Source organism: Akebia trifoliata, chromosome 11 (assembly GCF_017979445.1).
Source record: "Akebia trifoliata isolate Shusen 1 chromosome 11, ASM1797944v1, whole genome shotgun sequence".
NCBI lineage: Eukaryota > Viridiplantae > Streptophyta > Magnoliopsida > Ranunculales > Lardizabalaceae > Akebia > Akebia trifoliata.
Genome location: NC_141385.1, coordinates 33,381,205 through 33,669,562, shown reverse-complemented (window position 1 = coordinate 33,669,562; position 288,358 = coordinate 33,381,205). Strand labels below are relative to the sequence as shown.

Below are 288,358 nucleotides of genomic sequence, written 5' to 3'. Positions count from 1 at the left end.
AAGAGTTTTTAAGCCACAAGAACTCTGTGTTGAAAATCCTGCAGCCCTGGCAAGAAAAGAAGGAGAAGATCCCACTAAGGAAAGCATCGAAGAGGATAACTCCGTGATCAAACAATTGAAAAAATCAGGGGCCAACATCTCAGTATGGGGTTTACTCATGGCTTCCACTGCTCATAGGGACGATGTTCTCAAAGCACTTAACCGAGCCCAAGTTTCCCTTGAAACTTCTCCAGATCAGCTGGCCAGTATAGTGGGGGCAACTTACGTGGAGAATATCCTATCCTTCTCGGACTCAGATCTCCCAAAGGAAGGGGCAAGCCATACTAGGCCGCTGTACATTACAGTTGACTGTAACGGAATGAGGGTACCTTTAGTTTTGATTGATAACGGGAGTACACTAAACGTTTGCCCTCTGAAAACTGCTACTTGTCTCGGGTTTAAGGCTGAAGATCTCAAACCTACTAATCAAGGTGTTAGAGCCTATGATAACACCAAGAGGGATGTATTGGGAATTTTGCACCTTCGACTGTCCACTGGCATAGCCGAATTTCCTGTGGAATTTCAGGTTATTGACGTCCAGTCTTCTTTCAATTTACTGTTAGGGAGACCATGGTTACACCAGACCAAAGCCATCCCTTCTACACTACACCAGAAGGTCAAATTTATCAAGGATGGGCTGGTAATTACTCTTCATGGAGATGCTGAAATTGTAGGGATAATAAATAGTACTGAGGCTAAGGATGAGCTGTTGCTCGAAATTCAACCAGAACAACAGGGAGTAGAGCTCAGTGGGTTCGAATTTGAAAAGATATGCTCAGTCCAATGGGATCAAGCCATGAAAGAGTATTTTCCAATGGAAAATACCTATAATTGTTGCATGGCCAATATATTCAAGAAAATGAGATTCTTCCCTGGTATGGACTTAGGTCGCAAGCAACAAGGTATTAAAGAAGCACCAATGATTAAAGAGGCCATCGGTACATTCGGACTAGGATATAAGCCTACTAAAGAGGATTGGGCCCAATACTGGAAGATAAAACGGGATAAGGCCATCGCTAAAAGGCAAAGGCATACCGTAGATCTCATTAAAATGAAGCCCTATCGAAAGACTCTCAATGGTTATTTTGTGAAAGAAGGAGAAGACTTCCGCTACTGTGGGTTCCCAGAGCCTTTCATTGATCACATCACAGGTACTCGTCTGTCGGGGTTTGAAATCTTCTTTGGCATGGAATGGCCCGAAGAGGAAGCAAGCATAGAAGTTAAGGAGAAGAAAGTTGAAGACTGGCAGCTCGATCTAGACTCCCTCAACATCGATCAGCTATTCATTGAAGATCATAGTATCTTAGTATTGTCAATTGAGAAAGGGATCCCGAATCCTCAGTCTGTAATCAAACCCGCTGTTGGGGTTCTATCAAATTATCATGTAATCAGTCATGTGTTGCATGTCAAGGCTGGGTCTGTCGGTCCCATTAGTCCTGTTCAGTCTGACATGCCAGTTGAGTCTTTTATTTCTGTTGAGTCGAGTAAGTTAGTTGTCTCTGCTGAGTCTGTTATTTCTAGGGAGTCTGTTTTTCCTGCTGAGTCGAGTGAGTCTGTCAAGTCTGCAATGAGTCCTGTTACCCCATCTATTTTCAATGAAATGAAAGAAATTTTTGATTACCCCGAGCGCAATAATAATTCAACTAATAATTGGCTTCGGAGGGAGAGTCTTCTGACGAAGAACCCCCCCTGAAATAATCAAATTACTTAAACAAGAAGAGGAACGTCAGGCTCAACCTCTAATAGAGAAGTAGAGGTTATCAACCTCGGAACAAAAGAAAGTCCTCAAGAAATTCGTATAGGGGTCACTTTATCTCTGATGAACGCAAAGGGATAGTAGATTTACTCAGAAAGTTCAAAGACGTATCGCGTGGTCTTACGAGGATATGCCGGGGGTAAGCACAGATATTGTCCAACATCGGATTCCGTTGTATCCTGATGCTCGACCAATCAAACAGAAACTTCGACGTATGAAGCCGGAATGGGCTTTGAAAATCAAAGAAGAAGTTACAAAGCAGATTAACGCTGGATTTTTGGAAGTAGTAGAATACCCTGAGTGGATTGCCAATGTCGTCCCGGTGCCAAAAAAGGATGGAAAAGTTAGAATGTGTGTGGATTTTAGGGACTTAAACAAAGCAAGCCCAAGAATAGTTTCCCTTTACCACACATAGATGTTCTAGTAGACAGCACAGCAGGACACGCGTTGTTGTCCTTCATGGATGGGTTTCAGGGTACAATCAGATAAAGATGGATCCTCGAGATATGCAAAAGACGTCGTTCATCACACAGTGGGGGACCTTCTGTTACAAGGTCATGCCTTTTGGTTTGAAGAACGCTGGAGCTACCTATCAAAGAGCAGCCACGACTTTACTACATGACATGATACACAAAGAGGTCGAAGTCTATGTAGATGATATGATAGTCAAATCCAAAGAACGACTAGGGCATGTTACTGCGTTAGAAAAATTTCTCACAAGGATTCAAAAGTACCAACTCCGCCTCAACCCACAGAAATGTGTATTCGGAGTAACTTCTGGAAAGTTGTTGGGATTTGTAGTCAGTCAGAGAGGAATCGAAGTGGACCCTGTAAAGATTAAAGCTATTCAAGAGATGCCGCTCCGAGACTGAAAACAGATTCGAGGTTTTCTGGGCAGAATCCAGTATGTTAGCAGGTTCATCGCTCAACTCACCAACGTCTGCGAACCTATTTTCAAGCTTCTCAAGAAGAATGAGCCAACAGTTTGGAATGAGCAATGTCAAAAGGCTTTCGACCAAGTCAAGGAGTATCTTTCAAACCCACCTATTTTGGTCCCACCTACACCGAGTGAGCCACTTCTTCTTTATCTGTCAGTCACAGAAGAAGCTATGGGATGCATGCTTGCACAGTATGACAAAGATACTCGCAAAGAAAGGGTCATTTACTACGTCAGTAAGAAGATGTTAGAGTATGAACGAAAATATTCATCCTTGGAGAAAACCTGCTTAGCATTGGTATGGGCTACTCAGAGACTCCGGCATTATATGCTGTCTCATTCAATTATCCTGTTATCTCGGATGGATCCTCTCAAGTATCTCTTCGAGAAACTGGTATTGACAGGGAGAACCGCACGATGGTTATTGTTGTTATCAGAGTTTGACATCACGCATGTCACTCAGAAATCCATCAAGGGGAGAGCTGTAGCAGAATACTTGGCAGATCACCCTGTAGTAGAAGGAATAAGGCCTGTCGATCAATTCCCAGATGAGAACATCTTGCATGTTAAAAAAGAACCGCAGAACCAAACATGGCAGTTATACTTTGATGGAGCGGCCAATCAAAATGGGTATGGAATAGGGGCAGTCTTGTTATCTCCAGAAGGGTGCCATATTCCTATCGCTATTAAGTTAGCCTTTCGAACACTAATAACACGGCTGAATATGAGGCGTGCATCGCAGGGCTCGAAACTGCTTTGAACTGGGCATTACAGAATTGAGGTTTTCGGGGATTCGGCCTTGGTCATACATCAGTCATTGGAGGAATGGAAGACTAGGGATGAAAAGTTGAAACCCTATCATGAGTATTTGCTAAACTTAGTCAGTAAGTTTAAAGCTATCCTGTTCCAGCACCTGTCAAGGGAAGATAACAGATTTGCTGACTCCTTAGCAACTTTATCTTCAATGATCCATTTGCCTCCTGACATGGAATTAAGGCCGATCACGGTTGAAGTCAAAGACAAACCCGCATACTGCCATCAAATCAACATTGCTACTCGACTACTCGATGGAAAGCCATGGTACACAGATATAAAGAAAGTGTTGGAAAAATAAGAATTCCCGGAAGAAGCATCGAAGAAAGAACGACAGACCCTACTAAGATTAGCATCTCAATTTATCCTGTGCGCGGGAAGCTTATACAAAAGGTCTTATGATGGGATTCACTTGTCGTGTGTTGATAAAGATCAAGCTGAACATATAATGATTGAACTACATTCAGGAGAATGTGGCCCTCACATGAGTGGGAAAATGTTAGCCAAGAAGATTATGAGACAAGGATACTACTGGCCCACGATGGAAACAGATTGTCATCACATGGTCAAAACTTGTCATAAGTACCAAATACATGCGAACCTGATACATGTGCCACCATCTCAATTAGTGGGTCTGACCTCACCATGGCCTTTCTCAGTCTGGGGAATTGACATTATTGGTAAAATATCACCTAAGGCATCGAACGGGCACGAATACATTCTGGTTGCCATCGATTATTTACCAAATGGGTTGAAGCTGCCTCTTATGCTGTCCTCACTGCGTCTCGAGTTGCAAAGTTTATTCAAACGAACCTCATCAGTCGATATGGGGTACCTTCAGAGTTGATCTCTGATAACGGGTCACACTTCAAAGCTGAGGTTATTAAATTGTGTTCGAAGTTCAAAATCTCACACCATAAATCATCTCCTTACCGACCTCAGACTAATGGAGCAGTCGAAGCAGCTAATAAGAATATTAAGACTATCCTCAGAAAAATGTGTCAATCACATCGAGATTGGTCAGAAAAACTGCCGTTTGCCTTATGGGCATATCGAACATCAATTCGATCCTCCACCGGAGCTACTCCTTACTCTTTAGAGTATGGTATGGAAGCAGTTTTGCCAGTTGAAATGGAGATTCCATCTCTCCGGTTCTGTTAGAAAGTCAGTTGTCAGAAGCAGATTGGGTTCGCCAACGGTATGAAGAGTTGAATTTGATCGAGGAAAAACGACTAGAGCGTTGTATCACGTGCAAGCTTATCAAAGAAGAGTCGCCCGTGCGTTTGACAAGAAAATCAAGGCCGTCACTTACAAGTCGGGGATTTAGTACTCAAAGAGAACAGGGCACCTATTTTTGATCCCCGGTGAAAGTTCAAACCAAATTGGGGAGGTCCGTTCATCGTCAAAGAAATATTACCAGGAAAAGCTGTCAGACTTCAAGATCATGATGGAATCGAGTTATCAGAACCAACTAACCTTGACCAAATCAAACGATACTACATTTAAGGAGGCCATCTTTGGCCGAATCAATCCTCATATTACCCAGTTAGCCAGTCCAACATATCCTTTCTCAACCCCTTTGCAGCATTTTCAAAAAGAAAAATTATGCCTTTTTCTTTCTCAGCCCGATCACTTAACCTAGGGGAGGGAAGTTTCGAACTACGTTTTGGTCTGATCCCAAAATTCTGGGGTACATAGGCAACCTGAGAAGTTACTTCAGGCCCGACCACATTAATAAAAAAAAATATATATTTCCCACAATAAAAAAAAAGAAAAAAAATTCAAAAGAAAAGAAATATCATTCAAAGTGGGAAAGAAAATTTAAATAAAAGAAATAATTTAAAAGGAAATGCCACACAAGGGGCATTTGGTTTTTGAGCCTCAAAATCCCTTTCTTTTTATACCCAGTCCTAAGCTTACCTATAAAAGTCCTCCTAAGTACCGTGCGAAAAGTCAAGGAGATAGCAAAGCATGATCAAACAGCAACACCAGAAGTTCAAAAGAGAAGAAAAAGATAATAAAAAAATGATAAAGCCTGCTAAGTTGAAAACCCGAAAAGGGTGACTTAGACAAAAATTAAGGCAAGCTCGCAAGGTTGAAAATCTGAAAAGACAACTTTGGCAACAATCAGAGCAAAGAAAAAAAAAGAGCTCGCTAGATTGAAAACCTGAAAAGGTGATCTAGGCAAAAGTTAGAGTAAGCTCGCTAGATCGAAAACCTGAAAAGGCGATCTAGGCAAAAGTTAGAGCAACAAAGAAAAACAGAAGAAAATCCCAAGTTGAGAGCGATCCGAGCTGAAACATCAGAAGTTCGAATAATCTAGTTCAATACTTAGCTTAAATCAGGCATAGACTCAGAAGCCACAAGTATCTTGTCTACGATCGATCTGAAAATGTTTACTTCCCCAAGTGAACCAAGGGGGATAAGGGTGAATTCTATGATGAAACTCGAAAGGAAATAATTTTATACTCTTGAGCCTGACTCAAAACCTTCAATAAAATTAATCAAAATTAAAAGTTGAGTCTTTATTGCGCTTGTGGTAATCAATTATTTCAAACCTTCATACAAGGGGCATTTTCTTTCTTTTTTAATGTAACTTTCCCCCCTTATACTAGGGGCATTTTTTTTATGTGTTCAATTATTTTCAAGGCCATGGTCATTGTCAAACTAGAGGCATTTTGCTTTTGAGCAGTGAGATAATGAGAACCCCAAATTAAGGTAACCCTCTTGATAACAGTTTTTCAAAAAATTCTTGAGGTTCGAAAGAAATAAAAATTCAGGTTTTAAAAACCTTTTGATAAATCCTTGAGGTTCAAACAAAACATTCGGATCTCACATAGGAGATATAACATTCTTTCAGTCTCCAGATTCTTTTTCAGATTCAATCATTCTTGGAATCAATCATTTCTCTTCCAGATTCATTATCTTCCAGATTTATTCGTTCTCCGGTTCGTTCTAATCAGTTTTCTCCAAAATTCATTCATTTCTCTACCAGTTTTGCTCAGTTTCCGCCAAGGGTTATCTTGGATTTTGCTCAGTTTCCGCCAAGGGTTATCTTGGATTTTGCTCAGTTACCGCCAAGGGTTATCTTTGATTTTGCTCAGTTTCCGCCAAGGGTTAACTTGGATTTTGCTCAGTTGCCGTCAAGGGTTATCTTGGATTTTGCTCAGTTGCCGCCAAGGGTTATCTTGGATTTTGCTCAGTTGCCGCCAAGGGTTATCTTGGATTTTGCTCAGTTTCCGCCAAGGGTTATCTTGGATTTTACTCAGTTTCCGCCAAGGGTTATCTTGGATTTTTCTTAGATGCCGCCAAGGGTTATCTTGGATTTTGCTCAGTTATCGTCAAGGGTTTTCTCGAAATTTTACTCAAATTATGCCCAGTTTATACTCAGTCAATGCTCAATTTATGCTCAGGTTTTACTCAATTTTCACAGTACACACTTGCACATTTGCACTTTTCAGTCAAGGAGAATTTTCTAAAATTCAAGGATCTGACACTGTCAGTGAGAGTTTGCGCTCAAGGACCTGACAACTTTTTGATTCGGGGAGAGCTTTACCCTCAAGGATCCGAACACCCTGACGAATTGCTAAATCAGGCTGCAAAATGAACTGTCACTAGCTTTGGCATTCAGATATCGCACTATCTACCAAAATAGATTTGCTATCTAGTTTGCTTCAACCCTCTGCCAAAGAGGGGCATCTGTAGACACCCCATTTTTGCACTCGCCTGATTAATCAACTCGTCAATCTGATTGCAATGATTCACAATAATGGATGTGTATTCCATTACTTTATTTTGTTACCAGATGTGTTTCAGAAATCCGGATGAGGTATCTCGAATTGACAAAACCTTAGAAACCACGCTACGCTAAGAAAATACGACCCCAAAAACATAGAAATCATCATCTTGCAGACTAAAAAATAACTTCACGATAAAAATCACTAAAAATTTATCAAATTACCAAAATACCCCTAACCTCAAAACAACCCTAGAGCCTACGTTACCCTTAGGAAAACTCTCTCGAACACATAAAATAACAAATCGAAACCAAATAAATCATTTCACCAATTTTAACAGAATTTGACAAAATTACGAAAATGCCCCTCATAAAGTTCACGACCATTTCACAAAAAAAATTTCATAAATGACACAAACTAATATTTCCATTGAATTCCTTACGAAAAACTGATTCTAAAACATCCTAGAACATCAAAAACCGACTTAAAACTGAAAAGTCCTCTCCGGGGGTAAAACGGTAATTTCACAATTTTCATAATTAAAAATTTTGAAATTAATAAATAAAACATTAAATAATTAAAGTGAAATATTAATGAAATTAATTTAAAATTTTGAACCGAAGAAATCGATCAATCGGCTTTCAAGTAAAATTGTTGAGGGTTCGTGAGATATTTCTTTAAGGACCCCTCCATTTGGGGGTCCCAGAGAATTAAAGAAATAACAAGGGGGGTTCTCTAAAAATTAAAAGTAAATCAAGCAAGACTAAGGTCAATGTATAAAAGTCAATCAAGTGAGACTGAAGTCAAAATTAAAGTCAATTAAGCAAGACTAAAGTCAAGATATTAAAAGTCAATCAATTAAGACTGAAGTCAAAACATTAAAAGTCAATCAAATAAGACCAAAAGTCATAATAGAATTAATAATTGATTAATAACTCTATCTAATAGAGTTCTAACTTAAAAACAATTCTACCTAAAATATTCTAATTAAAACACAATTCTACCTAAAACAATTTTAACTAAAACACAACTCTAATTAAAAGATCTCTAATTAAACACTAACTCTATCCAAATCAACCCCTAAAAAAATTTATAAATAGAGGTGCTCACACCCTATTTTCGTATCAAATCATAAACCCTAAGAGAAGTAGTCTAGAAGCTCCCCTAGCCTCCCATAAACCCTAGTTTTGGAGCCCCAACTCCTTACCTAACATCCCCCCTTCAATTTTAGTCTAGAAAACACCCAAAAGCCTTCCAAAAACATCTCAAAATTCGCAACAAACTTGAAGAGTTCATATCCAAAAAAAAGAAGATACCTTGTCTCGGAGATCCGAAATCAAATCCGGAGACAGAACGAAGCAAGGGAGTACGGTACAAGAGCTCTTTTGTCAGATCTGAGGGAACAAAGTCCTTGCTATCGGAAAGGTAAGTTTTTATTTATTTTATCTAGGTTTTAGCAATGTAATTTACTTGGGAAGTTAGTAGAGACCGGCTTTGGCCGGGCGGGGTTGGTGCCTAACACCTTCCAACCCCATAACTTGATCCCCGAATTCAGATTTTTTTATGGTAGATTAGTTCTTTTTATCCATGTTAGAGTCAGTTTGGTTCCTAGACCACAATAACTAGGTGGCGACTCCCAAACCTCAAGGGTCAAAAGCGGATCCGCGCACCCCGCGGATCGAGGGCGCTTTCACATATATGAGGAAAGAAATTTGGTGGCAACTTTCTCTAATGAAATGACGACATCTTCATATTGTCGAGGTCACTATTGTCACACTAATTTTTATATAACACCCCATCGGTGTTTATTAACCCTTTATTCGATTGTGAAAGGTTTGGTGTGATTATAGAATTTTTTTTTCTTTAATTCTTAGGGATGATTTTTTTTTCCTAGATTTTTATTTAGAATTTTTTTTTTTTTTAAAAAAAGGTTATTTCTTAAATCCTCCAATAATCATTCCTATCCTCAATTTAATGTTCATCGAAATCCCAATTTGTTTGAGATCACCCAAAATAACCCTTGATTGGACCTAAAAAATTACAAAAATTGTGCATATTACAATGATTGGATCTAATTGATTATTATATGTCATATTCATTGATTGATCTGCCATAATTGATGTATGCAGGAAATATGTATGTTTAAATCTTAAATTGAACCATATGAATATGTTTATGAACAATGTATATCTGCACTTGTATGATTTAATATCAATGTTTTATGGTTTAATTGGACCCATGGACCCATTTGTTTGAAAAAGGCCCCGGGCACACCCCACCCCGTTTTGCACACACCACATGCACGTTTACCGTTTTCACGCTTGCAAGTCCCATATAGCCAACGTGGTACTAGTGCGTGGCCCGGTCTCTTCGGAGATGCGATGTCATTCATGAAAACCACAACTCCAGTCATGTATCTTAGGGTATATCAAACTGGGGCATCAGTACCGTCTGATTAGGTAACTCTGGAAGGTATGTCAATGCACCCAGGCTGGAGTAACCTGAGCCTTTGACCTATTGTGAGCCACACAGTCACATGTCTCGATTGCCAACGTAGTACCAGTACATGGTCGGTCCCCTTGTGCGATGCCAAACCATTTATGAAAGCTACAACTCTTGACTCGTACCCATAGGTATATAAAAGATAATCCAAGTATATCAATTGCACATCTTGGTCAAAACCGGTGCCTAAGCGAGATCCTGTCCCGCTGTACCCTACTGTACGAGGGGGATAGATTACGTCTATTCTAGACGAGAGGTATTTAAGTGGGCCCTTGCTCAGCATCGTGCGCCACCTCTCAACTGGGGATCAAACTGGTTATTTTTCACTTCAGAGAAGTAGGTTGAGGTTTTAGATTATCACCTATACGGTATATCAAACCAAGTCACAACGTACCGTCTGATTGAGTACGCTCGAGAGGTATATATGTGTACTTGGGCAAGGGTGGCCAGATAAAAATGCATTGCACGTAGTAAGCTTAGAGTCTAGAAACCTTCCCTGTAGGTCACGACTCGAACTTATCGTGGGTGTTCCCGGGTTGTTCATTGAATGGAACCTTATGATCGATGAGTGTATGTGAATGATATGAATGATGAGATCAGAGTGTTGGATTGTCCTCAAGGATAAAAAAATTTTGTTTTAGAAATTGAAATGGGTGCACCGACCCAATAAGGAATCCATTTCTTCCAAAAGTTCAATAATGACCCAATCCATCTCGATCCAACAATCATGATGGGCCGGGCCATTTAAATCAAAATGGAAATCAAATTTTCAAAAAAGAAAAATAGTTTACAAAAGGAAAATATTTTCCAGAAAAGAATGTTTTCCAAAAGAAGTATTCTCTAGAAAAAATGTTTTACAAGAAAAAGCGTTTTCAAGAAAATGTTTTCCATAAGAATAGGATTTTTTCAAATGAAAAATAAAAATAATTTTACATGGACCTTGGAAGTGTACTAAAATACCCTTTTGTGTCAAACCAGGATGTTAGCCGTTGGCAATAACCCGATCGACCAGTTAGTCAAAACAACCGTCATAAGGATGCACCCTGTAGAGAAAATCAATTTTGGGAAATTCATGTTGAGGAGTGTTATTTACTTCCATGAGTTTGAAATATACTAGAACCTGTTACATGCTATGGCTAAGCAATGGAACCCCTATCTTCATATATTCCATATAAGGCATATGCACTTGTGCCCCACTTACGAGGATTATTGTGGCATCGTGGGGATATCCACTTCAAGACCTCTAGTCAGGCCCTCATTGAAGATCGAATATTTTGATGACTTCGCCACAGGACTGAACATTTCCAAGGAAGAAGCCAAGGCCTTAGTCCATAATGGGAAATTGGACTTAATACCTTTACTAAGCCCGTATCGCTCCCGCAGTCATCCCGTCAATGTAAAATCAGAAGCCTGGAGAGCCACTAGAGACTATCGATTGTGCCTAGGAATCCTAGCCCAATACATACTGACCCCCAATAGTGATGGCCAAACTATACCTAAGTCCTTCATAGATATAGCCTCTCAACTCTCAAAGAAAGCCAACCCAGTACCTCTCATCCTAGCTGAAACTTTCTCAGGTCTAAATGCCATAAAAAATGGTGAACGGGAAAGCTTCAAAGGAAGTCCCTACTTACTCTATATGTGGCTTTGTGACCGTCTCAAAATTGTAGATGTTCCTTCAAACCTCGAGTATGGGCCAGAACACTTTTCCAAAAAAAACCTTTTAGTGCGTTACAACTCAGTCAAGACTTAGAGTAAATGGTTAGACTTTCGTCTTGCCCGTCATATCAGTTTAAGATGTCCTTGGTGGATGACTGATCCCCCTGTTCTAGGAACCAAAGGATCCCATTATGTTCGTCTAATTGGACTAGAAGAAACTTCTTTTTACCATCCTAATTTGATCCCAGAACAGTACGAAGTACCTATATAGTCATCTTTGCCTCAACCCAAAGCTTTCTTTCCCCCCGAGCCTTTGACTGAAAAGTTAGTGCATCTCATTGAGAAATCTTGGAACAAGTGCACCTTAGGGTATCCAGACGGACCAGGAGAATTCAAAGAACCAGTTGTTAAAGCCAAGAGGGTCAAGCCTGACAGCAATCTTGATGACCATCAAGACAAAGTCAAACGTCCATGTAAAAATAGTTCAAGTCAAATTTGTTGAAAGATGTTTTTAATAAAACATTTATTTGTCAATCATTTTCAATGAAGCTATTTTTCTTTTGAATAAATATTTATTTCCTTTTTGAATGTTCATTATGTGAATGGATTAATTAATGGATAGGTGCACAAACCTCAATAAAATGATTCATTTAAATGTTATCAAGGGGGTAATACTGAAATTGACTTAAATCTACCTTTGATGGGGTCATATAGGATTATTATTGCACCCAAACTCAAGCGTCCACCTCCTAGTTGGAGTCGCAAGTCCAGTCGATTAGAACGAGCTACAGTATCAAGTCAACAAGCAGAAATGGCTTCAGAATCTGAGCTCACAGAAATCCGTAAGACCTTGGTAGCCTTTGCCAATGATATCAACAGTATAAAAGGCAAAGTGGAAATGTTAAAACAGACCTCGGAATCAATGGGCAATCCCCTAGATGACCCAAAAGGAAAGAAGGTAGAAGAGAAATGTCCACGTGAAGTTTTCGAACTCGACGGAGACGATGAGTATGTTGATGAAAATCCAGCGTTATCTAACAGAATGTCTCAATTGGAGTCAACTATGAAGAGTATAAAGGGTATCGATGAAATTGCAGACGGCATTGAAGCTCTGAATCACATCCCTAGAATCCATTTGTCAGAGAAGTTTGTGATGCCTGAAATGGACAAGTTCAGTGGTACAGAGTGTGCGAAAACACATCTTCAGGTGTATGTTACCAACATGCACACTATGGGACTCAGCGACGAACAGATGACATTGTTGTTTCAGAGAACTTTATCAGGATCAGCATTACGTTGGCTAATGTCTCAAGATCCAGTTACTGTTGGTACTTGGGAGAGCATGTCAAAGGCCTTCTAGCATCAGTATAAGTACAATACCGAGATTGAGACTTCAAGAAGGGATTTAGAAGCAATTAAACAGAAAAATGGGGAGACATTCACTGATTTCATTGGTCACTGAAGGGCCAAGGCTACCCAAATGTGAGATAGACCTTCGAAGAAGAAACAAGTAGCGATTATCCTAAAGAACCTCTCACAAGGATATGCTCAGCACCTAGTGGCCCAATATCTCCTTACTTTTGAGTCCTTATTATAAGCCGGAAGCCAACTCGATGATGCATTTGCCTCTGAGGTTCTTTCTAAACCCTTAGATAATAAGTCTAAGAAACCCTATGTTTCCAAACCTAGTACCAACCATGTCTACATAGCCAACACATCAGCTACCCCAGCTCAACCCCTAGCCCGGACTAATAACTAGGTTCACCTAAGTCAACCTCGAACTTCGTGCCAATTTACCAATTTAGGGATGACCCTTATCGTAGTTTTGCAAAAATTGTTGAAAAAAGGGTTGCTTATCCCGATTCAACCTCGACCTTTATCAAATCCCTTGCCAGTCGGACACAACCCTAACTTATTCTGTGAATTTCATCAAAATCCTGGCCATCACACGAATCGATTTATCACCTTGCGCTATGCCATTCAAAACCTTATTGACAACAAAAAGATCACAATCCCTAGCCCACCAAATGTCACTACTAATCCACTACCTACCTATCAACCTCCACCAATCCTGAACATAGTTTCTCACACCCCATTACCATTCGATCCCGTTTCTCTTACCCATCCAATCCAAGTAAAACCACCTAGTTACCTCCTTGCCGGGATAACTTTTACTGATGAGGTTTTCACTACAAGCTATGAATCATTTGATCCAACCTCGGATGATATGTATTGTATCCCCACCTCGCTACAGTAGTCCCGCATTCACTAGTTACCTGTTGGCTCAAATGAACCTTAAAAGCCATGTATCTTTGATAGATGAAAATCCATACTTGTTGACTGAATAAGATGAACCTTTCTCCCTCTCCTGTGATGAAGTTAGACATATGACTCGAAGAGGAAGAGTTTTTAAGTCACAAGAACTCTGCGTTGATAATCCTGCAGCCTTAGCAAGGAAAGAAGGAGATCCCATCAAAGAAAACATCGAAGAAGATAACTCTGTGATCAAGAAGTTGAAGAAATCAGGGGCCAATATCTCAGTATGGGATTTACTCATGGCTTCCACTGCTCATTAGGAAGCTATTCTCAAAGCACTAAACACAGCCCAAGTCTCCCTTGATACTTCTCTAGATCAGCTGGCCAGTATAGTAGGGGCAACTTACGTGAAGAATATCATATCCTTCTCAGACTTAGAACTTCCAAAAGAAGGGGCAAGCCACATGAAAGCATCCTCGATCTGCGGGGTGCGCGGATCCGCTTTTGACTTGAGGTTTAGGAGTCGCCACCTAGTTATTACGGTCTAGGAATCGAACTTTGACTCTAAAAGGTAAATAAACTAATCTACGAAAGAAAAATACGAGTCCGGGGATCACGTTATGGGGTTGGAAGGTGTTAGGCACCAACCCCGCCCGGCAAACGCCGGTCTCTACTAATTCCCAAATAAAACTATATTGCTAACAAGACCTAAATAATAATAAAAATAAATAAAAATACTTACCTTTTTCGAACGCAACGATTTTGTTCCCTCAGATCTGATAGAATAGCTCATCGTGTAATATTTCTCATTTTGTTTTATCTCTGGATCTGATCTCTGAGCTCCGAGGCAAGGTATCTCTTTCTTAGATTTAGATTATTCGGATTTGTTTATGGATTTTTGGGTATTTTTGAAGGGCTTCTAGGTATTTTTTGAGCTAAAGTTGAGGTAGGGGTATTAGGTAAGGAGTTAGGACTTCAAAATTATGGTTTATGGGAGGCTAGGGAAGCTTTTTGACCTACTTCTCTTAGGATTTTTTCTTGTATACGAAAATAGGGTGTGGAGACTCTTATTTATAAAGTTTTTTAGAAGAATTAGGGTTTGATTAGGTTTTAATTAGGGTTTTGACTTTAATCTTATGAGATTGACTTAGTCTTTAGGGTTTTAATTTAGGATTGACTTGATTAGTTTAGATTAGGATTTTGACTTTAGTCTTATGAGATTGACTTGATTAGTTTAGATTAGGGTTTTGACTTTAGTCTTATGAGATTGACTTTAATACTTTGACTTTAGTTTTTCTTTGTTGACTTTTAGTCTTACTTAATTGACTTTAACATTGACTTTAGTCTTACTTGATTGACTTTAATTTTTGGAGAACCCCCTTTTATTATATCTTTAATTCTTTGGTCCCCCCAAATGGAGGGGTCCTTGAATAAATATCCTAGCAACCATCAATAATTTTACCTGAAAGCCTGATTGATTGATTTTTTTATTCAAATTTCTTAATTAATTTTATTAATGTTTCACCTTACATTATTTAATGTTTTATTTATTAATTTCAAAAATTTTAATTATTAAAATTGTAAAATTACTATTTTGCCCTTGAAGAGGACTTTTTACATTTTAAGTCGATTTTCAATGTTCCAAGATGTTTTGGAATATTGGTTTGTGTCATTTATGAAATTTTTTGTGTGAAATGATCATTAATTTTATGAGGGGTATTTTCATAATTTTGTCGATTTTGTGAAAATTGGCAAAATGATTTACTCGATTTCGATTTGTTATTTTTTGTGTTTGAATGGGTTTTCCTAAGTGTAGCGTGGGCTCTAGAGATGTTTTAAGGTTAGGAGTATTTTGATAATTTGATCATTTTTTAGTGATTTTTATTGTAAAACTTCTTTTTATCTACAAGATGATGATTTCTATGTTTCTAGGGTCATATTTTCCTAGCGTAGCATGATTTCTACAGTTTTGTCAGTTTGAGATACCTCATCTGGATTTCTAAAACATATCTAGTAACAAATAAAGCATTGGAATAATCATCCATCATTGGGAACCGTTGCAATCGGGTTGACGAGTTGATTAATCAGGCGGATGCAAAAATGGGGTGTCTACAGATGCCCCTCTTTGGCAAAGGGTTGAAGCAAACTAGATAGCAAATCTATTTCGGTAGATAGTGCGATATCCAAATGTCAAAGCTAGTGACAGTTCATTTTGCAGTCTGATTTAACAATTCGTCAGGGTGTTCGGATCCTTGAGTGTAAAACTCTCCCCGAACTAAAAGATTGTCTGGTCATTAAGCGAGAACTCTCATTGACAGTGCCAGATCCTTGAATTTTAAAGAATTCTCCTTGATTAAAAAGTGCAAGTGTGTACAATGGTGTGATGCTTACTGAGAAAAAATATGTCAGGACCTAGAAATCTTCTCTCATTGACAATAATGACTCAAAATTGAAATGTGCTTGTGCAACGAAAGCAATCATGGCAAGGTTGAACAATGAGGTAATTGGAGTCATAACATTGTAAGAACTTCGTTAAATCTTATTTGACATTCTTTTTTAAAGTTCGAAAAAGTATGAGTTTCGTTTATCGAACTCGAGCCTATTGTAGCCACGCTTATCGGGTTAAAGAACTTAAACAATCCTGTTAATTATGATTCAAACAAAGCTGGAGTCTCGTTTCTCGGACTCTGGCTAAGGTTTATAGAAACTTAAAATTGGAGTCTCGTTTCTCGGACTAGAACTACGGTTTATAGGCGCTTCAAAAAACCTATTAATTCTATTATTCAAAAAGTTGGAGACTCGCTTCTCGGACTCGAACCTAGGTTTGTAAGCACTTCAAAAAATCTACTCATTCTATGATTCAAAAAGTTAGAGTCTCATTTCTTGGACTCATATTTAGGTTTGTAAGCACTTCAAAAAGCCTACTCATTCTATGATTCAAAAAGTTGGAGTCATGTTTCTCAGACTCGAACTTAAGTTTGTAGGTACTTCAAAAAGCCTACTCATTCTATGATTCAAAAAGTTGGAGTCTCATTTCTCGGACTCGAACTTAGGTTTGTAGGCACTTCAAAAAGCCCACTCATTCTATGATTCAAAAAGTTGGAGTCTCGTTTCTCGGACTCGAACTCACTAGCCACGTTTCTCAGACTTAGATTTATAGGAACTTAAACAATCCTATTAATTCATTCTATGATTCAAAAAAAGTTGGAGTCTCGTTTCTCGGACTCGAATTTACTAAGTCACGTTTCTCGGACTTAGATTTATAGGAACTTAAACAATCCTATTAATTCATTGTATGATTTAAAATTGAGCTCAAAGTTTGAAAGATCAGGTCTTTATTGGCTTATCATGCATCTGGATTCAAAATTATCATTGGACTTCATCGGACTTCTAAGTAAGATTTTTCTTTTTATCATTTAATTAAGAATAAAACTTTGGAATTAAATGACTTTCAAAAATGCCCCTAGTTTCAAGGTTGGCTTTAACTGGAACTTGACTACAAGACTAATTACGCATGAAAAGTATGGACTTTGATGTATGACAGATATAATAACTGACATTCCTTTAAGACTCTTAAGGTTATCATATGTGCGCTAAGGGATTGACCATTTTCTTTCAAATTTCTTTTGAAAAATGCTTGGGCTCGACTTAAAAAATCTTGATAAATATTAAAATAGAAGATCTTTTTCTTCAAAGTGGTTGATGGTTCTACATCTTCCATTAGGGAACACTTGAACAAGTAAACATACTCTTGAAGATCTTATAATGTTCAAGATGACTTCTGATTTTTTTCGACTTCAACATTGTTTTTGTCGGATGTGAGCTCTTGGCTGAAAAGCGAATATTGTGGCTTGAATGGTTCTACATTTTCTATTTTCTGCACAAGTTTCCTTCTGAATTTTTCTTCTTGATGGAACTTTTCCTCCCATTTGATGATGCCCTAATTTTTGCCTAGATCGCCTTTTCAGGTTTTTAATCTAGCGGGCTTTGTTTTTCTTTTTCTGATGATGTCTTGATTTTTGCCTAGATTGCCTTTTCAGATTTTCAACCTAGCAGGCTTTCTTTTTTATAATTATGCCATAACTTTTGCCTAAGTCGCATTTTCGAATTTTCGACTTAGTGGGTTTTTCTTTTTTTCTCGATGATCTTGAATATTCAACTCGATAGTTTATTGGTTCCCTGTACCTTAACCGAGTCAATTAGCATTCAGGAGGACTTAATAGGTGGGCTTAGGATATGATTTAGAAAGAAAAGATATAAGGTTCAATTTTTTAAAATGCCCCTAGTTTGATATTCTCTCTTTTCTGTTAATTATTTTGATTTTTTCTAAATGCCCATAGTTTGGCATTCTTTTCTTTTTATCAATTCTTTTGATTCTTTTTTCTAATGCCCTTAGTTTGGCATTCTTTTCTTTTGAACCATTCAATATGGGATTTTCCTTTTAGATGACACTTTTCTTAAGAGAATACACTTATTCTTTGCGTGATCAGGCCTAAAGTAACTTCTCAGGTTGCCTACGTACCCAAAATATTTCTTTTTCTTTTGTGATCAGGTCAAAACGTAGTTCATACTAAGATTCCCTCCCAAGGTTGGTCGGTGTGATTTAGAAAGAAGAGGCTATTTATTTTTATTTTTTTTAAAGGCTGCGAGGGGCTAAAGAAAGTTTTTTTTTTTTTGGTAAGACAGGGAAATGGTTCGACCAAAGGAGGCCTCCTTTGATGAATGCTGCTCGACTTGGTCAAAGTTTCAGGAATTTGATATCTAGATTGCTCTGTCGAGTAAGGTCTTCTTTTGAGAATGAATATTCTTCAGTCTTCTTTTGTGAAATCGAGTATGATTGAATTTTCTGACTACCCTACTCTTCTAAAACTTCGAGAAAATCTTTTATTCTCTTATCAATGAAACTCTCCTCTTTTGAGTGAGAAACATGGTAAATCCACTTGTAAGTCTTAGTGTCTTTGTCGATGCTTTCAGCTATATCATTTTTGACCAATAATCTTTGACTTTGAAATCACTCTTGACTTTATGTCTTGATCTATATTTTTATACAATCCATCCATATATCCTTATGAGATCATGCAAGAAATATTGTTGAATTTCTCAAATAAGTTTACTATTCTCTCATGTTCTTCTGAGGATAATGTATCACCAATTTGTACTTCTTGAGTGTACTCTTTAATTCTAATATTTATCAAATTTGATTAATGAGCTTTAAGTCATTTCTCATGTTAGATTTTATGTTCACATCATTATTGCCCACAGGATAATCAAAAGCTTTTTTATTTATTAGAATAAAAAAGAACATAGACTGACATACCTGACTAAAGTCTAAAAATTAACAATGACTAATTGAACTCAAAGACTGACGCAACTGAAGCTAAAAAAAAATTAAGAAGACTTCAAAAAAAGACGACATCATTCTGAATGGAGGGACACAATTCTAGGGTCTATGCCACTTCGTTATCTTCGATGGATGACTTGAACTTGCCTGCTTTTACTATCTCTTTATATTTCGATTCAAGTCTGTCATATGTTGGACAACCTGTTGCTTCAATAATCTTTATGTTCTTTAATTCTGCCACTACCTTAGGATAATTGAGTTCATTCTGGCATGGAGTGAACGTACTGTTAAAACCAATTGGGTGAATGAAGGAAACTGGGTCAACTGATTCGGATTTGGATATAGATATTAAGTTTAGAGTAAGAGGGGGTTGATTTTGAAAGGTAGGCAAAGGGTTAATCTTAACATTGGGTGCGGTATGAGTGGGTATGGTAACATTCCTTATTCAATCAAGTTTTGGATAGCATGATAAAGAGTAATACACCTGTCAAGAACATGACCAGGCATCTGATGGAATTCACAGAATTGTCCATTATCCATGTTTGGGAGAAGAAGATTAGGCAAAGGCTTAGTTGTAAAGGTGTCAGCAATCCCCTTTTCATCAATTTTTTATAAGCAACACTAACGCTGTGTTTGGATTTAAGGAAGAGGAGGGTAGGGAAGAGAAAATTTACAATTTTCTCTTCTTTTCTCCTGTTTGGAATTGTTAAGTGTAGACACCCCATTTTTGCATCCGCTTGATTAATCAACTCGTCAACCCGATCGCAATGATTCCCAATGATGGATGTGTATTCCATTACTTTATTTTGTTACCAGATATATTTCAGAAATCCGGATGAGGTATCTCAAACTGACAAAACCTTAGAAACCACGCTACGCTAGAAAAATACGATCCCAGAAACATAGAAATCATCATCTTGCAAACAAAAAGAAGCTTCACGATAAAAATCACTAAAAAATGACCAAATTATCAAAATACCCCTAATATCAAAATATCCTTAGAGCCTACATTACGCTTAGGAAAACTCAATCAAACACATAAAACAACAAATCGAAATCAAATAAATCATTTCACCAATTTTAATAGAATTTGACAAAATTATTACGAAAATACCCCTCATAAAGTTCACGATCATTCCACACAAAAAATTCATAAATGACACAAACTAATATTTCATTGAATTCCTTACGAAAAAAATCGATTCTAAAACATCCTAGAACATTAAAAACCCGACTTAAAACGTGAAAAGTCCTCTCTGGGGCAAAATGGTAATTTCACAATTTTCATAATTAAAATTTTCGAAATTAATAAATAAAATATTAAATAATTAAAGTGAAACATTAATGAAATTAATTTAAAATTTTAAACTAAAAAAATCGATCAATCGGACTCTCATGAAAAATTGTTGAGGGTTCGTGAGATATTTCTTTAAGAACCCCTCCATTTGGGGGTCCAAAGAATTAAAGATATAATAGATGAGGGTTCTCAAAAACAATTAAAGTCAATCAAACAAGACTAAGGTCAAGGTATTAAAGTCAATCAAATGAGACTAAAGTCAAAATTAAAGTCAATTAAGCAAGACTGAAGTCAAGATATTAAAAGTCAATCAATTAAGACTAAAGTCAAAATATTAAAAGTCAATCAAATAAGACCAAAAGTCAAAATCATAATAGAGTTCCAATTAAATAATAACTCTATTTAATAGAGTTCTAACTAAAATATAATTCTACCTAAGACAATTCTAATTAAAATACAATTCTATCTAAAATAATTCTAACTAAAACACAACTCTAATTAAAAGAATTATAATCAAACACTAATTCTATCTAAATCAACTCTTAAAAAAATCTATAAATAGAGGTCCTCACACCTTATTTTCGTATCAAATCATAAACCCTAAGAGAAATAGGTCAAAAAGCTTCCCTAGCCTCCCATAAACCCTAATTTTGAAGCCCCGACTCCTTACCTAATACCCCTACTTCAATTTTAGCTCGAAAAACACTTAAAAACTTTTAAAAAACACTCCAAAATCCATAAACGAATCAGAAGAATCCAGATTTAAGAAAAAGATACCTTGCCTTAGAGATCTGAAGCGAATCCAGCGACAGAACGAAGCAAGAAATACTGTACAAGGTGTTATTCTACCAGATCTGAGGGAACAAGGCCGTTGTCTTCGGAAGGTATACGTATTTTTATTTTTTATTTTTTATTTTTATATATTTATTAGTTAGGTTTTTTTAGCAATGTAGTTTATTTGGGAATTAGTAGAGACCGGCGTTTGCCGGGCGGGGTTGGTGCCTAACACCTTCCAACCCCGTAACGTGATCCCCGGACCCCTTTTTTTTCCTTTCGTAGATTAGTAATATTTGTCTTTTTAGAGTCAGTTCGGTTCCTAGACCGTAATAACTAAGTGGCGACTCTCAAACCTCAAGGGTCAAAAGCGGATCCGCGCACCCCGCCGATCGAGGGCGCTTTCAGTAGCGACTCCACTGGGGATTATTGATGATCAGACTTGAAAAGCCCCAAGTATGAGAGCATTGCCAGTAGGACCTAGTTTTTTATTTTATTTTTAGTTAGTTATTTTTTTATTTTGATTTTTATCATTCTTTTGGCTCTATTGGTTATCATTGATTGGGATGTTAAATATTTTTGTTTGGCACATTTTTGTTATGGTTCAATTTAGGGACATTCAGAATGACCCTAAATAATGCAGGATATCAAAGGTTAATGACATGAGGAATGACCCATTTTTTTATTTGACTTAATTATTTTTAGGTCAGTATTATCCTTTATTAGTATCTTTAGGTTCAATTTCGGATATTTTGTTTTAGCACTTTTTTTTATGGTACAATTTCGGATACCTTCGTTCTGGCACTTTTTTTTATGGTTCAATTAAGGGTAACTTTTTGATGACCCGAAAAAATGAAATATTTAAATCGACATATAAATTTAGGATTAGATAATGTTGGCAGGAAATTGATAAGATCGGGGGTGGATAGGTTTTTTTTTTATTATAAAAAGAAAAAACAAAACAAAACGTTTGAAAAAAAAAACATTTAAAAATTAAACATTAAAAAAAAATTTAGGAAAAAAAACAAGAAAACGTTTTTCAAAATTTTTTTTTTCAAAAGAAAACATTTAAAAACAAATAAATAAATAAATCTTAAAAAAAAAAAACTGTTTTTAAAAAAAAAAAACCATTCAAAAAAAAGAAGAAAACGTTTCAAAAAAATTAAAAAAAGAACTTTAAAAAAATAAAAAAATAAAAACGTTAAAAGAAAAAAATAAATAAAAACAAAAAAAAACAACAAAGAAAAAATTAAAAAAAAAAAAATGCTTAAACAAAAAAAAAAAAAAATAAAAACGTTAAAATAACAAAATAAAAAATAACACAAAAAAAAAACATTAAAAAAAAGTAGAAAAATAAAAACGTTAAAAAAAAATTAAAACTTTTTAAAAAATTAAAAAAAAACAATGTTTTTAAAAGATTTTAAAAATTATTTAAAAAAGTTAAAAAAAAATAAAAAATTTTTAAAAAAAACAAAAAATGAAAAACCAAAAAAACATTTTTAAAAAAGTAAAAAAAAAAACGTTAAAATAAATTAAAAATTAAATTTTTTTAAAAAAATGTTTAAAAACAAATAAAAAACAAAACGTTAAAAAAAAAAATAACGTTTTTAAAAATTAAAAAATTAAAAAAGAAAACGTTTTAAAAGAAATTAAAAAAAAAAAAGAACAATAAAAAACGTAAAAAAAAATTAAAAAAAACGTTAAAAAACGAAAAAAAAACTTTTTAAAAAAATAAAAAAAATAAAAAAAAAGGCATTAACAAAAAACATTTAAAAAATAAATAAAAAATAAAACGTAATAAAAGTTAAAAAAAGAAAAAAAATTTAAAAATTTTAAAAATTAAAAAAAAAACGTTTTTAAAAAAAAAAATTAAAAGTAAAACCTTAAAAAAGTTATTTAAAAAAATAAAAAGAAAAAATTAAAAAAAAATTTAAAAACATTTAAGGAAAATTAAAAAATTATTAAAAAAATAAAAATACTATTTTTTAAAAAATATATAAAAAATATAATAAAAAATCAAAAACAAATAAATTTTAAAAAAAAATTTTGAAAATTTAAAAAAAAAATATTTTTTTTAAATGTTTTAAAGAAAACGTGTTAAAATAATCAAAAACACATTTTAATTTTTTTTTTTAATTATAACTCTTAATCTCTACAATTATCAATATACCGTCAATTCAATATTCACAAAAATCTCAAATTATTTTGAGTCGCCTAAAAGGGACCCTTGATTGGACTATGATAAAAAAAATTGTTTAGATTAAAAAAAAATAAAAAATAAAATATTCTCTTCCATGCTTATTCCAATGTTGGATCATATTGATTATTTTTGTGCTATAAGTTTTTGCCCATCTAACATGCTATGATCTTGATATACATATCCTTGATGTACATGCCTTGATTCGATCTTGATGTTATGAATATTGTGTGTATTTCTAGATCAATAATATAAATTCATACTCTTGTGATTGGGTCTGGCCTATAAGCCCATTTATCTATAAAAAAAAACCTCGGGCACACCCCACCCTACCTTGCACACGCCACATGCACGTTTACTGTTTTGCACACTTACTGACTTACACGTCCTATATAGCTAACGTGGCACTATATAACTAACAAGAAAAACGTAAAAAAAAATCGATCAATCAGACTCTCATGAAAAATTGTTGAGGGTTCGTGAGATATTTCTTTAAGGACCCCTCCATTTGGGGGTCCAAAGAATTAAAGATATAATAGATGAGGGCTCTCCAAAAAAATTAAAGTCAATCAAGCAAGACTAAGATAATTTTAATTAAAATACAACTCTAATTAAAAGAATTATAATCAAACATTAATTATATCTAAATCAACTCTTTAAAAAATCTATAAATAGAGGTCCTCACACCCTATTTTCGTATCAAATCATAAATCCTAAGAGAAATAGGTCAAAAAGCTTCCCTAGCCTCCCATAAACCCTAATTTTGAAGCCCCAACTCCTTACCTAATACCCCTACTTCAATTTTAGCTCGAAAAACACTTAGAAACTTTTAAAAAACACTCTGAAATCCATAAACGAATCAGAAGAATCCAGATTTAAGAAAGAGATACCTTGCCTTGGAGATCTAAAGCGAATCCAGCGACAGAACGAAGCAAGAAATACTGTACAAGGTGTTATTCTACCAGATCTGAGGGAACAAGGCCGTTGTCTTCGAAAGGTATACGTATTTTTATTTTTATTTTTTATTTTTTTATATTTATTAGTTAGGTTTTTTTAGCAATGTATTTTATTTGGGAATTAGTAGAGACCGGCGTTTGCCAGGCGGGGTTGGTGCCAACACCTTCCAACCCCGTAACGTGATCCCCGGACCTCTTTTTTTCCTTTCGTAGGTTAGTAATATTTGTCTTTTTAGAGTCAGTTCAGTTCCTAAACCGTAATAACTAGGTGGCGACTCCCAATCCTCAAGGGTCAAAAGCGGATCCGCGCACCCCGCGGATCGAGGGCGCTTTCATTAAGTGAAGAGGGAAGAGAAGAAAAATGGGGGGAAGGGAAGGGAAAAATGGTAAAATTTTGTTCCCCCCAAAATCAGAGTGACGAGGAGGGAAGGGATGGGAACAAAATTTTGATTCCAAATTTGTCCTCCAACATTTTCAAAATTTCCAAAAATCCAAAATGTGAGAACGAAAAATTCGCAGATCGACTTCATTTTCCATCATTTTCGAAGAACAACTGAAGCTCTTCACCTTCATCTGCAACTACAATGGCGGAGAACGAGACATTGGGTTCCCAAAACCCTAAAATGAAACTTCAACCGATAGTTCGTATTGGGATCTTTCTCATTTCTCACAGTGCTCTTGTTAGGTATTTTATTTCTCATTCTCTCTTTTCTCTCAAATCGATCATCTGATTACGATACTGATTTACTATTCTTCTCTGTGGGTTTTTGGATTCAGTGTGGTGTGCTGTGTTGTGGGGATTGTGACTCTCTTTCTCCTCCCTATTTTGGCCAAGAACACCTACATTTCTGAGAACGCCCTCATGCCAAGTCGATCTCAAATTAATCCATTTTTTTCTTGTAAATTGAGGGAAATTATGAACTTGTAGTAGCAATTCTCATGCCCATTAACATAAATTGAATTTATGGATTTCTAGGTTTTGTGAAATTTAGATTGGTGGACGAAATTGGAAATTGATGTTGGTTTAACTGAGTTCTTGTACTTTCTTTTTTTTTATATAATTTTTTTTTGTTTTCAAGCCCTGATTAAGAGATTCTATTGTCACACCAACTTTTACTTATAACGCACCAATCATTTTGAAATTGACAGATTGTTTATAGGCTAAATTACCATTTCGTGGGCTGAATGTGACGAAATTCCAATTCGGGCTCACTGTTCATTTTAATTCTCAAAATATGAAGTGCAAGATCGCAGGTTCTTCAAAGTGATGATCTTGCTGATATTTTTTTCTTCTTTTCAAATTGACAATCTCCCTGATTAATATAGTGAGGATCTCACTAAAAAGTGGTGAACTTGCGAGATCAACACTTTTATAACCAGCAATATTGTCACTTTTCAAATAATTATCAGCAATCTTGCCACTTTATATCAGTGAGATCGTCACTTTGAAGAACATGCTATCTCGCGCTTCATGTTTTGGGAATATCGTACAGTGAGCCGAAATGGGAATTTCATCAAAGGTTGATCACGTTTTGGGAAATTTCTCTTGTTTATATGTAAATTAGTGTGTTGTGAGTAAAAGTTGGTGTGCTTATATAATTTTTCTGCCTGATTTTGACTAATAAGGTTCTAATATTAGGCTCTATTAAACTTTTGGAAAATACTCATATGGACTAAACATGATTAGCGGCCATTAGATTATACGTATTTCAGCTTCCCCAATGTGACATGCATGCTCAATGGATTCATGGAAGCCATTTGATTTAAATATTTACTTTCCTGATTAAATACTTATATGTTTGATTTAATAAATTTAGTATTTCACAGGTTCCGCCAATCCCACATTCTCTGGTCTCGACACAATGGAGGCAAATCGATTGGTTAAGGATATAATGAGCTCGAAATGAAAGTCGGGAGAAGCAGGAATGTATGTACTATCTCCACGTAGCATTATACCATTTTTTTTTCCAATTTATACATCGATATCCATTCAAATTATTTTACTACGATGAGCATTATTTTCAGTTGGTCACCTCAACCGACCGTTATACATTTTTTGTCCCCTTCTTGAATAAGTTTATACTTCAAAAAAAAAAATCTATTTCTTTGATGATGTATGATGGTAAGCAACAGAGTGGGATTTCTTTTGATAGGAAAATTACCCTGATTTAAAGTGTTATAATTTAACTGACTTTCGTAGACACCCCATTTTTGCATCCGCCTGATTAATCAACTCGTCAACTCGATTGCAATGATTCCCAATGATGGATGTGTATTCCGTTGCTTTATTTTGTTACCAGATGTGTTTTAGAAATCCGGATGAGGTATCTCGAATTGATAAAACCTTAGAAACCACGCTACGCTAGGAAAATACGACCCCAGAAACATAGAAATCATCATCTTGCAGACAAAAAAGAAACTTCACGATAAAAATCACTAAAAATGATTAAATTACCAAAATACCCCTAACCTCAAAACGACCCTAGAGCCTACGTTACGATTAAGAAAACTCTCTCGAACACATAAAATAACAAATTGGAACCAAATAAATCATTTCACCAATTTTAACAGAATTTGACAAAATTACGAAAATGCCCCTCATAAAGTTCACGACCATTTCACACAAAAAATTTTCATAAATAACAAAAACTAATATTTCCATTGAATTTCTTACGAAAAATCGATTCTAAAACATCCTAGAACATTAAAAACCGATTTAAAACGTGAAAAGTCCTCTCCGGGGGCAAAACGGTAATTTCACAATTTTCATAATTAAAAAATTTAAAATTAATAAATAAAATATTAAATAATTAAAGTGAAACATTGATGAAATTAATTTAAAATTTTGAACCTAAAAAATCGATCAATCGGACTTTCGGGTAAAATTGTTGAGGGTTCGTGGGATATTTCTTTAAGGACCCCTCCATTTGGGGGTCCAAAGAATTAAAGAAATAATGGAAGGGGGTTCTCCAAAAATTTAAAGTCAATCAAGCAAGACTGTAGTCAAAGTATTAAAGTCAATTAAGTAAGACTAAAGTCAAAATTAAAGTCAATTAAGCAAGACTGAAGTCAAAATATTAAAAGTCAATCAATTAAGACTAAAGTCAAAACATTAAAAGTCAATCAAATAAGACCAAAAGTCATAATAGAATTCTAATTAAATAATAACTCTATCTAATAGAGTTCTAACTTAAAAACAATTCTACCTAAAACAATTATAATTAAAACACAATTCTACCTAAAACAAGTCTAACTAAAACACAACTCTAATTAAAAGAACTCTAATTAAATACTAACTCTATCCAAATCAACCCCTAAAAAATCTATAAATAGAGGTGCTCACACCCTATTTTCGTATCAAATCATAAACCCTAAGAGAAGTAGGTCTAGAAGCTCTCCTAGCCCCCCATAAACCCTAGTTTTGGAGCCCCAACTCCTTAACTAACATCCCTCCTTCAATTTTAGTCTAGAAAACACCCAAAAACCTTCTAAAAACACCCCCAAATCCGCAACGAACTTGAAGAGTTCAGATTCAAAAATAAGGAGATACCTTACCTCGGAGATCTGAAGTCAAATCCGAAAATAGAACGAAGCAAGGGAGCACGGTACAAGGAGCTCTTTTTGTCAGATCTGAGGGAACCAAGTCCTTGCCATCGGAAAGGTAAATTTTTATTTATTTTTTATCTAGGTTTTAGCAATGTAATTTACTTGGGAAGTTAGTAGAGACCGGCTTTGGCCGGGCGGGGTTGGTGCCTAACACCTTCCAACCCCGTAACTTGATCCCCGAATTCAGATTTTTTTATGGTAGATTAGTTCCTTTTATCTATGTTAGAGTCAGTTTGATTCCTAGACCACAATAACTAGGTGGCGACTCCCAAACCTCAAAGGTCAAAAGCGGATCCGCGCACCCCGCGGATCGAGGGCGCTTTCAACTTTCTTGACTGATAAGAAACTTTATTTTATCCAAGCGTTCAACCATTAGCAAATAATGCCTTTAAATCTTGTAAAACCACGATTGGTTGCAGAAAATAGTTAGCAAAACTGGATTATACCATTATATTGAACTTGTACAATTGCTTCACAGTTCACACCCCTATATGGAAAAATTATTGATTTTGATATATATGTGAGTCCCATCGATCAAAAAAATATATATATATGTGAGTCCCGTTCGGCAGCCAACGTTTGGGAGCCAAAATTTGTCCTCTATGGGCTAAAAGTTTTGGATTGGGATGATTTTTGGTGGGGCAATGTTTGGCAGCCAACACTAGGGAGCCAACGTTGGGAGCAGATTTTTTTCCTATATGGGTTAGAAGTTTCAGAATGGGCAGATGGGACTCACATTTGGCTGGATCTCATCAATATTGTGTACTATTTGGCTGTACATAGACAAGGTTTGCGTGTAAAGGTGGAGAAATTATATTTATTACTTAGCTCTAAATGGCTCGAGGTTGTTGGTGAAACACTTGAGTTGATAGGAAAAATTGCTAAAAGTTTAAATCCTCAATGGAAATTTGGTATCTCTGTCTCTGATTACATCGAAGGCATGGCTACACTCGCAAGTTCATTGTATTATCCAATAAGCATCATAAATGGTCTGTGTTGTTGTTGCTAGACGAACAAAGTATAAAGAACTAGCATAAGGGAAATCTAAGCACAAACAGTCAAGCACTAGGAATGGAACCCATATGATGTACCACTACACATGATGCATGTGTAGGGTGTGAGGTTCACCAGTTTATGGCGTCAATCACCTAGTCTACCACCTTATTTTGGATAATATGTAGTTTGTAGATCTGATGTTTCTATCATCTGCTTGGATGAATTTTTTGGATTTAAGAATAATGATAAACTGACTAAAAAACAGATGCTCAAATATGGTCAACTGACATGGAATGTGCACAGAACCATATATTTTCCATGTGTATCTCAAGGAAAAAATCTGTGGTTCTGTGCACATGTTTGATTATATTTTTTTTATTCAGTTTATCATGACTCTTTCTCCTCAAGTAATATCCATTGATTGGTGTCCCCCACCCCCCACACACACTGCGTGTGATCCATGAATTGTTATGCTGTTGATGGTATATTTTTTGCTTTACCTGATGGGTATTGCATGTGTTCTCATAGAGGAAAACTGAAAGAAGCTTTACTTTTGTCATTCAATTAAGATGCTGATGTTTTTCATTTCTTTTCTTGATAGGCACTAGGTGTTCCGACTGGTTCGCATTGTGCTTTCCGTGATTACCAAGGTGATGCCATTACTTTGGAGATTTCACCCAAAATTTCTTTGAATAATGAGGCAAGGCGATCTGAGTCCTTCTACGGGGCGGCAGGTCAGCATTCACACACTTTTTCCGTTCTCTTTAGGATTTGCCTTAGATAATTAATATATGCAATTGCTAATCCCTAGGGTATGGTTCTGGTCATTGGTTATTCTAAAGTAGTGTTGTGGGGATTTGGTCTGTGGAAAGCTAAAGATCTTTCACTCTGCTTTTGTCATTGAGATGGCCAAGCAAAGTTTTTCTATTTCGGCACCAACTTTTTTTTTTCTAATGGGTGAGCTGGGCTTGAACCCACTACCTCAAAGTTGCTTTGCAATGTGTTAAACCTACTGAACTATGGGTCTAATACCACCAACTTTGATCTTGGCTAAGAGAGAAATGAAATCTTGAAACTTCACCAAATTTTAGTGACAAATTAAATATTGGAAAAATTTTATGGTTCAGTTGACATTGGTCAAAATTTCAAGACGTTTAAATTTTAGGTTAGGCCCAGTTTTAAGTTTTATTTTTGAGTTCCTATTTCCTCTACTTCCATGATAGGTCTACCTTAAATGTTTAATCACCGGTGAGCAGGGGCGGATTTACAGTGGGAGCTGTGGGGGCACTTGCCTCCACAAGAATTTTCAAAATTCTGTGGTTGGAGTTCTGATCCATCTTCCTTGTTGGGTTTTATGCATACACGTGTTACTTCATCCTTGTTGACTACTCTTGTTGTAAAATTGCCCTTAGAAACATTTTTCTAATTGGGTTATTACTAAATTATTTAGTTAAAACCATACCAGTCAGAAGGGAAATGAATCCCACATATTTTGTTTTTTGTTTTCTAAATGCTTGCCAGAAAACATGCTCTAATAGGGAAATCATATCGGCATCTGCTTGGGTTTTAAACAACCTTGCTAAACATCAATTCATGGTGTCTATTGATGGCCATGCTCTTGGATTTGCGGTAGAAAGATCATTGCCATTGTTACATACAAAACAAATACATTGAAAAATGGGCCTTTAAAACAAGACTGCAGTGGAGCATATTAAGGACATAGGTGTCAAGCTTGGGAAGATCTAGGCCCTGAATGTCCCTTTATAAATGATGGAATGTATTACAAGAGCTTGGTCTATTTCGACCCATCTTTTGAAAAGTCATGGAAGGTTTAATCAATGTCAGATGCAATCATTTTCCAGTGTAGGGCAGAGTCTTTGTCTGTGGACAGGTTGGGTTTCTTAGTCCTTTCAATGTTCTTAGTCAGATGCCTATAATCCTCAACGACTTCATCCCTAGCTAGGTTAGTGCTAGTGAATGTGTTGATTCTTACCATATCCTTCAATAAGTGAACTTCTACTTGATTCATCAAGTGTTTCCGAGTTTGAATTATGATCTCATTGTGCTATAAAGTTTGAATTTGGTTGCATTAGCCAGAGTAACAAATTTCAAAATAATCTAAATTTTATTGCGTCCTTGCAGGAAGTTGGCAATATCCTTTATGTCGTAGACAATGATGCGGGTGTCTTCTCTTGAAGCTCAAAGGAAACAGCAAGACTTGTTGCTGAATGGTTCAGCTCCAAAACAAAAGAACTCAAGAAAATGTCCACAAACGCACTTAAACTATCACAACCAGAGGTCGTGTTCAACATTGTTAAGGACATCCATGATCTGGCAACATCGCGTATTCGTTGATTACCTCATCTTTCTTGTGTCCAATCTAATTAAAATCATCTGGTACTACGGTTGTAATCATTATGGGTTTGACTAGTGTCATGTACAGCTAAGTTTTAATATCGTTCTTTGGATTTGTAGCATTAGATGTGAGGAGTGAAATGGATTTGGAATCGTAAGTTTTACTTATTAAAAAAAATGCCTTGCATTGTTTGAGCATTATTGCTTAGTTAGGTAAATCTGATCTAGTTTTGTTAATCTTACTAATGTATTCTTCTCTCTCTATTAATAACTATTGTTAGGGATTGCATACAGAAGTTCTTCATAGTTATTGTATTCAAGGGCTTTTATGCTTTCTTAGTTCTGTTTTGTGAGTTGAGCTTGAAATGCTGCAAATGTGGGTTTTCTATACTCACTAATTTCATTAGCTTGTTAGAACAGTGAATGAACCATGAGAAATCATAATACTCTGTTAAGGCTGTAGAACTCCCACACTTGGATTGTATCTTTTACCTTGTTAAGCATTTCATATAGTAGGGGAAAAAAGCGAAAACCTTATGCATTAATAATGGCCGTTTGAGCAGAGTTCGAGGTTTATTTTAGTCAAAAAAACTAGTCCATCATCAGATTTTCATATTAGGACCTTAATTGAATCCATTTCTAATATAAGGGATTTCTACGTGTTCCCTTAGGACACTTGTTAACAAAATCCTTATATTAGAGAGATTCTATTGCCACACCAACTTTTGCTTAGGATGTTCTTCGTAAAAGTAGGTGTGGCAATAGAAACTCTCATTTATATGCATTCAAACGAAAGGTACTCCTCAAATTGATCTTGAACATTTGGTTGTTTATATTTTGTATCATTGTACAAGAAGAATTTTGTTTTTTAGATTATGAAGGGTATAATAGTCATTTCATAATAATAATTTCTCTTCTCTTATAAATCCAAACCAAACAGGAGAAACTTGACTTTTTCTCTTCTCTTCTCTTTCAATCCAAACAGGGTGAAGAGAAACTTCCCTTCCCTTCCCTCCCCTTCCCTTCCCTTAATGAGTTTCTCTTCCCTCCCCTTCCCTCAATCCAAACACAGCGTAAGGGACATTCCAAGATTGGCAAACTGTCTCCTAGGCTTAACTTGAAAAGACTGAGTAGCTTGAGGAGATAGTGCGAAGGAGGTGTTGGCCACTTGTAAGAAATTGACATTAGGTTTGAAATGTTTGGGTTTTGACTCAGAAGAGTTACCAAAAAGTCTCGAAGAGTAGGCATCCTCAACTTGATTTCCAGCCTTAAGGAGGGATTGAAAAGTGGGAAGGTACTGAGGCATCAAGTACTTGGCATAATTTCGAGTGAGATTCCTGAGGAAAATCTTGACTTGTTCCTTCTCTTGAGGTCAATTCCATAATTGAGCGGCTTTAGCTTTCCATCGAGTAATGAACTCAGTAAAAGTTTCCCCAGATTTCTGTTTAGTAGTTTCTAGGTCTCTTCTTGTGAGTTCAATATCTGTGTTGAATGAATATCAACCAATAAATTCTTTCATCAATTCACGTCATGTTATTACCCGAGAGAAGTCCAATGACATTAACCAACGTAAGACAGGACCTATAAGAGATCTTTGAAAAAGTTGAGCCATCTGTTCTTAACTCAGACCCTGAGATTGCATTATGCCGACATATACTTTTAAGTGAGTCCTAGGGCATCCAATACTGTCAAACTTTTCCATATCTACCATTGTGAACTTCTTTGGTTGACGGACAGTGGGAAACAAGGTCATTGCCCCTAATTCAAGAGTAAGATCATCGGGGTCTTTAATATTCTTCAAAGCAGTTTCAACCTGAGTTATTCGATGAGCTAGGACAGGGTCGACGTGTAACTGATCATTTTCTTGGTTTTCAACAAGGTCAAACACATCCTGAGGTTCTATAGCTTTTTCTTTTCCCTTTTCAATTTTCAGAGATTCGATTTGTGTATGGACAGAAGCAATAATCTGTGCTTGAAAAGATTCTAAAATCTGACGGAGCGTAGCTTCATCCATGGTACTCATTTCTTCTCGAAGCAAAGACTGACTACTTGGCAATGGTACTCTAGAAAGACGATTTTTTTCACGGACCTAAAGTGGTACAGATGGAGGTTTAAAACGTTTGGGACCAATTATCACCTGATTAGAAATAAACCAAGGTTAACCATTGACTCTAAAGGTTTGACTCTTAACCATATGATTAAAGTTTCGATATAGAATAGCCTAAGTCTGGTGGAATATATTAAATCCAAATGCACTATAAGTCTATAGTGACCAAGAAAGTAAGAAAGGTTGACGCAAGTCTACCCCTGATTGGGATTGAACCTTTGATTAGACAAATTAATTTTATCCTAAGATCGAATCTTTCTATACAAAGTGGTTTGGATCTTTAAAAGTGAAACCAATTAGTCCAACTGATTTGGTATTGATCAGTTTGATCCATTTGTCAATTGGGCCAACTGGTTTAAGTAGTTCAAAATAATCAGTACATTTCACCGATTGGGTCAGACCGATATTACGGGTTTTGTTTGATTATTTTGGATCGATCCGCCCACTTACCTATTGGTTAGATTGAATAAAGCAACCCGGGAACACCCATAGTCAGTTCGGGTCGTGTCCTATAGGAAGGCTTCTAGACTCTAGGTTTACTACGTGCAATGCAATTTATCTGGCCACCCTTGCCCAAGTGCACCTATATACCTCTCGAGCGTACTCAATCAAACGGTACGTGGTGACTTGGTTTGATATACCGTATAAGTGATAATCTAAAACTCCAACTCACTTCTCTGAAGTCAAAAACAGCTAGTTTGATCCCCAGTTGAGAGGTGGCGCACGATACTGAGCAAGGGCCCACTTAAATACCTCTCGTCTAGAATAGACGTAGTATATCCCCCTCGTACAGTTGGGTACAACGGGACAGGATCTCGCTTAGGCACCGATTTTGACTAAGAAGTGCAATTGATGTATTTGGATTATCTTTAATATATCTACGGGTACGAGTCAAGAGTTGTAGCTTTCATAAATGGTTTGGCATCCCACGAGGGGACCGACCACGTACTAGTACTACGTTGGCAATCGGGACATGTGACTGTGCGGTTTACAATAGGTCAATGGCTCAGGTCGCTCCAGCCCGGGTGCATCGATATACCTTTCAGAGTCACCTGATCAAACGGTACTGATGCCCCAGTTTTATATACCCTAAGGTACGTGACTGGAGTTGTCGTTTTCATGAATGACGTCGCATCTCCCAAGAGACCGAGCCATACACTAATGCCACGTTGGTTATATGGGACATGCAAGAGTACAAAGCAATAATATAAACGTGCTAGTAGTGTGTGCAAAACAGGGTAGGGTGTGCCTGGGGCCTTTTTCAAACACTGGGCCCATGGGCCTGATCATACCATCATAATATTGATACCATATAAACATGAATCAAAATAAACATTATTCCAATCACATTATTAAAGATACGCACATCAAACCTATCAAGATCATGGCACCGTTAGATAGGCAATTGAGATAACGAATAATAATTGGATCCAATCGTTGGCACAAGCTCATTATTTTTAGTCCAAACCAAGGAGATTCTTTTTATGGTCCAATCAAGGGTGGTTTTGGGTGACTCGAAATAAATCGAGGCTTCAATGAACATTAAATTGAAGATAGCATGATAATTGTTGTGATTTAGAGTGATGAATCCCTTTTTTTTAATATATTTTAAAAAAAAAACTAATTGATTTTAAAGAAAAGAAATTCTTTTTTTTTTGTTGCCAACACACAATTTTTTATTGCTGCCAAAACATCCAACATGGCGTCAGCACACACAACACTCATTTTTTTCGTATATGTTGCTGCCTACTAACACATAACAACAACAGCAACACACAACAGCAACACCCAACAGCAACAACAACATAACAGCAACAGCAACACCCAACAACACCAGCACATTTTTTTTTTGTTGCTGCCAACAACACACAACAGCACATTTTTTTTTAGAAGAAAGGAAAAAATAATAATATGCTGTCAAAGGTCAAATCGACATGTACCTAATGAACAACCAATAAAAAAAATTTCTCTTATATATACCATCAAGGAACAAATCGGCACACACCCAAAATATATATTTCTTTTTTTAAAAGGACAGATCTAGATTAAAAAAATAAAAAAAAAAACATATAAATAAATAAATAAAAATCTGATCCAATAATCATTATTCTACCATCAACAAAAACCACCTCTTTGCAATCTTACATTATTTTGGGTCATCTTAAACGACTATCAATTGAACCACAGAAATAATACTTGATTGAACCAAAATAATATGCTAAAAAAAATGCCGAGAGAATATAATACATACCTAAAAATTAAACAAGTCAAATAAACTTAAAAAAAATTTATGTCCAAATGGCAATGTTCCCATACTTGGGATTTTTCAAGTTTGATCCTCAAAAGTCCCCAGTGGAGTCACCACTGAAAGCGTCCTCGATCCACGGGGTGTGCGGATCCACTTTTGACCCTTGAGGTTTGGGAGTCGCCACCTAGTTATTACGGTCTAGGAATCGAACTTTGACTCTAAAAGGTAAATAAATTAATTTACGAAAGAAAAATACAGGTCTGGGGATCACGTTATGGGGTTGGAAGGTGTTAGGCACCAATCCCGCCCGGCAAACGTCGATCTCTACTAATTCCCAAATAAAACTACATTGCTAACAAAACCTAAATAATAATATAAAAATAAAAATACTCACCTTTTCCGAACGCAACGATTTTGTTCCCTCGGATCTAATAGAATAGCTCCTCGTGTAGTATTCCTCGCTTTATTTTGTCTTCGAATATGATCTCTGAGCTCCGAGATAAGATATCTCTTTATTAGATTTGGATTCTTCGAATTTGTTTATGAATTTCTAGGTATTTTTGAAGGGCTTCTAGGTATTTTTTGAGCTAAAGTTGAGGTAGGGGTATTAGGTAAGGAGTTAGGGCTTCAAAATTATAGTTTATAGGAGGCTAGGGAAGCTTTTTGACCTACTTCTCTTAGGATTTTTTCTTGTATACGAAAATAGGGTGTGGAGACTCTTATTTATAAAGTTTTTTAGAAGAATTAGGGTTTGATTAGCTTTTAATTAGGGTTTTGACTTTAATCTTATGAGATTGACTTAGTCTTTAGGATTTTAATTTAGAGTTTTGACTTTAGTCTTATAAGATTGACTTGATTAGTTTAGATTAGGATTTTGACTTTAGTCTTATGAGATTGACTTGATTAGTTTAGATTAGGGTTTTGACTTTAGTCTTATGAGATTGACTTGATTAGTTTAGATTAGGGTTTTGACTTTAGTCTTATGAGATTGACTTTAATACTTTGACTTTAGTCTTTCTTGGTTGACTTTTAATCTTACTTAATTGACTTTAAGATTGACTTTAGTCTTACTTGATTGACTTTAACTTTTGGAAAACCCCTTTTTATTATATCTTTAATTCTTTGGACCCCCCAAATAGAGGGGTCATTGAATAAATATCCTAGCAACCATCAACAATTTTGCCTGAAAGCCTGATTGATCGATTTTTTGATTGAAAATTTTAAATTAATTTTATTAATGTTTCACTTTACATTATTTAATATTTTATTTATTAATTTTAAAAATTTTAATTATTAAAATTATAAAATTACTGTTTTGTCCTCAAAGAGGACTTTTTACGTTTTAGTCGTTTTTCAATGTTCCAGGATGTTTTGGAATCAGTTTTTTGTAAGGAATTCAATGGGAATATTGGTTTGTGTCATTTATAAAAATTTTGTGCGAAATGATCATGAATTTTATGAGGGATATTTTCATAATTTTATCAAATTTTGTGAAAATTGGCAAAATGGTTTACTCGGTTTCAATTTGTTATTTTATGTGTTTGAATGGGTTTTCCTACGCGTAGCATGGGCTCTAGGAATGTTTTAAGGTTAGGGGTATTTTGGTAATTTGGTCATTTTTTAGTGATTTTTTTCATAAAACTTTTTTTTGTCTACAAAATGATGATTTCTATGTTTCTGGGGTCATATTTTCCTAGCGTAGCGTGGTTTCTACAATTTTGTCAGTTCGAGATACCTCATCTGGATTTCTGAAACATATCTAGTAATAAATAAAACATTGGAATAATCATCCATCATTGGGAACCGTTGCAATCGGGTTGACGAGTTGATTAATCAGGCGGATGCAAAAATGGGGTATCTACACCACACTAAGCCGTTGCACATCACAGTTGACTGTAGTGAGATGAGGGTACCTCTAGTTTTGATTGATAACGGGAGCGTACTGTTTGCCCTCTGAAGACTGCTACTTGTCTCGGGTTTAAGACTGAAGATTTCAAGCCCACTAATCAAGGTGTCAGGGCCTATGATAATACCAAAAGGGATGTATTGGGAATTTTGCATCTTCGATTATCCACAGGCATGGTTGAATTTCTTGTAGAATTTCAGGTTATTGATATCCAATCATCTTTCAATTTACTGTTAGGGAGACCATGGTTACACCAGATCAAAGCCATCCCTTCCACGCTACACTAGAAGGTCAAGTTTATCAAAGATGGGCTAGTGATTACTCTTCATGAAGATGCTAAAATTGTAGGAATCGTAAACAGTACTGAGGCCAAGAATTAGCCACTGCTTGAGATTCAGCCAGAACAAAAGGGGATAGAACTTATCGGGTTCAAATTTGAGAAGATCTGCTCAGTTCAATGGGATCACTCGATGAAAGAATATTTTCCTATTAAGAACACCTCTAACTGTTATATGGCCAATATGTTCAAAAAAATGAGATTTTTCCCTGGTATGGGCCTAGGTCGCAAGTAACAAGGTATTAAAGAGGCACCGATGATTAAAGAAGTCATTGGCACGTTCGAACTAGGATATAAACCTACTAAGGAATATTAGGCCCAATACTGGAAGACAAAACGGGACAAGACAATTGCAAAAAGGCAAAGGCGCACCACAGATCTCATTAAAATGAAGTCCCATCGTAAAACCCTTAATGGCTATTTTGTGAAAAAAGGAAAAGACTTCCGTTATTGTGGGTTCCCAGAGCCATTCATTGATCACATCACAGGTACTCATCTGGCTTGAAAAGGAAGCAAGCACAGAAGTTGAAGAGAATGAAGTTAAAGACTGGCAGCTCAATCTAGACTCCCTCAATATTGATAGTTATTCATTGAAGATCACAGTGTCCTAGTGTTGTCAGTTGAGAAGGGGATCCCAAATCCTCAGTCTGTAATCAAACCCGTTGTTGGGTGTCTCTCTAACTATCATGTAATTAGTCATGTGTTGCACGTTAAGACTGGGTCTGTCAGTCTTATTAGTCCTGTTCAGTCTGACATGCCAGTTGAATCATTTATTTCTATTGAGTCAAGTTAGTTGTTTCTGCTGAGTCTGTTATTTCTAGTGAGTCTATTTTTCCTGTTGAGTCGAGTGAGTCTGTCAAGTCTGCAATGAGTCATGTTACCCCATCTCCTTTTAATGAAATGAAAGAAATTTTTGATTACCCCAAGCGCAATAATAATTTAGCTAATAGTCTTGCTTCGGAGGAAGAGTCTTCTGACGAAGAACCTCCCCCTGAAATAATCAAATTACTTGAACAAGAAGATGAACGTCGGGCTCAACCTCTAATAGAGGAAGTAGAGGATATCAACCTCGAAACAAAAGAAAGTCCTCAAGAAATTCGGATTGCGGTCACTTTATCTCTCAATGAAAGCAAAGGGATAGTAGACTTGCTCAGAAAGTTCAAAGACATATTCGCGTGGTCTTACGAGGATATGCCGGGAGTAAGCACAGAAATTGTTCAACATCGGATTCCGTTATATCCTGATACTCGACCAATCAAATAGAAACTTCGACGTATGAAGCCGGAATGGACTCTGAAAATTAAAAAAGAAGTTACGATACAGATTAACGTTAGATTCTTGGAAGTAGTAGAATACCCTGAGTGGATTGCCAATGTCATCCCAGTATCGAAAAAGGATGGAAAAGTCAGAATGTGTGTGGATTTCAGAGACCTAAACAAAGGAAGCCCAAAAAAAAATTTCCTTTACCACACATAGATGTTCTAGTAGATAGTACAGCAAGGCACACTTTGTTGTCCTTTATGGATGGTTTTTAGGGGTACAATAATAAAAATGGATCCTCGGGATATGCAAAAAACGTCGTTCATCACACAGTGGGGAATTTTTTTCTATAAGGTTATGCTTTTTGGTTTGAAGAATGCTGGAGCCACCTATCAAAGAGCAGCCACAACTTTACTACATGACATGATACACAAGGAAGTCGAAGTCTATGTAGATGATATGATAGTCAAATTTAAGGAACGACTGGGGCACATTGCTACGTTAGAAAAGTTTCTCACAAGGATTCAACAGTACCAAATCCACCTCAACCCGGAGACATGCGTATTTGGAGTAACTTCTAGAAAATTATTGGGATTTGTGGTCAGTCAAAGAGGGATCGAAGTAGACCCTGTGAAGATTAAAGTTATCCAAGAGATGCCGCCGCCTGAGACTAAAAAGCAAATTCGAGATTTTTTGAGTATAATCCAGTATGTCAGCAGATTTATCGCTCAACTCATCAATGTCTGCAAACCTATTTTTAAGCTTCTCAAGAAAAATGAACCAACAGTTTGGAATGAGCAATGTCAAAAGGCTTTCGACCAAGTCAAGAAGTATCTCTTAAACCCACCTATTTTGGTTCCACCTACATCGGGTGAACTACTTCCTCTTTATCTGTCAATCACAGAAGAAGCTATGGGATGCATGCTTGCACAGTATGACAAAGATATTCGCAAAGAAAGGGCTATATACTACATCAGCAAAAAGATGTTAAAGTATGAACGAAAGTATTCAGTCCTAGAAAAAACTTGTTTGGCACTGGTATGGGCTACTCAGAGACTCCGGCACTATATGCTATCTCATTCAATTATCTTGTTATCTCAGATGGATCCTCTCAAATATCTTTTCGAGAAGTCGGCATTGACAGGGAGAACCGCGCGATGGTTATTGTTGTTATCAGAGTTTGACATCACGCATGTTACATAGAAATCTATCAAGGGGAGAGCTATAGCATAATACTTGGCAGATCACCCTATAGTAAAAGGAATAATGCATGTTGATCAATTCCCAGATGAAAAAATCTTACATGTTGAAGAAGAACCACAGAACCAAACATGGCAGTTGTACTTTGATGGAGCCGCCAATCAGAATGGGTATGGAATAGGAGCAGTCTTATTTTCTCGGGAAGGATGTCACATTCATATCGCTATTAAATTAGTATTTTCAAACACAAATAACACGACTGAATATGAGGCATGCATCGCGGGGCTCGAAGCTGCTTTGAACATGGGCATTATAGAAATTGAAGTCTTTGGGGATTCAGCCTTGGTCATACATCAGTCATTGGAAGAATGGAAGACTAGGGATGAAAAGTTGAAGCCTTATCATGAGTATCTGTTAAACTTAGTGAGTAAGTTTAAAGCTGTCATGTTCCAACACTTGTTAAGGGAAGATAATAGATTTGCTGACTCTTTAGCCACTCTATCTTCAATGATCCATTTGCCCCTTGGCATGAAATTGAGGACGATCATTGTCGAAGTAAAGACAAACCTGCATATTGCCATCAGATCAACATTGCTACTCGACCACCTAATGGGAAACCATGGTACACAGATATAAAGAGAATGTTGGAAAAATAAGAATTCCTGGAAGAAGCATCGAGGAAGGAACGACAAACCCTACTAAGATTAGCATCTCAATTCATCCTGTGCGCAGGAAGTTTATACAAAAGGTCTTATGATGGGATTCATTTGTCGTGTGTTGATGAAGATCAAGCTGAACAGATAATGGTTGAACTACATTTAGGAGAATGTGGCTCTCACATGAGTGGAAAAATATTAGCTAAGAAAATTATGAGACAAGGGTACTACTAGCCCACGATGGAAACAGATTGTCATCACATGTTCAAGACCTGTCATAAATGTCAAATACATGCAAATCTCATACATGTGCCACCTTCTCAATTAGTTGGTCTGACTTCACCGTAGCCATTCTCAGTTTGGGGAATTGACATTATTGGTAAAATATCGCCTAAAGCATCAAATGGGCATGAATACATTTTAGTTGCTATCGATTATTTTACTAAGTGGGTCGAAGCTGCCTCTTATACTATCCTCACTGCGTCTCGAGTTGTAAAGTTTATCCAAACAAACAACATCAGTCAATACAGGGTACCTTCGGAGTTGATTTCTGATAACGGGTCACACTTCAAAGTTGAGGTTATTACATTGTGTTCAAAATTTAAAATCTCACACCACAAATCATCTCCTTACTATCCTCAGACTAATGGAGCAGTCGAAGCAACTAATAAAAATCTTAAGACTATCATCAAGAAAATGTGTCAATCACATCGAGATTGATCAGAAAAACTGCCATTTACACTATGGGCATATCGAATTTCAATTCGATCCTCTACTGGAGCTACTCCCTACTCCTTAGTGTATGGCATGGAAGCAGTCTTGCCATTTGAAATGGAAATTTTGTCTCTCAAGGTCTTGTTGGAAAGTCAATTGTTAGAAACAAACTGAGTTCGACATCAGTACAAAGAACTGAACCTGACTGAAGAAAACAACCTAAAAGCTTTGTACCACGTGCAGACTTATCAAAGAAGAGTCGCCCGTGCGTTTGACAAAAAGATCAAGGCCCATCACTTACAAATCGGAGATTTGGTACTCAAAGAGAATCGGACACTTATTTTTGACTCCAAAGGGAAGTTCAAACCTAATTGGGAAAATCTGTTCATCATCAAAAAATATTACTTGGAAAAGGTGTCAGAATCTGAAAGGACAACTTTGGCAACAATCAGAGTAAAGAAAAAAGAAAGCCTGCTAGATTGAAAACCTGAAAAGGCGATCTAGGCAAAAGTTAGAGCAAGTTCGCTAGATTGAAAATCTGAAAAGGCGATCTAGGCAAAAGTTAGAGCAACAAAGTAAAATAGAAGAAAAGCTAAGAGCGGTCCGAGCTGAAACATCAGAAGTTCGAAAAATCAAGTTCAATACTTAACTTAAACCAGGCACAGACTCAGAAATCACAAGTATCTTGTCTACGATAGATCTGAAAATTTTTACTTCCCCAAGTGAACCAAGGAAGAGAAGGGTGAATTCTATGATGAGTCTCAAAAGGAAATATTTTATTTTCTTGAGCCTGACTCAAAATCTTCTATAAAATTAATCAAAATTAAAAGTTGGATCTTTGTTGCACTTGTGGTAATAAAATATTTCAAACCTTCATACAAGAGGCATTTTCTTTTTCTTTTAAATATGTAGTTTTCCCCTTCTACTAGAGGCATTTTTTTTAATTTTGCATGATGTATTCAATTATCTCCAATGCTATATTTGTTATCAAACCAGGGGCATTTTGTTTTTGAGCAATGTTAATCCTAAAAGATAGTGGGAACCCCCTAACGTAAGGTTACCCTCTTGATAACAGTTTTTCGAAAAACCCTTGAGGTTCAAAAGAAATAAAAACTTAGGTTTTAATTCATAAAATCTTGAGGTTCAAACAAAAGCACTTCGGATCTCACATTTGATTGTATCCAGAGATTAAATAATAACTCATTTAACTAAAGTAGGAGATATGGCATTCTTTCGTACCCAGATTCTTTTTCAGATCCATTCATTTTTTGATTCGATTATTCTCTTCTAGATTTATTATCTTCCAGATTCATTCATTTGTTCCCCGATTCAATCATTATTCTCCAGATTCATTTTCAATCTTATCCAGATTCATTTTAATCATTCTTCTCCAGATTCATTCATTCTTTCCCAAATTCATTCTTTTATCTGCCAGTTTTGCTCAGATGCTGCTAAGGGTTAACTTGGATTTTGCTCAGATGCCGCCAAGGGTTATCTTGAATTTTGCTCAGTTGCCGCCAAGGGTTAACTTGGATTTTGCTCAGATGCCGCCAAGGGTTATCTTGGATTTTATTCAGTTACCTCCAAGGGTTATCTTAGATTTTGGTCAGTTGTCGCCAAGGGTTAACTTGGATTTTGCTCAGATATCGCTCAGATGCCGCCAAGGGTTATCTTGGATTTTGCTCAGTTGTTGCCAAGGGTTAACTTGGATTTTGCTCAATTGCCGCCAAGGGCTAACTTGGATTTTGCTCAGTTTTCGCCAAGGGTTAACTTGGATTATGCTTAGCCAGTTGCCACCGAGGGCTTTCTAGGATTGTGTTCAGCCAATTGTCACCGAGGGCTTTCTCGGATTATGCTCAGCCAATTGCCACCGAGGGCTTTCTCGGATTATACTCAGCCAAATACCACCGATTTTGCTCAGATTTTACTCAGATAGTTCATTACTCTTTCTCCCCGAGTAAGTAGAGTAGGACTTCCAAAAAAATAGTTCATTACTCTTTCACTCGGAGTAGGTAGAGTAGAACTTCCCAAAAAAAAAATAGTTCATTACTCTTTCACCCCGAGCAGGTAGAGTAGAACTTCCCAAAAAAAAATTAGTTCATTACTCTTTCACTTCGAGTAGGTAGAGTGGGACTCCCAAAAAAATTAGTTCATTACTCTTTCACTCCGAGTAGATAGAGTAGAATTTCCCAAAAAAAATAGTTCATTACTCTTTCACCCTGAGTAGGTAGAGTAGGACTCCCAAAAAGCTTAATTCATTACTCTTTCATTTTGAGTAAATAGAGTAGAACTTCCAAAAAAAAATTGGTTCATTACTTTTTCACCCCGAGCAGGTAGAGTAGAACTTCTCCCAAAAAAAATTAGTTCATTACTCTTTTACCTTGGGCAGGTAGAGTAGGACTCCCAAAAATCTTAGTTCATTACTCTTTCACTCCAAGTAGGTAAAGTAGAACTTCCAAAAAAATTAGCTCATTACTTTTTTACCCTGAGTAGGTAGAGTAGAACCTCCCAAAAAATTAGTTTATTACTCTTTCACTCCAAGTAGGTAGAGTAGAACTTCCCAAAAAAAAATTAGTTCATTACTCTTTCACTCCGAGTAGGTAGAGTAAAACTTTCAAAAAAAAATTAGCACATTACTCTTTCACTCCGAGTAGGTAGAGTAAGACTCCAAAAAAATAAATAAATAAATAAATTCATTACTCTTTCACCCAGAATAGGTAGAGTAGGACATTCAACTTTTTCCCAACTTTTGCTCAGATTTGTCTTAAATCTCATTCAAATTTTCTAAGGTTTCGTTTTACTCAGATTTTACTCAGTTTCACACAATATACACGTGCACATTTGTTCCATTTTAATCAGGGAGAATTTTCTAAAATTCAAGGATCTGACACTGTCAGTGAGAGTTCTTGCTCGAGGACCTGACAACTTTTTAATTCGGGGAGACTTTTACCCTCAAGGATTTGAACACCCCGACGAATTGCTAAATCAAGCTGCAAAATGAACTGTCACTAGCTTTGGCATTCGGATATCGCACTATCTACCAAAATAGATTTGCTATCTAGTTTGCTTCAACCCTCTACCAAAGAGGGGCATCTGTAGACACCCCATTTTTGCATTCACCCGATTAATCAACTCGTCAACCCGATTGAAACGGTTCCTAATGATAGATGTTTATTCCAATGTTTTATTTGTTACTAGATATGTTTCAGAAATCCAGCTGAGGTGTCTCAAATTGACAAAACTATAGAAACCACGTTATGCTAGGAAAATATAACCCCAAAAACATAGAAATCATTATTTTTCAGACAAAAATAAACTTTACGATAAAAATCACTAAAAAATTATCAAATTACCAAAATAACCCTAACCTCAACCATTCCTAGAGCTTACATTACGCTTAGGAAAATCAATTCAAATATATAAAACAATAAATCGAAATCAAATAAATCATTTCGTCAATTTTCACAAAATTTAACAAAATTACGAAAATACCCCTCATAAAGTTCACAACCATTTAGCACAAAAAAATTCATAAATGATACAAACCAAAATTTTCATTGAATTGCTTATGAAAAATTGATTCTAAAACATCCTAGAACATTAAAAACCGACCTGAAACGCAAAAGTTCTCTTTAGGGGTAAAACGATAATTTTTCAATTAAAAAAATTTAAAATTTCAAAATTAATAAATAAAACATTAAATAATGTAAAGTGAAACATTAATAAAATTAATTTAAAATTTTAAACCAAAAAAATCGATCAATCAGGCCCTCAGGCAAAACTGTTGATGGTTGCCTAGATACTTATTAAAGGACCCATCTATTTAAGGGCCCAAAAAAATTAAAGATATAATAAAAGGGGTTCTCCAAAAAATTAAAGTCAATCAAGTAAGACTAAATTCAATCTTAAAGTCAATCAAGTAAGACTAAAGTCAAGATCTTAAAGTCACTCAAGTAAGACTAAAGTCAAAATCTTAAAGTCAATCAAATAAGACAAAAAAGTCAAAATCCTAGTAGAGTTCTAATTAAATAGTAATTCTATTTAAAACAATCCTAATTAAATAATAACTCTATTTAATAGAATTCTAACTAAAATATAACTCTACCTAAAATAATTCTAATTAAAATATAACTATAACTAAAAGAATTATAATTAAACACTAATTCTATCTAAACAAACACTTAAAAATCTATAAATAGGGGTCTCCACATCTTATTTTCGTATCAAAGAAAAAATCCTAGAAAAAATAGGTCAAGAAGTCTCCCCAACCTTCTCAAAACCCTAATTTTGAAGTCCCAACTCCTTACCTAACATCCATACCCCAATTTTATATCAAAAAACACCCAAAAATATTTTTCAAAACACCTTGAAATTGATAAAAAATTAGAAAACTCACAGATTTAAGAAAAAGATACCTCAACTTGGAAATTCGAAGCGAATCCGGTAACAGAACGAAGCAAGGAGTGCTGTATGAGGAGCGGTTCTATCAGATCTGAGGGAATACAATCGTTGCGTTCGAAGGTAAATTTCTTTTATCTTTTTTATCTAAATCTTTTTTTAGCAATGTAGTTTTATTTTGGATAAGTAGAGACCGGCATTGGCCGGGCGGGATTGATGCCTAACACCTTCCAACCCCGTAATGTGATTTTCGGACTCAGTATTTTTTAGTAGATTAGTCATTTTTATCCGTTTCGAGTCTATATTTGGTTCTTAGACTGTAATAACTAGGTGGCGACTCCCAAACCTCAAGGGTCAAAAGTGGATTCGCGCATCCCGCGGATCGAGGGCGCTTTCAGTGTTGTCTGCACGGACCTAGGAAAAATTCTCAAGTCCATACATCAAGCACGAACTAAGTCATATTTCTTATGTTCGTGCATGAAACACGAATCATAATCTTTCTGTTTGTCTAGAATTGTTTCTTATCTCTATTTTGGGCCTTATCCTGTTTTGACCCCCAAATTATTGGATTTTGGGGGACATTGCCTCTATTTTTTGGCTTGGGCCAAATTTTTTTTGATGATGCAAAACATAAAAAAAGAACATATTTCCCCATTTACTAAAGAGAACATGCAAATAAAATATTAAAAAAATGGCCTAAATCTATTTAACTTGTCTTCGTGGGCTAAAAAAAATTACAGCATATGAACATGGGATGGATACATATTTGATTTTGAAGATTTTAGTGTCCTAGGTCTATTAATCACGTTTCGATGCATACAGGTTTATATGTGGCTTCTTGGATACCCATTCTTCAAGCCTCGATGTACACCGAAGTATCCACATCTTAGGTTGGTGAATGAGGTGGATGTTCTCCTCCCCGCCACCCAAAATAACGACCTTGAGGACTTGAGAGTATCGGCATCCGAAGCTAAGATTTTAACAAGGGAGTGGAGTGGTTTGTGCATTGAGCTATGAATCACATGTGCATGTGCATTTTTTTTTATAAAAAAAGTATATCCATCCTTACACATTATTTGTCCAAGGGAACATAAAAGCGATAAGGTAAATAAATATCACATACATTATCCCATAAAAATGAAAAAAAAAAACAAAAAGGACATGGCAAACGTTAGTAGATTAACCCAAATGGAAACACATATTTTTGTTTTGAAAACATAATCGAATCGAAAAAAAGGTCGGGCCCGTTAGTGTACTCCCTAGTGGAATCGTCAAGTTGTGGACACAGATTTTCATTTTCGAATATTTCTCCTACTTCAGGTTTTGAAGTCGCCACCGTTCTTTTTGCAAAAGGATGTGAATGCACGGCATCCTCGAAACACTAACACAAAGTCCCATGTCACATCATGAGGTACTAGGTGGCGCCTCGAAATTTCGACATGGTTTCCTCTATTTCTACTAGCATTCCAATGCACTAAATAAATGTTGTACCTGATAAACAATATACATTATATCCTGCATATATACATACAAAATATAATATTAGCGGAAGCCTATATACATCTAATAACGTATGATAAATCAGAATGCGGAAAGATAAACAAAATACAGGATTATACAAAACTCCTCACTAACAAAAGTCCTAACGCTCAGTACAAAATCTATAATACTCCTAGACGAACAAACACCCCTAGGGGGTATAGCCCCAATACTCATAAGGTAACAAACTCTGGTTGTCTATCTGGCCCACCAAATGGTCCCCACTCGCTGGTGAAAGCACCCTCGATCCGCGGGGTGCGCGGATCCACTTTTGACTCTTGAGGTTTGGGAGTCACCACCTAGTTATTAAGGTCTAGGAACCAAACTGACTCTAAGAAAGGCAAACATTACTAATCTACAAAAGAAAAAAAAAAGGTCTGGGGATCACGTTACGGGGTTGGAAGGTGTTAGGCACCAACCCCGTCCGGCCAAAGCCGGTCTCTACTAATTTTTCAAATAAATTACATTGCTAAAAAAACCTAGATAAAAACATTAAGAAATTATACCTTTCCGAAGACAACTTTATCATTCCCTCAGATCTGACAGAGTAACTCCTTGTACAGTATTCCTTATTTCAATCTGTCTCCGAATCTGATTTCTGATCTCCGAGGCGAGGTATCCATTCTTTAGATCTGGATTCTTCGGATTTGTTTATGGATTTTGGGGGTGTTTTTGAAGGGCTTCTAGGTGTTTTTTGAGCTAAAATTGAGGTATGGGTGTTAGGTAAGGATTTGGGGCTCCAAAACTACGGTTTATAGGAGGCTAGGGGGACTTTTTGACCTACTTCTCTTAGGATTTTTGATTTTATACGAAAATTGGGTGTGAGGACCCCTATTTATAGATTTTTTTAAGAGTTGATTTAGATAGAATTAGTGTTTAATTAGAATTCTTTTAGTTAAATTTGTATTTTAGTTAGAATTGTTTTAGGTAGAGTTGTGTTTCAATTAGAATTGTTTTAGGTAGAGTTGTATTTTAGTTAGAACTCTATTAAATAGAGTTATTATTTAATTAGAACTCTACTAGGGTTTTGACTTTTTGTCTTATTTGATTGACTTTTAATATTTTGACTTTAGTCTTACTTAATTGACTTTTAATATCTTGACTTTAGTCTTGCTTAATTGACTTTAATTTTAACTTTAGTCTTACTTGATTGACTTTAATACCTTGAATTTAGTCTTGCTTGATTGACTATAAATTTTTTGGAGAACCCCCTTCTATTATATCTTTAATTCTTTAGACCCCCAAATGGAGGGGTCCTTGAATAAATGTCAGGTCGGCTCCCATTTAAATAGGCCACCACTGAATATTTGGCCCATGGGCTTAATTAATTGGTTTTAATTGTTTACAAATTTTATTTTAATTTATTAAGATTTCACTTTACGTTAATTAATGTTTTAATTATTAATTTCAAAATTTTAAATTTTTAAAATTAAAAATTACCGTTTTGCCCTTGAAGAGGACTTTTGCGTTGAGAAGTCGTTTTTCGATGTTTTGGGATATTTTGGAATCAGTTTTTCGTAAAGAATTCAATGAGAGTATAGATTTGTGTCATTTATGGGTTTTTGGTGTGAAATGATTGTGGACCCTATGAAGGGCATTTTTTGTCAAATTTTATGAAAATTGACGAAACAGTTTATTTGATTTTAATTTGTTGTTTTCAAAGGTTTTCTTAAGCATAATGTGGTCTCTATGGATGTTTTTGATGTCAAGGGTATTTTGATAATTTGGTCATTTTTAATGATTTTTTCTCGTAAAGTTTTTTTTGTCTAAAGAATGATGATTTATACGTTTTTGGGTCATATTTTCCTAGCGTAGCGTGGTTTCTAAAATTTTGCTTATTTAAGATAGCTCATCTGAATTTCTAACACATATCTAACAACAAATAAAAAACATTGAAATATTCATCCATCATTGGGAACTATCGCAATTGGGTTGACGAGTTGATTAATCAGGCGAGTGCAAAAATGGGGTGTCTACATGACCACGCGGCCTAAAATAAATAACAGTACAAAAAAGTACATCAGCACCTCGCTCTAATAGAAAGTAAATAAACATGCACGTCACCTCGTGACAATAGAAAGTAAATTAACCCTAGATATCCGTTCATCAACCCACACATAACATCACAATGTAAAATATAGGCATCACCCCTCGAGTGTGATTCTGACATTCTACCGTTTCATACATTTTTTCTATTTTCTCAATTTTTGCAATTTTCAATATTTCGAATACAATATTTATTTTTCGATATTCATTAATTTAATATGAGCTCATTGAATATTAAAACATTTTTCAAACTTTGAAATTCATTTTTATCAATTCAATTGAAAATTTACTAAACTGGGATCAAAACGGGGTTTGAGTAGTGCACAAAATCCAACTAGCGGAAATAATCTGGTGAAATATCCTACTCACGTATAATTTATTATAAAATACATTTAAACACATCAAATATGCAGGTCCTAACGTGAATTTGAAATAACGATAAGAATTGTATGTTTTTGAAACACATAACAATTTTTCATTAAAATCTTAAATGCAATTTTCACAATCTACGATTACTAATAGAAATTGAGAGTCTCTACCAATCCCTGTGCTAGAGAATTGAAGCACATGCATGAAAATCGAGATGATATGCTTGAAAATCGAGGTGGATCAAACCTTAAGGCTGATGATTTTTGAATCTGTCCTAGTGATTTCGAAGATCTCGATGCCTTCGTCCTTTCTTCCTTTTGCGATGGAGGACGATTTTGCTTCAAAATAAATGAAATTCGAAGTTTAAAAGTCAAAACTCTCGTATCTCATACAATTGATTTTCGATAAAATGGGATGAAAGAGAAGAGAAAAAAAAAAGAAATCGGGTGGGTTTTGTAGAGGTCGATACTATGGACATTTTTCCCTTCTACGTCGGAAGTTGACGATACCCATTCGCGACGAATCTGATGTTGAAAATTGAAAAAAAAAACTAAAAAAAATTTAAAAAAAAATCTTGGCTAATTTTATGTGGTAAAAGAGAAGATGAATAGTGATTTCATTTTAAAAATTATTTATATAAGTTGCGGGATGAAATCAGTATTTTTTATATTGCTTCGTTTGACGATAACTTGACCATCCGGACTCTAAAAGTGACAAATGAATATTCTATTTTTTATAATTTTTTATTACGGATCTAATGATGTGATCAAATTCTATAAATTTTATCACTAACAAAAATTTACTTTTTTGGCTCGTAGGACCTTAAAATTGACGTTGTTTCTATTTTTGACGATAATTTGACTTTTTGGACTCCAAAAATAACAAGTAAATAGTTTATTTTCTATAATTTTTTGTTACGAACCCAATGGTATAATCAAATTTTAAAAATTCTTACTTTAGAAAAAAAGTCATTATTTTAGTCTGGTCCAACTCGAAAATCGAGGATTTTGTAACTTTTATGTTCAGACTCGCATTTGAGCGTATTTATAAGCTAAAATATGTTTTTCGACCATTTTGAATCCAATGGTGAGGTTAAATTTTCTTAACAATGACCAAAATAAAATCCTAAAGTTTTATCCTAATTCTCATTTTTAGGATTTTTTTCAAACTTCTACTATTTATTTTTTCTCGATATACTAATAAAAAACTTGGGATTTTACAGAATGGTCACTTAGTGACTCTCGTAAGGATAAGGTCCATTAGCCCACCTTAGATCTAGATAAGGGGATCCATATTAGGGAGTAGGGAATGTGTTACGCACCCTACTCCCTCCATCATTAGTGGTAATATTAGATTTGGTCTATTTTGAAAAAAAACAAAAAAAAAAGTCAAAAAATCTGATTTGTGTCATCGAGTAATAGGGACTTTGATATTGGTTTAAATCGATAAGGGCCTTCTTATTGAAAAATGAGGCCTTTCTATGGTTCTAACATTTTGTGGTGCGTGCGCACGTGTAGGAAGAATAAGAAAAGTAGAAAAGGGGAAGTGGAGAAAAGGGGGATTATTAGTTTCTTTTTGTCCAAAGACTCACCTTATTCTTACTTTGACTTTCTTTGACCTTCAAAAGATGAGTCTTCTTTGATTTTTCTGGATTTTCTTGAGAGTGAGCAGAGGGTTGAGTTGATAAGTTGGAAGAATTTAAAGTGAGTAGTGAGTAGAGTATTGAGAGAAAATTTTGTATTTTTCTAGTGTTTTTTGCATCAAGGAAATTGTGTGGGGAATGGGGGGTTTTATAAAGTTTTGGGGGTTATTTTTAAGGATATAATTGGGTTAAATGATGAAAATGAATATAATGATTTGAGAATTGTGAGAGAGTGTAAAACCCCGAATTTTTTATTTTTATCTCGAGGAAAAATAATAATGGAATTTTGATAAAATCTTGAAAGTTGGACTTAGGAGTAAAACTTTAGGATGTTTCTGATCATTTTTAATGGAATCTGACCTTATCATTAGATTTAAAATGATCAAAAAAATATATTTTAGCCAATAAACACGCTCAAATGCGAGTCCGAACATAAAAGTTGCAAAATCCTCGATTACCAAGTCAGATCAGGTTAAAATAGTAACTTTTTGCTAGAGCAAGAATTATTAAGATTCGATTAATCCATTGGATTCGTAACGAAAAATTATTGAATATGGACTATTTATTTTTCATTTTTAGAGTACAAAAAGTCAAATTATCGTCAAAAATGAAAATGACATCAATTTTAGGGGTCACCTCACGCAAAAAATGTAAATTTTTGTTAGAGATAGAATTTGTAGAAATTGACCACATCATTAGATCCAGAACGAAAAATTAGAGTATTCATTTGTCAGTTTTAGAGTCCGGATGGTCAAGTTATCGTCGATCAAAACAATAAGCGAAATATCGATTTCGTCCCAAAACTTATATAAATAAAAATTTTAATTTTTTTATATACTTCGTCTTCTCCAACCCGTCCAACAGCCAACGGAATTTTTTTTTTTTTTTTACTTCAACCTCAGATTCATGACAAACGGCTCATTGTCGTCGATCGACGTAGAAGGAAAAAACGTCTGCAGTCTCGTTCTCCACAAAACCCACCTAAATTCCTTCCGTTTTCTCGTCTTTTTCACCCCATATCGTCTAAAAATAGTCGTATATATATACGAGGGTTTCGTAACTTCGACCTCAGATTTCATCCGTTTCGGGGTCAAACTGTCCTCTACCGCAACAAGGAGAAAAGATGACGACATCGAGATCTTCGAAACCATAGGGCCGGTGTCGAAAATCAACTACCTTGAAGTATGAGTCACCTCAATTTTCATGTCAATTATCTCGATTTCCGCGTACGTGCTTCAATTCCGTCGTCTAAAGATTGTAAGGAACTCTCAATTTCTATTTGTAATCGTAGATTATGGAAATTACATTTAGGATTTTATTAAAAAAATTTGTGGTGAGTTTCCAAAAATATAGAATTCAATCAATTATTTCAAATTCACGCTAAAACTTGCATATTTGATATGTTTAATTATATTTTTTTACAAATTATACGTGGGTAGGATATTTCAACGGGATATTTTTGTCAGTTGGGTCCCGTGCACCGCTCTAAGTGTTGTATTTTTTAATATTATTGATGAAAATGAATTTTATAATTGAAAAAAAAATGATTTAATATTCAATGAACTCAAATTGAGTTGATGAATATCAAAAAATTGATATTTTGTTTGAAAGATTGAAAACAATAAAAATCGAAAAAAGGAAAAAAAAAAGGTATGAAACGGTAAAATATCAGTGTCACACCCGAGGGGTGATGTCTGCATTTTACATTGTTGTATTGTGTGTAGGTTGATGAACGAATATTGAGGGATAATGTTACTGGTTGCATGTTTATTTACTTTCTATTAGCGGAAGGCGTTGTTTACTTTTCCATTCTGTTATTTATTTTAGGCCGGATGGGCACACTTGCATGGTAGGAAATTGGATATCCATTCTCAATCTTATATTGTTAATTTCTCTTTTATTTTCAAATGAAAATAATATATATATATATATATATATGTAAATATTTTGTGAGCTGTTAAAGAGTCTGTGAATGCCTGAAGGGATAGTGCGTCATATTATCCGAAGTGATGTACTATCTTGGGATATATGGTAGGGATCACCAAGCTCATACGTGGTATGGGATGCATATGAAAGTGGAGTCACAATTGGAATCCGAGTTTATTCCTCTTTATCTTTACCATTGAACTTGTTATGTAAAGGTGGTTATATACAACTGGTTTGTATATCTAAGAATCACATGCACGCCTGATAGGCATAGACGAAGATGATTAGCCAGTGATCACTAACAATCTATAGTAGTTAAACTTTCTGACACATCGAAAAGAGATGCATTGCTTACAGTCACGTCAAATGGCCAGTCTAAGCCGGATAAATGGTCTCACAAGTGTGGTAAACAACGATTAGCCATAAAATCAGGAACTAATATTTTATTATGAAACATCATGTCCCGATTGGGAGCGATCCAATCATGAATCCGAACTCTCTAATTCTATTACTCCACCATTGTGTATTATATATCTGTTATCTTATTTTGACATATAAAATGAAATGTATGTTTAATGTTTTCATTTGATCAATTAGATTTGTATAAAAAAAGATAATGTTATAGTGAGTACTGTTGATCGATGTAATGTGAGTTTTAAAATATTTAGTTGCTTATCCCTAACTATATGTACCAGTTAATCGTAGTTTCTTCTGTAAAACTTTACAGATTTTAAAATGATTTAGTATGCTTATTCGTTCATGTTAGAAGAAGTTATTGGCAGAAATTGTTTGCTTCCCTACTGGGTAACCATTGTTACTCACCCTTTCCTTATCTATTTTTTTAGTTTCGAATTTAAAGTTTGGCAAGGCAGGTATAGAGCACGAGTGAAGATCATCTGGTAGGTCAGATAGACAACCAGAGTTCATCACCTGGTGAGTATTGGGGCTACACCCCTTATTGGTGTCAATTGTCTAGGAGTATTATAGATGTTGTTCTGAGCGTTAGGATTTTTATTAGAGTGAGAAATTTTTGTATAATCCTGTGTATAAATTTCTTTTTCCGCATTCTGATTTATCGTACGTTATTAGTTGTATATAGGCTTCCGCTAGCTTTCTATTTTATATGTTTATATGCAGAATTGTATGTTGTTTATCAGATATAGGTTGAACTGTAATGACCTGAAAATCCTAAAATGTATCTCGAGGAAAAAAAATTAGATCCGTGGATTGATTTAAAAGTTATCAAATCCTCGAGTATCGCGTTAGATATTTTACAATAGGTAAATGACACCTTAGAGACGTAATTTGAGGAAACCGATCATATCATTAGATTCGTGTCGAAAAATCACCCGAAATAGAGTATAAGTTTGTCCAATTCGGCATTTGGGAAAAATAATTCCCAAAATGACAAGTATGTCCCAACTTAAGTGATATAAATATCTAAATTCTATTAGAAAAATCAGATTTTTCTTATTCTCCTCTCCAAACAAATCTCAACCCTTTTCCTTCAATATTTGAAACTCAGATCTACACTAAACGAGAACGATCCGAGCTTAGGCGCAAGAAGGAAAGTTGTTCCTCTCGCCGAAGGTTACGCGTGGACGCAAAGAAATCCGATTTTCGCCGGAAGAAAATTTTGGAGATTGGCCGGAGGCGATTTTAAAGTTCGTTCAACCGTTGAAATTAGCTTGATGTAGGTTGCCTTCCCTTCTACCTTCTAGTTATGCGATAATTTCATAGAAAATCCATATGATTGTTGATAAATCGATTATTTCATTAAGTTTATACATATTTGAACGATTTGAATCATGTTTACATGCTTAGTTATGATTGGTTTTAATTCATTTGATGTAATATAAGCATTTTATAGTTAATATGATATTTGGATCGAGTTTGGTCGAGTTTCGACGAAAAATCAGCAATTCGGAAAAGTATCCGAATGTTGAGTTTGGTTCTAATTTGTTTTGTGTTGCTTCCATATAGTATGTATACCCATTTCCTACATTTATTTCATTAAAACTAATTAAGTATTACTTTAAGTCTTTAATAAATAAATAAATAGTTCGTTTTCCATTTCGACTTTGAAAAAAAAATTATTTTTCAACACTTAGTTAAATTTTCATAGATTTTCAGCTTATGGTTTTATCTTTGTTTTCGAGTCTCTCGACTCAACCAAAACCATCGAATGGAATTGGTTGATACTTTATGGATTTCGAATTACTTTAAAAGTAAAATTACTTTAATAGATATGTAGGAAATTAGATGATAGATTGATCGATTTAATTGATGGATGGATAGAGAGAACGTATGTTCTCGACTGATTGATGGGACAGTGCCTCCAGTTCTACGTAGTGGCCATGCCACGTAAAACGTGATAGATAGATAGAGGGATGAGATGGTTGATGGATGAAAATGACAGATAACTGTCACTGGAAGGCACTACCAGACTTTGTTTGTATTTTCGATTAAAAAGAAATGACATATTATATACAAAATAAATTATTTTGTTTACCAGTAAAGGTTTGTAGAAAACCCATAAAGAGTGACGCGTTGCTGTGTATCCGGAAGCGACGAGTCAATCTAGGATAACACTAGATGTCATATGCTCTTCGGTAGTATGGGATACCTTAGAGCATATTACAGCTTATGAAATCTGGGAATTTCTCCTACTTATTTTCTGGGGAACGTTGTGTGTAAAGGCGGTCTCTGTATAGTGTAGAGATAGGCGGGCTTCACATGCATTGCCTCTTGATAGGCTTCGACGCGAGGGGTCTCCTAGGCTAGTTAGTGATCACTTTTAGTTTGTAGTCGTCAAACGGTCGACCTCACCGTTAGTTGAACTCAGTATTGGGTTCTTGGTCAACGGCCAGTCTGAGCCGGATAAATGGTCATCCAACCGTGGTATGCTAGACCGGCCACAAAATCAGATTATAACGATGGGATTCCACATCGGAGGTTAAGTTTGGAATATCGTATTGCTATAGCCGAGGCGGTTATATCGGCGTGTTCCTCTGCTCTCTTATCGATTACACCGCCATATTTTTATTATGTATCTTTTTCTTATTTTGTAATGATTGATAGATGTTTTCATTTAAAAGATGCATATGTTACTTTAAATGATAGAAATGATAGGTTGAAATTATTTAACTGTTTATTGAATATGCTTAGACATTTATCGTATGTTACATTATGAAAAACTTACATTATTTAACTGTTCAACTGATTACTCGTGCATGTATGACTCGTTGTTAGAACGACGTTCATCCTGCTGAGTAACATTCCCCTGTTACTCACCCTATCCTTCCCCTTTCAGATTATTCAACTTTTGAAGAACCGTTCTTTGAGGAGGTCCTCAAGGAGGATCAGATTGATGTCTTGCCGCCGCCATGTCTTTGAGGACTAGTAGAGGATCTTAGCGGTTTTTGGTTGTAGATAAGAAACATGGTAGTTTAGAAATTTTTGTAACCTGATGAATTATGAGATTAAAGATCTTGACTTATATCAGTGTTTGTCGATTTCTTCTGTTTACTCTAAACTCTCGTATAGATGTTAGTTAAATGTTTATTCCGCTGCGTATATTTTCTTTTCATAAGTATTATTATTTATGAATGTTCTGTCAGATTGTGTGATTGATTACCTCACACCTCGAGATTCTAACCGATGAATCATAGGGATTCGTGTTGGGATTTCAGGGCGTGACATGAACGCCTTGGAATGTTAATATAAATAGAGGAGACCATGTCGAAATTTCGAGGTGCCACCTGGTATCTCGAGATCTGACATGGGGATTTGTGTTAGCATTCGACGGGGCACCACAGAGAGGGTGTTTGTAAATTGATGATGGTGGAAGGGCATTTGTTTAAGTGGATCATTTGTGACTCAAATAAGTTGGATCATTCAACCCATTTGTGATCCAAATGGGTTGGATCCTTCAACCCATTTTGGTTGAGTGTTTGGTAGGGATAAAATAAGTGGTGTTTGGTTAAGAAAATGGGGGTGTAAGATAGTTATTTGTTGGTTGAATATTTGGTGAGTTGAATGAAGTGGATTTTGATTAAAAGAATGAGTTGTGTAAGAGGTTAGTTGATTAGATTTTGGGAAGGTGAAAGAGGTAATGATATGTGTCCAAAAGGTGTAGAGATTAGATGTTTAGATGAGTTGATTAGAGATAAGGGGTGTAGGTTTGATTTATGATAATAGATTTGTAGGAAATGATGAGGGTAGGTTAGAGAAATGTGATGGATTAAGATGTGGGTAGATGATTTTTAAAGAAAGGATGATGAGAGTAGGTTGGTTGAATGAGGGATGTGAACCCACTTTGATGATCTTGTGTGACTGATAATGATTTTAGGGATGTAGTGGGTTAAATAAGTATGGTGTTGGGTTTTGAAGTCAATGGGCTTAGGTGGTAGGTTGGGCTTGGGTAGAGTAGTTATGGGATAGGTTGAGTTGATTTGGATTAGAGTTGGGATGGATTGAGGAATGTAGAGGAGTGGTGAGGTGGGTTTTTGGTCTATGGGTCACATAAGAAGGGCTTTAGGCATTTATTTGAAAAAAAAGAGGAAATTTTTTGAAGGTTTGGGCCTTAAGACCCATTTCAATTTTTACAAATTTTGGGGCATTTTGCATCGAGGGCACGACCAAATTTAGGTGTCTACAAATACTATTTTGTTTACTAGAAAAGATTCGTAGAAAACTCTTAAAGAGTGAAGCGTTGCTGTGTATCCGAAAGTGGCGAGTCAATCTAGGATAGCATTAGATGTCATATGCTCTTCGGTAGTATGCGATACCTTAAAGCATATTACAGCTTATGAGATCCAAGAATTTCTCCTATTTCTTTCCTGGAGAATTTTGTATGTAAAGCCGGTCTCTATATAGTGTAGAGGTAGTTGGGGTTCTTATGCATTATCTCTTTATAGACTTTGACGTGAGAGGTCTCATCGGCTAGTTAGTGATCACTGTTAGTTTGTAGTCGTTAAACGATCAACCTTACCGTTAGTTGAACTCAGTATTGGATTCTTGGTCAACAACCAGTCTAAGTCGGATAAATAGTCAACTAACCGTGGTATGCTAGACCGACCACAAAATCAAATTATAACGATGGGATTCTATATCAGATTTAAAGTTTGGAATATCGAGTTGTCATAGCCAAGGCGGTTATATCAGTTTGTTCCTCTACTTTCTTATTAACTATACACTCGTGTTCATATTATGTATATTTCCTTTATTTGTAATGTTGATGGATGTTTTTCATTTGAAAGTTGTATATATTATTGTGATGCCCCGCCAAACGCAAACACAAATCCCAAGGCCACCTCGAAATTTAGACATGGCTCCCCCCTATTTATGTTAGCATTCTACGGAACTCGAAAGCATCGAAATCTAATATACCACAAATTTTGACTATATAAAAGGTAATACGAAAATTACAGCGGAAGATTGAAAATATCTAACACGTGAGTATTCAAAGTGCGAAAGTTTACAATATACAAGATTACAAAAAGAAACCTTCACTCTAACGTGAATCTAATTACTCAACCCCAAAAACTATATACATCTCCTGGGATGAACAGACAACTAGTGGATGTAGTCTCAATGCTCCCCGGATAACAGATTCTGGTCATGGGTATGACCCACCAGATGATCCTCACTTGACGACTCTACGACTACTTCTCCGGCTGCAAGCTCTGAAGCTAAAAAAAATGGAAGTAAAGGGTGAGTAACGATAGTTACCCAGTAAGTCCACAACCAATTCCAACTAATAACCTCCCATAAACATGATCGAGTAGGCATATTGAACATTTTAATACATGTAAATTTTTACAGAATAAAATACGATTAACTGGTACATATAGCCAGGGATGAGCAGCTAAGCATTTTAAAAGAATCACATATCTTCAATCGTTAGTACTCATTATACATTTATATTTTTATAAAAATCTAAATAACAACATTAAAACAGTAGACATGTTTTTCAGGTTATAATTCAAAATAAAGCAACAGGTACATAATACATAATGGTGGAGCAGTAGAATTAGAGAGTTGGGATTCACGATTGGATCGCTCCCAGTTGGGACATGATATTCCTCAATAAAATCGTAGTTCCTGATTTTGTGGTTGATCGCTATTTACCACGCTTGCGAGTCCATTTATCCGGCTCAAGCAAACCGTTTGACGTGATCGAAAGCAATGGGTCTCTTTTCGATGTGTCAGAACGTTTGACTACTACTAGATTGTTAGTGATCACTGACTAATCATCTTCGTATATGCCTATCAGGCGTGCATGTGATTCCCAAAATAAACACTCAATTCGAATACGACCACCTTTACAATACACGTTCACTGGTAAAGATAAAATGGAATGGACTCGAAATCCAGTTGTGACTTCACTCTCATACGCATCCCATACCACGTAGGAGCTTGGTGGTCCCTACCGTACATCCCAAGATAGTACCCCACTCTGGATGACATGATGCACTATCACTTTAGGCATTCACGGACTCATTAATAGCTCACAAAATAGCTACATGTATATATATATATATATGGGTCAGGTTCAAACGACAACCATTCAACACACATATAGACAACGTGTTTTGTCTTATATGGGCAAAAATGTTTGGAATGTGCTGATTTTTTGCGAGGATGATCTCTGTGGTGAGGAGATCATCCTGACAAAAAATCAGCTCATTATGGAACTTCTAGACCGTCCAATTTTTGTTAAAAAATTATAGACCGTCCAATTTTTGTAAATCAATTTTTATGGGGTTACAAGTTTTGGAATGGGATGATTTTTTGCTAGGATGATTCCCTCATCACAGAGATCATCCTCACAAAAAATCAGCCCATTCCAAACATTTTTGCCCATATAAGACAAACACGTTGTCTATATGTGTGTCGCAATGTGTGTTGCAGGAACCCGACCCTATATATATATATATATATATATATATATAGATATATCATTTTTATTTAAAAATAAAATAGAAATTAATAGAACATGATTGGAAGTGGATATCCAGTTTCCTACCATGCAACGGTGGCTACCCGGCCTAAAATAAACAACAGTACTCGGAGCCTCTACGCCAAAATAAATTTAAATAAATATGCAACCCTTTCATTTATCCCTAGATATCTCTTCACCAATCTACACATAACACACAACGTAAAATGCAGACATCACTCCTCGGTGTGATTATGACATTTTACTGATTCATCCCTTTCACATTCTATCGTGTTTTTACTTCTTGACTTTTCAAATCAAATATTTTTTTTCAAGCTTGCAAATACACTTTGATCATTCGATAGAAAAACTATCCAATTTTTGTTAAAATAGGATCCCAATAGGTTTGCGAAGGCAAACTGCCAAAATTAAAAAAATTGGTGAAAATTTGGCTAATTGTCGGAAACTCGATTTTTCAAAGTTATCGAAATTGAAAATGGATTTTTGTAAATGAAGGCCCTTGACAACATGAGAATGTTCATGTAATTTTGTAACATAATTCAAAGTAATACAAAAGATATCCACGAATTATTGAAATATTTCCGTCGTAATGAAATTTTGTTTATTTTTTTCCTGCTTCGTTTGAAGGAATTACGTGGGCCATAAGTAGTTGTTTTGGCATGTTAAAAGCATGAGGAATCCAAAATAAAATATCAAAAAAAAAATTTGGGCACTTTTTGATTTTCACGGTGGCACCGTCAGAACGCTAAAAGTTTCGATTGTGTTTCCATTTTTTCATCATTTCTTCGAGTTTTTCACTCGTTTTCAATTCTAATAACCCACCCACGAATTAAATATTCAAATTATAATAAAACATATCAAACATAACGATTTCTAGCATGAATTTGAAGTAATTTAAGCCACATTCTATAAATTTAAAACATACACAAGTTTCGAAACATCCCTACGGTTATTAATAAGAATCAAGAGTCCCTTACTCTTGTGGTTGTTGGACACGATAAGCTAGCTTGGAAATAAATGATTGGTGGTTTGGAACATCGAATTTGGTTAAACTTGAATGCCAAACGAATTGGTTTGGTTGCGAAACCCTCGATGGAGGTGTTCTTCCTCCTCTTACGACGATGGACGATCTTTCTTCTAAATGAGTGAGTCTCCAAGTGGGTAGAATCAAAACCCCTTTGCTGATTTTTGGTGAGAACCCAAGAGAACGAAAAGGAAATGGAGGTTGGATGGGGTGATCACGTGGAGCTCGACAACACCGATGACTTTGTCTTCTTCGTCAAGGTTCAACTCGGACTTGATTAGGATAGATCTTGATGGGAATGGGTTCAAACCATAGGTTTGGAAGAATGGCTGAGTTGAGTTCTTTAGAGAAAAGAGGAAGAAATGAAATAAAAGAAAGTTATCTTTTTTTTAAATAAGGGTTGGGGGTATTTTTGATATTTTCTACTTATTTCTATTTTAGACGAAATCTCGACCATTCGAATTCGAAAAATGACATGTGAGTATTCCATTTTGAATAATTTTTCGTTGCGGACCTAATGGTATCGTCAAATTTTCCTGATTCTCATTCTAACTAAATTTCACTATTTTGGATCCCACTTAACGCGAAATTCGAGGATTGTATAACTTTTTCATCCGAACTTGCTTACATGATAAAATATATATTTCGACCTCTTTAAATCCAATAGCGGTGTCGATTTTCATTAAAAATGATCGGAACAATATCCGAGTGTTTTACTCTAATTTTCTTATTCGGTATTTTCCTCAAAATATCACCTTTTGACTTCTTCGAGATACGAGTTGAAAATCCGGGGTATTACAATTATTTTAAATAATAGAAATGATAAATTGAAGTTTATTACAACTATTTATTGATTATGTTTAGACATTTATCGTATGTTACATTATGAAAATCTGCATTATTTAACTATTAAGATGTTTACTCGTGCATATATGACTCGCTGTTAGAACGATGTTCATCTTACTGAGTATCATTCCCCTATTACTCACCCTATCCTTCACTCTTTTAGATTATTTAGTTTTTTAGGAGCTTAACTACGAAGAGCCATTCGAGGAGATCCCCATAGAAAGTTGTGTCGATGATCTGTATCCCCCGTTAGCTTGAGAATTATATTAGTAATTTAGTGGTGGTGTTTTATTTTCTATTGCGAGACTTGATGTATTTTGAGAAATTGTATTTTAGGAGATTGTTATCGCATGGATGTTTATGATTTTGTGGATTTGATGTAATTGAATATTGATGATACGTTTCCGTTGCATATATTTTTAATTCATAGTATTATTGTCTTTTATTGATCTATCAGGTTGTGTGTGTGTTTATCTTATACCTTGAGATTCTGACTGATGAATCATTGGGATTCATGTTGGGATTTTGGGACATGACAAATCTCATCTCGTACAATATTTATATAAGTAATCAATTCTTCATCAATTTCATTTAGTGTCGTATCATACACGCCTCATCTATCAATGCCAATATTTTTCATCCTCATATTGTGTAAACCATCAATAATTAATTATTGTCAGATGAAATTATGTAATGTCATGCACAGACATACAATACGTGTTTGAGTTACAAAAGAATATGAAACCATCCATTTCAAAATCGAAAATCATTTATTCAATACACCAAAGCAATGCTTAATAACGTTTCTACACAAAGAGTGATAATAATTAAACCATTTCTCCTTCGTTCTTAGTCCATTTCATCTGTAAAAGTTATGTATGTAATACCATGTATTACGATACGGTGTAAGATATCCTCGCATGTTTTTATAACTCGCACCAACCATGTCATATTTTTTTGAGAGAATTTAAAAAAAAAATTCAGTAAATTTAAATTATCTTAATGGATATCAAAAAAAAAATATAAAATAATGTTTCATTATCAACAAGAGGATATGAGAAATTCAAACTTGGATCGCTAAGCATAGATTGAAAGACTCGCCAATCATATGTCGAACCTTTCCACCCAACTAAAACAAAAATGAATTACATGTCAAATGAACAAATAACTAAGATATTATGTGCACATTTGATTTTTTTTCTTGATCAAAATGGCATTTGTATGCCAAATGGTATAACTACAGGTATATGAGTGTCATCGATTGCACCCACACAATCATATTTCATTTAAAAATAAACATTAAACAACTATTATGTTATTAATTATATTAATTCAAATATTAAATAATTAATTACTTTAAACCATGAAAAATATCGTCGATTTACTAATAATTTTGGTGGTGTGATGCTCAAGTTAGGTGCTTTTATTAAGTCATGGGCAAAATTATATAATACTTGCAACACGTGATGAAAATATCCACGTATCGTTTCACCAGAATGTTGGAATCTATCCTGATTATTTCTATTTATAAAATTATGTCCAACTGTATATAAAAAAATTACAATTTATTCTTCAACTCTCATCGTTGTACTATCTTAAAGCAATCCTTAATCTCTAATAAAATAACATAATCTATTGAAGACATACTTATCTATACGAAAACTATTGTAACAAGACATTGGGTTGTCTAAATCAAGTATTTGTCTGACATATGAATAACTAGAAAGTAGTGAAGTCTAATATGGTTGTTTTATACGTCAATTCCTTATACAGTAGTAATGCTATAGTGAAATAAAAAAGAAAATTTTCTTCTTTATGCTAACATCCATTTGTTATTGCATATACGCAAATTATATGAGTATAAACATGTAACAATTCATAATCATTTAATCATATAGAGTTTAAATGACAAATAAAAAAATTAAACATAAACATTTCTACCAAACACAACGTAAAACTATTAAGTAAAAAATTTACATAGAAATTTAATAAACTAAAATAATGTCTTCTAACAACTATTGTAATATAAAATAAAAATAATATCATTGTTCTGTTATACTATTTAAGAAATTATAATCATAAATCTATCATATCCTCAAAAGATTACCCATCATGAGATCTCATTAACCTTTTCAAATTTCATTTTAATCAATTTTGATGCAGACATGAGATAAATATCCATCAATCCAACAAAAATCTCTGTGTCAGAAGATTTTTTGAACAATTTGTCAACTAAAAACATCCATACTAGTCCATATCGATCAATGTCATGAAAAATACTCAACCAGTTGATTCATAAGATAATAGAAATGTCTTTGTTTGCATTCTGCATCATTTCTTTTTTTTTTTTTATATTTAAATTTGCCTCTATACTGTCAGTCACTACACAAATCATTCTATAAACTTCAATGTCACCCATTTTTACATTTATTTCTCATTCACACTTGTGGTAGAGAGGGTTCAAACTCACTTTATCTCTTATGACGTATTCTAAGTATTTTTTCAGTAGATTTTTTCAACTGGATCAATTGAAGTATTTGTTGTTGACCCTTTATTCACATCATCAATATTTGCATTCAAATTATCGAGAGAAACACGACTATCTTGCATGATTGAAGAATTTCTTTTGGCGTCATACAATATTTTTCCGTTTCAACGATCCCACCAAATATTAGGTTTAGCTCATCTTCTTTAATGCTTTATATCAAAATTGATTGGAATGCTTATTTAACTGACAAAAAATATAAAACATAATATATAAAAAATTTAACTAACTCATTTAACTTCAATTATCATATGAAAATATAAAAAAATTTACTAAAACATATGACTTCCATTGTTTATCAATTGCTTCAAAGGATCTCGTATGTATATCCCATCATAATCCAGATTTCATTATAAGATTTTTCTATGTTTTCCATTTATCATTTATATAATCCCAATGATGCTTGTATTGACCTTTGGTGTAAGAATTTTTCGACTTTTTTTCAAATATAGTTGTAAAATAATTATGCCCTTTTGAGGTTAGACCTTCTTATTCTTTACCATATTTTTTAATTACTTCAACCTAACATTCCACCCAAATTTTATGTATCGCTAAATCTCAATATGCCTTTACTGATGGTTGATTAGATATTATCTTAATAAAAACTACAAAAACTTAAAAAATATATATCTAGTAAAAAAAAAGGAATAAACTTCTAATCGCACGGCTGAAATAAAAGTCTTATAAGGGTTATTGGTGAAGTTATAATTTTTTAGAAAGTTGCTAATGACACCCCAACTTATCAAACTCTAATTTAAAATATAGAAAACAAGTGAATGGTTGGTAATAAGTAAAAGTTGTGCTGCCAATAATTGTTATTATTGAAGAAAAAGAAAAAAAAAGAATATTCAATAAAAGTCATTGTTGTGAATTAAAATGGTTTTAATGAAAAAATCATGTGTTTTTTTTTCCTTTAAAAGAAAAGAAAATAATAATAATAAAAATATCATATTGCAAATGGCACTTTAGAAACACATAAGTAGACAAAAACAACTTGAAGAACGTAGATTTAAAGAAAAATTGGTAGAATCAAGCACAAATAATAAATACCCATGCACGCACACAAACACATACACACAAATCAGATCCAAATCAAAGAACACCAAATCATCAAGCTTAGCTTTTAAAATTCACTAAATTAACAGAAAGAACTTATATAACCAACTCAAATAACACTTTGATTTCTCTAACACATAAGTAAAGATCAAATCGAAGAAATCTAAAAAATAATCTCAAAATATAAAACAATTTGAAATATTAATAAGATTACACCAAAAAAAATTCAAATTTTATCTTATTTAATTTATTTACATATGATATTTGTCTAGAAAATTGACAACACATCATCATCACCATCACCACCACCTCCATCTAATGAATATATAAATATAAATGGGGGTGAGGCTGAAATGAGAGACAAAACAGAGAAAACAATGAATATATTCCATATAGGTTGATGCCAAAAATATTGACATCAATAGAAACAAATCTAGCAATTAGACTAGTTTAACCTTTTTTCATTGCATTTTATAATCTTCAAGCATAAAAAAAATTAAGAGATTTAGTAGATCGAGATACAATAAAAGAGGCCAACAAACAATTAGGCAATCCATAGATCAATGACCTATACCTTATTTTGTTATAAAGATAGAAGAGATTATTGTTAAGTTATTGTGTGATTCATGGCTATTGCAACCTTGCTTTCTACAGTTTTCATATTATAATTAAAAGATAGTGAATAGAATAGGTTCAAGGAATACAATATACACATATGAGGTATTCAAAATGTGCCTTTCGGTGTATACAATACTGAACACATGTTTATGTGTTATTTGGTTGGCAATTAATACAATATATGTACCTTTTCATCAGGTCATTTATCATAAATATGACAAATTGAGTTGCACTAAGGATCAACCTGAGCCTTCTCAAGATATTAAACATTCAACTCAAGTCTATGCTAAAACCTGAGGTGGGGCCTTATGAGCTAAGCGTGAGCTTGACCCAATATATTACTTGGATTGATTGGGTTAGATAAGCTTTGAGAGAGAAAAAGAAGAATCCCAAGGGTGAATAGTATAGGCAAATTTACCCAAAGCATAACTTACCCGACTTGAAGTTGAAGTTCGCACAACGCACCAAAGACTCCGTGGGTACTCTTGATGTGGTGAGTGATTTGGAGCTGCCAAGATTTCCAACGACCAAGCACGTCTCTCGTTTCTTTGTGGTTTTCACTTTCGTCATGTCCGATCGTATCCGCCGTTAAGGAGTTCAAAGCTTTCTGCTTCGAACACTTTCTCTTTCAAACCCTCGCGTCATCTCCGATCGAATCTGCTATTAAAGACCTCAAACTCTCTCGAAGAACATAACAAAAGGTGAGCTCAGATTCTCAGAAGTACCTGAAGAGAGAGAGAGAGAGAGAGATCTACCAAACGGTGTACGAGCTGAGGCTGCTGGGCTGGCTCGCTTTACCTAAAGTTCAAAAAAAAAAAAAAAGCTCTCTCTCCTGTAACAATGGCGGAAACAAAATCAGAAACGAATAACAACAAATCATCTACGTTTCTCGACCTCTACGGTGAGTTTTATAAATCTATCGATCTCTGGTCTTTCCTCGAAATCCATCTCTGGTTGTTTGAAGAACTCTCCATAACGCTTCAATGGCTCCCTCTATCTCTAATAGGTTGGGACTTACTATTAGGATCGATCGTTGCGTTTTACGTTTTTATGGTTCCGTATACTAAGGTTGAAGAAAGCTTCAATGTTCAGGTACACAATCACAAAAAAGCTCTGTTTTTTTTTATTTTTTATCTCGTTCTTGAACTTCGAAATTGGCCTTTCGTGTGATTTAGAATTTTTTTTTATAACGAAATCAAGATGAAATCTTTAAGAGATTTTCCTGCCGAGCTGACATGGCTAATCTAGAGAGTCCTCTGATGTAAGAGCCTCTGAAATTGTGCTGAAACGTGCTATATGAAGGGAGAGTGGGGGTAATGAGACACATGTGGGTCTCCTTTGGACCTGAAATGAGTTGAGGAGAGGCACTTCGATGGCATAAATCTTGTGGTGTAAACCTTATGAACACATCCTTTTAAGTAAGCGCTAGGGGAGGGGGGAGGTGGACACCTCTAGATACGTACCTTAAGTCACTCATCTTCGATCTTCTCCTTTGATGTTGGGCACCGGTGTGGTATTTCCCGAAGACCCTCAGACAAGTAAGTCAGATTCAGAGTACATTGTTAATTTGGAATCCCATGAATCGAATAACAGAGTTTGTTTGGTGCATATCTCGAGTAGTTGTGTACGGTTCCATTTCATCTTTCAGATTTTGTCCCTACAAGCACTAAAATTAAAATTAATAAATTGTAGGGTAAGATTAGCCAAAAAAAGAGAATTTTTGGAAAAATTGTGAAAACAAACCTATCCATTTTATTTGAGGTAAAGAGAAGTTTTTGTCGAGATAGAAGAGCCTACCGTTATCATAGAAGGAGTTAGGAAGGATAGATAGGGGAAAAAATGAATATTTTGATTATTAAAACATTAAATTACCATCGCCAGCATATACATGTAAGGTGCACTTTCTGACATGAGGTATTAAAGAAAGGTGTATAAGGCATGAGACATTTTCCTTTATCAAAGCCCTAGTGGACGAGTCATATGCTTCACAAGGTTTTGTATCTCATACTGAGGCAAGGTTTGGGTCTAGAGAAAAATCGAAATGGCCTCAATCGAAAAATTCCTAGACATTTCGAAACATTCAATGTTTTGAGGTCAATTTTATTTAAGTTTCAGTTGAAAGTTCAATTTTCCCCCAAAAACATTCCAAAATGGCACAAATATTTTAGTCACTCTCACAAGTATCTATTTATTTACTTATTATTTTTTTTTTAAATAAGACAGATTGGTTTGGGAAAGCTCCGCCCCAAGGTGAACCCCTAGACGATAGCTTTGACGCCTTTTAAAACATCATTTTCAATAAAAAATTTCATTTCTAATGTAAAGGATGCGAAATATTGTCTTAAATGTTTAATTTGTATTAATAAAATGTGGGGTGACCATAGTCACCAAGTTAGGTCGACAAGGGAAAATTCAGAAAATACGGTAAAATCAGAAAATACTCAGAAAAAATCGAGCTAGGGTTAGGACCATGTAATTGTTCCCACTAGGTGTTGGTCTCATATTATATAATCAAATACCATGATAAATTACAATAACAAATCACCACCCTATATTCAAGATTTATATTATTCAAAATATAAAAAGATAACAATCGTGGGTGTAAGTTAAGACTCATAAATTGATCAAATCAATGTCATCTTCATTATCTAACACTTCATTGGTGATCATCTTCTTTACTAGTGCATCAAGGAAATCTTTTTTTTTTTTTTGATTTAATCACAAGGTTCATGATTTAATCGTAAAGTTTGTAAAGTCAAAACTTAAATAAAAGTTGTGATAAAATTGGTGAAGGAAAATGTCACAATTTAGTCACGACTTTTTCAATAAATCACAGACTTTGGTGATTATCCTGTTGTCTTAGCATTGCTTGAGAGAAACATTGATCATTGAGCATTGAACTCTCAAACATAATATCCCTTACACAAACCTTGTTGCGTTGTATCATTGTATGGATGGGGTTGGAATGTATGATGTCAACCTTCAACCTACTCAGAGCTTATGTTTGAAAAGGATATGGGTTTAAATATATATTGGTTTGGTTTTAGTATATAGGGTGGGGGGAGACAACCATCATAGTCTTCCAAAAAACTATACTTGGTTTATGGTTGTTATTTCTTTGGAGAAGAGAGGAGACACTGCTTGTGGACTTCAACACCCTTTCTTTCTTCTTATTGGCTTCTTTTGGAGAAGCGCTGAGATTAATTCACTTTTTGCATGTTTCTTGTTCCCTGTACCTTAAAGAATGATAAAATCTTGATAGATTTCTTGGACCTGGCCTCTTGTGTTTTGGTGCTAAGTCAACCTCTGTGTATGGGGTTGGAGGTTAAACAACCTGTGTTTGGGGTTAGTCTATTGGTGCCTCCTTAACCCGCTTTTAAACTAGGGACTGTGTTGGAGGCCTTAGTTATCGGAAGTGCCTGCAAGTGGCTCTATGTTGGGAGTGGGGAGTGCCTTTAAAAACTAGAAATTTAACTATTTTATGATCTGAAGTGCTCTACAATCGTTTCCTATTCCTTGACTTGAGCTTTGCTGGACCTATTTGGAGAGAGCTAAGTGCATCAGTGATGGGGGCTTGGCAGAGGATCTCGATGGGACTTTGTTCTTTAAAATTGCAAATGGCCCCTATCATGACCTTGTTGACATCTGCTTGTATATTAAGGAGGTTTAGAGTGGGTTGGATGCGTCCTTGATGGGGCCTGGTTGAGGTTGTTGATGGGTCTTTATTTGGTCCAAATTGCACATGGGCCCCCTATTGAGGCCTTATGGGTCCCTACCGTATCTTGATGTCCACAACTGCCTGTACATTAAATAGGTTTGGAATCACACTTGGAAACCCCTTTTTTCATCTCATAATTCAAACTTATTTAATGGAATTTGCTCTAATGTTTTCTTAGGTTTTGGTCTGAATTATTTATAATTTTCATGCCCTTTATGTTCTTACTCGTTTTTTATGTTGTTAATCAAGGCAACACATGATATACTTTATCATCAGCATCAATTAGAGAAGGTATGTTTCCCTGTTTACATCTTTGATCCATTGTATATGTTGATGTGGGCGCAAGGAAATTTTAAACCAGGCCTGATTTGGTGATTTTTCTTTAATTGGTTTCAGTATGACCATTTGGAATTTCCTGGAGTCGTTCCTCGCTCATTCATAGGTAAGCTTCATGCGCTTTGGCAAATTGGATAGCTGATGTGTAAGTTTTTCCTTTTTGTCATTTTGGGTATACATTCTAATTAGTTTATTCTAGTATTTATAGAGAGTTTATTTATTAAAAAAGGATAGTTTTTGTCATGTTTTTATAAACTTTACTTCTTAATTTTTTGACTGCGTTAATGGTCAAGCTAGTAGCTCTTTTGGATGGTGCATACTCTATTAACCTCGAGTTTTGGAGTTCTATCCCTATCTTAGCTTCAAAAAGAAAGAAGAATATTTTCTTTTTAGGGGTAGTTACTGGGATCAAATTTGTGACCATTTGCAATTTCACTATTTTTTTGTAGTAAGTAAATTTCGTATCACTAAAATCATGCGATAATTAATTTTTTCTTTTAAATATGTATGAATAAGTTACTAATATATCTAACTAATTAGAATATGAACGACTGTATGCATACTTATATGAATATTTTTGATATATTAATGATACGGAATTTACTTACTACATTAAAAATTAGGGGGTTTGGCAGCAAGGAACTCCAGTAGCTAAACTAGAAAAAATGGTTGTGTTTTGATATATGATCTAGAAAAATCCGCTAAATGATTAATTTTCTGTGAATTTTTGAAGTTGTGATTGTTTTATTCTGAATCAGAAATCAAATTGCAAAAGTTGGACACTATTGAATCACTCATAAACTGTAATTGAAAATTTTAAGTAAAGGGAGTAATTTTTTTCTTTTTATATCATTCACCCTTGGATCCTGGGTTGTGGTTTGGACCGTAGATCATAGATCTCGAGGATTGAGGTATGACAGTTTTCTTACTCCACCCTCTAGAAAAAGGATATTTCCATCTTCTCATGATCTTCTCTCACAATTACCCCACTCCCAAAACTCAAAACCAACTCTTTTTGATACTTTCCTAGGTTCAACCAAACGAGGGAATTCGTTTTTCAACAAAATTTAGTTCCTGTGATCATTTTCCCAAGTAATTCATGTTCCTTTGAAAATGAATTCACTGCAATCATACAAAACCGAAAAATTCTAATTGCTAAAATCTTGCAATTAAACTAGCACCCACATGATTTTTGTTCTACCAACTTTAAAACCCTCTCTTCTGGATTGTACTAATAACAGTAAATCTTCCAACTATTAATATTCGACCAACATAAAGGCTTCCTCTTTTGGGGCTGTTTATGGTACTCTCTTGTGGCTGGTTTGATCCATGCAAAGTGTCATACCTCCAAAATATAACATGAATCCCCATGATTTTATGTTAGATCTCTAGGTATGATATAATCTTCCATGTCATGATAATTAATATATAAACACAATTTGGACAATTGTAACATGATATATGGACAAAGACATCATTAAACGTAAAAAGATATTGAAATATCTGATTTTCAGAGTATGTACATCATCTACAACTCCAAGTGTCTCTATCAAAGCATTTCTAGAACATCTCTTAAACTGAAAATATATACATATAACCAGAGGGTGGATACATACTGTGTCAAATATATATGAAGGCAGACATCTCAAAAATATACTAAATCTAACCATCTCTAGTCATCCGATGTAATAATAGCTAAACTCCTCCTTCGGAATGTTGTAACCACATTTAAATAATTTAATTGAAATACTGTAAATATAAACAACTCTAAATCATCTCGACATCGTCATACATAAACAATCAATGAGAGTATATTAGAATAGAGGAGGATCATGACTGATATGGACATCTCAGTCCAAATACGTGTATGCTCCAATACTTACCAGTGTGGAACTCCACTGTTAGTTCTTGATTTTGTGTCCTACAAGGCTAACCAGTTAGGGGTAGCTATTTATCTAGCTTAGGTTGGCCATTTGACGAGGGAAATAATGAAAGATGCTTCTATTATGTCGATCAAATTTGTTCAACTACTCTATACTGCGAATGATCATTGGCAAATCAGCTTCATCTATACCCCTCGGATGGGCGTGCGAACCTCAAGTAACTCTAGTATTGTACAAACATTATCTTTACACCTTGTTCTCTATTAAAGGTAGAAGTGAATTTCTCGAATATTGAAAATGATGTTGATCTCCAAACATCCCATACTACTAGGGAGATATGACATCTCAACCTGTATCTTGGAATAACGTGTAACTCTGGAAAGTTATGACAAACTAGTCTTTATGGGTAGTCTCTAACCTTTTTTATAAATCACTAAAATATATTTGATTATAGTAATTTTTTTCAAAATCTAAATCAAATTGAAAAGTAACGCTCATAATGGGTGATGAATACTTAAGTCTTTTTGTAAAACAACATCCTGTCACAACATCCAACCTCGTGATCACGCGAGCTAAAATTCTACTAAATTGTAAAGCCTATCAATCATGCTAGCTAAATCTATATACACTTCATCATCACACGAGTTATATTTAGGAAAAGAAATTACACCTCGCGGTCATGCGAGCTATATCTAATGTATTTTGGTATTCATAAACCATACAATCAACTAACTGAGAATAGAGTCCTCAATACATTAATAACAAGCTTATTGCATCCTAGATGCAATTATCAGTTCAAACCAACTATTTCTCTCTTTTGTAACTTAAATATACTTTATTGTTAAGAAATATTTTAGATAAATATCAACTACTTCATTGTTTACAACAATGTTAAATATAATCAATTTAGATTTTATAATATCGAAGTTATAACTTATCGGGATAATAATTATAAACGATGTGCATAATTTCATTTATATATTTAGTTGGAATTTCCATGTTGAAATTTCCTTGGAAATTGGTTTGTAGTATAAAAAATTATAATTAAACCTTCTTATTTAAATGAAAATCATCCCAACATGAATTGACAACCTCTTCACTTCAATGGAAAAAAAAATCGGAATATTAAGTAATAATAATCAATTCATTTTCAAGAGTTTTTAGAATCAAGTAGAATCCAAATACTAACCCAAAGTTAAAACATTTAAATTCTACAACTATTTACAATAATAATAGCCTTAAAAAAATTATTTTTAACTAAAACACATTAGAACCTTTATAAAACTACTGGAAACCCCTTATTTTACTGCATGCATTTTGAATTGTCTTTAGTATTCACAAACAAAATATAAATTTTTAAATATTCATTAAAGAAATTGTTTTTTCTAACATTACAACTAAGAAATGTAAGAACCTATGTTTTTTATTTATTTTTTATTTTTTTCCCTTTCTTCTTTCTTTTCTTCTTCCTTTCTCCTCTTTCCATCTCTTTTTTTCTTTCTTTCCTTGCTTCTTCTTTCATTTCTTTTCTTCTTCTGCTTTTGATTCTATAGAAATGGGACTCATACCCCATTTTAATAAAGTAAAGTGCTGGGACATGTGGTCTCCTCACCACTAGGACATTTTTTTAAAAACAACCCACCCCCACACTTGAACCAAATTTCAAATCCACCCCTAATTTATAAGTAATTGTATATTAGGCCAAAATTTTAAAACTTAATTTATTTTAATATTTTTAATTGATTAAGTAATTTATTAAAAAATATTTTTTTCCTTCTCTGTTACGTCCGTTGCATTAGAAAGAGTCGTTCTGTGTTTGTCAAAACTTTTAAATTCTTGCCTGATTTTTCAATATTTGACAAAATGCACTTCATAAGTTCTGACTTTGCGATTGGATTCATTCAAACTCCGCTTTTTGGGTTCTTATATTCTATTCCTTATAATTTTTCAAGCTCTAGGTAATGGTATTGCAACTTATGTATTTTTCTATATTTTGCTATCTTATCCGATCTGATTCGGATTTTTACATGCTTACAGTCTAAAGCTAGTTTTCTTAATGCTTTTGAATTTAATGGTGGAGTCAAAATTTTCAAAATCTATCTCCATCAAAATTTTAATATTGACCAATACTGCAAAATGGAATTTATTACTCGAGATTTAGTATAATTATTTCAAGTCATTATACAAAACCTCTTTTAATGGTGTTCGTCCAGCACTAGTACACCTGAATAGACCAAAGGATCTTCATGATGGGCTGAACTTCAGGTTTGTTTTTAGTTGGGCTGCAAGGAGGCTGAACCTATGTTACCAGATTCGTTGCTACTAGACGAACCTCTTACTTGGTTCATGGGATTTTGTGAACCCACACAAACCAATTTGCAAAACCAACCATTCTGGTTTTCTGTCATTGGGTTCGACAAACCCAATATGGAAAATACGGCTTTTTTTTTTGTTTGAAAATTTGACTTTGCCTACTTGAAAGATTAGTCTTCTAGAAACTGTTTTAGTCAACTCGTAGAAACATTTTAACATTTTAGATGTACTTGTAACTTGCATTGTTGAATAATATATATGCTCAAGCGAACCGTACTATAAAATCTAAGCAAACCAAGAAACAAATTATCCCTGCCTACCCTTATGAACTGGGTTCATTCAAGAGTGGTAAACTGTGAAGCACATACCCAAATCTGAATTGAGTAAACCTATGAACAAGGTACCATAGGCTGGACCATGGATTTAAGGGAACGCTGGATTTCCCTTGAATCTTGGGCATGATTGTGACGTCCAAAGGAGCCCAATCAGTAGTCTGTTTGGATAGAAAGTAGAAATTAAGTAGGAATAAAGTAACTTTGGAGGAAAGTAACTTTTAAAAAGTACGAAGTAGTTTCATTTTGCTTTTTAAAAAGTAGGGATATTTACTTTTTAAAAGTAGTTTTCTAAAATGAATCCAAACAGACTTCATAACTTTTTAACTTTCAAAAGTCAGAAAGTTACTTTTTTGTGTGTATCAAAATGGGCTCTAGATTTGATTTTCAATCTCCACAGTCTAGAGGTACCATAGGTCTGGATCATGGATTTAAGAGAACTCTGGATTTTGCATTTCATGACTCTAGAATTGGGTTATTTCTAGAATGGAGAACTGCAAACCACGAGCCTACGCTTGAACCAAGCAAACAAAGGATTGGACCATGGGTTTAATCTAACTCTGGTTTTCTCATGAATCTTCGACATGATTGTGAGGTCTAGAGGAGCCCAATTAGATCTGATATTTAGCCTCCATATTGCGTATAAAGTTCAAAGTTCCTCCCGTAGAATTCTTTATATAAGGTATTACACCATTCTTTTCAAGTGTTGTTTAGTGTTATTTACCTCAATCAAAGAACTTTTAATTTTCAATCTTGTAGTCTCATAAGTGAAATCAAGATGCCTTCTGGTATTAGTTCTATAGTATTTGAGTAGGACCATAAGCTTAACAAAGATGAGCATGTTGAGATGGATGAGTGGAAAGACTAGGAAAGATAAAATTAGAAAGAACGCATTCGAGGAAATGTATGAATAAATCCAATATGCAATAAATTATAAGATAGTTATGTGAAATGATTTGGGTATGTTTAATGAAGACTAATTACAACACCAATTAGAAGAAATATTCAAGTTGAAGGTTCTAAAAGAGTGAGAGGAAGACCTAGAAGAACGTAGATGGAGATAGTAAAAGCAGATATGAACTCATTCTCAATGACAGAAAACTTGGCTTTGGACAAAGTGGAATGGTGGAATAAGATTCATTTAGCTGATCCCAAATCTTTAAGATAAGGCTTTGTTGTTGTTGTTAGCCACAAAAAGGAACGAAAACTTTTGACTTGACTAGTAGCTAATTGTTATATTTTGATAAAAGTGTAAATAGTATGCAGATCTATTTTGAATTGGTTTGAGCAAATATTAGTTTTAGATGCTAGTCAAATAAAATTTAAGTATGAAATGCGATCGCAACTCTCCAATGCCATCTATTTTCAATTTGAATGAAAGGGGCATTTAATAAATCACATTTGCATATGTAACTTAATGATTCACCAACCTTCTATCCCTAGTCACAATCCTAAGGTTTGTGCACAAGTAGGACGGTGGGAATTGGGATTATGGAAAAAAACATGTATTGGTATACCCTTTTGTACTCTTATTAATTTTGCAAACTGAAAATAGCTAACATAGTAAAGTCCTGCGTGTTTCATAGTGATCCATATTATGAGGATCTTAAAAATTCTAGTTCCAAGTTCAAGATCTTGGTATGCTTAGGTTCTTGTCGGAGTTGAACTAGAATGGGTCCATAGACCCAATCACTAATCAGCCATCGTACTTTTCTCAATGGAAGAAATGGAATCCAACATGTTCGCTTTCGACTTGCTGACTAAAAAAGCTTATGTGCCATTATCACATCCTAGCACCGTTATTCTTCTTTGGAGATTCTTGCTATGATATCAATTAAAGAAGTCTTTAAAAGGGATGAAAAGTTGGCAATTCAAAAAAGTCAAGTACGCATCCTTATTAAATCCAAGATTGCAGGATTCCTCTTCGATTACAACAACAATGCCTTATCCCAAAGATTTGGGGTTGGTTAAACGAATCCTATCCCTTCATTCCACTATGTACAAAGCCAAGTCTTCTGTTATTGAGAGTGAGTTCATATCTACTTTCACCGTCTCCATCCACTTTCTTTTGGGTCTTCTTTTTGCTCATTTAGGACCTTAAACTTGAATATTTCTTCTAAGTGGAGTTGTAATCAGTCTTCTTTGATTGAGGTTATCATTAAGAACATGTAGATGAACTTGAGCATTGAGTTCTCCTGGTTTGTCCCTTAGGAACTTGTCTATGAAAGGCTATCCGAGAAGAAACTCCCAACTATTCCAAGTTGAGGTGTGCGAGTAGAGTCCTAGGAGACGATTCTAATGTCTTACTTGAATCACAGAGTTTGTTGGAGAAATGAGATGACTAAAAATATGTGATCCAGATCAACACATCACTTGTCCTTTCCCTTGACCTCAGCCAATCTGTTGCCTAGAGAGCTATCTTTCGGCAAAACTAGAGCTTTTGATGAAGCAAAAAACAAGAACATCAGGTCCAAGTCAAAGTGCTAGTTCAGGATAATGTAGTGATTCTACAACATCTAATCAGTAACCAAGACGAGGAGGTTCAAAAGGGAGCATTCAGGCCCATCCCATGTTGCATGTGGAGGGAGAAGTCTTTATCATATTTTCAGAGTGATAATTCATTTAAGTAAAGCCACGAAGTTGACACCAAATAGGCATTTGAATGTAAAGATTGCCATGAAGTTAGGAGTAATTGTGATCGATAGAATTCTCCAATTCCGACCAGGGAATCCCAAAGAAAGGCGCAGATCAACTGAGAGAATTAAAGAGAAAAATAAAATTTCTGGAGCAATTCCTTTAACTGATTTGAAGATTCAATGAACTACAATACTTGATAGCTTCTCAATTTATAGATTGAGAACAAGAAGAATATAATAATCTTAGTAAAGCTTGAATTAAAAGATGCTAATCCACCTAGAAGGTCTGTAAATAAATCTTACTAACGAAAATAAATAAAACCCAAAATATAAATTCAGAAATTAGAAACTAACTACTCATAAAACAGAAATTCACATATGGCAGTTGAATGGTTAACCCTTAATGCTTTTAGAGAAATTCAGCACTCTTCTGTCTGCTAGGAATCTTTCTCAGAATCAACGGAATCAACTGCAGCTGTAATTCTTGCCTTTACAGCTGCCACCTCCTGGCTGATTCAACAAGGTCAACAGATTCAACTCAATCCACTAATTTTGGATGCCAAGTTGCACTGTTTTGGTTTCACAAGTTGTCAAGACAATCATTGAAAAGTCTTGATGATTTGAGAACTACCTTCTTGTCCAATTACGTTTACCATAAAGTAGAGTTGACATCCACACCCTTTTCAAATTCTAAGTAAAAGAAAAGAAAGAGCATGTGAGGCTTCAGTAAGAAGTTCCAAGTTCCAACAACTTACTCTTGCATTGAAAACTTGAATTATATATGAAAGAATCATTGCCCCTAGTCATACTCATGGTTGAAAATTTCATCTTGAAGGAATGTTTGGGTCAAGGAAGAAATAGAACTTTTTGAAACATTCACAACATTCATCAAAACTTGAACTTTAGTGATAAATATTTTTAAAAAACATGTTGTAGGTTATTAAATGAATCTGACAACTATGTATGTTAAATGCATCATACTTTTCATGTTGATATGTACCGGTAAACTTCAATATTCTGCGAATAGACTAAGTTGGATTACATTAAAGTATGTCTAATGTTTCAATAAGCTATCAAATACCATTTATGCAAAATGTGCACATAAATTGAAGAAGACCTCTCATTGTCATTATATGAGTGAAGATTCAAGATTGTCTCAAGGTAATGTTTATATTATTGATGACAATTTTTGGGCACAGCCTGGTTGGGATTGAACCAGTCTAGTGCTGATATCCAATGGTGGGAACTCACAAATCAAGATGATTTTGGTGTCCTCGGGGTGGTCTGAAATATTCATTTGTCTATGAGCTTGTTAACAAAATAATATTCATCAAAAAAAAAAAAACTGGAACTGAACAAAATAAACATTGCTTGGATATTGTTTGAGCCATTCTTCGAATAGTCAAAGCTCGACAAACGGCCTGACTGTGGAAGGTTTTAAGAGCACAATAAATGCTGCGCCTACTACAAGTTTGAAATGCAAACTGTCTATCCACCCAACCTGTTAACTTAGAACCGTTCTGAGCAGGAGGGCTAAATAATTTCATCTGAAGTTGGGGCGGGGGGAGTTAGGGGAAGAGGCCAAGTAATCCAACCGCCTTACTCCTGTGGCGATGAAGTCAACGGTTGTGATCCATCCATTCATTGATCAAGGAGTTAATAATGTTATTCTTGGACTGTCAACCCTAACTTTGACAATTTGGATGCAATTATCAAAGAGCTCATGTAACTTTTGAACAAAGTTCTTTTTGTGTCTACTTGCTGTTTGGTTTTGTTCTTGCTGTATCTAGCAACGTTAGTCTTTTTAGCCACCCGTACCTTCTCTTCATGACATATAATCATCTTTACTTAACAGAAAAAAGGAAAAAAAAAAAACGAAACACAAAGGCTTATGTAGTGTTGCATAATGTTATTAAAGGTTAAGGTGTGAGGCGAGACATTTCACTAACCAAGGCTTTAAAGGCATAGGTGTCAAGTTGTCCTTGTGGGTTGGACCATCCATATAGGATGCGGAAAAAGCTCCAGATCTTTTATGAGGCGTAAACCTCATTAGCATGCATTTCTTTACTAGATAAATGTTAATTAAATATATAAAAATTCCAATAAGAGAGAAAATTTGGAAAAATTCTTTAAAAAAAAAAAAAAAAAGGTTCACAATTTAATATTGAACCACATTCGTAGTTTCATACTCCCAATTTTCAAGTATTTAATCCCTCAAATAAAAGTACCAATTCGATTTTAACTACCATTCAGTTCAGAAATCATAACACCATATAGTGAATAGAAGAAGTGAAGTTGGTTTGATTGACATAAAAAAAGGGTATATAAATAAGATAGAAACAAAATGTAGTGGAAGAAGAAGAAGATCCAAGAATTGCTGGAATTGCATATCAACTATAGTGCTTGTAAAGATTAGGGCTAAAAGAAAGATGTTATGTGTATCTGGCAGCTTTGTTGACTTGACTACTTGGTCCAGTCTCTCTCTCTCTCTCTCTCTCTCTTTCTCTCATTGTCATTGTGTTATTTTGAGAAAGCTCAAATGGATCTAGCAGAAAATTATAGTCAAATTATTTGTGGTTGCCATGTTTAAGAAGATTGATCTCACTTATCACGTATCAATGCCTTGTAGGAGCCTTTCTTTTATCAAGTTTGGCATCTCCAATCATATTAGTGATGCATTTGTTGCACTTGCCAAAGCTTTATAGTCTTTTTGCAGGTTGGTTCTCTAGTTCTTTAGCCTGCTTGCCAGAATCTTCTACTTAAGAATGTTTATGTCTAGATATTATTAAGTTGTTTCTTTATACTGAAATGCATAAGTGCACATTGCTTTCGTAGTTAATGTAGTCTAGTTGGTGTCTCATGGCTTTAAATTTGATTGAAAAAAGGTAACCTATACTTAAATCATTTAAGTTTTTTACTAAAGAGTTTAATTATGCTGATGTTGCTCATAAGGTTTCAAGATTTTTGTTGCATATTACTACTATAACATATCCAAACCTGAGTGCCACAATAATTGTGTATAATACTGCCCTTTTCATGAGCAGACAATACACACAGAGACTAGCATTTCATGAAGTAAAAAAAGGTAGGAGTTGGACCATGTCCTCATTGCACGTCTTTGTAATGTCGTGTTCTGTGAATAATTTCTCAGAATACATCATCTTTTTATGCTGATGCCATTTAGTCACTTTATTTATTTGCATAATAATAGGGGTTTAAATACTTAGAATGTCCTTAATGTTCAGTTTCTACACTTACATAACATCAACATAATCACTAGAAACTGGAGAGAAGAATTAGAAGAAGAAAGTAAGTGAGAGTAGAAGAGGATTTCGTTGGGAGGAGAGGAGAAAAATCTCACTCCTACTCAAGATTCCTGCTACTCTACCACCTAAAACATGATAAGGTGCTGTTGGATGCAATTTAACATGTCAAAATAAAATTAAAATAAATACTAATATCTTCAACACTCCCCCTCAAGCTGGTGCATAAGTGTTACATTTGCCTAACTTGTCAATAATCATGTAACCAAGCATGAACCGCAGTCTTAGTATAAATATTCACCAATTGTAACTCGGAGCAATTAAACAAAGTAGCAATGATATTGGATTGTAGCTTCTAATGAAAATATTATGCAGTTTTACGTATACTGTGATATTTGAAAGAGGGCTCAAGGGAAATGATGGTTGCAATTGATTTTTGGAATGTTGTAGAACAAATATGCTCTATTAAACAATATATATTAACAATAAGAATAAAATTGTTAGTGTTTAGAAGAAAAAGAGAGATTAGAGGGGAAGTTTAGAGAGAGGCTCAATAGAATTATTTCTATAAGCCTCCTCTCTTATATTTATATAAGAGAATTAGGGCTACAGTTAAGTGGGACATATTAGACCCCCCCTGAGCAATAAATCTAGGAGGTTGCTCCATATACACATCCTTCTCCAAATCACCATTCAAAAAAACATTTTTAACATCCAGCTGACATAAGGGCCATTGAAAGTGGGCATCAAGGGAGATGATAATTTGAACAGAGGTCATTTTTGCTAGAGGAGAAAAAGTTGCTGAGTAGTTCACACCATAAGCTTGAGTATAACCTTTGGTCACGAGACGAGCCTTCAATTGCTTAACAGACTCATCAGGCAAATACTTCACCACGTATACCCAACGACAACCAATAATGCGCATACGAACATATAAGGACATTAACTTCCAAGTACCATTGTGATGAAGAGCATCCATCTCAACCTCCATAGCTTGTTTCCAACCATAATGAGACAAAACATCCTGTACACTACGAGGAATAGACACAAAAGAAAGAGTAAAAATGAAACCACGATACGAAGCAGACAAATGAGATAAAGAAACAAACTTTGAAATGGGGTTCTTAGTACAACTAAGAATGCCTTTCTTTTGTGTAATAGGAAGATCAATATCAGAAGAAGTACTAGATACCTGATCTGTAGATTGTGAAGATGGTGGTAAGATGTCTGCATCTGGAAGAGGATGAGGATCTTAAGGTGCCAGTTGCTTCCTACGAACATGAGTGGAAATGGAACAATAGGAGATAAATCGGCCACAAGAAGAAGAAGAACAAACAAAAGATCATCATATTGTATTGGATCTGTAAAATATGATATAAAATAAAAAAATGTAACATCTGTACTGACATAAACACGATAGGCTGAAGGATCATAGTAACGATAACCTTTCTGGATATGAAAGTAACCTAGAAATACTCACTTCACCAAACGTGAGTCAAATTTGTCAAAATCATGAGACGACTGATGAACAATTAGACACAACCAACGGTCCATGGGGATAAGGAAAATAAATGACTCGAAAGAAACAAAACAGAATAAGGACATTGGCCATCAAGGAAAAACAGGCATACGATTAATCAAATAACATGCTGTAAGAATCGCACCCCCCCAGTAAGTTTGGGGAACTTGCATCTGAAACATTAGAGAAGATGCAACTTCAAGAAGGTGCTGATTTTTACGTTCAACAATACCATTTTGTTGAGGGGTGCGTGTACAAGAAGTTTGATGAATAATACCAAAGGATGAAAGATAGTCATTCAAAGGTCTAAAATCATATTTTTTAGCATTATCACTGCAAAATAACTTGATTTGCACACCAAACTGAGTTTGAATTTCATTATGAAACAATTTAACAATAGAAAATAACTTCGAACGATCTTTCATTTAATAAAGTCATGTCATTCTTGAAAAATCATCTACAAAAGTAACAAAATACCGAAACCCACGACGGGAAACAATCTTATAAGGACTCCAAATATCATAATGAACTAGATTAAACTGACTCGATACTTTACTAGCATACTTAGGTGGATAAGAAACACGATGATGTTTAGCTAATTGGCATGACTCACAATTTAAAACAGGAATATAACTCAAAGTGGGAACCATCTTTTTTAAAGAGCGGAGTGAAGGATGACCAAGTCAACAATGCCATTGTTGTGGAGTAATTGTAGCATGAAGAGCAGGTGAGCTTCTACCACCATCCAAATAGTAGAGACCTCCATATTTATATCCCCTACCAATCGTCTTCTTTGTCTTTGGATCCTGAAAAATATAATATGAGAGGTAAAACGTCATGGAACAATGAAGATATTGAGTTAACTTACTAATGGACATTAAACTAAAAGGAAATTTGGGGACATATAATACAAAAGATAAAGAAGGAGTAAAATAGGGAATGACAGTTCTAATACCAGAAACCCTAGAAGTAGTACCATCAGCAAAAGTGACAAACTAAGATGAAGAGGAAGAATTTTGAATGGATGAAAACACTTCTGACGACCCAGTCATGTGATCTGACGTCCCTGAATCAATGACCCAAGGGGATGAAGATGAAGCAAGACAGGATATACTTGAGTGAGTTAGAGTCGTAATGTTGGAAGACGAGGCACTAGGCTGAGGATGATAAAGTAACTTGGTATACTCATCAAGAGAGATAGTAACCATATTTGCATGGGAAGCCACCTGAGGAGGATCAATAGAACCACCATCATTAATGTCACTAGAAATAGCCTGTTTGGCCCAACTTGTGGGCGGACCATGTAAATCCCAACAGAAATCCACAAAATGACTATCAAATTCACAATAGGTATACTTTCTGGGTGCACCATGACCACGACCCCCACTAGAATCACAACTCCTTCCACGGCCTCCACCACGATTACCATGATACCCACGATTACCACCACGGCCACGACCATGATCTGTACTTCCAAAAACAGTCAATGCTGATCGGTCAGATTTAGACACCAATGTTGTCGCACCAAAACCACCAACAGAAACTCTCTGAAGGCAAGATAAAACTTCAGTAAGTGAAGGCAACTCTTTACTGGTCAAAATCTGAGATTTAACATAATTATACTCAGATTTGAATCCAGAAGGAAAATGAACAACATCCATCTCTTCCCACTGTTGACGTAGCACAACCAAATCAGTAGTAAGGGGTTGATATACATTGAGCTCGTTCCGTATATTTTGAAGGCAAGAGTAATATGCTGGTAAATTTTGGTCATCTTGTTGAATGGAAAATAACTCTTCAGCCAATTGATAAAGCCGAGAAATATTATTCGCTCCAAAATGCATCTTGCCAACTTGATTCCAACTCTCCTTGGCATAAGATAGTAACATCAAGTTTACACCAATAGTGGAATCCATACAATGCCATAACCATGTCATAATGTGAACATTTTCCTGAAACGACTTAGAATAGTAAGGATCTTCAGTCTTAGGAGGATCATCTTTCAGATACTTCAACTTTTCCTTGGCAGTAAGGAACACCTCAATAGATTTCGACCAAGGGATAAAATTATCTCCATTTAATTTGATCGAGGTCATCTGAAGATTAAAGAATTCGAGAGGAGATAGAATGTTGGACTTCATCTTCATTTGAAATCACTCCACAATATATAGATTGCACCAAATAAACCAGATTTGAAATACAAATTAGATCTGTGCAAATCTTGAGGATTCACAGATCGCACTAAATAAACCAAATCTAAAATACCAATCAGATATGTGCAAATCTCGAGGATTCACTACTGCGTGGTTATATTTTGGAGAAAAAAATTGATTTGATTCACAAACCAGATCACAATAACTAGATTTAATCAAATATGATCTATGTACTTATAGATCAAATCACAGATGATTAAAGTCACCTTTTTGATAAATCGCGGATATTCAGAAAGTAGATCTGAACCTCCTAGGGAAAAACACATCACCAAACCATAACTTGCACCACCAAACTACAAAACACCAACTTCAAACGTACTCACATACTGTGAGTATTTACCAACTAGAAGATTAAAACCCTAGGTTGTAATTAGAAGCCTAAGATTTTAGTACCAAGTAGATCGAAGAAGAAGAATAAATAGGAAGAGAAGGTAGGTTCTCAAACTTTAAAATCTAAACCTTGTTTTGATACCATGTTAGTGTTTAGAAGAAAAATAGAGAGATTTAGAGAAGTTTATGGAGAGGCTCAATAGAATTATTTCTATGAGCCTCATTTCTTATATTTATATAAGAGAATTAGGGTTATAGTTAAGTGGGACATGTGGAACTGGAAAAGACCAGTTTGCCCCTACACGTCCTATACCTACCAATAACAAAAACAAATACACTTAAAACCTGCATTATATGATTACTACACCCCTTCCTAGAACTACATCAAACAGGCCTAGCTTGAAAAAAAAGTATTATGACGAGTTGCATGCTCAATTGCTTTGGTGAAAATATCTACAAGTTGTTGAAAAGAATAAATATGCTAAAGGATTAAGAGACATCATAAACTATCTCTTACAAAATGCACATCAACTTCAATGGGCTTAGTCCTCAAGAAATGTTGAATCTTATGCAATCTTCGGAGTTGTCACATTATTACAGTAAACATAATTGAACCATTGATGGGAAATTGTAGCTCAGAAATGAAGGAAGGAAACCATAGAATCTCACATGTGCCATAAGCAATGTCGAGATACTTAGCTTCAATAATCGAATGAGAAACCATATATTATTTTTACTTTTCCATGACATTTAGTTGCCTTCATGAACTGTAGAAGTAGAATGATGATCTTTAGTTTCTCTTGCCCACTCAACATAGGTATTGAGGTGACCATGAGAACGCTAAACAAGTCCACAATTGGGGCTAGGGTTGATGTATTGAAGAATACGATGAACAACATTAAGATGGGAAACACGAGAAGTATGAATAAATTGGCTCCCCAAATTAACAACATAGGTGATATATGTTCGAGTGAGTACAATAATCGGACGACTCACAGGACATTGGAACTCATGAGGATTAGAAATAAGCAAGAAAAAGAATTTGCACCCAAACAATTGGAATCATTAAGTAGACCACGAGCATATTTCTTTTGGGAGAGAATACCATTTCCTGGGTGAGCCACCTCAAGACCAAGAAAGTACTTCATACTGTTCAAATCTCTGACCTCGAAGATGCGGCGAAGCTCACACTTCACATGGGGGATAAATTTAGTCATCCCTAGTAAGAATATCATCTACATACACTAGAAGGATAGTGCCACCAGTGGAATTGGAATGAAAGAAGACTATATAATCTGAATGACATCTTTGAAAGTCCATACAAAAAACCACCTCACTGAAATGATGAAACCAAGAATTAGGCGACTGCTTTAAATCATGTGCAGACTTATGAAGTCGATAATAAGCTTTCCCAGTTGCTCCTTGAATTAGGAAGGCAAGAGGAGGATCCATATAGACATCTTCTTGCAAATGCTCATGAAGAAAGGCATTTTTCACATCCAACTAATATGGGAGTCATTTTGATTCGCAACAAGAGAAATATGCAAATGAACAAACGTCAACTTAGCCACAAGAGTAAAGGTAACATCAAAATTCAAACCATAGGACTGAGTAAAACCTTGAGCAACTAGAAAAGCCTTGTACCCTGCAACACTACCATCAAAATTGTGCTTCACAACAGAGATCATGCGGAAACCCATTGTTTTCTTCTTTGATAGAACAAAGTCCATCTTGTAGGTGTTATTGCTATGGAAGACATTCATCTCCTCCACCATAATAAGACGTTCTTGAGGAAAATTGGGAGAAGAAAAGTGAAAAACTATGATTACATGTCGTCTCTCCTTACTAAAAAATGTGGCATAGACAAATTTAAAGATGAAAGAGGTGACGTTGCCAAAATTGAATTTGAAGTTGTTCATACTCATATTTAAATCTACCCCAGAAATCGTAAATTCAATGTCTCTCGGCGCGTTTGGCAATAAACTTGGTTGACTTTGTTGAAAAGTTTGATAGGCCTTAATGGCTTAACTCCTTCCATTTATGTTGAAGAGTCCCCAAAGTATATTGAGCTATCACCGTCTTGGAAGTGAGGAATCTCACAATTCAGCTGGTAGATATGGGTGTCCTTCTCGGTGAGAGCCTAAGTCTAAATGGGGGCTTCCCAAAGCTTGTTACCCATCTCATAAAAGATGTCGTTGCAACAACTTGCGGTGCCTTGGGATTCAAAATCCATTGTCGAATAATATATTTATTGGCCTCCCATTTATAAGCTTTAGGAGACCTAAGGAAAGGGTTGGGAGTATTCCCTGTGAGATGGCCCATCTTCAAAAGACCCCCTAAATAGAGCTTGATACTTGAGACCAAGTCAAAACAAATTTCTCCCTCAAATTTCATGTTGGTATGGAATGAACTTGGGAACAGAGAGATAAGAAGGTGCAAGACTCCTAGACTCCATAAGATAGAAATTCAAGATCAAAGAAACTCACAAAAGAACCTCACCTACCCCAACAGATTAAGAAGACCAAAAGGAGGTCTAAAACAACCAAAAAAGAACCAAGAAGGATCTAAAGCAATGAAAGAGTGAAGAATCCAAGAGGGGGATCAAACTGGGTTTGAAAAAATCGAAGGGAACCCAAGAAATAAATTGGATATTGTTCTGGACCTAGAAGTACTAGTAGGAATGTAATGTAATTGTTTACCTAGCAAAACAATCAGGTAATACTAGAAACAAACCATAAATACTGTTTCAATTTATCAAGTTTTGTGCAAATTGTTCACAATAAAGAGTTGATTGGCTCTATTTAGTTAATTACATCTTTTTCTTTTTTGATCAACATTGGTTGGTGTTCTTGTTATTTAGTTTACTATCAATTGTATAATATTTGTTTCTTTCAACTTATCTTAATTTCTGTTGTTTCTGTCTAGTTCGTTTGGTGTTAGGTTGCATCATACTGTCAACTCTACGTTTTTTCCGTATTCAGGTATGGTTATTTTGTTTTGCATATGCTTAAGTTTGATGATGTGTATCTGAAGGAATATTTTTCTAGTCACATATTCATATAAATGTTTTGGATTCTACATAGATTAGGTTACAACATGAATCAGCATTCTTTCTAGTCACATATTCATATCTGAAGAGATTAACCGTTGTTATCATTATTTAGGTGTTTACAATGGGTTGCAAATGGTATGAATTTACTCTACATAGTTTAGTTAACAACATAATCAGCATTCGTTGTAATGTTTCTTTTTTAATTCTCCCCTACTTTCCTTCTAGATGTGGTTTATATTTCGTGTTCAAACAATTAGAGAATGTATATGTTTCCTATAAGAAGAATTACAAGCATTAACGAAGAGGATTTGGTATTTAAGTGTCACTAGGATCATGAATCACCCATGGCATTGCCAGTTAGAGTGAGAAAATATTAAATCCCTCCTCTAACAAACTATTGGATGTAATCAATTATATCCGTTGTTGGCCAACTTCGGGTCAATCTCCTTTCCCTTTACCCACTAGATAGTAATCATCGATCGCCCTCCACCACTAACCGACATGAAAGATATCTTTCAATTCTGAACCCACTATTCAACTTGTGAACACCTTGCTAACTTCAAACTAAGCTCTTAAAACCTTGATAATTGGCTAAGAAAATCCTTTGGAGGTTTCTTCCTTTTGCTACTACCTGGGGGCTATGGTTGGAAAGGAATAAGAAATCTTCGAAGGGGTTCTTTTCCTCTCTTCGGAATATTGTATTGAATGTGTTGGGGCTGCTGTTTTTTTTTGTATGCAAGTTATGTTTCGAATTTAAGGGGGTCTTCTTTGAGGACTTTGTCTTTAGATGGGACTCTTTGTGCGATAGTTAGATGCTTTGCTTTAGTTGGTCATCTCGACTGACCGTTGTATTCGCCTTTTGAATACAAAAAATTCCAGCACTAAATTCACAAAAAAAAAAAATTCTTGATAAATTGGTTGAAGCCAAAGAGGCTTCCAAGTTCCAACACTACATCCACAATTAAGCTTTGTCCAACTTCTTTCTGGCTTTCAACTAATGGGATGGATAATTTCCTTTGAACTGCAAGATCATGGATGTTCATCCAATCTCTTTGTGATGTAGGACATCTACAATCCTAGTTATAGTCTTAGTATTTTCTTAATTCTAGTAGGATTTATATTTTCTAGTTTTATTAGTATTTCTATTTCATAGTTATGTTAGGAGTACAATTCCTTGGTTGTTTCTAATTTGTTTAAAATTCGTTTTTATTATTTAGATTATAAGTAGAAGTGCTTAGAAGCATCCAAATCGAGTTACAATAGGATTAGAAAGTTGCTATCATGTTATAGATAGGTTAGGAATGTTAATTTTTAGTATTTTTGAAGGATTTTAAGTTGTTATGATGCAGTTATCTATAAATAAGGAGCTCCAAATCCGAAAATTGATAATAATCAATCAATACAATTCTTTGCTTAGAACAAATCTATCTTCTTGTTTTCTAGAGTTTTGAATTCATTGATTCCCCTTTTGAGCCAATTGGTTCAACTTGAGTCCATTTACTCTAAATCCTACGCTTCAACTACACTAATTTGAAAATTTTGTCCCTTAAGTCATTACATATAGAAGTTAAATCTTTTTTTTTTTTTTTTTGTAAGTTAAAAAAAATGATATGTAATATAACAAACAAATTCTCGAAACAGAGTGATACCTATTTCCAACGATTCTTCTACCCAAATAGAAAACAAAAGGAAGCACTTTCCAAAGGACTTCATCTATATTATGATGCTTGGATACTACAAAATGCTCAATGCGCTTGTTCCACAAGATTCCAATATGGGATACTGCAAGTTGCTTCTATGCTGCAATTGTTTTGAATTTCTTAACTGTCCTACTGGTTATTATGTAATACATAACACTTATCAATTTTATGCATAAATGTATAGAAATTGTATATCATTATGAACCTTGCATTAAAAAACTTTGTATCAAATTTTTCCTGCATTTGGAATGGCATAAAACTGAGAAATAATGCCTAGTGTAATAAAAACCGAATATGGGGACATAGTATTGATGGGATACCCATTTGTATATCCTTGTTATGGATTTCAAAAAATGAAGAGTCATACCTGTGTCACCCATATCCATTCTTGTCATGGTGTGTCATAGCATCTGCTTTTGCAACCTGAAAACGCCTCCATCAAATTTATTTAATTTGTGAAGTTTTAAGAAACATATGAATGAAGAGGTGATTGATGCGTTCTTCTTGCTACTTGCTCCTCATACACTTGACTTGCGTCTATTGTGGTAATTCAGACTCACTAAATTAGATTCATAAGTGCTTTTGATCATGCAAGATGCAGTTGCATTATTGATGAGGACATCCGAGATCAAGGGCCTTTTCTCATTGGATTGTTAGTTAGATTTTATGTTTTATTTAGTTTTCTGTTTGGGGAAGTTTGTTTTAATGATTATGATTAGCATTTTACCTTTTTTTTTTTTGTTTCTTCTATCATGTTGGTCCATGGTCTTAGTATATAGATGTTTGGGGGTAATTTGGTAACTTTATTATGTCTTTCTAGTGAGTTTTTATAAGCTGAAAATTCAAAGGAAATAAAGTTACGAGATCGGGATACAAATGGTATTTTTGATTTTGTTATTTTAAATTGTTTCAAGTTTTATTAACCACCATTAGATCTTGTTACGTTAGTTGGATGGCTAGGATTAGATTTAGGTTGAGAGAACTTTATAAATAAATGTTTAGGGATGTATTTTCATTATGATAGAATGAATTCAGATGGTTTTCCTACTAAGCTTTTTCTGTGAGTTCTTGAGGGTCTCTGGGAATCCTTTAGGAGAGATTTCTGTGTGGATACTCCACTGATTTGATGCACGGTGCCATCACCTTTTTCTATCCACTTCTTTTTGGTGCTTATAAAGGTAAATTTCTGATTTATTTTTATTTTTCAAACTGTCTCAAACTTACAATCCCTAGATCTATCAATCCCTGTTGATTCCCCTTTTTCTCCTCTAGTTAGCCCATTGAGCCCCAACCTTTTGTCCAAAATCCTAAGTATTAAGAGGAATCCAATTGTTATTGGAATCGAACCGTAAGCTAGCGAAAGACCAATCTTCCATTGGCATTCCTTCCTTCAAACACTTGAAGAGCTTGTAGTGTGGCATTGTGATTTTCCGTAGGAACCTGGTTAATTACATACTAGTTTTTCTTATTGATTTAAGATTGCATGAACATTTAGTTTATATTAGAATTGCTCTTGGTGATTTGCTTGATCTAAGAATCATCATCTGAAAGTTAGGCATTTTAGTTTTGCATTGGAGAGAGACCCTGGACAACCCTCTGAAACTTACTCTGCCCTTGTGAAAATATAATGTTTAGAGAAATGTGTCACAAACCTGGCCCCTTTGCAAAGTTCCCATGCAACGCTTGAACTAATCCCCTCAATAGCTCAAGTAAGCCTTAACTCAAAGTATCCTAGGGGTCCCCTTGCACACACTAGAGTTATTGTGGAAGTTAGTTCAAGTGCCGAACAGGCTCTACGCAACAAAGGGCTAGGTCCTCGATAAGTGGTAGGTGATGGAACTCTGTGGTTATGTGTATGAATAAAAACACCTAGTAGCATGTTTCTATGCTGAAGTGCTGGATGAGTGCAATATTTAAATAAACATCTACAAAGATCTTTATTTAATCAAGAAGAAATTGTTTTGCACTTACCTTCCATTTATTATTGTGTTGTACCATCTTGGTTTTTCAATTGACCGTGTTGTGCCTCAAAACGAGCTTTGAACCATGATTGAAATATAATCTTCTTTTACCATGATTAACATGTTAAGACAAATTAAATTGACCACCTGAGTGGTGGAGCAGTGGTTCAATGACCTGGGTGTGCTTCCCAAGGTCGTGAATTCGTGTCTCCCATCTGTGACTTTACCTGATACACCTGTTTATGGTGGCAAGGTATATCCACAAGGATTTTTTCCACCAATGGGGGGTGGGGACACTTTGTTGCACAAAAAAAAAAAAAAATTAAAATGGTTTAATCTGTTAATGTAATTTTCTTTAAGTGTGTATGGCTTCGCTTAATCTCATAGCCTTCATTTGTTTTCATTTATCCATTTAGTTCCCATTTTATATTCAAAGACAGTTTTTTCTAGTTGGTGTATCCAAAGACCTTCATGTGAACATTGAAATGTTCAAATATGTAATCCCAAAGTACTTATAATGCATGAATCAGGTTTTCACAATTTCTGCTGAGTTGTATTTTTTGATCTATGTTGTGTTTATTACTTTCAATATTTCCAAAATTATTGTTATGTGGACGTAATTCTATTTGAGCAGGTTAGAAGGAACTTTGGTTACCAAGTTGAAGCTTTCTTTGTAATAATAACAGCTCTTCAGTTTCACATGCTGTACTATTGCACACGTCCTCTTCCCAACATACTAGCGCTGGGTTTAGGTGATTACTTTAACCGTACTCTTTATTTCCATACTATTTCTATTTACTCTTGTGAAAGTATTTGTTGTCTGTTCATTTTCTAGCTGCCCCTTTTGAGTTGTGCCTGGTCTTATTGTATGCTTGCATTTTTTCAGATACCCTTACTAACATGGTTTTATGTCTCCATGCTAGAGGGCTAGGTATTAAATTTTGATTTCGATGTGTATTTCGGTGAGCCTAAAAATGAAAATAGTTCGTGAAACTATTTCGATCAGTATGGGTTGATGGGAATTTGTGGAAGTAACGAAAATATTGAGGAAATTTTCATTGAAACTATGGGAAATTATCAAGTAGTTTAAAACATACTCCTTAAGTTATCAAAATACAATAAATAACCATATGGCACGTGAAAATGAAGATCAACAGCATTCTGCTACAAACATGCGTAAGTATTTGAAAGTTTAAGAGTGAAAACAATAGTACTCTATGTGGAAATGAGGATCATTAATTGAAACGCTTGCTTAAATGAAGAAAATATTAGGTATTGCATTCATATGCTATTACATTTTTTATTTTTTAAATAGGTATGGGTACTAATTGAAGCATGAATAATTTGTGTGCGCTAGATGAATGTACAGTTGTAGTTCAGATCTAGAAAGAATGAGAAGAGAAGAGAAGAAAGTAGGCAAAAGATTAGGAGAATAATTTGTGAGATTAGGTTAATCAACCCCTCTCACTAGTTATATATTAACTTCTTAAAATTATAACTTGTACAACTAAATATCTGGTTAGAACCGCTCATAACACAAACAAAATGCAATACTTATTATTTCTACACACCCCCTCAATTTCTTCTTTGGAGCTCCTTTAGTCAACACATCTGCCAGTTGATCTTCTAACTTCACATATGGAAGGCACATAACTTGAGACTCCACTTTCTCTCTGATAAAATGTCTGTCAATCCCAATGTGTTTTGTATGGTCATGTTGAATAGGATCGAGAGCTATATTAATAGCTGTTTTGTTATCACAATAGAGTCTCACAGATTCTGTCACAACACCACAAAATTCACCTTACAAAATTCGAAGTCAAAGTATCTTTGCGGTACCATGAGTCATAGCTCGATATTCTGCCTCAGCACTGGATAAAGCAATCACTGTTTGTTTCTTACTTCTCCAAGTAACTTGATTGTCATCGACAAAGGTGCAATATCCAGAAGTAGATAGACGATTTTTTTTAGTTCTAGCCCAGTCTGCACCTATGAATGTTTCTATTCTGAGATGGTCATCATTAGCATACAAAATTCCATTTCTAGGAATAGCCTTCAAGTACCTGAGAATTCTTTTTTGTTTCTTCTAGGCGAGGAATCCTTAGGGCATGCATGTATTGACTAGTAGCATTAATTGCATATGCTATGTCTGGTTTAGTCAATTGCAAGTATAGGAGACGTCCTACCAATCTCTGAAATTACCTAACATCTGTTAATAGTCCTCCTTCTGTGCTATCAAGCTTCTAATTAGGATCCATAGGAGTATTGACAGGTTTGACACAAATTTTTCCAGTATCATGAAGTAAGTCCAACACATACTTATGTTGGGAAATAAGTATACCTTTCTTGGATCGAGCTACCTCAATGCCAAGAAAGTATCTCAGATCTCCTAAGTCCTTAATTTCAAACTCAAAAGATAAGAATTTTTTCAATATCTATATTTCATGCGGGTAGTTTCCTATAACCACAATGTCATCAACATATATAATAAAGATTGTGATGAAGTCATTCTCCCTTTTCACAAAGAGAGTATGATTCGTATGACTTTGAGTATACCCAAGTTACTTTACTACTTTGTTGAATCCATTGAATCAGGTCCGGGGAGATTGTTTCAACCCATAAATAAACATTTTCAATTCACATACCTTTCCTTTGTTTTTTGGAGTCTGGAAATCTGGAAGAGGATTTATGTACACTTCTTTTAGTTCTCCATTTAAAGGGATGCATTCTTTACATCTAGCTAATGTAAAGGCCAAGATAAATTTGTAGCTAGGGATAACATTACCCTAATAGTGTTCATCTTGGTTTCAAACATTTCTGTGTAATCGATCCCTTGGGTCTGAGTATACTCTTTTGCTATGAATCTTACCTTGTACCTTTTCAATTGTGCCATCCGCTCTATGCTTTATAGTAAACACTTGACATAGTGGAAGCATGTGAATCAATAGATTCAATAGACACCTGACATAGTGGAAGCGTGTGAATCAATAGATTCAATAGGTAAACAAGCAATAGCTTGAAAAAATAAAGTAAAGAATTGAAAAATAATTAAGATTATGCAAAAGAAAATTGAATTGATATATTTGTAATTAATTGAATTTCGTTTTTGGAGCTCCTTATGTAGATAACTCCATCACAACAACTTAAAAACCTTCTAAAACATTAAAAAGTAACTTTCTAATCTATCTATAACATATTACTAACTTTCTAAATTTATTAAAATTCCATTTAGACACTTTTTAGCATTTCTAATTGTAGCCTAAAGAATAAAAAGGAATTTAAAAAAATAGAAACTAATAAGGAATAGTACTCTAAAAGTAACTAGGAAATATAAATCCTACTAGAACTAGAAAATAGAAATAAATCCTATTAGAATTAGGAAACTACTTAGAATTGTAGATGTCCTACATCAAGCCCCTGTTTTTGAAGAAAATTTTTCCTCCAGTTGTTTTTTAAGGCCTTTTTTTTCTTCTTCGTATTTTTCATTCATCTCTTGCTCTATTCCACTTCCAGTGATATCTATTCTTCAGACTTAGTTTAGAGATTATAATTGCCCATATCATATCATCAGGTAAATCCATCACATAAGTATTATCATTTATTTTCTTCTCAAATTTTCGTCAACTTGGTCTTGTTGTAAGTTCCAGTGGGGAATCATTGTTTACTAATATAAATCATGATAGTCTTCTTCTTCATATATTTTGAATCTTCTATACTTATCGACATCGGCTTTGTACTTATCATTAGAAGCTTCAGGGTTATTCTTCACTTGTTTCTTCAATATGTTATACTCGTTCAGACTCATCCTATAATGGGGTAGATTTAGGAAATTTGCATCAGGTACCAAATCTATGTAGTGTTCTATTTTTTTATGGGAGACAATGAATCCTATAATTCTGAAGGAAGAACACGAGAAAATTCTTCAAGGAGAGATTGCACTTGATGAGGAACTTAGTAGGAGAGTCTCGGTTGAAAGGTTGCATTACTACCAGGAACACTTGGCTTGTTTCCTTTAAGTCCTAATTGATGTTGGTAGAAATAAAGCATGATCTCTCTTCCTTAGCTGATTGGACAGCCTTAGGCTTTGCATGGGAAGGATGTAGGATCACTTTGACACCATTATGCATGAAAGAATAGGTGTTGGCTTTGCCTCGGTAGGTGACATCATTATCATGAAGCCAAGACCTTCCCAAGAGGATGTGACATACTCTTATTAGGACGATGTCACAAATAACCACATCCTTATATTGCCCAATACTAAAACAAAGGGAGTATTGGCTGGTCACACTCATCTTGCATTCATCATCTACCCAATCTATAAAATAAGGTCTAGAGTGTTGTGTAATAGGGAGCTTAAGTGCATCAACCATGTGGCTTGAAATTATATTTTCCGAACTTCCATTGTATGTAATCAATTGGCACAACTTGCCTTGTACCATGCATATAGTTCGGAAAAGATTATGTCGAGTTAAAGGATTAACAGGTTTTATCGACAATAAATTGCGAATAAGACAACTTAGATGTTCACCTTTTTTTTTGAACCTTTGATCCAATTGATCTTTGGTTACAAAGGATTGGTGTTCTTCAACCATGTTGAATGGTGGTAAGACTCTCAAATGAGGCTCTAATACCACTTGACGTAGCGGAAGGGTGTGAATCAATAGATTCAATAGGTAAATAAGCAATAGCTTGGAAGAAAATAAATCAAAAAACTGAAAAAATAATTAAGATAATGTAAAAGAAAATTGAATTGATATATTTCTAATTAATTGAATTTCGTTTTTGGAGCTCCTTATATAGATAACTTCATTATAACAACTTAGAAACTTTCTCAAACACTAAAAAGTAACTTTCTAATCTATATTACCAATTTTCTAAACCTATTAAAACTCAATTTAGACACTTCTAAGCACTTTTAATTATAGCCTAAAGAATAAAAACGAATTTAAACAAAAATAGAAGCTAATAAGGAATTGTACTCCAAAAGTAACTAGGAAATAGAAATTCTAGTACAACTAGAAAGTAAAAATAAATCCTATTAGATTTAGGAAACTACTTAGAATTGTAGATGTCCTGTATCAACACCCACATGCAATCCACTAGTTCCTTTCCTTCTGGTAAAGTTACCATCTTCCATGTATTATTCTTTGATAAAGTATCAATTTATTCTTGTATTGCTTTTTTCCAATAAGTAATTTTCAGGGCTTCTGCTACATAGTGAAGAATAGGAATAGAAGAAATAAATGATACAAAGGCACGATATGTAGGAGATAATGAAGAATATGGGATATGATTAGAAATAGGATGCACAATACAAGAGCGAGTTCCCTTACATAAGGCAATAGGAACATCAAGATTAGAAGAATTAATAGGAGCAACTAAAGAGCTATCACCTGGAAAATTATCACCTGGCTTTGGGGAGTCCAATTAGTTGGTGTGATTAGTGAGATTCTTTTGCTGGATTGTCTTCTGACAATGGGAATAAACTCATAACTCTTTTTCTTTGTCTATTGACTCACCTGACAAAGGTACAAACACTAAAGGATTATATATGTACGTTGGTAAAGGACCTACTACTGGCAAAGAAGGTAAATAAGAATTTTGCCACTCTTCCACACTCATCATCTCCCCTTGAAAAGCGGCAGTTGAACAAAAAACGGAGTAGACTCAAAGAATGTGACATCCCTGATGACATATCATTTTCTAGTGGATGGATCCAAACATTAGTGTCCTTTCTAAGTCGAGGAATATCCTAAGAAAATACCACGAATAGCCTTAAGAGTCTAACCTGGTACGATTTGTACCAATAATATGAATGAAACAGAGACAACCAAAAACACGAAGAGGCAGGTGAAATGGAGAATGACTTAGAATTAACAATTGAAGAGGGGATTGAAACTTGAGAACCTTGGATGCATACAATTGATAAGGTACGTAGTCGTAAGTAGGGTATCACCTTAGAACTTCTTGGGAACAAACATGGACAATCGCATACCTCAAAACGATTCTTGCTCTAGGCTACACCATTTTGCTGTGATGTATAAACACAAGAACGTTGATGAACAATCCTATGTTCCACAAGATAATGCTTTAATTCACCTTTAAAGTATTCTTGAGCATTATCCGATCTAAAGATCTTTATGGACTTGTCAAACTGAGTCTGAATCATTTTGTGAGATAGTTTATCTGTCTTGTAACTTCATCTTTAGTGTGGATCAAATAAGTCCAAGTATATCTATTGTAGTCATCCACAAATGAATTAAAGTAATGGTATCCCCATCAGCTATAACAAGAGTTGGTCCCCATACATCAATGTGCACAATCGTAAAAGTGGAGATTAGCAATAGATATTGACTTAAATAAAATGGAAACAAAACTCGTAAAGATTGAAAAGATAAGAGACCGAGGTGAACATGCCATAAAAAGATAAATTAATAGTACTGACTAGGACAACTATTCTGATGAACTGACGGAAGAGCTGTTGAAGGTGCTGAAGATGAATCCAGAACATAGAGACCTTTCGCCATTCTTCCACTAACAATCATCCTCCCCGAAGTCAAGTCTTGAAAAATACAACAATCAAGTAAGAATTTAACTGAACAATTTAATGATTTTGTGAGATTTCTCATAAAAAGAAAGTTAATTGACATGTTTGGAACGTGAAGTACAAATGATAAAGATAGAATCATCAATTTTGATATACATTTTCCTGAGACGGTGGAAAGGGAAACATCTGCAATTTTTACCTTGTCTTTATCGCATGACAACTAGTAGGAATTAAATAAGGAAGACGTACCAATCATATAGTCTGAGGCTCTGGAGTCAATGATCCAAGATGGACGATAAGAAAGGAAACTAACACTGTGTGTAGAAGCTTGTATACCTAACTGAGTGAAAGAAAAGGAACTCATCTGCCTCTCAAGCCTTGTAATGAGGTTTCTCAGATGCTCAATTTTTCTTGGTCTGTGGATAACTTGGTAGAAGAATTGGAATCAATGGAATCGGGCTGTGGTTGGTCTTGGACAACAACATGAGCATTTTGCTTGAATTGAGGTTCTTGCAAATTTGTTGTTGTTGATAAGTTAAAATTTCATTAGAAAGGGGGACGGGAAGTCCCGAAATTACAAAGCTTAACAAAAAAGAGGGAAAAACAAGAAAATCACAAAAGCGACAACTAATCTCCCAAGTTACAAATGAGATCCCATCAAACAACAAAATTATCAAAGAAAATGCCCTTAAACTCTTGAAAAACCTTTTCCCAATTGAAAAGTAGTCCCAAGACATTAAACTTGAGCTCTTCAAAAGATGACTCATTTTCTTTAAAAGTCCGCTTATTCCTTTCCTTCCAACAAACGGTAAATGGCAATAGGCTTCTCAAGATTCGCTTTGAGTGACGAAAAGCAAGCCCCCAAAACAGCCACAAATCGAAAAGCTCCCGAGTGGTATGTGGTAAACAACCTACCATACTAAAAAGGCTAAGATAATGAACCCACAAACAATTGCTATATCACAATGCATAAAGATATAGTCAATCGGTTCTAGATTTCTCATACACAACAAAACAATTTGGCGTTTGGAAACCTCTTTTAATGATTTGAGCCATAGTGGTTAACTTACCCAAGGATGCTTGGCACACAAAAATTGAAATTTTGGAGGGAAACTTTGTACTCCGAATCGTTGAAGCAGGGAAATGGGTAGTTGAATTTGGTGTTTTAGCCATATACATTGAGCGTACGGTAAAACCCTCTTCTCTTGTACCATCCCATAGCCTATGGTCATCTTTCTCACAAAAAGTAATACCCGCATCAACTATCTTGATGCAGGAAGGCGAGGGAAGAAGAGGAAAATAGGGGGTCTAAGGAATTTGATTTGGGTGATTTTGGAATTGGGTTAATGATTTGGGCGACAATAGGGAAATGGTTTTCAAAATCCCAATTAACTATATGTTGAAATGTAAAACACAGTTTTCTAATTACAACATTTTGAAATTACGATTAGGGGAAGGTTTAGGGTATTTGGTTGGGGATAAGTGATAGGGTATAAGATAGATTTGAAAAAGAGATTAATGAAATAAGGATTAAAAAAAGTGGGAAAGAATTAAGGGTAGAATAAATGGATTTCAAGAAATCAAGATTCAAAAACCCAAGACTTCAAGAAATCAAGAATTAAGAATTCAAGATTGCTTGAAAAACCAAGAAAAGAGAATTTATGGGTTCGTTTCTTGAAAGGATTAGAGGGTTCTTGATGGTTTCTTGATCTCTTACAGATAAACAAAAATAAAATAAAATAGAAAATATGGATTGAAGAAGAAGATTAAATAAAGAAAAAAAAATATAATATTTACCTTGGAATCACCCCAATGATTTCCATGGCATCAACCACATTGAATGCACTAACATTCAAAACAAGAATACAATTCTTTTTTTTATTCATTCATAATTCTTCGTAAATATACCCTAATACAATCTATAAATAAAGAAAATCAACCAAGAGTCCTAATAAAACTAAAATACCAAATAAATAAACCTAATTTTCGTAACTTTCTGTCATAATTTTCCAACCCTCATAAACTAAAATAAAAGACATTATAAAGTTACCAAACTACCCCTAACTATTATATTAACACCACGGGCCAATAAAACATGAAAATAAAGTCCTAAAACATAAAACTAAATAAAAAATAAAATCTTTCTTGAAGCTTTGATATCCCCATCATATCTCTAAGAGGCGTTCCATACTACTCAATTCCCAATCATTAAAGTCCCTTCTAAAATCAAAATCCCACGTTCTCTCAAACAGTTTCCTACCAAGAATGAGTCAATGGTCATCCCCTTTTTGCTCAGCACCACAAAAAGTTTCGAATTTTTTTTTTCAACGGATTATCTCCACACCACTTATCTTCCCAAAATTGAACTTTATTACCTTTCTCTACCTTAAATTTCACTTTCTTACAGAAAGAAGGTAAGCGACGAATGATGCTTTCTAAACCCACACACCCATATGCCCCTTTTGCTTCTTTTGTTTCCCGACCCAACTTCTTCAATCCAATTTTGTTTGCCTCTACCTCTTTCCACAAGCTACCTTCCTCTTCACCAAATCTCCACAACCACATAGATAATAGAGCAGAGTTCATCGCCGCAAAGTTTTAGAGTCGCAAACTCGCTCTAACTTTCGGTAAACAAATCTTTCTCCAACTCACCATATGATACTTTCTTTTATTTTCCTTATCAATCCAAAAGAAATCCTTGCATATCTTATTCATTTTAACCTTCACACTATAGGGGATAGAGAATAGAGATAAGTAGTTGGGGATGTTAGCAAGTGTACTCTTAATTAGTGTCAATTTTCCCCTTTTAGATAAATACTGGGCTTTCCATGCCCTCAACCTTCTACCCATCCACTCAAAAACTGGATCCCAAATTTTCTTCTAGAATTTGCATCAAGTGGTAAATCGAGATAGGTAGCAGGCAAGGAACTCGTCTTGAACCCAACTGATGTTGCCAACACATCAACCCCTTGAGAAACACAAACCCCCATCACCATGCTCTTGTTAAGATTAACAGGGATGCCAGACCTTACCTCAAAACTCCTAAGCATGCTACTAAGAAACCTCAATTGCGAAGCCAAAAAGTCTAGAAAATGAGTCATCTACAAATTGGAGGTGAGATATGAGACGTCCTTGACTACCCGCTTTAAAATCGGACAAATTACCATTTTGAACTGTTTTTTATGTCATTCTACTAAGAGCTTCCATAAATAGTAAAAACACATAGGGTGATAATGGATCCCTTGTCTTAAACCTCGCGAACTCTTGAAGTACCCTTTAGGTAGCCCGTTAACTAAAATAGAAAAGGAAGGAGAAATGACACATTTTATCATCCAATTAATCCATAAATTACCAAACCCCATCCGTCGTAGCATGTACTCAAAGAAGGACCAATTGACAGGTTTGCCAATTAGATCCCAACATGTCTCCCTCATGTGCTGGGTTGTACCATAATGTTTACAACAGAGATTATCTTTCTCATCACCCCCTCTTCCACTTCGTTTAGCTTTGCTTTTACTTTCTTTACCAATCATAAAAGAGAGAAAAGTTGTGAGAGGTGGTTCAAAGAGAGGTTGCATCACAGAACTTCAGTTCTCTTTGCTCTGCACGAGAAAATATACATCTTCTATTGGAGGAAGGGAGTCACGAATTAATATCTGAACCTAAACAAACTCATAGGTTTGGTGCAATCTTACTAAAAATTGGAAAACTTGATTTTGGTTGATCAATTTGTGAAATTCCTCAACATCCTCATCATTCCTCCATTTAATCACTTGATAATGATCCAACTATTCCCATAATGCCTAAATAGTGGAATAATGTGGCTAGGTTTTTCTCACACTGACAAAAATTGGTCACTTCTTGGTGAAGTTGACACACACGAGCACCATTTTTCTTTTGAGAATATGTTCTGGTAACCTTGTCCCAGACTTGATTAGCTGTATTTGGGAACAAATAGTTCCTACTGAGTTAGGGTTGCATGGAATTTAAAAGCCATGACATCACTGTCAAATTATCTTTTCCCAATGATTATACATGAGATTGACCTCTTTGGGCTTCGCAATACGAGCAATGAGATTTCCTAACTTTCCTCGTCCATCGATATACATCTTAACGGACTGCGACCACTCTAGGAAATTGGTACCATCAAGTTTTACTGTCATAATCTGTGCTCCAGGGTTATCTCCATAGCCCATCACTGGAGGAATTGACGTTGGAGCACCAATGTTGGACCCACTACTAACAGAACATCTTTCAGACGACAATCAACACAAATATGGGCTGAATGGGTGCTAGAAGTGTTTCAGGTCAGCAAAATAGATCTAAAAAAATGAAAAAATGGGTTGGGCAATGAAACTATGGAGGATTTTTGTTGATGACACCTCAATTCTTCTCTGAATCCGACGAAACCACTTCTGATATGTAGATAAATTTGAGAGATCAGATCCATCAAACGAAACACCTCGAACTCCCCCCCCCCCCCCCCCGCACAAAATAAAAAATAAAAAAAATCAAACGATCAAATTCTCACGAAATTGATTTTTTTATTATTATTGAAAATCGAGTAAAACACCTTAAAAAACTCACCCAAAATTCAGGAAAAAAATTCTAAAAAGCACCATAAATCACAGCGAGTCGGTCCATGTTCGTTTCAACCCTTACCTGTTGACGTCAACAGTCGTATGATTGACATTAGCGATTGTAGAAAACCTTTGTAAAAAAAATCTGGATGTTGTGCTTCAATTTATCGATGCTAATACCAAGTTGTACTTCATATCTAGAAAGAATGAGAAGAGAAGAGAAGAGAAGAAGGGAAGATAAAAGATTAGGAGAATGATTTGTGAGATTAGGGTTAATCAGCCACTCTCTCACTACATATATATTAACTTCTTAAAATTATAAAATACTATCCTTTCTTTTAGCTTTAAATATGTAGTGCTTTTACTTTCTAAGTTAAGGTTTTTTTTTTTTTGGTAATAAATTTTTTCTATATTCTCTATCAACCATGAAATTTTACAGTTTCAGACTATTTCTAGAGCTTCAATTGATTTATTGTATTTGTATGCAGTCAACTTGGCCTATGGTTTTTGGTTGAAGAAGCAGCCTTATGAAACACTGAAATGTTTGGTATGATAGCCTGAACAATTGAAATTTTACGTTCTAAAATAGAAATGTTACTTCTTTTCTGGGTAAAATGCAAATTTATTAAAGAAAAAAAACAAAGCAAGGGAGCACCAATAAACACCTAAAACACACACATATAACAAAACAATAACTACTCTCACAAGTCACATAATCTATCTCATTGGAACATAAACTCCTTAAGAAAGCTCCCCTAAATTCCTTGAATAGCTTGCTCCTATAGAAAATCAGCTCCAAAATGGTTTTGATTACTTCTTGCAATGTATGATCCTCCCCTTTAAAATCCTGCTATTTTGTTTCATCCAAATGCCCCAGCAAACAACTAAAGGGGTTCCATAGGGTTAAGTGCCAACTTAGAAATAAAGCAAAATTGAAAGGGGAAACCCAAGATAAACTGAATAATGAAAAAAAAAAAAAAAACAGGATCAAACCGCTCTTTAGAAGTTGCAACGAATGAGGACGTGATCCGACAATTCCCCACTCGATTTGCAAAGTTAACATTACTTTTCCAAAGAAATTCCCCTTCTCATGATGTTGTCCAAAGCTAAGATTTTACCAAGGGCTGCTACCCAGATAAAGAAGGAGATTTTAGAGGGGACTTTTGGTCCCCAAATAGCAATGTCCAGGAAAGAATGATTCGAGGAAGACATCGACCTATAAAAAAATTTGACAGAAAAATAGTCTTTGCTGGTTTTCCAAACACGAGTTCTCAGTAAGTTCCTATTTGGGTTGATCAAATTTCATGCTTTGTTACCGATCTTTTATTGTATGTTTTTTTTTTTGATACGTAAACCAAATTTTATTAAACAAGGCAGTCGAGGTGAGCAACCAAAAGTAGAAATAGAAAAGGAAAAAAGAAAACTTTACAAGTTAAAAACAAAATCCCAACTAAAAACAAAATCCTAAAAAAAAGAGACCCTTTTGAAAAAAATCCAACTTGCTCTAGTACAACAAAAGCCCGAGGATAAGCAAAATCATTTTGTTGTGCTCCCTTTTCTCCCCCACAAAGATCCTCCTATTTCTCTCCTTCCAAAAACCTCAACAAATTGCAAAAGTGAGTACGGCCAAAAGACTTCTTTTCCTACCCCAGGAAGACATTGTGGCTCTAGGCGTGAAAGAGGGAGAAAATGGATTTTTGGAAGACCCAATTAGAGTTGAACAAATTAAGAAAGTGACTCCAAATGTTTGCCGCAAAGAAACAATGGATGAGAATGTAATTGACTGACTCCCTACTTGCACAACACAAAATACAGAAATCTGGGGAGACGAAGCCTTTTCTCATTAGGAGGTCAAGAGTTAGGAGCTTACTTGAAACCGCAAGTCAAGCAAAGAAAGAAACTTTTGAAGGAACCTTTTCCCCCCAAATGGTGGCTACTAGAAAAGACCCATGCACATGAGACTCTAAGGTTGCCTTAAAAGTCAGTTGAAAAGAATGTTTCCTTGTTGCAGGTCCAATCCCAACGGACTACTCCAGAGTTCTTGATGCAAGCTTGATCCAGTATAATGATAGATCTGCTAGCTCTTGAATCTCCCAGTCATTGAAAGCCCTCCTAAAGCCTAAGTCCCAATAGGTTTCAGTTCTAGAAAGATTCATGAAGGTAGAGATTGGCTGGTCCTTTTTGGAGGATAACTCAAAGAGCACGGGGAACCACAATGATAAAGGGGAATCATTGCACTACTTATTTTCCTAGAACCGTACTATTTTGCTATTACCCACTCCAAAGGAAATTCAATTCCTAAACTATGGCTAACCTTTGCAATGCCTTTCCACACCCCGCACCTATAAGAATTTCTCACTTCCCTGCTTTCCCAACCAATTTTCTCCACCCCAAATTTTGTCGAGATACATCTCTCCATAAGCCCAACCGATCTGCTACGAACCTCCATGGCCATTTTCTTAACAAAGCAATGTTTGTCAGCCTACGTCTCTTTATGCCTAGACCACTTACTTTCTTAGGAGTTCACACCACATTCCACTTGACCAGATAATGTTTTTGCTTCCCATTGTTATCATTCCACAAAAACTCCCTTATCATCTTATCCAACTTTGCCTCGACACTTCTTAGGATAAGAAGGATAAGTAGTACATCGGGATGCTCTCCAGAGTGTGCTCCTAATTAGAGTTAATTTCCCCCCTTTGGACAAATATTTTGCTTTCTAGGAACACAATCATCTTTTCCTTAGTCTCTCGATCACTGGCTCCCACAAAGACCTACTTCTATACCCCCCAGTTAAGGGGAGCCCTAAGTAGTTTGAAGGAAAGGACCCCACCTGACAGTCAAACATTGTTGCCCACCCATGGACCTTTGGCATCAAACCCACCCCAAAAAGCTTGCATTTCCCAAGGCTCTCCTTCAGGCCTGAAATTGCTTTGAAACAACGTAGAAGTCACCTAAAAATCCTCACCTGAGTGATTGAATCCCCAAGGAAAACGAGCGTATCATTAGCGAATTGGAGATGGATAATGTGTGGATCGCCCAACTTAACACTAAACCCATCCAATTCCCCAATAGACGCAACTCTCTTCACTAACCTTCCTAGGGCTTCTGCCACGATTTCAAAACTCAAGGGAAGAGAGGATCCCCTTGCCTTAACCCTCCTAGAGCTTCTAAAGTGACCCATAGGACTTCTATTAACCAAAATTGAGAAGGATGTTGAGGAAATGCATTTCATCACCTAACCAATCCATCTTACACCGAACCCCATCTTGTGCATCAAGTATCTTAGAAATCCCCAATTCATGTGGTCAAAAGCTTTGTGAAGATCGGTTTTGCAAGCCAAATCGTGTTCCCTTATCTCAATCTTGAATTTATGCACTCATTAACAATAAGGTCTGTCAAAAATTTGTCTCCCCTTAACAAAAGCACCTTACTCCGAGCCTATCACACTAGAGATCACCTCTTTCAACCTTGAAACTAAGACTTTTGAAATGATTTTGTAAGTGGAGTTCACCAAACTAACAGGCCTAAAATCTGCAAGGTTCTCCACCCCATCCTTCTTCGGGATCAAGACCACAAGACTTGTTTAATCCATAGTCCAAGAAGATTTTTTCTTGAAGTTCCCTTATCACTTTTTAGCAAGCCATCCCCAATTATGTCCCAACAACATTTGAAGAAACCCAAACAAGAAACCATTCGGCCTAGGGAATTTTTCACCATTGAAATCCTTCACCACCTTCCATACCTTTGCACACTCTCAATCGGTCTCTCTAACCACTCCTGTTGATCCTAAGTAATTGTGTCAAACTCTAGCAGCTCTGGGAGGGGGCGTGATTGATGGTCTTCCTCATATAGTTTTCTATAGAAATCGACAATTCCTTCTCTAATGCTTTCCCCCCTTGAAGGTTGTCACATTGATGACCACCCTTCTTATATTATTGACTCTTCTCCAAGCTTTGGCCCTTTGTGGAAGAACTTGGTGGTGTTGTCCCTTTTTTTAAGCCACTTCTCCTTTGCTTCCTGTTTCCAGCAAACCTCTTCAAGCAGCGAATTTTTTTGAAGTTCTACTTTGAGATTGGTCCTTTGCACCTTCTCTTCTACTGATAAACTGAACCCTTCTTTCTGGTCTAAGATATTAATTTCCTCGAGGATTACCTACCTTCTTCTTCAGATCAACTCTCCCAAAAACCTCCAAGTTCCAAACTTTTAACTTCTCTTTGAGGGTTTTGAGCTTCCTTTTGAACACTGATTTAGGGTCACCAGTGAAGTTGAATTCTTTCCACCAGTCGTTAACCCTTTGCTCGAAGTCTTCATGTTGTAACCACATGTTCTCAAACTTAAAAGGTCTAGGTTTGTTGAACTGAAAATTGACCTCTAGGATAATAGGAGTGTGATCGGAAGCGGGGTTTGGAGTAGAGAATTGGGAGGTGACCCCAAAATGGTCCTCCCATTCTCCCGAGATGAGGAATCCGTCCAACCTTGACATTCTTGAGACTTGATTATTTGACCAAGTGAACGCTTTTCCCTCTGAAGGTAGATGTCAAAACTTAAAAATACAACCTGAATCCCCATGATTTCCAAGTTGAATCTATACGCATGATATATAACCCACATAATGATAATCGTAGATAAGACACAAAATTCTAACAATGATAATTAAATAACAAAATTTATGTTATATCTTTATTGATTTTGGAAGCCAGAGGATTTCTCATTTTAAATACGTAGGCCATAATTTTTAAGGTCAAATTTCATTCTTTTTCTACTTTTTAGAAGTCTTCTCATATTTTTTTGTCCAAATGTTAGATTTTTGCTACAGTGGTTTTCAGATGCGACGTGCTGTTGCTTCTTGGGCCTATAGGCCTAGAATTTTTGCTGGTATGTTGGATGTTTGATGCTACCTATTTTTATTTTTTATTTTATTTTTATCGTTTTCAACTATTTAATTTGGAGTTCACTTTCGATCCTAACTTTATGATTTTGGCAATCCTTTCTTTCTTGCCATTCATAGGAAAACTATGTACAAAATGTTGAAGCAGGATTTTCACAAGCTTACGCAGTTAAATGTGGTTACTTTAAATATGTGATTCGATAAGTCTTGTACTATCTTTTGTACCTGCTCGAGAGTACACTATTATTGGTCATGATCTGCACTAGTATTCTACAATCTTCACCAGTATCGCCTTTTATATCTTGCATCAACTTGAACATATAATGTACATATTGTATAATAGTTAATGCGACTATGGGAAAAAAAAAAAAAAAATTCATCATGGTACATGATGTGAGACTTGGTTGGCCCTGTCTAGCTATCACACATAACGATCATATGCCATGTCTTCCACTTTTTCTTGAAGCCTTCGATGTGCTTTAGTTTGATGGCCTGTGCATTCAATAGTGGTCTTGATATCTCGTATTAGGTTGTTGAGTTGAGTGTATATTTTCCTCCACTCTCGAGTGTGGCATACCCCAATTAAGCCCTGTGACCCTCTAATATTCATAGTTCTCCCTTTCTCCATAAGATTGGTCTTTTGGAGTAGTTGGTAAGTTAACATGGTATCAGTGCGCTAGGTTCATATAGGTCACGGGTTCAAATCTTTCCACTCTTATGGGCAAGGGGGAGTGTTGAGTGTATATTTTTCTCCACTCTCTGGTATGTCATACCCCAGTTAAGTTGTGACCTTATATGCATAATTCTCCCCTTCTCCATAAGATCGGTCTTTTGGAGTAGTTGGTTGGTTAACATGTTGGAGGTACAACACCACCTTTCTTTAGAGATGTATTCAACTTTGTGCTATAAATGGTGATGCTTTGGCGTTGGCAAGTTGAGATGGGAGAATTATGCAATTGATATCGCTAAATTTTTCTTAACCTCTGCTCCAAACCAAACATCATTTCCTTAGAATCTCCATCTTTGTACATGTACGAATAAATATCATTGATGCCTTGACCCTCACTCCGTGCCTTGGGTATAATTTTTTGTGCTTACTTAGAAAACTTTTCGAAGGAATCCCTAACACCAAATGTTCTTCTCTAGATCCACTGCAAGCCTCATGCAGTTGATCTCCGAGTAAAAATCTAGGTCCCTCTTATCCATCAGCTAAAGACTTACGCATTGTCATTGTCAGCTGATTTTCATGTACAAAGCTCTCCCATCCCTTGTCTCCTTTGGGTCATATATTGCTGCTTGGAAGTTCTCTTCTTCAATGTCTCATTGACTATTGTTGGCCTTATTTGAATCCTCCTTTCTTATTTGTATCCTTCTAAGTACTTCATAATACAAGCAGTCTTTGTAGGAGACTTCTAATATGTTTAAACATCATTGCATCCACTTGCATGATATTTTTTGGTCTAATCACCAAACGGCCCTTAGTAGTAACTTGCAATGCTTACACCTCCGTCACAAGAGCAGTTCCATATCTTGTTCTCTATGTTCTCATCAAATGACACAAGCACTCTCTGTATGAGACTTCAGATATGTTTAATCATCATTATATCCACTTGCAAGATATTTTTTGGTCTAATATCCTAGTGCCGCTTAAGTAGTAACCAGCAATGCTTACAACTCCGTCACAAGAGGACTTCCACAACTTGTTTTTTGTGTTTCCATCAAATGTCACAAGCATGCGACATGTACTAACTAGATAACCCTTATTTGGGGTGATGTGTTGTCTACCCCGGCCGGTGTTTGGGGGTGTTTCAGTTTTGGCATCAATGGGGTTACTTTTTAGATTCCAAATTTTTTTTTGGGAACGCAATCTTGTGGGGGATTTGGTTGGAGCATAATACTAGGGTGTTCAAAGGTAGGTGTAATTCTTTAGAGGAAGTAAAGTTGTCAGTGTTGGGCCTATTGTTATTTTGGTATAAGGGAGTTCAAGGGAATCTTCTGTGGGGATTTTTTTTTTTGTATTAGCTCGGAGTAATTTCTGTGGGGTTCCCTTTTGTATCTCATGTATTGTTTCTTTTACTTGGTCATCTCGGCCGCACTTAATGAATGGATTTTACTTATCAAAAAAGAAAACTAGATAACCCTAATGGAAAATTTTAATACACATCTATGGTCTAAAGCTTTGTACCATTTTGGAATGTTTCGGAACATTTTCGAGTGTCTCATAATGTTTTGATCGAGCCATCCCGATTTTTTCTCCTGACCTATAGCTAAACCTGTCAATAAATATAGCACCACAATAACCTTTACATAAACTTTGAATATAGTATGCAGAAGAATAACTTATAATGCCCATTTTATTTGTCTTGTGCATTTCTTGTGCACACGTTTTGGACTAACTGCCATGTCTTTTTTGGCCACTTGGTACAGTCATTTGGGTCCACTATCCATGAAGTTTGACTCTCATTCTTTGGTTATTTTGCAAAAAAAAATAATAATCCTAATTGGTAATGTGAAATCCTTAGAAAATAATAATAATATCATTAATAAAATTAAAATTTAGTGTTGGACCAAGGGATAGCCCATAAGAGTATATAAAAAAAAAAATCAATCAAGTTTTAAATGTCAAAATCAAGGGTATTTTTGGGCTTATGTTTTGCAATTAATTGTTGGTGGCATGAGTGTAAATAATAAGGGTTTTTTTTTCTGTAATTAGTTAAGTTTAAGATTAGGGGGTAGAAAAAAATTTGAGAAATTGTTGGAGGGGATACACCTACGTCGAAGAAATTTTATGGGAGATCAAAAGATCTCTCAAAACAAGCAAATCATGGAAGGGAGAGTTGGCATGCTTGGAAAAAATTTTGGCGGAGAAGTTTAACTTGATTAAAAAACTTCCTACTTAAAGTAAGCCCTTGGATAAAAAAATCTAGCGTTTACAATTTGAGAGAAAAATAAAAACATCTTTGTACGTTTCAACAAGAGAAATAGAGGATATAAATGCTTGGAGAAGAAGTCTTGGTCAATTCGAATAGTTACGAATTATATCAACAACAAAAATTCGTTAAAGATTCTTGTCCTCGTTTTGAGTTAAAAAGAGGGTTTTCAAAATCTTTTTTTTTTTTTCTCAAAGAACTTTAACTAGACTTGGAACTCTAATTTAGGAGAGAAGAACTTTGAAAATTCCAATGAATTAGACTCCATCCCTAGCAAGTTCGATCGGAGAACCAGGTAATCTTTTCTTTTATTCAAGACTCGATTTGGATGGATTGATTTAGGTCAAATCGATTCACGCCAAATTTTTATGGTTTTATGATTTTTCCTTTTTCTTGATGTAATAGCTTGATTAAAGATCAATACATGAAGATCAATTGTTGATTGCAATTGTTCTCAAGTCGGTTTTTGGTTTTTCCAAGATAAAAGATTTTCAGGACTTTCCAACAATATATGGATTGCCACAAACATACTAGTAACGAAACTCTGGCGTATTTTACAAGTCAGCACTCTTGTTCTGCCTCAAAAAACAAGAACCAGCAAAACAGTTGTGCATTGCAAGACTATTTTTTCACAAAAAATACTTTTATGATATTTTTTGTATAAAGTGGATTTCCTAGGTTTTCCGACGATATATGAATTGTCGAAAATGGATAAGTAACATGTTCTTGGCAAATATTTACAAGTTAGCCCTATTGATTTGTCTCAACTGTCGTGAAAAAATATATATATTCTTCAAGAGAGTTGGGGTTTTTCTAATCTGATTTATACAAAATAAAGTCTAATGCTTTATCGTGTAGAATAAGAAATTAAAGCAACTAGATAGTGAAATGAAAAAAAAACATTAAATAATTAAAATTAACCTACAATAATAAATATGAAGTAGGGACAACCAAAAACAAAAATCGATTTTTCGAGGATTTTAATTCAAAACAGAAACCAACTTGAGAACAACTACAATTAACGATTAATCTTTAATTAAGCTATTTCATTAAGAAAAAGTAAAAACCATAAAGCCCTAGACATGTGGTGTGGATCGATTTGACCTAAATCAATCCATCCAAATTGATTCTTGAGTAAAATAAAAGATGACCTAGTTCTCCAATCGAACTTGTTGCGGGTGGAGCCTAATTCATTGAAAATTTTCACAATTCTTCTCTCACTAAAATTTGAGTTCCAACTCTAATTATAGTTCTCCGAGAAAAAAAAATATAGATTTGGAAATCTATTTTTAACTCAAAACACGGATAGAAATCTTTAACGAATTTCTTTTGTTGAAATAATCTATAACTATTTGAATTGACCGAGACTTCTTCTCTAAGCACATCTATGTTATCTCTTCTCTTGTTGATACGTGCAAAGAGGTTTTCATTTTCCTCTCAAATTTTAAACCCTAATTTTTTTTTATCCAAAGGCTAACTTTAAGTGGGTGGTCTTTTAATCAAGTTAAACTTCTCCCCCAAAATTCTCCCACGCATGTCAACTCTCTCTTCCACGATTTACTTGTTTGGGGTGAACTTTTGATTTCCCTTAAAATTTCTCCCACACTTATATGTAAGTGCATCTCTTCCAAGAATTTCTCAAATTTTTTTCCTAGCCCTTAACCTTAGACTTAACTAATTAAGTCTCAAATTTCTCCCACACTCATGCCACCAACAATTAGGGTGGGAGACTAAGTATGTCTTCGTGGGCTTGGAGAAAAACCCTGTGCATATTCATAAAGCCCCATGATGGAAACAAATGCTCTATTTGAATGGTTAGAAATCATTTTTCAAGTTATTTTGGTTGTGTAGCTTAGCCATTGAGAGCTCACATTTTTTGGCTATTACCATTGTTTCTTAAGATTAGTTATGCAAGGAAAGGAGTCCTCTTATTTGGAAATCTTAATTAACATACTGGGGTTGCTAATTTTTGGTGCAAATCGTTCTTTGAGTTTAAGGATGTTTTTTTTTTTTTTTTGGTTCGAAGATTTTTTGTTTAGGTGGGAGTTCTAATGCTCTTCCTATTCCTTTTTTTCTTCTCTTTTGTAAGGTTGGTCACCTTGACTACCTCTGTACATTCTTCTCTTTTCTTTAGAATAAAATTATACTTAGAAAAAAAATTGCAGCTCTAACTTGCATAGGTTGACTAAAGGGTCATCCAAACATAGCTAGCAATTCGGCATACGGAAATAAATTAGTATGGGAATAAATCGAGCATGATTTGGAATTGGGATTCAATGGTTTAAAATAAAAAAAATTATACCCAAAAAATGGAGAATGGGAAAAATTCGGTATCGAAATAGTTTGAGTATGATTGTGATTTTACAGTTTTAAAATAGTTTGAGTATGATTGCATTTTTACAGTTTCAAAATCTTTTAAAAATTCAGATTTATATTTAATAGTTTGAGTATGATTGCGATTTTACAGTTTTAAAATCTTTTAAAAATTCAGATTTATATATAATAGTGGTTATAGTATGTGAATGTAGTAGTAATCGATACGTTCTTCATTTAATCAACTATTTTGGATATTAAGCTATGTGTAGCTAATGTGATATTATTATTCTCATTTTTATCCAGAATTTTATTTTTTTGCAATCTCAAAGACTTGTGCCAATGTCAACTACTGATTTTAATTTTCATGTTCATATAATTGTTTATTGTAGTTTGATGATCCGTGGATATGTTTTCATACATAATTTTTCATTTCCTGTAGTTTGAATGAAAATTTCGTAAATATTTTCATTAGCTTTAACATTTCCATTATTTGCGTGAAAATCGTATTAGTTTCTACACTAATCCAAATATTTCTATTTCCATTTCTTGGCTGATAGAATCCCGAAATAAACTCAAAACAGAAATTTAATTCCTTGCATGAACCTTACACATGGTTAAAATCCTTATTTCACTTTGATCCACTTTACTGATTGATGTGACAATATTTCTACAAAAAATTGTAGTTTGTAGGTCGTTTTTTATTTTCATGCTGGTTCCTTTGGAAATGACAATATGTTCTTTTTTTTGGATAGGCAAAGAAATTTTATTAAAAGAAAAAACATAGAATGTACAAGGTGCTCGAGATGCACCACCGAGGAAAAAGTAAAGAAATAAACTAAACAACTTCCAGATTACAAACATGATCCCACCTAACAAGAAGATCTTCAAAAAGACCCCCTGAAAACATTAAAGACCTTCCCCCCAAAAAACACAAAAGATAAGATTAGATCTTGTAAAGTGAGTTCTTTTGATGCAAGATGATGAGTGGAGATAAGAAAAATATGGAAAAAGAGGGGTTTAGGGAATTTGGTTTAGGATTTTGGGTAAGGATTAAGGATTTGAGATTGGGTTTACGATTTGGGTTAGGGCAGGTAAACCAAAAATGTGAAAATGAAAATTTCATTTCAATTATTGTAGGATAGCGAAAAGGGTTAAAGGTTTAAGGGTAAGGAAAGGATTAAGGGTAAAAGATTTGAAAAAGAGATTAATGAAATAAAGGTTAAAGAAAATGGGGAAATGATTAAGAGTAGAGGTTTGTAGGTTTCAAGAATCAAGAATCAAGAAAATCAAGAATAAGGAACTAAAAGAAAAAGAAAAATAAAGATTAGAAGAAAAGAATATTATATTGGACTCATTCCAAAATGACCTCACACCACACCCATTGTTGGAAAGATCAAGCTCAAGCTTTCTTTTATTCATCATATTCTTCTTCATTGGAGAAAATTACAGCAATAAACAAGTTTTTATAATGTTTTCCGAATCTAATCTCAACCATCCAACTAATATGATGAGATCCAATGGTTGAAAATAAAACTTACGACAAATTTAATAAAACAAAAGCAAAAATACCATCTATGTCCCAATCCCTTAATTTTATTTTCCTTGAATTTTCAATATAAAGTTACCGAAGTGTCCTTAAACACCTATACTAATATCATAGGCTAATAAAACATCAAAATAAGCTCAAAAACATAAAATTAAAGTCCTAAAATAGAAAATTAAATAAAAACTAAAATCTACTCTTCAATATTTGATGTCCCCATCATCTTTGTCTTCAAAAATGCATTTGTTTCGTTTTTTGCATAGTCCCCAACAAATAGCGAAAGTTGTGATGCTCCATAAGATGCTCTTTGCTTCACTAAAGGTAATGCCCTAATACAACAAAGACTGAAACAACGAGCAAATCGAATTTGGAAAACAGCCCACTAAACTAAACAAGCCCAGGAAATGCTCCCAAATCTGTCTCGCTACATGGCAATGCAACAACACATGATTAGTCGATTCTCTGTCTTATTTGCACAAGCAACAGAGACTTGGAATTACAAACCCTCTTTTACGAAGTTGATCTAAGCCTTCCCAATGCCGCTAGCCAAACAAAAGAGATTTTAGAAGGAACTTTGGGCCCCCAAATTGCTGTAGCATGGAAAGAATTTGTAGTAGGAGCGCATTGAATAGAGTAAAACGAGCGCACTAAGAAAATGCCATTTTTTACTTCTCGCCCAAATCCTTCTATCCTAGAAGTCACTCTCAAACACAAACTCATCCAAGCTCCTAAGCAAAGCTTCTAACTCTTCTCCTTCCCAATCATTGAAGCCTCTTCTAAACCCAAAATCCCAAGCTACATCACTTCCATCTCCTACTCTAAAGGAAGAAATCACCGCCCCTTTCTTTAATTATAACTCTTAAAAGGAAGGGAATTTTTTCAAAAGTGGAAATCCCCACCAACAGTCCTCCCAAAAGCGAACCCTATTCCCACTTCCAACCTTGAAACACACTCTTTTTCGAAAATTTGATGAACCCTTTAAGAATACCTCTCCAAAGCCCACACCCATAAGGACCCGTTGCTTCCCTGCTATCCTAGTCAAAATCTTGAATCCCAAACTTACTAGCAATAAAATTTCTCCATAATCCGTTTTCTTCTTCTTGAAACCTCTACAACCACTTCCCAAGAATAGCCAAATTCATCCACCCAAATCTCCTCAACCCCAATCCTCCTTTATTCTATGCCAAACACATACACATGGTTCAAAATCTCGGTTTGATTCATAATGTTCTGTACGAAAAATTTCAGTTTTTTGAAATTTTGAGACGAAATGTGATTGAAACCGAAAATATTAAAGTTTCAATGGTTTTTCTGAAAAAACAGAGAAGGAAAGGGGGAGAGAATAAGAAGGAAGGAAGAGAGAGAGAGAGGAACCTGGGTGAGGTCGCCGATTCACTGGAGTTACATTTAGAGCGTCGAATTCATTGTGAAATCCCCAGTCATCTTCATTTTCCCCAATCTGTTTTGAAAATAACGAAGGCTGCAACTACTGGGTTTTATTGAAGACATGTCCTTCACTTAAGTCTTCCATGGAAGATTGTGGTTATTCATATTTTGTAAATATTTTAGAAACCATGTGCTTTCAAACTAATGATATGCCCTTTGATCACAATCTTCTATGAAAGAATCTATTAAAAAGGTCAATTTAACATTTCGAATGTTTTGGGAAAGTTTTGGTATCGTTTCTTTTTTTTTTTTTTTCAAAAATCGAAACATTGAATCAAAACAAGATTTTCGGCCATGCTGATACTTTTCCAACTAACCAAATGCAATTTCCTCGCACCATGGAAATTTACAATATTTCAGTCTGATGGAAATGTAATTTTAGGATGGACAGGAATGTTCCCAAGAAAACTCAAAAGGTGAATTTTTAAGTTAGGAGATAGTATCGCAAGGGTTGGGTTGTTTAATAGGTGGGAATCCCTAGATTTAATTGGATTGTGGATACTCAATAGTCAATATAGATTTGCTTGCCTCATTTGATGCAGGAACAATTGAAGGATTCTGTTGTCCAAGTAATCTGGACAAAGATATGAACATATCATCCCCTATTGAACTGTGAATTGTATTCTAAGGATATAAATTATGATTTTAATAAAAATAAAATAATTTAACCTAGTTTTGACAAAAAATGCTTGTGTTGGAGCTGATGTATGCCCGTATGATGTTGGCATATTTTAATCTGAGTGATTTGCATCACGTTTACAATTTTTAGCTTCCATTTATTGTTTCTTTATGATTTATTTTTTTCTTCTTTCATCTATTAACATATAATCTTTTGCTTGATCAAGATAAATTCCCATCATTTTGAGAATTTTGTTATTCCATGACAGGTGAAATCAATATCGCCATGGAAAGCAATAAAATGTTGTATTGGCACTGCTCTATTATGCATAGGTTGGTAACTTATCAATTTGTAGTAGATGTAAATTTATTTTAAGGTTTGCATTTTTAGTTTGTTCATGATTTCAATTATTCAATTCATGCTACTAATAGCATACTGTTCAGTACAGGTTTAACAGTATCGGTTGATTCAGTCATGTGGCGAAGATTTGTGTGGCCTGAATTTGAAGTTTTATGGTTTAACTCTGTTCTGAATCGGAGTTCTGAGTGGGGTGTATCCTTTATATAGTATTATTTTTTCTCATATTGAGGTTAGGCATATGTCAACTAAGTGCCTAATTGATGTTTGAAATTTTGGGTAATTGATTATCCACATCCATTATCTTTCTATGTAATATATTAGATTCATGTTTTACCATATAAACATGGATTGTCGTAGTGAAAGCAGATATGAACACGCTATAATTAAATACATGACTTGAGATAGAAAATTGAATGGAGAACAGGTTTCGTTTGGCTGACCCCAATTTTTAGGGATAAGGCTTTGATAATGATGTTTTTCTTACGTGTGTGCATTTGTACATGAATGTTTGTGTTTTTTAATTTGTGTATGCATAATGTTACGATATATGTAAGAACATTGCACTTTTGGTATCTTTTCCATGTCAGACACATTTTGAGACCTTGACACATCCTAACAAATAAGGCTGGGTCATATGTGACCCTTAATTTTTATAATTTTCTAGTAGAAAGACTTCTGAAAAAAGGTTGGTGTATTCCATCCTTCATACAACTACAACAACAAAGCCTTATCACAATGGTTTGGGTCAGCTAAATGAATCATGTTCCTCCGTTCCACTCTATCTAGAGCTAGTATTTTGTTATTGAGAGTGAATTCATATTTGCTTTCACTGTCTCCATCCACGTTCTTGTGTCTTCTTCTCCTCTCTGCTGTAAGTGGTCTTCGTTGAACATGCCCAAACCAACTCAGCGGACTTTCTCTTAATTTATCTCCTATTGGAGCTACTCCTACGTTTTCCCAAATGAGTTCATTTTAAAATTTATCTTTCTTAGTCTTTCAACTCTGTCCTCCATTAATTTTATAAATTAAACAAAATGAACATTTACAATCTTGTCTCAAAGCAATGTTCATTCAAGAGAAAAATCGTGACATTCTTGATTGAAACATTCTGACACATTCTTGAAACATTCAATGTTTCGGAGTCAATGTTTCGTGTTGGTCTTAGGCCAAAACCAGAATGTTATGCCAAAACATTCCAGAGTGGATCGAAAATTTGGACTATGAGCAGTGGTTGTTTGGAATTTAGAAATATAATTTTATCTAGATATGGTATATAGAAATGTTTGTGTCTACTTTTCATATATTTCTTTATTAATTTTATTTAAAAAACAACTTCTAAGTTAAATATAACTAAATATTGTGTAATAACACGTGTATAGAGCAGTGTTGTCAAATGCGATCGCCTGTGTTATTTTCTATGAGTAAATCGCATATGCCATGACATATGCGATTTTGGGTTTCTGTTTCATCATGCCATGGCATGCAAAAGTATGTGATGGCATATTATTGCAATAGGCAATGATTTGACTATTGGAGCATTAAATGCAAGTTTGTTTTAATCTATCTTCTCCTACAATTACCTTATTTCCACCCCCTATTCATGCATTATTCTAAGCTATTTCTTTTATTCTTTCACTTGCATATATTCTCTTTAAATCTTATTTTTAGTTTATTTTTTCAAAATATTGAATTTATGCATTCTAACACAAGATCATAGTATCCAATGACTAAACTATTAAAGCAGAATCCACTTTAATTATCTAGAACTAGAACTAGAACTAGAACTAGAACTTGATAAAGCTTCTCGAGTTCTTTTATTCTTGTTAAAAAATGACTAAATGTAATTAATTTTATTCAATTTGAAAAATGAGTGCTATCCAAAATCCAAATATATTGTTATAGTTTTGTTTTTATTTTCTTATATTTTTCTGATTTTTTAAATATTTTCCCCCTTTTTTCTTATTTTTTACTGATTTTATTTATTTTTTTTAATAAAAAAATATTTTGTGCAATATGCGGCCGCATATGCGCACGGCATATGCTGGTCACATATGATATTTGATAACATTGGTACAGACGTGTGGGTGTTTGCGCTTCTTAAAGGCACAGTGTTAGGCACCCCATACCTGTGTTAGACATAACACATCTCTGTGACCTTTGTACATAGATTACGGTTTAGTTTTCAATGAGAGTATGCATGGAATGCATTTTATTGTCATGGGATTGCCAATATGCGTCTTGATATGCTTGTCTATGGTGGCTTTGTAATATTAGTATAAGTACATGTAGTTATATGCTTGAGCCATTTTTCAGAGTGCTTGTCTTTTCATTTTGTTTTTAATGTGTCCTTTTAGAAGAATGGTAATCTAGAATTGATTGTTTTCTACTAGGTTACCAGTATTTAATATTTCTCTTTTCTAGTTTACTGTGGCCATTAGGAATTCAATTGATTGTATCTTTTTCTTGAAATAAATACTGTGTGAAGTTGACAATCTTCTTGCCATCTTTGCATTTCTAAAAGATCTAACATTGTTATGGTTTACGATATTTTTATATCAATTGTAGTTTCGTAAAAAACTTTAACCTAATCCTCTTTTTGTCTTGTTTTTATATGGAATTCATTATATTTGTGATTCTCTTAATACTATTTCCTTAGACACATGCATTCCATTGGTATTTCTCTTCAGCTCTTCCCCGTTCATTGCTTGCAGCATATCCTCTCTTCATGGTGAGTTTACGTACTAAACAAAACATTCCTCATTGCAATGTTTCATGCATCAAATGTTTGCAGCATGGAGAAGTTGTGGATCTCCACTCATTTGAGAAAATAAGCTTGTTAGTCGAATTCCATCTTATTGAGTATATTAAGTGTTGGAAGATTAGCGTTAAGGAAAGGAGGAAACTAAAGAAGAGAAATGAGTAGGTCACTCCCAATAGGGTTCGGCCTCACTTTTATATTAAAAACACATGGTTGGTCGTGTGGACTTAAGTATTGGGCCTTCATGACCTTACATTAATGAAAATAAGACATGGGTTGTGTGTGCTTTAGTATTGGGTCCACACGACATTAAATAAGAATTCTAACAACCCCCTCAAGCCAGAGCATACAAATCTGACATGCCCAGCTTGGTATAGAAAGTAAGAAAGGAACTTTTAAATAATGATTATATGAGAACATCTCTCAATTGATTTTCTAACTTGATATAGGGAGTAGATATCTTTTTAGCCATCACTATATCATGAATAAAGTGGCAATCAATCTTAATGTGCTTGGTTCTCTTGTTGAATACTAGATTACTAATTAAATAGCTAGTAGCTTGGTTATATCAATACATAAGCGTAGGAGTAGGACTTCAATTCCCATATCCTCGAGAAGACCCTAAACCCAAAGCATCTCACATGCAGTATGTGCTGTCGTTCTGTATTTTGCTTTAGCAATAGAACGATATACAACTTGTTATTTTTACTACACCAAGTCAACGAATTACTTCCTATGAAAGTACAATACTCAGAAGTAGATCTACGATTACTCGGGCTCCTCGCCCAATAGGCATTTGAGACGCCAGTAGTGGATATAAGAGGTGAAGATCTGTATAATTATCCTTTGCCTGGTAACAGATACCTCAGTATCCTAAACACAACATCCCAATGAGTTTGTCGTGGAGCATGCATAAATTGGCTAACTACTCCCACAACAAAGGAAATATCTGGGTTAATGACAGACAGGTAGATTAGTTTGTCAACTAACCTACGATAACGCCCTGCATCAGGATAAATCTCCCTTTGTTCAGCATCAAGCTTAGTAGTGAGATCAATAAGAGTATCAGTTAGTTTAGAACCCAAAGTACCAGCCTTAGATAACAAATCTAGAATATACTTCCTCTTAGACAAACTAATACATTTTTCAAAGCAAGCTACTTCAATACCCAAGAAGTAACGAAGAAGACCCTAGCCTTTATTGAAGCTGTTTGGCTAGATGAGTCCTCAAATCTGAGATACCACTAGGATCACTTCCAGTGATGATATCATCTACAAACTATCAACACAATAATTCCACCAAAAGAGTGCCTTAGAAACATTGAATGATCAAAAGTAGATCTAGCAAATCCATAAGTGAGAACAACTAAGCTCTAGGCGATTGTTTCAACCCATAGATTGCATTCTGTAGGCATTACACTAGTCCAATCCTACCAAAGGCAACATATCCAGGTGGTTGCTCCATATATACCTCTTCCTACAAGTTTTCATATAGAAAGGCATTTTTAATATCCAACCGCTACAAAGGCTAAGCATCACATTGCAATAGAAATAAGAACTCTAACAGAGTTCAGGTGAGGCATTGGACAAAAAGTCTCACTATAATCAACCTCATAAGTCTGTGTGTAACCCTTGACTACAAGGCAAGCCTGCAACCTCTTAACAAATCCATCAGGAAGATACTTGACTATATATACCCATCTACACCCCACAACCTGCTTCCCAAGTGGAAGTGGAAATAGATCTCAAGTATGATTATGATGAAGGGATACAACCTCCTCATCCATAGCTAGTTTCTACCTAGAGGAGGATAATGCTTGTGTATAGGAAGTATGAGTAGAGATAGCAAACAATGACAATGCAAACTGGTGAAATGAAGGTGACATCCAATGAAAAGACACAAAATTAGTAATCGGGTGCTTATTGCAAGATTTAATACATTTCCTTAAAGTAATAGGAAGATCACAAGAGGTAGAAGTAGATATTGGTGGATGTGGAGGAACCTCAAGTGAAGTTGATGGTGGATCTGGGACTGGCAGAGAAGATGAAGGTGCTCCGAAAGGAGTGTTGATATACTTGAAGCGTAGTGGGTGGGTCACTTGTAGGAAGAACTAGATGCATAGGAGAGGAGGAAACTATGGGAGATAGTCCCCCCTGACGAGAAGACACGATCAAGTCAAATGATGCACCAGCAGAAGAAAAATAAGATGTAGGCTCAAATAATGTCACGTCAACATTTACATAATAGCGTTGGGTGACAGGATAATAACACCTATACCTTTTGTGTACGAGAGTAACCTAGAAAGGCACATTTGATGGATCAAACACAATTGAAAACTCTAGGAGTAATAGCAAAATGAACTTGAGAATAAACTAAAAAGAAATGTGATAGACTATTTAAAATTGATGATGGCATGCGATTAATATGATGACAAGTTGTGAGGACAACATTACCCCAATTAGTTTTAGATACGTGCATCTGAAACATAATAGTGCGAGCAACATTAAGTAAATGACAATGGTTTTGCTCAACAACAATATTTTAGTGATAAGTATTAACACAATTGATCTATTGAATAATGTCATCATTTGAACAAAAAAATTGAATAGAATATTGCATGTATTCTAAGGCATTATCAAAACGAATACTTTTCACTAGTTTGTCAAATTGGATTAAAATTTCTTTATAAAAAATAAACAAAACATGAGTTAATTCAGTGTGATCTTTCCATAAGAAGAGTCATGTCATACGAGAATAATCATCCACAAACATCACAAAATAATGAAAACCAAATATATTGGAAATATTAGAATAGTTAGTTTTAGTTTGTCTAATATTAGTTTATTTCTATTCTTTTTCTGTAAGGACATATATGTCCATTCACTTATTATTGGTTATATATATATATACCAAGCTTTCATTATGAGACTTGACTTTTTCTCTTCTGAAATTTTTCTTGTATCAGAGCTAAAGGAAAACCTAACACCCTTCTTCGGCCCTCCCTCTCGTTTCTTCTCCTTCTCTCTTTTATCTTTAATCCCACTACACTTTAAACCTAATCACCTAACAACAACCTCATCCGGACTTTCTCCCCTTCAGGGGGCTTTTTTTTTCTTTTTTTTCTCTTAATCGCATGTTGCGATAGGGATTTTATTTGTTATTCACATGCTGCAATAGAAATTTGCACGGTGTTTACTGTCTTACAATTGGGTTTCTACATGTCATATGTATTTTTTGTTCAATTTTTCTGCCTTTAATAGGGTTCCTACCCTTGTTGTTGTCATATGAGAGTATCTCTGGGTTGTACGATACCTGCGACATACTTATAGTTCTGTGTGAAGACCTAAGACAACAATATAGTCTGATTGGATGACCTGCGATAGGCTTGTAGAGTTTTGTGAACCTGTGATAGCAGCAAAGTGCTGCCCTGGGATTTGCGTCTCAATCTGAAGGTGTGTGAAGACATGCAACAACAGCAAAGTGGTCGTTTGAACCCTGTGACAGCAACTGGGTTGAGTCTCTGTGATCTACGACACCACTGTGACCTACAATACCTAATCTAGGGTTGGTTTAACCCTACAACAGTAGCAAAGTGGTCGTTTGAACCCTACGACAGCAACTGGGTTGAACCCTTATGATCTACGAGTCCAAAGTAATCGGCAAAGAGGTCGTTTTAACTCTACGACCCCAACTCTAAGACCTGCGACAGTAAAAGAGTTCAAATCTATGGCCTACAACCAGATTTGTGACCTCTATCGACAGTTCTATGACCTGCGACACCTATTTTTGGGTTTAGTCTAACCCTGCGACAACAGTAAAGTTAAAATCTGTAACCTACGACTTGAGTTTTTACCTCCATTAACAGTTCTGTGACTTGCGACCTGATTTGTCACCTCCATCAACAGCAAGTGTTGTGTGGAATCTTTCGATAGCAAGCAATAGTGCTGTGTGGAACCCTTCAACAGCAAGGCGCAGTTTTTCGGATTTTTTTCCAACAGCAATCAGTTGTTTTTTCAGCAATCTCCCTTCAATCCAAAGTCTCTTCCTGTTCATAGTGTGCAATGACGACTCACGAGACTGAGGACACTACCACAACTCTTGAGGCTAATTTTTCAATCCAACGTATAACTAATGTCCCACTAGATGGTCGTAACTTTCAGTCTTGGTCCCGATCTGTGCGACTTTATTTGGGCAGTAGAGGAAAATCTGGTTGGCTGTCAGGCGTCATCCCTAAGCCACCCCTCACTGATCCCAAATTTGAACAATGGGAGATCGATAATTGTATCATTCTTGTATGGTTATTTAACTCCATGGAGCAACGCATCTACACTATCTTTATGTATCATGAGACTGTCTCTTCTTTGTGGTCAGCTCTTACTCAGACATATGCATACGCTCGTAATGACTCGAGGATTTATGAGCTTTACCGGGATATTGCTCAAGCTACTCAAGGAAATCAAAGTGTTGTAGATTATTTTGGATTCCTTCAGTCCCGTTGGGAGGAACTCTCGCATTATGAGTTTATGGCTGAGTTGTCTGCCGAGGCAGCCGGGTATGTGGTTGAGAGGATTGCTCGACATCATACATATCAATTCCTCATGGGTCTACGACCTGAATTTGAGGCACTGACACAAATCCTTAATACCACTTCTCTACCTTCCTTATTTGAGACATTTGCGACTATTGATAGCGATGAGCGTTGTCGCCGTGTAGTTCCCTCTCAGACTCAGTCTCCTATTATTATCTCTGCCCTAGATACAGATTAGATGGCCCTTGCAGGCAATTCGGGTTTCTTTAACTCCCGTACTTACGGTTCTGGGAATCGAGGCCGTGGAAGTCGTAGACGTGAAAAAGGAAGTAGTCTTATGTGTAGTCACTGTGGGAAGATTGGTCATGAGAAGGCATGTTGCTTTCAGCTCTATCCCCACCTGTTGAGATCTTCTGGGGGATAGTCCTGTGTTGCTATTGTGGAATCTACTTCCGTTGAACCTGTTTCCCTTGGAACTATTGATTTGCAACATCTCCAGACACAGATTACAGCTATTGTATAGGATTAGATCTAGACCCAGATTCCTTCATCCTCGACAGTTGCTTCTGTTACCACACTTCCAGGTACCTCTTCTGCATTTCATGTCACTCAATCTGGCTCTGCTCTTCTGACTTGGGTCATTGATTCTGGTGCCTCTAATTACATGATCAATGAGTCCAATCATTTTATTTCTTCTATTTTTCCTACTACTCATAAGGAGGTTCGCCTTGCTGATGGGTCTTACCCCTATTCACAATAATGGTACTATCTTCTTATCCCCTGATTTTCCTCTTGATTTTGTTTTTCAAGTTCCTCACCTCTCTTTTAATCTTATGTCTGTGAGTAATATTACCAAATCTTTAAATTGTTCTGTAACATATTTTCCTACTCACTGTGTCTTTTAGGACCTGACTTCGAGGAGGATTTTTGGTAAAGGGTATGAGAGGGATGGGTTGTGCTTATTTAGCGCTCCACTTACTACTGCTCCAGCTTCCGTCCTCCCACTCACTGGAAATCATACTTTTTCTTCCCAAACTTTAGATTTATGGCATTCTCGCTTAAGATATGCTAATTTTCAGCACCTATGTTCTTTATTTCCTACTTTAAAAACTTCTTGTAATAGACACAAATTTTAGTGTTTTGTGTGTGAGCTTTCTAAACACACACGTACCTCTTATATTCCTCTCATGCATAGAGTTAATGTTATTTTTTACTTAGTTCATTCTGATGTGTGGGGGCCTTCCCCTGTTACTATTTTTAATGGTCATAGATATTATGTTACATTTATTGATGAATATTCTCATTGTACTTGAGTTTATTGAATGCGTTCTCGCTCTGAGGTGCTCCCTATTTTTGTTAATTTCCTTAAAATGATTCAAACTCAATACAACATTACTGTCAAAACTCTTAGAACAGATAATGGAAGGGAATATATTTCTGATGGGATTCGGTCCCATCTCCATGAGCATGGTATGCTTCATCAGTTAATTTGTCCATACACTCCTGAACAAAATAGGGTGGCGGAATGTAAGAATCACCACCTCATGAACATTATCCGTTGCTTTCTGCGAGAGATGCATGTTCCCAAGTCATATAGGAATATGGCAGTTCTTACTGCTGTTTTCCTTCTAAATCGTGTTCCGAGCCGCACCTTAAGGGGACAGATGCTTCTTCATGTTCTTTAACCTGATAGCACTCTCTTCCCCCTTACACCAAGAGTCTTTGAGTATACCTGTTTTGTTCAAGATAATACTCTCCATCGCACCAAACTAGATGACAAAGCCATTTGTTGTGTTTTCTTGGGTTACTCACCTGTGTCAAAAGGGTAACGGTACTATAATCCACTCACTCATCGTATTATTCTTTCTTTGGATGTCATATTTTTTGAAAATGTTCCATATTTTAGTGTTTCATCTTCTTTGCATAACTCTTTTCTTTTGTAGGATCACTTTTCTATAGTGTTACCGTTTCTAGTTTTCTTTCCATCTTCATCTTCACTGCCGCTGCTGGTTTACTCTCGTCACTCACCCCCCTTTCAAACCTTACCAACCTCCTCCTTGGACTCAGGTATACTCCCTTTTTCATTTCCTCCTGTTCCTTCTATTTCTGACTCTCACTTACCTATTGCACTTCGCAAAGGTAAGCGAGGGTGTGTTACTAATCACCCTATCGCCCAGTTTGTTTCATATCAGGTTTTTCCTTCTTCCTATCAAGCCTATCTTGCCACCACAGACTTTATTCGGGTTCCTCGGTCTGTATCCGAGGCTTTACGTGATTCTAATTGGACTAAAGTCATGACTACTAAGATGGATGCATTACAGAAGAATCACACCTGGACACTTGTTACCCTTCCATCTGGGAAGCGAACCGTTGGTTGTAAATAAGTCTTTACTGTGAAATACCTCGCGGATGGGACTGTTGATCAGTATAAGGCGCGACTAATTGCTAAGGGATTTACGCGGACTCTAGGAAAAGATTTCAGTGCAACATTTGCTCTTGTCGCCAAACTTTCCACTGTTCGTCTTTTTATTTCTTTAGCTGCTTGTCACTCATGGCCCCTTTATCAATTTGATGTGAAGAACGCTTTTCTGAACGGTGATTTGGCTGAGGTTATATATATGGATCATCCTCCTGGGTTTCACCTTCAAGGGGAGTATTGTGGGAAGGTATGTCGACTTCTCAAATCTCTATATGGCCTGAAACAGTCTCCACGAGCTTGGTTTCAGCGTTTTTTAGAAGTTATTTTGTCTATGGGGTTCACCAGATGCCACTTAGATCATACTTGTTTTATTCATCGAGGATTGGATGGTCGTTGTGCCATTATTCTAGTGTATGTAGATGATATTATCTTGACAGGAGATGGTGCACAGTGGATTGACAGGGTAAGATGATATTGAGTCGTGCCTTTGAGGTTGAGAACTTAAGTCCTTTCAAGTATTTTTCAATGATAGATGTAGCCCGCTCACGCCGTGGTATTTCGTTATGTCAACGCAAATACACATTGGATCTTCTTCAGGATACCGGTATGCTTGGTTGTCGTCCTACATCTTCCCCAATGGATCAGAATCATCGTCTTCATGCCGAATTTGAGTAACTTTTATCTAATCCTTCATCTTACCAGAGACTCGTAGGCTGTTTGATTTATCTAACACTAGACAGGATTTGACCTTCGCGGTTAGTGTAGTCAGTTAGTTTATGCATGCTCCGCGTACCTCTTATCTTGATGCCGTGTATTGTATCCTTCGCTACTTGAAGTCTCGTCCTGGTCTAGGCTTATTCTATTCGTCTACTACTCAGCCATATTTGTCTTGTTTCACTGATGTTGATTATGCGGGTTCTCTTACAAATAGGAGATCTACCTCTAATTTCTGTACTTTCTATGGTGGTAACCTTATCTCGTGAAAAAGTAAGAAACAAAGTGTTGTTTCTTGTTCTTCTGCTGAAGCTGAATATCGTGCTATGGCTCTTGGCACATGTGAGCTTCTTTGGCTTAGATCTTTACTGTCAGAGTTGGGATTTCCTACTATTGGTTCTTCCTCGGTGTTTTGTGACAATAAATCTGCTATCATGCTTGCATCCGACTCAATCCTTCATGGAAGGATTAAGCACATTGAGGTTGATGTTCACTTTCTCAGGGAAAAAGTTCAATCTGGTACATTTGAGACAGTCTTTGTTTCTTCTTCATATCAACTGGCCGATATGCTTACGAAGTCTATTGGACCTTCTGTCACTAATTCTCATCTTGCCAAGCTGGGTCTAGTTGATATATTTTCCCCAGCTTGAGGGGGAGTATTGGAAACATTAAAACAGTTAGTTTTAGTTTGTCTAATATTAGTTTATTTATATTCTTTCTTTGTAAGGACATGTATGTCCATTCACTTATTATTGGTTATATATATATGCCAAGCTCTCATTGTAAGACTTGACTTTTTCTCTTCTGAAATTCTTCTAAATAAGCGTTTTATTCTTTGATGGACCCCAAATATCCTGTATGAATTATTTAAAAAAGACTAGATTGACGACTCTCAGTACGACTAGGAAAAAAACTACAATGATGCTTGCCCAATTGGCAAACTTCACATTCTAAACTGACACTGCACTCGGCTTAGGAATAACACGACGTAAATTAGACAAAGACATATGACTCAACCGAAAGTACCACTGAAAGGGTGAAATTGAACCTCTCAATACATAAGGAGGCAAATGACACATTAAATAGTATAATCCATCTTTCTTATTACTCATCTTGAGATCTTGAAAGACAATTAGAAAGGAAAAAGGTTACGAAGCATTACAATGATTTTGTAAATTAACTAACAAAAAGTAAATTAAAAGAAAAATCAGGGACCACAATAGTAGAAGGTAAAGGAAGAGATGAGTTTAGAAAAACATCACATTTTCCAACTACATTACGAGTGGACCCATTAACTAGTACGATGTGAGAATTAAGAGAATGAAAATTAGAAAATACAAGATATACCAGACATGGGCACTAGCTCCTGAATCGATGACCCCAGATGGACACTTGGCAACCATAAATGTGGGATTACCTGAAATAACTGTGTGGAGTTGGTCCTGTAGTCAAGGTAGTCAATTTCTGAAGAATCTCTCTCAACTGTGTGGTAAGATCAGAAGATGCTGCTCTAGATATTGTTTGAGAAGTGAGATCAATGGAACTCTGAGGAAGTTTCTCCTGATTAGCCTAAGCAGATTTACCCCATTTATTCTAGTAAAATTGCTCAGTGTGGACAATGTAGTAACAATAGGTACACTTCAAATCACCACCGTGGTCTCTTTTACTACGACCTCCTCTACCAACACCATCAGAAATTCCCAAATTTGCCATCTGGGAAGGAGTAAATTGAAAACCAGTACGGAGATGAAAATCGCAACAATAGGTACACTTCAAATCACCACCGTGGTCTCTTTTACTACGACCTCCTCTACCAACACCATCAGAAATTCCCAAATTTGCCATCTGGGAAGGAGTAAATTGAAAACCAGTACGGAGATGAAAAAAATCTCAAAATATAAAGTATTCAAGGGATATTCTAAGAAATGCAGCTAGGGTTGAGAGGCCAATGAAACAACGAATGGAATAAAATCGCAAAACCCAAAAACCTCTAGGGAAAAAAGTTCACCTAGCACTGTTCACAAACTCTATTCACATAGAATACATTGTTCCTGTGGCACTATTCACACGACAGTATTGACATAGTTGTTTTGAAAATTAAATTTTGGGGCTTCAAAACTGTCAACCAATTCCTCAAACATTCATAAACACTTTAAACGAATACAAACCAAGTCTTAGATAAATATCTAGGTGCAAGCAAACCTCAAATACCTAATCCCTGTTTGGAACCAAGGCCTTAGGGTTTGGAAGTATCAAATTGAAGAAGGAAGAGAAAGGGATTAAGAAAAGGGAAGAAAAGAAGAGAAATCAAGCAGATCTAATGGTAGAAGTGCTATGGTACCATTTTAGAAGATTAGGGTTAAGCAGAGGAGGAAACTAGAAAAGAGAAATGAGTAAGTCACTCCCTATAGGGTTCTATCTCTTTTTTATATTAAAAACATGTGGTTGGTCATATGGGCTTCAGTATTGAGCCCACACGACCTTACATTAATGAGAAATAAGACATGGGTCGTGTAGGCTTAAGTATTGAGCCCACGCGACATTAAATAAGAATTCTAACACTAAGCTAGGCCACTTGTTTAAAGCATGGGATTGTTGAAATTTTATTTCTTTTATTAGTTTTTCTTGGTGTTTTCCTTTGAACTTGTTTGTATACATTTCGTGTTAATAATTTTCTACAATCATTTTATGCATTAGGTTAAGCTGAATTGTGTTGCTAGAAATTTAGATTGTTTGGTTATTTAGTTGAGTTTGGAATAAAAATGAAACTTATGTGTGCATCTTTTCATCCCTAGAGTTGTAATATTATCCAACATTATTCAGGGCTAATAGCAAGGAAGGAGAAGAAAAAAGAAAAGAGAAAGGAAAAAATCATGTGTCTCTACCTTAATTAAGTGACAATTAACTTCAATATGCTTTGTTCTCTCTTGTTGAATTGGATTATGACCTGCCTTGTTATCACAATACATATTCGTGGGGCTTTTGGGTGTTGAATCCTAACTCTAATATGTACAAATTTAGCCAAAATAACACAAAAATCAAGTTTTCGGTTGTAGAGGAGATACTCATACTTTACACTCAATCAAACAACTATGATGCAAGACAATGAGGAAAAGAAAAAAATGTGGTTTAGGGAAATTAGTCAGGGATTGGGTTAAGGATTTGGCTACAATAGGGTTACATTAAAAGTTTAAAGTCAACCCCAAGGGTTTGGTTGCGAGACTACAATCCCAATGGCTATGTTGTAAAATGCAAAGTTTTGCAAATTATGATATTTTCAATAGGGTAAAGGAAATGGTCAGGATTAAGGTTAAGATTTGTAGGGTGACGATTAAAGAATGTGGGAAGGGATTTCAAGAATTCAAGAACTTGAGAAAGTTAAAGCAAAAGAAAATCAAGAACAAGAAAATGCAAAGAAAATTAGGAATAGAAAAAAAAATTAGATTAAAAGAAAAAGAGATGAAATAGAATGATAGAACCTAGGAATTATACCAAGGGTTTCTTGGAATCACACTAAGAATGATGAAGAACTCACTTCAAGAAACTCCATGAAAGAAACTCTTTATTCATCAAATTCCTCGTTTTAAAAGAAAATCCTAATACGGTCTATTTATAAAGAAAATAAATCTATGAATCTTAGTCAAACTAAAATACCAAATAAATAACCTAATTTTCCAACTTTCTCTCTCTTAGTTTTTCAACCCTTATAAACTTAAATAAAAAACATTATAAAGTTACCAACCTACCTTGAAATATTATATTAAGACCATGGCCAATAAAACATGAAAATAAGCCCAAAAAAATGAAAAATAAAGTCTTAAAACAGAAAATTAAATAAAATAAAAATATACTTTTCAAGCTTTGATGTCCCCATCAATTCTCCTCAATTGGGAAGATTTCGTCATTGGCAAAATAAAATCGTCGTAATTCCCCAGCAGATCAAGTCCCTAAAATCCACATGCAATCTGATCCTGACTTGCTTCTCAACCAATGCACCCTTCACGATTCAATAGATATCATCACACCAAATAAATAATCGTTGGACTCTTATTTTTTGGCAAGAATTGAAGCTGACAATTTGAAATGCTTTATGTATAATGTAACTCATTGATTTATCCAAAACATTATCCGCCTTTTCTTTTTCAAGGGAAGCGGTGTTAAAAGTAAAGGATGTAGCGGCTCCACAATTTCATGTGCCAATTGTTTAGATTCTTCTTCAAGAACCAATAATGATGCTTCACACTCGTCAATCTTACTCACTTAAACTTAAATCAGACTCATAGATTTCTTCTTCAATTTCTTCATTAATTGCCTTGAGTTTAGGTACATGGATTTTGATCACATTTAGTTCATTCTCCTAGTTCGAGAACTCTGATTTATAATGTCCACGACAATTACACTTGCTACATAAGTGATGTTGCATGAACTCTTTATACCATGTTCATGTCGTTGTCTGTGCTCTTTACTTTCCTTTAGTCACGAACACAACGAAAATATGCCCAAGAGTGGCATTTTTGACATAAGTTTGACAACTTAGTTGTTTGTTCATCTAATAACATGCTTCTTGGGTCCATCTTCTCTCAACGCGGTCTGCTAAGTTTTTGTAGCCTAAACCAGGCTATGATGCCAAATTTTATGCAGTACGATGCGGAAGGAAAAGAAAAATGGTGGTTTAGGAAAATTGATCTGGGATTGGGTTAAGGATTCGGCTACAATAAGGTTACATTAAAAGTTTAGGGTCAACCCCAATGGTTGGTTGTGAGACCATATTCCCAATGACTATATCTCGTAAAATGCAAAGTTTTGCAAATTACGATATTGTCAATAGGGTAAAGGAAATGGTTAGGGTTAAAGTTAAGATTTGTAGGGTGATGATTAAAGAATGTGGGAAGGGGTTTCAAGAATTTCAAGAATAAAAAATTCAAGAAAGTTAAATTAAAAAAAAATCAAGAACAAGAAAATTCAAAGATAATCAAGAACAAGAAAATCAAGAAAAAAAAAAGATTAAAAAAATAAGAGATGGGATAAAAGGATAGAACATTGGAATCACACCAAGAATGGTGGAAATGAATTTTGTATTGTGGAATTTTTATTCTTTCGTTGCAAATAGTTCCACAAGTTTCAAGGTTTTCGGTTCAAGGGTGATGGAGTGGTTGTGGGAGTTGGTTTTTGTGCTTTTTTTTTTTGTTCTCTTTTTCTCTTGTCCTCTTTTTGAGGATTTCTTGTCCTCCATTAATGAAATTTCGGTTATAAAAAAAATGGTGGAGAGTCCACTTCAAGAAACTCCATGAAAAAAATTCATTATTTATTTATCAAATTTTTCGTTTAAAAAAAATCCTACTACAATGTATATATAAAGAAAATAAATTTAAGAATTCTAATAAAACTAAAATACCAAATAAATAACCTAATTTTCGTAACTTTCTCTCCTAATTTTTCAACCTTTATAAACTTAACTAAAAGACATTATAATGTTATCAAACTATCCCTAAATATTATATTAAGACCATAGGCCAATAAAACATGAAAATAAGCTCAAAAAACATAAAAATAAAGTCCTAAAACAGAAAATAAAATAAAATAAAAATCTACTCTTCAAGTTTTGATGTCCCCATTAAATTATTGACTATTTTTTTTTACTTTTGCATGTTACTAGATTACCACCAACCATATCATAGTATCCTAAAGTAGTACAACAATTAGTAACAACATCAATAAATGATTTTATCTTTAAAGGTCCATATTTTGAAATTTTAACCCCCTTCCGAGAGAAGACTTGAGATGTAGGATTCTATGGGAAACTCTTCAAGATGGGTTGTACTAGGCGAATACATATATTGACAGAGGAAGCTCGTAGTTTCTGAATCCACAAAGAGCAGTTGTTAGAAAAGGAGGTTCGGGTTCTCAAATCTCATTGGGCCTAAATATTGTTAACTTCAAAGCAACATAATTCTTTTTTAGATGTCTTGTTGAGAATCCATTAGATGAGATGTAAAGCTTTTTAGAGATCTACAACAGCCATTGTGTTAAATTGTGACATTTACGTTTTTAAAAAATTGATATATTCCGAATTGTTTTTATTTCCATAGGGTTCCATAAGGTAATTCAACTTGCAGTTCCTTTTTGAATATGTTTTGATTGGATATCATTGTTCATTTTGCAAAATATTTTGTTGAGTAGTAAATTTTCGATTGTAATAATCAAATTCCAGTTAGAAAAGGCAAAAGGTTCAGTAGAACTATTCCAATAAACAATAGTTTGACCAAAGTCTGAAAACATTGGAAAAAATTATTATAGCAAGCAAAAAAAATGTCCTTATAGTAAGGATTAAATTACAATTTACACATAATATCATTAATTAGTAGATTTAATTATCGGTGGTTAGTTATATGTATATTATCTTCTTTGATTTATTGTAAGCATTTTAGCTTACCTATATATGTCGTTCATATTATAATTTGTTAGATATATTAGTAAGTTAATTCATATATTTAGAATAATTTATAATAATGTGTCCATGTAGTGCTTAGTAGTCTATCCATTGAAAAAATTAATGTGACATGATTATTCACAGTTTCATGTATAATAGAGTTGTTTTTATCTATCAAGCTCTTAGATACAGTTGCGAGAGGTGGAACAGTACTGATCTTTTCTAACACTCTATGTGGTTGCTTATTGTAGTTTGATGACTTATGATTGTGTTTCATGTACATTTAATGAAAAATTTCCTCAATACCTCTATTGTTTTATTGAAAAGTATTTTAATTTATGCACCGATAAAAATATTTCTACAAATATTTTCAATTTCAAGATGACCAAAATTGATACAAAAACTGAAATTTATTGTCTTGAGGACAACTATCTCAGGACATGTATGGAGATCTTAATGTTTTGGGCATCAAATCTGTGTCTAAACAGTTGTTATAAGTAGAGGTGATAAAAATTGGGGTGCTTACGTCATTATTGGGAAAATATTTATGTTACATTAAATTGATGACTATAATTTATTACGTAATTCTTAAGTTGGCTTTTAGAGTTTTTAGGTTTTTTGTACAAGAAAAATTTTAGAAGAGAAAAGTCAAGTCTCATAATGAGAGCTTGGCATATATTTATAACCAATAATAAGGGAATGGACATAAATGCCCTTACAAAGAAATAATATAAATAAACTAATATTAGTCAAATTAGAACTAACTATTCTAATATTTCCAATACTCTCCCTCAAGCTGGGGCAAATATATCAACTAGGCCCAACTTGGCAAGATGAGAGTTAGTGACAGAAGGTCCAACAGACTTCGTTAACATATCGGCCGTTGATCTGAAGAAGAAACAAAGATTGTCGCAAGTGTACCAGATTAAACTTTTTCCCTGAGAAAGTGAACATCAACGTCAATGTGCTTAGTCCTTTCATGAAGGATTGAGTCAGATACAAGTATAATAGTAGACTTGTCACAGAACATCGAGGAGGAACTAACAGTAGGAAATCCCAACTCTGTCAACAAAAATCTAAGTCAAAAGAGCTCACATGTGCCAAGAGCCATAACACGATACTCAACTTCAGCAGAAGAATGAGAAAGCACACTTTGTTTCTTACTTCTCCACGGGATAAGGTTACCATCATAGAAAGTACATAAACCAAACATAGATCTCCTATCTGTAAGAGAACCTGCATAATCAACATTAGTGAAACAAGATAAATTTGGCTGAACAGTAGATGAATAAAATAGGCCTAGACTAGGACGTGACTTCAAGTAGTGAAAGATACAATGCATGATATCAAAATGAGATACGCAGAGTATGCATAAGTTGATTGACTACACTAACCGCGAAAGTCAAATCCAGTCTAGTGTTAGATAAATTAAACGGCCTACGAGTCTCTGATAAGATGAAGGATCAGATAAAAGTTCCCCAGACTCGGCATGAAGACGATGATTTTGATCCATTGGGGAAGAGGCAGGACAACAACCAAGCATACTAGTGTCTTGAAGAAAATCCAATGTGTATTTGCGTTGAGATAACGAAATACCGCGACGTGAGTGAGCTACCTTTATCCCCAAAAAGTACTTGAGCGGACCTAAGCCCTTAACCTTAAAAGCACTACCCAATTGCCTTTTAACTCTGTCAATCCATTGTGCATTATCTTTAGTTACGATAATATCATCCACATAAACCAAGACAATGGTATTGCCGTCATCTACTCGTTGAATAAAGCAAGTATGGTCAGAGTGGCATCTGGAAAACTCCATAGATAGAATGACCTCAGAGAAACGATAGAACTAGGCTCGCGGAGACTGTTTTAGGCCATACAGAGATTTGAGAAGGCAACATATTTCCCTTGAAGACGAAACCTAGGAGGGGGATCCATATAAATGACCTTTGTCAGATCACCATTTAGAAATGCATTCTTCACATCAAATTGGTGAAGGGACCATGAATGACATGCCGCTAAAGAGATAAGAAGATGGAAAATAGAAAGTTTGGCTACAGGGGCAAATATGACACCAAAGTCCTTTCCCAGAGTTTGTGTAAATCCCTTAGCAACGAGGCGGGCTTTGTAGCAATAAACGGTACCGTCTGTGAGATACTTGACCCTGAAAATCCATTTACAGTCAACAGTCCGCTCCCCAAAGGGAAAATAAACAAGTTCCTACCTAGGTGATTCTTTTGCAATGCATCCATCTCAATAGTCATGGCTCTAGTCCACTTAGCATCGTGTAAAACCTCAGATACAGATCAAATAGAGTCTGTGGTGGCTCGATAGGAAGGAGAAAGACCCTGATAGGAAACAAACTGGGCGATAGGGTGATCAGTAACACACTCTCGCTTACTTTTGCAAAGTTCATTATGTAAGTGAGAGTCAGAAATAGAAAAAACATGAGTAAATGTAGAAGGGGGTATACTTGAGTCTAAGGAGGAGGTTGGCAAGGTTGGAGAGGGGAGAGAGCAATGAGAGTAAACCTGCAGTAACGACAAAGATGAAGATGGAGAGAACACCGGATATGGTAGCACTATAGGAGAGGGATCCTGCAAAAGAAAAGAGTCTTGCAAAGAAGATAAAGCACGGAAATATGGAACATTTTCAAAAAATGTGACATCTAAGGAATGAATAATACGATGAGAGAAGGGATCATAGCACAGATACGCCTTTGACATAGATGAGTAACCTAAGAAAATACAATGAATAGCTTTGTCATCTAGTTTGGTGCAATGGGAAGTTCTATCTTGAACAAAGTAGGTACACCAAAAAACTCTAGGTGTAATAGGGAAGATAGTGCTATCAAGTTGAAGAGCATGAAGAGGCACTTGTCCCCCTAGGTGCGGATCGAAACACGATTCAGGAGGAAAGCAGCAGTAAGAATTGTCATATTCCAATATGACTTGGGAATATGCATCCCTCGCAGAAGGCAATGGACGATATTCATGAGGTGGCGATTATTTCGTTCCACCACCTCGTTTTGCTTAGGAGTGTATGGGCAAGTTAACTGATGAAGCATACCACGCTCATAGAGATGGGACCGAATCTCGTCAGAAATATATTCCCTTTCATTATCTGTTCTAAGAGATTTGATAGTAATGTTGTACTGAGTCTGAATCATTTTAAGGAAATTAACAAAAATAGAGAGCACCTCAGAGCGAGAACGCATTAAATAAATCCAAGTACAACAAAAATAGTCATCAATAAATGTTACATAATATCTATGACCATTAAAAACAATAACAGGGGAAGGCCCCCACACATTAGAATGAACTAAATAAAAAATAGCATTAAATCTATGCATGCGAGGTACGTGTGTTTAGAAAGCTCACACACAAAGTACTAAAATTTATGTCCACTACAAGAATTTTTTAAAGCAGGAAATAAGGAACATAAGTGCTGAAAATTAACATGTCATAAGCGAGCATGCCGTAAGTCTAAAGTCCGGGAAGAAAAAGTATGATTCCCAGTGAGTGGGAAGACGGAAGCTAGAGCAGCAGTAGGTGGAGTTCCAAACAGGTACAGCCCATCCTTTTCATACCCCTTGTCAAAAATCCCCCTCGAAGTCAGGTCCTGAAAGACACAGTGAGTAGGAAAAAATGTTACAGAACAATTTAGAGATTTGGTAATACTACTCATAGACATAAAGTTAAGTGATAGGTGAGGAATATGGAGAATAAAATCAAGAGGAAAACCAGGGGATAAGGAGATAATACCCTTACTGTGAATAGTAGGAAAAATGGAAGAAATAAAATGATTGGACTCACCAGTCATGTGATCAGAGGCACCAAAATCAATTACTCATGTTAGAGGAGCAGAACCAAACTGAGTGACATGAAATGCAGAAAAGGTACCTAAAGGTGTGGTAACAGATGCGACTGTCAAGGATAAGGGAATCTGAACCTAGAGTTGATCCTGTACAATAGTTGTAATGTGTCTGGAGATGTTGCAAATCAATTGTTCCAAGGAAAGCAAGATCAACGGAGGTAGATTTCATAACACAGCACAAGGTTGTCCCCCATAAGATCTCAACAGTTGGGGATAAAGCTAAAAGCAGTGGGCCTTCTCATGGCCCATCTTCCTATAGTGGCTACACGTAAGACCACTTCCTTTACCACGTCCACACTTCCCACAGCCTCGATTCTCGGATCCTTGAGTACGGGAGTAGAGAAACCTGAATTGGTTGCAAGAGCCATTTGATCTGTATATGGAACAAAGATAATGATAGGGGACTAAGTCTGAGAGGGAACTACATGGCGATGGCGCTCATCGTTATCAATGGTCGCAAATGTCTCAAATAAGGAAGGTAGAGGGCTCTGATATCAAGAAGAATTTTAGAAGAGAAAAATCAAGTCTCATAATGAAAGCTTGGCATATATTTATAGTCAATAATAAGGGAATGGACATAAATGCCCTTACAAAAAAATAATAGAAATAAACTAATGGTAGTCAAACTAGAACTAATTATTCTAATATTTTTGTTTTTTTTTTATCGATAACTATTCTAATATTTCCAATAGTAAATTCCTGGGATTGCTTGGATTAGCACCCTATAGGATGTTTTCCTAGATTTCCCTTTAAGAAATCTTGGTTTCAACCATAATGAAAGTTTTATCTCTTACTTTTCCATAAAATCTTTCCTACTACCTGTATTTAGCAGGATTGAAGTTCTTAGGGATTCTATAAATATGATGATTTTCAGAGATTTTCCATACTAATGAAATATAGTGAATTTTGAGAGCTTTGTTTAGAGATTGTGTTGATTCCATCAAGCCTTCATTGGTGTTGTTGATTCCACCAAGTTCTTTGTGGTTTTGACTCCTCACAATACCTTATTTTCTTTCTTTCTTTCTTATCTTCTCAATCGGCTATTAGAACTAGTTAAAGCAGTGATTTGCGTACATTTATCTTTCTTAAGATATGTTATAAATTAACTAGATGTGTTGATTTATTGGATTTGTGGATCTCCCGTGTCTGCCACATCATATTAGTTCGGACAATGACACGTGTCCATCTTGCATTGATCTTGAATACTATAGTACATAGTGTTTACAAAGGATGCAAATTATCCATAGTTCAAAGTATCACTCAGTCTTGGAATGTGTTGGTCTAGAGATTTGGTTAAGTCAGGTACGCTACCAATCCATGCAGGAATGTATTGTCTCTTTTTGTATTGTAAAGTCAATTTTATTAGTTTAAACTTGTCTAATAATTGAATGTGGTATTATTTCGTTGTTGAAAGTAGTATTTTTCATCAAACATGTTTCTAGTTTAATTAAGCATTAGAATTTATTGTTACATTACTTGACAGTGTATTTCTGTTGCTGTAGCTTGGCATGCTACTGGATAGCAGGATCTTGCAGTACATTCTGCCCGTTTTCTCATTTGTTTTGCTTTACTCGAAGCTTCCACACAAGGTCTCGAACATAGAATGTAAATTTCAACTCGATTTACTGAATTTTAGTGCTATTTGTGCATGCATACATAATACCATATTTTCTGATGCCGCAGGAACTTCGTTTTGTAATTGGTGCAATTCCTATATTCAATTTATCAGCAGCCATTGCAGCTACCAGACTGTATGTATCATAATTTTTATGATTATTGTCAACTAAGATAATAGTGTAATTTTAGATAAGGTACCAAAATCTAATCTAATATTCAAATGGAAAAATACTAATCACTAGTCAGGACAGCAATATCATATGGGTCTATCATGTCTTGCCGTTTGGTATTTGGCACCCATAAATTCCATATTTCAGTGAGATTTCTAGGCCATAAAGAGGTCTTATTGATGATCTTGACCATCTGATGGTTAGGATCCAAGGATCAGCAAACAACAATTGATCTATGTTGGGACCCATCAAACAGTTGTCTTTTGTAGCATTCAATATTTAAGAAGGGGGGCTAATTTAGGCTCTTCTGTTTTTCGTTACAGGGCACTCTTCTTTTCTTCTTTTATTTATTTTTTTTTTTAATTTTGTAACAACCAAATTGCTTCTAAAAGGTGAGTATCTGTTATTAAAAACAACGTGCCCAAATGGCTTTCCTTGACTTCTCTTTATTCGGAGCCATGTAACAAGGATAATCTGTGTTGTGTGTAGTTCTCATGGTGAATGCATGTGCCATAAATAATGAGTAGAACATGATCAACATTTGCTTTGTGTTTTTTCCATCTGAATAAATCTTTCAAACATGGCCTATTTTGAAGTTGGACACCATATGAGTTCATTGTGTTAACGTTACTAAACTGTTTGGTTGTAATTGTAACCAAGTTTTAAAATCTCTTCTTGACACAATATTTCGGAAGATAAAAACCGATATGATGTCAACTTACAAAACATTTTGAGACAATCCGAAACCTTCAATGTTTTGTTCCTGTCTTGGTCGAAACTAGATTGTTCTGCCTACACATTCCAAAACATAACAAAACTTTGTAACATGGTTGTAACCAAGGAGTACCTCAGTGTTTCATTATCCATTGATACCCATGGAAAGCATTGATCATGTATCCTTTGTTCCAACACAATTATTTATTTTCAACTTCTATTTGGACTCGAGTTTTTTTTTTCCTTTCCTTGGTTGTAAGTTACTATTAAACTCAATGATTTCTCATCTCAATTCTTTTCAGCTACAACAATAGGAAGAAAGGTGTCTGGAAGTGGTTTTATGTCATTATGCTTGGATCTCTTCTAGTCAGGTTGGAAGTGTAATGACTATTATTCTTAGAGAGTTGCTATTGCCACATCAATTTTTACTAACGCCACACCAACTGTGTGCAATTTTTTGTGATTTATATAGGAATTGGTGTGGCATAAGTAAAGTTGGTGTGGCAATAGTAGCTCTCTATTCTTATTGCAAGTAACCCATGCATTGTACCTATGCACTCATTTCTGGTTGTTTTAGTCTAGGATGCTCTATCATTACGTTCATGGCATCATATGAGAACTATCCGGGTGGTTATGCTCTAAAAGCTTTGCATCAGCTGGGTGAGGCCTCTCTCCATACCTTGAATTTTTTTTTTTTTTTTTTTTTTGTAGAACAAAACATTCCTGTTGATGTCATATTAAATGATCTCAGACACCAAATCTCATTGATTAAATCATCCTTGTTGGGATCTGCAAGCATTTATTATGTCAGCCTGTGGGAAATGGACTACGGCAAAGGAGTCTTAAGTCTAACATGTGTCATTGAGTCAGATTGGAATACCAAAAGCATTTGAATTCACCCACTTTTCTATTGACAAAAGAAAAAGGAAAAAAAAAATAGTTTCTATTAACTATAAAAATATGCACGAGCAAATGATATGTGCATTATAACAATGTCTACTCTATGAAGCTAATGTTTGCTATTTCATGAATATGCTGTTTACTGGTATGGTTTATCAGATGTATATTATGTATAAAGATCCAGTTGACTTGATATGAAATTTCCAAATGTAGGTCGTATAATTATATTTCTAAACTAATCCAAGTTATGTTCAAGTGAAACATAACAGTGAAGTTTCCCCATCTAGCATTTTATCCCAAATGAATTGATGGGATATCCTGATCTTTTTTGTTCTGTTTGTGCAAGATAATTCATTAAGAATCATACTAATAAGGAACAAACCAACTGAGCTATGGTCCAAGCCCTAACCCATGTACTTAGGGGGCACACGCCTTAACCACTCGGCCAAATTAGTGAATTTTCCAGGCCCAGAAGGAACATTATTGAACCATACCCAATTACATCTATTCCTTGACCTAAGAACGTTATTGAAACATTAATGCAGGATGATGCAAACTTAACCTAAGATGATGATTCTGAGATCAAGAATAATTATCAAGATCAATGACATTCATGAATAAGCTAATTTTACCATAGATTATAAAAGGAAATCTCATAAATACTTAAAAATGATTTTTAGGCTAAGTTGCAATCCTAAATGACTACTCCTAAGTCCTACATATTAAAATTGGGGATCCTAGGGAAGATAGGACTTCCAAACTAACCTAGGGTCTCAATTTAGTACCTATGAAGATTTTCTTAAGTCCGATAAAGGGTTTCAAGAAATTGTTACAGGCTCAAAGGGTTTGTGGCTATTGTAGAAGTTTCAACATTTCCAGTTGGCTATCTATTAAAGACTAAACGCATAGTTTTGCAATTACAGGAATGTGGTAATAAGGTTAAAAGGTTGGTATGGGGGTTATATTTGGTGGGTGGGAAGGTGGGCTATGGTTTCTTGATGATGGAATTAGGGTTGATAAGGGGGTTGGCCAAGAAAATGATGGCAGTGATTTGCTGGACAGCAAGTTATATTGACGAAAACAGTAAAAACCATCTATGTTTCAATCCCCTAATTCTATCTCCTTGAATTTTCAGCTTTTGAAAACTCATTAAAAAAGACATGGTAAAGTTACCAAATTGCTCCCAAACATCTATATTATAACCATAGACTAAGAAAACATAAAAATAAGTCTAAATACCAACCCTAATCACTAAAATAGACCCTCTTTAGTATAAAACTAAATAAAACATAAAATCTAACTAATGACTCAAAGGAAAGGCCCATGAACTCAGATGTCCTCATCAGTTTTGTTTTATTTTTTTTTTTGGTGGGGGTGGGGGTGGGCGCAAGGTATTTGGGCCTCTTAGAGCACCCGATTAATCCTCGGGGCATATGCAATCCCCTCCCCCACACAAATAGCTGGGAGATTCCTCTCCCACCACAAATAGCTTGGAGACTCATTCAAATTTCATTCCTCGTGTTCTTTTGCTTAGAAAGGGCTCAACTTGAAGCAAGGTGAACCCCAGCTTGATCATACAATGGAATATGTCAGTCAGGCCTCTAGCTGTAGTTCTATGTACAACTCACTTAATCAGCTCTTTTGAAGGAAATATTTCAAAGGATTTTTGGTGCTTAGAAACTTGTTTATTGTCCGATGTTTTAACCATGGTTCAAAGTTTCATCGCTTCTTGAAATGTCTCGACATAGGTGTCTTGGTCTCTGAGGTTATGCAGGCAGCCAAAATAAATCTAGGGAAAAAGAAGATAAAACTTTATTCTTTGCCGAAGCCTCCTTTCTTAAGAGGGAAATCTAGGCAAAACCGTATGTAGAACTCTAATCCAAGCAAACTCAGAAATGAACAAAGGAGCTACCCCCCTGAGGAAAAATCACGTTCAATAATCAGAAGTCTCTTTCACATGTTTTCATGACATCTACTTATTAACTTTTGGTAAGTAATAATAACATATATTTATAAGAAACAAAACCCTAAACCTAGCTCAACACCTAAGAAACAAATCTTAACCATTCATCTAAAGTAACTATAAATTTTCCTAAAAACGGTAAAATACTGCTAATTTTGTACTTATATCATACAAAAACTTTCAACCCTGTTTCGATACCCAAAGCCCCGGAACATGCATATAATTTGTGAAATGCTGTTGTAGATGCCTGACAGATGCATAAACAGCTTTTCAACATGCCTGACAGCTTCTTAATTAGATGCCTGAGTAAAGAATTATGCTTCTTAGAAGTTTACAATTTCTAGGCCCAGCTGGATTTGGGAATGTGAACTTCCTTAACTGGCCATTTGTTCATTGTAGCTTCAAACAACTATCGATCGTTGTTTTTGACCACATGATTTTGAAGACCTACTACTTTGGTCCGCTTCAGAGTTTACACTACGAGACATTTTCATCAGTAGGTCCCATTTTATTCTTTACATCACCTCCGTCTGTCGCCTGTCTAGGTCATGTATCAGATTTTCAACTGACAAAAATGTACCTTGAATAACTATAATTGATTATTCTTAATAAAAATTTCATCATTCATCTTGACCATGGTGTGGTATGTATTGCATCATTTATGTTCTCGGCAAACTCCCAGCTTTGTTTTTCTTACTAATTGAATTGATTTTTCATTTCAATAGCCCCAGAAGTTGACAATGCAAAAGATCAGTGGGTTCACATTGACACATTTTCAGCAATGAACGGAATTTCCCGCTTTTGTGAGAATGATTACCCCTGGAGGTATGCATGCTATATATTCCAATCAATTCTTTATTGTTGAATTTTGATAATTAGAAATACAACTTCCTACATGAAAGCAGGTATTCCAAAGAGGAAGGAATTAAATTTGAAGAATTTCGCCATAGAAATTTCACCTACCTTCTGAAGTGAGTTTCCTTTGTCCACTCCTGCTTATTGTCAAAAACAGAAAATAGTGTTTTTTTTTCTAGTCTTTCTCATTCTTTCCAGAAATGGGACATGGGGAGATGCAGAACTCAACCAAAGGAAAGTAAAAGTTTACTTAATTTCTTCACTTTGTTCAGTTCTAAAGATATTTGAGCATTCTCCCTTTCACAATGAAATCTTTGATGGTCTTATGGATCTCTTCACAAGACTTGTGGAGTGGAATTTGGCAAATGGATTGTTGTTCCTGCCTGCAATCTTGACTCCCCTTGGGTAGGGCATCAATGGATCAGATCAGACCTGAAATCTGATCTATTCCAATCTGATAACGTCAGGTCTGGATCGACGATTTAGATTCTGATAAGGATCCAATACGATAAGGTTCTGATCTACTATCTTGTTGGATCGAATCTGGATTGACCATGTCCTGATCTGATAAAATGTTAGAAATTATGTTATATATTTATTTAAATATATGAAGTTTATTTAGATTGTGTACGTCAATTGGGTTTGGTCCAATCCAATTGGTTATCAGATCGGGTTTGGATCCTAATATTGAGATCTGATAAAAACCTGATCCATTAAGAGCCCAATCCAATACTTATCAGATCAGTTCTGTATCTGGTCAATTCTTATTGAATTGGCACCAAATCAAACCCGATCTATTTACAGCCCACCCTTGGGGTTGTTAGGTCTGCTAAGTCATTAAAAAATTTCCTTTTTTTGGTGGTCGGTCTGTGTTGTAGGAGCAGTTCACGTGTTTCATATACCAATGTCTTTGAACATGGATACAGCCAACACAACTATGTAGATAGATATCTTTTTTTCTCTTTATTTATGAATCAATCAAAAAAGAGACATAACTATATTCCCTATCCAATGAATCTAATCTTTTTGTGTCTATGTAACAGCGAGCATCCCAGCATTGATGGATTCGAGTGTTTATTTGCTGTAAATGGGTTCTCAAGGGTTCGTCTGCAAAGTGGCTTCCCATCCATTTTGTTGGTAAAGGATTAAACCCAATCTCTTATTCAAGGTACTTGTTTCATGGCCATGTAACTAAATGTTTTCTTCTTTGTCATCGCTACGCTACTGCTACTTCTACTACTACTACAGTTGGAGTCCAAAGTATTTATTCATGGAAACAAGAGAAACCAAGATATCATGCATTCAAATTGGCCAGGATGCCCTTGATCTGCAAAGGGAAGGTCCGTATTTCATCTAAGTTTGACTAATGAAAGTTTCAGAGATTAGTGTCACTTTATATTCGACATTCTTCAGCATTATAACTATTATTCTATTTTTGATAGATGATAGGGCTTCTAAAGCTCAAACTCAATCGTCCGGGATTATGGCCTCATCCTCTACCTCTACCATGCTTCAATTGGATGAATGAGAAATTATTTCTCAAATATTTTGAAACAAAAAAATGACAACACAGCAAGCCCAAATAATACAAGCTAGACATCTTCAAGGTTAGAGCTACATGATGAAAGATATGATTATTTATACATCATGTTTATGAGACTTCAGAATAGGTCAACGTGACAAAAAGAACCCATCAAGTGTTATATATTGACAAGTTTTTGCAATTTTAAATTAAAGATATTTATATCTTGAGTTTAATTTCTAAGATGATCTGCTGATGAAACCTCATGACTACTGTCCGACCAATATGCAGCACCAATAAATTCTCCTATTTATTATGAAAAGAATATGCATGTGTGAGTATGAGATCCCAGAACCTCAATCACCTGAAATTATCAAATCAGATTTCGGATCCAATCCAAATTATTGGCAGACACCCAACTTTTTAGATGGTATGTGGAATATATATCTACACATTGTAGTAACAATGATTTTCTGAGCTCAACACTTTTGGATAATTGTAGTATCCAATGAACCAATAAACTCGGTTATGTCTGAGAAATCTGAGTTGGAAATATGTGCTCTTACAGAATCCACCTTCAATTACTAATCTCGCTTTCCAATGGAATTGGTCACCTCATTGACTCAAGTCGATTTGTTTGATTTTTGTTAACCTAATGGATGTGTTAGTTATTAGTGATTGTAACTTAGATACCCTCAAAGTAGGGTCGAACCAGGGGTGTGGGCTTTATTTGTACACCCTTAGCATTTAATTTAATAATCCAGGTTATAATAAAAATGAATATTTTTGAAATATGTATATAAATATTTTCAGTTGGTGGGGGTTTGAATCAGTTTCAGAATATTTGGCTCTACGAATTGTTTTTATCAGAATCACTGGATTTGGTTACATTCTTGTGTTGGATCTATACTCAAAATAGGATTGATAAGAGGATCTGAATGTTAGATTATAGTACTAGAATTTGGTGTGATTGTTCCTCATGCTTACATATTTCTTATTATTCTGATATTTTCTTCACCTCAATTTCAAATTGGATTGGAGACGTGTAAGAGTCGTGCTTGCTTCGGTGATATTGGGATTTACTGCGAGATTCTCACATTTCTGATGTGGGGTGCAAACATAACTGTAGATGTGTTTTCTTGAGATATGAGTAATAAGCATTTATGATTATGTGTGCACCTCCAAGTCAGAAATGTGAAAATTGCAGTTAAATCCAATGTCACTGCAGCATTAGTGGACTCATAATTCCAAATATGGGAGAAGGAAATTCATTTGGTGCTAGAGAGGGTGAAAGAAAAACCTATGATTCAATTGGGTCCTATTTTTTTGGGGCCAATTTCTTGTCCAGCTCGGCCCAGCCGGATGTAGAGTTGGACCGGTCATGGATCGTTCTATTTGCACCCACCGTTTATGCTCAGTGCACCGACTTACCTCCAGGTGGAGTGAGCACAAATGGAGGGTGAAAAAAAAATGAGAAAATTACTCTGTACGACTCTTTATTGAGAATATTTATCAAATAGTCCCCCAATACGTATCACTTAATAAAATATAAATCTACCAAGGATCTTTGAAGTTTTTTTTTTTTAAATAAAATAGCTGAAATACCCTTTTAACAACTTTACAAAGTGTTTAATCAAAAAAAAAAAAAAAACTTGACTAATTTATTTAGTTATTAATATTTCTATGAAAAATAAAAAATAAAAATATTATTTATTAAAAATTATTCCTAAATTCATTATAATTTTATTTGACTCATTTGTGTCGACTTGTTAATTTTTTAGTTGAATCAATTCGTGAACATTTAAATTGAGTTTTAAAATTATATTTTAATTATTTAAAATTATTTATATATTTTAATAAAGCTAATATACATAGACTAAATCACTTTGATGTTGTTCATACTCATCTCCATCATCATTGTTGTAGTCATCATCATTATCATTATCATCAATGTGATTTAGAGATAACTAATTTTGAGAAGAGAAAGATTTTTAATATTTCATTGATCTAATATGAGATGACTATAATTAAGGGGAATTTCATTAATTATAAAACATAAGAGTAACTCAAATATTATCAAATAAACATGTTTCTTCAAACTTCAAAAATCATTAACAGGGTAATTATGCTATTTTTACTTCAAAAAATCTTTTTTAGACTAATATTTGATAAATTGGGTATTAAAGAATCTTTTCATTTAATATTTTAAAAATCAAATCAAATCAATTAATCGATCAAGCTCAATGGAAATTTGTCACAAATTATGTTTGATTGTGAACCATCAATTTTGAAAGATATTCTTATTTATGAAAATAAATTAAGGTAATATATATATATAGTGAGAAGATCATCCTCATCAAAAATCAGTCCAATCTGAAACTCCATCAAAAATGATTTTAGAATTGTTAACCATCAATTGTTTATTGAAAATTTGTACACCACATTTGATGGATCTAGAAGTTTCAGATTCAATTGATTTTTGGTGAGGATGATCTCCTAACCATAGAGATCATCCTCGCAAAAAATCAATCCAATCCAAAATTTTAAACCACATAGGACAAAACTTTTGTAAACCTTTTGTGAGAATAAAATTGTGAGCCTAACGCGAGAGACTCTCTCTCTCTCTCTCTCTCTCTCTCTCTCTCTCTATATATATATATATATATATATATATATATATATATATATATGGGTCCCGTTCGCCACCCTTAGTTTTACCACACACTTTAACAAACGCGTTTTGTCTTACATGGGTTAGAAGTTTCGGAATGAGCTGATTTTTGGTGAGGATGATCTATATGGTGAGAAGATCATCCTCACCAAAAATCAGCTCATTCCAAAAATTCTAACCCCATCAAAATTGATTTACAAAAAATGAACGGTCCACGATTTTTCAACGTGTAAACATGAGGCTAAACATTTCGGAATGGGCTGATTTTTGGGGAGGATGATCCTCTAATCATAGAGATCATCCTCACCAAAAATCAGCTCATTCCAAAACTTCTAACCCATGTAGGACAAAAAACGTTTGTTAAAGTGTGTGGTAAAACTTAGGGTGCTGAACATTTCCATATATATATATATATGGGAAATGTTCAGCAACAAACATTTTGACAAACATTTTGGCAAAACATTTTTCAAAATAGGGTTAGAGGTTTTGGAATGAGCTGATTTTTGGTGAGGATGATCTCTACGGTGAGGAGATCATCATCTCCAAAAATCAGTCCATTCCAAAACTTCTAACCCCATCAAAAATGTTTTACAAAAAATGGACGGTCCACGATTTTTCAACTCGTAAACATGGGGCTAGAAGTTTTGGAATGGGCTGATTTTTGGTGAGGATGATCTCCTCACCGTAGAGATCATCCTCACCAAAAATCAGCCCATTCCAAAACCTCTAACCCATGTTTTGAAAAATGTTTTGCCAAAATGTTTGTCATAATGTTTGTTGCTGAAAGGGACCCTATATATATATATATATATATATATATATATATATATATTATATATATATATATATATATATATATATATATATATATATATATATATATATATATATATAGGGTCAGGTTCAAAGGACAACCATTTCTACACACATATAGACAACGTGTTTTGTCTTATATGGGCAAAAATATTTGGAATGGACTGATTTTTTGTGAGGATGATCTCTGTGATGAGGAGATCATCCTTGCCAAAAATCAGCTCATTATGAAACTTCTAGACCGTCCAATTTTTGTTGAAAAATTATAGACCGTCCAATTTTTGCAAATCAATTTTGATGGGGTTACAAGTTTTGGAATGGGATGATTTTTTGCCAGGATGATCCCCTCATCACAGAGATCATTCTCACAAAAAATCAGTCCATTCCAAACATTTTTGCCCATATAAGACAAAACACGTTGTCTATATGTGTGTTGAAATGGTTGTCCTTTGAACCTGACCCTATATATATATATATCTATATATATATATATTATATATATATAGGGTCAGGTTCAAAGGACAACCATTTCTACACACATATAGACAACGTGTTTTGTCTTATATGGGCAAAAATATTTGGAATGGACTGATTTTTTGTGAGGATGATCTCTGTGATGAGGAGATCATCCTTGCCAAAAATCAGCTCATTATGAAACTTCTAGACCGTCCAATTTTTGTTGAAAAATTATAGACCGTCCAATTTTTGCAAATCAATTTTGATGGGGTTACAAGTTTTGGAATGGGATGATTTTTTGCCAGGATGATCCCCTCATCACAGAGATCATTCTCACAAAAAATCAGTCCATTCCAAACATTTTTGCCCATATAAGACAAAACACGTTGTCTATATGTGTGTTGAAATGGTTGTCCTTTGAACCTGACCCTATATATATATATATATATATATATATATATATATATATATATAATATTATATATATATATATAATATATATATATATATATAGGGTCCCTTTCAGCAACAAACATTATGCCAAAAAATTATATATATATATATATATTATATATATATGGGTCAGGTTCAAAGGACAACCATTTCTACACACATATAGACAACGTGTTTTGTCTTATATGGGCAAAAATGTTTGGAATGGACTGATTTTTTGTGAGGATGATCTCTGTGATGAGGGGATCATCCTGGCAAAAAATCATCCCATTCCAAAACTTGTAACCCCATCAAAATTGATTTGCAAAAATTGGACGGTCTATAATTTTTCAACAAAAATTGGACGGTCTAGAAGTTTCATAATGAGCTTAATTTTGGCAAGGATGATCTCCTCATCACAGAGATCATCCTCACAAAAAATCAGTCCATTCCAAACATTTTTGTCCATATAAGACAAAACACGTTTCTATATGTGTGTTGAAATGGTTGTCCTTTGAACCTCACCCTATATATATATATATATATATAGGGAAATGTTCAGCACCCTAAGTTTTACCACACACTTTAACAAACATTTTTTGTCCTACATGGGTTAGAAGTTTTGGAATGAGCTGATTTTTGTGAGGATGATCTCTATGATTAGAAGATCATCCTCCCCAAAAATCAGCCCATTCCGAAATGTTTAGCCCCATGTTTACACGTTGAAAAATCGTGGACCGTCCATTTTTTGTAAATCAATTTTGATGGGGTTAGAAGTTTTGGAATGAGCTGATTTTTGGTGAGGATGATCTCCTCACCATAGAGATCATCCTCACCAAAAATCAGCTCATTCCGAAACTTCTAACCCATGTAAGACAAAACGCGTTTGTTAAAGTGTGTGGTAAAACTTAGGGTGCCGAACGGGACCCATATATATATGGAAATGTTCGGCACCAAACATTTTGCCCAACCATTTTTATCCTACATGGGTTAGAAGTTTTGGAATTGACTGATTTTTGGTAAGGATGATCTCTACGGTGAGGAGATCATCATCACCACCAAAAATCAGCCCATTCCAAAACTTCTAACCCCATAAAAAATGGTTTACAAAAAATGGACGGTCCACAATTTTTCAACTTGTAAACATGGGGCTAGAAGTTTTGGAATGGGCTGATTTTTGGTGAGGATGATCTCTACGGTGAGGAGATCATCCTCACCAAAAATCAGCCCATTCCAAAACTTATAACCCATATAGGACAAAAATGGTTGGGCAAGATGTTTGGTGCTGAACGGGAACCATATATATATAAAAGATGATACAACCAAATTGAATAATGATCCAACTGCTGTCCAAACAATTTTATAAATGCTTTATTACCTAAAGATTATAAATTTCACACTTAAACTACTTCAAAAGTTGCTAGCGGGGGGAGGGAGAGATTTTAAATAAGCCTAATCATAATTGTAAACAACTATTAAAATTTGTTTAAACAAATGTTACAATGTTTTGTAATGTTTTGTAATGTTGAGATTATAATTTGAGACAAACCTTTGTAATGCTCCAACAGTGTCAATTTTAATTGGGGTGTGATAAATAATTTAAGAAATTGGGGTGCAATAAGTTAAAGTTGGGGTGCCAATAGGAATTCTCTTTTGTTTTTCCTTCTAATTGAAATATAATAAGTAAAAGTTGGAGTGCCAATAGCAACACTTTTTATTTTACATTTTTTTTAATGTGTTTGAATAGTGTTTTAAAGTAATGAATAGTGATTTGAAGGTGGACCCATTGGAGTATAAAAGTGGCTTGGAGCCCTCATTTTGAAGAATATGCCAATTTGAAGGCAACTATTAAAGCTGTTGGTTGGAGATGCTCTACTAACTCTAAGAAAAACCATTTCTCAGTTATATTCTACGGAACCAATTGATCAAAATAAACATAACTTTGCAATGTAAATGATTTACGAAAAAAAAAAACAGGACCATCACAGTAAACAAATTTCCATTTGAGGAGCATTAGAAATTACATGAAATGCACAATAAGATTATGTATTGAGATTGCGGAAGAGTCACAAACTATTCAGTAGGCGGTGCAGAGAATATTAGTCTTAAGAGGAGGCCAAAAATGATACCAGTGAGTCCCACAAACGCAGAAAATTTCAAGGAGAAGCCTGAGTCAGTGTTCCGATTTCTTCTTCTTCTCCTCAGCATCTCCTGAAATATGAAAAAGAAAAAGGATTGAGTATTTGCTTGTTTTAAAGAATGTAAATGTCAATTATCTCCGGTTCACTTTAGGATGATTTCGAGAACTAAGTCTTGTAGGACGCTAACAATTATTTCCAGTGCATTTGGCATAGTCAAAATTGTATCTCTACTACTACATGAATAAGAAGCATCACTTAGTTCCAGCATAATTGGGTGAAAGACTTGGTATCATTTTTTGAGTGAATGGGTAAAGATACAAGCCATGCAGACACACGAGAGCTTGTATACTTTTGTACCTCTACATGTATAGCAAGTATCACTTACGTTTAGTATGATCGAGTTCAAGTTTTTATGTTCCCTTCTAGAAATGGATGTGAAACTTAGCATCCATTTTAAGTGGATAGGTAAAGATACACGTTGTGCACAAGCATGAGCATGTATTTTTTATTTTTTTTTCTTGCCAATCTTGATCCATGATTTCTACCAATCTAATGGCTAGAAATCACTAACCAGGCTGATCTTTTCTGTAGGTCCACCAGGAATGGACCGAAAATTCTTGGGGCCAGTGGGACCGAAAGAGTGCACATGTGGCATTGTTCAGGTGTGGGTTCATTGAAGCAAATCATCACATCATTGTCCTTCATCAAAATTTGCAGACAACTAAAAATAAAATGAACTTGGGTTAGAATAAGATACTATCATACCAGTTCCTGCTGCAATAGGTGATTTTGTCTAACAACAGCATCTTTTTCCTCCCTTAGTTTCTGAACTGCATTGATCTACAAGGAAAAAAATGATTTAAAAGAAAGCACAAGGGAAAAGGGAATTATAGATATCCCCTTAATTATCTTATTCCAATAAACAAGGTAATATTTGAATTTAAAGGTAAAACTACTTCAAATATTACCTTTAAATAAAATAAGATTGAAAGATGGCGAAACTAGTCTCAATAACTAAGCATCCATATGCTAATAAAATTTAAAGAGAGAAAAAAAAAAATTGCAGGGACCACAGTAATAAACTGCAACTAAATTATTAACCTAATGATGATGCCTACTTGTTTCATCCCATATGAAATTCGTCCAAAAAAAAGGGTCCTAATAAATGAGGCTTTGATGATGGTGATGGATGTACACAACCAGAGATAAGTACAAGTGGGAGATTGGGAGAGAAACTTGATTAACCATGAGGAGGAAACCTCACCACACTGAAGTCAAACTCTTCCTCTCCAAAGATACCAATTCAATATTCTATCTCAAAGAGGACTCAAAAGCAAGCAAAAGTTTACCTCCCTATGTAAGGATAAGCTTATAGACATAAAAGTCTGAATCTTGGACTAATTCTAACCAGTGAATGCATCCCTCGCATACTAAACGTCAATCCCCAAAGAAATAACAATAACACCCATCATTCAATCATTTCTCTCCTTCAAACTTTCTTTAACATTTGCCTACCCCCACTGACACACACATAAAGTAAATATATCCCCAGTTAAAAAGAAATTAACATATTAACATTCCATCAATACCATATAATGAAAATGAGCCTTTACAATGTTTAACATTTTCAGCCATTCTTTCCAAAGAAAAAATGACCTATACTATTGACTGACGATAATATTATTATTTAGGCCAATTTGAAATTTATAGAGGCCATGTCATAACCATTCATTTAGTTGCCTAAATTACCAAGCTACCAACAAAAATGGTCGTTTTGAGGTATTTCCACACCATCAATTTTACTAGACACTCCTCTTCATGGATGTCAATACTAAATTTGCATTCCACAAACTCAGTCTTAGTTCTACTTATTGCAAAGCCCTTGGACTCCAATGCCTCTCCAGAATCCTAATTTTGCATTGACCTCCTCTTTCGTCTCATCAACTAATGTTACATCATCTACAAATAACATACAGGGAAGTATTCATCCAAGGCCTTATATAATGAGGACCTCATATAAACTCATTGCTTGATTCTAAAAACTGCTAAAGAGCCCCCATGGAAAAAAATAAAATTTGTTGTCTCAAAAAGCTAGCAAATTTCTTGGCTTGCACATCTACAGCCCCGAAGGTGGTACCCATAAGTTTTGACAAAGGATAACCCCACAATGTATTGGTGGTACCTATTGGTGTGCAATCCATGAAATTTGATGGCTTTCAAGCTCTTAAGTCCTCTCCCTTACCCCACCCCACTCTCCAAAAGAAAAAACAGTGCAAGATGCAACCTTTTTATCTATTAAAACTCACACAAAAATACTAAATCAAATTATTCAACTTTTGGGTGAGGGTAAATTCTCCATAAAAATCAAACATCTTATCATCTTTGTCACTGTTTAAAAGAAAAAAGAGAGATTTAGAAAAGAAGCTTTGAGAGAGACTCAATAAATAAATAAAAAAGAAGCATATTCTATGAACCTCCTCTCTTATATTTATATAAGAGAATTAGGGTTAAACTAAGTGGGAAGTGTGAAACTGGAAAGGACCAGTTTGCCCCCACACGTCCTATACATACCAATAACACTCCCCATCAAGTTGGAAAGTCCAACTTGGAACAAAAAAACTAAAGGAAATAAACTAAAGAAAATACAGAAGATAAACTACCAAAGAAAAGAAAATAAAAGAAACTAAAGAAAAAATAACACTTCCCCTCAAACTGAAGCCTAAATATCAAGTAAATCCAGCTTTGAGCAAATAAGACTGAAGCAACTATAGTTAAGTGCCTTAGTGAACATATCTGCAAACTGATCTTCAGACTTTACAAACGGTATATTAATTTTCCCACATAAAACCTTGTCTCTGATAAAGTAACAATCTGTCTCAATGTGCTTTGTTCGCTCATGAAACACTGGATTGGAAGCAATATGAATTGCAACTTGATTATCACAATATAATCGCATAAGAGCAGCTATCTTAACACCCAATTCTCCGAAAAAAAATTTAACCCATGTCATAAGAGTCATTGCTCTATATTCTACCTTTGCACTAGACCTTGCAACCAATTTTTTCTTCTTACTTCTCCAGGAAACCAAGTTTCCTCCCAAGAAAGTGCAATACCCAGATATAGACCTCCTATCAGATGGAGAACTTGCCCAGTCAACATCACAATACCTTTCTAAGTCCAAATGATTTTTGGACTTATACCACAAACCACGTCCTGAAGATCATTTAAAAATTTGAAGGATCCGAACAACACCTCCCCAATGTAGAACCCTTGGAGTTTCCATAAACTGACTCCCTACACTTACTGCAAAAGAAATATTTAGACGAGTGATAGTCAAATAATTGAGTTACCAACTAGTCTTCTATATTTTCCTGGATCATCAAACAATTCTCCACTGTCTACTATCAACTTTGAATTAGGGTCCATTGGGGAATCCATAGGTTTACTTTCCAACATACCTGTCTCATCAAGTAAATCAAGAACATACTTTCTTTTAGTCAGGTTAATACCTTTCTTGGATCTCACAACTTCTATCCCTAAGAAATAACACAACTTGCCAAGATCTTTTGTTTGAAACTATGTCTAAAGGAAGGCTTTCAGCTCCTCTATTCCATTAATGTCATCACATGTAATGACTATATCATCAACATAAACTACCAAAATGATAGTCCTTGAAGAACTGAATCGAGCAAACACAGAATGATCTGTCTAACACTGTTTCAACCCAAATTGAATTACTACCTCACTAAATCTCCCAAATCAAGCTCTTGGAGACTGTTTTAGGCCATAAATGGCAGTTTTCAACTTACACACCATGTCAGACTCCCCCTAAGCAACAAAACCAAGAGGTTGCTCCATGTACACATCCTCTTCCAAATCACCATTCAAAAATGCATTCTTAACATCCAACTGACATAAAGTCTACTGAAAGTGGGTAGTAAGGGAGATGACAATATGAACAAAAGTCATTTTTGCCACAGGAGAAAAAGTTTCTGAGTAGTTCACATTATAAGTTTGAGTATAGCCTTTGGCCATGAGACGGGCCTTCAACCGCTCAACAGACCCATCAAGCAAATACTTCACCACATACACCCAACGACAACCAATAATGCGCATACCAACAGGTAAAGAGACTAGCTCCCAAGTATCATTGTGATGAAAAACATCCATCTCAACCTCCATAGCCCGTCTCCAACCTGAATGAGACAAAGCATCATATATACTACCAATAATAGACACAGAAGAAAAAGTAGAAACGAAACCACGATACGAAACAGACAGATGAGATAAAGAAACAAACTTAGAAATGAGGTGCTTAGTACAATGACAAGTGCATTTCCTTTGTGCACTAGGAAAAATCAGAAGAAATACTAGATACTTGATCTGTAGAATGTGAAGATGATGATAAAGTGTTTGCATCTGGAGGAGGATGGGGATTTAAAGTTGTCAGTTGCTTTCTGCGAGCATAAGTGAGTGAAAATGGAACAGTGGGAGATAAATTAGCCACAGGAAGAAGAAAAGCAAACAAAAGATCATATTATACTGGATCTGTAAAATATAATACAAAATTAAAAAATGTAACATCTGCACTGACAGAAACACGACGGACTGAAGGATCATAGCAACGATAACCTTTCTAGGTCCGAGAGTAACCCATAAATATAAACTTTACTGAATGTGGATCAAACTTATCAAAATTAGGAGACGACTGATGAACAAACGAGACATAATCAAAGGTCTGTGGAGGTAAGGAAAATAAAAGACTCGAAGGAAACATAATAAAATAAGGAGACTGACCATCAAGAACAGACATAGGCATACGATTAATCAAATAACATGTTGTAAGAGTCACATCCCCCTAATAAAGTTTGAGAACTCACATCTGAAACATTAGAGAATGTGCAACTTCAAGAAGGTACTGATTTTTACGTTCAGCAACACCATTTTGTTAAGGGTGTGTGTACAAGAAGTTTGATGAATAATACCAAAGGATGAAAGATAGTAATTCAAAGGTCCAAAATCATATTCTTTAGCATTATCACTACGAAACAACTTGATTTGCACACCAAACTGAGTTTGAATTTCAGTATGAAATAATTTAACAATAGAAAATAACTTGGAATGATCTTTCATTAAATAAAGCCATGTCATTCTTGAAAAATCATCTACAAAAGTAATAAAATACCGAAACCCATAACAGGAAACAATCCTATAAAGACCCCAAATCAGAATGAACTAGATTAAACTAACTTGATACTTTAATACCAGACCTAGATGGATAAGAAACACGATGATGTCTAGCTAATTGACATGACTCACAATCTAAAACAGAAATATTACTCAAAGTGGGAATCATATTTTTTTTAAAACAAAGTGAAGGATGACCAAGTCGACAATGCCATTGTTGTAAAGTGATTGTGGCATGAAGAGTAAGCGAACCTCTACCACCATCTAAATAGTAGAGACCTCCAGATTCATATCCCCCACCAATCGTCATCTTCGTCTTTAAATCCTAAACAACACAATATGAGGGGTAAAACGTCACGGAACAATGAAAAGATTGAGTTAACTTATTGATGGACATTAAACTAAGGAAATTTAAGGTTATATAGTACAGAAGATAAAGAAAGAGTAGAACAGGGAACAACACTTCCAATATTAGAAATCCTAGAAGTAGTTCCATCAGCAAGAGTGACAAACTGAGACGAAGAAGAAGAATGTTGAATGCATAAAAACACACCTGATGACCCTGTCATGTGATCTGACGCCCCTGAATCAATGACTAAAGGGGATGAAGATGAAGTAAGACAGTGAGCTAGAGTCGAAGTGTTGGAGGATGAACCACCAGGCTGAGGAGGATAAAGTAACTTAGAATGCTCGTCACGAGAGATAGTAACCAGACCTGCATGGAAAGCCACCTGATGAGGAGGATTAATAGAACCACCACCATTAAAGTCACCAGAAATAGTCCGATTGACCCAGTTTATGGGCTGACCATGTAAATCCCAACAAAAATCCACAGAGTGACCATTAAGTCCACAATGGATACACTTCCTGAGTGCACCACGACCATAACCACAACCACGACCCCTATTAAAATCACAACTCCCTCCACGGCGTTCTCCACAGTTACCACGATACCCACGACCACCACCACGGCCAATACTACGGCAACGACCACCACCACGGCCAATACTACGGCCACGACCACTACCACGATTTGTAATTCCAGAAACAATCAATGTTGATCGGTCAGATTCAAACACCAATAATATAGTACCAAAACCAACAAAAACTCTCTGAAGGCAAGAAAAAACTTCAGTAAGTAAAGACAACTCTTTACTGGTCAAAATCTGAGATTTAACAGAATTATACTCACATTTCAAACCAGAAAAAAAAAATGAACAACATCCATCTCTTCCCACCGTCGACATAGTACGGCCAAATCAGTAGTAAAGGGTTGATATACACTGAGCTCATTCCGTATGTGAAAACAACTCTTTACTGGTCAAAATCTAAGATTTAACAGAATTATACTCAGATTTCAATCAAAAAAAAAATGAACAACATCCATCTCTTCCCGCTGTCAACGTAGTACGGCCAAATCAGTAGTAAGGGATTGATATACACTGAGCTCATTCCATATATTTTGAAGGTAAGAGTAATATGCCGATAAACTTTGGTCACCTTGTTGAACGGAAAAGAATTTTTCAATCAATTGATAAATCCGAGAAATATTATTTTCTCCAGAATGCATCTTGTCAACCTGAATCCAAATCTCCTTAATAGAAGATAGGAACATTAAGTTGGCACTAATAGTAGAATCCATACAATTCCACAACCACATCTTGAGTATTTTCCTAAACCCACTCAGAGTAGTAAGGATCGTCAGTCTTAGGAGGATCATCTTTCAGATACTTCAATTTTCGCTTGGCAGTAAGGAACACCTCAACAGATTTCGACCAAAGGATAAAATTATCTCCATTTAATTTGATCGAGATCATCTGAAGATTAAAGAACTTAGGAGGAGATAGAACGTTGGACTTTATCTCTATCAGAAATCACTCCACAGTAAATATATCGCACCAAATAAACCAGATTTGAAATATCAATCAAATCTGTTTACATATATATAGCAGATCTGACTCACAAACCAGATCGCAATAACCAAATCTGATCGAATATGGTCTATGTACTTACAAATCAAATCACAGATGACTAAATCGTGGATATTCGGAAAGTAGATCTAAACCTCCTAGGGAAAAACACACCACAAAATCACAACTTACACCACCAAACTACAAAACACCAACTTCAAACATACTCACATACTGTGAGTATTCAACAACTAGAAGATTAAAACCTTAAGTTGTAATCAGAAGCCTAAGATTTTAATACTAAGTAGATCGAAGAAGAAGAAAGGGAAATAAGAAGAGAAGAGTAGGTTCTCAAACTTCAAGATTTACACCTTGCTCTGATACCATGTCACTGTTTAAAGGAAAAATAGAGATTTAGAGGAGAAGCTTTGAGAGAGAATCAATAGAAAAAAAATCCATATTCTATGAGTCTCCTCTCTTATATTTATATAAGAGAATTAGGGCTACACTAAGTGGGACGTGTGGAACTGGAAAAGACCAGTTTTCCCCCACATGTCCTATACATTCCAATAACAATTTTCATGTAGGCCCATATCTATCTATACATATACTCACTCCTAATACGTATGTCCACATGCTTGTGGGCCCATACGGGTAACACTGTAGATCTAATCGTACTTGAATTACTCTTAACATGGTCATTTCCACCAAAAATCAATTCATTCTGACATTACTAACTACATTAAAAATTAACTTTAAAAAAAATGATTACAAAAATAATCCATATTTTTTCAAATCCAAATGAACATTTTAGGAGATTAAGAATATCATAATGGATCGAAATTTTATAAAAACGGTCTTCAAGTACGGACACTTCATTATATGGTTGGACCATTCAACATACACATGGCAGCCGAAATGGCCAACTTAGCATCTCTATTGCTACTTTCACTACAATCTCAGTTAATATTCACAAGGATAAAAACAATACTTGGCATGTGAGATGGTGTGGAAAGGGAATAATCCACGTGGAGGATCCAGGGGGATGCCTAACACATACAATCTGATTTCACTACATCAGCAAGGAATTACAAAGTAGAAACGAAAAGTAATTCTACTAAAATCCACCAAACAAATATAGGTTTAACTACGCTGACAAACAAAGTTAAATAAGAGATCTCACAAAATCAGTGTCAAAACTTTGTTTGGAGCTTCGAGAAGCAACTTGTTCCCCTTCTAAATTCCCACGGCTTGTGTCAGGATAAGTATAAACAACCCTAAGCTTGCACTCCTCTATTGCTTTTTCACCATCTTTATTGAACTATAAACAATAACAACTATCAACTTCTGAAATTGAAGAGAAAATTGAAAAAAGTTGTCATCCAGGTAGTAAGAGAAGACAATTTTTCCACGTAGACAATCTTACAGCATCTTGAGGGATCTCATCAACATCGGTATTAGGAGGCACAATCGTACTTTGCAGGAGAAATTTATCTTTGCATTGAATATCATGGGGATATTCTTGTTGGGCTTGGAGGGTGACTTCATATTCAAAAATACAAGTTCAGAACCAACATGAACAGTTGAAACCATATTTACAAAAAAAAAAAATATGTGGAAATAGTAGGAACCTTTTGTTGCAAACTAAAGAATGGCACCTGTTATAATGCATGAATCCCAAGGTTGTATAACACCATTATTGGGTCGTACGAAGTACTTCTTCGGGGATGTGGTTTTAACCTGGTTATATAACAGGAGAATTCAATTCCAATACAAACCGACTTGTTATAAATAAAATGAAGGAGTAATGTCAAAGACCGTAAGCAGTACCTTGAAAGCAACATGGTGTTCGGTGTTGTTTGCTAACTTGAGATCACAATAGCTTTGCTTTTCCAGCTCAACTGGTTACAGGAATGTCATTGATCATAAATTCACAACTTCTCTAAAACAAGGTACATAGAAATCTAAGAGCATATCTAAGTAACAAGGACACTAAGATTTGTTAGAAAATTAATGCTTCACATTAGGAAAGGTATTAACTAAACTTTCTTTTGTACACAATTATTGTTTACAAACTTAAATATTTAACTAATGTCCAGTTGGTCAAGGTGCATAATTTTATGTTCTACACTTACATGAACAAATATTGATTTAAAATAAAGAAATATATGAACTTGATGCAATATTAGGTTACTGGATACCCAAAGTCACGTCTGACCGTAGTTGCAGATATCCTTAACTAAGATGTTGCACCAAATCCAAAACCTCATCTCCTAACCTCACTGGTTTATGGTACTATATCTCCAAGAACCTTCAATTCCACCAATCTTGTAGTTCAGTAACTTCAACAACAATCTAGGCTTGTATTAGTGGATAACGTTAATAGGTAAATATAGAATAACTTGCTAACACCACAAATTTTTGTAGTACTTTTTTCAGTTTTCAATGGTCTAGGAGTAGGTTCTAGAGAAGACTTGTGATTTGAAGGATCAAATAAACCTAGAGTAGCTTTTTTTCCTCCCTTCGTCCCATAGAAGTATAAAATAACAATTTTGAGAACAAGTTTACACACTTTGTCACACTTGCAAGGAGATTGTGAGAAAGGTAAATATGCACCAACATAAAAAATAAGAGAGATAGAGAGAAAGATACATCCTCAATTATTTATTAAATAGATGTACTCCTATTGCTCCCTAATATTAAGTAACCACCAATTCCTCCTTTCTCCAATACACCTAAGTACCTAAACTATGAGTGCACGTCAGCCTTTGAAGTTAAAACTTGACTACCATAAAACAACCAACCTCAAAACAACATCTTCGTTATCTTTCTCTTTTTCTTCTTCTTTTTTTTTTCTTTTCCTTTTTGTGTGTGTGTGTGTGTGTGTGTGTGTGTGTGTGTGTGTGTGTGGGTGTGTGGTGTGGCTAGGTGTGGGATGATCTCATCACACTTGAATTAGACATACATATAGATGAAAGAGACAACTAAAATTTTTTCTCATTGGTATAAACCCAACCAATACACCAAAAATACATAGGTGTTATTGGTGCTGAAAGTTAAGTGCATATCTCTTTAGGGTTGTAAAATACCACCATGCTTTGCAGTCGACATCCACAACGTCTCACTCTAGTACCCTAAAATACTAGAGTTGACTTGATAAAAGAGTTAACTAAAATTTCTTATCATTGGTATGAACTCAATCAATGCACCAAAAAACTTAGGTGTAAGTTGTACGGAAAGTTAAGACTCATATTTCTTTGGGTTTGTAACACACATCACGCTCCGTAGTCAATGTCCACAATGGCCAACTCTATGGCAGTTGTGAATACCGAGGTAGCCCTTTTCCCCATGATGCCCCTTCTAATGATGATCCCGGTGCTACGTTGTGCTAGCTTTTACAATGGTACCCTTCTTTTGGGACTCAAGGCCATAGTCACCAAGTTGGGGTTCGGGAATAATTCGGCAAGAGAAAAAGTCGAAAAAAACGAAAAAAGCGAGAAAAAATCGTAATAGTGTTAGAATAATTTTTTTTTTTCTACTAAGCAGTGTTATCATTTATATTATCAAATCCTACTTTAAACTATAAGAATAAATGGTCTACGAAAAAACCCTTTACAAAGTGACGATTAAATTACATTTTTTGTTTAAATCACGACTTTTTCAAAAGGTCATGATTAAATCACAACTTTTTCAATCATGAAATTTTTATAAAGTTGACGACTTTGGTGACTATGCTCAAGACAGCCCTTTCCACAAGTCTAAGCTACTTCCAAGGTTTGAACTTAAGACATGGTATTGTCTGTCTATGATACCAAACAGTACAAACCCAGCCAATAAATCAAAAATACCTAAGTATTACTTAGTGGTGTGGAAAATTAAGTCCATATCACTTTGGGTCGTAATAGTCTCATTCAACTGATATTCAATGTCTACGTGTGAATATGTTAGTTATGCTCTCAAGGTTTATTAGTTCATCTAATTTGTCCACTCTCATAGTTATTCTAGAGAACCAATTCAACTACTTTTCTCAACAATAAGAGCCAATCTTTCAAGCTAACCAAATACATCAGTTCGTAGAGCAAAAAAGAAGAATTAATTCATGAAATTCAAGCTTTCAGCCATGTAATGTAACTAAACCACAATTTTAATGAAAAAAATGGATCAAAATTCAGAAACAAGAGGCTTAAAAACAGAGACGAGATTGCTTACATTGAAATGTGAGCTCTTCAGGTTGAACATTGATCAACTGGTTATTACTACTACTCATGATCTCCACCAATTGAGATGAAACCCTAAAACTAGTCAAAACCTACAAACAAAGTATAAAATCAAAACCCTAGATCATTAATTGAAGCACGAACTCGACGTCTCGACCAAGAGAGATCTGAATTAAACAGAAAATAGTGTAACAAACAGGAAATTCAGAATCAAAGATCTCACAAATGTCCCAGAAGAGGAAGAATCGCCGTTAAACTGCAATGGAACTAACGTCAAAATTGACGTATGGCTCGGTCGAACTACAGTTGGAGAAATTCTCCAAAATCGGTTTCAATGTTAGTTTGATTTCTTCAAATAATTATAGACGGTTTGAAATCTAAGGTTGAAAATTTAAATCAAGAGAGAAGCCTTTTTAACAGCCACGTGTCTTTATCGACGTTGCTGATTTTATACTAAAATGGGAATTGAAACATCAACAGATCCTCGTTGCTGCCACGATTTCGTAGAAAAAAACAATGTAGATTTTTTACTCCACGTGTCAGTTTCATTTTGATTTCTGAGATAAATATCTAAAAACAGGAATTTGGATTTTTATCCTAAAATGGGAAGTATATTTTGACCCCCATAGTTTGGCATAATTGTATGTTGATCCCCTAATATTTTGATAATTGCACTTACCTTCCTTATAATTTACTATGATAACATTCAAATGTCATTTTATTATTTTACCCACTTATTTTATCTTCTATTTTTTTTTTTTCATTTAAAAAGATAAAAACTAACTCATCATAGGATGGTAATTTTAATAAGATTTGAAAATGACACAAAATTAATGAATTTGGATCATAATAATAATGTAGACCCGTTTAACATGTTTATTAAATAAATCATGTTTTAGGAACATCAATCCGTTTAATCCATTTTGACACATTTAATTATTATGTCATTTACATATTATTTTAAATCATGAAATATAGGAGAGATTACCAATTTAATAAATATGTCAGATTGGGATTTATGTTTTGAACATAATTATTAAATGGGTTGGATTTAAGTTAGATAAATTTTTAAAATACCTTTACCTCAATACGATATGAGTCAACCCATTGTCCCCATCTAATTATTTTCACAGTCTTAGATACATTTACCCATTTTTTTATAAGAATATTTTTATTTATGAAAAAAATGACATTAAATGAAACACTACCAATTCTAAGATAATAAATTCTAACAAGGCCCTTAACAGATTAAAAATAAATACTATAAAAAGCAATAAATGGAAGATAAGGAAATAAATTTGAATCTCACTAAGAGTATAATCGGTCCATATGATCGCTTGGAATCAGAAGCCATTGGCACCTTAAACAATATGTCTCTTGCATCAATATTGCTCAAAAGCCTGTTTTAAGTGTCAAACTAAAAGCATGGTTTTAAAACTCGATTTCGCATCTTGTCTTGTCTCGTCCAGACTAGATATCGAGTCGTCTCAGATGAGTTTTCCAATATGTTTGAAACGACTTGTTCAAAATATCAAAAAATTGAGTGTAAGTCTTAAATCTCGATAAAAAAAAGTGACTTTATGAGTTGATCTCCTTCAACTTCGATATCAAGTTAACTCAGACAATACATCTCACTCTCGGACGAATTTTAAAACCATGACTAAAAGTGACACGCATTAGGATTGTCTTCTCAAAGAGAATAAGGAAATTGCTAAGCATTATTAATATTTTGGTTGCTTTTATTTTTGAATTTTTTTTTTCTTTTTTTTTTTTGAATTATGGATACCCTAAGATTTTCAAATTGGTGATATGTTTTCTTAAACCTTTAACACCTAGAGCTGGATCAATGATGAGTTAACTCCAATATGGGACCTACAACTCTCCATTCAACATAAACTAGATGTGGTACAAATCATTTGCAAATGCAAACAATTTTTTGAAATCGATTTTGAGGGAGTTTTGTTACATAATGCAAATGTTTGCATCACCTAAATTATTAAGAAATTTCAACAAATGATTTGACTTTGCGCCGCACAAACTAAGGCAAATCATTTGCAAATTTATCAGATTGCAACCCACACAAATCAATATTACTAAAATATCCTTTATTAAAGAAATTAATCAAATGACAAGAGTCCTCAAGTACTTGTTGCAACAATATGCATATAAATTGAAAAAAAAATAAAAAATACCCCTCATCAAAGATATCTCAAATTATATAATGAATTTTCAAAATACCCCTTCATAAAAATTAAAATAAAAAATTAAAATTAAAATTAAAATTACAAAAATAGACCTCAATACTTTCTACAATGACAAGTTTATGAATTCAAAAAAATACATGTCATCAAAGATACATTTACTTGCATATAAAACTACAAAAAATATATATATATCCCTCATCAATGCTATTACCAAATATCCCTAAGCATATGGGTATTTTTGTAAATTCATATACATGTTATTGCAACAAATAGTAAAGGTATCTTTGTAATATGAATAGTTTATTTGAGGAAGTATTTTATTATAATTCCAATGTGCAAGTTATTATACCATTGATGAGGATATTTTTGTAAATTCAGATGTATTATAGTATAATAAATAAACACAAAAATGATTTCACAAGAGATCTTATTGTAGCTACCAAGCAATAGTAATTTTTTCTTTCTACAAGTACCAAGCAAGCCTGAGATTTAAAAACAAATATGTACATACATACATACATACTAGGGGTGCAACTTCGGTCTGGTTCAAACCAAGAATCGAACCAAACCGATAGTTTTGGAATGGTCTAATTCGGTTTGGAAGAAGTTGCGTTTCTAAGTTACGAAAATGGAGAACCAATCAATTTGATTCAATTCTCTAATCAAGCTTGTATAGAACCTAGCCAAACCTCCAAGCAATAAATAAATATATATGTATATATTAATTATTATGAATTATTTTATGACTTAGAACATATATTAGTGATCTTTTATGAATAAATTAATGATTTTTTATGGTTAGATTAGTGATTTATTGTATGAAATTTTATGTTTGTTTTTTTCATTAAAAAATATTACTTACAATTTATAGAATATTGACAACCCGTAGAACTGAACCGAACTAAACCGACTTTAGTTTGATTTTCCTCTGAAATTTGATTCGATTATAGTTCTTATTTAGTAAAACCGACCTATGTCGGTTCAATTCCAATTGAACCTCAAACTGAACCAAATTGCAGTCCTAATACATAATTATAGGCCCATTCAACATTCAAAGTTGGGGAGCCAAATTTGTCCTATATGGGACAAAAGTCTCGGATTGAGCTGATTTTTTGTGAGGATCTCTATGGTGAGAAGATTATTCTCACAAAAAACCAGCCAATCTAAAACTTCTAACCCCTTCAAAAGTAGTTTTACAAGTTGAAGAACTGTGGATCCTTAATTTTGACCGCTAATTTATAAACCAATTTTGATGGGGTTAGAAGTTTCAGAATAGATTGATTTTTTGTAAAGAAGGATCTCTTCAACATAAAGATCAACCTCACAAAAAATTGGCCCAATTTGACACTAATAATTTAGACAACAAATTTTGGCTCCCAACTTAGGCTGCCGAACCTGACCCTGGCCCAAGTATTATTTTTTTTTATATTTTATTTTATTTTTTCTCTTGAGAGAGCTAATGTGATGGTTGGAGTGGTTTTCGATTTCTATCCATCACTCTAGGAGCCATGTCCCGGCATACGATTCCTATAATCATGTCTGGGAGGGAGCCATGCTTTGTCAGACAATTGTCTCTGATCACATTTGAAAGCCATTCTTATGCTGAATAGCTCTTTCTCGCCAGTTTGACTAGTTCACATACAGCACAAAAATTTGAATGATCTGGTGAAACCCTTTACTGTCCATGTCTAGAATGGTCCTCCCATTTTGTCTTTTAAGGGTTTCCAAAAAAATATACAAAGAAGAAAAGAATTTTTTAGTAAAAGACTTGAATTGAGACTTAAAATGAGTCAGATTTTTTCCAAAATCTAAGTGATCCGGATCTAATTTTTAACAAATTTGATTTATTCATGTGTATCTAAATTAAAATATGAGTCGAATATAGGTTGATGTCCCTTGATCCAACCTGGATATGCACCCATCCCTTTATCCACCTACATCCAAATGAAATATTATTTTGTAGGTTATATGTAATTTTTTTATATTTTTAATCAACCATTCATCAATAAATGAGTATTAAGTGTAATGGTCAAAATTTCTTTTTAAAAAGAAAAAGGTCTTAAGAGTCTAAAAAAATCACATTTTTTAATAAATAACTTTTTAAATAGTTTAAAATTAATTAATTAATTGATCCGGATATAGGTTTAATAAAAGTAAAAAAAATCGAATATGATTTGAGCTAATAGGATCCGAATTGGATCTAGATCCGGATTCAAATCTGAATATGAATATGGATAGACACATTCAGGCTGAACCCAACTCGTTTAAGCCCTAAATTGGATGAGTTTCCATATTTAAAATTTTGAATTTCTATTTATGCCATGGACTTCAATCACGTATCATGTGTGTGTGTGTGTGTGTGAGAAAGAGAGAGAGAGAGATGAGAAGACCAGTCAATGATTTCTACAAACACAATCGAAGACTGCATAGTTATAACATGAAATTCCTCTCCTGCATTCACAATTCAGCCAAACATCATATAAAACACACACCCAGATATCATAAACCAATGACGAAACCCTGATGCATGTGATTGTGGATGCCTCAAAACCAAATCCTTCATTGTTCTAATTAGCATCACTTAGATGGGTTTGATCTTAAAGTGGAGTGAGATAAGAGAGAACACGAAACATTTCAAGTCCTGCAATCATAAAAAATTGACAGGAGAAGCACCATTAGACCATCTCATAGAAAGAAATTTCAGACATCCTCTGCAATTTTAGCAATATTCTTTGGCAAGTAAATTATCAATTTCATGGTTCATCTCTATATTACCAAGGCCGAGATAGAAATATAGTACAACCACAAAAGGTTAAAACCAAGTGTATCTAGAAAGAAAGGAATTCAAGGTCTACAAGGATATAGAACGCTCAGCTTCAAGAAATCAGTATCTCTAGTTTGGTGTTTATCTTCTTCTGGTGTAAAATTTTCAAGGAATTTAGAGGAGTGTTTTTGGAGGACCTCTAGGGAAGGTAGGAAAGGCTTAGGTAGATTATTAGAGGTGGGGCAGGCAAATGTTGCGAAATTTTCTTTCAGTTGCTTTTTTTGTTTGATTGTGTTGTTTCCTGTTTTCTTTGGATGGTCTTCTTGACTTCCTTTTAATGAATTTTATACTTACACCACAGCCACACCCCCCCCCCCCCCCCCCCCCCCCCCAAAAAAAAAAATAATAAATTTAAATTTAAATTTTATAGATGCTCAGTATTTGCTTTATACATTTGAATGAACATAGAACTTAATAAACAAATATTTTGAGTGCACCTTATTCAACTTGCCTTCTAACGTATTTCATTTTGACTAAGACCTATGGCACACCTAGATTACAAGATGATAACAGTTGTTTACCCAACAATATTGTGCATTCCTTACACTAGCATCCTTCAATTCCTCACAGATCACTAAGAAAGAAAACTGTTGATTATAAGCATACATATATTATAGTCGAGGTTAAAATCTCATCTCGAGGCAATATTTCAGTGTCAATGTTTGGTTCTGGTCTTGACCAAAACTGGAATGGCTCAAAATAAACATTCCAAAAATGGCAGGAACTTTAAACCTTGATTGTAGGCGTGTAATACCAAAAGGGATCTCCAAAACAACCATATGAAGGCATTTCTAGTCAACGAATGAAACTTCCTACTTGGGCAGAGAATCCAAACTGCCATTCTCTTTTTTCATTGAACATGTTGAAAAGAAATCAGTAGCATATTACAGAACTCTCTCAAAAATCTCAGTTACTCCTAAAGCAAGATTGTTAGCGAGCTTGCATACTTAATGAAGTAATACAGTCTCTGGCACTATACAATCATACAACCCCACTTTTAGACAGACACAGCATCCAACCAAAAGTGCTAGTTCTTGTATATTGATAAGCAACAGAGCAATACACAAGGATCTAACAAAGATGATACCATCTTTTCCCCATCTCTATCAACCTTTTATTTTGTCTTGATCAATGAAAAAGTATACTTGTATCAAAGAAGAGAGAGAGAGAAGCACTCACACTTTATCCACCATCAAAATTATAGTCTTGATAGCAATTTCTTTTCCTTCAAAAATTATACTAGTGCCTTCTCTCCAAAAAACCAAGGCAAATGGAAGTATCCTCAATAAAAAGAAACCAAGAGAAAAGAGAGCATCCAAAACCACTAATCACCCCAGTTTCACATCTAAATAAAATCTATATAATCTTGAATAAAAGGGAGAAAAATTCTCATAACTTTCTCGGAAAAGGGTAGTGGTTTCTATAAGGTTAATTGTATCCTCAATTGATGGGAATCCTCAACAACCTTTGAAGACCTATTCTAGGAGGACGTAAATTAATAACAAGCCTTGATGTAGCGTGAAGATGGGTCTTTTGATATTTTTATAGGTTTTTTTGTCTATAACAGTCAGGGATATTTTGGTCTTTTTACATTTTAATTGCGGGGTCCAACAATTATTTTATGTTCTCTTAAATTTCAAGGCGTTTGGTCAAGTCATTAGGGAGTTATGAGTCTTCTTTTTTATAGTCATTTTTAGTCACTTTAGGAGTGGGTAGATCTATAATTCTGCCCCTTAAGTTTGGATGCCCTACCTATAGAACCTTATAAATAATCTCTTTTGCTCTCTTTTTGGATGCTAATGAATAAGATCTAAATTGTGGTTGCCTAAACAACTTTGGTGAATGATTCTCAAACTCTAGAAGTGATTCATTATAGGCCTTCTCCCTTTTCCCTTTCTCTACAAGTTTCATACTACCATTGCTGCATTATTTATCTTGTGAAGCTTGAAGAATGATTGGAGACTTTTTATTGACTGATTTTTTTTCAACATATAGCAAGTTAACCTATTTTCCTAGTTGGTCCTGCATCATTAATCTTTCTTCAAAGCAACCATCTATTTAGCATCAATAGACCTCTATACTCAAGTGATCAACCCCTGTTCGATCACCATCCATACGATAAAAACAGCATCCAATTAAACATTCGAGGTAGATGATCTATGTTTAGAAGCTAAAAGCCGGTAAAGCCTTTCAATCACTCTCCACCAGATTGAATTCCATTGTACCCCATCTTTCAAGAAGAAACATCAAAGCCTAGATTTAGAAATTATTCAAATTTCATCTCAAACCCAAGTTCGATGATTACTAAACTCTCTCATTTAACATGCACACACTCACTTATAGTTGAGAAGTTCATTCTTAAAGGTTTAGCAGTTAGCACTACACCAACATGTGAGTCCCCCGACACCGCCTTGAATTGAATGCCTTCATTGAACAGGCCTCAAGGCTTAGAGAACCTTTTCACACCTCGATCCCATATGATATCAAAGGAAGTCTTAAATTCCACCCTAAATTATGCATCCCAAATTTATCTTCAATACTAGTCCTCCACAACCATGACGTTCCTTATCCAACCTCCAAAGCCATATCCACATCCTTGAAGTATCTAAAGCCATGACCTTCACTGTTAGGGAGATGAACCTTGTCCCCATGTGGTTAACCACCTTCAATATACCAACTCCTCAAACATAATCTCCTTCATTTCATTCAATCAACTTCCCAACATCATTCTACTTCTTGAGCTTGCTAGAGGGAGAACTAAAGCACTTTTTTACCCAAAATTTTCAATTCTCTTATTTAACATCTAGATCAATAATTTAAAACCACAAGCAATCTTGATTAACAAGTACCAGAAATCATATTATCCCAAAATATAATTTGATCACTCAACAAACCCTAAACCTAATGAATCTATATGTGGTCTTACGCTTAGGTATTAAAGAGGTTACAAGAGCATCCACAGCATATTCACATACTAGACTTCACCTGTGCCGAAGGCACGGGTATCCTCTCTCAAGTTAAGGGGGTAGAAGTGAAAAAAATAAAGTTGGAGTAGGTGGTAATTTTAACATGACTCGAAAACGACACGAAATTAATGGGTTTGGATTAAGCCTAATTGGACAAATAATTTTGAGGTTAAAAGGATAAACGATGAAAAACAATAAAATAAAATAACTTAAAAGGGGTAAATGACGAAATATATTTAAGTTAGAGGAGTGGTGATGGGGACATCAAATCTTAAAAAGTAGATTTTAATTTTTATTTAGATTTTTATTTTAGAGGCTTATTTTAATGTTTATCGACTCATGATCTTATTATAATATTTAGTGGCAATTTAGTAACTTTACTGTCTTTTATTTAAGTTTATTAGAGTTTAAAAATTAGGAGAGAAAATTACGGAAATTAGGTTTATTTATTTTGTATTTTAGTTTGACAAGGATTCTTGATTTATTTTCTTTATATAGATTATATTAGGATTTTTTTATTAATGAACAATGAATGAATATGATGAATAAAAAGAAAGCTTGAAGTTGATCTTCCCAACAATGGATATGGTGTGAGGCAATTTTGGAGTGAGTCCAATATAACATTCTTTTCCTCTAATCTTTATTTTCTTTTTCTATTCTTTTTGTTTTTCTTGTTTTCTTTTAGTTCTTGATTTTCTTGATTCTTGAAACTTACAAACCTCAACCCTTAATCCTTTTCCCATTTTCTTGAACACTTATTTCATTAATCTCTTTTTCAAATATTTAACCATTAATCATTTTCTTACCCTACAAACCTTTAATCATTTTCATTAGAATTGTGTCATACCTACAATCATTATTTTCATTTTACCTTTTAAGTTTACCCAATCCTAAACCAAATTCCTTAAAACCCCCATATTTTCTTTTCTCCCCTCAATATCCCGCATCAAGTGAAAATAAAGTTGAAGGAGCAAAAAGAAAAAGCAATAAAATGGTTAAAATGGGTCCCACACAAAGGTTTGTATCTCACAATTGTACCAACTCGATTGTATTTTATTATATAAATACGAGTACAACAAGGAAACCGCTTCAACAGATTAAGCCCAATATATTCCAGTTAATCATGAAACCTAGATTTAAAGCACATGACAATAAAGTATTAAGTTTTGGTCACTAATAATTTTGATTCTATTAATATGTTCAATTTATTATATAAGATTTAAGTTCAAGACCAAAAGCTATTTAAATGTCTTAAAACGTGATTTATATAAGCATAATAGGTTCAAACAAACTAATGACTCTTATTAATTAATTATATTTTTTAAAGAATATATATATATATATATATATATATATATAATATATATATATATATATTATATATATATATATATATATATAAATTATCTAATCAATGACATATATAGTACTTCATGGTAAATGTGTTAATATGTTAGTATGATGAACTAATATGTAATAATGAGAAAATCTTTTCTGGTTCTCACATAAATTTATCATGTGGAAATGAACTTCATCATTTGTTGTTTTACTTGTATGGATTGAGAAAAGCAAATTTTTGAAGATATTTTGTTATCAGCTCACAAATTTTTTTACTTGGATTGTAAGATGATTTTGGAGAAAAAATAGGACTATAACTAAGAACTCTAATTTCCTTCGTTTCTCACATCGTCTCTTTTTAAGAGTCCCTAATAGTCATTTACTACGAAAGAAAAAAAAAAAAGAAGGGAAAGTAGGAAATGAGACATACAAAGGCGATGGGCCCTTTGTAGTAAAGGCCGCCTAATACATTAGGATCCGAAGGGCATTTAATAGACTCAAACAACTATTGATTTTTGGCCTCGAAAGAACTCTTCCAATAGATTAGGTGCCTTAAATGATTCTTCAAAACATTTATATAAGATGGACTAGATATTGGTCCCAGATGTACATTTACAAATAATTGAACAACTCTCTCTCATTTTAATTCTAATATGATCTTTCTTAATCCACATTTAAGGAGCATTGAGTATCAGAAAAAAAATGTGTGACAGTTCTATGCATTGTTAGTACAAATTGTGAGAAGATATACAATTATGGGTGAATTGGGCTCAATTGTATCCTGAAGGCAGATTCGTCAAAACTCAATAACATTAAAACAACATAGTCAACTAAGTGCCACAAAGCAATTTCCACATTCTTCATCCATTCATCATTTCATTTCCCTTCTCTCTTTTTTTAACAAGTTGAAATAAAGGACTTAAGGAGAATAAGGTAAAAAAAGAATATGAAAATTGCTCTAAGGCATACAGATTACTACATTGTCTTATAGGTAGTATAAGCCCCTAGTTCGCTTGAAAAACAAAGGTGTTATTGAGGCTTCGACAAATCTATCTTCAAAATACAACAAAGGCAAGCACACCCAAAACTCTAAGTTCTCTCAAAGTTGACTACTAACCTATAAATGAAACCTTCCACACAAATTTTTTGAAACACAATATCCTAAACTTAAATTAAAATAGTACATTAGAATTAAAAAAAGAGAGTTGTTTTATGTATGTAATTGTATGTTTGACCAAAACTAGTACCCATTATACAGACAAAATTTCTCAAAAGAGACAACCGTTCACATTATGATTTGGAGAGCCTTTTAAAGTACCAAACACCTTGGACGCACCCTTGGGTTAAGACCCATTAAGAATAACCTTTTCGAAATCGAAACCCATAACAAACCTTTTTGAAGTTGGGGCCGTTTCACATTAATCTTACCATTTCACATTATAAGAGATGGGCACAAATTAACATAGTAGAAATAAGCAATATGAAACAATATTGTGCACTTCCGAAGACATAAAAATAGCTTCTTTCTCTTTGAACTAGAAAGTAGGATCTACAAATCTAATAATTTCTTTTTGCTAGGTAAGCAAGGGGGTTAGTGATCAATAGAGGCATAGGTGGGTTCAATGCGATTTGAACCTAGGTCATGGGATCAACCCACCTCAAGCCTTTACCAACTTTTGGCACCTATTCTAATAATTTGAGGTTCCACTACTACGTATTTATGGATATCAACCATCTTCTTGAACATTTTCAAATTGTTTCTTTGGGCCACGAAAGACTGCAATTTTGAAACCCAACTTACAGCTCCTCCAACAAAAGTAAACACATAACCTTAGGTGGACTTGCTCTTGTCAAGATCACCTGCATAATTTGAATCAACATAACCTCTGGCAATAACGTCTAATCCTCCATAACATAATATAGCATTTGAGGTACCCTTGACATATCTTAGGATCCTCTTTACAGCACTCCAATGCTCTTTACCAAGATTCGCCATGTATCGACTAACTGCTCCCACTACTTGTGCAATGTCTGGTCTTATGCAAACCATAGCGAACATTAAGCTTCCCACCGCTGATGCATACAGTACTCAAGACATTTCCATCCTCTCTGCTTCGTTGCTAAGACTCATCTTTGAGGATAACTTGAAATTAATAGGAAGAGGGGTAGAAATTGACTTAAAATCTTGCATATTGAAGCGCCGCATGATTTTCTTCAGATAGTTTTTCTGAGAAAGCCATACCTTCCTATTATTTCTGTCTCAATAAATTTGCATCACTAGAATCTTGTTTGTTGTTCCTAAGCCCTTCATTTCAAACTCCGTAGCCAATTGTGCCTTTAAGTCTGAAATACAATCTTTGTTGAGGCCTGCTACCAACATGTCGTCAACATACAACAGTAGAATAATGAACTCACTATCACCAAATCTCTTGTAGTAAGCACAAGGATCTGGACTAAGTTTGTTGTATTTAAGGCTCATGATAAAGGAATCAAATCTCCGATACCAACATCTCGGCACCTATTTGAGACCGTATAGAGATTTGTTCAACCTGCAAACCAAGTTCTCTTTTTTCTTTTTCTTCAAACCCTCCTGGTTGGAGCATGTAAATCTCTTCTTCAAGTTCTCCACGAAGAAATGCAATTTTCACTTCCAACTGCTCTAAGTACAAGTCAAATGTAGCACACATCGCCAGGACTACTCGAACTGTTGTAAGTCGAACAACAGGATATAATATTTCGTTGTAGTCTATGCCTTCTTTCTGAGCGAATCCTTTCACCACCAATCTAGCACGATACCACTCCACTTGGTCATTGCCATCTCGTTTGATCTTGTAAACCCATTTGTTCCCTATAACCTTCCTTCCTTGTGGTAGTGGAACAAAATCCCATGTCTTGTTTTTATGGAGAACTTCAATTTCTTCTTGCATAACTGTCATCCACAGAGAAACTTCTTGACTTATTGTAGTCTCATGGAAAGTTGACGGCTCTCCATCCTCTGTTAGTAGACAGTATGCATCATTTCCCTCCATGATGTACTCTAAGTGCCAAGCTAGTTCTCTTCTCTCCCGAGTTGACCGTCGAACTTATGGAGTTGCAAACTCAACTTGCTCGTGTCCTTCGTGCTCTAGTGCTGCTTCAGAAAAATCTGAAACTTCTTGTTCTTATCTTTCTTCAACTTGACCTATAGTAGTCTCTGATTTCTCTTTTGAAGTGTTGTCATTTTCTTTTCCTTGTACCTTATCTTCTATAAATATCACATCTCTGCTGATTATCACCTTGCGGGTAGTGGGATCTCACAGGCGATACCCCTTAACTCCATCAACATACCCTACGAAAATGCATTTTCTGGATTTTGGATCCAGTTTTGATATTTCTTGGGCATTGTATATGATTTACACAAGACTTCCGAATGTATGTAAGTAAGAATAATCAACTGGCTTACTAGTCCACATCTCCATTGGCATCTTCAAATCAATTGCGGTTGATGATAACCGATTGATCACATAATAGGCGGTCTTGACTGCTTCTGCCCAAAATGACTTGGTCATCCCTGCAGTTCTCAACATTGCTCTTTTCCGTTCTAACAAGGTTCTGTTCATCCGCTCTGCTACACCTTTTTACTGTGGAGTGTATGCCACTGTGAATTGCATCTTGATACCTTCTTGTTGACAGAAGTTATCAAATTCATCACTAATATATTCTCTTCCATTGTCCGTCCTTAAACACTTGATCTTCTTTTCAGATTCAAGCTCCACTTGTGCTTTGAACATTTTAAAAGCTGAAGATACGTCTGTCTTCCTGTTGATTGGAAACACCCAACATCTCCTAGAGTAATCATCAATAAAAGACACGTAGTATCTTGCACCTCCTAGGGATAGAACAGGTGCTTGCCAAACATCGGAATGTTTCAGTTTTAAGATAGCTTTGTTTCTAACATTAGAACTGCTAAACTTTAATCTATACTGCTTACTAGTAACACAATGCTCACAAAAGGGTAATGAAACCTTTTTGAACCCTGGAAGAAGCTTTTATTCAGCAAGAATCTTCAAGCCTCGCTCTGATATGTGACCAAGCTTTCGGTGCCACATCATTGTTAATTCTTCTGTTGAACTTGCCGATGTAGAAGACGCTTCTTCTTCTTGCTGTATTTCTCCTTTAAGCATGTACAAATTCGCAGCTATCTTTTCTGCTTTCATCACCACAAGCGCGCCTTTAACTATTTTCATGATCCCATCTTGAATATGGATTTTGCTCCCACTATTATCTAATTGTCCCAAGGACAATAGATTTTTCTTCAGGCCCTTCACGTGTCGTACCTCCTGGATAATGCGAACTATACCATCATACATCTTCAATTTGATACTACCAATACCAACAATCTTCAAGGCATGATCGTCTCCCATGAACACAGATCCTCCTGAGATAGGTTCATATTTGGTGGAACCATTCTCTCCAGGGAGTCATATGCCATGTTGCTCCTGAGTTCATAAGCCAGACATCAACAAATCTTCTTCTGCCTTCATTAATTGTTGTTGCCTCGTTGTACAAAATTTCACCATCATTCGAGGTGCTTGCTACACAACCCTGAGCTTTTGACGACTCAGGACCTTTTCCTTTGGCTTCTTCGTTCTTCTTGAGATGCCAACACTCCTTTTTGTAGTGTCCTTTCTTGCCACAGTGATGACACTTGACATTTTTCTTACTTCTAGATTTTGATCTACTTTGATTTTAACTCTTACTAGGATCACGTTTCGTTGATCTCCCTTTCGTCATCGTTAATGAAGGCTGCTGTGAGCCTCCCAATTTATCTTCTTTGTTCTTGTGCCGACTTTTTTCTTCAAAAACCGTAGCTGTAATATCATCGAAGACTAAAAATTCTATGTTGTTGATTAAGTTGATAATGAGTTGATCATATGAATCAGGTAGACTTTGAAGTAGAATTTCAGCATGTTCACCCGTATCTATGTTATATCCCATTGTTGTGAGCTATGAACATAAAGTGTTAAGGGTGTTAATGTGGTCGGTCAACGAAATTGACTCCATCATCCGAAAGGTGTAAAGCCTTCTCTTCAAAAAAATTTTGTTGTGTAGTGATTTGGCCTTGTACAATTTTGTTAGTGTATCCCATATTTCTTTTACTGTCTTTTTCTCCGCCACACTTGACAATACTTCATTGACTAGTGTTAAGTGCAGATTAACAATAGCATTACCATCCATCTCATTCCAATTGCCGTCGTCAGTAATTTCCTCGGACCTATCTCCAATTGCCGCCAAGCAGTTATCTTTTCTCAAAACTGCTTTTATTCTCATTTTCCACAATGAGAAATTATTCCCATTGAACTTTTCCATTTCATACTTCGTCGTCATTATTGAAAATGCTTCTTTTCCACTAAGTGCAGGTTAGTAATAGCATTGTCATCATCTCGTTGCAGTTGCCGTCGTCAGTGATTTCCTTAGGTCTATCTCCAATTGCGGCCAAACAGTTATCTTTTCTTAAAATTGCTTTTATTTTCATTTTTCACAATAAGAAATTATTCCTATTGAATTTTTCTATTTCGTACTTCGTCGTCATTATTGAAAATGCCTCTTTTTCACTAACTGAATCTGATTGTAGCACGAAAATCGACTATAAACCTGATGCTCTAATACCACTACTATCATTGTCAGATAATAAAACCATTTTTGTTGGCTGAAGACGGTTAAGAAAAGTCAAATATGACGACTGGATAAGTCAAATTTGACAATTGGATAAGTCAAATGTGACGACTAGATAAGTCAAATGTGACGACTAGATAAGTCAAATTTGACGACTAGATAAGAATTAGAACCTTCCTCCCTCTATATATATATATATATAATATATATATATATATATATATATATAATATATATATATATATATATATATGTCTCTTCTTCTTCAAAGATAATCTCATCCTTATGTTGTATCCTATCTTTGATTTAGAGAGTGTATTTTCTCCTATCATAAGAGAGAGAGTATTGTCAATTGTGCTCTCCTTATTTTAGAGAGAAATTGTTGTAATTATTTTGCAATAATGAAATCATTTTACAGTTTGCCCGTGATTTTTACTGATTCTTATCTAGTCGTCATATTTGACTTTTCTTAACTGCCTTCAGCCAACAAAAATGGCTTTATCATTTGACATGATTTTGGATCACATGTATTATTTCACACATTATTTGAAATAATAAACTCGATTTCATCACGTATAACCTCTTTCCAAAATTCACTATCTAAATCCCATAAATCCCTAACTAATTTTTATTTTTTTGTTATTTTTTTTTTAAAAACCTTTTTTTTGTGGTTTAACTGACCTGAACGAGGTAATAAAATATGCGAAGCCCTTCAGGATCTTTGCTACTCTGAACATCAACAAGAGATCCAATCTTTGAAGTAGTAAATGAAATGTGCTCATTCCCCATCACAATCTCAAGCTCCTGTCTCCCAACTCGATCTGGTTCTGGCCAATTGTTGTCATCTTCCTTCATAATCTGAAAAGCGCATCCAAAATCAACCCAAATTTCATATATAAAAAAAGCCCTAAAATTTCCAGAAACGAGAGAATGAAAACCCTAGAAGAAAAACAGATGAACGAACCTCGCTTTCAGAGATTATTCTACGACACTCTTTGAGGACAGCAGGAGTGAGGAAGACTTCTTTACGGATCATGGTGTCGTTCTTGTAGTTGGAGTTGTTGGCGTAACGAAGCTTTCCATCTGGTCTGAACTCGAACTCCAAGAACTCGTGACCAAACTTCCCTTTGTGTCCTACGTAGTATCTCAGATAAAATTCCCCATTATCTTCACCTGCCATCTCTCTCTCTCTCTCTCTCTCTCTCGCTCTCTGTGCTGGTTCTTCTGCCCTAAAAATGACACCGACCACAACGAAACGGATTGTGAACCAGAATAAATAAGGCTGTCAATGGATCGGATTAGGCCCGAAATTTGATCCGATCTGATAACTCTGGATCAATGATGCTAATTTGGGTTCTTATAAGGATCCGGTTTGGTAACTTGTTGGAATTCTGGATCAACCATGTCCCGGGACCAAAAGCGATAAAATGTAAGTAAATATGTAAATTTATTATTTATTATTTATATTTTTTATATTTGAAGTTTATTTATATTTTGTGTAAGGGTAACCATCATGACTCATGCGAAATTACTGGATTTGGGTAAAGTCAAATTGTGTTTGGGTCATAATAGTGTTTGTTGTTATGTGATTTTTGAAATACTACATGGATTTGGAGTCGTCACCATTCTTTTTTAAAAATGGGTGTGAATGGATACTTGGAAGATAATTTTAAAAAATTATTTTTTTTATAGTAACTTTCATACGGATAAGGTATTATTACTATTTAAGATCTAAGTAAAGGGACCATTTAGAAAATAGGAAAAGTGTTGAACACCTTATTTTCTCCACCTTAGATGATAATCTTAAAATGGGTCATTTTTCGAAAGAAGTAAAAAAAAAAAAAAGAACCAAGAAAACTCATTTTTGTGCCCTCGAATGCAAGGGACTTTAGTTTTGGCTTGAATCATGAGGGTTTCTTTATTGAGGAAAGAGTCTTATCCATGTCCATGCCTTTGAAAGTACACAATTTGAAAATATGTGTGCTTAGTGATTATGAGAATGTATTCATAAGAAAGAGACTCAATGCCTTTGTCTGGAAAGTGATTTTTGTGGTGGATGCATATGTGTAAGGATTTTTTTTTTTTTTTTTTTTGAAAATAGGTTTCAATACATATCCTTTCGATCGAGTCAAAGTCCAATCTATCGGATATAAGAGATGGTGTCTATTACATCTTAGGGTTGTTCTAAACCAAAAATAATAAAGTAAAATAGGGGGGAAGATAGAAGAGGAAAAGATAGAAGAGAGAGAAGGGGAGTTATTAGTGCATTATTCCTTTTATTCTCACTTTACCTTGTTATTATTTTCTCTTCTGTGAATCTCTTTCTATGTATTCTTGAAGTATTCTTTGGTCTTCAAAATGAGAGCTTCTTAACTTTGAATTCTTTTAACTTTAAAGGTGAAAATGTAAGGTATTTTAGTGTAGGGATTAAGGTTGAGAGAGAAAAAATTTTGAAAGTTGAGAGAAAGAGAGAGAGACGAGAGATAAATTTTGTTTAAGGGTTGAAACTTGAAAGAGGAGGTTCAAGCATGGGGGATTTTGTGAGAAAGGAGTGGGCTTTTATAGGTTTTTAAAGGACCTATTAAAGGTGTTTTGTTCCAAGATAGAAGGTGGAAAGTAATAACATGGGATTTTGGTTGGGCTTTAAAGTTAGTAGAGGGTAGAAGTGGTAAATGGGTCATATGAATTTTTTTGATCCATGTTGAGTGCCTTGACATATAGGTTGGATCTTTAAACCCATACCTTTGTTGAGTGTAAGTCGAGCCAAAATGGAATAGAGATTGATAAAATGAGGAGGTGATGTCATGTATCTCGAATATAAGCATGTGTTAGTTTTTTGTGGCTTAGGTGAATTAATTAAGAGAATGGGGTATGAAGAGTATGACGATAACTTGTGGCATGATCTGAGGAGAAAGTGATGGGGTACGGTGGTGTGGCATGGTGTAGGGATGGTGATGGTGATTGCTTGTGGTGGTGACATGTGGCAAGGTGGTTGAGGTTTTTTATTTGGGGTTTGAAGCTCAAAAACTTATGGATTTGGACCTTACGCTTTAATAAGAATGGTGATGAGCTTAAGGTTTGGAATGGGTTTGAGTGAAGGTGGGTGGTAGTTTGAATTGGGCTTAGAATTGGTTGAACCGATTTGGATTCAAGGACTTGATGGATTTAGGGTTTGAGGGGTTTAGGTTAGAGATTGAATTTGAATGAAAGTGGTATTCAAAATAGGATTTGAGCTTGGGTTTGGTGGGCTAAAGACTTTGGTAGGATTTAAGAAGTGTGGTTTTTAGAAAAATGATTTTAGATGATCCCGTAGGTCCATTGGAGCCTTAGGACTTTGATTTGAAATGAAAAAAAAAAAAAAAAACAATCCTTTTGAAGGCTTGAGCCTTTTTTATTTTAAAAATACAATTTTTAAGTTTTTTTGCATGAGGCCTGTTCAAATTGGGGTGTCTATAATGTTGACCCATCTAACACAATTATTAAACGTATTGTGTTTAGGTTAGTCACGTCAAACTTGGCAATCTTAATACAACTTGCAAGCACAGTTGGAAAACGACGAGGAATTAATGGGTTTGGGTCAAGCCTAATTGTGTTTGGGTCATAATAGTATTGACCCGTCTAACACAATTATTAAATAGGTTGTGTTAGATTAAGGATGTCAACCCGCTTAACCCATGTTGACATATTTAATTATTGTCCATTTTAAATCATGAAACATAAAAGATATCTCAATATTAGTTGATTATTTAAGGGTTTTTTTAATTACCTATGGTAACCATTTTTATCCTTACCAAAGATTGTGACACGTACCCCCAAACATTAAATTATTCTCACATAACAAGGTAGAGCCCACACATCTAAGCTTATTAATTTAAAAGAATAAGTTAAAGCTATTCACATTTGAGCGATATCCCGAGCTCATATCTGATCTAATTCCTAGTTAATTTCTTATTTGAACGGTATCTCAAGCTTGTTTCTGATCGGATTCATAACTTGTATATGATCCAATACCTAGCTCGTATTTAATCTAATCTCTAGCTCACATCAGACCTGGTCCTCAGCACATATCAATCCCTAGCACATATCCAACTTCAAGCATATCCTTTTACATTAAATAAGATGTACAAAATATATTATCAGATTGTTGGGACATTACAAGTCAGAATTCTTCATTTATTTAGTTTGCATTAATGATTTGAAATACTTACACATTAGACTCAAGTGTTTGCTTACAAGTGATGGACACATTTTCCAAAGCACTCAAGTGCATCTCAACTAACAAACCAATCAAACACCTGTCTCAAAGGCTTTCTTATAACTATATAATCCAAAAACTATAGAAAGATTTGATTGAGTTTTAATCTTCAGATCTCTGAGTACTAACTTGACCATCGAAGCAACCTTAATAAGCACCATACCAGGGCCTCATCATTCTTGCCTTTTATCAATCAGGAAGTGACGAAATAGTAGAGATCAACTATTGTCAATAAAGAAAAGTGTTCGTTAGATCAAGATCAAGCCCACCATCAAAAGAGGTCAACAAAGTCAACACCAACAAAAAGGAAAGATCTTTAGATCAAGCCTACAATCAGAATAATATTCTTATCTCGATGAGTGAAAACCTAAAAAAGTCTCCACACTTTTTGGCACCATTTGTGGGAAACTTTTCAAAGGTTTTCTTACCACATACCTATCCAAAGTAAGCCCTACTAGTAGAAAGATGGACATCCCAACAAACATACCTTGGGAACTTCACCTAAGAACAAGAGTCGCTTAGTACACCTCGAGCATTTCACCTAGGGATGATGGTTGTTTAATGCACCTCTGGCATTTATCCTAAGTTTTATACCAAGGTAGCTTCCATGCAATCGGTACCCTGGGTAAGTTGTGATCATCAAGGAAAGTTAGTACATATATATTATTTTACAACAAGGTAGCTTTCGTGTACTAGTGATTCTGGGGAAGTTGTGGCTAAAAAAATAAGTACGAATTAAACTCTACATCGAGGTCACTCTCCTACACTCATGTGACTCTGAAAAAGTTATCTCCGGAAAGTTGCATCGAAGAAAGGAAGGTCTCTAGGAGAGCAATTCGGATCGAGTTTTACATCGAGATCGTTCCTTAAAACTTGTGTAGGTTCAAAACTCCTAGGGTTGTTCCATAAACACCCCAGCCCTAGGTCTCGTACTGAGGTCGTTCCCAAGCATTCATACGGGTTCAAAACTCCTAAGCTCCTAGGGTCGTTCCATAAACATCTCCGACCTAGGCTTTGTACTAAGGTCATTTTGTAGCACTTGTATTGAGGTATGGGGCATTCTATCATCTGAAAAATTACTTTAGTTTAAAAGCAATACTCAAGGGCAATGCCTAGCTTTATATACTCAGTGAAAATACCTAACTTAATATACTCGGGAGGCAATCGCTAGCTAAATATACTCTAGTTTCATTACTTACTATATTTGCATGAGGGTCATTTCTAAACATGTTGAACTTTTGAGAAATTTCAAAGAGAGGGTCGTTTTTAAATACCTTAGGCTTTCAAAATCACCTCAGACTTTTTAGAAATTCCAAAACAAGGGTCATTTTTAAACACCTTAGATCATTAAAATCATCTCAGAATTTTCAGAAATTGTTTAAACACCTCGGACTTTTCAGAAATTTAAAAGCGGGTCATTTTTAAACACCTTAGACCATCAAAATCACCTCAGACTTTTTAAAATTTTCAAATGAGAGTCATTTATAAATACAACGAACTTTAAAATCACCTCAAATTTTCAAGAATTTCAAAACAAAACATCATTTATAAGCACCTCAAACTTCTTTAAAAATACCTCAAATCTTACTAACCTAAAACAAAATTTTCACTATGCTTAAAAAATATGTCTAGCTACTCATTAAATATTTGATTGGAGTTATTTTTGCTACCTAGAAATTTTTGAGGTAACAAAAAGGGGGCAATTGTGGTAACCATTTTTGCCCTTGCTTAAAATTGTGATACGTACCCTCAAATGCGAAATTATTCACATGCAACAAGGCAGAGACTGAGCTTATTAATTTAAAACAATATGTTTATGTGATTCACAGTTGAACGACATCTAAAGCTTGTATTTGATCCCAAGCTCATATCGGATCTAATCCCTAGCTCATTTTTAATTTGAACAATATCCCTAGCTCTAGTGTTTTCAAATATCGGATGTAGCCATATGTGGTAGCATATGCCAAATCGCATATCGCAATGCAATGGCATATGCAACAACTTAAAAAAAAACAACAACAACAACAACAACAAAATATATATTGATTAACTTAGAAATGATGTCCTAAAATACATAAATACCAAAAAACACTAGATTGAAGCATCAATCCAAATATAAAATATCTAATACAAGTCATATACATAGAAATATTCAAAGTGCAAAACAAGTAAACCAATTTTGTTGATGATAACCCACCATATACTCTACACAACCATCCCTAATTTATTGTGGTACATCGCTGGTGTCACCACCTCCATTATTGTCATTGTCGTCGTCTGAATCATTACCTTCTTCAATTTATTCTTCATCTTCATCTGATCTCACCAAAACTCCATCCGTATCCAAAGGTTCTTGACATTCATCTTCTTCTTATTATATTTTGTCTTCTTTATCAAGTAGTTTTTGACTCAATTGATCACTTCTTCTTTGGCTTTAGCTATCCCCAAGTGCCAATACAAAAGCAACTTACTCAACTTATGCCCAAGTGAGATTTTCTCTTTCAAATACTAGCTCATCTATTGCATCAAAATTCATGGATGATCTCCATTAAGCTTATCAAGGGAGATGAGGTCATAAAACCTCGGTTGTTGATGTCGTCGTTGTCATCTCATCATAAATTATATTTTTATACCCTCCTTAGCTTGTGGGCAAGTAAAGGGATCGAACCCAAGAGAAATGAGAAATTTTACCAAATTAGCAAAAATGAATTTAATCTAAGTTGAAATTTAAAACCTGTTTTTATAGTTTTGTGATACAAAATAAAGAATAAATATTGTAGGAAAATAAAACAATATAAGGAAAAATTATACTAGAAAAAAAAAGAGATAAAATCATTAGTGATTAGAGTAATCTAGGATTAACAATTAAAATTGTATTGAGTTTATCATTTTTTGCACTCAAACTCAAGGGCTTGGTGTGAGCTCCTTGGATTGGAAGATAAGGCATGAAATTTTTTGAGAAAACATTATAGTTAAAACTCCTTCACTCACTAATATGTGAAGTCCCTACTACCAAATATCTAGTTTAAGAATATTTTATCTTGATATTATTTAAGTATAAAATATCTAAGTTAAGTATATGAGGTGTAGAGATTTATCTAAAGCTTTAATCCATTAGAGTTGGTTAAAACCTTAAAATGAATCCTATATACATTATAAAGAACATGGAAGGATAAAGAAATAATATAGAATTAAAACTTGCTCCTAGGCTTCCTCCTCTCACTAATGGATGAAGTCTAGTATATGGTCATGATAAGGATAAAAGAAGAAGTAAAAGAAACAATACTTGTATTCATGATAACCAAGATACACTATTTCCTTAAGAAATTACAGAAGTTGTTAAAATAGAACCTAACTAAAAATGAAACTTACATAAAAAATGTCAAGGGAATTAGGGGGGAAGGGAAAAGAGACAAGAGCCCAAAGACTATTCTTAATTAGAAAAATGATTTATTTATAGACTTGAGGTATTATGGAAGGATCAAAAATACCGATGTCACTCTTGTATATAATCTCACATGTGAAGCAAATTAGAGCAATACTAAGACGATCCAACCGAGGTGGACTGTGCCACATTGATCTGAAAACATCCAGATCTTAGTTTTTGACTGGTTGCTTGATTTGACTTCCTGATTGCAGTGCATTCTTGCTTAAGTGATTTAGTATTCATTTGGATGAGTTGATCATTGACATTGTAGATACGTGATTTCGTCATTACAATGACCATATCTACTAAGGTTAGGAGTCGCCACCATTTATGTTGTAAGTGGGTGTGAATGGTTATCCGATGTACATTTTGAAAAATTACCATTTTGGACTCGTAGTGACTCACGATAGATAAGGATAAATCAACCCTTGAGATTCGGGTAAACGGCTCGGTTGGAGAAAATGGAAGGTGTTAAGCACCTTTTTCTCCCCGCCAAATGGCGGTAACCTCAAAGAAACTTGGTCATTTTTTTTATTTAAAAAGATGTGAAAAACAGTGTGCCACGTCAGTGCATTTGTACCCTAGATAGGGGTTCATTTTTGACTTGATCATAGGGTCATTCCATTGATGGAAATGACCCTTATAGACCTTTAGCCTTGGGGTCCATTCATCCTAAAAAATAAAATGAATGGGAGAGGGGTGATAGAAGAAGGAAGAGGAGAGGATAGAGAGAGAGGGGGAGTGCATTTTGAACCCACCTTGTATCTTCAATCTCCTTTTCTTCTTCTTCTTCTTCTTAAAGTCTTTTGAGTCCTTAGTGATGTAAAAAGATGTGATTATTTTTGTAGAAGATTAGTAGGAGATTGGAGAAAAGATGATGAGAGAAGATGGATTTTTTTATTTTTTTTATTTTTTTTGTAAGACTTGGTGTAGAGTTAGTAAGGGAGAATTGGTGAGAGAGAATAGGTAATAGTGGTTAGTAGTGAGAGTTGGGGGGGATAATTTTTGTAGTGAAAGTTGAGCTTTTTTGGGAAGAGGATGAGGGTATTTATAGATGTTGAGGAGTTATTTTAGGGGTATAATGGGATGAAGTGAAGAAAAATGATAGAATAGTTATGAGTTTGAGAGAGGAGTGGGTGTAATTTGGGAGAGATAGGAGGGTATGTAGGGAATGGAGGTTAAATGGGTTATTTACAACCCAAATGGGTTGGATCTTTCAATCCATTTGAGTTGAGTGTTAGATGGAAGAGAATTGATGAGAGTGGTTGAGAAGATGAGATTATGTGAGGGGGTAATTAATAGGTGGTTGTGATTAAGTGGTGTTTGGTTTAAGAGAATGAAGGATTTAAGAGGGTGGTTGATGATATTTTAAGAGGGTGAGGGAGATGATGTCATGTGTCAAAGTGGGTGGAAATGAAGGGTTGAGATGAGTTGATGGGAAAGGATGAGTGTTTGATTTGAGAGGATGAGTGTAGGTTTAGATTATACATGTAGGTTTTGTAGGAAATGATGGGGGTAGATTAGGAAGAGGTATAGGTTAGGGGTGTGGGTAGATGTGTTTGATTTGAGAGAAAATGTGATGAGTTGATGTGTGGGTAGATGAAGTTTAAAGAAAATTAATGGGGTAGGTAGTTGGATGAGGGAGGTGAGATGTGGTGATGACATGTGTCATATTTGATTATCAACATGGTGATTGGTTGATGTGGGTAGTGGTTTGTGGGTTAAGGTTGTGGGTTGGATATGGATTTGGGCTTAGGGGCTTTGGAGTGTTTTGGGCTTAGGTTATGAAATGGTTTTGGGTTTTAAGAATTGGTTGGGGGTTATTTTGAGATAGATTTTGAGGGTATAAGTTGGTTTTAGATTTTAGGTGATGTGGGATTGATTTTAGGTTAAGGGTAAGGTGAGAAATTGATTTAGGAAAGTGTTGAGGGCTTGTGAGTCTTAGGTGGGCTTAGGATTTTTGCGGATTCGGAGGCAGAGTGGTAGTAGTAGGGAAGGGGTAGGCATCCCAAGTCTCACATTTTTTAATTTATTAATTTTTTTGAGATTTTTGAATTTATTGAATTAATCAAAATGCCACATGTTGGCAAATCGGGCTTTTTAAGCCCGTTGGTGAACTTTATCTAAAATTTGACGTTTTTGATTTTGGAAGCGGAGCGGTGAATATTGGGAAAGCGGAGGGTTGGTCGAGTCCTGGGCCTCCCAAACCATTGAGAGGTCTTAGGGGCCTCGGTTTGGTCAAAATGTCACTTTTCAATGACTTGGGCCCTTAAGGCCTGTCGGCCCATTTATTTGGAAAATCGATATTTTTGGGCCCTTTCGAGTAGTGGCCCATTCAAATTGAGGTGTCTACAGACATGTACAGTGAACACACGTGATCAGCTTTTCAATATTTATAATTATTTTGTGCAATTAAGCCTAATTAATATGGTATAACATGAAATATGATAAATTGAAGCTTAACATACATATTTACCTAATCGAATAAAATAAGGACAAAAATCAAGATAAATGTCTGAGAAAAGTACAGATAAATTAGTATTTTGAGACACTGATCAATTGTTCTTTCTTCTATAAGAATCTTTCACGCAATCTTTGATTGTATTGCACGAACATCAAGTCATTGAGCTTTTTCTTCTCAAGCCGATTCTTCTTCTTGATGTGAATATGTTATTTCAATTCAAATAAACACACATCAATAAAAAAAATGTTAAATTAAGAAAATAAAATAAGAATTTAAATTTTAAATTTTAAAATATATATCAAAATAAAATCAAATTACCATCCCAAATGTACTATAGTTACATTTGTATTTGTATATAGAACACGTTAGGCCAAGAATTCGTATTGCCGATTTTTTGAAACTTGAATCCTTTGAATTGGATCCATTCTAGATTATGCTCACCAATTATCTATCATATTTAATTCAAAAATATATTTAATAATTTGTTCTGTGTTTGATGACGATCCATCTCCTAAAGATTTCTTCATTGTTCTTGTATTGATTCAATTGCGATGATATCTTGTCTTATTCATCTTTCATTAAAACCATTCATTTTAAAACATCAAAAAATTTAATCGCGTGTGTCGCATCCGCTTTATTGAGATTATGACTTGAAAGTACATAATTGGATTAAGAATGTACACAGTCGAATACAATGCAATTGACATTTAGTTATCCTATCTATTGTATATAATGTCAATTACAGGTTTTTAACTCTTTTTCTAAATGCCTGATTTTCTGTTATTTTTAATTTGACATTTTCCATATAATTATAAATGTAATCCATTAGTGATTTTTTATCACCATCCATCAATCTTAGGATAGTAATTAGTGGTCTGACATTTCTTAATGCTTTACAAATCTTAGTTCAAAAGTTTTGAGAAAGAATGATTTGGACAATTAAATTTCCTTCGATCTTCTTTGACAAAGGATCGTTATTCCATTTGACTGATACTACAAAGCTTTTAAGTTCACTTTTTTTTTCATACAAGTTTTTTAGTATCAAAATAGTTGTTAGAAATCCGGTAATAGTCGATCTAAGTAAGTTTTCACAAATATGTTTTTTCATTCTTTGTAAACAATAAAATATACTTATACATGAAAACAATAATTTTTCTAGCTCTAACAATATTTTTAATATGTAACTTACTAATATCTTTTAAAATAAGATCAATACAATGTGCCGCAAAAGACGACCAATACAAATGAGGTCTCTTGTCCATTAATAGGCCACCAACAACCACATATGCAGTTATATTGTTTGTGCCCACTTGAACAATATTCTCTTCTGTAATTTCATCAATTATACTATTTAGTAATTTAAAAAGATATTTGGCCATGTGGGAATAGGTCGATGCATTGATAGATTTAAGAAACATAGTTCCAGTCAGACAAATTAACTAAAAAGTTAATTAATGTTCGGTCAGATCTATCAATCCATCCATCGGCCACTAGAGTACACCCATAAGTTTTCTATTTCCCTCAATATTTATTAAAGAAATTTTAAGTGAACTCTACTTCTTTCTTTAGACATGGCTCCTTAATTTTATGGTAAGATGGTGCCTTAAGTCCAGTTCCAAATTGTCCTTTGACCTCAATCATGACCTTAAAACTTTTCAATTTAATAGTATTAAATGCAATACCTAATTGATAAAGTCATTTTGTTATGTATTAGAAAGTAATTTTTCTATCATTTACACAGCTTTTAATTGTGGTTTGTGCTGTATTTTTTCCATTTTTTTAGTAACCACATCTTTAGGATGTGGCCTATGTCATCTATCTAATAGATGACGAGCTCTTTTAGAAACTTTTCTTAATGATGCAATAAGTGGTTTAGAAAGTCGGTCGATGTGATCGTAAGGGGGTATCATGTACATAGATTTCATCATCATCATCCTCATCAATCCCACCAGTATCTCTACCTTCCATGTAATTTTCTATTATGATTTTATCATCTAATTTTTCTTAGAAGTCTTATCTAAATATTTTATTATTTTTCATTTGATTCTGAAACTAATTTTTGGGCAAGTCCTAACATTTGATCCCAGCATGTGATTTTCCCTTGACTTATATAGCTAGACAATTCACACGTCACTTGATTTTTTTAGGTAACACTATGATAATGACCATATTTGCAATCGGGGTCATTCAATTTAGGCCTAAGAGAGGAGTTGGCCGATAAAAAAGTTATGTTCTTCAAATGTCAAACAAAAAAATAAGTAAAATAATTTTATAAATACCTCAAGTCCATGTTTATTAGTTCTTGATATTTGATTTTAAATGATTCTTGAATCTTGAGTCTTGATCTTAAATCTTCTTGAATTTGGAAGAATTAAATAAAATGTAAAGAATAGAGTAGAGATTTTAGATAATAGAGAGACGAGAAATGAAGAATGTAGAATGAATTTGATATTGAATCTTGGATATTGAATATGATTTTAATTCTAGACTTATAAAATGATTGTATGTTCTCAATAAAAATTGTATTTGAAGAAGAATGAAGGAGAGATGCAAAAAGAAACTATTAATAAGTAAATAATAAGGCAAAAAAGAAGAAGTTGTTGTCCAATGGACATTTTATTTGTTGTTGAACACATGTCATTTAATATGGTATATGTGATTTAGCTTTCAAAATTTTGCATATGCACATATGTAATCACATTTGACAACATTTCCTAGCTTGTATCCAATCCAATCCCTATCTCATATTCCATTTGATCTTTAGCTCGTATCAGATTTGATCCCTAACAAATATCTAATCACTAACATGTATCTAAATTCAAACATATTGTTTATCACTCTTGTAATGTCTCTTGTAGCTCGTTAGGATCCTTCGAACAAATAAAATTTAATAACCTTAACTTGATAAAAAATGACTCATGGTAATTTGAACAATCCTAGGAAAATTTTCTAAACTTCATTTATCTAATTTTCTGAAAAAAGGGTTAGATTATGATTGCAAAAATTAATTAAAAACTACGAAAAACTTTCTTAATTGGGAACATTTAAGATAACTAAATCTACCAAAATAATTATTTTAAATTCAATTTATTCTAAGAAAACTAAATCTAATTTATTTTAAATTCAATCTAATTTTCTGAAAAAGGGGTTAGACTATGATTGCAAAAATTAATTAAAAACTACGAAAAACTTTCTTGATTGGGAACATCTAAGAAAACTAAATCTACCAAAATAATTATTTTAAATTCAATTTATTCTCAAGTTCTTTTTTAATAACTCAAATTAAGAAACCAACAAAGGTTTCTTGACTCAGAAATTTTAACAATAAAAACTTTAATTTTTTTTTTATAGATATAAGAAATATCTAAAATATTCTTTTCTTCAAAAGTTTTATTTCTTAATAATCTTACATTACAATTGTTGGAAATTGAACCGATGGAGGAAGAAAATTAACTTCTAGGCTCGAAAAGATTCGATCTCTTTTAGACAAATATTCTCCCCTACTAGTTGAACCAAAGTACACAAGGGATCGACGAACAAATGCCTTCAGGATACAAAGAAGCCTTACACTCAATATACTAAATCAGATTATGTACGATCTGATTTAGCCTAGAACACTCGAAAAAATAACAAACTGATGATGCCTATATCTTAAGCTTAGAGAGAGGAGAATACAGAAATTTTCGGTGAAGAAATCTGAATCATGGTTGGCTTTTTATAGTCATTTCTGTGTCTATTGACCAAGAGTCATGATATAATGTCTCTTGGTCTAATAACCGTTAGATTGTGCCTTATCTGAGATCTAACGATCTAGATTGCACCCTATCGAAGGAATGTGTCTCATGTCCTTTAACTAATACTTTTTAGTTGAATCTGTTTGATCTAGTGGCTCTGATCGCGTCTAATCAGTTGCCATTTGATCTAACGGATCCGATCGTTTCTGATCAGGTATTATATCAATCCATCACACCTGATCATTCTGATCAGGTACTACCTTAATCCAATGCATCAGATCCTTTTCGATTCGGTATTATTTCGATCCATCGTATCCGATCGGTTCCCGATCAGATACTAACTTGATCGTACGGTGTTGATCGCACCCGATCCATCACACGTGACGGATCAATCACCACCGTTGGATGGTTTCGTATCCCGAAAACTTTAAAGCTCTCCAGCTCCTCGCGACGATGCGTAAGTGCGAAGTGCGAAGTGCAAAGTGCAAAGTACAAAGTGCAAAGTGCAAAGTGCAAAGTGCAAAGTGCGCCTCAAAGCGCCCAATCGCCCTTTCGCTCGTCGCACGTGCGCGTGCGCGTGCGAGGGTGGTGCTTTGCACCACCTCGAAGCACTGGATCAAAGCCTAAAGGTGTGACACAAATACAACTAACTATGTTGGCTATTACTTATAAGGTACACCACTTTCTAACTTGTGAGCGATGTGGGACTAAACCTTATATACACAAAAAACAAACCAAAAAACTATAAAAATTCTTATTTTATTTTGAAAATATACAACAACAATGAGTATCCGATATAATGGATTTCTCTAATATAACGACTCACACTTGAGATGTGGGATAAAGATAAATAAATAGAGGAATACTTAAGAAACAAGATTTTGTGAAGACAAATCTTTTTAAATATTAAAATATGGAAAAAATTTGAAAAATAATTGAAACTTGAAAACTATCTTAGCTTAATCAATCTCCCTAGATTGGGAGATTAACCAAGATTCATTCTTAAAACAATAATAAAATTAAATAATGTAAATTTACTTAGCTTTATTGATTTCTTGAATAAACCTTGGACAATTGCTTGTTCTCTAATTTGAGATATTAAAACTAAAACCTAAGAAAAGAAAAGTAGAAGAAGAAAATAAGAGAAATAGGAGAAAAAAAAATGACTCCTTGGGAGCTATCTTTATTTATAGATTCGGAGTAGTCTTAGACGATTGGATAACATTAAAGTTGTTCTCTCCTTAATCAGTATATGCATGAAAAGTCTTCTATTTAATCTATACTTTGAAGTTTTATAGATGACTCCAATTTTTTTTTATCTACTTCTAGACTTTTGTAATTTGACTTGATCTTCTTGAATATATGTAGCATAGATATTACACGAAATTAAATTAATTATGTAAAATGACATAATTATCTTAAAAACTATTAAATTAAACTAAAAATCTATTCTAGGGAATTATTCATTAAAAATAATACTTTTAGTTGGAAATCCTGATAAGTGCGCTATGAATTAACATTTAATTAGACATTTTTTGATACTTATCACATATCCTTTCATATTAAATAAGATGCAAAAAAAGATCTTACCGAATTGTTAGGACATCACTTGTCAGATTGATTAGACATCACATGTCAGAATTCTTTATTTCTCTATTTTGCATTAATGATCTAAAACACTTACACATTAAATTTAAGTGCTTGCTTACAAGTGATGGACACATCTTTCAAAATCTCTCAAGTGCACCTCAACTACCCATCTCATTATACACTTGAACAGGTAATTTGGCGACACTTATTTCCAAGACTTGCTTATAAGTATACACTTTAAAACTATAGAAAGAGTTGATCGAGTTCTAATTTTCAAATCTCTGAGTACTATTAATCTTCTTCTTCATTTATCCTTTTTTTATCTAAGCACTAACTTGATCGTTGGAGCATCCTTGGCAGGCACCACATCAAGATTTCATCCTTCTCTCTTTCTGAATTTTCATTAACTATGAAATTACGAAAGAACAGAGATCAACTATTGACAATAAAAAAGAGTGTTCGTTAGATCAATATCAAGCATACCATTAGAAGAGGTTAACCAACTCCGCACCAACAAATAAAAAAGATATTTAATTAAATATAAAGCCTACAATTAAAAATATTATTATTATCTTAAGGAGTGAAAGCCTTAAAAAACCTTTGCACCAAAAGTATGGAGCTATTTTCAAGCTTCAACCCCTCAAGATGAACACAATTTGTTGATTGAAGACTTGGTCTTGATCTAACGATCTTTATTCCATATGGATGATTGTTTTCTTGGCTTTACTCGATGGAAAGAAGAGGCTCCGATGTGGTGCATGCCAATGATCTCTCGAAGATTAAGTCAATAAATGATAAAAGTAGAGAATAAATAAATAAAAAAAATAGAGAAATTGATGAACAGTAAAATTCGAGAAAGATTCTTCTCCTTTGAGTTAGTAGAATAAATTTTTTGACCCCTCTCTTAGCCTTTGAGAGGGGGTTTTATGTCCAAATCTAGTGACAAGTGCACCACACAATTGATCTAGATAGGATGTGAGCTAGTCAGGGACTACTAACTTCGCTCTTAATTTTTGTGTTCCTATCTCATTAATATTGACACTTGAGTGATATTAGTAGTGTTTTAATGCATTAAGTATTGATTAGTTGTGATTTCACTATTTGGGGGTAGGTGAGTCAGAAAATGTCACACTAACTCTATTTTAATATGTATTTGTAAATATCTAATTTAATGAAAGGATTTAATACATGAGAACTCATATCTTGTTAAATTATTTATCTCATTAGATTACGATTTTTAGTTTGAATTGGTTATTTAATCGATATGATGGAGAATTCTATTTTAGAGTACATTTTTTTTTACTTCTATTTGAATTATTCATGTTAGTGTACATTTTTGTTGTCCCGTGAATTCTATTTAACATTTCTCTAATAATTTTTTATTTCTATTTTATAGGCATGATTTGTGAGAAGTGATGGTGACAAGGATGGATATAGATTATCAAAGTATGTTTTAATATTATTTGTTGTCATAGATGGAGATATGTAGTTATTTATTAGACCATAAACATATTTTCTTTTATTTCTTTTCCCACTCGTTTATTTAGTTGTGGTATATCTTTTAATGTGAAACTTCATTTATATTTTATGATACTTTATTAGTTAATTTATGTGCATAGATATTGATTTATGGTTATGTGATTTTATATGTTCTCATGCTATTTAATTTTGGTGGTGGAAATGAGACTTATTTTTTTCACTTAATATTATAATATTATTGAACGAGTTACACAGGTTGTGTCAAGTTGCCTATTTAATAAATGTGTTGGGTTCAGATTTTAGATTTTGACATGATGATTAAATGGTCGGGTTTGGGTTGGGCAAACTTTCAAAATATCATTACCTCAACATGACACGAACACGACATGACTTGCTGACTCATTGCCACTCGTAATTTTGTGCATCAAATTGTATTTGATTAAATTTAGATCATCCTAATATTGTGATCTAGTAAAAACCAATCGGTGAAGGTTTTTGAATGATCTTTCATTCTATCAACCTCATATTCATAAGGTTAGTAGAAATTTGTACAATGTGACAATTTTTTATTATATCGACCTGAAATGATTATTATGGATGCATCCAACATGCCTCTTTATTTTAGAATGGAGAAAACTTCCTTTGGCTTGACATCACATTGAGTCATATCTTTCAAAGTATTTTCTTCTTCAACTGAGAGTCTGTTAGCATAAGAATGGTCTTCAAAATTTATTTCTAATAGGTGATTGTGAGAACCACATTGAATTTGTAGCTTCCACTTATTACTCTCTAGAAACTTTGTTCCTTTCAAAGCAAATGGATAATCACATTGTTTTGTAAGGATCTTCTAATTTTAGGCTTTTGTTTATCTATTTTCTTTTTGTGTTCTTTGAATTTTTCACCCCTTTCATAGCCAAAAAAGACTATAGGTGTCCTACCTAAATTATCAAAAAAAATTATCACAACTATCCATGTTTCTCTTCTTGTATCCCGACACAAAGGGGAGAAGAAAAGTAGGGACCAGTGGAGCCTATAGCCCTCACTGAACTTTTGAAAATAGATTTTTTTTCCAACAGCTACTTTTTTAGCCATTGGACACATATGCCATCGCATATAATATATGCGATTTACTCTTCAGATTTCTCATATGTCGTCACATTTGACAACATTGGCTAGCTCATTTTTTATATGATCCCTAGCTCATTTTCTGATCCAATCCCTAACTCGTATCTGATATGATCCTTAGCTCATATCGAACATTGTACCTAGCACATTTCTAATCCCTAATACATATTTAAATTTAAGCATATTCTTTCACATTAAATAAGATGTAGAAAAAATCTTATCAGATTGTTGGGACATCACATGTTAGAATTCTCCATTTCTCTACTTTGTATTAATGATCTGAAATACTTACACATTAGACTAGATTATTTACTTACAAGTGATGGACACATCTTACAAAGCTCTCAAGTGTATCTCAACTACCCAGCTCATTATACCCTTGGACAAGTAATTTGGTGACACATGTTTCCAAGGCTTACTTATAAGTATACACTCTACAAATTATAGAAAAGCTTGGATGAGTTTAATATCTAGATTTCTGAGTACTATTAATCTTATTCTTTATTCATCTTTTTTTTTTTTCTTTTTTTTATATCTAAGAAGATGGAAAAAAAGAAGTGGGGCGCTCAAAACCTCATTAAAAAGTTTTTTTTTTTTATTTTATTTTAAAAAAGCTACATGTTTCAATAGTTTGGGGGGTCCTAAAAGATTCGTGGGTGCTTTTAACATGAGTTTGTCACTATATTTGCACACACCCAAGTGGCTAATGTACCCATTTAAGTGAAAATTGTAAAAAAATATATTTGATAATTTTACCCTTTTTATATACTCGTTAACCTACCGATCAAAAAAATCCACTTCTTCTTACTCCTCCCTTTCTCCCTCTCTCTTCATATTCATCTCCTTTTGAATTTTGTAAGAAGTTGAATAGATGGAGATTATTTTTTTTTCTTTTCAAATTATATTATTTTTTTTAAAATTTCTTTTTTTTTTTTTTTTTTTTTGCATTTAATCATCAAGGAAGATGGCAAAATCACTATTAAAACCTCCAAAATAATGATTTGATTACTCTAAAAGAGAGAGGTCTTGAGTTCAAAAACCTCTCATTGACCATCCCCTGATGCTTTAAGAGGCTAGTACACTTGGCATGTGTATTGAAGGGGTGACTCACGTGACCATGGGAATAGTTGGGCCAACTCTAGATACCCATGTATAAAAAATGTCAATTTTGGATCTAAGAACTTATAAATTTTTGAAAATTTTTGTTCAATAGATTCAAACTGAACTTGTTTCAACAAATTTATTAGGCACCTATCGAACATTATAAAAACGATTTGGTAGGTACCTATCAAATGATATAAAACAAATTTGATAGGTATCTACTGAACAAAACTTTCTCATGTGAATCTTCAATTTAATATGCCATTAGCAAATCTCTATGTACAAGATCGATAGGTACCTATTAAACTTAACAAAAATAATTTAGTACTGACATATCAAGCTTAAAGTTTTACATATAAATTTTTTCATATTAATGACGTTGACTCGATTGGAGCTGCTAAGATAAAAAAACATAAGTAAGATCAAAGCTTAAAACTTTTCTAGATGAAAAAGAAAAGGAGAGAGAAAAAAAGATGAAGAAGAAATGACTTGGTAGGCTATAAGATGGGTGCAATGAGAACCGATTAAGGTTAAGTGAAATAGGTGTGTACATTGAAAACTTCAATTTTTTTTAGTTGGATATAGTGTTATGTGCCTAATTTTGGGGATTGGAGCAAAGTAGTTTAAATGTATGAAATTAATTCCTTCTAAGAGTAGAATAGTTAAAATTAGGTTCGATTCACTATCTCTAACGTGCACCGTGGGTTGGGTTTCACGTGATCCTTCAAATCTTCCCGCTTTGATGCAAACCGCTTCTTCTCCACCACTAGTTTTTGTTTTTCTTTTCATGGCGATCACATCTCTCTCTCTCTCTCTCTCTCACACACACACACACACACACACACACACATCTTCGTAGTGTCTCACACACCACTGAACCAGATCATCCATGGCGACTCTTCTTCTTCTTCTTCAACCCCCTATGACACTTTCGTCATCTCGATCACTTATTCACCTCCGTACGAGAAGAAAAAAAACCCCATTTCGAATTCGAACCAGAATAAACCCTATTTGTTCATCAATTATCGAATCTCTCCCAGATGTTCGTAAGGAGGACATTGTTGTAGTCGGTGCTGGAATCGCTGGTCTCGCAACTGCAGTTTCCCTTCATCGGTTCCATTCACTAAACCCTAATTCAGTAAAAGAAACTATTTTTCTTTAAATTTTGTGGGAATTTATGAGATTGATTGTGTTATTAGGCTTGGAGTTCGGTCGTTGGTGCTTGAACAGGCGGAGTCGCTGCGGACCAGTGGAACCTCTCTGACTCTTTTCAAGAATGGATGGCGAGTGTTGGATGTGATTGGTATTGGAGATGAACTCAGGAGCCAATTTCTTGAAATTCAAGGGTAAAATTCCTCCCCAATATAGGTTCTGAATTGTATTGGTACTTAGAAACTTCAATTTAAAAACATATAATCAAATTGTGGTCGAAAAACAGTGAACAGTTTGGAAAAAAAAACCCCACTTTAGTTTAATGAAATTTGATTGATTTTTTTTTTTTTTTTTGGTTACAGAAGTGAACATAAATTGTTGTTCTTTGAGTAGTTGATTTGTTTAGAAAGCTTTAATTATTAGTTGAGAGTACTTTTTCCAGTACAGAAGTGGTTGAGGAGATATAGTTGTGTTGCTTTGACATATTTAAAAGAATCTGAGAAAACTATGTTGTACCGAATTACCGATGCATTTGTTGGTGAAGTTAGAGATTAAGCCCGACAATCAAACTTAGGAGCATTGCTGAGATTGGCAAAATGATGAGAGATCCAAGTCATTGTTGCAAGGAATAATGCACTGGAAAGCTTAAACTGAATGTGTTTTGTACACCTCATCATGGAACAGGTCTAGGACATATTTTTCTACTCAACCAAAAGACATATTTAGGCCTTAAGACTTATCAATCAGAACCCATGGATTGGGTTTATCCTTCCCCAGTCCCCAGTGGTTGACCCACTAACTTTTCTTGCCCTGCCAACCCGTGACCTTAGATGGCAACGTGAGGCTGTTATTATCAGAAAGGAGTTTGATGTTGTGCTGCTACAACTATCACCTAAAGAAGTACATTTTCTTTTCCTCTTTTTTTGTTTTTGTATTTTGTGATTGTTAATAAGATAGAAAATGTTAGCAAATGGTTCCCTATATCTTATTCAGAGTTCAGGGTTCTCTTCCGGTCTTCCCCCTCTCTTAAAAATCTTTCAAATGAATATGTTAACAAAGAAGAGGTTCAAGGAGTTAGTCTTCAATTTACAAAAAAAGGCTTAAGAGCTCTTTAGTGAGAATGACCACCTTTATTTTTCATTAGTGCTCTTGCATGCATAACTATACAATATTGCCAATCGTCCACTATATTCCCAATGCGAACAATTGGTTACTAGTTTATGTACTAGTGGAAATAAGGACTGGGAAAGTGGCTGATACAATAGATATTTGTGCAGTAGATGGTTTGACCTTATTAAGACCAGTTCAAATTTCAAGATGCGGCCTACATGGGTTTGAGGTTGATGACTACGGTTTATGTCTATCTTTTTCCCCACAAACCAAGAATGGATCAGGAGCACCTCTATATGTGACAGTTGAAAAAATGCACATCTACTCCTATAAAATATTAAATTACTTTAGTCATATTGGTAACCACTGTTAGAGGGGAGGGAAAATTCTGGAGCACAACCTAGAGGGCATGCAAACTTGCATACCATTATTTTATTTTTATTTTTTTAATATTTTTATATGGGTAGTGGGGCTATCTCTTTCTTTTCTTTTTTTCTCCTGAACTTGTTGATGGCATCAGCTGTGCAGGATGGTGGTAAAAGCAGAAGATGGAAGGGAGTTGCGCTCTTTCAAGTTCAAGGATGAATCTGATGGGTAATATTTTAACAACATTCTTGTTGGGACATTTTTGGACCTCAATGAAGGTTTAGTTATAATTTATCTTTCCTCAGTATGGTTTATTCTACTGTTTTACTTAAATTATATAATGAAACAGCCAAGAGGTCCGTGCTGTGGAGAGGAGAATACTTTTGGAGACTCTTGCCAAACAGTTGCCACCAGTTGCAATCTGTTTCTCTTCTAAGCTGGCAAAGATTGAAACAGCCGAAACTGGTGAAACTTTGTTGAAACTTGTTGACGGGACACGATTACTTGCAAAGGTAACTTGCTCAACCTTGAAAGTAACATGTAGAAAATTCAAATTACTCTCGTCTTTGTCTGGTATGCCGAGTTCTGAGGTGAGGATAGTGTTTTGGACCATAACAAAACTTAGTAGATTGAAATAATTCGAAAGATAATTCATTTGTGTAAAAAATTCTTTTGGTTCTGTTTCAGCCGAGAAACACTTGTAAGTGTTTTAATGCCTTAGTTGTTCCCCAACCATTGCCAAATATGAAAATCTGCACGAGTGCACCTCACAATCTAGGGTGGGTTACATCTTTTCTAATTATAAGCATGTTACAGATTGTAATTGGTTGCGATGGGATCCGATCACCAGTAGCAAAATGGATGGGATTCCCTGAACCACAGTATGTTGGGCACTGTGCTTTCCGTGGGCTTGGATTCTATCCGGATGGTCAGCCTTTCAAACCCAAAGTGAACTACGTGTATGGAAGAGGTTTGCGTGCGGGTTATGTTCCAGTTTCTCCCACAAAAGTTTATTGGTTCATCTGCTTCAATAACCCTACTCCAGGTCTACCTAATGAAACTTATTTAAGACTGGTTTCGAGAATATATTTTCTTTTTCTCGATCAACCTGAGATATTGTACTGGTTGATCCTATAAGCTCATGACACTTAGAATTGTTAAATAGAATACTCGTGATTTTGTTAAATTGTTGAAGTAACATATTTTATAGCAGGTCCGAAGATAACTGATCCATCTGTGTTGAAGAGGGAAGCTCGAGAACTGGTCAAAAGCTGGCCATCCGAACTGTTAGATGTTATCGATAGGACCCCAGATAACACGATCATTAGAACACCACTTGTGGACCGATGGTTGTGGCCTAATATAAGCCCTTCGGCTTCGTCAGGAGGGGTAGTGTTGGTTGGTGATGCATGGCATCCTATGACTCCTAATCTTGGGCAAGGTGCTTGTTGTGCGCTGGAGGATGCTGTGGTTCTGGCCAAAAAGCTCGCAGGCGCGCTTGACACCAGGTCTTTGTCCATGGATGATGTGTTCAGGTCATATGAGAGTGAAAGATGGGCACGTATATTTCCATTGACAATACGTGCAAACTTTGTTGGAGCGCTTTTACAGTGGGGGAATCCGGTGGTGTGTGCTGTTCGGAATAATATCATCATACCTAAGTTCGTGAGGTTAGGCCCATTGTTGGAGCATACAAATTTCAACTGTGAGCCTCTCAAGTAGAAAGAGGAGTCTTGTTTCCAAAGTAAAAGGGAGATAAGATACCCTTGACAAATTGGGAAGCAAGAGCTGGAAAATGAAAAGAAACAAATATGTTTATATGAATCATACTGCTGCTATTGGCACCCGACTTTTTATTTATTACACTCCAATTTCTTAAATTGTTTATCAATTCAAACGCACCCATTTCAACATTACAAAAGTTTGGTTCAAATTTATTGCCTCAACATTACAAAGCACAAAAGTTTGGTTCAAAGTTATTACCTCAACATTACAAAGCACAAAGCTCGAGCAGCTGTTTAGCACTAGGATTAGGCTCATATGAAATCCTAAATGTAGGAAATAGAAGTCTAAACCAAACAAAAAGAGAGAGAAAGGCCCTGCTTGTTTGCACTGTAGACAAACACAAACAAAAACGTTTACATTTGTTTGCGGGATGTGGGGTGCTTGGATACTAAATTTTTGGTGGGCCTCACCGTAAAACAACACAAAACTTAATTAAAATTGCAAGAAATTTCCGTAAAGTGTTGCGGAGAAAATACCTACACAAAAATTTACGTTATGTTAAATTTCCTCTCTCTCCGCTCTCTCTGGTTTTTCCCAACTTCTTAAGTATTACTCGTGGAATAGAATCTTACTTGGAGTTAATTTCTATTTATATTTTAAAATTACAAAACAAAAAAATTGATTTTTTAAATATTGATATTTTTTTAAAAAATAAAAAGACGAGGTACAGAATCCTACCTTGTTAATTTATATTTATTTTTTAAATTAAAAAAAAAATTTGTGGGATAATAGTCTTACTTGCGCTAATTTATATTTATTTTTTATAAATTAAGGAAATATATTTTTCATTAGATGTAGGGTATTAAAATGTGTTTGGGGCGAGTTACATTTAGGCACCATTAATGCTAATATTAGCATTTTTGGGGCGATGGGGTTTCTTTTCAAAATGAAAAATTAGTAAGTGGAAGTTGGTATCATGTAGTAGATGTTTTAAGGTAAATTGCAGTTGATTAAAGAGATTTTGGATTTCTATTCTTACCTTGGTTTAAAGAGAATAGCATTGTATGACCTATATGGAAATGCTTTATCTATAATTTTTCAATTTGTTTTAAAGTGATAGGTAACTATTTATCATTTTTTATTTAACTTTAAACAAAGTTTTAAAAAGAAAAATAAATTTTTTTCAGATTTTTTTTTTTCACGTTACTGTGATAATCAAACAAACATAAAATTTTGCATTGGACACAACCAAGCAATCCAATCACAAAAGTATGTAAAATTTAGTAAACGCAAAATTCTATAAATACAAAATTTTGTGTTTGTGACAGTTTACATTGCAAACAAGTAGAGCTATAGCTTTTATTGGCACCTCAACTATTCTCAACCATCGATTGATTTATTTGTATTTTAACTAGGGTGTAACAAGTAAAAGTTGGGGTATCATTAGCAGCTCTCTTGAGTTTAATGCTTGAAACTGAGTAGAGAAAAGAAAAATAATGGAGAGAAAAATAGGTCAGTTTTTTTTCTTTTTTGAGAAATAGAAAGAAGAAATGACTAATAAGAACACCAAAAATTACAACTCTACCCTCTCTTCTTCTCCAACTTAAGTTTTGCTACTCTTAAACAAACAAGACGGCAAGAAATTGGATTTCTTCTCTCTTTGTTTTCTTTTCTTTTAATGAGTTTCTTTTCTCTTCATTTCTCTCAATCCAAACAAAGTGTAAAAAGGGCTTTCCAGAACGGTCACCAAACAATCAATCTTGCAAGAAGTGATTCAAAGAGACATGATTCCATAGAAGTGCATCCCTTGATAGCGCGCTAGAAATTTCAATTTTCATAAATCAGAAACTTGTGAGCCTTATCGATATAGGATATGAAAGTTCTTCCATTCCATCCCATCCATCAATTAAAAGGTACAATTAGAGATGATTATTCTCATATGAAAACATAGAGCAGATTGTTTTTATCTAACAAGGATGAATTTAAAATAGATCCACAATGTAATATAATGATACTTGTCATTAGACATGAAGACATCATTCTGATTTGGATTAGTTTCATGAAAATTGTCCTGCTTTTTGTTCTGCCATTTTTTTGGGTGAATCCAAGTCCTCCAGCTCCAAGGATGATAGCAAGCCAGTCTCACTACCAGCAACTTCGATATCGCCATCAATTGTCAACCCCTCAATTCTGGAAACAATTGAACCATCTTTATTCACCAAATCCACTTCTGTATGGAAAAACAACCACCATGAATGAACTTCAAACATGCTTGTTAATTTCTTTTAATTATTATTTTTATTATTATTATTATGGGACCAATTGATCACAGATCACTTAGTACCGATTGCACTCCATCCCTTAAAAAATGATTCCACTCCTTATTCATCTTTTTTTTTTCTTCCTCAAATATGAACGCAAGACAGGAACAAGATCAAGGCATTGAGATTGAAAAAAAAAAATGACCTAATCCATTATCCCTTCTGTTATCCTTTTAATCGTTTAGATCTAATATGTCCTTAAAAACAATTTTGAAGAAGATGATGGCCAACCTTATATCATAATTCTCTTGAAGATGAAGTCACCATCATCCCTTGATTCCTCAAATACCACGATTGATTTTGATGTAAAGAGAAGGTGCCTACGACCATAATTTGTGCCAAAAGAGAATAAGTATAGACAATGACGAAGTGGGTTAAAGGAGATTGCAAAGACTACTCTCCTGAAGTACTACTAATAGGTTAATTCAGAAACTAAAAAAAAAAAAGTGTTTTTTTTCCCCTTTAAATTTGGGTGCAACCTGCAACTTGTGATCTGCAAGTAATCTGTCATTATTATTATTATTATTTTCTGTTAATTCTCTTTAAAAAGGAAAACAAATTGAGAAAATATTATAATCATAAGTTATTACAAATGACAACCCTAAATAACATGATGATCATATTGTAGAACCAACAATCTGATTGGAGGCAGATTGGACCAATTTGATATAGTCAATCTCCAAAGGCTTTTAATAATTTTCTCATGAATTCTTAATACTTCATAGAAAAAACCAACTAATCCTAATGACAATTAAATCCAAATTCAAAATTTTCAATCCAAATCAAATTTCTTATCCCTATCTCAACCTAATCTCATAAACTAATCTATTATTTATTATACTCACTACTATTATGACCCAGAAAAAATAAAGTAAAATATGGGTTTTATGTATATCTTTGTAACCAAGAAACCAAGGCCTTCAATACAAGTTTAGAATTTTTTTTTTCTTAAAAAAGAAATTTCAATTTTATTAAAACTCTAAACAGTAGAAAATAGAAATATATATATTTTTACACCAAACAATTGTATTTTCTTAAAAACACCATTAAATTGAAACTCAGACTAATTCAAATCTTATCCTTCCTCCTTCAAATATAACAAATTATCTCATTCAATAATCATAAATTAACCAAAAAAGAAATATTAAAAAAAAAAAAAAAAAGATATTAGTGTTTGGAGATCTTGCAAAATTTTACCTGGATTGGAGAAAAACCAGAGAATAACAGCACATAGAACCAGAACAAGAGGTATCAGGTGGATCGCGTTCTCAGCATATTTGAGACGCAATTTCTCCTTCTTTGCAAAATCCGAGAGAGGATCGTACATCGGTAATCCATCCGTATCTGTTGTCGAGGAATTGTGGTTGAAAAACTCCTCAGATGCTCGAGTTGTGCTTGCAGATCGATGCATCTTCTGCAACAAAATCCAAGAAGAAAAAACAAAAACAGAGAAGAGAAGAGAGAACAAGAGAGAGAGAGAGAGAGAGGATTGGAGAGATTGCTGAAAACTGCTTGGATTTGGGAAGAGTTTGAGAGAATCAGTTTGTTATTTGATTTTGACTTTTCTGGAAGTTAGGGGGATTTACTTAGCCACGTGGCTTATTTCTATATAAGGGTGTGGTAGAGATATTCTATCAGATTTAAATGAGATATGGGTCCCACTTCTCACCTACTAATAATCAACCGTACAAAAAGGGACAGTATCTATGTGTGGGTCCCACTTTAAACTGGCCTTGATGTATGCCACGTATTGAACTCAAATAGAGAAGATGTAGCTTGATTCCATTGTGGTACCACCATGGGATATTATGCGTTTCGACACGATGAAATGTACGGATGGAAATGGGTCGGGTCGGGTCGGGTCGGGTCGTGTCATATTCATGTTGTGTTTAGGTAAGGGAATTATAAAAATTTACCAAATCCAACCTATCTAATAATCACGTCAAAAACTTAAACGCAAACCTGATCCATTTATAAATAGGTATACCTAACCCAACTCTTATATAACTTATTTAATAAAATTTTAATTTTTATTGAAAAAAATAAGTTCAATTTTCATTATATAAAATAAAATATCATTACTAAAAAATAAAGTCACACAACCGTAAACTAAGTTCAATAGTAAAATATAACTTTTTTTCAAATTATTTTTCAAAGTTTATAGAATTTTATCCATTATAACTATGTGGCGTCAGATCATGTTTTTGGATGCCATAAGTTGACATGATCAGAAAACTTTTTTTACTAACTTAGTAAGGAAAGTGTTTTTCAATACTATTATTATTAGCAAAGCAAAGTATATCCATGAGATATAATAGCCTTACTTGGTAAGATCTTAAATCTTATAAAGAGTCATTTTGCCAATGTTAGGAATCAAATATGACATAACTCTAGATTGTAATGAAAAAATGCGTAAAAAATATAAATATAAATAAATAACTTATTAAGAAAAATATTTTTTCTTTCCTAAACTAAAGTTTAATCATCTATTAATTTAAAAATATCTTAAAACACCCTTTATAGTTTATAAAATTTGATATAAAAAAATTTGTATTATGAAAAAGTTCTAGAAAATTCTAGAAAAAATGAGTAATTTAAAAAAATTATTAAATGATTGTTGATATATTTAAAATTATATGTTAATGACAGAATAACTAAACGTGTCTAAACGGGTTAGGCAGGTAGCCACCCAGAACCCAAACCCAACCCATTTAATAATCATGTTAGACGGGTTGATACTATTATGACCCAAACCCAATTAGGCTTGACCCAAATCCGTTAACTTTGTGTCGTTTTCGAATCGTGTTTGTGGGTCGTGTTGAGATTGCCACAACTAATCAAATGGATGTTGTCGTGATTTAATGTTATCAATTATATTAGGTATGATAATAACGATAACATTCTCAAAAAAATTTGAAAAACATTGTAGATTTTAGGAAAAAAGGATTAGCCGCTTAAATCCATGAATTGATGAATTACTTGACAATTTAATTAATTATGGATCAAATGCATTACATCCATCAAATCATAAGTTCTTGATAGGATTGAATGATATCTTAGCTCTTTAGAAATAACAATGAAAATGCCTAAATACCCAATTTTGAGGCATACATTTTGGATGATTTTCATGGGACTAATATCCTCAACTTAGAGATGACTACGAAATTCTAATGTTTGGGTGGCCAAATAAAAAAAACTCACCTATATCTAAATTCAACCATGCTCATATTTAAGCTTTTAAACCAAGTTGTCCCAGCCACTTAGAGAACCTAGACAAATCCATGAGTACTCGTGCACATGGTTTTAAAACTAATTTTGACGTCTCTTTTATGAACAAGACTGAGTCGTTTGATATATTCTAGTCGTCTCGTTCAACAAATCCACGAGCACTCGTGCACATGATTTTAAAACTAATTTTGACATCTCTTTTATGATCAAAACCGAGTCGTCTGATTTATTCTAGTCGTCTTGTTCAACAATGAGACAATGGACTGAATTTTGAGAAACACATCAGATTTGAAATGATTTGTCTATCAGTCTCGTTGGTGGACGATATTGAGATGAGTCAAATGAATTGTCTCGATCTTGGATGAGATATAAAATCACTATAGTGCATGCATTGAGTAACTTGAGGATGGTATGAGAAATTGGAACTCAAGATTTTCATTCCCTGAGGTGTGGTAGAGTTGAGATGTTTGACAGGCCAAGACAGACTTGATAACCAACGAGTCATGATAAGATGACACGCCTGTAGACACCCCATTTTTGCATCCGCCTGATTAATCAACTCGTCAACCCGATCACAAGGATTCCCAATGATGGATGTGTATTCCATTGCTTTACTTTGTTACCAGATTTGTTTCAGAAATCCAGATGAGGTATCTCGAATTGACAAAACCTTAGAAACCACGCTACGCTAGGAAAGTACGATCCCAGAAACATAGAAATCATCATCTTGCAGACAAAAAAGAAGCTTCACGATAAAAATCACTAAAAAATTACCAAAATACCCCTAACCTCAAAACAACCTTAGAGCCTACGTTACGCTTAGGAAAACTCTCTCGAACACATAAAATAATAAATCGAAATCAAATAAATCATTTCACCAATTTTAACAGAATTTGACAAAATTACGAAAATGCCCCTCATAAAGTTCACAATCATTTCACACAAAAAATTTCATAAATGACACAAACCAACATTCTCATTGAATTCCTTACGAAAAACCGATTCTAAAACATCTTAGAACATTAAAAACTGACTTAAAATGTGAAAAGTCCTCTTCGGGGGCAAAACGGTAATTTCACAATTTTCATGATAAAAAATTCCGAAATTAATGAATAAAATATGAAACAATTAAATTTAAACATTAATGAAATTAATTTAAAATTTTGAACCTAAAAAATCGATCAATCGGACTCTCAGGCAAAATTGTTGAGGGTTCGTGGGATATTTCTTTAAGGACCCCTCCATTTGGGGGTCCAAAGAATTAAAGAAATAATGGAAGGGGTTCTCCAAAAATTAAAAGTAAATTAAGCAAGACTGAGGTCAAGGTATTAAAGTCAATCAAGTGAGATTGAAGTCAAAATTAAAGTCAATCAAGTGAGACTGAAGTCAAAATTAAAGTCAATTAAGCATGACTGAAGTCAAAATATTAAAAGTCAATCAATTAAGACTAAAGTCAAAACATTAAAAGTCAATCAAATAAGACCAAAAGTCATAATAGAATTATAATTGATTAATAACTCTATCTAATAGAGTTCTAACTTAAAAGCAATTCTACCTAAAACAACTCTAATTAAAACACAATTCTACCTAAAATAAGTCAAACTAAAACACAACTCTAATTAAAAGATCTCTAATTAAACACTAACTCTATCCAAATCAACCCTAAAAAAAATCTATAAATAGAGGTGCTCACACCCTATTTTCGTATCAAATTATAAACCCTAAGAGAAGTAGGTCTAGAAGCTCCCCTAGCCCCCCATAAACCCTAGTTTTGGAGCCCCAACTCCTTAGCTAACATCCCTCCTTCAATTTTAGTCTAGAAAACACCCAAAAGCCTTCTAAAAACACCCCCAAATCCGCAACGAAATTGAAGAGTTCAGATTCAAAAACAAGGAGATACCTTGCCTCGGAGATCCGAAGTCAAATCCGGAAGCAGAACGAAGTAAGGGAGCACGGTACAAAGAGTTCTTTTTGTCAGATCTGAGGGAACCAAGTCCTTGCCATCGGAAAGGTAAATCTTTTATTTTTATTTATTTTCTTATCTAGGTTTTAGCAATGTAATTTACTTGGGAATTTAGTAGAGACCGACTTTGGCCGGGCGGGGTTGGTGCCTAACACCTTCCAACCCCGTAACTTGATCCCCGAATTCAATTTTTTTTGGTTTTAGATTAGTTTTTATCTGTTTAGAGTCATTGATCGGTTCCTAGACAGTAATAACTAGGTGGCGACTCCCAAACCTCAAGGGTCAAAAGCGGATCCGCGCACCCCGCGGATCGAGGGCGCTTTCAACGCCAAAACTAACGCACTCTGTACGTGGTTGACGTGGTAAGTGCATAGAGCCATAGATCTTTTGCTTTGGGATATATGAGGAAAATATCTATGGTTCTATGCGCTTGCCAGGTTAATTGCGTCCAAACCGCATGAGTTTTAACTTGTCATTTATCATTAGTCATAACTAAATGGACTGAGTTATGATGGAAAAAATTTGTAGATTTTTGTAACCAAGTGGTCTTTTTGAGCTATAATTTAAGTGGGCCCCACAATTTATTTGAGGTGGGACCACTTGGAAACTTATTCATCTTATTGAAGAGAATAATTTCATTTATTTAGTTTTCAAAAATCTCTTTTGGGGGAATGAGAAATCGACTCCAAACAACCCCTACTAGCCATGGTTTGTTGTATGTGGTTTGTAAAGCTATTGAGTTTATTAGTAAAACTCTTTAGTCCCACATCGGATAGGAACAAGAAATTTGTCTAATTCTTATATAGAACTTTCATATCACTTAAGTGAATATATGAGAGAAACTTGGATAAGCCCATGCACTCGCACAAGGAGCCCATGGGCTCAAGAAGGATTTAAACCATTGGTTCAAAAAATCCTTAATGGGTGTGCGGGCACACGATACGCATATAGAAGGTGCAAATTTCAATAATTTGGCTTTACATGGGTATGCGCGATGGACCTTTTTGCTAATTTATGTGTTGGGCTTCGGTTTAAATTCAAATTTTCTTTTGAAGAGGCACACCTCTTAATTCATATTACCGTCCAGTTAAGATACCTCTTGATTTCTATAGGTGCCTGTTCATCTAGTTAGGACACCTTTTTTTATTTTTTAGATTGTTCTTAAGAGACACATTTTCTTTTCTAAGAGAGATTATGTCTATTAGAACCTTTTTTTTTTCAAGAGATACCATGTCTCTTAATATTTTATAAATAGGTCATTCGACCTTAGTTTTTTCATTCAAAAAATTTACTCTTCTCTGTTATTTTAACGTGCTTGCATTCTGATTTCTCGTTTGCATTCCTTGAGAGTGCAAACTTAGCATTCAGTTCGCTAAACGTGTAGATTTTAGTGCCATCTCTACATGTGTGATCGTTGTATCTTAGGAGACAATTATTCATTGAACTGTGGGCACCAAATTGCAGGAACAAAATTGTCTTAAGGACATTGTGTTCAACACAACCTCAATCAATGTTTTTGTTCGCTTCTCGGGTATCTACTAAATAATAATCTTAAGATAATTTTGGTGTCATATTTTTTTTATTCTGTTTCCATAGATTAAAAAATGAATCATTAAGAAAAAATTGAAAAATTAATGGCTCGAATTTCAAGCGTTGGCAACAAAAAATGTTATTTTATTTGACAACATTAAACTTAGCCAAATTCCTTAAAGAAAATGCTCATGTTTTTAAGGAGAACGAATCAGATAGCACAATTGTTGCTGCTACTAAAGCATGAAAATATTCTGATTCCTATGCAGGAATTATGTCTTTAACGGATTGGATAACACCCTGTATAACGTATATAGTCCAATCACCACTATAAAAGAACTATGGGAATCCTTAGACAAAAAATATAAGGCAGAAGATGCCGGACAAAAAAAATTTGTAGTCGGTAGATTTTTAGATTATAAAATGTTGGATTCCAAAATAGTAATAAGTTAAGTCCAAGAACTTTAGATTATCCTACATGAAATTCTGATAGAAGGTATGTCTATTAGTGAATCCTTTCAAGTGACATTAGTAATTGAAAAATTACTACCACCTTGGAGATACTTCAAAAATTATTTGGAGCACAACCACAAAAAGATAAAGTTCAAAGATTTGATAGTGAGGTTAAAGATTGAGGAAGACAACATAATGAGTGAGAAAGGGGTGAAGAATAACTATTTCAAGTCCAAGACCAATGTGGTGGAAGTTAAATGGCCTAAGTCGAACTATCACAACGAAAAGAGGAAAATCTCTACTCTACCTTTTAAAGGCAAGGATTTTAAAAAATTCAAGGGAACTTGTTTTGTTTGCAACAAACTTGGATATCGAGCTAAGGATTGTCGCAAACGCAAGGACCAAGATTTTTCAAAGAACAAATTTGTTCAAGCCCAGTTGACTGAAGTAGAGAATTTTGTTACAGTTATTTTTTATGTCAACCTCTTTACAGTTATCTCTAAAGTAAATTTAGTCGGAAATACTAAAGAATGGTGGGTAGACGTAGGGGCTACTTGGTATATATATTTTCACAAAAAATTATTTTCAAAATATATTAAAACAAAAAAGGATGAATAACTCTTCAACCTCAAGAATTGAAGGTCAAGGGAAGGTGGTGCTGAAATTTATTTCAGGGAAGAGTCTTACATTGACTGATGTGCTGCACGTACCAGACATCTGAAAAAATCTTGTATCTGGATATTTACTTAGTAAGAATAGTTTCAGATTCGTATTTGAATTTGATAAATTTATACTTACTAAAAATTGGATATATGTGCGTAAAAGATACTTGACCGACGATTTATTTAAGATGAATGTAATGACGATTGTACCCAAAAATTTAACTATGAATAAGATAATTCTTCCGTTTATATGCTTGAGTCTTTCAATGTGTAATATGACAGATTAGGTCATGTGAATTCTAATACCTTGCGAATGTTAATAAATTTAGATTTATTGCCTAAATTTTATATCGATCAAAATCATAAATGTGAAACATGTGTGGAAGTCAAATTGACTAAAATACCCTTTCATTCTATGAAAATGAATACTAAACCTCTAAAGTTAAATCATAGTGATATTGGTGATTTAAAATTTGTGTAAACAAGATGTAAGAAGAAGTATTTCATTACTTTTATTAATAATTGCACAAGATATTGTTATGTGTATTTACTAAAGAGAAAAGACGAAACTTTAGAAATATTTAAACATTACAAGGATAAAATTGAAAATCAACTCAATCAAAAGATAAAGGTAGTAAGAAGTGATAGAAGAGGTGAATATGAAGAACCCATTGGTGAGTTCTATTTAGAACATGATATTATTCACCAAACTACCACTCCTTATTCATTACAATCTAATGGTGTTGTTGAACGCAAAAATTGAAGCTTAAAATAAATGATGAATGTTATATTGATAAGTTTTGGTTTACCTAAAAATTTGTGAGGGGAAGCAATCCTTTTAGTAAATTACATTCTTAACAAAATATCTCACAAAAAATTAGACCAAACTCCATATGAGTTATGGAAAGGTCGAAGACCATTTTATAAATATTTAAAATGTGAGGGTGTTTAGCTAAGATAATGGTTTATAACCCTAAAAAGATTAAGCTAGGACAAAAAATCATTAATTATATATTCATTGAGTATGCATATTACAGTAGTGCATATCGATTCCTTGTGTACAAATATGACATTTTTGATATTCATGATAATACCATTATTGAATCAAGGAATGTTTCATTTTTTGAGAATATTTTTCCTTATAAAAATGTACAAGAAATTAGTTATCATAAAAGAACTTATGATACTAACATTCCTAGTTCACAAGTCATAATAAATAAAAAATCTATAGAAAATGAGGATGAACCTATACACAGTAAAAGAGCTAAAGTGACTAAATCATTTGATTCTGATTTTTTAATTTTTTTGTTATAAAATGAACCTTAAACCTTTAAGGAAGTCATGTCTACACCCGAAGCATTATTGAACAGAGGTTGTGAATAGCGAAATTGATTTAATTATGCAAAATCACACTTGAGAATTGGTGAATCTTCCACTAAATAGCAAGCATATAGGTTGCAAATGGATCTTCAAAAAGAAAATGAAGCTTGATGGATCCATAAACAAGAACAAGGCAAGACTTGCTGCCAAAGGGTTCAAACAAAAGGAAGGTTTGGATTATTTTGACACATATTCATCAATTACAAAATAACTTCCATTCACATGTTGATAGCTATTGTAACGTTGCATAAGCTAGAAATACATCAAATGGATGTTAAAATAACTTTTGTTAAATGGTAAATTAAATGAAGAGATTTATATGAAACAATCAGAAGGTTTTACTGTCAAAAGACAAGAAATGAAAGTGTGCAGACTCGTTAAATCTCCCAATACCTTCCTACATTCGAGTCTCTATTGCAAGCTGGTAGCCAATTGGAAGATGCTTTCTCTTCCGGAATCCTTTCCAATCCTTCTGACAACAAGTTCAAAAAGCCTTTCACCAATTCCAAGTCTAGCGCTGATCACACCTATGTAGCCCATACGTCTACTACGCCCGTCCAATCTACTATCTTGCCTAGTAACCAAGTTAACCCTAATCAACCTCGACCACGTAGAAAATTCACCAATCTTGGTATGCCTTTGAGCATTGTCTTTCAGAAACTATTAAGTAAAGGGCTCATTGCACCTCTCCAACCTCGACATTTACCAAATCCACTCCCCACTTCTCACAATCCCAACCTATTTTGTGAGTTTCACCAAAATTTCGATCATCTTACTGATCATTGCGTTGCTCTTCGTCATACAGTTCAAGACCTCATTGACACCAAAAAAGTTACTGTCCCTGCCCCTGAGCAGCCAAATGTTACTACAAATCCTCTACCCATTTACCAACCTCCTCAGACTTTGAACATGGTATCCAATGCTCAACTCTCGTTTGACCCAATCTTTCTCATCCGATCTGTCAATCATAAACCTCATAGCCCCCATCTTACCAGAGTGATGGTCCCTAATGAGATTTTCACCACCAAACGCAGTCTTGGCCATGAGAGAATAAGTAAGTTTGAAGAATGCAAAGAACCTGAAGAAGAAGACTCAGTCCAATCGCTTGGAAATAGTTTCTCGAGTTCTCAGTCTGTAATCAAGTTCGTTGTCGGTAATTGTCTTTAGTTGTTTATGAGTCTTGAGTCTAGTTCTTTCTATCAATTCAATAATCAAGTTTGTCTTTTTATTTCTTATTTTGTTCTATTCAAGTTAGTTTGTCGAGTCTGCAATGGTGTCAGTCGCCCTATCTAAATTGAATAAAGAAAATTTTTGAATACCTTGAGCGCATTAACGAGTTAACTAATAACTGGCTTCAAAGAGAGATTCCTCTAATAAGGAACCCCCTCTTGAATGAGAAGATAAATGTCTTGTTCGAGGAACTAAAGGTCATTGACCTCGGAACAAAAATAATTCTCAAGAAATTCAGATTGAAACTAACTTATCCCCAGAGGAGCACAAAGAGATGATGAATTTATTCAGAAAATTCAAAAGACTTACTTACATGGTCCTATGAGGATATGTCGGTTAAATTTGGAGTGTTGTTCAACATGAAATATATACCCATCTTGTGAGAACACCAACCAGAATAGATTGACATAGTCAGAGGAGGGATTATAAAATGTATCAGTGCTGGAATTTTAAAATCGACGGAATAGTTGAAGTAGCCAGTAAAAATCTCAAGATAATCATCGTGAAAATGTGTCAATCACACATCACACCGGGACTGGCCAGAGAAGTTACCATTCGCATTATGGACATATTACATTTCAATACAGTCTTCTACTAGAGTCATTCTAGTATGATATGGAAGCAATCTTACCGGTTAAAAGGGAAAATCCTGTATCTCAAGATCTTGATGGAAGTTAATTTTTAGAAACAAATTGGGTCTGTCAATGGAGAGGAGTCACTTGCATGTTTGACAAGAAAGTCAAAGTTCATCACTTATGAGTTAAGGATCTAAAGCATCAGACTACCCAAGAAAAAAAAAATTTGAGTACTCTTCCTCGATCCTAGAAAGTTTGAACCCAATTGGAGAAATTCATTCATTAAGGAAATATTGTCTGGAAAAGTCATCAAACTTCAAGATCATGATGGAAGTGAACTACCAGAATCAACCAACCTTGACCAGATCAAGCGGTACTACATTTAAGGAGGCCATCTTTGGCCGAATCAATTTTCTTGTTACCCAGTTCAATATATCCTTTCTCAATCCCTTTGCAACCTTTTTCAAAAGAAAAATTATGCCTTTTCTTTCTTAGCCCGATCACCTAACCTAGGGGAGGGAAGATCCGAACTACGTTTTGGTCTGATCCCAAAAAATTTGGGGTACGTAGGCAACCTGAGAAGTTACTTCAGGCTCGACCACACCAAAATAAAAAAATAGATTCCCCGACGAAGAAAAAATCTAAAAAGAAAAAAGAATGGGGAAGAAAATTCAAGAAAAAGTTTAAATGAAATGTCACACAAGGGGCATTTGGGTTTTTGAGCCTCAAAATCCTTTTCATTTTATGTCTAGTCCCAAGCCTACCTATAAAAGTCCTCCGAAGTACCGTGTGAAAAGGTCAAGAAGGGTAGTAAAACATGATCAGACAGTAATTCTAGAAGGTCAGAGCAAAAAAAAAGGATAAAAAAAAAATATGATGAAGCCTGCCAAGTTGAAAACCCGAAAAGGGCAACTTAGGCAAAAATTAAAGCAAGCTCGCAAAGTTGAAAAATCTGAAAGGACAACTTTGGCAACAATCAGAGCCAAGAAAAAAAAAAAGCTCGTTAGATTGAAAATCTGAAAAGGCGATCTAGGCAAAAGCTAGAGCAAGCTCGCTAGATTGAAAACCTGAAAAGGCGATCTAGGCAAAAGTTAGAGCAATAAAGAAAAACAGAAGAAAATCCCAAGCTGAAAGCGACCCGAACTGAAACATCAGAAGTCCGAATCATCAAGTTCAATACTCAGCTTAAACCAGGCATAGATTCAGAAGCCACAAGTATCTTGTCAAATGATTTTAAAATTAATGAGTGTGACAAATGTGTTTACCTTAAGAGCATTGAAGATACTTATGTCTTTATTTGCCATTATGTTGATAATATGTTAATTTTAGGAACTAAAAAAAATATCATCAAGTCAACAAAGAAAATGTTGACCAATAAGTTTGAAATGAAAGATTTAAGTGTCATGGATGTTATACTAGAAATAAAAATTAATAAAACATCAGGACTTGCATTATCTCAATCACATTATATTGAGAAAATACTTAAAAAATTTAATCAATTTGATTGTAGTCCTGTTAAAATACCAGTCGAAGTTAATTTTCATTTGAAGAAAAATATCGGTGAAAGTATATCTCAATTAGAGTATTCTCGTATAATTGGCAGTTTAATGTATCTCATGAACTGCACAAGGCCAGACATTGCTTACTCAGTTGGCAAACTGAGTAGATATACAAGTAATCCAATATCAGATCAGTGGAAAGCATTAATTAAGGTTTTAATATAATTAAAATTTACTTTAGACTATGGGTTACACTACATTAAGTATCCAACAATATTTGAAGGATATTGTGATGCCAATTGGATATAAAATTCTAAAGAATCAAAATCCACAAGTGAATATATTTTCACATTTGGAGGTACAACCGTTTCTTGGAAATCTTCTAAGTAGACGTGTATAGCCCAATTTACTATGAAATCGAAATTTATAGCTTTAGATAAAGCAAGAGAAGAAGTTGAGTGACTTCAACATTTTTTAGAAGATATTCTATTATGGCCCAAACCTATGCCCGCCATCTGTGTACATTGTGATAATCAAGCAGCAATAGCAAGGGGCACAACATAATATTTACAATGGTAAGTCTCGATATATTCATCGTAGACACAATACTGTTAAGTAGTTGTTCTCAAATGGATTTATTTCCATTGATTATATAAAGTCTAAAGACAACCTTGCGGATCCGTTTACAAAAGGTTTAACAAGAGAGAAAATATACTATACATCGAGGGTGTAGACACCCTAATTTGCACGAACCTGTTAGGAGAATCCAAATTTCCTCGAATTGATGCCGATTTAGAACTCAAGCTTTTCGACGAACCCGTATTGCCACTTGACATTATTTTCATGCATACATACATACATGCATCATGTCATATAGTTTGCATGCTCAACCTTGTCCCTAATCCAATCTAATTTCATACCACTTCCCTAATCCAATCTAATTCCATACCACTACCCTAATCTAATATAAATTCATACCTAACTCACCTTCCTAATTATGGACCAACCCAATTTCGTATCCATTCTCCATTAACCAACCTATTATCCATAACCTAAATTCATAAGCTAAGTCCTACTAAACCCACTCTCAAACCTAACCTTAATACCCATAGTCCATAGCCCAAGTCCACCACTTAAGCCCAATACCAAGTCCATCACCTAAGCCTAATACCAAGCCTAACACTAAGCCCATTCTCTCACACCCCTTCAAAAGATGACATATGTTGATCTCTCATAAGCCCCCAATACCCAATGCATCATCTAATTGGAGAGTCAACTTCCTATTGTGAAATTTCAAGAATACCTTTATCAAAAAGTGTAGTCAAACCAAAAAGATTATTTGATCTTTGGTAATAATCCATAAAGTTGAGAGAACTTCCAATCATACTCTCAAAAAGTGGAATCTTCAAGTATATACATGGAGCTCTCTCATTAGTCCATTTCAAAAATATATTTACACCATTGCTTTATGAGTTATTACAAATGAACCAAGGTCTATTTTTCACCTACCACTTCACATTTACACATGTCACTCTCCTACTCACCCTCCCAAAAGTACTTTTCTTATCATATTGGTCCATTTCAAAAATACACTTCCACCCTTGCTTTACAAATTATTTACAAATGAACCAATGTCTACTTTTCACCTACCACTCCACCTTTGCACATGTCACTTCCCTATTCATCCTCCTAAAAGTACTTTTTGTTCTCTCACCTCTATTTACTAAAAAGCCAAAGATCAAAGAATGTTTTTAGGATTTCTTCTCAAATGTCATCTTTGTCTTCAAAGAAATGAAAAATTCAAAAAGAAATAACCTAAATCTTATGTCCATTTTCATTATTTTTAGGGTTAGACCACTTTATCCCCAAAATTATCTAAAAACTCTATAAATACCCTCATTTTCTAGGAACAATTCGTACTCTCAAACCCCCATCTCTCAACTTAAAACTCTACCAAAATCCCTACTCATTCTCTCATTTCCTAATTTCAACTCACTCAACCCTCAACCATCTCACTCAACTCTCAAGTCTACCTCTCAAGGTTCAAGACCACCAAGGACAAGTTGTGGTTAAGATGTAATTTATTTGTTTTAAAGCTTGCATCTTCTTCTAACCCTCTACTTTATTTTCTTTTTTTAGAAATCCCTTAGGATGTAATGCATACCTTCTCCCATCCCTGGTAGATTGGACTAAGATTTGATCGAAATGATGGGGGTTGAAACCTTTTTTACCTTAATTTCATGCATCATATTGTACACAATGCACACACTCACCTATACATGACAATGATGAAGAAATGTGTCACCTTCTTGATGGGGTGAAAGACTAAGTTTTTAGCTATGCATACATGCATCAAGGTTGTGGTCTCAAGGGAACTCCATCATGGAGTCTCTCTAAAAGCTCAAACCTACATTCATATTCATAAATTTAATGTGACTACATAGGTCATTTTTTTTCATAGAATGCCCTTAATGTCATTTTGAAATCAAAATCTTTTAAAAATGTGACATTTCACTATAATGCACACACCACTCTTGTCATGCATTTTAGTATTTATTTTCTTAAATTTTTACAAAATAAAATGGTCACGCAAGGTAATCACCTTTGGTGGAGAGGATGGGGTACCTAACACCTTCCCCATCCTCTAACCGGACCTCCTTACCTAGATCTTAGGTAGACCTTGACTTTCAAACATATGAGAGTCATTACAATGCCATGAAAAAAATGGTTTTAAAAAAAAATTGATTCGGGTGCCTATTCATACCCATTTTCAAAAAAGAATGGTGACGACTCCAAACAATGTAGCATTGAGGTTCATGACGAACATTTTCATGTTAACAGAGGGGAATGAAATTAAAGCCTATACAAAAGGTTATCACAATGACAACCCAACCTACTTGACCAGAGATCCCAAGATCTAGGTTTAATAGGACAACTAGTTGTGTGTGACTCACTAGTAGCACTGAGGAGATAAACTCTCATATTCACTCCTATGATGTAATGATGCTGCATGTAACGATTTTTTAGGGTAAGCTTTATTTTAATGGTGCCTATAACTTGAGTCTCAAATAGAGTACAGTACAGTACTCTTAATAGGAATCACCTATGTGAGCGTGAAGTTGGGCCGCTTCTATGAGAATTTATAAAAGCTAAAATTCTCTATAGCATTCATGAATCCAGGACTGTTCAGGGCCAAAATGAACACAACCGTGATAATCGACTATGTTAGGAAGGGAACTATGTGAATTCTATTGTTTTGATTTATACTTAAGTTTGAACAGTTCAAGACATCGTGTTTATTATTTAGCTAATAAATCCTATAGTTTTTACTAGGAAAGATTCAAAGTCACAAACTACCTTTCTCGATGTAGTATCTTTCGTATTTGTAATCTTTTTATTTTACTTTATCATCATTTTAGTTGTAGCCATTTTCATTCATGTGGGGGATTGTTCGAAAAAATCTACAGATTTTTCCAGATTTTTGTGATCAAGTGAGTTTTTTTAAGCTACGATTTAAGTGAGTCCCACAATTTATTTGAGACGGGATCACTTGGAAACTTATTCATCTCATTGAAGAGAATAATTTCATTTATTTAGTTTTCAAAAATCCCTTTTGGATGAATGAGAAATTGATTCCAAACAACCTCTACTAACCATGATTTGTTGTATGTGATTTGTAGAACTATTGAGTTTATTAGTAAAACTCTTTAGTCCCATATCGGATAGGAATAAGAAATTTATTCAGTTCTTACATAGAACTTCTCATATCACTTAAGTGAATATATGAGAGAGACTTGGATAAGCCCACACAAACGCACAGGAGGCTAATGCGCTCAAGAAGGATTTAAACCATTGGTCCAAAAAATCCTTAATGCACACAATGCGCCCGCAGGAGGGGTGCAAACTTTAACAATTTGGCTTCACGTGGTGCGTAGGTGTCTGTTCGTCCATTTAGGACACTTTTTTTTGATTTTTTGGGTTGTCTTTTAAGAGACACATTTTCTTTTCCAAGAGACATTATGTCTCTTAAAACCTTCTTTTTTTAAGAGACACCATATCTTTTATTATTCTATAAATAGGTCATTTCGACCTTAGTTTTTTCATTCAAAAAATTTACTCTTCCCTATTGTTTTAACGTACTTGCATTCTGATTTCTCGTCTGCATTCCTTGAGAGTACAAACTTAGCGTTAGGTTCACTAGACGTGTAGATTGTAGTACTGCCTCTGCACGTGTGACCGTTGTATCTTGGAAAATAATTATTCTTTGATCCGTGGACACCAAATTGCAGAAATAAAATTGTCTTAAGGACATTGTGTTCAACACAAGCCTCGATCAATCTTTTTGTTCGCTTCTCGAGTATCTACTGAATAACAAGTTATACTACTCAAACCCAATACATGATGAGATGGATTGGGGCAGGTCAAAATCGACCCATTGATAGTTTTTTTGTATTCATTTGGATCTTATTAATCGCATTATAATATCTTATTTTACAACTGTAAAGTTGGCTATGAAGTGGATGCAAGAAAATTTCTTTAATTTTATTTGTATTCGTTTTGGCCTCTGCCTCATCCACTCCTCTCGTTTGTGTTTATCCGTAATAAGGCACTTATTAGAATAAGGCCAAAGTCGTTTTTACGTAACTATGAATTACTATCGTGGCCTAGAACTTAGTAATGGACTCAATTTTTATTACTATTAGAACAAATCGAAAATCCTATCCTAGGCTTACTAGGTTCTATAGACTTCTGGACACGGAAAAACTTGTAATTCCAATACAGAACTACTAATGAGTTCGGATATCGAATTCTTAGTAACATTCTATAATTACCGCTATAATATTTGTGGTATCAGCCTATTCTCCAAAACATAATAGATATGTATCCCATACGGATCTAATGCTATGCTCTGATACCATCTGTGGCGCCCCACTGAACGCTAACACAAAACCCCATATTAGATTTCGAGACACAAGGTGGCGCCTCGAAATTTCAGCATGGTCTCCTCTGTTTATGCTAGCATTCCAAGGCGTTCAACCTGCACATGATAAATGACATACATAATATTCTATATATACATACTGTAAATATGTGGTTTCGCGATTATGATGGCCACATCTACTAAGGTTTGGAGTCACCACCACTCATATTATAAGTGGGTGTGAATGGTCATCCGATGTACATTTTTCAGAAAAAGTGACATTTTTGGCACGTAGTGACTCTCAATGGATAAAGTACCGATCAACCTCGAGATCGAGGTAAGCAGCTCGGTTAGAGAAAATGGAAGGTGTTAGGCACCCTTTTCTTCCCACCATGTGGTGGTAACCTCAACTCAACTCGGTCATTTCGATTAAAAAAAATATGAAAAATAAAGTGCCGCGTGTTGATAATGTGTACCCCAAGTAGGGATTTCCTATCGACTTTAGCTTACAAAGATCATCTCATTGATGAAGATGATCTGAATGGGCATTGGCCTTAGAAAATGTCACATCTTTGAAAAGTGTGGGCTTAGGTTATGGATCAATTCTCATGAGTCGAGAAGAACCTGAATACCGGTTTCCTTAAAATAATTTAAAGGATTAAATCGATTTTTTTAAAGTGGTTACAACCCCTATACTTTCAACCGAACCAAAGTCTGATCTACCAGAGATAAGGGAGGGGGATCATTGCATCTTAGAGGCTTTCTAAAATACAAATTAAAGAGAGGAAGGGGATAATAGAAAAGAGAAGTGGAGAGGGTAGAGAGAGAGGGGGTGGTGTTTTGTTGAACCCACCTTGAAGCCTCAAAATGGTTCTTCTTTCTTTTTTCTTCTTCTTTGAGTCTTCTTAAGTTCCTCTTGAGTGCTTAGTAGAATTTGAGAGTATTTTTTTTTCTTTGAGAAGATTGATGATAAGAATGGGAAAGAGGTGATTAGAAAGTAAAATTTTTTTAGGGAGACTTGGTAGGAGAGATTTTTTTTAGGAAAAATTGGTAACCCATTTTGGGAAGATGAGGGGGGTATTTATAGATGTTTGGAGGGTATTTTAGGGGTATAATGGGGTGAAGGGTTAGGAGAATGGATAATGACATTGGTTTTAGGGTGAAGAGTATGAAATTTAGAATTAAAGGAAGGGTAATTGTGTAATGAATGAAAATAGGTTGTATTTTGACCCAAATGATTTGGGTCTTACCCAAATTAATTTGGGTAGAGTGTTTGGTGAGATGAGATGAGTGATGGTTGATGGAGAGAATGAGGGTATAAGGTGTTAGGTGTTTGATTGAGTGTTGAGTTGATGGAAGATGTAAGGTGTTTATATTTGGGAGATAGGTAGTGTAAAGGGTTGGTTGGTTGGATTTTGGGAGAATTGAGGGGATAATGACATGTGGCAAATGGGGAGGTGATGAGATTGGTTGATTGGTGATGGTGGTTGTTTGACTAGAGCGAAGGGTATCTGTTAGTTTGGTGATGATGGTGGGAGGTATGGATTGAGGTGATTTTGTTGGCGTGTTTTCCGGGAAGTGAGGGTTGCGGTGTCGACGAGCTGGGTTGTGCTGTGGGTGGTTGATGGTGTTACCGCCTCGGGATCCGTTGCGGTTATGGGTTCTGCTGTGGGTGGTTGCTGCTGTTGCGCCTGGTGCTCGGTTCGGTTCGGGTCGGGTCTGGTTGCGGTGATTTTTGGCGCGCCCTGCTCGGTTCGCTGCCTTTTTTCCCGCCTGTGCTGGGGGTCGGTGATTCGCTGCGGGCGGTGTGCGGCGCTGCGGCCCTGTGTCACCCTTTTGCTGCTCCCTTGGTGCTTGGTTGCTGTGGGTCGTGGTTCCTGGGTTATGTCTTTGGATTGGAGGTGGCTTGGATATGGATAATGGTCTGTGGGCTTTTAGTGTCTTGGGCTTGGGTTTTCGGAGGGTTGTAGGTTGTTTTGGATTGGGTCGGATTTGTCTTCGATTGGCTTTTTGCCGGTCGATTTGTTTTGGGGTTTCGGTGCTCTGGGATTCCTTTTCGGTTCGGGTGTCCGGTGGGCATTGCTTTTTGGAGCCTTCCGGGTTTCTGTGTTTTCCCCGGGTTTCCGGTATTTGTCGCTTTGGCCGTGCGCTGGTGGGGGTTGCCCCCGTAGTCTGCCTCCCCCGTCTCCTTTTTTTTCCTTTTTTATCTTTTTTCGGCTTTTTTTGCCTTATTGGGTTGATCCCCTGCCCCATGTTGGCACCTCGGGCCTTTTAGGCCAGTTAGCGAATTTCTCAAGAATTCGGGTCTTTTTGGATACAAGCGTGGCGTGGTGAAGGTTGGGAAGGTGTAGGGTAGTTCAACTCCCTTTGGTGAGTCTCCTAGACCATTGGGAGGTGGGGGCCTTGGTTCAATTAAAATGTCGCTTTTAGTGATTCAGGCTTTCGAGGCCCATTGGCCCATTTTGTTGAAAAAATCGATATTTTGAGTGGAACGGGGTAGATAGGAGCATGCCGAGTTTTTTCATGTGGGCCCATTAGACCCTTAGGGGATTTTAGGGGCCTCGATTTTGACAAAAGTGCTACATTTTAATGATTCGGGCCTTCGAGGCCCGTTGGCCAAGTTTATTGGAAAACTACTATTTTTGGGCCTTTTCGAGTGAGGGCCCGTTCAAATTGGGGTATCTACACATACAAAATATAATAAATAACAGAAGCCTTTATACATCTAATAACGTACGAAAATAAGAGTGTGGAAGAAGAAGTTTATATACAGGATTATACAGAAATTCCTCACTCTAACAAAATTCTTAATGCTCAAAACCAAAATCTATATTACTACCTAGACAACCTAAAGCCACTAGGTATAGCCCAGTGCTTACCATGAAAATGACTTTGGTCATCTATCTGACCCACTAGATAATCCTCACTCGTGTTTTATACCTGTCTCACTAAGCTCTGAATTTGAAACTAAAAAAATAGAGAAGAAAATGGTGAGTAACAATGGTTACCTAGTAAGGAAACAAATAATTTCTACAAATAATCTCTCCTAACATGAACGAATAAACATACTGAATCATTTTAAAATATGCAAAATTTTACAGATGAAACTACGATTAACTGGTACATATAACCAGGGATGAGCAACTAAACATTTTAAAACTCACATTACATCAATCAACAGCACCCACTATAACATTTTCTTTTTAACCAAATCTAATTAACCAAATGGAAACATTTTTCTTTTTATACAAATCTAATTGACCAAATGGAAACATTAAATATGAATTTCATTTTATATATCAAAATAAGGCAACAGATACATAACATACAATTGTAGAGTAGTGGAATTAGAGAATTGAGATTCACGACTGGATTGCTCTCAGTCGGGATATGATGTTTCATAATAAAGTATTAGTTCCTGATTTTGTGGCTGGTCGCTGTTTATCACACTTGCATGACCATTTATCCGGCTCAAGCTGGCCGTTTGACGTGACCGTAAGCAATGTGTCTCTTTTCGATGTGTCAGAACGTTTGACTACTATAGATTGTTAGTGATCACTAATTAATAATTTTCGTCTATGTCTATCAGACGTGCATGTGATTTCCAAATATACAAACCATTTGTATACGACTACCTTTACATTACAAGTTCACTAGTAAAGGTAGGGAGGAATAAATTCGGATTTTAGTTGTGATTCCACTTTCATACGCGTCCCATACCACGTATGAGTTTGGTGGTCCTTACAGTACATCCTAGGATAGTACACTACTTCGGATGATATCACGCACTATCCCTTCAGGCATTCACAGACTCTTTAACAGTTCATAAAATAGCTATATATATATATATATTATTTTCATTTGAAAATAAAAGAGAAATTAACAATACAAGGTTGAGAATGGATATCCAGTTTCCTACCATGCAATTGTGGCCACCCGACCTAAAATAAATAATGGAATGAAAAAGTAAATAGCGTCTTGCGCTAATAGAAAGTAAATAAACATGCAACTAGTAACATTATCACTAGATATCTGTTTACCAATCTACACACAACATAACAATGTAAAATGCAGACATCACCCCTCGGGTATGACTTTGACATTTTACCGTTTCATACCCTTTTTCCCTTTTTCGATTTTTACAGTTTTCAATCTCTCAAACAAAATATCCACTTTCTGATATTCATCAACTCAATATGAGTTCATTGAATATTAAATTATTTTTCCAACTATGAAAATCATTTGTATCAATAACATTGAAAAAGTACAAAACTTAGATCAAAACGGGGTTTGAGCGGTGCACATGACCCAATTAATGGAAATAACCCGGTGAAATATCCTACTCACGCATAATTTATTATAAAATATAATTAAACATATCAAATATGCAAGTTCTGAAGTGAATTTTAAACAACGAAAAAAAATTCTATATTTTGAAAATATATAACAAATTTCTAATAAAATCCTAAATACAATTTTCATAAATTTACGGTTACTGATAGAGATTGAGAATCTTTACAATCTTTGTGCGAAAGAATTGAAGCGCGTGCACAGAAATCGAGACAATTAGCATGAAAATCGAGACAGATCGAATTTCGAGGCGATTGATTTTTTAATCTGGCCCGATGATTTCGAAGATCTTGATGTCGTCATCCTTTCTCCCTTCTGCGACGGAGGACAGTTTGACCCCGAAACAGATGAAATCCGAGGTCGAAGTTACGAAACCCTCGTATATATATACGACTGATTTTTGATGATACGAGGTGAAAGAGAAAAGGAAATGAGAAGAAATTGGGTGGATTTTGTAGATGTCGAGGCTGCAGACATTTTTCCCTTCTACGTTGGTCGTTAAAGGAGGATCGTTCGCTACAAATCTGAGGTTGAAGTTTGAAAAAAAAAATAAAAAAAAAAATCCGTTGGCTGGTTTTTGGGTTGTTTAAAACGAAGATGAAAAATGAAAAATTTTAAAATTTTATTTATATAAATTTTTGGGATGAAATTGATATTTTACATATTGTTTTATTTGACGATAATTTGACCGTTTGGATTCTAAAAGTGATGAATGAATACTCTATTTTGTCTAATTTTTTATTTCGGATTTAATGGTATAATCAATTTCTATCAATTCTTTCTCTAACAAAAATTTACATTTTTGACCCGATAGGACCCTAAAATTGACGTCGTTTTCGTTTTCTGATCTCCAAAAATGACAAGTAAGTAGTTTATATTCAATAATTTTTTTTATTATGAACCCAATGGTATGATCAAATCTTAACAATTCTTTCTTTAGTAAAAAATCATTATTTTAACCTGATTCGACTTGGTACTCAAGAGTTTTGCAACTTTTTTGTTCGGACTCGCATTTGAGCGTGCTTACAGGTTAAAATATATTTTCTAACCATTTTGAATCCAATGGTGAGGTCAAATTCCATTAAAAATGATTAGAAACATCTTAAAGTTTTACTCCTAAGTCTCACTTTCAAGATTTTCTCAAAATTTTATTATTTATTTTTCCTCAAGAAACGAATCGAAAGCTTGGGGTTTTACATATACCCCCCACGTTTTGACCAATTTTAGAGATACCCATGTGTTTAAACTTTAAAGTGGTGACATGCCCCTTAAGCATGATTTGACTAAAAACTAGGGCTGTCAAGGATCGAATGAGACCTGAAATTCGATCCGTTTTGATCTGATAACTCTGGGTTTGGATTGATGTTTTAGATTTTGATAAGGATCTCATCCGATAAGATTTTGATTCGATATCTTATTATTTTAGATCTAGATTATTCATGTCTTGATCCGATAAGGATCCGATCCGATAATATGTTAGAAAGTATACAAATTATATTTATATATTTGTTGAGACATATAAAGCTTACCTATATTACATATATATACGTCTTTTTTAATAATTCAACCATTATCATTAGATGATTCTCAATACCTGCACATATTAAGTTAAATAAAATTATCTCTCTAATCAACATGTTAGCTTGAAAAAAAATAAGGATATTTTGATTGTAGTTTTTTGTAAGAAGTTTTATTTCACCTATCAAAATATGTGAAAAAAATAAGGAATGTGTTATAAATCATCCTTAGTTTTTCTAAACCACTAGAGTATCCACTCCCTAGTCAATATATGAAACGAATGGCTAATATACTTAAAGATGAGTTCTTAATACATAAATACTATTAATTGGTAAATCATACCCACTATGATGTCAATGAATTTGAGAAATTTAATTTCTAAATTAGTTAGGACGGAGCCAGGATTTTATTGTTGTGGGGCAACCTATAGTTAATGGTACAATTGAAAAGCTTGAAGATGAATGAGTTTTGGGAGAAATTTGGAGGTTTTTGGTTGGAAGTTGAAGAAAAGGATATTCAGGTCTTTTCCAATTAGTCTCTATGAGAGAAGGCCCAGTCAAGAGGTAATGTCATCTTCAAAAACTGAAAGGGGTGAGGGGAGACACAAATGAGGCATGTAGTTAGTTGAAAATATAGGGTTATCTCAAAGATTTGTGGGGGCAATTGCCCCACGGATTCCTTACTAGCTCTACCCCTAGAAGTAGGCTTTAAGGTTCATGAGTTTGTGTAGAAGGTACCCTTAAAATAATTAATATAATAAGTCAATGATGGTTTGCATGTAAGTTAAGAAAGTGTTGATACATGTAATTACAAACTTATTGAGACTCGTACATCCCACTTGGAAAGTGTAATGATGTGATTTTCAACTATGAAAAATCTTGTTACTGTTTATGTTTGGAGTCGCTAGCATTGAAGTTTGAAATGGATGTAAGTAGGCACCCGAAAAATGAATTTTAAAAACCTATTTTTGTAAGATTATAGTGACTCTTTTTGATGGATAAGGGTTGTGATCTACCAAAAATTTAGATAAGGAGGTCTAATTAGGGAATTACGGAAGGTATTACTTACCTCTCTCTCTCTCCATCCTAAGGTGGGTTACCTTATTAACTTTGCCATTTTGAAGATATTTGAAAAGAAGAAAATAGAAAGGTACATTGATTAGATGCATGTTGAGTGCAGGTGTGTGCATGTGAGTAAAGTCATGTTCTCATCTTATGGGGGGGGGGGGGGGGGTGTTGATGTTAGTGTGAGGCATATGTGGTCATCATATAAAGGAGGATATCCTTAGCATGACTACACATGAAAATGTATGCATGAGGGTAATGTGATGTTGGCCTAAGTTTCATGGGACATTCCATCAGTGAAACTCCCTTAGTACCATGACCTAGAGAATGTATGCATATGCATGGCTAGACATTTGGTAGTTAACCTCATAGACATGGATACCTTTTATCATCATTTCCATGAATGGTGAGTGTGTGTGAAATGTGTATACATGACTCATGGAAGAATGTAAGGGTAATAAGAGCTTCCACTTTCACCCTTTCGGTGAAACTACATTACACATTCCAAGAGGGAGGTTTTTCATTACATCCAAGAGTTAATCTTAAAATAAAAATAGGTAGAGTGGGAGAGATAGAAGAGGAATAAGAAAGATGCAAAACATTTAAAATGGAACTATCCTAACCCATCTTGGAAGCTTGCTTTTTGTTTTTTCTTCTCTTTCTTTAATGTTTTAATGGATGTTGGGAAAATGTGATTAGGGAGAGAAAATTCTAGAGTGTGTGAACGAAGGGGACTTAGAGGATTTTGGAGAGGTTTTGACATAAGTTTGGGGCAAGAGGATGGTGTCCAACACATAAGAGAAGTTTCTTTTTATAGAGCTCGGGAGCATTTTTAAGGGTAAAAAAGTCCTACCCTAAAACCAATGTAAATAAAATAATAAATTTGCATGAGGTTTCCGTCTATTTTTAATCTTGTTGAGTGAAAATAGTGGAATTTGTTTTGATCCTCTTATGTCATGCTATTTGGCCAAGCCCATGTGGGCTATGCTATGTGGAAAAATCTTGATGGTTGAGGGAAAGTAGATTTGGGAGGACAAATAAGGGAGAGACTTGTAGAAATGTGGAGTGGTAGGTGAAAATTGATTTTAGGAGAATAAAATGGAGAGAGACATGTGTAAAGGTAAACTTTGTTTCTTATGAAAGTATCTTAAAATATATGGGCAAATGCATAATTTCAAAATGAGTCATCTTAAATTATGACATGTGGCAAAAATGATCAAATACATGTACTTTAATGTTTTTTTTTTTTAAAGATAAAATAGTCGATTCCCATGTATTTTAATATATTTACTTTAATATATTTACAAGGGACTAAGGTATTATTTTCTCTCCTTGATCATCCACCTAAGGAGAGGTATTCTAGGGATTTCAACCCAAATGGTTGAACCTATGGTATTTTAGCAATGACCAACCAATGATATGTTTCCTTGAAAGTAGAACTTATTGGTTATTGGCAAGTGGCATGGCTTTTGAAAGAGTTAATGAGGGGTTGTCAAGTGTTTTTCTTTGGAAGGACCAGTGGTTTATAAAGTGGATTTAGTTCACGCTTTGACTTAACATAGATTCTGGTCAAATATTTCTCTATTCCTGTCATTTGGCCTTGCATTTTGATTTTAGGCATCGTCTAAGGCCCCTAAAGCTTTTTCTTGACTGGCCCGTACAATTTATGGTGTCTAAAAAAAAATGGACCATTTCCTTCCTATGTACACCCCATAAAATTGTGTAGTAGGTACATTTCTGACTATGGAGGCAATTGATTTGGGTACTGACTATTAATTATACAATGATTATCGTGCCAACTCAAATGAACCCTGCATAAAAATGAATATCACTTATGTTTCATATTCTATCAAATTATTAGGAGAATTTTTGTAATAGAAATCAAAGTAAGTTATAGCCTAAGTAAGTTGACATTTGTTTAATGCTCTACCCATGTTATGTGTCGTGGCCACATTTTCCCTATTGTCACCATCAAAATTTATCCCGTTAATTGTTAGCATACTAGAGTTTGATTGTGCCTATTGGCATGAGCATCCTCTTTGGGATTATGGGGGTAAGAGAGGAAGACAATAAATTTGGAGGGGTATTATTGGAAAATGGTAGTAAAGGAAAGACAATAAAATAAGAGGAATATTATTGAAAAAGAGGGGAGAAGAAGAAATAACAATAAAGTTGAAGGGCTATTCTTGGAATGTGGAAGAAATACAAAAGAAAACGAAAGTCAACAAAGTTAAAAATATCCATCGAGATTCGTAACTAAATTAAATCCCAATCCCTTTTTATAGAGGGAATAAAGAGAGTAGGGTCTATCATTGCGCTTTATTATACAAACTAAAGTTTGTTCGTGCCTACGAGAAGCTCCCACCCTTTCTAGATGTTGTTTTAGAGAATACAACATCGGGAGAGAAGAGAAGAAAATAAGACATCAAAGAAAAAGACTAGCGTGGCCTTTTCAATTGCTAAAAAAAAACAAAAAAAAAAACAAAGGGGTATTCTTGGAAATGGAGTTAGAAGAGAAAAGAAAATAAAGTTAGAAGGGTATTCTTGAAAAGAAAGAGTTCTTGAGATTCGAAACAAGATTAAATCACAACCCCTATCTATATTGGGGGTAAATGCAGTGGGGCCCTCCATTATATATATATAGGATAACGTTCAACAAACAAAGTTAAGAGACAAAAATTTTCCTATATGACTTAAAAGTTTCAATAATCTCTATGGTGAGAAGGTCATTCTCACAAACAAAACAAAAAAAAAAACAATCCACCCATTAAAAGTGATTTACAAATTAATAGTAAAATATCAATGGTCCACAATTCTAAATCATTTTTGATGGGGTTAAAAGTTTTCAGATTGGGATGATTCTTGTGAGGATTATCTTCTCACCATATAGATCATTCTAAAAAAACGTTAGCCCATTTGAAACTTCTAACTCATATGGGTCCCGTTCGGTAGACAATGTTAAAGAGACAACACGTTTATCCTATATGACTTAGAAGTTTTAGATTGGGGTAATTTTTGTGAGGATAATCTCTATGGTGAGAAAACCACCCTCACAAAAAAATCAGCCAAATCTGAAACTTCTAACCCCATCAAAAGTGGTTTAGAATTGTGAACCATCAAATTTTTATCATTAATTTGTAAATCACTTTTGATGGCGTTAGAAGTTTCAGGTTAGGTTGATTTTTTGTGAGGATGATTTCCTCACCATAGAGATCATCCTCCCAAAACATCAGCCCAATATGAAACTTAAAAGCCATATAAGACAAATTTTGGCTCCTAATTTTGGCTACTAAACGCTACCTTGTATATATGGTCGGGATCCGTAGAGAATATTCTAGACAATGTGTTTTGTCTTATATGGGAATTTTTTTTTTGGACTAGGCTGATTTTTTGTGAGGATGGTCTCTACGGTGAAGGGATAATCCTTGTAAAAAATCAGCCCATTCTGAAATTGCTAGCCCCAGTTTACAAGTTAAAGAATGATGGACCGTTCATTTTAACTATTAGTTTGTAACCACTTTTCATAGGGTTATAAGTTTTAGAATTAGATGATTTTTTTTTGTGAGGATTATCAACTCATTATATAGATCATCATCACAAAAAATCAGCTCATTCTGAAACTATTTTTCCATATAAGACAAAACGTTGTCTACGGAACGCTGCCCAAGTCCCTCCCGTGTGGTGACATGGTGGCGCAAAAAGGAAAGAGATGATGGATAGGGATTTTCTCACTTTTGGCATAGTGGGCCTCTAGTGGGAGGCTCACACGATGGACTATTAGCTCAGTAGTAGAGCGTGCCCCTGATAATTGCGTTGTTGTACCTAACTATGAGGGCTCTCAAGCACATGGACAGTTCAATGTGTTCATCAGCGCCTGATCTGGAGATGTGGATCATCCAAAGCACATTAGCATGGCGAACTCCTCTTGTTCGAATCGGAGATTGAAACCAAACTTCTCCTCAAGGGGATAGATGGGGTGATTCAGGTGAGATCCAATGTAGATCCAACTTTCTATTCACTCGTGGGATCTATATATATATATATATAAAGGGCGGTTCATTAGACATATGTAAAAATAATAGTTTTTCAAAATATGAGTTAGAGGTTTTGGATTGAGTAGATTTTTTGCGAGGATGGTCACTGTGATGAGAAGATCATCCTCACAAAAAATCAGTTCAATCTGAAACTTCTAAATCCATCAAAAGTGATACACAAATTATTGGCAAAAAATCAACGGTCCACATTCTAAATCATTTTTAATGGGGTTAGAAGTTTCAGATTGGAATGATTTTTTTTTTCGGAATATTTTTCCATCATAGAGATCATCCTCACAAAAAATCAGCTCAATTCGAAACTTCTAACCCATATTTTGAAAATTTATTAATGTTACATTGTTTTTATATATGTTTTTTCATATGTCCCTTGATCCGTTCCCATATATATATATATATATATATATATATATATATATATATAAGAAAAAGAATATTGAGATGCATTCCAATTTAATATATAAAACACTAACCCATTTGTTTAGATAGATCACTCTTCATAGACGGAGACCTATTCTTCGGTGCTTTATTCTCTAATGTACTTTTAATTCTATTTTTAGGTTGTCCTCGACATCATTTGACTTTCGAGTCTTGTAATGGTACATCCTCCTTAGTGTTTGGTATTAAATTTTCACGAGCACTAGATGTGTTCTTAGATATTCTCTCCTATTCTTCTTAAAAAATTGAAAATGTCTTAACTTTTGCTTCAAGTTCTAACAACCCTAACTTAGCAAAAGTAGTTACCACATTTGACTTTGGACCCTTAGCCACATTTTCTTTGTGTGATGTGTGACAACCAACTATAACGAGTCGTGGACATAGGATCGATGTCACATGGAATCACTTGACTGTATGAGTCAAAAAATGACTTCATTTATAGTTGTGATGGTCCAACTCTTCAAATAGTATTGGGAAGGTAGACTTATTAAATTTAATTCATGATTTTTTTTAAAACTTTTGCTTAAAGGCATAGGATTCTATGAACTCAAATTTTTTGCAAGTACACAATATTGATTGTATGTAAGTGTAAACACATTTTTCCAACCATCCATCTCTATAACAATAGGTGGATCGGTCCATCATCTCCTTTTAATTTCAATAAATGATCAATAGTTCACTTGTACCTTCTTGAAAATAATAGAACATCTTTTTTTTTATTATATTTTTTGGTGGCATCATGCTTTACACGACAATTGGAAAAATAAGATAGGTATAGTTTGCCAAAATTATTTTCTACCTCCCTTTCTTTCCCCATTCAATAAATCATGGAGTTTGAGTATTGATCTATAAACTCTTGAAGAATAAGAGTTCAAAATGGTATCTCTTTTATGTATTGTGGTTATGCCCACAAAAATAAGCAAGTGCATATACTTGAGCTCATTTATGACATAATTCTTACAACCCTTGCAATCACTCATTATCTCTCAACTCATAATTTTCAAGTAATGTTTGCTTATTCAAATTCTTCAATTATTTTTGGATCATAAATACATATTTTGAATCGTTCGGCGAGTGATTTGAAATCAACCAATACTTTGGACAAGTGCTTCGCTGCATTTTGATAGATGTATTATAAACATAACAACATTTGCAATCATCATATGTTGATTTGAAAATATAATCTTCGATTTTTTTTTTCTCTTATAATTTCCAAAAAAATATTGAATGACTAAATAACTGCCTCACTCGTCTAACCATCTAAGAAACCACATCCAAATGTTTGATTTGTTCATAATTATTAATGCCAACAATTGATGCATATAATATATTATTTGTTAAGACTTCTTTTAGATAATTCAAATAAAAAAAAAAAAAAAGATTCTTGATTCGGAAGATTTAACAATAAAAATTTATAGTTTTGATAAATCTATATTATTTGCTAAGACTTCTTTTCCTCTTGAGATTTTATCTCTCAAAGATCCTCTATCACAGTATGCATCCAACATAAGAGAACTTAATCCAATGACATGGACGATGCCGAGCATTAGGGATAAGGAGAAATAAATAACATATGATGAAGATCAAATGCTGGATAAAAAGAAATCTATTAAAAATATTTAAACATTCAAGAATTTAAAGAAATGAAATAAAATTAAAATAAAGCATTATGGTTTCATTATTCTTCCTAGATTGAGAGATTAGTCAAGAAACATCCTAGAAAAAATAATGAAGAAATTGTAAATCTTTTTGTTTTTGAATAGTCTTGAAATAAAACTCTTGCTATATTCTTCAATTACAACAAAAAAACCCTAAAAACTAAAAAGGAAGAAGAAGAAAGAGCTACTAAAGATGGGAAGAAATATGAATCGAAAAGAGAATAAAAAACTAGGGACTTAAAGACTTTTTATTAAAAAAACTAAGGTTAGTTTGGCAGCACGTTTTCATACACATTCAAATTAGTTGTACTTTGTGAAAAAAAAATATGTTATCCTCTCAATTACGGTTTCAACCCAACTGATCTTCTCCCTTTTCAATACTCGGGTTAAAAATTATATTCATAATTGAAAATATGAAAAATTAGGAGTCTTTGACTTATCATCATTTTTTACTAATGAAAAATCCAAATTGGTATTTCTTTGTGAAATACGAACTTGTTCTCTGAATCAATTTTCTAATCCCAATAGTCTCATCTTAATTTAGTAAGTGGGTAAAAAATTATTGACAAAATGGCATGATGTGATAGATTTAAAGTAAAGGAAAACTTGCTTCTGTCAATCTTTTTGTGAACTTGGGAACATCTAATTTCTTGGATCTTGTCTTGATCTAGACTTTGACTTTGACTTTAGTAGTTTCCCCCTTTTAGGATTTTTGATTTCGTCTGATTTATCTACAAAATATGACGCATAATTAAGATCTACAAACTTCATGCAATAAACTAATAAAATATGAGGTGTAATGATTTAAGTAACATGTATGATTTTATGATCAAGATTGATGATATGAATTAAAAGAACCTATTAAGTTCTTTAGGAAATGACGAGAAAATTTGGATTTGTAGGTACTTAATACTAAACGATAAAGATACCACACAAGACTACTTGAGTAAACATGATGCCTAAAAGAATTACAACTGTATAACTTGACCAAGTCAACTCAAGAATATAATCATCGATTTGGAATGATTACACATTTAGGACCCCTCTTCATATAAGTTACAAGAACCATGAGGAATGAGTCTTCAGTATCATCAAAACATTATGGACTTTTATTACCATAAATACCAGACAATATAAGAAAATGGTTACAATTGAGTTTACTATCTTATTAAAGACATACTCTGTAAATAGGGAGATATCTCCCAATCAAACACAATGCACAAATCATACAGAATTCAGTTGTTTTAATTTTCTTCTCCTTGCCATGTAATTTTCATCAAGAACTAACTTGATTGTCGAAGGCTCTTTGATTAACATCATACTGATGTCTTTTTAGGTAAAGATCGATAAAAAAAAAAAAACTCGTCAAAGAAGATGTTCAGATTATTCATTTATTGCAATGCAAAGTTCAAGGATCAATGAATCAATTGTACACAAATGGAATGAGATATCTAAAAAATCCCCTACAAAAGTCATAATCAAATTTGAACTCACCTAAGAAGATGCGTTCCAAGTCAACCCAATAATTTGTTTTTCCATGTCTTCAAACGTTTAGAATGTTTAAGGAATTATTAGTTCATCATCTCATTTCAGGTCAAAGAAGTTACAAAATTTATCTAATCCAAAATTTCATGCTTTGGTTGAGCCAATATAGAAGAAGAATTCCAATTTTTAGAAATTATGCTGAAAGTTCAAAGTGTAATAACATGCGTGAAAGAGATTGACTTTGGGGTTGATTTGATAGGGGTCTTTTATCTCAGGTGTGGATATGCGGAATCTCCAACAATTAAGCACCTCCTAAAACTTTCTTCAAATCATTATCCCCTCCTAATTAAGTTTGAGATTCTCTTTCTAGCCCCAAACAATTTAGATTCTTGGATTTTGGGTTGAAAAAATGAACTTTCTGACAATTGTTAGGGAAAATCCTAGGAGGGTGGGTTTTGAAGAGGGGTATCTTTTATTCAGATTTGCTAGAAAATTAAAGAGACTCAAAAAGGTACTAAAGCTTTGGAATTGGAAAAAGAAGGAGGTAGTGTGTGTCATTTAAGAGATAGATTAAATAAGGGAAATGTTCAGCACCCAACATTTTGCGCAACAATTTGCCCAACATGTTTTGTCCTACATGGGTTAGAAGTTTTGGAATGGACTGATTTTTGGTGAGGATGAGGATGATCTCCTCGGTGTAGAGATCATCCTCATAAAAAATCAACCTATTCCAAAACTTCAAACCCCATGTTTATAAGTTGAAAAATTGTGGACCGTCCATTTTTTGTAAATCATTTGTGATGGGATTAGAAGTTTTGGAATGGGCTGATTTTTGGTGAGGATGATCTCCTCACCAAAAATCAGCGTATTCCAAAACTTCTAACTCATATAGGACAAAACATGTTGGGCAAATTGTTGGTGGTAGGTGCCGAATGGGACCATTAAATAAAGTTGAAAGTTATGCACAGGTGTGTGTGTGAGGAGTTACTCTCCACTAATGGCTGAGATTAGAAGATTTAATTTATTTTGAATGTCAAAAAGCTAAGTGGGAAAATAACGAGGAGTCTCTGTGGAGACAGAAATCGAGGGTAATCCAAGGTCTTGTCCTTGACGGCAAAGCTCAGATTTACAAGGAATGCGATCGAAAAAATCAGGAAAACTGATGGTTCCACCACAGAGATTCTCAAAGAGAATGAAAAAAGGCTCTGTGAATCTAGATCTTGTTGTAATGGCTCTGTGAATAAGAAGAGTCTCTAGATGATTCTTTTAATTAGCCACATCAGCAAATACAGTTTGTGAGATTATTCCATTTGTAACAACTTGTACAGATTTCTCTGTTCTTGTTCTTTGGTTGTAAGGTGAAATAATACAAACTATTGTCTCTTATGGAATCAAAGCTTAGGAGCTTCATCTTCCTCAGATCCTAGTCCAACGAGCTTTCTTCAATCCAATCGGACCTGTGAAGTTTATTCAAGCTTTCATGGCCTCCTCCTCCAATGGTGCAGGTCTTCTCTTTTTTGTCTCAAATGTTCATTCTCTTATCACTATAAAACGTGATTCCACTAATTTTCCTGTGTCGAAATCACAGGTTCGACACGCTCTTTTTAAGCTAATTTTTTTCTCGGATATGTCAATAGAAACATTCCACCTCTCCTCAAGAAATTGAAGATGAATTTGGGCAGAAAATACTAAATCCAGATCTCCAATTGTGGATAGTAATTGATAATTATCTTCTCAGCAGTATTACTACTACTTTTACACCTTCTATCTTGTCTTATGTTCTTAACTATGAACACGACCCATGAGATCTGGGAGGCTCTTGCCCTCTGATTTGCGTTTTTGTCTTCAACTTATGTCCATGAATCGAAAACACAGCTTTTCAATCTCAAAATGTCCGATCTCTCTATGGATGGAGACAAACTAGCTGCTGTAGGCTCTCCAATGGATGGAGAAGACTTAGAAAATTTCTACACTCTTCATGGCTTACCAAGTGACTATGCCTCTTTCAAGATCGCGATCCGTATGAGATTTGATCCTAATAAGCTGGAACATTTAAACTCCCAACATGGATCGAAAGAAACTCTACTTGCCATGGAGAATTCTGATCCACCACCTTCCACTGATGTCAGTACAGCTCTTGGTGCTGTATCTTCTTATTGAGGTAATCACTCCGGTAAATCCAGCTCTCAAACTCATCTACCATTCAATAATTCTTTCAGCAATCCACATTATTATTTATTGCTTGTTGATGATTTTTCTGACTCTATCCTTTGTGTAAGAAGTCTCAAGTTTTTGCCAAATTTGTTGAATTTAAATCACTTGTTGAAAACCATTAAAATTTTTAGAACAGATAATTGTGTTGAGTTTGTGAACAATACCATGACAAAATTTTTGGCTTCGTATGGCATTCTTCATCAACTGTCTTGTTCACATACTCCGGAACAAAATGGAGTTGCCGAAAGAAAGCACCGACATCTTGTTGAAATCACAATCACTTTACTCCATCAAGCCTCAATGCCAAAGTCTTATTGGCACGATGCTCTTTGCACTACAGTGTTCATAATTAACCGGCTTCCCAGCTTGGTGATTCACTTCAAGACACCATATGAGAAGTTATTTAACAAAATCCCATACTTCTCCCTTTTAATATCATTCTATTGTTGTTGTTGTTTTCCTTGGTTAAGGTCTTATGTCAAAGATAAGCTTACACCCCACTCTCGGTATTGTGTATTTCTTGGGTACTCTCAAGCTACAAAGGGGTACAAGTGCCTTGATATTTAAATAGGGAAAGTTTATATTTCTCGCCATGTTAACTTTCTTGAGCACTTTTTTCCCATTTATGAAGAATACTAGACCTACTAATCTACCCTTAAACACATCACATACATTTTTCCCATCCTCTACCACACGTCTTTCTATACTAAATCCATCACTATCCCTAGTCCCTATCAATATTATCCTACCTCATCCGCTCCCTTGGTTAGTGCACCTATCCGCTCCCTTAACAAGGACAAAAATTATCCTCTTTCCAACACATCAACTGCCAACCCTTCTCCTCCTTCTCTTTTCAACAGCACACATACACCACTCTCATCTACCACCACAGTCCCTAGTCCTCATCTCCCATTGTCTAAAACATCCCATTCACGCCTACTCCCCTAGTCCACCTTGTGAAAACAAGGTCCAAAAGTGGCATGTTCAAGCCAAAGACGATCATTTCCCTATCAGTCACCACAACCCCATCTATTGAACCCACAAACTTCAATGAAGCCTCCAAATCCCAAAAATGCTGATCTATAATGTCTGAAGAATTTCAAGCTTTGACTTCTCAAGGAACTTGGACTCTTGTACCTAAACCAATGGATCATGCTATTATAGGTTGCAAATAGATTTTTCGAATTAAGACAAATGCTGATGGCACTATTACTAGATATAAGGCACGTCTAGTGGCCAAAGAATACAATCAAGAAGAAGGTATGGACTATCATGAGAGCTTCAGTACGGTTGCCAAGCAACCAACTATTCGTGTGGTTTTAGCTCTTGTTCTTCATTTTCATTGGACTATCAAGCAGTTAGACGTATCAAATGCCTTTCTTCATGGTTTTTTGGAAGAAGATGTCTATGTGCAACAACCACCGGGGTAAATTGATCCGAACCATTCTCACCATGTTTGCAAACTAAGAAAGGCCATATTTGGGTTAAGACAAGCTCCAAGAGCTTGGTTTGATATGTTATCCTGTTTTCTCATCAACAAGGGCTTCAAGACAAGTTCTGCAGATTCTTCCTTATTTAAATCTCATCAAGGCAACAATATCATCATAGTGATGATTTATGATGATGACATGTTGATAATTGGAAACCACTTCGATCTTATAACATCTCTCATCCATCATATGAGTTCAACAATTTCTATGAAGGACTTGGGCAAGCTAAATTATTTTCTTGGTATCAAGGTTCTTAAGACACGCAAAGGTATCATATTTTTCCAAGCTAAATTTGCTGCTGATATTCTTGACCGCACATCTATGTTGGATTGCAAACCATGTGCCTCCCCATCAGCTAATAAGGTTTTGTTATCTCTCGATGATGGAGACGATTTTCATAATCATACCCTTTATAAAAGTGTTGTTGGCACTTTACAATACTTAACCATTACTCGACCCGACTTTGTTGTTTTCTGTGAATAGTGTTCGCCAACATATGCATTGTCCCACAAACAAAAACTTTGCCGTTGTAAAACGCATTCTCAGATTTTTGAAGGGCACAATTTATTATGGGCTTCATTTTCAACCTGGGCCACTTGACTTGATAGCTTATTCCGATGTCTATTGGGATGGTAATAGCAGTGATCGCCGCTCAACCACAGGCTGTTGTGTCTTCCTTGGGCCAAATTTGATATCATGGAGCCAAAAGAAACAACTCACTGTTGCGTGGTCATCTACTGAAGTTGAATGTCGACCACTCACCCACACTGCTGCATACTTGCAATGGGTCAAAATGTTGCTACTTGACCTTGGAATTTCCCTTCATCATACTCCCATTTTATGGCACGACAACATCTCGGCTGTCTCTTTAGCCTCAAATCCTATGTTCCATGCACGCATGAAACATATTTAGGTTGACGACCATTTTATCTGCAAAAACGTCATCAACAACGAATGTGAGCTCTGCCATATTTCTACTATAGATCAAATTGCCGACATATTCACCAAACAGCTTTCATCTCAACGATTTAAGTACCTTCATGCCAAATGGTGGATCCCATCAGTTTGAAAGGGGATATATGCCACACATCATATAATAGTGTCTCTAGATGATTCTTTTTGTTATCACACATCTGCAAATACAATTTTCGAGATTATTCCATTTGTAACAACTTCTAAAGAGTTCTCTGTTTGTTTGTATAAACAGTCATGTACTTGTTCTTTGGTTGTAAGGTGAAATAATAGAGACTATTCTCTCTTATGTAGCTTTCCTTAGCCAGAACAAGAAATTTTGTACCATCTGTTCATGTGAGGAGATCCTTTTAGCAATAAAGGGGATGAGCATTCATGGAGCAACTGGCCCGTATGGATTCTCAGGGTTGTTCTACTTGGAGGCTTGAGGCATCATAAAGGAAAATCTAATGAGGGTTGTGGTAAATTTCTTTGGCGGTATAAGATGTATTCGTTCAAATCTTATGGTAGACAATATTTCCCCTAATACCAAGAAAACTGCTTCAAACCACCAATGGTATTTTTTTCAAAACAAAAAAATCCCACAGTATAAGATGGTGTTGCACACATCCACTGGGGGATGATGTTTTGCTACTAACATGAATCCCATTGCATGAAATAAAGGAGATTGTGCACCCCAAAAAAACTAAAACTAAACTTCTATTTCATTGTTGTCCACAAAGGAGATCACCAAAAAATTTATCCATGAACTTTCAAATCTCTCCTATTGGCTATCATTAATAAGAGTCCAAGAACTGTGCTTACTCACAAACTAATGTTTAATGGTCACCCACAAAAAAGATCACCTAAAATAACATAGTGCGATCTTCAAGATCTCTCATATCAGCACCATTAATAAAAGTCCCAGAATTATTAATTTTCTTTTACAACACTGTGGTCCAAGGAAAGTCCTATGTGCAACTGGTTGAATTGAGGGTCATATACATTTAAATCACCAAATTAAAACTTAGTATGCGCGTGGCGCATCAATACCAATTTATGTTTTTCCCCTACGATCCTGATTTTTTTTGTTTTTTTTTTTTTTTTATGGAAGAAATCTTGGAAGTTATTTTTTTAAGTTATATTTTGTGGGTGGGGTTAGCTACAGTTTGCAATTATAAAGAGATTCAGAAAGGCATGTTGGATTCCACAATTTTTGTTGAATCATCTTCTCTACGCTTTAGTAATTATTCACTTCAATTATTTGATTTATGTATGAATGTATAATATATATATATATATATATATATATATTTGTAAATTTGATACTAAAACCTCATATTCCTTATATGAAATACTAAGAATTTGGCTTTGTGCAGTTCCTAATGAGAAGGAGATTCTTGAAGCCATTCTCGGTATGAACACTCAAAGGAGCTGGAGCTGCAGGTCCTGATGGTTTTTCAGGGTTGTTATATTTGAAAACTTGGAAAATCATAAGAGTTGATCTCACAAGGGCAGTCTCCAACTTCTTTTTTGGGGGCTTTCATTCTAAAATTAGTGAACACAAGACCATCACTCTAATCCCAAAAGTGGAGGTACCCCCTTAATTTTTCAGACTATAGCCCAATAAGTTTGTGCAATTTCTTGTACAAAATATTTTTTAAAATTTTGGCAACTAGACTCAACACTATCCTCCCAAAGATAATCTCTCCTGAACAAGGAGCTTTTGTTAAAGGGAGGAATATTTATGATAATATAATAGTTGTTCATGAGATCATTTAGGATTGGAACAAGAAAGTGATGGGAAAAAAAACTATTACTCTCAAGATTGACATGTAAAAAGCTTACGACAACTGGAGTGGTCATTTTTTTGCAGTCCTTAGAAGGCAGGGCTTTTCGACTAATTTTGTGAAGCTGGTGTATCAATGTTTATATTCTGCCATTCTTCCGTGTTGATTAGTGGCATATCCCATGGTTTTTTTTTCAAAGTTCTAGAGGTCTAAGACAAGGAGATCCATTTTCATTGGGTTTATTCATATTAGTAGAAGAAGCGTTGAGTAGTGGACTTCATAATATAATCTCTACGGGCAAGATGGAGAGATTTACTGTCTTTGGGGAAATTTTGGTTCCTAGTCATCTCCTTTTTGCGGATGACTTTGATCATTTTTCCTAAGGCAACTAGGAAATCACTACCAAATTTGAAGAGTTTTCTCAAGAAGTTTTAGTTATTCTCGGGCCAATAGGTTATAGCTTTGAGAAGAGTCGATTCTTGATTTCAAGCTTGGAAAGTAGGAGCTATATCTCTTTGGTTATTGAAGCTCTGGGCTTCTTGATAGGTTCCCTTCCATCAAACTACGTTGGAGTTCACCTTTTTAATGGAAGGTTCACCAGAAACATGTGTAGAGATTTGGTGCCAAAATTTCTTGCAAGCTTGAAGGTTGAAAAGCCAAATTTTTATCAGTAGGAGGTAGACTAATCCTTATTTCTCACATTTTGTCATCAATCTCGATTTATTTAAACTCTATTTTTCCTCTTCCATTTGTAATCTACTCTTAGTTAGAATCTTGTTTCACAAAGTTGTTTTGGGGTGATAGCCCGGACGTTAAGAAACACAGGTTGGTAATTTGGAAAATGTTTTGTAAACCTAAGATTGACTGTGGATTGGGAATCAGATTTTTAAAAAATGCCCACAAATCCAGAATGGTTAAACTGTGTTGGAGGGTCCTGAATGAGAATGGCTTATAGGTAAATTTTCTAAGAGAGAAATATGCAAAAAATAATGATTGGTGGAGTGCTAGCCTTGTGTCGGGAGGTAAAAAAATTTGGACGATTGTGAAAACCCAAATTCATTACTCGTTATGGACGTCAAGAGCTCTAGTCCATATTAGTCGAAACCTCTCACTTCCTTCATAATTGGAAGGGAGATGGTCCTTTACACTGCGTTTGGATAGAGCTTCTTGATGACTTCTGCTCCTGCGGGGAGCTAGCAAACGTTTGGATAGATTTTTGCTTTTGCGCGGAGAGGTTTTTGCTCTTGAGGGGAGACGTTTTTTGCTCTTTGTTGAGAAGCTTCAAGGACCTGCTCTTCCGCGGAGAGGTTTGTTGCTCTTGCGGGGAGTGATTGAGCTTTTGCTTTTACGCAGAGAGGTGTATCCACACAGGCCCTTAGTCTCTTTATACCGGAGGAAAATAAATACAACACAATTGGAGATATTAGGGTCGATGGTAGATGAAATGAAGCACGCTCAGAGCAATGGAATGTAATCAAAATACTATTGCAAGTATCCTATCTTCGACCCTTCCCAAGAGTTTCTCAGACAAAATGATTTGGGTTGACAACCACTCGGGTTGTTAATCGGCCAAATAAGTGTGGAATTCTATCCGGTCAATAAGTCATTCTCACAACAAATGGAAGTTATTGTGGAGCGCTTTTTCCCTACAAAGATGAATACTTTGAGTTGAAAAATTATCAATGAAGATGTGCCTTGAGCTTCGGTGAGGAAACGAAGGAAGTTCGCCATGACGACTCGGTGTCCTTACTGTGAAATGGCCGAGGAAACCATACACCACATTTTCCACCAATGTCCATTGGCTAAGAAGGTCTGGAAAATTTTCTTTTTGAACTTCGAAGACTCGACCTGTCTAGACTCTCCTTTGGAAATCATTATTTCATGGAATCATCACCATCGGTCTCAATCTTTTGTAGTGATGAATATGATGCCATGGGTGATGTTGTGGTGCATTTGTATAGTGAGAAACGAAGCCATTTTTAATGGACTAAATCCCTTTATTGAGAAGATTATTATTAGAGTCTTGAAGTGATTGTTTGAACTTGAGCCTCTTTTAACTGTAAAGAACTCTTCGACTGTTGATGAAAGAAACATACTGGAGCAGTTGCGTTTTCAAATCAAAATGCTCCAACCAGAGAGAAGGTTAGAGCTTATATGGGAAGTTCCATTGAGAGGATGACTGAAACTAAATATTGATGGGGATTGCAAGGACAACCTAGAAATTGTAGGAGGTGGAGCTATTCTACGAGATGAAGAAGGTAACTTTATTCTAGTGGCCAATTGGTTCTTCGGTGTTGCGACAAACAATGAAGCTGAATTGAAGGCTTTACTTACATCACTTGAGCAATTTCAGATTTATAATAAAAGAGTCCTTATTGAATCAGATTCTCTTCTCCTAGTAAGAGGTCTATCGGCCAGTAAAATCCCCTGGAAACTTGACTCGCTGTTGTATAACATCGAAAGCTGTTTATCTACACAAGTTTGGTGAGTCCAACATGCTTAGAGGGAGGAGAACTTGGCCGTTGATTCATTAACTAAACATGTTGCTACTTGCTTATGCTCAAATCTATTTTTTTTTATATTTCTCAACTCTACCTTTAGCCACTAAAAAATGTGTTCTGGGGGGATAAAATGAGCTTTCCTCATTTGTAAATTCTAAGCTAGGGGTTAGTTTCCCCATTTTGACCGTGTAGAGTGTAGACACCCCATTTTTTCGTGGGTCAAGCTTGAGAGCACTAAAACATTCCAAGAATGGACTCGACATGGAAAATTTCCTACGAAGTCCAAAGTCTGAAGATCAAGCATATGGGGACTCAATAATCTGGAGAGGTTCAACCAAGTTAATTTAGGCTTGGCCGAATTTAAGATTCAGCCAAGGTTAATTAAAGCTTGGTTGAACCTGAAGTTAGGTTAGGGTTAAATTTAACTTGGATGAACCTTGATTTCAACTAAGACAGTTAGAACAGTTTAAAATCCACGTGCACTCAAATTTTCTTAAGAAAAATGACTCCTTAACCCCCTCTCTTAGTGACTTATTCTTAAAAAAAAAACCCTTACTAATTCTCCTTCTACTCGGGCTAAAATCTTCATAATTCTTATCACCTAGGATCTTTTAGTAAATCACTTATTCTCCTAATCTTGACTCAAGGTCTTACTTAGTCCCTACTTAAAGTCAATTACCTCCAATAGCCTTGGTTTATTAAGACTCATTAAAGGCAAATCTCTCTTTTACCCTTCTAATCTCTTTCAAAGATCAAAGGAATTCTAAGGCAAATTGACTATCTTCCAAAGCCTATGACACTTTTGTCCACCTTAGAGAATTTCCTAAAATTTGTGTCTAATGATCTTTTAATCCCTAGTTTGTTGGAGACTCTCCCAAGGGAAGCAACCAAATAGAACAAAAACTTCCTGTTAATTACATGCCATTTGACTTATTTTCCTCACAATTGACTCAAGATTAAGGTTTTAGAATCATTTTAACCTCTATTAAAATTTTTCTAAAACTTTTGGATTTTTACTATCCTACCCATTGATGATCAAGAATGGTTTGACTCGACAATAGGGTAAATACCATCAAAGCCAATGAGAGGAAGATCAATTGTGACTTTTCATGAAGATTTTAGTGAAATTATTGAGAACTTTAAGATTTAAGACCAATTTATCTCCAAAGGTGTCCCAAAATCTTATAAATAGGAGAACCTTCTAAGATAAATGGAGGAGCTCATTTGATGATCCAAAATTGTGTCCAAATCTCTCCCTACCCTCTTTAACCTCCCTATTATCCCAAACCTCTTTCAAAATTCATAGAAGAAAAATTGACACCCCAACTTTTACTTATTTTACATCCCAATAAAAACAAAGAAAATAAATAAATAGTTGAGAATAAGTAAAAGTTAGGGTGCCAATAGAATCTCTCTCATTTTTTTTCCACTAGATTTTTTTTGTTTTTGTTTTGAGTTTTAGATTTTACATCAACCTAATCATAATTATAAACAATTACTGAAATTGTTTGAACTAGAATTAAAATGTTTTGTATTATTTAGATAATAATTTAGCCGAATCTTCGTAATGTTTGAATAGTGTATTTTAATCTTTAATTGTGATGTGACAAATAATTTAGACAAATGGGAGAAACCAAGGGTCCTTGGGCTCACCTTGTGGTATCTAAAAACATAAGCTGATGCTTAAGTGTTGTAGAGGACAAATTTCTATGAACTATGAAAAAAAAAATTTCCAAATTTTTTTTTCACCATGAATTTCAACTTTGGAAGTTTGGTAGCGATCCCTTTTCAAACCTTAGATCAAGCTCGAAAACATTATATATATATATTTTATGTGAGTTTTTGGATGAAGCTTAGAGAGCTGTGGTGTTGGACTGCTGATGTGGTAATCCATTTTAGTAAAATGACCCTTAGTAAGCCTTAAATCTCACTATGTTAGTAAGGAAAGTGTTCCACTATTTCAATTGAAAATCTCGATGATTGGATTTGTATTTAATTAAGAAATAGTATAAGTACTTTAAAAGAAAATAAGATAGAGGGTCTGCTCAAAAAAGAATCCCACGAGATCCTCCAATAGTCACGGTCTGCCAACAACTTGTGTGTCAACAAAATCACACTCCACTCTAGCTACTTGTATTATTTTCCATCACTACCTTCCTTTTGTGATGATATACATTGATAATGAAATAATGTATCTCATGCATTATAATATGATGCATCATATTCTCTAACAAGCTTACCAATAATTAATAATAAAATGCCATGACTCTCCAATATTCCTACGATCAGACCACCATGCTCCTAGCTCTTATCCTTACAATGTTCGCTACCTTACCCTATGACCTTATTTCTTGCAATTTCCCATCACTCTATGTTTTATCCAGTGATCTCTACTTAATTTTCGTAATTTATAAACTTCATTGAGAGATCACCAAGCTTATTTCGAATCCAATCGAATACTCTTACACTATGTGAAAATTGAAAATTTTGAAGGGCCAAAGCCAAAAAAATTTAGAAATCAAATTTGGACGGCCCACGGCTGTTGAAAATTTTTATGTTCCCCAATTTTACAGCTTAGAGCCATCAAATTTCACCCATCCTCCATTAATTTGAGGGTTTCGATCCACAGAAAAAAAAATTTAATGATTAAAAATTCGATGCCTTGTTCTATCGAATTTTATTAAATTCGATAACCTTGGGCTTTCAAATATAGGTTTTTTTTTTTCCACGTTGTGTTAGGGAGAGAATGTGACAAACCAGGAGGATCACTAATTCTGAAACACTACAAGATGAACATGATGTAACAATCATCCATTTTATGTTAAGGTAGTGACCTATTGTCCTCCAAATAGCTTGATGGACATTTTCTTTCGATATCAATCATTCAATTAGGTTGATATTAGATATAACCAGCCACGCATTTCTTTCAGGAGAGTATGTGATTGTTGGCGGGTATTGTAGTGAAAGGTGTGTTGCAAATGTACCAAATGATCTTCTTCTCATGTTTTGGACAAAGATTAGATTGGATGATGATTGCATTAGGTCAACTAGAATTTACTTCAAATTAGCATTCTCTTCTTCTATTAGAGTTCTTATCAATTTAAAAAAAAGAAACATTAGAGTTCTTGTAATTTTGGGATCTAATTAATAATACCTTTTGAGTGGTTTGGTGCACTGAAACCAATAGTTTTACCCCTCTCTCTCTCTCTCTTTTAAAGTATAAATGTTGAGGATGATGAGCCCTCACCCTATAATAAGAACTTCTTTCAAAATTATAATTTCTCTCTTTCAATAAGAGATTAAAGAACCATTGAAACATCAGCAGACTCTGACAATGTAAATGCAGTGTTCAGCTTCTTCTGCATATCTCTATCCTCTACTATTTTCATATCTTATCTTTGCTGATTTTCACAATCAAAATTTGTATCAAGTTGTGGTGGACTAAATGAATCATGTACTTCCATTCAATTTTGTCCATAATCACGTTTTTTCTTATTAAAAATGTGTATCATCCACTTTTACAGCCTCAATCCAGACTCTTGTGTCTTTCTTTTTTCCTGTTCTTGTAGATTTTTTTACTAAATTTTTGGTGATAATCTATATTATTAAGTATTGTTGATTGGGACTAATAACTAACACTTTTATTACCAAAAAGATTATTTTGGAGGGAAGTTTCCAAAAGATCATTTTCAAAGATTTTTCACATTTAGATTTTTAAAAAGAGATCACTTCATCTGCCAAAATATTCATAGTTGGTCTGACATTTTATTCATTTCTTTACTTTTAAGTGCAACAGAAGATACACGTGGTGAGAAGATTTGGAAGTGAACTTCAAAAGATCTTCATTGATATAAAGTATTTGGCTATGGTGGGATTATTAAGACCAAAAAAACAAAAAACAAAAAAAGTGTAGAGAGAGAATGGGATATGTGGTTTCAGATATTTTTGGCTGATAGAAAGTTTTTAAAAAGCTTATGAACCACATATTCCATTATATCTCAAAGGACTCAGATCGAAAACTTTCATGCCAAAATGCCACTTAGTACGGTAAAAGCAGATCGTGAAAAGAAAGGTTCTAATGAGTAGAGGAAAAGATCTCCAACGCCATGAAATGATTATTCCTTATCTAATTGCATGATTGAAATAATTATAGTGGTTGGCGTGTAAGAAAAAAATGTTATAAAAATTTAACTTATGATTCAATCGATTTTTTTTTTAATTGGTCGGACCAAGATTTTATTTGGGTTCAAGTCGATTGAATGGAAATTTTTATTTATTGAATAATTTTATATATATTTCAAAAATAATTGAAGTAAAGAAGAACTCAAAAAATCAAAATATGATGAACAAATAAAAAAAATAATAATATAAGATTTAAAAATTAATTTTTTCTAATTAAAACAAGATTCTAAATTTTATATTATTATTTAATAAATAATAATTAAATTAAAACAAATTAACAAGCATCCATCAAGAATGAGAAAATTTAATGACTTCATGGTACTTTTTAGTAATTTACAAATGTTTCTGCAAAAAGTCATTGCATTCACCCTCAAATTTAATAAGATTTTTGTTAAAAATCCTTAAGAAAATGAATGATTCACAGGCTTGTAGTATTGTTTAATAGTTTAATGTAAGAATGTTCGTATGAAAATCTATGAAAAATAACTAATGTAGGTATGTCGTTCAATTCCAAAAGGTCGATGTTAACTTTTTTATTTAATGAGATTTTCGTTAATTTACGAATCGATATCATTCAATTTTAAGACTCGAGACTATCGATTTTGACGGTTGAACCATTGTAACATTTAAACCAATGGTTCATAATTAAATGATGGTTCTTCATGAACTGAACTGATCATTCTAAAATTTTTAGTCAAACCTAGTTGAATCGTTGATCTGGTACAATTTTTAAAACAAAGGTAAATATTTCATTCTGACCTCAAAGTTAATTACTTGTAGTTTGGTGGAGTATAGGCTAGGATTAACAAAATTAATTTGCATACATTTTTTTTTTGTTTTTCCTCCTACTAAGAATTTGGTTAGTGTGTTGTTATTGACTTTGTTCTGCCACGACCATGATCTGCATGACATTATTTCCTCAATTAGGTCATGTTTTCAATCCTCTTTATTTATTTTGGTGTAACCATGCGATTGATAAGGATTTGGTTGACTTTCACATGATTAGAGGCAGGGGCAAAGCCATTGCCCATATGGGGGCAACCAAGAGTAGAATTTTTTTGTGCGGGCAACTAAGAGTGAAAAAGATAATTTGTGGGGGCAATTAAGAGTGAAAAATTCTCTTGTGAGGGAAATAGTGGCAGATTTTTTATATGTTGTTAAAATCTTTTGCAATAACTCACTAGTCCCTAGACTTTGAAAATTCTTGTGAGGGCAAGTGTTCCCACAGCCCTCACTGTAAATCCGCCCTTGATTAGTGATTATCATACTAATTTTAAGGATTTGGTGGGATCTCTTTTCAATGAGATATGGATTGTGTTATTTTCATACACCCAATCTATTTGCTCATGCTCGTTATTTTGACTAGGGCCTAAAAGGGGACATAATTTACCCAAAATCCAATTGATTCAAAAAACGAATTTAATAGGTTTGGATTTGGATCCTAGGATAAAATCCAAATTTTTTTTGCGTATTATATGATTAAATGTTCCATGACCCGAATCAAATTTAGGTCGGATATAAATCCATCCTTAAATTCTCCTGGATCCGAAGATATATTTTTAAAAAACTTGATTTTTAAGTTTCGCAAAATATCCTTTTTATAGAGGGTAAAATCGGTAGCTCATTGAGGCCTTACATGTGTCTTGTTGAGAATATGAATTGGATAATAGAGGAGACTTCGAAGAGCAAGTGGTACATAGGATGAGTCAATAGTCTAGCTTTGCCCGTCAGAAGAGAAGGGCATGGATCAAAATCTGCCATGACTAGTAGGGTAGACTAAATATGAGTTTTTGTGCAATTCTTTACCTCGCTCACCAAGATCCAAATTTTTACAAAGAATCCCATGATTCCTAAAATAAGAGTAGGAAGGTTCCATTTACTAAGTAAGATCTTCATGATCGTGGGATTTTGCAAGATCAAATCCTGAATAAGGAGGAAAACCTTAATCTTGAAGGTGGGATATATAATAGAGGTAGGAAGGATGGATTGGGGATCTTTTTTTTTTTTTTTTTTTTTGTGTGGATGTCTAGAGATTAAGAGAAAATGAGGAAGAACATATTTTCGTGATTACTAACTTGATTGTCGTAGAATCATTGGTAGGTAGCATACCAGTGCTAGCAGGATCGAGGAACATCTTTGGAACAATAGTGAAGTTCAAGGTAAGCCCTAATCATCTTCTAAAAATTGGTGTTGTCCTTGGGAAACCACAAAAATTTGATTTCAATCAAAGCAATGGCGAGACCCACTCGATCAATTGAAGCCAAGTTCCTCTTCCTGCAGCCCCTACTATGGATTGCATTTTGATTAAATAGATAAATGAGATGAGGAAACAATAAGAGGAAATGTAGTAGAATATAGATGAATTAGCTGAGCAGAACCAAACGTTAAACCAGTGCATGAAGATTCAACAAAGAAAAAGATAAGACCCACCACCCCTAGAGGAGGACGAACAAGATCGGAACACAGAAGGCAGTTCTGGGTTGAGGAACTCAAAGGGGGAAGGGAGATACTGAAGTTGCAACCATAGTAACAACAACTCAAGTTGAACCTCCAGCGGGGCTAAATTGAGAGGAGATCAGGGATATAATTCGAAAAGATAAGGAAGTGGTGAAGAGCACAAAAATAGGGTTGGTAGTAGTCCAAGCTATTAGAGGGATACAAAAATCACCTTTTGTGGATGAAATCATGGCTAAAGAAATATCAAAAAAGTTTGTTGCTCCACGTTTTATCCCTTATTCTAGTTCAAAAGACCCGATTGAACACCTATACCACTTCAGACAGATGCTAATGTTGTAGGATGGAAATGAGGACTTGATGTGCAGACTGTTCCCCTTAAGCTTGCTAGGGAATGCTCTTAACTTGTTCTACAAACTACCAAGTAGATCCGTAACTTTTTTCTAGGAGGTTTGCACAGGTTTCGTAACTCAATACATAGACAATAGAAAACTTGGCATGTCATTAGTGTGGTCTTACTTCCTATGGGAAGCCACTCAATCAATTCAACATACGTACACCTTCTAGATGATTTGAATGCTTTCAATAGCTATCCTTGGGGCTTGGCAATGTATAAAGAAAGACCTTTCACATGCCATGATGATAGGCTCAACACTTGTATCAAAAGTTACTTATAACATTTAAGGTTTTATGTTCGCTTTAGATGTAATCTCTTTTTATAAACATTTATGAATTAGATTGTATTACTGAATTTTTAAGTTTTTAACCAAATTTTCCTTTCTATAAAAGGTTTGGACACGTGAAAACATTCTAGGTTGTAGGCCATCTCTGGTCAGTACGACTGCATGACCAAGATATTTGAAATGGGGATCAAAGGGATTTATATAGGTTAAGACTGCAGAGTCTACAATATTGGCAATTAAGGTAAAGTTTAATTATATATAGATTATTTTTTATAATTCATATTCCTATACAATTATAGTTTATTTTTACACATAGGTCATAAGATCTTTGGCCCTTACAGACATTGAGAAGAAGGAAAAAATATTTTGGATATTATATGATTTAATTCAACACAACTCGATGATGAGATAATTCGCTCATATGTTCATCCCAAACATGCAAAATCACTCGGTATAAGTAAATATTAGTTGGTTTCTTTGTAAATATTTCAACTATCTTAAATTATTGAAATCATTTATTGTATTTACAAAAAGTGGAAGGAATTGATGAAGGAAAAAAGAGTTGATCAAAAACTTGAAAGTGAGTAAAAATGTACGAGAAAAGGAAGATGTGGTTGAAAGGAGTAGGAGGAGACGAGGAAGGGGAAGAAGGAGGGGAATGGGGACAGGAAGGGGAAGGGGTAAGATGGAGGTGGGTGAGGGTAGAGTGACGGAGCTGAAGGAGAATGTGAGATATACAAATGGAGAGGAAGAGGGAGATAGAGAAGGATATGCCTCCTTCGAAAACATTCAAGGGAAAAAATTTTATGACTTACACATGAGCTTCATGACAACGTTAAATTTTTTGTAGATATGGTTCCTTATTTAGAAGTGACAATAGCTTAACATAATGAAATCATAGGTCACTACAAAATGAAGATCCTAAAACTTGAAGTCGAGCAAATTAACAATAAAGTAAAGGTTCATATTGTACATATTTTTTTATACATGTTAAATGTTGTTAATTATATAATTTTCTTTTTCAATATATATATATATATATATATATATATATATATATATATGAAGATGATGTCCAGGTGTGGCAAACATAATTTAGCACACGATTGCATACTCCAATGAAGTATAACATACTTCAGGAAGAAGATGAGCATGGTGATGATGGGAAAGAAAAAGGGATGGATGAAGATAATTGAAAGGGGACTGATGACGATGATGGTGGGATGATGAGGATTGTGGAGTTGGTGGAGATGGTGGAGATGTTGATGGGGTTATAAATAATGAATGTGTTGATGGGGAGTAAAAAAAAATCAATGCGAGGGAGGAGATGGACAAATTATTGTCGTAGAGCCCCCAATACCACACATTTTTCTATTCAAATTATTGACTCATGTAGTCTGAGAAATGACAACTAGGTAGATTCAACTCAATTCGAAAAAAGTGTTCCAATAGTGAATAGAACACACATTGGATCTCCTACCAAAATGAAATCACTTCGACCCTTTTTCACTAAATAGTGAAGAGGGGTCAGATTGGTAAATGGGGGATTTTCTAAGAATTGGGAGTTGCCACCTAGTTTAGGTCTAGGAACCACAAATAACTTCAAATGGTTTGGATAGGTCCACCGACAAGAGAAATGGGTAAGGGATTAGATTACAGGTTTTGGAAGATGTTATGCATCGAATCCGTTCGATTAAAATGATCGATTTCTACTACAATTCAAAACTATCCTATGGTCAATATACAAAGACTAAATTCAAACTAGGATCCAATTATCATCAATTTATATCGGATTTGCTAAACGATTCTTATGGCTGAAATCCTCTAATTATTTAAATTATTTCTCTAATTTTACGCAACAAGGAAATTTTTTTGAAAAAGCCCTAATTATGTCCTATTATCTAAAGTCAATTAAAAATCCACATATGCAAATATTTTTCAAATCAGTAATAATGAAAATTTGTAAAAATTTTTTTAATTAAAAAAATTAGAAATGTGAAATTTCTAAATTGGTAACTTATGAAGTTTCTAAATTAGGAATATGAAATTTTCCAAATTAGAAATTTGCAAATATGTTGAGTTCCCAAATTAGAAATTTATAAATATGAATTATTTAAAATAGAAAATTACCAATATGTCGAGTCTCGAATTAGAAATTTACAAAACATGAATTTCCTAAAATAGAAGATTTCAAAAGAAAGCGAAATTTCTAAATTCACAAATTGTAAATCAACAAGGAACTTTTAAATAAAAAAAAAATACAGAACTTCTAAATTGAAAAATTAAGAAAAAAATTTCTGAATTGGAAATTGACGGGTATGAATTTTTTCAAGATAGAGAATTATGAAAATTTCACATTAGAAAGTTCCAAATATTAATTTTCCAAAATAGAAACTTAGGAACATGAGTTTTCCAAAATAAAAAATTTGTGAATGTGAGTTTCCAAATTAGAAAACTAAGAATTAACAAAGTAATGATGCACAATTTTCATATGTAAAAAATTCCATATTAGTTCGATTTCAAATTTAACAAAACATGCATATGTACACAATCTTTGATTCTCCCAAAATAATCATTACTTAAATATGCATATTGTTCAAGTAAAAAAAATACGCATCATTATAGGAAATAATTCTCTAATCACCACGAGTTCCTAGTCACAAAATTCAAGCCATCACGAACCCATCATACAAATCAATTTAGGCATGAAATTATGAAGTTATTACCAAAAAAATAAACCCTTTCTATCAAAAGAATAAACAATGAGTTTTTCCCACCAGTATCATATGTCATATGAAATCAATTTGAGCACGATGATCGTGAAATTATCAAAAATTAAAGATAAGTAAATACTTCCCTAACCCTACTTAAAAAAAATATAATAGAAAAGAATAAAAGAACAAAAACTCCTCATAACCCAAGTTACATGCTGATAAAAAAAAACTACCAATGCAATAATAAAAAGTAAAATAAATAAATTTAAACAAATGTAATCAAATTTACCTCTTTGATAGAATGATAATTATTATGGTTCCTTCAGGCACAACTCGAGTTAATGAAGAGAAGAAAAAAATGATGACATTGTTGTTATGTTACAGTAGTGGCATCTAAGAAGAAAATAATGGAAAACAAATATATCACTATACTGTCGTGTACCAACAAAGAAAAATCCCCAATAGCGATGTTGCTTCTATTAAATAGGAGGAAAATAAAAGAGCAATCGATACTACTGTTTAACAGGAGAAGAAGACATTGAAGACAATGGCTAAAGTGTTTAGGAGAAGAAGAAAAGGCATAGATAGTGGTGCTGCTGGGGTGTTCAAGAGAAGAAGTAGGGGTTGTTAGGATGTTTTTTAGAGAGGAAAGAAAGGTTGTGGTTGCTGCTATATTCAAGAGAAGAGAAATGAGAAATGATTGGATTATTATGGCTGGAGTGTCCAAAAGGAGAGAGAGATTATGGGGTGCTACTGTGTTGAAGAGAAGAAGGTAAGTCTTCATCTTCCCTTTTTTTTTCTTCTTCTTTTTCTCCTTCTTGTTGTTGTCTAGAAAATCGAGAAAGAGAGAGGTTGAAGGACGTGGGAGTTAGAGAGGGAGGGGAGTCCAAGAGACCCCAGTAGAGAGAGATGTAGGGGAGCATCTGTTATATCTTTAGTGACAATGGGAGAGAAGGGTCTGAGAGGGAAGAGAGAACGTGGGGGGAGATGGGTCTTAGAGCTAGCAATGTGTGGGAGAAGAAGAGAACGTAGAGGATAAAGACATAGTCGATAGATTCCCAAAGAGATGGAGACGTCCCAACTTTTGATAGAAATATGGTTTCTATTTTTCTTTTCCTTACTTTTTTTTGTTTTAATTTTTCTTTACTGTCCACGTTTCTTATAGATTTAAATGGGCAACAATCCCACGTTATTTGCGTCTCGATAATCCTTTATTGATTAAACTTTGATTGGTTAATTTTATTTTTATTTTTGATTTTTAATTTGGATTTTATGGATTAATTGATTTTAATTGGTTGATTAAATTTTGATTTGAAATTTGATTGGTGGGTTAAATTTTAATTTGGACCTTTTTGCTCGACCGATTTTTAATTTGAATTTAGTTGTTTTGATTAAATTTTGGTTTGACTTTTAATTGGTTGATTTGATTTTGAATTTTAGTTTGAAATTTCTTTAATTGATTTTGATTAAATTTGAATTTGAATTTTTAATTTGATCGATTTATTTTTAATTTGAATTTGAATTTGATTTTGGTTTTGATTTTAATTTAAATTGTTTGATTAATTTTAAATTCGTGTTTTAATTTGATTTTGATTTTGATTTTAATTTAAATTGTTTGATTAATTTTTAATTATTATTTTAATTTGAAACTTAAGTTGATTTTAAATTTTAATTGGCTTGGTAAATTTTAATTTTAGTTTGATATTGATATTATTTTGTTTAATTTTTATTATGTTTTCCTACAAATCAAAGTCTCTAGGTCAAAGTCGAACTTTGAGAGGCGTTTCAATCATATTATTTATTAATTTTTATGAATTTTAGCATGAGGTTTCTTTAAGTCCCAACATGATTATTTCTAAGTCTCAGAGTCACATTTTCTTAGCGTTGCGAGATCTCTAGATTATCGAAATATGTATCAAACCTAAACGTACGTACTTGCTAAATCGAGTATAAAGTGCAGCGATCCTAAGTATGCATAAATTTTTATATCGAGTTGTAGTGAGTAAGAGAGATGGAAGGACTAGAAATGGGAGGAATCAAGGATAGTACTCACATACCTTTAAGTTCTTTGCGCTTATCATTACGAATTCACATCGAGTGATAAATTGTCGAATTAGGCAAATGCACAAATGGGGTGTCTATAGATATCCCTCTTTGGTAGAGGGTGGAAGCAAACTATATGGCCAATCTATTATGATAATTAGTGTGACATTCGAATACCAAAGCTAGTGACAACTCATTTTGTAGCATGATTTGACAATTTGTTGAGGTGTTTAGATCCTTGAGGATAAGCTCTCCCTAAACTAAAAAAATGTCAAATCCTTCAATTTTGAAAAATTCTCCTTAACAAATGCAAATGCAATGAGAGTGAACGTTAGTGTAATTATTATTTTGGAAAGGCGCATCTCCATTCTACACATTCATGATGGGAGGGTAATAAACTTAATAGTGAAAAACTGAGTGAAATGACTTAATAAAATGTAGGTAAAACCTCAACAAAACTTGAGAAAAATTAAACTGAGCATAATTTGACTAAAATTAAAGCAAAAGTTAAATGTCCTACTCTACCTACCCTGGGTGAAAGAATAATGAACTATTATTTTGGGAGTCCTACTCTACCTGCCCAAGGTAAAAGAGTAATGAACTAATTTTTTTGGGAGTCCTACTCTACTTTCTCGAGGTTAAAGAGTAATAAACTTATTTTTTTTTGGGAGTCCTACTCTACTTGCCCTGGGTGAAAGTGTAATGAACTAATTTTTTTTGGGAGTCCTTGTAGACACCCCATTTTTGCACTCGCCTGATTAATCAACTCGTCAACCCGATCGCAACGGTTCCCAATGATGGATGTCTATTCCAATGTTTTATTTTGTTACCAGATATGTTTCAGAAATCCGGATGAGGTATCTCGAACTAACAAAACTTAGAAACCACGCTACGCTAGGAAAATACGATCCCAAAAACATAGAAATCATCATCTTCCAGACCAAAAAGAAGCTTCACGATAAAAATCACTAAAAATGATCAAATTACTAAAATACCCCTAACATCAAAATAACCCTAGAGCCTACGTTACGATTAGGAAAACTCATTCAAACACATAAAAAATAAATCGAAACCAAATAAATCATTTCGTCAATTTTCACAGAATTCGACAAAATTATGAAAATGCCCCTCATAAAGTTCACGATCATCACATACAAAAAACTTCATAAATGACAAAAACCAACATTCCCATTGAATTCCTTATGAAAAAATGATTCCAAAACATCCTGAAACATTGAAAAAAGACTTAAAACGTAAAAAATCCTCTCTGAGGGCAAAACGGTAATTCTATAATTTTAATAATTAAAAATTTTGAAATTAATAAATAAATCATTAAATAATGTAAAGTGAAACATTAATAAAATTAATTTAAAAATTTGAACCAAAAAATCGATCAATCAGGCTTTCAAGCAAAATTGTTGATGGTTGCCAAGATATTTATTCAAGGACCCCTCCATCTAGGGGCCTAAAGAATTAAAGATATAATAAAAGGGGGTTCTCCAAAAATTAAAGTCAATCAAATAAGACTAAAGTCAATCTTAAAGTCAATTAAGTAAGACTAAAGTCAAAATATTAAAAACCAACTAAGAAAGACTAAAGTCTAAGTATTAAAGTCAATCTCATAAGACTAAAGTCAAAACCCTAAATCAAAACCCTAATCTAAACTAATTAAGTCAATCTCATAAGACTAAAGTCACAACCCTAAATCAAAACCCTAATCCAAATTAATCAAGTCAATCTCATAAGACTAAATTCAAAACCCTAAATTAAAACCCTAAAGACTAAGTCAATCTCATAAGACCAAAGTCAAAACCTTAATTAAAACTCTAAAAGAAACCCTAATCAAACCCTAATGCTTCTAAAAAACTTTATAAATAAGAGCCTCCACACCCTATTTTCGTATCAAAGAAAAAACCCTAGAAAAAGTAGGTGAAGAAGCCTCCACAACCCTTCCAAAACCCTAATTTTGGAGCCCCAACTCCTTGCCTAACACCCATACTTCGATTTTAGCCTGAAAAATACCTAGAAGACTTTTAAAAACACCCCAAAATCCATAAAAAAGTTCAAAAAATCCAGATCCAAGAAGGGGATACCTTGCCTCGGAGATCAGAAATCAGATCCGGAGATAGAATGAAGCAAGGAGTATGGTACAAGGAGCAGGTTCATCAGATCTGAGGGAATAGAACTTTTGCAGATCGAAGGTAAGATTTTCATTATTTTTTTTTATCTAGGTTTTGTTATTAGCGATGCAATCTTATTTGGGATAAGTAGAGACCGGCATTGGCCGGGCGGGGTTGGTGCCTAACACCTTCCAACCCCGTAATATGACCCCCAGATTCAGTTTTTCTGTAGTAGATTAGTTTATTTTTTATCTGTTTTAGAGTCAGTTTGGTTCCTAGACCATAATAACTAGGTGGCAACTCCCAAACCTCAAGGGTCAAAAGCGGTTCTGCTCACCCCGCGGATCGATGGCGCTTTCAGTCCTACTCTTACCTGCCCAGGTTGAAAGGTAATGAACTCATTTTTTTGACCTACTCGAGGTGAAAGAGTAATGAACTTATTTTTTTGGGAGTCTTACTCTACCTATCCATGGTGAAAGAGTAATGAATTAATTTTTTTGACGGTCCTACTCTACCTACCCGAGGTGAAAGAGTAATGAACTAATTTTTTGGGAAATCCTACTCTACCTGCTAGGGGTGAAAAAGTAATGAACTATTTTTTTGGGAGTCCTACTCTACCTACTCGGGGTGAAAGAGTAATGAACTATTTTTTGGAGAATCCTGTTCTATTTGCTTCGGTGTGAAAGAGTAATGAACTATTTTTTTGGGAGTCCTATTCTACCTGCTCAGGGTGAAAGAGTAATGGACTATTTTTTTGGGGATCCTACTCTACCTGACCTGGGTGAATGAGTAATGTTAATTTTTTTGGGGAATCCTACTTTACCTACTTGGAGTGAAAGAGTAATGAACTATTTTTTTGGAGAGTCCTATTCTACTTGCTCGGGGCGAAAGAGTAATGAATTTATTTTCTGGGGAGTCCTATTCTACTTGTTCAGGATGAAAGAGTAATGAACTCATTTTTTGGGAGTCCTATTCTACTTGCTTGGGGTGATAAAGTAATGAACTTATTTTTTTAGGAAAAACAAACGGGAGATTAACACTGCATTGGATTTTATTTTTATTTTTATTTTAAAAAAATCAAGAGTTGGATTTTATGAAGGCTAAGTCAACATTTTTACTTTCTTTGAACTTCAGGGGTTTTAAAAAATTGATATCAAGGGTGTATCCTTTAGTTCAAGCTTAACCTTATCTTTTAGAGTTGAAATTGATCAGGCTTAAGAACAAAATGCCAGGTAACATTGCACTAGGGATAATTGAACATATTTTCAAAAAGGAATGTTCTTAGTGTAAGGGGGGAGAACCACATAATTTAGAAAAGGCTTTGGTTATTTGACTTTTTTATATTGAAGATTTTGAGTTAAGCTCAAAAAAATTGGAACATAATATTTCCTTTTGAAATTCATCATAGAATCTATTCTTTCTCCCCATCGGTTTACTTAGGGAAGTAAAACTTTTCAGATCAATCATAGACGAGAGACTCTTGTATCCATTGAGTCTATATTTCGTTCAACTGGATGTTAATTGTTTGCTCCAAAGTCGATGAAGCTTAGTTATTCAAACTTTTGATGTTTTGGCTCAGATCGTCTTTTAAATTCTCAACTTGATTGAGATTTTCTTTTGGTTACTCTGATTTTTGCTTAGATCATTTTTTCAGGTTTCCGATCTAGCAAGCATGCTTTAACTTTTACCTTTCAATCTAGCGAGTTTATCTTTTTTTTTTTTATTCTGATTGTTGTCAAGGTCGTCCTTTTAGATTTTCAATCTTTCGAGCTTGCCTTAATTTTTTCCTAAGTCACCATTTCGGATTTTTGACTTACCAGACATTTTGTTTATTCTTTTGAAGTTTTGGACCTACTACTTGATATTGTTTGCTACTTTCCTCGACTTTTTCATGCGATACTTAGGAGGACTTCTATAGGTGGACTTAGGAGTAGCCTAAGAAAGAAATGAAACTTGATGTTCAAAACCCAAATGCCTCTTGTGTGGTATTTCTTTCAATTTTTTTTTTCATTTTCTGTGAACTTTATTCCCCACTTTGTTTGTTATTTTTTTTATTTATCTTTATTCCTTTTTTTTGTGTCGGGAATATATATTTTTTATTTTGATGTGATCGAGCCTGAAGTAACTTCTAAGGTTGCCTACGTACCCTAATTATTTTTGGGATCAAACCAAAACATAGTTCAAGTGTATTCCCTTCCATAGATTGGGGTAATCGGGTTGAGAAAGAAAAATGCAATTTTTATTTTATTTTTTTGAAAATATTGCAAAAGGCTAAGGAAGGAGATATTAAGTTGGATAACAGAAAAATTAGTTCGGCCAAAGATTGCCTCCTTAGATATAGTACTACTCGATCTAGCCAAGGTTGATTGATTCTAACTTTTTGATGTCGTTATGATCTTTGAAGTCTGATAGCTTTTCCAAACAGTCTTATTTTGGTGACGAAGGGACCTTCCTTATTGGATTTGAATTGTTTTATTGGGTTGAAGGCAATTGCTAGATTTTCTTTAAAGGTTAAATCCTCAGCTTGCAAGTCCCGCACCTTTACTTTCTTATCAAAACAAAAATGATTCATGGCGATAAATCAATTTTGCTTATGACAATTGACTTTTTATTAACACTTTAAGAAATGAAAATTTCATTTCATGCCACATAACATAGAATTCTGAGTAGTTCACATAGAGAACCGAGTCGAAGTTTGACATGTTGAGGGTATGAACAATAATTTCTCAAACCACTTTTGATGTGACTGACACATTTTTATGATAACAGTTTCAAAATCTTTGTTAGCTACTTCAATTGCTCCATTGGTTCGAGAATAGTAATCCACTCTATGTGCTCTACCATTTTAAGAAATCCAGCATTGATATATTTCGCAACCTTTCTTCTGATTATGTGATTCCATTCTGACTTTATATGTGGTGTTTTTATTTCATAGGACAAGTATTTATTTTGTGTTGGACAACACCCGAGCTTACCCAACATATCCACATAGGACCACTTGAACAAGTCTTTTGAATTTTCTTAATAAATTCATCATCTCCTCGTGTTCTTCTAGGGATAAGTTAATTCCAATTTGAATTTCTTGAAAATTAGTTTTTGTTCCGAGGTCAATGACCTTCACTTCCTCGATTATAGGTTGAGCTTGACCTTCGTCTTCTTGTTCAAGTAATGCGATCAACTCGGGAAGAGATTCCTCATTGGAGGATCCTCTCCAAAATCAATATTATTAGTTACTTAGGGGTATTCAAAAATTTCTTTTATTCAATTAAATTTAGATGGGGCAACAGACGCCATTGTAGGTTTGACAAACTGACTTGAAAAAACAATAGGGCTATACTTGCTCTAACGTAAATAAGACATTGCAAAATTGATAACAAAAACTAGATTCAAACTGAGTCACATGACTCGTGAAAAATTAAAGACAAGTACCCACAACGGGTTTGATTGCAAACTAAGGATTCAGGACATCACTTTCAACTGGTAAGATTGATGCATGGTATTTTTAGGGAATATTTGGACAATGTTGAGAGATTTTGTAATGGTTAGCCAGTCTTGGGTTTCAACTTCAGATTCTTTGCTTTTTTTTTGGGTTTCCTTATTTAGACTTGATTCCTCTCCCTTGACTAAGGCATATAATTATCAACATCGAGTTTAGATATTTTGAAAGTTTTTTCTTCCCAAGTCACATGTTCATGTCCGTTGCAATAGAGGGAGAAATATTCGTATTCTTGATCCAATAGATAATGATCTTAATCTTCTAAAGGGCTTGATTATTTTGGGTCTGTTTGAGTTGAAACATAACTGATGAAAGCAGGACTTTCATAATGAGGTGGGGACAAATAGTAGATTTCATCTAAAGTTAGATTGAACGGTTCACAGTCTGTGGTGAGAATTTCACTAGAGACTATCATTCTAGTAATAAGATGGCTAGGTGGTTTTGGATTGACTGGGTATATAAGGAGAATTGGGTCAAATGGGAGTTGGGTATTGGACACCATATTCTAAGTCTAAGGAGGTTGGTAAGTGGGTAAAGGATTGGTGATAATAGTTGGTTATGCTAAGGCAATGACGATAACTTTTTTGGCATTGCTGAGGTCTTGAACGGTATGACGAAGGATGACACAATGATCAATAAAGTGATCGAAATTTTGGTAAAACTCACAAAATAAGTTGGGATTGTGAGAATTGGGGAGTGGATTTGGTAAAGGTTGAGGTTGGAAAGGTGCAATGGGCCCTTTACTTTAAAGTTTTTGAAAGACAATACTCAAAGACATCCCAAGATTAGTGAATTTCCTATACGGTCGAGGTTGACTAGGATTAGCTTGATTAATAGGCAGGGTAGCAGATTGTAAAAGGGTAGCAGATGTATTGGCTACATAGGCGTGATTTGTATTAGGTTTGGAATTGGGAAATGGCTCTTTGTGCTTATTGTCAGAAAGGTTGGAAAAGACCCCTGAAGCGAAGGCATCCTTAATTTGACTACTGACTTGTAATAGAGACTCGAATGTAGGAAAGTACTAGGAGACTACATGCTAAGCATACCTTTGGGAAAGCTTTTTCAAAATCATAGCTACTTGTACCTTCTCTAAGGGTCTGTCCCACATTTGTGTAGCCTTAGCTCTCTAGTAACTGATGAAGTCAGTAAATTTTTTCCCAATCTTTTGCTTAGTTGATTATAAATCTCTTCGAAAAGTCTCGATCTCGATGCTATACTTGTACCAGTACCAGAATGACTTTGACATATTTTCTTATGTCCCTATCGCAACTAGATCTTGAGACATAACTATCGTAGCGTTGATCCTGATAGAATACATTGGAATAATAATGTCGTTTGTTCATCACTTAGGCCCATGGTGCGCATGTTGGTGACGTATACCTTTAGGTGTGTTCTTGCGCAACCTACTCCATTGAACTTCCCTATTTATAGCATTACGAACTTCTTAGGTAGTAGGATTCCATCGAGCTCATAAACCTCTTACAGATTCTTAGCCATGCTACCTTCTGGTCCCTTGCTTCTTAGATCATTAGAATGGTTTCTTGCCGATTCAGAAATCTGTTATTACACTTCTACCTTGATTTTTATGCTTTTTATGTCTATTGCGAAGACTGCTAGGATCTTACGGATCTCTGTGAGTTCAGATTTAGAGGCCATTTCTGACAAGTCACTTGGTGTTGATGTTCGCCCTAATCGATCTGACTCTTAACTCCAACTAGGTGTTAAACACTTGAGTTTGGCGCAATGATAACCCCGTAACTCCATCAAAGGCAAGTTCAATTAATTTCAATGTTCAGGGTCTCTATCGATATCACTTTTATGAGTCCTGATATTATTGATTTTTGTTCACCAATCCATTAAATAATTTATTTATGCAATGATTAACTTATTCAAAAGGAAAGTAGGTTTATTGAATTATTGAAAACAAAAGACAGATCTATTTTTTTACATGGACGTTTGACTTTGTTTTGTTGATTATTAGGATTGCTAGAGTAATCAAGTTTGCTCCTCTTGGCTCTTACGACTGGTTCTTTAAATTCTTCTGTCCCTTTAAGATACCCCAAAATGCACTTGTTCCAGGCTTTCTCAATGAGATGCACTAATTTTTTTGTTAATGATTCGAGAGGGAAGAAAGCTTTGTGTTGGGGTAAAGAAAAATCTATAGGCACTCTGTATTATTCCGGGATTAAATTAGGTTGGTAAAAAGGTGTCTCTTCTACTCCAATCAGACGAACGTAATATGATCCTTTGATACCTAAAATAGGATAGTCAGTCATCCATCAAGAGTACCTTAACCAATGTGATAGGCGAGACGGGAGTCCAACCATTTGCTCTAAGCCTTAACTAAATTGTGACGTACTTGAAGTTTCTTTTTGAAAAATGTTCTAGCCTAGACTTGAGAATTAAGAGAAGGTCCACAATTTTAAGGAGATTACAAAGTCACATATAAAGTAAGTGGGGGTTTCCTTTGAAGCCTTTCCCTTCTTCATTTTTCATGGCATCTAGACTCGAGAAGGTTTCAGTTAAAATGAGAAGCACGAGATTAACTTTCCTTGAGAGTTGGGAGGCTATGTCTATGAAGGATTCTGGAACAGTTCGGCCATCACTTGTAGAGGTCAAAATGTACTAGGCTAGGATTCTTAAACACAATCGATAGTCCCTAGTTGCTCACCAAGTTTTTAATTTTACATTGATAAGATGACTACAAGAGCGGTAGGGGCCTAATAACGATACTAAATCCAATTTTCCGTTATGGATAAGGGTTTTGATTTGTTCTTTTGATATATCTAGTCTGGTGGTGAGGTTGCCAAATAACCTATCTTCAATGAGGGCCTAGATAGAGGTCCTAAAGTGGATATCCCCATGATCCTGCAATACTCATGAGTAAGACATAAGTGCATATACCTAATATGGAAAATATAGTGTGTAGGGTTCCAATGCTTAGCCATAGCATGTAAAAGGTTTCAATCTACCTCAAACTCATTAAAATAAATGGCACATTTAAACATAAATTTCTCAAAATTTATTTTTTCTACGATGTGTATCCCCATGATGGTGGTTTTGACCAAATGATCGATTGGGTTGTTGCTTGTAACCAGCATTCTGAGATACCAATAAATGTACTTCATTAATTATCCAAAGTCCATGTAAAAAAATAGATTTTTGTAAAAACCCTTTTCTTCCTTTTTAATTTTTTATAAAAAAACTTTCCTTTTTGAAATGGGTTGGGACCCAAATCAGAAAAGATTGAATGCCATTTTTGCATGGCTTGGCTCATAACAATTGTTGGATCAAGATGAACTGGGTCATTTTAGATCATTGCTACAATTAAAATGAATTTTTTATTGGGTTGGTGCACCCAGTGATATGATAATCTCGAATTAGATAACAAAAGGGTGTTTGATCGTCTATTATTCTTGATTTTAACATTTGAACAATCCTTTTTTTCAAAAAGACAACCTGGGAACACCTACGATAGTTCAGGTCGTGACATATTGGAAGGTTCTTAGACTCTAGGTTTATTATGTGCAATATAATTTATCTGGCAACTCTTGCCAAGTGCACCTATATACCTATCGAGTGTACTCAATCAGACGGTATGTGGTGACTTGGTTTGATATATCATATAGGTATAAGGTTACGGTTGTAGCTTTCATAAATGGTTTAGCGTCCCACGAGAAGATCGACCATGTACTAGTATTATGTTGGCAATCAGGACATGTGACTATGCAACTAACAATAGGACAAAGGTTCAGGTTGCTCCAATGTGGGTACGTCGATATACCTTTTAGGATCACCTAATCAAATGGTACTGATGTCCTAATTTTATATACCATAAATGTATGTAATTGAAGTTGTGATTTTCATGAATGATGTCGCATCCCACGAGGAGATCGAGCAATGCACTAGTACCATGTTAGCTATAAAAGGACATGTAATCGTGAAATGCATTATAAATTAAATGTGCTAATGGTGTATGCAAATAGGGTGGGGTGCGCCTAGGGTATTTTTCAAGAATAATTAACCATATAAGCGAAATACATCTAATTATCAAACCAATCAAGAGAAATAAACAATCAATCACATACCAATGAAAGAAAGGACAAAATTTAACCTAATCTAAGAGTCTCTTTGATTCAACTAGGTTGACTCGAGTGAAAAGTCAACCTAGGGATAATCTTGGATCGGGTTAAGTTTGAGCCTAAAATTTCTAGTAGAGTCACTATTGAAATTGCCTCAACCCTTTTTCACTAAATAGTGAAGAAATGTCCAATTGGTAAATGGGGTATTTTCTAAGAATTGGGAGTCGCCACCTAATTTAGGTCTAGGAATCACAAATAACTCCAAATGGTCTAGATCGATCCATAGATAAGACAAATGGGTATGGGTTTGATCACGGGTTTCAGAAGGTGTATGCCACAGAAGTCACCCGATCAAGATGATCTATTTCTAGTATGATCCAAAATTATCCTATGATCAACATACAAAGACTAAAGTCAAACTAGTGTCTAATCATCATCAATTTATATCGGATTTTCTAAATGAATCTTATAATTGAAATCCTTTAATTATTTAAATTATTCTTTGAATTTCGCACAAGGAAAAATTTGTGAAAAAACCCTAATTATGTCCCATGATCTAAAGTCAATTAAAAATCCACATATGCAAATATTTCCAAATCAGTAATAATGGGAATTTGTGAAAAAAATTTAAATTAAAAAATTAAAAATGTAAAATTTCTAAATTGGTAATTTATGAGATTTCTAAATTAGGAATATGAAATTTCCTAAATTATAAATTTGCAAATTTGATGAGTTCTCAAATTAGAAATTTATAAATATAAAATTTTCAAAATAGAAAATTATCAATATGACGAGTCTCGAATTAGAAATTTACAAAACAGAATTTCCTAAAATAGAAGATTTCAAAAGAACGCAAAATTTCCAAATTCAGAAATCGTACATCAACATGGAACTTCTAAATAGGAAAAAAAAAAAAAAACACAAAACTTCTAAATTGAAAAATTAAGAAAAGAATTCCTGAATTAAAAATTGATGGGTATGAATTTTTTCTAGATAGAGAATTATGAAATTTTCACATTAGAAAGTTCCAAAATAAAAACTTAGGAACATGAGTTTTCCAAAATAAAAAATTTGTGAATGTGAGTTTCCAAATTAGAAAAAGGCATAACGAATTAGAAAACTGAGAATTAATAAAACAATGATGCACAATTTTCATATGTGAAAATTTTCATATTCATCCGATTTCTAATTTAACAAAACGACACATGTACACAATCTTTGATTCTCCCAAAATAATCAACACTCAAATATGTATATTTTTCAAGTAAAAAAAATATGCATTATTATACGAAATAATTCTCCAATCACCACGAATTCCTAACCACAAAATTCAAGCCATCACGAATCCATCATACAAATTAATTTAAGCCTAAAATTATGAAGTTAATACCCAAAAAATAGAAATTTTTGTTTCAAACCCTTTCTATCAAAAGAATGTAAAATGCATTTTTTCGATCACTATCATAAGTCATATGAAATCAATTTGAGACGATGATCGTGACATTATAAAAAACTAAATAAATAAATACTTCCCTAACCTTACTTAAAAAATATAATGAAAAAGAATGAAAACTCCCCATGACTCAAGCCACATACTGATAAAAAAAAACTACCAATGCAATAATAATAATAAAAAAAAAATGAGGAGAAGGAGCAAAAATTTTTTTTAAACAAACTCAATCAGACTTACCTCTATGTTTGAATGATAATTATTATGCTTCCTTCAGGCACAACTCGAGTTAATGAAGAAAAGAAAAAAAATGATAACATTGCTATTGTGCCACAATAGTGGAGTTCAAGAATAAAATAATGGAAAGTAGATATGTCACTGTACTGTATGTCCCAACGAAGAAAAATCCAGCAGCGACGTTGCTACTATTTAATAGAAAGAAAATAAAAGAGCAATTGGTACTATTGTTCAACAGGAGAAAAAGACATTGAAGGCAATGACTGATGCATTCAGGGGAAGAAGAAAAGGCATAGAGGGTGGTTGTAATGACTTGAAAATTCTAAAATGTATCTAGAGGAAAGAATTTTAAATCCGTGCATTGATTTAAAAGTATGGATTCTTAATTTTTAATATTTGAGAAAAATTAACTTGACCAATAAGTTTAAAAGGATCGAGAAACATACTTTAGCCTGTAAGCACGTCTAAATCTGAAGTCGATTGAAAAAGTTATCAAATCCTCGAGTTTCGCATTAGATATTTTTCCAACAGGTAAACGACACTTTAGAGATGTAATTTAAGAAAACCGATCATACCATTAGATTCGTGTCGAAAAATAATCCGAAATAGAGTATAAGTTTGTCCAATTCGACATTCGGGAAAAATAATTTTCAAAATGACAAGTATGTCCCAACTTAAGTTATATAAATATCTGAATTCTATTAGAAAAATCAGATTTTTCTTATTCTCCTCTCCAAACAAATCTCAACCCTTTTCCCTCGATATTTGAAACTTAGATCTACGCCAAACGAGAACTATCCAAGCTTAGCAGCAAGAAGGAAAGTTGTTCCTCTTGCCGAGGGTTACGTGTGGACGCAAAGAAATCCGATTTTCATTGGAAGAAAAATTTGAAGATTAACCAGAGGTGATTTTAAACTCTGTTCAACCATTGAATATAGCTTAAGGTAGGATGCCTTCCCTTCTACCTTCTAGTTCTACGATAATTTCATAGAAAATCCATGCGATCGTCGATAAATCGATCGTTTCATTAAGTTTATATATATTTGAACAATTTGAATCATGTTTGCATGCTTATTTATGATTGATTTTAGTTCATTTGATGCAATATAAGCATTTTATAGTTGGTATAATATTTGGATCGATTTTGATCAATTTTTGACGAAAAATCAACAATTCAAAAAGTATCCGAATGTTGAGTTTGGTTCTAATTTTTTGTGTGTTGCTTCCATATAGTATGTGTACCCATTTCCTACCTTTATTTCATTAAAAATAGTTAAATATTACTTATTTTTAATGAAATAAGTATGTGTACCCATTTCGACTCAACCAAAACCATCGAATGGAATTGGTTGATGCTCTATAGATTTTAAATTACTTTAAAGATGAAATTATTTTGATAGATATGTAGGAAATTAGATGATAGATTGATCGATTTAATTGATGGATGGATAGAGAGAACGTATGTTCTCGACTGATTGATGGGACAGTGCCTCCAGTTCTACGTAGTGGCTAGACCACGTAAAACGTGATAGATAGATAGAGGGATGAGATGGTTGATGGATGTAAATGACATATAAGTGTCACTAGAGGGCACTACCAGACTTTGTTTGTATTTTCGATTGAAAGAAATGATATATTATATACAAAATAAACTATTTTGTTTACTAGTAAAGGTTTGTAGAAAATCTATAAATAGTGACGCATTGCTGTGTATCCGGAAGCGGTGCGTTAATCTAGGATAGCGCTAGATGTCATATGCTCTTCGGTAGTATGGGATACCTTATAGCATATTACAACTTATGAGATTTGGGAATTTCTCCTACTTATTTCCTGAGGAACGTTGTATGTAAAGGCGGTCTCTGTATAGTGTAGAGCTAGGCGGGATTCACATGCATTGCCTCTTGATAGGTTTCGATGCGCGGGGTCTCGTGGGCTAGTTAATGATCACTTTTAGTCTGTAGTCGTCAAACGGTCGACCTCACTGTTAGTTGAACTCGGTATTGGGTTCTTAGTCAACGGTCAGTCTGAGCCCGATAAATGGTCATCCAACTGTGGTATGCTAGACCAGCCAAAATCAGATTATAACGATGGGATTCCACGTCGGATTGAAAGTCTGGAATAACGAATTGCCATAGTCGAGGCGGTTATATCGGCGTGTTCCTCTGCTTTCTTATCGATTACACCACCGTGTTCTTATTATGTATCTTTTCCTTATTTTGTAATGATTGATAGATGTTTTCATTTAAAAGATACATATGTTACTTTAAACGATTGAAAATGATAGATTAAAGTTATTATAACTGTTTACTGAGTATGCTTAGACATTTATCGTATGTTACATTATGAAAATTTGCATCATTTAATTGTTCTGATGATTACTCGTGCATGTATGACTCGCTGTTAGAACGACATTCATCCTACTGAGTAACATTCCTTTGTTACTCATCCTATCCTTCACATTTCAGATTATTCAGCTCTTGAGGAACCGTTATTTGAGAAGTCTTTTGAGGAGGTCCTCGAGGAGGATCAGATTGATGTCTTGCCGCCGCCATGTCTTTAAGGACTAATAGAGGATCCTAGCGATTTTTGGTTGTTGATAAGAAACATGTTAGTCTTAGAAATTTTTGTAATTCCATATATTATGAGACTGAGAACTTGGATGATATCAGTATTTGATGATTGTTTCCGCTTACTCTAGACTCTCGTATAGATGTTAGTAATGTTTATTTTGCTGCGTATATTTTTTTCCATAAGTATTATTATTTGTGAATGTTCTATCAACTTGTGTGATTGATTATCTCACACCTCGAGATTCTGACTGATGAATCATAGGGATTCCTGTTGGGATTTCGGGGCGTGACAGCGTGGTATCATAGCTCAATATTAGTTCCGAATGGGACGAGAGCTTTTCTGTGTCTAGAGGTCTGTTAGAGTCTAGATTTGGAGATATGATAAGGAATAATAGGAAATTCCTTAAGGGTATTTAGTACGAGAAAATAATTATTTGAGGAATTAATGGACTAAGTAGTATTAAATGAAATATGTTTGAATGCATATATTCTTGATGTGTAATTAGTACTCTGCTTTGAATTTGATGAATGTCTTTTGGATTTGGAGAAATTATAAAGATTATTTAATTACAGATTTGATTAGATGGCAGGCAGAGGTAGGCCAAGCAAGAGGCCCCAACCCACTGTGCAGGGACATCTAAGGCCAGACAGCCGACAAAGATGGAATTGATGATGCAAGCCATAATGACGATGTCTCAAAACCAAGAAAGAGTGCAAGAAAGACAGATGAAGATGATAGAGGATCAGGTGGTCTTGATGAGGCAGTTGATTGGGATGATAGGGGGCCAGAACCAGTCAGGTGCACATATACCTGTGGCTGCTTCGAAGCACAATCCTGATTCTACACCTGATCAGGGTATACCCCCACCCCCACCAGCACAGATACCGAGACATGTGCAGTTGGTGCGTCCACCATATCAGGGTCATGCAGGTGCTCTTCTGAGAGAGTACAGGAATACGAGGCCACCCAGCTTTGATGGAGCTGCGGACCCCACCATAGTGGAGGAATGGTTGGAAGAGTCTGACAAATACTTGTGCACTATGGAGTGTTCAGACACCCAGAAGGTCTTGTGCGCCTCTTTTATGCTTCAGAGGGGTGCAACACATTGGTGGAATTCGGTGAAGACAACCAACCGGAGATTCAAAACAATTGGACGATCTTTCAAAGAACGTTCCTAGAGAAGTATGTTTCCGCTAGCTCCAGGGTCGAAAGAGGATGAAGTTTGATCGGTTGGCACAAGGTAACATGACTGTGGATCAGTACGAGTCTCGCTTTACTCAATTGGCTCGTTATGCTCTTGAGCTGATTTCCACCAGCCAGATGAAAGCTGAGAAATTTGTTAGAGGGTTGAAAGTCACCTTCAAGAGTAGGATGGCAGCCTTCGAGGTTACTAACTACTCCGAAGTGGTCACGAGAGCCCAAAGGTTAGAGCGGGCAGATGAGGTCATTCACGAGCAAAGTGTTGGGATGAGGACAGTACCCCCACCAGCCAAGAGACAGATGATTTACAGGCCCAGTAGTTCAGGGCAGCAGTGGACCAACCAACCACAGGGTCAGAATAGTTTCCAACCCCCAGCATCTACATGCCAGCTTCCACAGAGGACAGCAGCACCAATGCAGGGCAGGGGTCAGGCTACTCGTTCGCAGAGTCAGATGATGCTAAACCTCCACTACCGTCGTAGAGGGTACCTACGGGTCAGGCCAGTAGAGAGCCGATTAGATGTTATGAGTGTGGAGAGTTGGGACATCTGAGGAGACAGTGCCCTAAGATCCCCCAGCAGACCTGTGATTCTATGACCTAGGCTAGGGTCTATGCTATGACGCAGGCCGATGCTATAGCTTCCGAGGATGTCGTGGAATGTATAATTATGTTATACAATTATTTAGCATATGTACTGATAGATTCGGGTTCCATACATTCTTTTGTATCATCTGGCATGGTAGATAAGTTAGAACTCTCTACAATAGACACCAATATGACACTTTCATTGATGACTCCCCTGAGAAACAAAATAATACCACATCGAGTATGTAACTCGTGCATTCTCAAGATAGGAGATATTTCGTTTGAACTGAACTTGATAGTCTTAGAACTTCGAGATTTCGACATCATCCTAGGCATGGACTGGCTAGCTGCATACCATGCAGTTATAGATTGTTATGCGAAGACAGTTAACTTTGGTGTGCCGGGACAGCCAGAGTTTAAGTTCAAGTTTAAGGGAATTCAGAATCGTGTAATCCGAGTGATAGAACCATCTAAGAATGGGACTGATTGAGATAGATTGTATAACATGAATGCTACCGTTAGTGAGGTGAATGAAGAGTCACTAAAGGTGGAAGCAATCCGAATAGTATGCGACTATCCTGATGTTTTTCCTACAGAGTTACCTGGGTTACCCCCAATCAAGAAGATTGACTTCTCAATCGAATTGATTCCAAGAACTAGACCCATATCGATTCCACCTTATCGAATGGCTCCAACAGAAATAAAGGAGCTAAAAAGTCAATTGGAAGAGGTGACAAGTTTGGATTTCATTCCTTCGAACAACTCACCTTGGGGTGCTCTAGTTTTGTTCGTAAAGAAGAAGGATGGGTTAATGAGATTATGCATTGACTATCGAAAACTGAACCAAGTGATGATACAGAACAAGTATCCACTCCCCAAGATTGATGATTTGTTTGATCAACAAAGAGGTGCCAAGTACTTATCAAAAATTGATCTAAGATCGGGATACCACCAGTTGAGGATCAAAGAGGAGGATGTTTCGAAGACAGCATTTTGAACTCGGTTAGGACACTTTGAGTACTTAGTAATGCCGTTCAATTTGACTAATGCACCTGCGGTGTTTATGGATCTCATGCAGCGAGTATTTTGGGATTTCTTGAATGTCTTTATTATCGTCTTCATTGACGATATCTTGATCTATTCGAAGACAGAATTTGAGCATGAAGATCATTTGAATGTCACATTTCATAGGTTGCGCTAGGAGAAGTTGTATGCTAAAATTTTCAAGTGCGAATTCTGGTTAGATGAAGTGAAGTTCTTGGGTAATGTGATTTCCAAGAATGGGATATCGGTGGACCCGTCGAAGATTGAAGAGGTTATGAACTGGAGAGACCTACTACAGTTACTGAGATCAGGAGTTTTCTCGGACTTGTAGGATACTACCGTAGGTTTGTAGAAGGCTTCTCGAAGATAGCTTCATCATTAACGAAGTTAACTCAAAAAGGGATCAAGTTTGAATGGACCGATAGCTGCGAAACAGCATTCCAGGAATTGAAGACTCGACTAACCACGACACCCGTTTTGATAGTCCCTAAGTCGGGAGAGAAATAAGTCATTTATGCTGATGCTTCTCATACAGGACTTGGGTGTGTATTAGTGCATGATAGTCGGGTAATTGTTTACGCATCGAGACAGTTGAAGATCCATGAGAAGAACTATCCAACTCATGATTTAGAGTTGGCGGCTATAGTGCACGCACTCAAGGTTTGGAGACACTACTTGTATGGGGAGACTTTCAAAGTGTATTCAGATCATAAGAGCCTCAAGTATTTATTTTTGCAGAAAGATTTGAACATGAGGCATAGGCGATGGATGGAGTACCTGAAAGACTACGACTTTACATTGCATTACCATCCTAGTAAGGCCAATGTAGTAGCAGACACTTTAAGTCGTAAGAAAGATGGGGTGTTTGCTCATATAAGGATTGAGGAATGAAAAATGCTAGAAACTGCAACTGACTACGTATTTAGCATTCCCTCAGAAACAGATGAGCAGAAATCCTATGTAGCTCACATGAGAGTACAACCCCACATCGTTGAGAGGGTTATTGAATCCCAGAAGATGGATACGGAATTGGAAGGGTGTCAAGAGAAAGCTAAGGATCTTGGTGATCAGAGTTGGATAATTCATGATGATGGTAGTCTACGGCTCAAGAGTAGACTTTGGGTTCCTCGTGACGTTTTATTGAGAAATGACATAATGGATGAAGCCCATAAGTCACATTTTTTTATTCATCCAGGGAGTACCAAGATGTATCAGGACATGAAAAGAAATTTTTGGTGACCAGGAATGAAAAAGCACATTGCCCAGTATGTGAGTCGTTGTATGATATGTCATCAAGTAAGGGATGAGCATAGGAGACCTACAGGGTTATTGCAACCACTTCCTATTCCGGAATGGAAATGGGAGCACGTGACTATGGATTTTGTCAATGGGTTGTCGAAGGCTAGTGATGGGATTGATGCTGTATGGGTGGTTGTAGATAGACTTACTAAGTCTGCTTATTTTCTACCTATCAAGATGACTTACACTGTGGATAAGCTGAGCAGGATTTATGTCACAGAGATTGTGAAGTTACATGGAGTCCCAGTTTCTATTGTATTTGATAGGGATCCACGTTTTACATATCAATTATGGCAGAGTTTTCAAGTTGCATTTGGTACGAAGCTGAAGATGAATACACCATTCCACCCACAGACTGATGGGCAGTCAGAACGTGTTATTCAGATATTAGAAGACATGTTGAGGGCTTGTGTACTAGATTTTAGAGGTAACTGGAAGAATTACTTGGCAATAGCTGAATTTTCCTATAATAATAGTTACCAATCTAGTATAGGCATGGCACCATTTGAAGCGTTATATGGCAGACCGTGCAGATCGCCGAATTGTTGGGCAGAAGTCAGAGATAGTATTTTGTTGGGACCCGACATCGTCTCGGAGACTACTGAGAAGATTAAGACAGTTTGGGAAAGGTTGCGGGTAGCATAGAGTAGGCAGAAAAGTTATGCAGATCATCATCGACGACCGTTAGAGTTCGTAATAGGTTATTTTGTGTTCTTGAAGGTTTCTCCAAGAAGAGGAATCAATAGGTTTGGGATTAAGGGTAAACTAAAGTCAAGGTATGTAGGACCGTTTGAGATCATAGACAGAGTTGGCACGGTTGCATACAAGTTGGCTTTACCTACTCAGTTAAAAAGGGTTCATAATGTATTACATATATCGATGTTGATAAAGTATGAACCGGACCCATCCCACGTCATTGACTGGCAGTCCTTGAATCAAGATGAAGACATATCGTATGAAGAGGGGACCAGTACAGATTCTTTATCGTAAAGAGAAAATGTTGAGGTCACGAGCTATTCTGTTGGTTAAGGTGCTTTGGAGACATCATAATGTCGAGGAAGCGACTTGGGAGAAAGAAACGGAGATGCGTGCTCATTTCCAGAATTATTTTTCTATTAAGGTATGTTTAATTTCGAGGACGAAATTCTTATTAAGAGGAGGAGGATGTAATGACCTGAAAATCTTAAAATGTATCTAGAGGAAAGAATTTTAGATCCGTGCATTGATTTAAAAGTATGGATTCTTAATTTTTAATATTTAAGGAAAATTAACTTCACCAATAGATTTAAAAGAATCGGGAAACATACTTTAGCCTGTAAGCACGCCTAAATCTGAAGTCGATTGAAAAAATTATCAAATCCTCGAGTTTCACATTAGATATTTTTTCAACAAGTAAACGACACTTTAGAGACGTAATTTAAGGAAACCGATCATACCATTAGATTTGTGTCGAAAAATAACCCGAAATAGAGTATAAGTTTGTCCAATTCGGCATTCAAGAAAAATAATTCCTAAAATGACAAGTATGTCCCAACTTAAGTTATATAAATATCTGAATTATATTAGAAAAATAAGATTTTTCTTATTCTCCTCTCCAAACAAATCTCAACCCTTTTTCCACGATATTTGAAACTCAGATCTACGCCAAATGAGAACGATTCAAGCTTAGCCGCAAGAAGGAAAGTTGTTCCTCTCGCCGAGGGTTACACGTGGATGCAAAGAAATCCGATTTTCTCCAAAAGAAAAATTTAGAGATTGGCCGGAGGTGATTTTAAACTCCGTTCAACCATTGAATATAGCTTGAGGTAGGATGCATTCCCTTCTACCTTCTAGTTATGCGATAATTTCATAGAAAATCCATGCGATCGTTGATAAATCGATCTTTTCATTAAGTTTAAACATATTTGAACGATTTGAATCATGTTTGCATGCTTATTTATGATTGATTTTAGTTCATTTGATGTAATATAAGCATTTTTGTAGACACCCCATTTTTGCATTCGCCTGATTAATCAACTCGTCAACCCGATCGCAACGGTTCCCAATGATGGATGTTTATTCCAATGCTTTATTTTGTTATCAGATATGTTTCAGAAATCCGGATGAGGTATCTCGAACTGACAAAACTATAGAAACCACGCTATGCTAGGAAAATATGACCCCAGAAACATAGAAATCATCATCTTGTAGATGAAAAGAAGCTTCACGATAAAAATCACTAAAAAATAATCAAATTATCAAAATACCCTTAACCTTAAAACATCCCTAGAGCCCACGCTGCGCTTAGGAAAACTCATTCAAACACATAAAATAACAAATCGAAACCAAATAAACCATTTCGCCAATTTCATAAAATTTGACAAAATTATGAAAATACCCCTCATAAAGTTCACGACCATTTCGCACAAAAAATTTCATAAATGACACAAACCAATATTCCCATTGAATTCCTTATGAAAAACTGATTCCAAAACATCCTAGAACATTGAAAAACAACTTAAAACACAAAAAATTCTCTCCGGGGGCAAAATAATAATATTACAATTATAATAATTAAAAATTTCAAAATTAATAAATAAAACATTAAATAATGTAAAGTGAAACATTAATAAAATTAATTTAAAAATTTGAACAAAAAAATCGATTAATTAGGCTTTCAGGCAAAATTGTTGATGGTTGCCAAGATATTTATTCAAGGACCTCTCCATCTGGGGGCCCAAAGAATTAAAGATATAAAAAGGGATTCTCCAAATATTAAAGTCAATCAAGTAAGATTAAAGTTAATATATTAAAAATAAACTAAGAAAGACTAAAGTCGAGAAATTAAAGTCAATCAAGAAAGACTAAAGTCAAAATCTTAAAGTCAATCAAATGAGACTAAAAGTCAAAATTCTAATCTAAACTAATCAAGTCAATCTCATAAGACTTAAGTCAAAACCCTAATTAAAATTCTAATCTAAACTAATCAAGTCAATCTCATAAGACTAAAGTCAAAACCCTAATTAAAACCCTAATCAAGTCAATTTCATAAGACTAAAGTCAAAACCCTAATTAAAACCCTAAAAGAAATCCTAATCAAACCCTAATTCTTCTAAAAAACTTTATAAATCGGAGCCTCCACACCCTATTTTCGTATCCAAGAAAAAACCCTAAGAGAAGTAGGTCAAAAAGCTTCATTAGCCTCCCATAGACCCTAATTTTGAAGTCCCAACTCCTTACCTAACATCAATACTTCGATTTTAGCTTGAAAAACACCTAGAAGCCCTTCAAAAACACCCAGAAATTCATAAAAAAATTCTAAGAATCCAGATCTAAGAAAGAGATACCTTGCCTCGGAGATCAAAAATCAGATCCGGAGACAAAACAAAGCGAGGAGTATTGTACAAGGAGCAGTTTTTTCAGATCTGAGGGAATATAATCGTTGCGTTCGTAGGTAAAATTCTTTTATTTTTTTTATCTAGTTCTTTTAACAATGTAATTTATTTGGGAATTAGTAGAGACTGGTGTTTGCCGGGCGGGGTTGGTGCCTAACACCTTTCAACCATGTAATGTGATCCCCGGACTCAGTATTTTCTTTCGTAGATTAGTTATTTTTTTTTAGAGTCAATGATCTGTTCCTAGACCGCAATAACTAGGTGGTGACTCCCAAACCTCAAAGGTCAAAAGCGGATCCGCGCACCCCGCGGATCGAGGGCGCTTTCAATTTTATAGTTGGTATAATATTTAGATCGATTTTGGTCAATTTTTAACGAAAAATCAGCAATTCGAAAAGTATCCGAATGTTGAGTTTGGTTCTAATTTTTTGTGTGTTGCTTCCATATAGTATGTGTACCCATTTTCTACCTTTATTTAATTAAAAACAGTTAAATATTACTTTAAGTTCTTTAATAAATAAATAAATAAATAACCCGTTTTAAATTTTAACTTTGAAATTTTTTTTTTTTCAACACTTAGTCAAATTTTCACAGATTTCCAGCTTTTACTTCTTATGATTTTATCTTTATTTCCGAGTCTTTCGACTTAATCAAAACCATCGAATGGAATTGGTTGATGCTCTATAGATTTTGAATTACTTTAAAGACTAAATTACTTTGATAGATATGTAGGAAATTAGATGATAGATTGATCGATTTAATTGATGGATTGATATAGAGAACGTATCTTCTCGACTGATTGATGGGACAGTGCCTCCAGTTCTACGTAGTGGCTATGCCACGTAAAACGTGATAGATAGATAGATAGAGGGATGAAATGGTTGATGGATGGAAATGACAGATAACCGTTACTAGAGGGCACTACTAGACTTTGTTTGTATTTTCGATTAAAAGAAATGATATATTATATACAAAATAAACTATTTTGTTTACTAGTAAAGATTTGTAGAAAACCCATAAAGAGTGACACGTTACTGTGTATCCGAAAGCGACGCGTTAATCTAGGATAGCGCTAGATGTCATATGCTCTTCGGTAGTATGGGATACCTTAGAGCATATTACAGCTTATGAGATTCAAGAATTTCTCCTACTTATTTCCTAGGGAACGTTGTTTGTAAAGGCGATCTCTGTATAGTGTAGAGCTAGGCGGGGTTCACATGTATTGTCTCTTGATAGGCTTCGACGCGAGGGGTCTCCTAGACTAGTTAGTGATCACTTTTAGTTTGTAGTCGTCAGACGGTTGACTTCACTGTTAGTTGAACTCAGTATTGGATTCTTGGTCAACGGCCAGTCTGAGCCAGATAAATGGTCATCCAACTGTAGTATGCTAAACAGGCCACAAAATCAAATTATAACGATGGGATTCCACGTCGGATTGGAAGTCTAGAATAACGAATTACCATAGCTGAGGTGGTTATATCGGCGTGTTCCTCTGCTCTCTTATCGATTACACCGCTGTATGCTTATTATGTATCTTTTCCTTATTTTGTAATGATTGATAGATGTTTTCATTTAAAAGATGCATATATTACTTTAAATGATTGAAAATGATAGATTAAATTTATTATAACTGTTTACTGAGTATGCTTAGACATTTATCGTATGTTACATTATGAAAATTTGCATCATTTAATTGTTCTGATGATTACTCGTGCATGTATGACTCGCTGTTAGAACGGCGTTCATCCTACTGAGTAACATTCCCTTGTTACTCACCATATCCTATACATTTTAGATTATTCAACTCTTAAGGAGTCGTTATTTGAGGAGGTCCTCGAGGAGGATCGATTGATGTCTTGCCGTCGCCATGTCTTTGAGGACTAGTAGAGGATCCTAGCGATTTTTGGTTGTAGATAAAAAATATGTTAGTCTTAGAAATTTTTGTAATTCCATATATTATAAGACTGAGGACTTGGATGATATCAGTGTTTGATGAATGTTTCCGCTTACTTTAGACTCTCGTATAGATGTTAGTAATGTTTATTCCGTTGCGTATATTTTTTTTCATAAGTATTATTATTTGTGAATGTTCTATCAGGTTGTGTGATTGAGTATGTCACACTTCGAGATTCTGACTGATGAATCATAGGGATTCGTGTTGGAATTTCGGGACGTGACATTGGTGCTGCTGGGGTGTTCAAGAGAAGAAGTAGGGGTTATTAGGATATTTTTTAGAGATAAAGGAAAGGTTGTGGTTGGTGCTGTATTCAAGAGAAGAGAAAGGAAAGATGACTGGGTTACTTTGGCTGGGACGGCCAAAAGATGATTGGATTATTGTGGCTGGGGCATCTAAAAGGAGAGAAATGAGAGAGAGAGATTATGGGGTATTGCTGTGTTGAAGAAAAAAGGGTAAGTCTTCTTCTTCCCTTTTTTATCTTCTTCTTCTTCTTGTTGTTGTCTAGAAAAGTGAGAGAAAGAGAGAGAGTGGGTTGGATAAAGGGTGAAGGACATGAGAGTTAGAGAGGTTGGAGAGAAAAAGGGGAGTCCAAGAGAGGATCCTAGTAGAGAGAGACGTAGGAGAGCTAGTGTTATATCTTTAAAGACAATGGGAGAGAAGGGTCTAAGAGGGAAGTGAGAACATGCGGAGAGAGGGGTCTTAGAGCTTGGAATGTGTGAGAGAAGAAGAGAATGTAGAGGATAAGAAGAGTATCAATAGATTCCCAGAGAGAAGGAGACATCCCAACCTTTTATAAAAATATGGTTTCTATTTTTCTCTTCTTTCTATTTTTTCTTTTCCTTCCTTCTGTTTCTTTTAATTTTCTTTCACTGTCCACGTTTCTTATAAACTTAAATGGGCAACGTTCTCACGTTATTCGTGTCTCGATAATTCTTCATTGATTGATTTTAATTTTAATTTTTAATGGTCGTTTTGACTTTGACTGGGATTTTATGGATTAATTGATTTTAATTGGTTGATTAAATTTTGATTTGAAATTTGCTTGATTTGTGAAATTTTAATTTGGACCTTATTGATCGATTGATTTTTAATTTGAATTTTTTTGTTTTGATTAAATTTTGGCTAGACTTTTAATTGGTTGATTTGATTTTGATTATATTGGAATATGAATTTTTAATTTGGTAAATTAATATTTAATTTAAATTTGAATTTAATTTTGAATTTAATTTAAATTGTTTGATTAAATTTTAAGTTGAATTTTAATTTGAAACTTAAGTTTATTTTAAATTTTAATTAGCTGAGTAAATTTTAATTTTTGTTTAATGTTTATCTTATTTTGTTTAATTTTTATTATATTTTCCTAAGAATCAAAGTCTCTAAGTTAAAGTCGGATATTGAGGGGCGTTTCGGTCATTTTTACAGATTTTTACGAATTTTGACTTATGGTTTCTTTCAATCCCAACATGATTGTTTCTAAATCTCTGAGTCACATTTTTCTAGCATCGTGAGATCTCTAGATTATCGAAATGTTTATCGAACCTAAGCGTATGTACTTGTTAAATCTTGTGTAAAGTGTAGCGATCCTAAGTATGTATGAATTTCTATGTCGAGTCTTAGCGAGAAAGGGAAATGGAAGGACTAAAAACGGAAGGAATCAATGATAGTACTTACAAGCTTTCAAGTTCTTTGCGCTTATCATTAGGAATTCACCGCAACTAGATGATGAATTGTCTAATTAGGCAGATGCAAAAATGGGGTGTCTACACAAAACCAAATACACTTTTGGAAAATGAGTTGATCACTAAAGTGCATGATTACTGGAACATTGAGAAACCAACTTCGTCAAAGTAAGTTTATCCTCGTGCTTTCATCAAGCTATTATATAATATATTTATGTCGGGTAACTAACTGATATGTTGTCTATCTAGGCTTATAATTGGGTAGTGATTACACAATAATTGTTAGTACAATCCATTTCTTGTGCTAGAAGAAGTGTTCAAAGAAAGTTGAAGAGTTTAGCGAGGAAGGTTGGGTACTCGATGAAGTAAGTATATATAATATAAATATAAAATTACATTAATATTTGAGAAAAGTATCTTATTATTGTTTAATTGATTTAGGTTGTAAGTGCACATCTATTTATACTTAAACAAAGGGAGAACACATACCCGGATGAATACAATAGCTCCCATTACATCAATTACATATTTTACATAAGTTAAGATTTTTTTTGAAATTCCTCAAGATACTATCAAGGTTTTTTTACAGAAAAAAATTGTCAAACTCAAAAAATTGTCAACCTTGACAATTTTAGTTTTGAGCTCGAAAATTTTATTGACGAGGTTGACAATAATAACAAATCTATGTTTTTCTCAAGGTTTTTGATAGAAGACAAAAATTTTGAACTAAAAAGTAAATGGCCGACTTCGACAAATTTTTACTAGCCTTTGGAAATTTTTTAATTTTGATCCATCCAGGTTAAGTTTATGTAGGCAAGGTCGGCTGAAATCGAAAAAAAAAATTAACAAAAGTCAAATAGATTATGGGCCTATGATTTCAAAAGAAGAAATAGTGAGAGATCATGCATGGGACATGGTTCTTATACAATAGACAGATCTGTGTGAGGGTAATGTTAATTGTAATATACCTATGTATTTTATGGTTGTCCTCTAATTGGTTTGTATTTTATGGGTTTGGTTGTTTTTTAAAAGGGCATTCATTCTCATGCTTATTAAGGTCATTGGATGCTAGTAGTAATACATCTACATGATAAAAGGTTGTAATCATAGATAGTTTGAACCCTCAGTCAACCAAGGCATACCATTCACATGAGGGTAATGTTAATTGTAATACACCTATGTATTTTATGGGTTTGGTAGTTTTTTAAAAGGGCATTCATTCTCATATTTATTAAGGTCATTGGATGCTAGTAGTAATACATCTATATGATAAAAGGTTGTGATCATAGATAGTTTGAACCCTCAGTCAACCAAGGCATACTATTCACATGAGGATAATGTTAATTGTAATACACCTATGCATTTTATGGTTGTCCTTTAATTGGTTTGTATTTTATGGGTTTGGTAGTTTTTTAAAAGGGCATTCATTCTCATGTTTATTAAGGTCATTGGATGCTAGTAGTAATACATTTACATGATAAAAGGTTGTAATCATAGATAGTTTGAACCCTCAGTCAACCAAGGCATACCATTCACATGAGAAAAAATTATAAGTCTTAATTATTATTCAACATTGGCATTGTATATTTAATTAATTTTGATCTAATTAATCATTTTTTGACAAGTTGAACATATTATCGAAAGTATTATACCATGTCAAGGCGGTAGATAAGTTGGAATCTTGTTTTGATTAGATTGTTATAAAGTATCCAGATGCACCCAACAAGATAACATTGATGATATTGGACTTTTTATTTTGAAATTTGTAGAATTTCTCAACCAATCAAATAAAATTGGTAAAATATCAAAAATAGATGTAAAAAACATGTGTTACAAGGTAGTAACTTCCGTTATTACAAGGGTAATACCTAAAGTTTGAATGTATGTAATTTTTTAAGTAAACAATTTTGCAATGTATGGATGCTTGAATGTTTGAATACTAGTTGTACATTAGTTTTATATATGACACTTGTTAATTATGTAATTCATGTATTTCACATTCTTTATAAGTTATAAGAAAAGTAACTAAAAACAACACATTTCATTTAAAATACTTGAAAAAGTTTAAAAAGTTGAAAAACTTACAAAATAATTTCTTTGCAAGTTGCATTATTATAACCATGACCTCTGCAATGACTACAATTTATTGGGCAAGTTAAGAGAGCTTGAGATTCAATCTTTCATTTCTTGGGTCGTCTTGGTGGTCATCATACGATAGGGGTAGCACCAAAAGTTCTAATGGTGTTAGCTTAAGGTCAACAAATTTGTCATGATCGGGAACTAGATGAATGATTTCTTCTTAAGTTTAAAATTGTATGATGTGAAGTAATTACCTTTACAATATTCAAAGATGGAATGACCAAAACTATTAATCATTGCACAGACATGTACATAAGGTATACCCGAGAGTTGTCATTTCTTACATGTGCATGTTTGTTCATTAACCCTCACAACACGAACAATATGATCTCTCACTTCAACTTCCTCTTCATTTGCAAAAGAATGTTGAGCCCTCGAGATTTTTGAGTTGTGCTGTTGAGTAGATCATTAACTGATAGAATCAAAAATGTTTTTCATCGCGCTGATATTCTCTTTACTCATGCAACTTAACTATGATCTTCAATATGATGCCATCCAACAACTGAATAGTTGTCCTTCATCCAAAATCCATGCATTAAAACTCTCAATAATATTAGAAGTCATGTGATTATAATGGTCACCTTGAAAAAAAAAATTACGCCAATGTTCAGGCGTACTACTAAATACCCATTCATATGCTTCTTTCAACTTATCGAGGTGATCAATATAAGTGTTCAGATCAATTGCATAAGTAATAGGCCATATCTATTGTGTGATTAATGTTTTTTTCGATGACAAAATTGATCCCCTTACAAAGTCTTTCAGATTATGATCAAGATGTCGAACACAATAGGAATGAAATGCATTTGGAAGCACATTTGCAATATCATTCCTTAAAACATTGTCACGATCCGATACAAAAGTTAACCTACATTAATCAAACATAGTGGATTTCAATTGCATAATAAACTGTAGATACCCCATTTTTGCATTTGTCCAATTCGACAATCCATCATCCGATTACTGTGGATTCTTAATGATGAATATAGAATATGCAAAAAAGTCGAAAGCTTGTGAGAGGTTTTCTTCTAAGTCCCTCCATTTTCTTCCTAGTCCTTCTAATTTCTGTTATCTTCTTTCCTTGACACACTTGATGTAACGCCTCAAAATCCCAAAATGAATCCTTAGGACTCATCAGTTAGAATCTCGAGGTATGAGGTAAACATACACACAACCTGATAGAATAAACATAGACAATAATACTTATAAAATGAACATAAACGCAGTAGAACAAATATCTGATAAACTAACAAAAATCAGAGTAAAGCAGGGACTAAACATCATCAATCAATTACATCAAATCTATAATCAAACAATACGGTAAATATCTTCTAAATGTAACTTCTCAAAATACATAAAGTCCCAAAATATGAATTGCAATATACCTGCTAAACTACTAAGATAATCCTTAAGCTAACAAAGGTTGCAGATCATCGACATAACCCTTTACAGGGACCTCCTCAAATGATTCCTCATAGGTAGGCTCCTCAAAAGTTAAATAATTTGAAAAGATGAAGGATAGGGTGAGTAATAAGAGAATGTTACTCAACAGGATGAACGTTGTTCTAACAACGAGTCATACATGCAAGAGTAAACATCTTAACAATTAAATAATATCGATTTTCATAATATAACATACGATAAATATCTAAGCATAATCAATAAATAGTTGTAATAAACTTCAATATCATTTCTATCATTTAAAATAATATATACAATTTTTAAATGAAAAACATCTATCAATATTACAAAATAAAGAAAATATAAATAATACGAGCGCAACGGTGTAATCAATAAGAGATCAGAGGAACATGTTGATATAACTACCTCGACTATGGTAATTTGATATTCCAGACTTTCAATCCAACGTGGAATCTCATCATTATAATCTAATTTTGTAATTGGTCTAGCATACCATGGTTGGATGACCATTTATTCAGCTCAGACTGACCGTTGACTAAGAATCCAATACTGAGTTCAACTAATAGTGAGGTCGATTATTTGTCGACTACAGACTAACAATGATCACTAACTAATCTAAGAAACTCCTTGTGTCAAAGCCTATCAAGAGGCAATGCATGTGAACCCTAACTACCTCTACACTACACAGAGACCGTCTTTACACACAAAATTCTCCAAGAAAGAAGTATGAGAAATTCTCGGATCGCATAAGTTTTAATATGTTTTAAGGTATCTCATACAATTGAATAGCATGTAACATTTAGTACTTTCATAGACTGACTTGTCGTTTTTGGATATATAACAATGTGTTACTCTTTATGAATTTTTTACAAACCCTTTCTAGTAAATCAAATAGTTTTGATTTGTAATATATATACTAGTTTATTTTTTTTATATAAAAAATACAAGTAAGATTTAGTAGTGCTTTCCAGTGACATCCATCTATCATTTTCATACCTTCATCCATCCATACATCCATCAATTTATCAATCAAGTCTTACATGGCATGTCCACTGTATAAGATTGGAAGCACTATCCCATTAATCAATCGAGAACATACGTTCTCCATTCATCTATCGATAAATCGATTAATCCATTGTATAACTTCATAAATATATATCAAATAGTTTTACTTTTAAAGTTTTTTGAGATCCATAATGCATCAATTAATTTCATTTAATGGTTTTAGTTGAGTCGAAAGACTCAAAAAACATGATAAAATCATAAAATGTAAAAGCTGAAAAACTGTGAAAATTTGACTGTGTTGGAAAAAGTGATTTTTCAAAGTTGTAGAAATTGAAAATGTTTTTTTTGTAAATTGAAGCCCTCAATAACATAAGAAACACCATATAATTTTTATAGCTTAATTCAAAATAATGATAAAGATATCGAGTTTTAAAAATCGGGTAAAAATGTCGTAATTTACATTTTGTTCTTAAAATCAAAAATCACATTGATACGATGGGATTTGGATCTTAATACCATTTCCAAAGTTTTCAAATGGGAGGGGGGTAAAACCTTAATTTCATTAAACAACTTAAAGTAAATAGAAGTAAAAAATAAAGAAGACATTTACTTTGGTTTTGATGGTGGCACCATCAATGGCTGAAGGTGACACCACTGACAAGAGAGAATGTTAAAAATATTTCTTTTGTTTTCTAAATTTTTTCATCGGAAATCATCCAAAAATAATACCAAAGATATCGATTTGCTTCTCTAATATTATGCAACTTATAAAACCTTAAATCACATCAATTGAACCAATATATATATATAAAAATTACGTAACCAGGATTCAATCCATTCATACATGTGTGAATTAACGAAATAGCCAAATAAATGGAAGAACGACCAAGATTTCTACGATCAAAAGTATTTTTCTGTGAAAATTTTGTATAACTAGAGGATAAAAGGGATGGCATCCTACTTCGAATTATTTTTAATGGTTAATCAAAGATAAAGATCCCCTCTGGCCAATCACAAAGATTTTTCTCTGACGAAAATCGAAGTTTCTAGCATTAACGCGAAACCCTCGATGAAATCAACAACTTTCCTTCTTGCGAAAAAGCTTAGATCATTCTCATTTGGCATAAATCTTGGTTGTAAATATCGAGAAAAATATGATTGAGTTTTGTTTGGAGAAAAGCATAAGAAAAATCAAATTTTTCTTTAAGTTTTTTATATTTATACTTAAATGGGGACGTGAGCATCATTTCAATAATTTTTTTTTTGAATGTTGATTAAGATATTCTTATATTATATTTCGGGTGATTTTTTGACACAAACCTAATAGTGCGATCAGATTTCTCAAATTACGTCTAACCTATTAGTTAAAAGTTGACACAAAACTTGAAGATTTGACAAATTTTTTGTTCGACTTCTGATTAAAACATGCTTAT

General features: G+C 34.6%; 6 protein-coding genes and 1 long non-coding RNA gene across 16 annotated transcripts; 4 read left to right on the top strand and 3 right to left on the bottom strand.

Moving 5' to 3' along the window:
- The first annotated feature begins 67,027 nt into the window (after positions 1-67,027).
- On the top strand, positions 67,028-145,809 carry ALG12 (homolog of asparagine-linked glycosylation 12). 4 transcript variants are annotated; one of them, XM_086460284.1, is made up of 22 exons: positions 67,509-67,523; positions 67,629-67,714; positions 67,823-68,160; positions 70,590-70,631; positions 70,737-70,782; positions 80,470-80,556; positions 88,091-88,146; positions 92,513-92,630; positions 103,494-103,552; positions 107,812-107,883; positions 117,019-117,082; positions 117,199-117,302; positions 119,767-119,838; positions 139,335-139,421; positions 139,516-139,583; positions 140,636-140,704; positions 140,911-140,993; positions 143,922-144,021; positions 144,102-144,167; positions 145,095-145,188; positions 145,300-145,391; positions 145,494-145,809. In XM_086460284.1, the coding sequence occupies exons 6-21, from the start codon at positions 80,514-80,516 to the stop codon at positions 145,375-145,377; spliced, it is 1,233 nt and encodes a 410-aa protein (XP_086316410.1). In that variant the 5' UTR covers positions 67,509-67,523; positions 67,629-67,714; positions 67,823-68,160; positions 70,590-70,631; positions 70,737-70,782; positions 80,470-80,513; the 3' UTR covers positions 145,378-145,391; positions 145,494-145,809. The 4 variants fall into 4 exon arrangements, with proteins under 4 accessions (XP_086316409.1, XP_086316408.1, XP_086316406.1 ...); XM_086460280.1 differs by lacking the exon at positions 67,823-68,160 and having other exon boundaries at positions 67,036-67,523; XM_086460282.1 differs by lacking the exons at positions 67,823-68,160; positions 80,470-80,556 and having other exon boundaries at positions 67,033-67,523.
- A 6,067-nt stretch (positions 145,810-151,876) lies between these two features.
- Positions 151,877-163,839, bottom strand: LOC147391328 (vesicle-associated protein 2-1-like). Of its 4 annotated transcripts, XM_086458794.1 has the most exons (8): positions 163,624-163,839; positions 163,393-163,492; positions 161,014-161,084; positions 160,842-160,923; positions 160,610-160,725; positions 160,367-160,504; positions 152,852-152,926; positions 151,877-152,156 (listed from the first exon to the last, which is right to left on the bottom strand). In XM_086458794.1, the coding sequence occupies exons 2-8, from the start codon at positions 163,448-163,450 to the stop codon at positions 152,019-152,021; spliced, it is 678 nt and encodes a 225-aa protein (XP_086314920.1). In that variant the 5' UTR covers positions 163,451-163,492; positions 163,624-163,839; the 3' UTR covers positions 151,877-152,018. The 4 variants fall into 4 exon arrangements, 2 of the variants coding, with proteins under 2 accessions (XP_086314920.1, XP_086314922.1); XM_086458796.1 differs by having other exon boundaries at positions 163,393-163,839; XR_015182900.1 differs by lacking the exons at positions 160,367-160,504; positions 160,610-160,725; positions 160,842-160,923; ... (1 more) ...; positions 163,393-163,492; positions 163,624-163,839 and adding exons at positions 157,526-157,598; positions 157,827-160,360 and having other exon boundaries at positions 152,106-152,156.
- A 4,146-nt stretch (positions 163,840-167,985) lies between these two features.
- MAGO (mago nashi family protein) lies at positions 167,986-179,644 on the bottom strand. The gene is made up of 3 exons (XM_086459514.1): positions 179,352-179,644; positions 179,069-179,245; positions 167,986-168,245 (listed from the first exon to the last, which is right to left on the bottom strand). Exons 1-3 carry the CDS (start codon positions 179,565-179,567, stop codon positions 168,186-168,188), a joined length of 453 nt encoding a protein of 150 aa, XP_086315640.1. The 5' UTR covers positions 179,568-179,644; the 3' UTR covers positions 167,986-168,185.
- An 18,637-nt stretch (positions 179,645-198,281) lies between these two features.
- On the top strand, positions 198,282-202,103 carry CTF2A (FAD/NAD(P)-binding oxidoreductase family protein). Of its 2 annotated transcripts, none has more exons than XM_086459945.1 (6): positions 198,282-198,675; positions 198,762-198,908; positions 200,353-200,418; positions 200,540-200,702; positions 201,007-201,235; positions 201,401-202,103. In XM_086459945.1, the coding sequence occupies exons 1-6, from the start codon at positions 198,452-198,454 to the stop codon at positions 201,910-201,912; spliced, it is 1,341 nt and encodes a 446-aa protein (XP_086316071.1). In that variant the 5' UTR covers positions 198,282-198,451; the 3' UTR covers positions 201,913-202,103. The 2 variants fall into 2 exon arrangements, with proteins under 2 accessions (XP_086316071.1, XP_086316072.1); XM_086459946.1 differs by having other exon boundaries at positions 198,294-198,675; positions 201,404-202,103.
- A 1,679-nt stretch (positions 202,104-203,782) lies between these two features.
- LOC147391325 (uncharacterized) lies at positions 203,783-205,783 on the bottom strand. 2 transcript variants are annotated; one of them, XM_086417292.1, is made up of 2 exons: positions 205,434-205,783; positions 203,783-204,142 (listed from the first exon to the last, which is right to left on the bottom strand). In XM_086417292.1, the coding sequence occupies exons 1-2, from the start codon at positions 205,645-205,647 to the stop codon at positions 203,973-203,975; spliced, it is 384 nt and encodes a 127-aa protein (XP_086273418.1). In that variant the 5' UTR covers positions 205,648-205,783; the 3' UTR covers positions 203,783-203,972. The 2 variants fall into 2 exon arrangements, with proteins under 2 accessions (XP_086273418.1, XP_086273417.1); XM_086417291.1 differs by having other exon boundaries at positions 203,783-204,145; positions 205,434-205,777.
- A 31,459-nt stretch (positions 205,784-237,242) lies between these two features.
- Positions 237,243-245,777, top strand: LOC147391324 (uncharacterized). 2 transcript variants are annotated; one of them, XR_015183101.1, is made up of 3 exons: positions 237,243-240,214; positions 241,213-241,379; positions 242,277-245,777. It is a non-coding gene; the product is annotated as an uncharacterized LOC147391324 (long non-coding RNA). The 2 variants fall into 2 exon arrangements; XR_015183100.1 differs by having other exon boundaries at positions 237,248-238,403; positions 242,277-245,776.
- Positions 245,778-273,037: 27,260 nt separating this feature from the next.
- On the top strand, positions 273,038-273,496 carry LOC147391323 (uncharacterized). Its single transcript, XM_086459050.1, has one exon. The coding sequence runs from the start codon at positions 273,038-273,040 to the stop codon at positions 273,494-273,496; it is 459 nt and encodes a 152-aa protein (XP_086315176.1).
- Positions 273,497-288,358: the final 14,862 nt, after the last annotated feature.

What these genes read in the sequence shown, in the direction of transcription:
- ALG12 (XM_086460280.1), top strand. Translation starts at nt 67,463, where the DNA reads ATGGCGGAAACAAAATCAGAAACGAATAACAACAAATCATCTACGTTT. An exon ending in CACTGCTCTATTATGCATAG is followed by an intron (nt 117,083 to 117,198) that starts GTTGGTAACTTA and finishes TGTTCAGTACAG; the next exon opens with GTTTAACAGTATCGGTTGAT. An exon ending in GCCATTGCAGCTACCAGACT is followed by an intron (nt 139,584 to 140,635) that starts GTATGTATCATA and finishes AATTCTTTTCAG; the next exon opens with CTACAACAATAGGAAGAAAG.
- LOC147391328 (XM_086458796.1), bottom strand. Translation starts at nt 163,450, where the DNA reads ATGAGTAGTAGTAATAACCAGTTGATCAATGTTCAACCTGAAGAGCTC. An exon ending in AACACCATGTTGCTTTCAAG is followed by an intron (nt 160,924 to 161,013) that starts GTACTGCTTACG and finishes TTATATAACCAG; the next exon opens with GTTAAAACCACATCCCCGAA. An exon ending in GGATTCATGCATTATAACAG is followed by an intron (nt 160,726 to 160,841) that starts GTGCCATTCTTT and finishes TTGAATATGAAG; the next exon opens with TCACCCTCCAAGCCCAACAA.
- MAGO (XM_086459514.1), bottom strand. Translation starts at nt 179,567, where the DNA reads ATGGCAGGTGAAGATAATGGGGAATTTTATCTGAGATACTACGTAGGA. An exon ending in GAATAATCTCTGAAAGCGAG is followed by an intron (nt 179,246 to 179,351) that starts GTTCGTTCATCT and finishes TGCGCTTTTCAG; the next exon opens with ATTATGAAGGAAGATGACAA. An exon ending in TATTTTATTACCTCGTTCAG is followed by an intron (nt 168,246 to 179,068) that starts GTCAGTTAAACC and finishes TTATGATTGCAG; the next exon opens with GACTTGAAATGTTTCGTGTT.
- CTF2A (XM_086459945.1), top strand. Translation starts at nt 198,452, where the DNA reads ATGGCGACTCTTCTTCTTCTTCTTCAACCCCCTATGACACTTTCGTCA. An exon ending in ACTGCAGTTTCCCTTCATCG is followed by an intron (nt 198,676 to 198,761) that starts GTTCCATTCACT and finishes TTGTGTTATTAG; the next exon opens with GCTTGGAGTTCGGTCGTTGG. An exon ending in GGACACGATTACTTGCAAAG is followed by an intron (nt 200,703 to 201,006) that starts GTAACTTGCTCA and finishes AGCATGTTACAG; the next exon opens with ATTGTAATTGGTTGCGATGG.
- LOC147391325 (XM_086417291.1), bottom strand. Translation starts at nt 205,647, where the DNA reads ATGCATCGATCTGCAAGCACAACTCGAGCATCTGAGGAGTTTTTCAAC. An exon ending in CTGGTTTTTCTCCAATCCAG is followed by an intron (nt 204,146 to 205,433) that starts GTAAAATTTTGC and finishes TTTTCCATACAG; the next exon opens with AAGTGGATTTGGTGAATAAA.
- LOC147391323 (XM_086459050.1), top strand. Translation starts at nt 273,038, where the DNA reads ATGACGCAGGCCGATGCTATAGCTTCCGAGGATGTCGTGGAATGTATA.